The following is a 231,952-nucleotide window of genomic DNA, read 5'->3' as shown; positions in this document are numbered from 1 at the left end:
GTTCCATAATTTGTTTCAATTTTCTTTGTATAGTGTTATCCCGATCTTATAACTCATGTTTGACAGGTTAACCCGAGTTGACTCGATTTATGTTTTTAGTTTATTTTTGTTTTAAATTTCATTATTCAACACTGAATTGATTGATAATTAAATTTATTAGTTTTTTTTTGTTTTTTTTCTATAGAGTTATCATAATCTCATGACTTGAATAGCAAATTTAACAGAATAACCCATATGTCATCACTTCAAATATTTTTTAAAAATATATATTTTTTTAAGTCAAATTATATTTTTATTAATGATTTATATTATCTTTAAGTCTATCATGCCAATCAAATCATATAAAATCAATCCTCTTGTAGTTTAATTTTATTTTATTTTTGCTAAGAATACATATTAACAACACCTGATTTTTTTTTATGTTAATTTGTTTTTAATCCAACCGCAACTTACCACAGATAATGATCTAGTTATACCTAAAATAACTGCAAGATCGAGACCATAAACAGGAGTAGAAAAAAGAGAACCAAAACAGAGCATCTGATTCATTCAGTCGAACCATAAATACAGCCGTGGCCCCTTGTCCTAAATCTTGATAGTCAGCATGTGCATCAGACCCACTGGATAGTGGTCAGTTGCGATTCAAGTCTACGAAGTTAAGAAGCGAAGTAACCAGTCCTTCATCATATATATGTTCCCTAAAATAAGTTTGGCAACTCATACAAATCGGTCCAAATTCTGAAGTTATGTCAATTACACAATGATCTAAAAATGTGGGCTATTCCATAATCTTTTACCCCACACTGTGTCAATAGTTTGATGCAAACTAAGCTTGGGCAGGTTTTAAAGTACAGCAATGGCAGCGTAAACAAAATATAGAAAAGGTTGGTTTCTCTGCCGGAAGATTGCACTTTGAACTTCATCCTCAAGGTTAAGCTGTCCTCAATGGAGGAGAGACCAATATGACACCATCTCCTCTAACAAACAGGAAGGGCACTGTGCGCCTTGTAGTCTGAAACAGAAGAAAAAGAAAAAGGTAAGCACCTGAAGTAGTAATTGTGAATGAAGACTTTCAGATTAGGATTGCCAACACTTGAACTAAACGTCCACCTAATCCTTCCAACACCCTTCTCCAAACCCCTTCCTCTTCCACCTTACGTTGACTATCCAGAACCACAATAGATTACTTGCAGTCAGAAGTCGTGGGCCTGCATAGCCTAATTATACTTTCTTTTATATACAGAATCTACTTATGAAATTCTAGCACCAATTTTTTCTTTTTAATTTCAGAGCTCCAAGTTTTGTATAGTTTACTTTGAACCAACCCTGTTTATGCATCTTTTGCTTTCTTTAATATATTCCAAGTTTTTGCGTACTTCCAATAATTTCTCATTCCAGAGTTCAGCATTTCCACTTCTTAGGAATCTGTGCCTGATGGAGACCCGGTGTTGCTACAGCTACCCAAGGTTACTTTTTATGATGGCTATTAAGAATATTTGTGAGCTATAGTAGCCAATAAAATGTAATAAAGATGCCTGTGCGTTGTAAAAAAACACAAAGAACATGTGATGCTTTTTGCTGATGAATTTGCAGAACTCCTCCAAAGACTATAAAAATTCTTCCTACAATAAGAATCTATAAGATCCATTTCATATCTGCCTTTTCACAAATTCTATGATGTTTGGAAACGCTTATGATGTGCAGCTAGAAGTCCACTCTTCAATGAAAATATACGATCTAACTGAAAACTTCATTCTTCAATGTAAAAGAAGCAACAAACATCTACAAAAATGACCAGCATCCTACAACTAGCAAGCCCTCAAACTATCCACTGCCGCCGCCACTTAGCCAAGCCATCATCATTCATGACTACGCAAACCTTACAATCTTTAGGCAATAACAGTTGCTTACCTTGAAAATTAAAACTACCAACGTTAACTATTTGAGTTTCCAATGCTCACCATGGTAAGATCCCTTTCTCTTGTTCAATATTAGACACAAGAGTCACCCAGGTTCGGTGTTTACTACCTAATAAACAATAACAGGAAAAAAAAAACCTCTAAAAGTGAAATCATAACATACCCGAACAATCTCTTCATAGGTTTCATCATCGATTTCTACTGTAGTAACAATTTCTTCAACATCCCCAAGAATCATATTCAAATGCTGATCATAAGCCTGCAAAACCAGATTTCCAATCCAAATGAAAACTCAGTGCTGATAAATTCACGAGCTACAACTTGTTTGTTTTTGGAAAAATCAGAAACTATCTCCGCCTAGATACACTGCTGAATTAAATCATTACTTTTAACCTAGCATGTACAGCCAATGGGGAAAACGATGGAATTGCGTGAAAAACATACACCTATATAATTAAACCCCCACCTCTTTACCCTTACTTTTATCTCTTCAAACAAATTATCACTTCATTGATCCTCCGACGATTTTTATTTTTTTTTTTGAAAATAACCAAAAAAAAATCATCACCATCTCTTACCAATTTGATTTAAGACATAAAGTTGGTGTCACTGTTGTTTTTGTAAGAACTCATTCAAGACAATAATAACACAGAAAAAAAAACATAGAGTTGACACTCTGTGTTTCTTGTGATTGAATTCGCCAAAATGACATTTGTTTATATAAATAAAAAGAGATAGGGTTTACAAAAGCACATGTAGAAGAGAGTAGAGGCACATACGTGAAGTTTGCCGCGAAGCTCACGATCAGAGCGGAGCTTGACATAGATACGCTCGTCCAGGCTAAGTCTGATGAGATCCAATGGTTCTTTTACCGCACTCTCTTCTTCGCTTGCCATTCTTTCCTTCTTTCTCTCTTTTCCCTTGAGGTCGGGTGCTGTTCTTAAGGGCAAGCAGTGGACTTACGACCCGAATTAATCTTGGGCTATTGTATTCTTTCTTATGTGGTGGCATCGGCCCACCTCATTCTCCTTGTTGGGCTTAAAATCTATCAAGCTGGGCCGAATATCCTTGTAAATAAATTTCTTTTTTACAATATTAGAGGTCTCGAGATAGATTCGGGTCTTTTTGAATTTTTGTTCCCCCGTGAAAAGGAATAAAAAAGAGTTCGTGAATGGGTTGTTTAAAGCGCTGGTTGTTTGTTGGAAAGCAATTTTTTTAAAAAATAAATTTTGAAAAAATAAATTATTTTTTAATATTTGATAGTGTAATGGAAAATATTTTCCAGTATTTGGTTATGTCATGGAAAATAAACTGTAAAATAATTTATTAATGTTTTATTTTTTTCAAGTTTATTAAATTAATGAAAAACAAATCTTATAAATTAAAAGGTTGAATGGGAATGGAATTGAAAAAAATATAATTTCATAAATTATCTCAAATAAAATAAATAATAATCAAAATAATAAAGATCAAATCTAAAAATAAAAAATTGAACGATGAAGAAATTAAAATAATAATAATTAAAATTTCATAAATTATTTCAAATAAAATAAGTAACAATTAAAAGAATGAGGAACAAATTTGATAGATAAAAAATTTCAATAAAAAAATTATAAGAAAAAAGCAAATAACAATTATAAAATATAATAATCAAAATTAATATAAAAATTAAATTCTAAGGGATGAAATTGAAAAACAAATGTTCAAAACAAAATATATATATAGCAATTAAAAGTTTGAGAACCAAATTTGATATAATCAGCAAATAATATGACATTTCTAAATTTTTCACAACTTCCGGAAAGTGTTTTCCGCCCAAAATAAAAGGAAAATATTTTCCTGAAAACCAAGCCAAAAATTTTTTTAACTGGAAAGTGTTTTTCGTTGACTAACTTTTTTTATAACAAACAAATACATGAAAGTTTTAAAAGTAATTTTTCAAAAACCAGTTTTCAAGAAACAAACACAACCTAAAACAAAAGGAATAAAAAGAATGACAAGAGAAAAATTGAATGACAAAATTAGCCTCGAGTAGTAGATTATTAAAGATAAAAACTTTGCCCCCTTGATATATTTTTTTTTAACTGCTAAACATGCTATTGATGCTAGTAAAGTCATTTTAAAAAGAAAACTTGTTTATTTGTGGTGCAGGTTGTACTATTTTTTTCTTAATGTAAGAATGTATTGAAATCACCTCTAATTTTTTGATATTATTATTAAATTTTGTTTAGAAAATCAATCTTGAAACCTCTCACTTTAATTTTTTATTTAGTTTGAGTTTCAATTAAGCCAAGTGAAACTTGTTTTGATATCACCCAATTGACTTAACCAGTTAAAAAATAACCTGAATTACCAATAAAAACATGATTTGACTTTAAACTAATTTCAAGATAACATATTAAATTGATTCAGGTTTCATAACTTAAATTGTCAAACTCACGATCCGGGTCATGAATTTTATTTGGTTTAATAATATTGTTCTTTTTAAAACTATTTTTACTTAATTATAAGATAATAAAAATAAACTTTTGTAAAATTAAAAACCAATCATAGCCGACGTAGCAGGTCTAAAGACAACTCAAATAATTGGGAAAAAACATTGTTTGAGTTTTAAAAAGAATAATTCAAGATGATTTTTTTTTAATATTGAGACATCAATATACTGGATTAACCTAGTTTTCGCGACTCAACTTACCAAATTTATGATTTAGGTAATAAACTTCATTGGGTTTAAGAATTTTATTTTTAAAAACAATTTTTCACCTAATTGTATGATAATGAAAATAAACCTTGTAAAATTCAGTACAAACTAAATATTAGGACGTATCTAATAATTTTATAGAAAATAAATAGAAATTATGAAGATAAATTTAAAATAAAAAAATATTAAAATAAAAAAAATAAAAACAAGAGATAGAGATATGAAAAGAAAAGGGCACCCTCTCTCACAAACAGTGAAAAATGTGAATTGATACCCTCGTAATTATTGAGTTGGCGGCAGGCTAGGAAAAGTAAATCAATAGATTTTGTATGCCATATTTGACAACATGTCAACATCATTGCAAAAAGAAAATCGCGTTGTTAATGTTCCTAAAGAAAATGATGGGATGCGGAATTTTCATAAACTCACTCTTGTCACGGAAATATCAAATTAATTGGAATTTCTTATAGCTTATCAAAACCATTTGTGAATAACAACTCCTCGATTGGAATGAAGGATAATTATTCAAAAGTCAACCCCATCGTTTTGAAATTGGTGTACAATAAAACGACCGTCACATGTTTAGGATGTTCCTGTATAAAAAAATTAAAAAAATATATAAAATTTAATTTTAAAAATAATTAAATATTAAAAGATAAAATTAAAAAATTAATTTAAAATAAAACCTAAAAAGCCAAAATCAACATGTATTAGCCATCAAAACTTGTGATCGCAGTCATGAGGGTAAGACTAATTACATAGGAGAAAACCTAAAAAAAACAGCAAATCAATTTTTTTTAAAAAAAATCAAGACATGAAACTAAAAAAAAAACAATAAAAAAAATAAAAATCCGAGTCAACCTGTGTTAACTCACTAACCTGACGATCATGGGTATAGGATTGGAATAATCCCATAGAAATGAAAGTGAGAAAAAAAACATGAGGATCAATTATCAAAAAATTAAATATTGAAGGATAAAATAGAATTTAAAAAAAAAATTAAAAAATACCAAAGTTAACCCTTGTTAACCTTCAAAAGTTGTGATCGTGATCATGAGGTTAAGACCGACCACGTATAAGGCAAACAAAAAAAACAACAAATTAAAATCCTCAATAAAATAATATTGAGGTATGAAATTGAAATAAAAAAAATTGAAAAAAAAAACAACACAATAAAGACTCAAGTCAATCAAGGTTAACTCGTAAACTCATTGACCATGAACATGAGATTATAGTAACTCTATAGAAATGAAAGTGAAAAAAAATACATGAAAACCAATTAAAAAAATCAAATATTTAAGAATGAGAGTGAAAAAATTAAATTTTATAAAATGACCTAAAAAATACAAAAATCAACCGTGTTAACCTTCAAAACTCGTGTCCCAGTAAAAAAAATGTTAAAAGATAAAATTATATACATAAAATACAATAAGAAAAGGATCAACAAAAAAATAAATAACAGTAAAAAAGAATGAGGGTCTAAATTCAATATAAAAAAATGATTAAATGTTGAGAGTGAAATTGAAAAAAAAATTCAATTAATTAAAGGATAAAAAAAATACGAACTAAATTTAATATAAAAATCAAATCAAAGCGTAATGATGGAAGATAAAATTAAAAAAATAAATAAAAATAGATAAATAAAATTAAAATTAAAATTAAAATAATAAAGAACGGATTAAATATAACAAATTAATAAAACGACATTGCCTTTCTTTTTCTTTTTATTAATATTTTATATTCTTTAAAAGATCAAGATCAAATTGCCTTAAAGGCATCTCAATTATAACAAAAAAAAAAAAAATTAAATGAGGCAAATGCCCCTAAAACGAAGTTTTAGTTTGTTTTTTTTTTCTTATAATGTTAATCAAGCCATTTTGCCAATAACTAATGTATTCTTTTAAAAAGACAAAACTACCCTTAAATTGCTAGGGAAATGAGGTTTATATCATGGATAAAGTGGGAAAACACTGTTCATTGCAGCAGAATTTTCCCATACGGCGTAGTTTCTTTTAATAATAATTAATGCCGTTGAGGATCTCAGCTATTTTTTCTTGGGATCTAAGATCGGTTGAAAACGGAGTTAGAGAAAACAGATTAAAAAATATTACAACTCTTAAAATAAAAATAAAATGAAAGAAAAAATAAAGCCATATAGGGACCCCTAATATTTTTCAACTATAGCAGTCCTTTACACGCTTCCAAATCACGGTCAATCACAACCTAAACCTTTATATTAATTTATATTTCAAAAGTGAACTACCCGTATTGATTGAACAAACCTTCCCCGAGGTTTTTCCCTGGTTATGGCGTCATAAAAGAAATATTAAAAAAAAGTTTTTGGTAGTGTTTTTTTTTTTATGGTTGTATTGTATTTTTTTTAAAAAAATAATATTATTTTAATGCATTTCCTAGTAAAAAGCACTTTAAAAAACAATCACTACTACAATATCAAACATTAACTTTATGCATTCTCTAGGTGACGTTTTGTTGCTTTCATATGATAGAAAGAAGAGAGACGATGAGAACAAAAATGTATTTGGTTAAAAAAATAAAGACATAAAAATAAATGTGTTTTTAGATAATTTTAGAATGAATTTTTGTATTTTTAAAATAAGAGGTAGAAATGGTATATGTCATTAGAGATAATATTTATTATTTTTATTTCTAAAATAAAAAATTCTTAATTCTAAACTTGTCCATCTAAGACATGTGAGGATAAAAAGTGATAATTATAATAGTTTTAAAACTCGATCTAAGAATTGGCTAAGGGCAAGGCATGTGGCACAAGTTGAGAGGGTCAACACCATTTTTTTTTTGTTTTTAAATAATTAAAACGACGTTTTTTTGACTAACTCTTTTTTTTCAAGAAAAAAATCAATGAGTTTTTTACTCGGGTTTTAGCTCAAGTTATCGAGTTGCAGGTAAATTTAAGTCTTTGATCAAGTCAGGTCATATTAATCCTTCATCTATTTTTTTTTAAAATCTAGATCAGTCTAGACCTCAAGTTGTCCGGGACCTGGGACAACCTTCTGAGCTAATTCAGGTTTTATAAATAAAGCTATTATGTTATTATTAACTTCAACACTCAATCTAAACTATAGTAGAAAAATAATACCTAATTTTTTTACAAAAATATGTAAACTTGATAGCAATACACTAAATTATTGACCTGCGTTACACTGTGGGTCGGGTCAAGTTTTTCTTAAATGTAAAAATAATATGTTCAGATGTTTCTAATGTTTTTTTTTTCTTGTGTGTAATTATTGATTTGATGTGATCTAATTGACTTTATGTCTCCAAAAGAAATTCTGACGACCTTAAAATTGACTTAAAGTTTTTTCAAGATGATATATTTTTTTAATATTAAGATAGTAACATGGTGAATTGACTTGGGTTAACCTGAGTTAATATGTGATATTTGTGACTCAAGTTATGAGATTATGATAACCCCATATAAAATAAATCAAAATAAATTATGAAGCTTTATTTACAATCAACCTAATATTGAAGGATGAAATTGAAAAAAAATCAATTAAAAAAAGGACATAGAAAAAGGCCTAAGTTAACCTGTGAAACCCGCGACTCAGACTATAAGACCAAGATAACCCCATATAAAACAAATCGAAATAAATTATGAAGTCTATTTCTCAATCATTTTAATGTTGAAGGATGCAATTAATAAAAAATAAATCAATTAAAAAAACATGAAAAACAACCTGAGTCAATTCGCCAAACTTATGAACCAAGTCATGAGACTAAGATAACCTCATAGAAAGAAAATAAAAAAATAATATGATTTAACACAGGTTAACTTGTTAAACTCGTGACTTGAGTCATAAGACGAGGACAATTCAATAAAAATAAAATCCAATGTTAAAGGACCCGTGACTCGATTCAAGAGACTAAGATAACCTCTTAAAAAAATAGAAAAAACAACCAAATTTAACCAAGATTAAAACATCAAAACCCATAAACTTGATAATAAAATCAAGATATCCCTATATAAAATAAATCAAAACAGATTATGAAGCTCAATTCCCAACCGACTCAATGTTGAATGATGGAATTGAAAAATATTAACTAAAAAAAAGACACAAAAAACAACCCGAGTCAACTCGGGTTAACCCATTAAGCATTATTCCAAGATATTGAGGCTGAAATAATCTAATAGAAAGTAAACAAAATAAATCATGAAACCTAATTCTTAATTAATCCAATATTAAAGAATGAAACCTACAGAAAAAAACTAGCTAGAAAAAATAAAAAAACAAGATAATTGGGTTAACTCGCAATCAAAAAAGAAAAGAAAAACAAAACAATATTATAATGAATGATGTTTTGTGAGGAGGGTGCAATAAAAACCTTCCTTCCTTAGGGTTTTTTTTAATTAATATTAAAGGTAAAATATATTTTTATATATTATATATTTTATTTTATCCACTCTCAATTAAAAAAAATAAAATAAAAAAAGAGTTACCCTATCTTATAAATTATTACCAAACACAATTCTATCTTCATTTCCTTTTCCATCTTACTTTTCTTCAGTTTTTTTTTATTTTTTTAATTCTTTTATACAGAATGCTACCTTTCATCCCAATACCACCGGAGCTTTACGTTTTTGTATTTCATTGAAAGTAACGTATTTTTTTTCCATCTTATTTTAAGAAAACATAAACTTCTCTCTCCTAGTGGCGTTCATGAGAAGACAAGGGTGTAACCGTCATTTTATTTCTTATAAAAACACCGGGGAGGATGTCGTGCCAAACACACCAATTCTCCCTCTTGTCATTAAAAATATTAAATCTCCAATTAAGTGGGCTAAGCATTGCATTAATCAATATAATATTTCAATTTGTATTATGACATCCAATCTTGTTCGCTTCACTCTTCTTGCATCTTTTTCGAACAACTTATATGGGTTTTGTTCTGGCATGGGATGATAATGGAATCGGTTCTTTCTTCATTATGATTATGGATTCAAATATTTTTATGGGACGGAAAAGACTCGGTTTTAGATGGCCCTTCTCTAATTTAAAATATAAAAAATCCTGCAAAAAAAAAAAAAAAAAATCTTAAGAAGAGAAGGAAAAATAAATGAATAGCAAGTTGGCGAGTGCGACAAAAATATAAAAAATATGGACCCATAGGATCTTCCCATTCTTTGAACCTTCCTGAAATTTCTGTATGCAAGCACAGTAGTAGTAGCATCGTAAACATTGGACACTCAGAGGCAGATAGGAGAAAGGTTTCTGAGATCTAGAGTCCTGGATTCTCGGCTTAATTTTAGGACAACACAGTGGGTTCTCTTGCTTCACGGGTGTTTTTATGTTGTTGCAGATAAGTGGCTTTGCTTTCTTCTCTATTTGATCAAACTTAAGCACTGTTTTTCTGTTGTCTTGTCTTGTTTTTCTTGAATGTTCGGGTGCCTTTTCTATTTCATTACTTTAAATTTCGAAGTGGGTGCCTTGATAATGAGTATTTCAGTTTTTGTCTAGAGTTTAAGTTTCGAAGATGGGTTTATGATTTTGTTTGGCTTGTGAGAATCCAAGATGCATGCTCGATAGTCTAGGTAACTCAAGAGGAGAAAAAAAAAAAAACGAAGAAAGAAATGGGTTTGCTTTATTTTAGCTTGCTCAAAGTGTAAACCATAGATTGCTATCGGTTTTTTGTTTTTTTTTGCAAAGCCAAGAAGGTGATTTGAAAGGGGGAAATGGGTCTATCGGTGTGATCTAAATTGTTGTTTTAAATATAAATGGAAGGGAATTTGTCTCAAGGAGGTATGATTCCTGGCGGGGCTCCTTTTGGAGGCCCTGACTTGCAAGGATCAATGAGAGTTCATCATCAAGGGCAACATCCACACATTGTGCACCACCACCAGCATCCTATCCATCGCCAAGGATCTTCAACGCATCCCTCAGTTCACGATGGTTTTCCACTCACAATGGGGGCCATGCACAACTCTGATCAAAACATGTCCATGACTGATTACAATAAAGGAGATGGGAGGAAAAATTCAGTCAGTGATGAGGATGAGCCAAGCTACACCGAAGAAGGTGCTGATGGTCACAATGATGTAAGAAGAGGGAAAAAAGGGACTCCGTGGCACCGTGTTAAGTGGACTGATAAGATGGTGAGGCTCTTGATAACTGCCGTGTCTTATATCGGTGAGGATTCGACTTCAGATTGTGGTGGTGGAAGGCGTAGGAGATTCACAGTTTTGCAGAAAAAAGGCAAGTGGAAATCAGTTTCAAAAGTCATGGCTGAAAGAGGTTTTCATGTTTCTCCACAGCAGTGTGAGGATAAATTCAATGACCTTAATAAAAGGTATAAAAGGCTCAATGATATACTTGGGAGGGGCACTTCTTGTCAGGTTGTGGAAAACCCTGCACTTTTAGATGTTATAGATTATTTAACAGAGAAGGATAAGGATGATGTTAGGAAGATATTAAGCTCAAAGCATCTCTTCTATGAAGAAATGTGTTCCTATCATAATGGAAATAGGTTGCACCTGCCTCATGATCCAGCTTTGCAGCGTTCCCTACAGTTGGCTCTAAGAAGCAGAGATGATCATGACAACGATGATGTAAGGAGAAACCAGCTTGATGATCTTGATGAAGATGATCAAGAGATTGAAACTGATGATCATGATGAATTTGGGGAGAATCATGCTTCCCATGGGGATTGTAGGGGCATACATGGGGTATTAGGGGGTTCTGCAAAGAGACCGAGACCAGGCCAGGGCCATGAAGATGTTTATTTTGGGAATTCATCTCAGGACCCTAATAAAGGGTCTTCTTATTCTCATCCACAGATTGCCCAAGTTGATATGAATCAAGTCTCTCCTGAAAGTTCAAGAGCATCTTGGTTGCAGAAGCAGTGGATGGAATCTCGCACACTTCAGTTGGAAGAACAGAATCTAAAAATTCAACAAGAGATGCTGGAATTGGAAAAACAGCGATTCAAATGGCAAAGATTTAGTAAGAAAAGAGACCGTGAACTAGAAAAACTGAGGATGGAAAATGAGAGGATGAAGCTTGAGAATGAGCGGATGACATTAGAGTTGAAACGCAAGGAAATGGGTGCTGATTTTAATTGATTTTCCGGTCATGTCAATTTTGTTCATCTCAACAGCTGGACTTGCATGCAAATCAATTTTCTGTTTTTGGTAAGCTGCTTCTGGAACTGGAGTGTCATTTAGGAGGGGTATCTAGTGGGATATTGTTACTCTGCATGCATATATTGTGTAAACTTAGGATGGTCACAATAATGTCTCATACTGCTTTGTTTTGACTCTGGTGAAATATCATTGCCTATGGTTAAAGATATTGTGGCTATATTTTTTTTCCCTGTCATGTATTTGCTTTCATAGTTGAAGTTTGAATATCTAGATCAGCTTGATGATCCAGCTACATGTTTTTGCTTCAATCGTTTACTTTTAAGTAGTGTCTAATGATTGTTTTCAGAATTTGTTCAATGAAGTGTAAATTCCCAGAGTTTGTTCACAATCCCAAGGTTGTAGGCTATGCAGAAGTGAGGTCTAACTTCAATAACTAGCGATTCCTTTTTTGCTGTTTAACTACACTTCTCTTCTCTGGGTGACATGATGGACAAGTTCCTGAAGGTCGTTCCATCATGGGAGATACTCAAGTAATTGTCATTCTCTAGATGGGACATGTGCTTTTGTGCAAGAGTCAATCCCTGTCTCCCCTCTTGAAAGTATTTCTCAGCTTGCTGGGGCAGATCTTGACAATTTGAGTTTTTCCAGTAATTTGTGTAATGGCTCAATTTAATCTTAGTGTCTAAATTTCCATAAGTCAATAACACCGTGCCTGTTTAGCAGGTTTATTTTAGTCTAGCAACTTATCCTTCCATATTTTATCTTGAATTTTCAGAAAGATAACATCAGAGTTTTCAACTGATAGCTGCAAATAAAAAGGCACTTGTACTGTAGCATGGATTTTTTGGTGTCATAGGACTGGAAGCTGAATGGTGTAAACTTTGGCTATCATGGGAATTTCTTACTTTTTGAAACTGCCCACTAAATAGTCAATTTTGGTGACAGTGGAATATAATGTTTGAACATCATTAACATCACTTCTGCTGCTGCTATTACTCTTTGTGGCTCATGTTCTTAGGCATTTAGGCCATTATAAATGCTGTCTATTAACACACTATTCAAGAATATTAGCTAGCAAATATCAGTTTATTATCATTGAGCTAAAGAACTTGCTATTGCATAAGAAACAGCATTTTTTTATGAACAGAAGAACCAGCAGGGTTTAACATGTGTGATATTAACACTCATTCCACAAATGAAGCTCTTGGGTCTTAAAGAGCATTCCAAATGAACAGTATAAGAACAATATAAACAAGGGACTGTTGTATGGAAATGGTGAAAATCTTGAGCTTGCTACCACAAGACTGCAGGTTTGAATCTTTAAGGACAGCCACTTGATGCAAAAATCATTAAGGTAAGACAATCCAGATTTTTTCTTCTAGAACCCTACTTGATAGTTCCATAGCTGAATGCTATCACCTTTTTTACATTATGTCCTTCCAAGTAATAACAGTGCTTGGTGAGAAGAAACTTTTTTGGACTAATTTTTAGTAAAATTCTTGTGTTTAGATGCGAAACTGTTTCCTTAACTTCTTAGTGGAGAACCGAGGATTAAATGTCCATCTTTTGTTGGATGAGGAATGTGTGTATATGAATAAACTGACTGGATATAACCAATATTCCTTAAAAAGGTGTTTTAATATATCTCAATGTGGTTGAATGTTGATTCATATTGATTTTGAGGCTGCCTTGTGTTTCTTTTTGTTACTTGATAAAATTTGTTCTCTTATCTATGGGTGTCTCTGTGTCTTCAAGCATGCAGATGCTCGCAGCCACTAAGATAAGCAACTTGGATTCTACAAATCAGTAATATTCTAAATTGGTGTTACCTTACTCACTTTATACAAGTGGAACTGTCAAAATAAAAGTTCAATACTAGATTGTATTTTGCTTATGTAAATTTTTGTATGACCATTATAGAACTGAAATTTGCTCACTTGACTAAAGACCTTTCATAACTGAAAGCTTCCACAAACGAAGTTTTGTAGATCGTTCTATTTGGAGTGAAATGATTAGTATTGGATGGTTTGTTTGTTTAAAAATGCAGTTGAAAAGGCTACCCAAGCATGTGCACAATTTAGTTGAGATGCTGCATGAAATTATGATTTGAAAAATTGAATGATTTTAACATAGTATGTTTAAATTAGTAAGCTGCAATCAGTGAAGATTTTCTGGCGGTGCCCTCTGGGCTGCTTTTTGGGTAGCATATGGCACATGCAGGTGCGTAACAGTAAGAATCATGCCAGATTAGTGGGTGTTGAAGGCTTAATGTTCCACATGTGGCATAAGTCTTAAAATGGGCTTCAATATTTAGATGATACTTTTTCTTTTTCAGCGAATGCTGGAAACTTCAATATTTGAATTCTTACCTAGAAATTTAGTTTAGAATTCAGAAAATGAATTAAATAATTGGCATCTGGCTGGATTTATCCTCCTCCTGTTATGTCAAAAGAAGTTTCATCCATCATGTAGTGCATGTGCTTCATCTTCTTCAGGTTTAGAGAGGAAAGGGATGTTTCACTTTTGGGAGAAGCCAGAGTGTGCAGGACTTGACCTTGATTGGTGATTAGTTGGCGATGAGCTGCAGCTGAACTGGACTGATTGTTAGTACTAGATGAATTGTTCATTCATGGTACTAATTTTGCCTGGTTTATTTATTTATTTCTATAGTAGATGATCATCCAGTTTTGCTTAATACCGGCAGATTATGCTTTTATGGTTCACCATATGCTTGCTAGGAAGATAGATCAAATGATTCTGGAGGATTATCAAGTAAAATCTTCTTCTTTCCACATTTTTAATTCTTATGATTAACATCTGCTTATCCACATAAGCTGGCGCATGGCTTCGTTCAAAGTAAGTGTCGGCAATCTAGAGGAAATAATATTTAGGAATGGTTAGAGGCTTTTCAAATGTTGCAACACTAGAGTTCCTCCAGACCTCGAATCTGAATTTTTATTACTTTATTTACCGGAGCTTCCAAACTTAAGACCTCCTTCAAGGTTTGACTATAGCTGAGTATTGATTGCTTAGTAAATAGTACCAATTTCAGGATCCTTTTCTTCATGGAAGTTCAATGGTAGGATTCAATCATGCCAACAACTGCAGCTTTCATCTAACTGATTCAAATGGTCACCCAAGAAACATTACTACTCTGACCCAACTAGTAACCGTGTGGTCTTTTCATGGCTTAAAGACTGACAGTAGCTTTGGTTTATCTTGTGCATTCGGATGTATGGTGATGCATATGCCTGAATATGTGGTAAACAAATGAAAATGATAGTGTTACTCCAATCATGACTACAAAGCTCTGCCTTCAGAATTCTCATGTAGAGCTTCTAATGATTACAATACATTTCATCATCGTGTGGATCTTGTGTTCTTATATTGACATCCATTGCAACATTTCTCCTCTCATAAATTTATGAAAATTTTACAGGCGACATGGTGTGATCGAACAATTTTTGTGTGGAAGAGTATTGGTCTGGTTCTGAAATAGGGCACACTGCCATCTTTGAGGAGCTTGGTTGATGGCTCAGTGCCCAAAAAAAAGCCAAGCTTTTGCGTTGCATAGTGGTCTTTCATTTCTCATTGGGTACAGAGTTGCAAACAAGTGTGAATATCAATTGGTGCTTGGCGTGTACTATTTCTGCTGTTAAAAGTACTGTTGGAGCAACAATACTTGTTCCTCTGTTTGTTGACAATTACTGGCAGTCGAAACTTGAGTTACCGAGGATCAGAGACCAATTGCCAGTTGGTCTGATGACACTGCCCCCCCTTGAAATCAAGATGGAGTTTATGATCCTGGATAGTTTGAGTGGTCAAAGAAAGCATAAAGGGAATAGTTTTTTTGGCAGCTATAAATCACTCGCTTGAACCAAATCTATCAAATGGAGTCGAGTTCACTTGATGTAGATCATATTATTGAATGATGAAGGCCTAGACTGTAACCAGTTTGTCCTCACCTGCTCAACTGACTATCATCCATAATTAAAATTAAAATTCTTGATAGTTCTTGCAGAATCCTACATCGTAACTCTTTGATGTGGGACAATAAACTAAAGAAAGATAAAAGTAGAGAAAGAAATAAAGAAGCCAAGATTAAAAGCAAGGAAATAAAAGCTAGGAAAAAGAGAGAATTCAGATAAAAAAAATATTATGTTATTCTAATTAAATTATAAAAAACATCTAAATTTTTTAAAAATAACTTATAAATGCTAGAACTCTAATTAGAATAAATAATTGGGTTTATAACCCATTAAATAAAATATTCAATAACATCTAAATTAAACTTAAGAAATAAATCTGAATAAAATCTAATAGCACAAGAGTTGAGTTATCCTTTATTATCATAGATCTCACGACATGTAAAACATGTATTGAGTTTGATGTCTTCATTAACTCTCTTGAGATTGGAAGAGCTTGACCTCGTCGAGTATAGGTCAAAACAACTTTGATGACATTCTAAAAAATAAGGATGAAGCTGTTATGATGTCTTTCTGGTAATTCAAATACAATCTAAATGATAAGGATAATACGATAGGGATATCAAAAGGAGTATTAGGGATAAGTTGTTGTGTTTATATATAACAGACTTTTTCATGTCAAAAGTAGAGTTAATATCAAAATTTAGTAACAGTTTAATGATATAAGTATTTGATTCAATCATTTGCAACACTTTTAATGGTTTAACACTACTCACTTGTAATTTATAAATGGTTTTTAAAGGAAACCCTTCAAGTTTAATCTGTATAATGAAATAATGTCAAACATTAAGTATATTATTATACTTATGCAAAACAACTTGAAATGTGTATTGTTCATTATTTACTTAAATTTGCTTGATGATCTCAGCATGTAAATTATAACCTCTATATGCAAAAGACTTAGTTGAATCAAACATTTTAGCGTGAAGAGACATAAAAAAAAGATCTACAAGCTTTCTAGATTTACAAATATGAATACTATATGACTAAATGTGTGAAGTGGAACAAACACTATTTGAAGCCTTAATAGATATAATTTGGACATAACATAGTAAATTATGATTATCTTCATCTTTCTCATCACGTGTCAGGGGTTAGAGATCAAAAAGCTCAACATTTTGATCTAAATCGATGATGTGTTAGACATCAAGCATGATGGATGGGGAATCAAGTAGTTTAAAAGGATTAATATTATGAGAATCTTTAAAGACCATATTTGCCTCTTCAGGTGATTTCACCGAGGAGTTTTCTAAATTTTTTTTTTTACCATTAAAGCATAATTATTATATTTTTTATTAACCTTCCTTTCATATGTGTATAATACTCTTTTTAGTACTAACTACTAGGTCTTCAGACTCGCTTGAACTTATAGTGTTAAGTTTCTCTTCTTGCACATCCTCTTCATCTAGGTTGCTAAAGTCCTCAAGATTGAGTTTATATATTTGCACACAACAGTTTTATTTTTCATTTATATTTTTATATTCTTGAATGACTAAGGGTTTAGAGATACAATTAACAAAAATATGATCAAAACCTTGACATTTAGCATATTAACACTTTGAACTTAACCTGTAAATTTTATTAACGACTTGTTTTCCCTTATCTTATTTATAAACTTGGTCATTATTAGGATTAGGTCTATAAGATGGAGTACCTAATAAATAACTATTATTTTTAAAATGAGACTTGAAAAAGGTTTTAATGTTTTATCCATTAACTATTTATAAGCAACTTATAATCTTGCACTATAATTTAGGCTTGGTCAAGAGTGAAGACATATATAAGCATAACTTCTTTTCTAAAATCATCATTCAGACCTTTACAAAATCTATGCAAAGTCATGATTTTATTCTATTTGACATACTTCTTCCATTGCCTTAGATTGTTCAATTGGTACAAGAGTTTATTTCTATAAGATTTAGGTAGGTACTTCTCCTGTAGTTTTTTTTTCATTTTAGTCCAATTAGTTATGATAGGTTTACCTCTCATTTCTAAACAATCCTCAACATCTCTCCAATAATATTGGGCTTTACCAATGAGTATCATTTTAGCAAATTTAATTCTCCTATTATTAGACAAGTTATGTCACTCAAAGAATTAATCATTGTCACGAATTCACATATCAAAGACTCAAGGGTCATGATGACTGTCAAAAGTGGGAGCTTCTATTTTGTTAAAGCTCGTGACATGCTCATTAAGGTCATTATATGTAGAGTAAACTAAATGATAGTTATATTGACGACACTCAAGGTGAACTTGCCCATAATAATTTTAGCTATGATTTTTATTGATCTTTGAATGCCTTATTCGAGAACTCTCTAGGGTTTCAACTCTTTTAGACATGTTGGTCATTTGAATTTATAGTTTTTCTAAAATAGTCCTGAGAGTGTCACTAAGAGTGGGTCCATGGTAAGTATAAACTTAAGGTTTAACACTACATGATCATGACACAAATGTATGCAATACCAACTTAGAAATAAAATCGAGATCACATATGATTTTTGCAAGTGAAATCACAATATAAAAATAAAATTAATTCTATTTTTTTAATGTGAAGATTAATCAAGAACAAAAAACATCTGGAAAATTTTAACCATGTAATGCTAGACCTTGAAGTACAAATAATTAATTAAATAAAGTCATAATCTTCTATTTTTTCCCCTCACTTTTCTTTCTATTTTTTTATTGTCACTTTTCGCTCCTTTTATATGTATGTGTGTGTGTATATATATATATATATATGTGTGTGTGTGTGTGTCATTTTCAACTTTCTTTCCCCCTCTTTTTTAATAAATTAATATAAAATAAAATTACACCTGAACAAAGAAAAATAATAATAAAATATTAAAATAAAAAAGGCAGTAGACTCTCCCAATTATTTTCGTTCTTCTTGGCGTCTCTTAATAAAAGTTCGATGGGTGGAGTGCTAGAGAGACAAGAGTTGTTACTGCCATTGCATTTAGTCCCAGGCTTGACTATACGCACAACCTTCCATCGTCATCAAATGATGGAACATGTTAAATCTGGGATGGTAGATATTCCCACTGCAGTCTGCAAATTTATGTTCTTTTTGTTTGGAAAAGAACGAGAAAAAGTATATAAGTTTATGGTGTCGTCTGTCAAAGGAAATAAAAGGACATTTGGTTTCGGTTCTGGGCAGTGGGGCGGTGAATTTATTTATTTTTAATCATTATTGATGATCATCCTCAAAATTGTCAAGGATCGAGTGGAAAATGTGTTGAATTTTGAAGATTTGCAAGTCAGATCAATTAACTATAAAAACAATTAAAAGTTTATGTTCATACTTGACACGGGACAATAAACTAAAAAAAACAAAAAGCTAAGAATTAAAAGTAGAAAAAAAAGAATATTCAAAGGAAAAATAATATGTTATTTTAATTAAATAATAAAAAATTATCTAACATTTAAAAAATAATATAAAAATACTAAAACTTTAGTTAGAAGAAACAATTGGGCTTATTGTCTACAAAATAAAATATCCAATATATAATATTTATATAAAACCCAACAAATAAATCTAAATAAAATTAAATAAAATCAAATAGTATAAAGGTTAGGCTATTTCCCGTCATTATAAATTATACTATATTCTATAATAATTGAGTGATAGAATTCGAACTAACGAGAGAGTGTCAATTTGAATGAAAATAACACGGTATTGTCAATTTGAATGAAAATAACACGGTATTCTTTGACTTGATGAATAAAAATGCATGGTGGTACTTTTGAAAAACCATGCTGGTGGGTGTCTCTGGGAATGATCTTTTGAAGTTACAGGCACTGGTAATTATATCAGGAACTTTTACAATCTTGTCTGGCATCATGGGTTTTCTTAGACTGGTCTATTGGCACAGGATTCACGTTGCTGAGCCCATCTTCTAAAGACTGAAAGCAAAATGGAAGAGATACAGCAAATGATAATCATACTGTCATGATTGTGCAGTGGGACGATAAATTAGCTCCGTAAGAACGTTTGCTCACGAGGCATGATGTTCAAGTCTGCCATCGCATCTGCAAGAAAGTGCTTAGACAATCTTGCTTTCATGGCGCAGCTGAAGAACGAATCTTTCATTCTTCTTCCTGGTATGAATCATTCTTAGTCGTGTTTGCAGCTCCAGTTAGGCAGTAGCAAATAGTTAAAGCTAATTATGGTTTTGCTGGTTTTAATGCATATTATGACGACACTTTTGTATGCCATTGTAGGCTAGCGTCAATGGCAGTAGCAGGTAGGACTCTTTCCTGGCTTTGAACGTGGGCCGTATGGAAGTTAATCTACAGAGTATTACCAAACGCAAGAGTCTTTTAGCAGAGCTAGGCTTATCGTGTTATCCAGTTTGTGTCTCACGTTAAAAAGAAGTGGACATGTGTAAAAAAATGGACGAAAAAGAAAAAGAAAAAGAAAAAGAAAAAGAAAAAGAAAGATTGTCTACCCTTCCCCATTGTAAGCTCGTTTGTGGTAACATGGGCCCTCCACCCTTCTTTGCATAACATGGGCTTTTTGAGTGCTTTCTTCTGCCTTCATGGGGCCCATTTACAGTGACTTCTTTTACAAAACAAATGTCTACTTTTCTGGTCATATTAAATAATGGTTTAATTCACATATTATTATTATTATTATTGGGCGAGGGATCATTTAGGTTTTACCAGCAGATGCACATGCTTACATGTTCCAATGATTCTAGTTAAGAGGCATGAAGTACTGACGAGGCATTATTGTTAACCATGATGACAATGTCTGCACATGCTTGTGAATATTGCTTCTATTTTACTCCTCCAATCATGTTTATTAGTGTTGAGATTTACCCACGGCCAACTCCCGATCCGGGAAAGATTTGCCTATAGAAGGTTCTATCAATGTTGATCATTCAATATCAATAATTAATCACCATCTTGCTGATGTTAATTAACGAAGATCATGACCAATCAAATCACTAATCACTGTAATTAATCATTGTAATCTTCTAACATATCATTTTGTTTTCCTTCTCTCTCCTTTTTAGCACAGGTAAACCAGAGCAGTACAACTAGGAGCAAAAGTCACACATAATGATTCATATAAATGCTATACCAGTCATTGGAGCATTTTTAAAGATACCCTGCTTCCTAAAATACTGCTTGATTTTGTATTTTAAAAATATTTTTAATTTTTTAATTTTAAATTAATTTTTTTAATGGTTTTAGATTATTTTGATGTGTTAATATTAAAAATAAAAAAAATATTATTTAGATGTATTTTAAAAAAAAAACTATAGAGATAACAGTTATCACGTTAGCAAACGAGCAGTTAACGCAGTTAAAATAATAATAATAAAAAAAAAAAGGGGGGGCGGAGAAGAAAGGCAAAGAAGAATCCACTTGGTGGTTGCTTAGCTGGTGCCAGATAAAATGTAGAGGTTAATCCACATGGTAGACAGACATAAGGTGTGAGTGTACATTCACATCACATGCCCACCCATGTGAAGTAAACCTTTTGTCTACTTGTTACCTTTTTCATATGGGCCAGTCATACATACATACATACATACTTACATGTATTTAACTTAATATTCGTTATTATAAATAGAGGTTAGTGACTAATTTACCATGCGCTCAAGATTTCACATTTTCAAGCACCCAGTTATTTTTTAAAATATTTTTTATTTTAAAAAATATTAAAAAAATAAATTTTTTATTTTTTAAAATTTATTTTTACATTAAATTAGCTCATATTACCCAAAAGTTATTCTAAAAAACGAGAGAGAGAGAGAGAGAGAGAGAGTATATATTCTCCAAAATATTGCATCGAAAAATATAATATTCTCCTATAACTTAATACGGCATCGATCAGATATAATTAAGAGCTAGCTAGCACGCTCAACTTGTTAGTTACATGTCGATCGCCCCTCTCAACTTTCATGAGAATCCTCAATCACAGACACCACTTGTGAACCATGTGGTTCCTCTTTTTTTTTTTTATGACAATTACAAGATGTGGCCGGCAGCCTGGTGGTGTATTATTACAGTCGAGTTTTAGCTGTAAATAATGTATAGGCAGGGGATAAACACAAACATGGTGGCAGGCATCTGTCCAGCTAGCCAGGGAAGCTCTACAAGGCATTTATATCTTATTCTCCGTTTATCTATGCCGTTCCAGCTAGAGAAGTTCTTGCCAGCGAAGCAATTGCATAAAAACAAAACCACTTCCATATAATGTCTTGTTAGATAAGCAGAAATACATAAAACTATACACACCCACCGTGAATATATATATATATATATATATATCTTATTGTAAACAATAAAATCCCATGTACTTTGACTTTAATTTGCATTTACATTACCCTATAGAATCTTTTTTATTTTTTTGGACGGTGGGACGATTGGATTATACAAGAGGATAAATAATTTGAACCCCGAATTAATGTTATAGAATGTCAACTTAATGGTTGGATACATGCTTTTTTTATATATATATTAAAAAATCTTTCATTTTCTTGAGTCTAGACGTACATGCAAAAAAATTAAAGAAGAAGGAGAATATAATTCCCACTTGGTGGAAACTCGATTAGATGAACAGTGTGGAAAGATTATTCCTACTTTTGGTACTGTTTCTTTCTTTTCCTTTTTTTTTTTTTCTTTTTTTGATGCATATTTACCTACCTCTCCCTCACAAGTTCTTGATTTGTGCACACGTAATGATAATGGAGTCCTTTGTTTGTAATAGATTTATTATTAATTTGTGCATTTATTGATTAATCGGACCGGCCCCACTCCTTGCGTTATGCTTCGGGCATCACTTGTTTTTTTTTTTTTTTAACTCAATAATTGAGTTGCTGAATTAATTTGCACAGGACGTAAAAAATAAAATAATCTCTCGGGCTTGACCTCAAGAGCCTCTGCCCTTGAAATCATTCACGCCGATCGGAAAGTCCACGAGACCGTGTGACTTTAAAGATCCTTTGTGACTACTAATTAATAATTAGCTCAGAAATAAATAAATCCCTTTTCATTAATTTGTTTCGTCATTTTCAAGTGAAATTGAGAAAAGCCGAAAAGGAAATATGAAAACTCAATACAGAGTGTAACGTTACCGATATACACTGTGGCTGTCAGGCACAGCGTTCAGGCTATAATTTGTGAAGCAACAATTAAATCGGAACCTGCGAAAGGTCTAATGGTCCCAGATTCCGGCCAATTATTCTCCGAATGATGGGTGATCATATGATCATCGCCATTAAAATTCCTGCCTCCTATTTATTACGACGGCCTGCAACCTAACTGAATTCTCCGCCATTTACTTCATTTCATAAATGGCTTGGCCTCATTATGTGACCTCCATCTTTCTTCTTCTGGTTTCTCTCTCCACCGTGGATCCCACTCCAAAATGTCCCTTCTTCTTAAGATAAGCTCACAGGCTTTCCACAATAATTATGAAAATTAAATCTTGTCAAACTACGCTCGTCACTTTCACTGGAAGCAGTGTACGTACTGTATCACACAGTCTCGACCACCTAAAGTTGCAAAAGATTTTTCAATACCCAGGGCCGTTTTCGGCATTACAGAAAAAACCCCACCACCACCCAGCATAGAAAATTCTGAATTACGGAGACAAAACCAGATCACTAATCAGGGGATCAAATAAAAAATTGTAAAGTTAAGGAGCCCTTCAATGATTAAAGGTCAATGGGATCCGTTTTCAAGGCCTATTTAGCAATTTCACTTAATATCTTGCCACCGCCGCTGAAATCCAAAACACCCTCCAAAAAGCAAAGCTGATATTTATCTCCTTAGGGCTTAGACTCCCAAAAAACAATAAAAATTTATCAGAGAAATAAATACGGTACTCAAAAGACTCTCATTCTGCGATAGTAATGCAAGTTACAGAAAGGAGGAGGAAAAAAAGCTGACCTACGTGGGCCGGCTCTTAACTTAAATTTAGCCGGACAGACAAAAACCAACAAACTATCGGATAAATTTGTTTTGAGCATCCAAAATATAATTAAACGTGAAATAAAAAAGTTTCGGTCGAACAATACAGTTTGGAGACATTATGGTTTTAAAATACAATATTTAATATATGTAACGTTTTGAAAAAATAGCTTAACATTTGATTAAAGGGTTGGGTTGCAAGAAATATATCTAAAATTTTGTTCCACTTCAAAAAATCCGGTAAAAAACCATAATAACCATAATTAATAAATTTTAATTAAACTCAATATATTCTCGAATTTTATAATCACAGGTAGTTCTAGAAATACAAAACAAAACAAACATATATACATACAAAATGAATATAAACAATATAATATTCAAGTAATCTTAAAATATATAAACATAACTCATCTATTTATTTATGTTTATTGGGTGATTCAGGCTCATTAGTAGCACTACTGAATCTAGCTCATTCTCCTGTCTGAGTGGCTTCGTTCTCTGCCATGATATTATCAAGAGCTAGCCTTTTTGCAAAGATTTCAAGTCCAATGCGGCAAACATTTAACTACCTGAATGCTATAGTGTGAACTTTATTTTCTTCACCAGTACTATAAAGATATATAAAATGTTGCCTCTCGATCCTCTCGTAGCAAATATTTAGTTAATATCACGTTTTATAAGCATGGTATATAGTTATCGTGTTTCGAAAATGTAATATTTAATAGAAGTGTTTAGAAATAAAACAAGATAAAATTAAAATTACTCCTGATATTTTTAAAACAATAACATTCACCTAAATTTTCAAGTTTAGCGAGATAATTAAAAAAAAAAAAAACCTAAATCATCACCATCGTCTCCAGGTGCAGTGCAGCTGTTGATAAATTCCAGTAATTTTTATTATCTTTTCTGTGGCATTATTGTATATATTTATTATAAATTTGTATACAATGTATATCTCTCTGTGCTACGTGCCTTTACTATCACTGCTACAGAACCAAGTGACACCTCTCACCCTACTTTTTAACCACCCATCCCTACCACCCCACATTACACGAGAGAAAAAGAAACAAAAAAGAAATAAATTAAATCCTTCAAAGATTCCAGCCCAAGTAGTATTAAAAATAGAAAAGAAACAACTTCTTGACATAGACAAGCAGATCCCACAGAAATAATTAATAAATTCACCATACAGTACAAACCATCTCCCATAAAACCCTCATGAGAATTAACCTTCTCTTTTGCTTTGATGATGTATTTTTTTTCCTTCTATTTTTTTAGCTCGTGTATATTTTTTTCCCCCAGGGAGCTGTAATATTGAGAGTTAGAAAGGAAAGAAAGAGAGTCCTATGCTAGGGGACTCAAGTAGTGTGCTAGCAACCACGACAACAACCCCTGGTGGTGGTGGTGGTGGAGGGGGGCCAGGAGATCATAAGGAAGCTCCTCCGTTAACCGGAGGCAATCATGAAGGAAGCAGTAATGATGTTGGAGGTGAAGAAGATAAAGGAAAAATTGAAGGTGACCGGAGTTATGGAGGAAGCCGGTGGCCAAGACAAGAGACTTTGGCCCTCTTAAAAATAAGGTCCGGCATGGATGTTGCGTTTCGTGATGCTAGTGTTAAAGGTCCTTTATGGGAGGAGGTTTCCAGGTATTCATCATTAGATTACAAAGTTTTCTTTCTCTTCTGTTTTGTGAACTGCCACTACATATATATTCATATATGGATTTGTTCTTGCTTTAGGATTTCATTGATAGAGATCTGCGTGAGTTCAATTTTCTTTTTTGTGTTCTTCTTTTTCCTTTTTTTTTGGTTAGTTTTCTTTATAGGAGTAGTCCTTTGCAATTTATAATACTCTTGAAGACTGTATTCATGCCTTTTTTTTTTAAAAAAAAAACTCCTTCCTCCAGCGCACACTGCAATAACAATTAAGTGTTCAGAATTAATTAGATTTCTGACATTTGTGGGTTGTCTAACTTTTTCCATTTTAAAGCAAAATTTAAATTAAATACTAGGTTCATATATAAATGGAAGGAGTGTTAAGATACACGGAATTGTTTCGTCTTAATTAAAACTCAGCTTACAAATGTGTAAATCCAAGAGCAAACTGTGTCCATCGAAGCACTGATCTTTCTTAATTTTCAGTTTAAGTTGTTGTTTATTGTTTTAACTTTCACGTTTATTTTATGTGTGAATATTCTTCAAGATCTTCTGTTTTTATTGCTGAATTCGAGATGGGATAAAACAAGAAATGGAGTTATGTTTTTGTTGCAACTGTTGTTATATACCAGGAAGCTAGCAGAGCTTGGTTACAATCGAAGCGGCAAGAAGTGCAAAGAGAAATTCGAGAACGTGTACAAGTACCACAAAAGAACCAAAGATGGTCGAACTGGTAAACAAGAAGGCAAAACTTATAGGTTTTTTGATCAATTAGAAGCCTTCGAAAGTCATCCTCCTTCACTATCATCGCCGCTGTCGCTGCCCCCACAGCCGCCCAAAGCACCTACTCCAGCAGTCACAGCAATAGCAATGCCAGTGGTTAATCCTTCTCCTAATATTGTTAGGGCTTCTCACAGTACTGTTCCATCAACAGCAGCAGCAACACTAGCTACAAACATGTCTCAAGGCATTGTAACTTCAGCAATTATAAATCTTACCGTTCCTCCATTTCCTTCAACAAACCCTACAATCTTACCCCCATCACAAGCAACAAACCCTACAAATCCTCCTCATACTAATACTCCACCCTCTTTTCCAAACTTCTCCGCAGATCTCATCTCCAATTCCACTTCTTCATCGACATCCTCGGACGTGGAACTGCAAGAGCGTCGTAAGAGGAAAAGGAAATGGAAGGACTTCTTTGAAAGGCTCATGAAGGAGGTGATCCAGAAGCAAGAGGAGATGCAGAAGAAGTTCTTGGAAGCAATTGAGAGACGCGAACATGAAAGAATGGTTAGAGAAGAATCTTGGCGAATGCAGGAAATGACAAGAATCAATAGAGAGCGCGAGATCTTAGCCCAAGAAAGATCCGTTGCAGCAAGTAAAGATGCTGCGGTAATGGCATTTTTGCAAAAATTATCCGAAGAGCAAAATCCGGGTCAAATACAAAATAATCCACCACCATCACAGCCACTGCGGCCACCAGCACCTCCTCCAATATTACAGCTAGTACCAACGCCGCCGCCGCCACTTCAAGGGGCACAAGCGCCACTACCACAAGCGGTGGCTAATGTGGACATAATAATGAAATCAGATAATGGGGATCAGAATTTTACGTCAGCTAGCCCTTCTAGATGGCCTAAAGTAGAAGTCGAAGCTTTAATTAGGATAAGGACTAATCTTGATTGCAAGTACCAGGACAATGGACCTAAAGGGCCACTATGGGAGGAGATCTCAGCTAGGATGAGAAAGCTTGGTTACAATCGTAATGCAAAAAGATGCAAAGAGAAGTGGGAGAATATCAACAAGTACTTCAAGAAAGTGAAAGAGAGTAAAAAGAAAAGGCCTGAGGATTCGAAAACATGTCCATACTTTCAGCAACTTGATGCTTTGTATAAAGAGAAGAACAAGATTGATGGTCCGTCCAATATGAAGCCTGAAAACTCAGTGCCTTTGATGGTACGCCCTGAGCAACAATGGCCTCCTCCACAACAAGAACATAGGCCTGATTCGGAGATGGAAGATCTGGAAAGCGATGATCACCAAAATCATGACGACGAAGATGACAAGAACATGGATGATGAAGATGAAGAAGAAGATGAAGCTAGTGGCTATGAAGTTGTAGCAAACAAACAAACATCAATGAACACGGATGAGTGAGAGTTTTAAGGCCAAAGAAGCAACTCTATGAGAATTCACAGGAATATTGCGGTAAGTGCATCGGATTCTGGCAGCCGTGAATCGGGATGGAAGACTCTGAATTAATTTGTAAGCAAATCCCACATGGTGTGTTGTAGCTAGCATATAGGCGTTGAGATTAATTATTTTTATAATTAATTATTTTTTTGCAAGATTAATAATAAGTAGAGGGAGTGAGAATTAAGAAGAAGAAGAGAGAGAGGTTCAGTACTAGTTTCCAAAGAATTAATAAATACAAGAGACTAGTGTTGTAGTTTTTATTCATGTTCATGGTAGTACTGCCACTGCGAGAAATGGTGAATGGTGTTCGTACTTGTTCCTTCATTTGGCTCAACAAATACTTTATATTTAAAGATGGGACTTTTTATTAATAGAAATATATATTTGGATGTACAAATTAATTAGTAAACCTAATTAAGTGTGTTGTGTTTGTATAAATATAATTAATGTATAATTAGCCCAATATCTAAACCAGGAAAATAAATAAAATAAAAATATTAGTACATGCATATTATATAAATAATTTAGAGAGTACTCTTAATTAAACTTTATCTAAATTTAGACCTTTGAAGATTTACATGATATGTATTAGAGTTTTAATAACTCAAAAATTAATCACGAATTCTCTATATTCTCTATTTGTTGAAGAAAGATCATTATTATTATTATTATTATAAACTCCGCTAGCTAGCTGTTCAGGTTATGCTGATCGACAGGCTGAGAAGAGGGGGCCGGAGAGGCTAGAAAGAACAGGTCACTGTTATTTCAATCTGAGCGATGATGTATATAGTTCATAGATACGCAGCAGCAAGCCAAAAATGGAGGGGGTACAGGCTGCAAAGCCGACCCTCGAGCTCCGACTGGGGACCCTTCCCACAACATGCCAACAACACATGCTGTCACGCTGCTCATGGACCTTCAACAGGGTCCCCTGAGAGGAATCTTTCAAGCTGTTAATCTAATAATCAAGGATATATATATATATATATATATATATATATATATATATATATATATATATAAAACCTTAAATACAGATTCTAATTTCTCTTCATTCGTTCGGTTCCCATTAATTCAACTCTTGAAGTCAGTGCCGAGAAAATGATCACGAAACATATTATTTAATTAATTAATGTTCACTTTCCAGCTTCAAAATGCAAAGAATTAAATAAAAAATAAAATGATTTGCTCGACATGTCCTACAGCTAGATGGAATAGGAATGCTGCAAATGTTGTCCAATAAAAATGCATTGATTGGTCTGGATATTTATTTCTGGATAGGACTCGTAATCTGTTATACAGTTACAGTTTCAGACAATAAAACCTCCATAGGGACACACCCACAGAAAAAAGTTTTTTTATCTCTCCTCTCAGAGACAATTTGATGGCCTGCATCAGCTGGCCCACCTCTTCAACTTATCACCAGTACTTGGTTCATATACAACGCCGTGTATAATAATGAAGTGTGTGTGTGTCTACATACACTTAATTTCATATTCTGATGAAGAATTATTTTTTTAGTTATTTCTTAAATAAATAATTTCCGTAGAAAATATTTACCTTTCGAACGGAAATAATGGAATTCCTTAATATTGGTGAGGACATATCTGTCAAAAAATAATATTTTTGGTAGGGAATAATGTCCGTAGTGAGTGTGCTGTGTCGTTTACAGTGACCCATGATGCATCTTGATAGTTTGGATATGGTCCAACCGTTAATAACAAAAATATATTTCGCATCGAAAAAATACCGTAAAAAACACTGCCATAAAATAAAAACTTTTTTCATCCTTGCAAAAATAAAATGAAAGGCCAGTATTTTGATTTTTTTACCTGACCAAATAGTTATTTGTTGCTTGCCCAGGGTAGTTGTCACTTGTAGTTTTTTTTAACAGTAAAATAATTTCTTTAGATTCAAAATTTATAAATATTATTATTATTTAGGGTGTTTTAGTCTTTTTATTTTTCACATATAATGAAAGGACATATTTATCCTTGAAATTAAAAAAATAAATTGTGCTTTAGGGCTTGTTTTATATTTTCAAAAAAGTTTTTTTTTTTTTGTCATTTCAGAAACCATTAAAGCCAAACTATTCTTTTTAGGTTGATTTTTAATATTAAAATTAAACAAGATTCTAGCATGTGCATGTTGCGTCTCTCTTGGTTGTCAAACGTGCCCTCCCGCCTTGTTATTAGAAGCTCCACCACATTTTCTTTGTTCTATTGTGGGGTATGTTGGTGATAGTGTAGTGGTTTTTTACTTATAGTTATTTTTTTATTATTTTTTTATTTTTTTCTCACTTTTAAAAGTATAAATTGATCCTATTTGTTTTTGGTATTTCAACTTTTATTTATTTTTTATTTTAATTTTTTACCCTCATTCTTTTATTTATTTTTTAATTTTAGATCTTTTTATGTAATTATTTTTTCTCTTTAGGTTTTATCTTTTAGCTTTTGATTTGCTGGGGATTGGACTTCGCTGTTTTGCTGAGTCATAAGCTTAAAAAATTAATATGAGTCAACATCTTTTCTTTTGCTTTATTTTCTTTTTTTTTTATTTCAATGTTCAACATTTTTTTTAAATGGATCTTGTTTGAGATTATTCTAGTTTTATAAATAAGATTGTGAATTTTGAAAGTTGAAATGTGATTTTGATATTTTTTATGTCATTTTATAAAATTGATTTATCTTTTAGGTCCTTGTATGGGGTTGCTTTTGATTTTTTTAGGTTTCTTATTTAAAGTTATTTTTTTTCAATTCAATTTTATTTTTTATGCTAAATATAAATATTAATTTATTTAATTAGAAGTGTGTATAACATTCCGACAATGGCATAAAGAATTCTATTATTTATAACTGACCTATAGGTTGGTCAATTTCCACAACGGCATAAAGAATTGTGTTAAATTGGATAGTTTAGTCATCAAATGGCGGGGGAATAATTGAATAAAGTATTTGATCTTTTAATTTCTTTGTTTTGCTGCTTATTCGACGTAATACCTAGATTTTATGCTTTAATTTTAAGGCCGTGATGTGATCTCTAGGCCAAGCAAGATGAGAAAATCACAGGATATGGGACTTTAATGAAACCAATTACCAATAATTAGGTGGAATTTAATTAATGCTAATCAAAATAGAATCTCCATTAATCATTGATGTGTAGTTTTGCGCCGAGAGTTTGTAGTTTTTTTTTTTGTTTTAATTTATTTCGAGTACCTTTGGAGGACAGTTTTCGAACCAATTAATTATTAATTATTAGTGCAAAACGAAGAAACTAGTTCCTTTAATTATTGTATGTCCTTCTATATATCTCTTAATTATACATTTAATTATCATCCTTTCCTTCACTTTCATTCAACATATTATCTCTCTCTTTTCTTCTTTATCACATTCTTCTCTCACTAATTAAGTTTCTCATAAAAATAGATTAAATAAAAAATTAATTAAAACTTTGTATTTTATTAAGAAAAAAATGATGTTGGTAATAATAATTATTATTACTGGAAATTACTTGATAATTATGATGCTGATTATTAATAATATTCTTAGAAAATTAATTATTTTTCAAAAATCATGATGATTATTACTATTATAAATTATTGAAACTCTTGTTTGATGAATACTAATCATCTCAGTGAATTTTATCATTTTTATTTTTGTCTTTTTGCTACCATTTGTGACTGCTAATTTGACCATGTATAAATACCTTCCAACAGTTATATATATATATATATATATATATATATATATATATATATATAATTAACTTAGAATCTCAGGAAATGTTTCCTATTCATTAAACTTCATAAAATATTTTATAACATATAAATAATTAAAAGAATTTAAAAAATATTTTACCGAATATCGAAAATATGTTCCAAGTAAAATTAACATTTAATGAGAAAAGATTTTATATGTGAAATAATTTACCAATAATTTTTTTTCAGTTAATTAAATCCCGTAAAATATTTTACAGGGTACTCTATTAAAAAAATTAAAAAGTATTTTTCCAGACAAAAAATATGTTCCATGTAAAATTAAGATTCTATGAGACACGGAATATTTTCTAGTAAAATACTTCATCCTCTTAAAATTCATAGCTAGGTTGAATGAGCTGTGGAGTAGCTGTGTATATAGATTTGAATGAAATTCAATTGAAGAAAAAAGGTTAATTAATAAAGGAGAAAATCTTTTTCCACATTAAAACGCTGGCGAATCATAACTCTATAACAAATAATGAATCCCACTAACGATAATTATATTTTTATCATCATTCTGTAGATTGTTATTGCCTCTGTTAGGTCAATTATTTGACACTAATATTCTATTCATAGGGGAAATGAAGTAACATTCCAGACAATTCGACAGAGTTAACAGTGGAAAGTAGCAAGGCACCGGTACGGTGACAACTTCTCAGCACCAAACGGTGGCGGGTTCAGCCCACAACTAATTCTCAGCACCAAACGGTGGCGGTTTCAGGCCATGATGATGTTACTGAGGATAAAGATAGACTTGTGTTTTGTGCCTGTGCAACGATAGCTACAGGAGCCCTTAAATCTTAATGCCCTAACTATATAACAGAACATCTACCTTCTTATGGACCATGACCACTCATTTTGTGGACCCTCGCCTTTAATGGGCAGTGCAATATATGATCTATACTCCCAAGAAACTGGGCAAAAAATCATGGTGCGTGTACAAGTCAAAAGGAAAATGGACCATGGTAAATGAGAAATATATTCAACGTATAATGGTCACCTTTCTGATCAATGATAGGTTGGCTGATCATCAAGAAGTAATCAATATGATGGCTTCGTTGACAGTCAACACATGGGATATATGCATCAATAACACCACACAAAGCTTAATTGCAGATAACTTAGAAGATTCCTCCTGGCAGGACCTTGTTGGGGAGGGCCCTCTTCCTCAGAAGGGTTAATTCTCCTCTCTTGTTAAGGTCTGATGCACTAATTAACAGCACCAGACAAGTGCTTAATTTTTCATTCTCATGTTGGTGGCCAAAGTTAATTTGTAAGTGGTATTAAGAGATAATCTCCCAATTAGTCGCACGCTACAGTAGTATACAGTGTAAAAACTATTTCTTTGATCATCTACAACCACTGAACAGAATGACAGACACAACACTGGTTTATTTGCTCTTTGCACGAAGCTCTCTGTCTATATCTACCTCTGCAGGCGAACATCACGTAAAATATTTATTCTTCGCGAAAAAAGGAGGGCAACCGGCCTATCTCTCCACAGCTTTACATATATTAACAAATGCTAATTATTAATTTGAATAAAAAGAGATTAAGTAAAAAACTGCTCTAATTTCCACTATAGAATGGAATCCATGTGTACAAATATGGGCAAAAATAAAAGTGGGCACCAGTCACATGGCAACCAGAACCTGCATTCTCATCAATCGATCGGACAGCTTCAGCGCTGCATGCACCTTAATTCAGTTCTGAATGATCGATATGTGTTGATTCATAATTGAATTTGGAAATTTTACCCCCTTTGTCTGTACCATGACAGTGTAATTTTGATACGAAGTTTCCTACCTTGACTTACTCACCATTGGTCAATGAAGCTGGTCTGTTTGCTACTACTTCAAAACCAACTCCCTCATCTTCTTCCTCAGTATCATCATCCATATCATCATCATCATCTTCTTCGATATTGTGATCGATGTTAATATCTCTTTCGTTATCTTCAATGATTGTCTCAGGCTGGTTTGCTTGTTCAAAAGGGCATTGTTGTTCCGGGCGTACCATTAATGGCTCCATCGTGCTAATGGGCTTGACAGCATAACCTGTGCTGGCTCTGCTTTCCATTTTATTTTTCTCCTTGTATAGAGCATCGAGCTGGTCGAAGTATGGACAAGTTTTTGAATCTCCAGACCTCTTGCTGTTGCTCTCTTTTACTTTCTTGAAATACTTGTTTATATTCTCCCATTTCTCTTTGCATCTCTTTGCACTCCTATTATATCCAAGCTTTTGCATTCCAGCTGAGATATCCTCCCATAAAGGCCCTTTAGCTCCTTGCTCTTGATACTTAATATCAAGATCGGCTCTAAGACTAATAAGAGCTTGAACTTCCACTTTTGGCCATCTAGAAGAGCTGGATACAGGAACATTCTCTCCATTATCCCATTTTGAAACCACCAAGTTTGTAACCGGTTCCAGACTGGTGGGTGGTGGCCTAGGCTGAGGTGGCTGTGTTGGAGGTGGCTGTGTTGGTTTGGGTTGTGGAATTGCTTGTGTTTCCGTTGAGTTTTGCTGTCCCGATATCTTTTGCAGGAATGCAAAAACTGCAGCATCTTTTGCCGCCGCCGTGGATCGTTCTTGGATTAAAATTTCATGTTGTCTATTCATTCTTGCCATCTCTTTCATTCTCCAAGCATCTTCGCGTGCCATTCTTTCATGCTCGCATTTCTCTACCGTTTCCAAAAACTTCTTCTGCAAATCCTCTTGCTTCTTGAAGACATCTCTCGTTAGCCTCAGGAAAAAGTCCTTCCAATTTCTCTTTCTCTTTCTTTTCCTACTTCCTTCCAATTTTTCATCTGATGCTGTTGATGATGAAGTAGAACTAGAAAAAAGATGTGTAGCAAGGTTTTGTAAAGAAGATGGTAAAGTATCTTGAGAAGGATTCAGGGAATTTGAAGATAAAGGCATCGGACTAATTGTGTGGATGGTTGTCGGTGTAGCAATGCCTTGAGACAAGATATCGATAGGGTTTGTTGTCGATTGAACAGTAACATGAGAGACGATAGCAGGACTATTAGTCCACGGCAATGTGGCAGTTGTTGCGGTTGGAGTTTGAGCTTTTGGTGGTGGCAGCGGCGGTGCGAATATTGTTGGCGGTTGTGCTGAATGTGAATGGTGATTTTGAAAAGCTTCTAATTCATCAAAAAACTTGTAAGTTTTGCCTTCGGATTTACCAGTTCGGCCTTCTTTGGTTCGCTTGTGGTATTTGTATAAGTTCTCGAATTTCTCCTTGCATTTCTTGGCACTCCGATGATAACCAAGCTCAGCTAGTTTCCTGCCAGTCAAGAAGATTTCAAGTACTTCATCTCTGAATTTACCATATAGAAACATTGACACATAAATTGAGTATAGATAGACACAAGAAAAAGAAAAAGCCAAGCCAAACTAAGATAGAAGGAAAACGAAGAGAGAAAATCCAAACAAAGATGAGAGAACTTCTGACAAACTATGACCACAGGGAATTATCCCTAGTTTATCAGAATGGTTGAAATTTTTCTTAAAAACAAAAGCTATATTAACTAAAGAAACCTTCTTCGATGTATTATTACTAACGTTTTTTTTTTTATGAAAAAAATAGATCCAGACATGAAAAGGAAGCACCATGACTGTGAAGGATTTCTTCATGGAGCATCATAATTAACATTATTTTTCTCTTCTTTATACTGAATTCCCTCAAAGTGAACCAACCAACCAACCAACATTATCGCTCTAAATCCAAATACCAAGAAAACTGTAAGATATCATTGTGCCAAGGATCCACGAAAGTGCCCAAAATTTAGCAAAAAGTCACTTCACAGATCTACGCGCACGAACTGATCAGCAACAGCTTAAAACTTTTGTTTAACCGAACACCTTGAAAAAGGAAAAAGAAAGAAAACAAATCATCACCTGGAAACCTCTTCCCATAATGGACCTTTTAGACTTGAGTCCCGAAACACTGCATCCATAGCGGACCTTATCTTCAGTAAGGCCAAAGTCTCTAGTCTAGGCCACCGGTTTGCACCATAATTCATCCGGTCACCTTCATGATCACCGCCCATATTCTTATCTTCTTCGGTTGAATTTGAACCAAAACCACCTGCATCGCCAACTTCGCAAACTTCACCACCTTCAGGGACGACCCTAGTCGCGGTGGTCGCAACATCACTAGAGCTTGCTAGCACACTTGAATCACCTAGCATGGGAGTGATCTCCTAGCAATTACAACAACCTGAAATAAAAGAAATATGAAGGCCGGGAAGGTATAGGAAATATAGGGTGAATTCTCGCAAGGATTTAATGAAGATATTCCGTGGTTAATTTGTTTATCTTAATTCGGTGGAGTAGCTCTGTCAATCCAAGTTTTTTTAAAAAAAGTTTTTTATTTCAAATATTAAGCTGCGGAATCTTCAGTAGTGTTTTTGTTTTTGCTGGTTAAAAGGAAAACAATGAAAAGGTTCGTGTTCTCTTAATTTAGTTGTGCATATATCTACACACACACACATCAATAAATAACAAGGCAGGCAGAGTGATAAATCCCACCAAATCTAGAAAAAGAACTTATTAAAAATTTGGAGAAAAAGCTAATAAATCTGGAAATAACGCAAAATAGAATAGTATAAAAAAAAAGGGAGGGGGAGTTATCGAGAGCCTAAGCAAATGGCGACAGCATTTTTGGTGACGATGAGTTGGGCCATGTAGGTCACCTTTGCTTTTTGGTGCGTTTTTTGGAATTCAGTGGGGGAATTGGCCACGTTGATTGGGCTTGAAATGACTAAATTCTCCCTGACTTGAATCCCTATCCAGTCATCCACCTCTAATCATGCAACCCAATTTAAGTTACGATTGCCATGACATTGACACCTCCCAACCCTCCAAAAGCTTTTTCTATTTTGTTTAATATCATCCTAGCCAATAATTTACCAAAAAAAAAAAACCATCCGGCTTGTTATTATAATTTAAAAATAATTTTGAAAAAAATAATTTATTTATTTATTTCAAATTAATATATATTTTTAATAATTTTAAATCATTTAATTTGATGTGTTAATATAAAAAATAATTTTTAAAAAATATAAAAACTATTATTTTAATACATTTACAAATAAAAAACACACTTTAAAAAACAACAACTATTAACCTCTTCCAATCATGTCGATGGTCAACTCATGGCCTCCTAGCCTAGCCCCTGCCCATAAGCTTATCTTTTCACACGACCATCATCCTAAGTGGTTTGTATGTAATGTAGTCTTGGATTAAATTAAAATGGCATTTAATTATATAAAAAAAAGAAAGTAAACTACAATTTAGTTAGGCCAACGTACCCCTTTATGAGTTCAAATAAGTAGCGACCAATTTAGTTAGGTTTCGACCTACCATAATTGATGGTATTGATGGATCATACGATTCCCGGGCAAAAGTCACACGTAGTCCTCAAGTTTTCCATACTTGATCAAATCAACCTCTCAATTCCTCTATTTGTAGTCAAATTAAATCTTCTATTTCCAATTTACCATAGATTGGGGCCCTCCATGAAACAATTAAAGACTAATTAATTATATGGTATATATATTACCATATAATAAGTGAGTGGACGAATTAATATTAGATGGATTGATTTAATAATATTAATATTTGCCATGATTCAACTTCCTATAACTCTTCGTACAATTTGTAAATTACGTCTTAGATACTGGCCAGGGACCATATATAGCATGGTACGTAGCTTTAGGGTTGTTAGCTGTTTAATTCTAATTATCTCTCAAGAACATGTCCTGTCGCCATAGAAATTCCGGCATCAGCACGTAATGGAAAATAACATACTTAGTTTTCAGACATGTCGCCTTGATCAATGCACTTGCTATGTCCCATAGGACTTCCTATTTTTATTTTTTTACAATCAAATTATCTTGAGATTAATTCACGTGTTAATATATAGAAATTAAACATTCAAAAACACATTTCTTTATTGATATAATATATTCAAGTGATTAGTTTTTTTGGATATTAATTCAAAGATTCAAACTAAATAAAAAAAATATGGTGATAGTTTCGTTTTATCATTGTGGTGGATAGTTTTTTTAAGACTATTTTTTATTTGAAAATAAATTAAAATAATTTTTTATACTTTTAATATCAGAAAATTAAAATCATAAAAAATACTAATTTAATATTTTCTTAAATAAAATATATTTTTTAAAAATATATACACACACACACTTTAGTGAAAGAGAAGTTATCTGAAATGGAATTCAAGGAAACAAACAGTTGGGAGTTGAACGGTAATGGAATCAACCCAGTGGGCAATTATTGAGCAAAGAAGCAAAGCGGATTGGCATCAGATACATGCTAACCTAAGATTCACCGCTGGTTATAATTTGTTTTTTTTTTTAATCCGGATGTATAAGCTTTTTCAATATATTTTATTATTTTTTACAATGAAAAATTTAAAGTGTAAAATAAAAAATCTATACAAGCATCTAATTAAATAAACCAATAATTATTTATGTAAATAAATAAAAAAACATTGTTAACAATAACCAATTAAAAAAAATTAAGAGATGAATGTAGATTTAGATATTCAATCACATAGAATGAAATATTAACTTGATTGTGTTTACTGACTTTATTTATTTTAATTAATAAAAGATAAATCCACATCCTAATAATCTCATGACATAAGAAATAAATACAAATGAAACTGATTGAATAAACTAATGTCATAAAAAATATTACACAAGGTCGAATGCATCAACAATATTATTTAAAAACAATTTTTTTTATTTTAAAAATAAACCTCATTCATATAAAAACAAATTATAGATGAATTAAAATAATATCTGAAAAAACAAACAGAAACAGAACAACTAAAAAAACTTATATTAAAAAAAATATATGCAAAACTCGTGATCTAAGTCATGAGACCATGATAAACTCATAGAAAAAATTTGAAGATAATCACAAAACCAATATTAAAAAAAAAACAAATCACAACAATAAGATCGTACGAAGTCGAATATCCAATAAATTAAATGTAGAAAGATGACATCAAGAAACAAAATCAATTACACAAAAACTACTAAAAACAATGAGGGTGGAAAAAAAAATTTAATTAGAGGGATAAATTTTTTCTATTGGAGGGTTAAATTGAATTGAAAATAGTTTTAATAAGAGGAAAAACAAATCAAAAGAATGAGTGTCAAACTATAAAAAAACAACAAAAACTTTTATTGAAGGATGAAATTGAAAGTAAAAAAAACTTCTATAAAAGGAATAAAAACAAAATAAAAAATTGAAAGAATGAGAACTAAAATTAAAAAAAAAACATATGAAAAATTGTAATTGAAGGACTAAATTGAAAAGAAAAAAAATTTTATAAATGAAAAAAATTAAATAAAATTTAAAAGAATAAGGACCGAAATTAAAAAGTAAGAAACAAAAAAGACAACAATATACATTACCTATCAATAGAAAGAAAATAAGGGGAAAGAAAATCAAATGACTATTAGCGACAATCTAACCATTGTAAGCTACCTTAGGTACGATTTAGGGCTATAATTCGTGAGGATTTATGTTGTTTTGTATTTAGGGGGGAGGGTTGTTACTATTACAAGTGACCTCTCTTAAAATACCTGCAATACAACAATATTGGAGAATTCATTCTGCTTTGGTTTTGTATAGTAAGTTTGTAAAAAAAAAAGTAACACACGAAAATTGAAATGGTTCTTAATTATTAGGTGATTAAATTTAATACAAAATTGAAATGGTTTGAAATTATTAGGTGACAACCTCAACATTATAAGGAAAAACTAAGGGGTCTTCGGTAAAACAGTGAAGCAAGACTTCTTGAACTATAGATTAATATAATGTAATGATGATTTTGTCCTCGATAATACAATCCAAGAAAGCAGAGTTTGGGGGCGAATAATCCTTTCATACAATTCAATTGGCATTACCAAATTGAATAGGATAAATCTATCTCTTTACATTTTTTTATTAACATTGAAATTATTAATTTAATATTAAAATAAAAATAAAATTAACTAAGGGGCAAATGACATTTTTTACTTTTTGTATTTTTTTTCAGAATATAATTACTCAACTATTCTTAAAATTTTATTTTCTTGAACTTTTATAGGGTTGCTTTAATCATTTCATTATGAATTTTTTATAATTATCAAATAGGCTCAAGTGCAATTGAGTATTTTAACACATATAATATATTTTAAAGAAAAAGGTGGTTACTGCGAGCAACGAATTCTCCATCAATTAGGAAGAGATTGTGTCTTTGAACAATGCATGTGGGCTCCTCAAGCGGTCAAACATTATCTTCTATAATGACGTTAAAAGAGACGCACTGAGATCTTATCGGTGGCGGGACACATGTTGACGATGGACCAGCGATGTGGCTCCAGTTGAATTTATTTCTTCTCCCTCTTTTATCTCTCTTCTCAAGGGTAAAATACTTTTTTTTTAAATCTTTTATAGATTATTTTTCTTCAATTTCATTTCTCATCATTTGATTTTATTTAATTTTTATATCAAATTTAATTCTTTTTTCTTTTAATTGCTATTAATTTTTTTTATCCTTTTTCTAATTGAATTTTGTTTTCAATCTCATCCCTCAACATTTGATATCGACTTATTTTTATGTTAAATTTGATCCTCTTTCTTTTTATTACTATTTTTTGTATCCTTTTTATTGTTTTCCCCCCAATTTCATCCTTCATTAATTTATGATTGAGAATTTGACTTCGTTATTTGCATGGTTTACCTTCTATAGGATTAGAAATATGATCCAAGTAAGGTCGGATTCAGATTTCAACGTAAAACCTTATATTGTTCAGTTTTACATTATCAAACATAACTTTTGACTTGACCAGTGGATCAGGCTAAAAGTTTTACAAGAGATTTTGGACATGCTTCTCTACATTGGATTAAGATATTAGGTCAATTAATGTTCAAGAAGGGACTATTTCAGAGAGTTGGAAAATAAATGTCTGTACCTTTCATGAGACATGGTAGGCCTGCTAATTCACCCGGACAAGAAAGAACAACATGTTTAAAGTTAATTATTGGCTTATCTATTGTTAAGGATTTCATGTCAAACAATAAGATATTTATGGCAACAATTATTATTCATAGGTTACAAAGATTTCATATCCATTGATATGGAATGTATGTCGTGACAAAAAGGCTTGAGATTTTTTTGTTGTTCTTTTTCTTATTTTACAAGATTTACTAGCATATCAAGGAGACTAAAGGGAAGTAATTTAAAGGATAAAATCCTAGCAATTAAAAACAAAGTTTCGACAAAGCCACTAAGAAAAACAAAGAAGGAGTTTCATCCATGTATAGGGATTTCAAGCAAGAGGATTTTATTTATGATTTCTTATTTAATTTTAGTGTTGAATACTATTAGCTTTGAACTTTATTCTAAATTGGATTTGTTTTGATTCATTAAACATTATTTTAGGGTTTGTTTCAGTATTAGACTTATGTTAATTGATTACGAGACAGGGCCCATTGAGTAGCAATCCAAAAAGTGTCAATTTAGGTTATTTAGAGTGGGTTATATAATGTTTTTATTTTGATAAAGAAGATTTTTTCTTTGTTTTGTGTGTTGCAAACAATCTTTCTTTACAAGGACAATGATCGTACACTGACTTATTGAAAATTAACTAGCTTCATGACTTCATTCGTATATTTTATGTTTTTAGGTATAAGAATATCTATAGGTCCAAGTTTGTTTTCCAATACATTTTGTTCTTAGATACAATTGGTTATCTCTGGGTCGGAGTTTCAAACTTGATATTCAACTTTCTTAGGTTGGTTTTCAATTTTGTTGTGTGTTCATGACAACGCGATTACAAGATTTGCATCAATTAGTTTCAGACTCCTGACCAGGATCACGAGTTTTGAATATGGACACAAGTTGACTTCAGTCTTTTTTTAGGTTCTTTATTAAAAAAATTTCCAATCTCATCATTCAACGTTTGATTTATTAGGAATTGATTTTTATTTTTTTTTGTTCTTTTTATGAGGTTATCCAAAAAATATTGCTTATGGTTGCGAGATCAACATATTTACTCGAGTTTAACCAAATTTTTTTTTAATTTTTTTTTTCCAGTTTTATCTATAAATATTAGGTTGTTTGATAATTGAGCTTCATTGATTTGTTGAATTTGTTTTCAACAGGGTTACCTCGGTATTATGACCAGATCATAGATTTGACTAGCTAACCCGGATGGGCTTGGATTGGTTTTCTTTTTTCACCTTCTTTTATCAAAAAAAATTTTGTTAATTTTTTTGTTGTCATTAAATTTTTTTTATTCATATTATTAAAATTATGAGAGCTTGTTAAACAAGTTAAGTCAATTACTCAAGTCTCTATTATTTGTACTTATTTGGAAACACCTATATCGCCTTAAGATCCTTTTTTACTATTGAAAAAAAAATAGGCAAGCTTGTTATTATCTAGTGAAATCTAAATGGAATTTAAATTGGTAAAAATTATTTCATAATCAACAATATTGATATAAAAATGAATGCAACTCCTTTATTCAATTTTACCTCGTATCAAATCCTAATCATGAGATGCCCCCTGCAACAATTAATATAATTAAATACTACTTACATAGAATTTTTAATTCAGGAACTAATTATAGTTTGATTAATAATTCAGAAAGCTACTGTATAATTTAGCCTGAGCAATATAATTTGAGGGTATATTAGGAACGTCTGAAGAGGGTAGAAGTAGGGTAGGTAAACATCAAAAGGAAGGGGACAAAGTGTTGTTGCTATAATAGGGAAGGGGAAGAAACGCACGTAATTGATGATGAGAAGACTAGCTAGTCATATTTTCTTTATGCATCTTGTTTTGCTTGTATTGCAAAGACATTTTTTTTCACTGGTTTTTGTGTGATGTCGACTCCTTGTATGCTCTGCTGGCACAGAACTTCTCTAGCCTCGAGAGAGAGAGATGCCTTGCCCACTATGTCACCATTAGAACCTATAACATATACATAACTGTATACATATAAGGTGTAATTAACTCCTGGCAGACTTGTAAGGGCAAAAAAGCTGCCACGAGATTTTATATGTATGGATAGGACCTGATCAGTTTGTTAGATTTTGTACACTTTGGACGTGTTAAACAGCATATCTTCATTATTGTAAAGCATGAAGATAAGCTTTCTTATGTCAAACCGGTTGGTTAATTTATCTTTTATATATTACACCCACCACAAACTGTTTAGATGCAGGCAAACGCTGCTGGGATTGATTCAAGCCGCGCTAAAACGATATTGGAAACCCTTTTAAGATGAAAATTAAAGGGCCACCATATTTCGCATCAAAAAATATGATTAGCTACAGACCACGTTTGCCGTTTCGTTGGATATGAACGAGGCTTGTGCAGTAACCAAGAGAGAAAGATACGAACAAGGCACGTTTAATAACCTAAGCGTACTTAAAGATGATTAATGATCATAATATTGGGGGGAAATTATACAGTAATATACATATATATAACATAATGGGGTATTTGCATCACAGTTAAGAAAATCTCTTATGCCGTGATGCCGGCAAAGAAAAAGAAAGAAAGAAAAGTGTTTTTGTACAGGTATTTTGATGTTCTCTGTCTCTTTCATTTTCCATTTTAGCTTGATGAGAAGAATCCATTTATTCTGAAAAAAAGTTGTCTGGAGACAAAAGCAAAGGTTGCTTAACATGGAGGGCATGTGAATGAACTGTCATCACATCATATGGCATCCACGTGGTTTAACCCGTGGGATTTTCTGGCTCTAAGCAAGCTAGCTCAAATTAATGGATTCTGTTTTATGTTTAGCCCTTCTTCTTCTTCTTCTCGCTAGTATAACGATCGAGAGGCATATACGTCCGTGACACTTTCTTAAAGAGCGGACACCAGCAAAGAGAAATTGTGACATCAAATCTTTTCAACCATTCAAACTGTTCTTCATGAAGGTTATGTTTAAAGTATTTATTTAGTGTGGATCAATGGAATACCAGGTTGTGTTCCACAATAAATATTTTTATCTCCGCGGTCAATCAATGAATTTGTAGGTTAAATTAGAGTAATCTCTCTCAAATCTCTTAGTTATAATTAAAAATTTTACAATGTATCAAGATAAATATTTTAAGATAGTTCAAAAATAGAATTATGGATAAACAAACTACGAGGGAGGGATTACTCTTAGCTTCGTGATTGTTATAGGTGATTCCTTTGACATTTTGAAAATCATATAGATTGTCAGAAACATCATAAAAACCATTTCAAAGGGAAATATAATAATAATAATTCAAGAGTAGTTAGGGGAATTCAGAATATGTGGGTGAGTCTTTTGTTTTTCCTGCTTTTGATAAAAAGAAAATAATAATAATAATAATAATATCTCCTTCCCTAGTCAGCCTAATTGCGGCTTAGATAAAGAATCATGGGCCTAGGTCAGGGTTAGTGAGTTTATTGAGGAGGCTGGATTTAATTCGTAGAACGGCCGGCGATGCTGGGCTTTGTGTCTTACTTCTTTTAAAAACTTGATGAGGGTGCCGGAGGTGAGAAAATGGGTTCCCAGTAATTTCTTATTTGATTACTCTCCTTTTCTTTCAATTTTTTATTTTCGATTATATTCATTTATAAAATTTCTCTCTTCGGCTTTTGCTTTTAGGATTTCAGGATTATGTTTAGAATTGCATTTATTTTATTACCATAAAAGCAAAAGGACAACATAGGCCTTGTGTTCTGGCCTAGACTGATGGTTTAAAAGAAGTTTTGTTTGAACAAGCTGCCTTAAAATGCATTTGATTACGTGGTGTATGATATTTTTAATTAAAATAATATTTTTTAATTTTGTATATTAATATATTAAAATCATCTAAAAACATAAAAAATAATAATTAATTTCATGTGTTTAGATCAGTTTACGCGCACCTCGTCTAATCCTCTGAAACCCTAACGACCATGTAAGCTTTCAGTGACCCTGAGATTTGCTATACTCAAACTGGTATATTTTGAGAGCAAATTCAAGATCTGATCAGTTAAGCTACACTTTTTAGAGTTCATATTTATTTTTTATTCTTATGAAAAGTATATTTAACACTTACTTTTTATTTTAAAAAAATCGTGACAATCTCAGCCTCCAATATTTTGGGCGTGTTTGAGAATGTGAATAATGATTTTAAAAAAAATAATTTTTTTAAATTAAATTTTATATGTTTTAAATTGTTTTGATAGATTATTATTAAAAATAAACTTTAAAAAGTAAAAAATATTATTTTAATATATTTTAAAATAAAAAATATTTTTTTTAAAAAATATCAATGTCATGAACAGCTACTTTATCAGGCCCCTCTTTCCCCTTCTTTCTCCAGCTAGGGTCGCAATCCAGTCCTACGGCATGTGTAGAATATTGTATGTGCAATAAACTGTTTGATTAAGTTGTTATTTCCATGTGCGTCTGAACTTTAATTTGCAATTTGTGTAGAAATAGAAGGAAAAAAAAAGGAAGAGAATGTTAATGATAAGACACAGACATTACATTCATGTAAAGTTTATATAGCTATATAATAAAATATATAAAAATAAAATAAAATAAAATAAAATATTTAAGATGTTTAATTATTTCATTTTGATTGTTTTTAGCTGTTCAACTCCTTAATTGTTTTTCTTTTATCAGATAGGAAATAAAAATTAAATATATTCATTGATTTTGAAATCAACAGTTTGGATTTGTTCATATATAGAGACAAATAATTAAAAAAAAAATCAACCACCCACTAACTTTCAAGAATAAAATCTTAACCATTAAATTTCATATTAATTTGATCTATAATAAATAGAGAACCCAGTCTTGCCATCTGATCTTCCTTAAAATTAAGCCCTATATATAGCAATTTCATATTTGCAGCTTGAATGAAATAGTCGGAGCTAGTGGATGGCTTGCATATCTCATAACATCGACAGCCAATTTTCGAAGAAATAGTTTGTAGTGGAAGGGTTGCAAATTTGCAACTGCCAAGCACTCATGCTTGAAGCTTTATTTTGTCTCGCAAAAGTAGTCCAAAATAATACACATGCTCAATTTATAACGAGAGCATGTTACATGTTCATAGACGTTAATATTTGAAAACATTTTATTTTTTTCTGACGACCAGCTTGCCCTACATGGACTGATCAGTTTAGATATTTTGAATATCCTTATTTCTTACGTCCTTACCCCAGAAAGAGGGGACAAACAAAGGAATCAGAAAAGAATACCATGCATTAGAAGTGCGAGAAAAAAAGAAGAAGAATGGCGGACGACTGCACATGGAGAATTATGCATGGGTCGCGTTCGATTTACTCCCATAACATAAAGGAAAGCGCAAGCTTTGCAAGCATGTTGAACTCGTTCACCTGCAAAATGTCAATCTATTTACAGACAGACTTTTCACTTTTCCCTCTTTCTCTGTATCTTGCCATCCCAGCTAGCTGCTATGGTCACATTTTGCTTGCACACAGAAGCATGGCTTCCCATGGGTCACAAATCATACACAAATCAAGGACCGGCTTGATGGAGCTGGTGCTTTATGTGGAAAGAAAAAAACTAAAAAACTCCCCTAGCTACTTTCGCTTTCAGAGAAACTGTTGGCCATTATTCTATGGTCAATACATATATAATTAATTGGACACGATTTGCAAACTCGGATTCAAGATATCAACATGAGACATATGTCACTCATGATGTCAAAACCTATTAATTCTATCATATAAATTTGGTAGCCATCAACATGTTATACACCTTCCATGACACAACGCGCGAGAGCCATATCCTTAAGCATGATCAGCAAGCTTGTATATAGCCATATAACTGGATCATTATAAAGTTGGGCCTCGATCGCCTTCAATGGAATAGAAAAAAAATTATACTTATTGTAGCGTAGGACTGTGCAAAACCGCTAAATAAAAAAAAAAAAGTTAAGGAAGATTAAAATCTACATATGTATTTTGCAAACGGGACTCAGTTATTTCGATCATAATCTATTCGCAAACAAGTTAACAAGTTTATCGAGTTAAGATAGTACTGATCTCGGAAAAGATTTTATGCAGAGGTATAATACATGCTTGGTATAGATTTAACCCAAATCTCATGAACAAAAGATTTAGCATGATCATCTTGAATGATTAACAAATAAAAGTAAACATCATGCACTGATATGGTATGCATTTACACCTCAATGTTGTTGATAACTTTCTGCCCAATACGAATTTGGCTGAAATTTATTGAACGGCTGATAACTTTCCATGAGAGCGCGATCACAGACCTGCAAATTGGCTCAATCTTCTGTCACGTTAGACCATGATGAAAGGGCAACACTACAAGGAGTGGGCTTATATCTCACTGTTACGAGTGGCAAGAAACAGTGAGTAAATACATTGTCTACTCAGATCACGAGGCAATATTGTGGCTGGTGCGGCATGTCTCGGTAGCTTTCAGCAATGTCAGGTCTCCCATTCCATTCCTCCTGAGCCCGACTGTTTTTAATTAGCACGTGTTGATTTTTTCTTGAAAGGACACCCTTTCTTTACATTTTCAGCTCGTCACTTAATAGATCAGTCATGGCAGGAGAAGATAGACTTCAAGCACTGATAGTATTTGATGATCTGTTTATCATTGACTTTTTCATTAAATGCTGCAACTGTAGCTTGAATTTCCAACAAGCAAATCATATCATTTTTCAAGATTTTTAGTAATGGCTAGGCATTAAATTAAATTAAAATTAAAACATTACAGGTGAAATATTGAGATTCAAAGTAGTTATTATTTGATTATATAAAGACATGGGTGTGTGTCTATATATATATATATATATATATATATATATATATATATATATATATGGCTTGGTTTGAGATTTTATTTTTGTTTTTTTAAATTAATATGAATGTTCGAGTCAGTTTAAGCGTATCTCGATTAATTTCACAGGCTACATGTTCTGAAGTTAACGACCATGTAAGCTTCCAGTGAAATACTAAGATTCATAAGACTCGAACTGATAATCTTTAAAAAAATAAATATAAAATTATACCCCTTAAATTTTTAATTTGATACTCACACATGGACGGAATGGTTTCTACGTAACAAAATTGCCTAATAAATCTTTAAAAGAATATAAAAATAGCGGTAACCAATCACCAGACCAAAATTATTCAAAGATTATCTTCCGGAAAAATTCATTCAAAGTTAATTATGACAAGATGCATATAATTATTAATACATTATTCGGAGATCTCGTATTGCGATTTCTCTAACAATCTAGGCAGAAGCGAATAAGTTCATATTTGTTTCTTGAAAAATTATTTTTAAAATTTTTTATGTTTGTTTATTATTAAAAAAAATGGTTAATGAAAAATATTTTTTGGTAAATGAAAAATATTTTCCGGTAAATAAAAAATATTTTCTAATCAAAGGAAAATACTTTCCGGTCAACGGAAAATTTTACTTGGTTTCCAGGAAATGTTTTTTCTTTTGGCTGTGTTTTTTTTCCGGAAAGTGGTTTCTGGAAAACCACTTTCTAAACTTTCATATGTTTGTTTGCCATTAGAAAAGTTAGTCAACGGGAAACACTTTCCAGTCAAAGAAAAATTTGACTTGGTTTTCAGGAAAGTGTTTTCCTAGAAAATTTGGGCGGAAAATACTTTCCGAAAGTTGTGAAAAATTTAGAAATGTCATTATTTGCTGATTATATCAAATTTGATCCTCAAACTTTTGATTGCTATATATATTTTGTTTTGAATATTTATTTTTTAATTTCATCTCTTAAAATTTAATTTTTATATTAACTCTGGTCCTTATTTTTATAATTGCTATTTGCTTTTTTCTTATTATTTTTTTATTGAAATTTTTTATCTATCAAATTTGATCCTCATTCTTTTGATTGTTACTTATTTTATTTGAAATAATTTATGACATGTTAATTATTATTATTTTAATTTCTTCATCTTTCAATTTTTTTATTTTTTATTTGATCTCTATTATTTTGATTATTATTTATTTTATCTGAGATAATTTATGAAATTATATTTTTTTTCAATTTCATTCCCATTCAACTTTTTAATTTATAAAATTTGTTCCTCATTATTTTAATAAACTTGAAAGAAAATAAAACATTAATAAATTATTTTCCAGCTCATTTTTCATAACATAACCAAACATTGGAAAATGTTTTCCAACTTATTTTTCATTATACAACCAAATATTAGAAAATACTTTCCCGGAATTTACTTTTCAACAAAAAACTATTTTCCAACAAACAAACGGGACCTAAGTTCCACAAACATTAATAGGCAAAACAATTATTAGTTAGTACTGTAAAATTAAATTGCACAGGAATAACCTCGGGTCAGTCCCTAGATTACACACCATCTCTCAACTAGATCCCCAAACTATTTGTTTATCAGTTGGGTCCCCAATTAATCTGAAAATCCTCAATTCACTTAACTTTGTTCTGTCAGAACTAATTTAAACAGAAGGGCTCCATGGGGATGGGGATCCCATTGAGAAAAGGTAAGTTGAGGGCTCAATTAATATACGAGTAAAAGGTTAGGGACTAATACAAGGTTTCCACTGAGAGAACAATTGCATTTGAAAGCATCTTCAGCGAAAAACAACTTTCTTGCAAACTTTTAATTTATCAATCGATTCCATTCTATATATATATATATATATATATATATATGGCACAACAGCATCTATGTTTAAAAAAGGTAAGGAAATACTATATAAGGAGTGCAAAAAAGCGAGGAAAAGCAAATTGAACGTCTTTACCAATTTCACTTGCTAAACGGAAGTACCGTCTCCGATCCGAGTTGATCTCAGTTCATTATTTCTTGTCTATGATCATAGAGAATAATTAGTATAGTAATTATTAAAAAATCATTTTAATTTAATAGTTTAAGTTGTTAAGTAAGATTTCAAGATATGATTTATATTATTCTCTAATACATCTTTTCAAGTGAAAGTTTTTTGGGCTTGAAACTTACACATATCCACGTTACCTTGTGCTTAATTTTTTTTATCAAATAAATAAGGATAATGAGATTCGAACTCGTGACCGCTTAGTCATCAAGGCTCTGATACCATATCAAAAAGCAACTTAAATTCAATAACTTAAATTATTAGGTGAGGTCTTATAATATGATTTATATTATTTTTTAATTTTATTTTCCATAAACTCTTTCGTTTCATGGCTGTTTTTTTGTTTTTTTTTTGGTTTTTTGTTTTTTATCCAATGTCTCATGGCTGATAGTGCCCAGGAATCCGAGTTGATCAGCTGATATTGTGCACATCCACTCAAACAATTTTTGTGGTCTCTCTGGAAATAGAACATGGTGGGTCGTATAGTTGTCGCCGTATCTCTCTCACCTCGCAGAAGTTAATTGCACTGCTATAGGGACAACATCTATAAAGGGCTTGTTTTTTTGTCATTTCGAGGTCATGTGTATAGTCAGATGGTAGGTTTGAATAGGTTAAAATGTGACTTGGTTTGTTTTTTTAAAAAAAGATTTTGTCTAATTTTTAGAGGCCATATACAAATATCATGTGCTTGTATATGACATGTATTTGATTTAATATTAATTGGGTGAAAATTTAAGTTTAATCAGCAGAAAGATCTAATTAGCTCTTTAATTTTGTTTAAATTCTCGAGCATCAAAACTAATTCTACTTTGATCTACAATTCAGGGGATTTAGCACTTTTATCCATTTGAATAACTTTGAAATTCCTAAAAGAAAAAAAATAAACGCCGATAGAATGTTAAAAAAAAATCCAAAGTCTAATTTTATTTAAGGAATTAATTTAACAGCCTTGAGCTAAATATAAAATCTATAATTGACTCTAACTATTAATCACGTAAAATATGTGTTAAAACTTCAAATGGCATGTTAATTTTTGGTTTAATTCAGTAGATTTAATTTGCATAATATAAGACTTAAATATTTGTGTAATATTTATATATAAAAAAAACCACAAACTTAAAATATGCAGAATAGCTTTATCATTCTAATGATAAAAAAAAAACAAAATAGTACAAGTTTTCTTAAGGATAATATTATTTGTCTCTGATGCTTTGTTGCTTCTACTTTATGCACATGGCTTTATGCACATGGCTTTATGCACATGAATTTATTGCAATGAGCCGAATTCGAGATCATTATTAACTCTTCGATTTCCTATTATATGTAAAATTTTGTATTTTGTTAATATGAGAAAAAAATTTTGAATTTCATCGAACATATAAATTAAAAATTATTTAATATCAATTTTTCATTCACTCACAATTTACTTTAATCATATTAATATTTTATGTTAAAAAATATTTTTTAATAAAATGGATTCTCTTTTTAATTTAACTTTAAATATGTTTATTAACTATGTAATTAAAATAAATTTCTAACAAAATGCAAGAGTTCAAACTAAATTCGCTAAAAAAAACCTGAAAGTTTTCAAACTTTTGACTTCATAAATGACTTATATCTCTACTTCGGTACTGGTAGCAAATCCAAACCAGTTTTTCATTGATATCACTTCAAATAGTGTTGATGAGTGCAGTAATTTATGTTTTTGAAAGCATCTAAAAAATGTGTTTTGTTTAAAAAATCATTAAATTAATACTTTTTTTTAGTGTTTTTTTATGGTTTTAATATGCTAACATTAGAAATTTTTAAAAATATTTTAATATATTTTTAAATAAAAACCTTTTTGAAAAACATAATTCACCATAATACAAACATAAATACTTGAGATCAATGCTCATGTCAAGATTCATGATAGTATTCTATAGTAGACAGTTCACATCACGTTTCTATCAGGTATTAACCCTCTTAATTAGTGCAGGACTTTCTTGCTTTAAATCCATTGTCCCGCAACTAATGAAGCTCGTGTTAGGGCCCCCCTTCAGGAAAAAACCCTCTTAGTGCTACTTGTGTTTTCTGAAAGATGAGATTAAGATGCTTGTAAGCTCAGTTTAAGGGCAAAAATAATAATCAGGACTGGTACATAAGTAAAAAAACTATTTAGCTTATAAGAGAGATACTTTAAAAAGTCACATGATAACCACGTGTTCCTAGATTGCTTAATTAATTAAATCATTTAAATTTTAAAGAAAGCTCTTGCATCATTCTTGATGGGAAGAAAAGAAACTCGTACTCGAGTTAAAACTATTCTTTTTTTAATCTTGATGTCTAATCAAGACTCTCTAATCCTTTTTCTTTCTTTATTTTAGATGCATAACAATTCTATATATTAGTTTGAGTCCATTCATGTTAAAAAAAAATCAATTAGCAACTTATTTCTCTTACATTGGCTTTTATAGGAATAAATTGAAAACCTCAAACTTACTTCATCAATATGTGTAATATCCATATAATTCTTGACCAAATATATCTTTATGATAATAGAAAAATTATACTAAAAAACATCAATATAACCTAATCAATAATTTATTTTTATAGAGCACTTTTCATATTCTCTTTCCACTCAACCTCTAGCTTGTCAATAAGAACACCATTAATGATATCAACGTTGCCATTACTATCATTGTTAATGTTATAATTAACATCATAATCATCATTAAACTGAACATTATAGATTGGTGAACAATCTCAATCAATATTTATTTCATCATAGAATAATCAACGATTTTCATTCACAACTTTTTTTCTCAACAAATAATGCTTGTTGCTCTTTAACCTCTTTCTTCTATTAAAGTGCATTATTTTTTTCTCTTTTCCAAACCACCTAGCATTATATGGTGTATGGCTCTAATATCATGGAAAGGGTTTTGATTCTTATGACCATCAGTCAATATATAAAAAAGGTTGTGATCACCTTTCAAAGTTTCTTTTAGGGCTTCCACTTTAATTTTAAATAGGGTTAATACCTCTTGCTTGAGTTGTTTTAGCATCCTTCGCAACTCCAACATCTTTTTATTTTGGTTGAAATTAGGAATACTCACTCATATGGCTTATATCACTAAAATCAAGATCCATTTTAGGCTTTCATACCAACAAATATACATAAAAAAAGGTAAAATATAGTTAACACTAGTCATTTAACCCTTGCTTCATAATGGGTAGTATTTAAAAAAATATATGAAAGCTTTTTCAATGTGTTTTTTTTTTAAACAATTCTAAGTGTAAATAAAAAATCTTATGCAAGCATCTAATTATATAAATTGATAACCATCTACGTAAATAAAAAGAGAAAAATTCATTAATGATAATTAAAAGCGAAACTAGAAAAATCAAGGGATAGATATAAATCAAGATATTTGATCTCACAACATGAAACATTTACTCGATTGTGTTTATTGAATTTATTTATTAAAATTATTTTTTATTCAATCAAACGATAATAAAAATAGACACACACACACATGAAATTGATTGAATAAAATAAAAGAAAAAAAACATATCACGCAAGGCTGGATATATTATAAATATTATATAAGAATAAATATATTTTATTTTAAAAAATAAATTTCATCTATATAAAACATAAAAAGAAATAATACATGAATCAAAATAATATCTTCAAAAATGAAATACATACAAAACAATTTTAAAATAAAACTCTATTCAAAACAACCTAAATAAGCAAAATAAAAAAAGTATAGAGGAGGGATATTAATTGAAACATAAATTAAAAATTATTTAAAAAATATACTTATAAAAAAACTCCTAATTAAAATATAAACAAAAACTAAAATAAATATATAAGAAAAAGACGGTGATAGTCTAGGTGTCACAAACTCGTTTATAAGAAATAAGAAAAACAAACGACTTGGGTTACATGCCTGACCAGGTTTAATTAATTGGTTCTATTTTAATTTGACAATAAAAAAATAGACAATGATAGTAAATAGATAAATTTTATCTATGAAAAATAAGATTACAATAACTCGAAAAAAAAAACCCTTGAAAGTATAAAATTGGATAAAACAGGATAAAGAAAATGGATAGAGTTCACTTGAATTAGCATGATAGACATGTAATATGGGTAATAAGGGGGCAAGACAACCTGGTTTTACCTACAAAACTAGTGGCCTGAGTAATGAGACCAAGATAATCTGATAGAAAAGAAATTGAAAAATACCACAAAGCCTATCTTTTTCAAAAAAAATAATGTTGAACAACGAAATTAAAAAATAAAATGATCCAAAAAAATAATGTCAACCCGCGTTAATATTTCAAACTTGTGATCAAAGTCATTATACTGGAAACAACATAAATGAAAAAACTGTGAAACTCAATCCCCAACAAATCTAAAAGATGAAACTAGAAAATAAAATCAATTACACAAAAGTATTTAAAATAAAAAAATAATAATTAAAATAATAAGGGTGAAAATAAAATAATAAATAAATAAGAGGGCAACTAAAAATTCTAATTTGAGGGTTAAGTTGAAAAGAAAAATAGCATTAACATATGGGAAAAAAAACCAGGACCAAATTGAAAATAAATACACCATAAATTTTGATTGAAGGATGAAGTTGAATATCAATAAAAATTTAACAAAAAGACCGAGGAAAAAATTAAAAACCAAAAGAATAAGGATCAAATTAAAAAGGATAATAAATGACAAATCATAACTGAAGGATTAAATTGAAAATAAATAAAACTTTATACCACTCATGGAGTGCAGATGCTTCTCATATACTGACACGTGAGCTATACATGCTAGTAGCTTTTTATAATTAAATATTATTTTATTAAGTGAAAAGACTAAAATTACCTCAACGGATATAGAATTAAAAAAAAAACTTAAGGAAATGACTAAAATGTTCCCATACGTGTGACTAAAACATCAAATTTTCTCAATCGATAGCAAAAAAATAATTTCAATGTTAAGGTTAGTAGTGATTTATGAGTGTATGTACAATAATTCGTTTTGTATAATAGTAAAAAGCTAGAAAAAAATAAGATGAAACTCTCAATAAAATTATTTCTTATTACAATAATAACAATCCGTAAAAACTAATTAAAACCCTAGATGCTTCCCGGTCTTGGTCCATAAGTATAAGATACTTTAAAAAATCACTTGTTATATGATTAATTAAATTAGCTCAATATCATAAATATTCTAAATAAAGTTACATCACATTCCACTTTATCAGATTATTTTTATGATTGTGGCCATTACTAACAAAGCTAAAAACAGTTTGCGAGTTGTCGCTATTATTTTTATTGTTTATGTGAACATTTTTTTACATTTTTTTTTCTTTTTTCTTTTCAATATTCACATGAACAGTGCATTTTTTAAGCATTTTCACATGAATAGTGAAATTTGTTTTCCATTTTTTGCAAAAAAAAATTTTGCACTATTTACATAAAGAATCTTTTTCTTTTTTGCATTGTTTTTACTATTGTGTCAGTATTCATATGAATAGTGAACCCTTTTTTTACCATCTATTTTTTTTTTCATTGTTGGTGTTTTTTTTTCTTTTTTCTTGCACTACTCACATGAACAATCCATTTTTATTCTTTTTTTTTTGCATTATTATTACAACTCATGTCACTATTCAAGTGAATAGTGCACCTTTTTTCAATATTTTTCACTATTCACATGATCGATGCAATTTTCAGCATGGTTTACATGAATAGCGACATTTTTTTATTTTTTTCCTGCAATTGTTTTGCACTATTCACACCAACAATCTATTCTTGTTAAAAAAAAATTCAACACTATTCACATAGTTGAGCTAATTCATTAAATAATGACTTGGCATGCTGCATGTATATAATAACTGAAGCATCTCCTTGCCGCAGATCTTGAAAGGATCCATAGAGTTGCATAATGCTGGAATTCGACGGAGAAGCAAGCTCTTTCTCAAGAGTGCGCCAAACACAAGAAGAAGTTTGACATTCTACCATAAGATGCAGGACGTCCATAGAGAGAGAGGAGAGTAATGCGCTTAAAATAAGCTGATCATGTTGCTTCCAACGAAGAAAAGAGGGGTTGATTGTCGAAGAAGAACCATCAGAATTATCAGAAACCTGAGAGGGGGGACACGACATTAAGCCATCGACAAAGTGGAAAACACCTTGTCCAAGAAGATATGGCTTCATCTGCATTCGCCAATAGAGATAGTTGGTAGTCGTAAGCTTCAATGAAACCGCTTGATGAGTGATAGACAACACAACGATAGAAGGAGGTGTTGTCCTTACGATGTGAAGAGGGACGACAGAAACATAGGAGAAGGAACCATGGGTCTGCGCTGCAGGTTGGGGCTGCTGTTGTTGGTAGAAGGAGAGAGGAGGTCAGCTGCAAATGGGGAGAGGGGGAGAAGAGTTCGGACGGCAAAAAACTCTAATACGAAGTTGAGAATAATCATGAGGCTTAACCTATAGGTTAACCAACCCTTTCTATATATACGTATAGGGCAATATACAATAGTAATGGTAGAGGGTACCACACAAGAGTATGACTACAATATTTCCTATATAGTAGGGGTGATCATTTTCGGTTCGGTTTGGTTTTTACCTATAAAAATAACCAAATCAAAAAAAAATTTAAAAAAACTAAAATCAGTTCAAACCGACTGGTTTCGGATCGATTCAGTTCGGTTAATTTACAAAAAAAAACTGAAAAAAACCTGAATTGTTTTTTGGGCTGATTTTGGGTTTTTTGATGGACTTTCTGATGGGCTTGTAATTAATATTAATATTGTCTATTTTGTTACAAGGTTCTATAATATATTTAATTTTTTTAACACTGAATATTCATTTATCTTACATTATTAGTGTCATATTGTGTTCAATATGTTACAAGCCTTTCTAATTTTATTTTATTTTTGGAGTAAGACTCCAGCATCAAAAGTTTAAATAACACACACTCCAAGTTTAAATTTAAATTACAAAGTATTGCCTTCAAAAGGGCTTTAAAAACAACAACAAATAACCTTATCATAAAACACTTCATGTAAAAAATATAAATCTTCATCGTGCACATCATTCCAATAAAAAAACATATCAAGAATATTACACTTTGATTCCTTAATACCATTTACATCAAAATCTGAAATTCAAGATCTAGAATTATAACATGATAAATTAAATTAGAAGATATAAAAATAAAAAAAAATAGTATTTTACCATCAAACTGACTTTTAAATTAATTATCATTTGTTGCTTTTATATATATATATATACACACCACATTTCTACAAGTAAAAGAGTGGTATATCCTTACCAAATTTCAACTAATTATTCAAATTCTACAAGATATAATAGCATAACAATATTTAACAAGTGAGTTATGAATTGTATTTTATTTCATGTTTAATTTATAACAATTATTCAAGTTCTATAAAATATTCAAATGGGCATGTCAAAATAAAAAAATAAAAAATAAATATTTATGAATACACTCTCTGCATCTCTGGTATTGATCGTGTGGACCAAGCATACCGAAGACCATCACTGTTGGAAATAAATAGTTCTGCAGACTCTCCTGCTTCTGTCTGCAGTTGCACAGATCAAATTTTTAAAAAAAATTTTGTGATCTCCAAATCAAAATATTAATCGCGCAACTGTAGGGATCGACACGTTAAATTAATTAAGAGCTATAATTAGGCAGACAGCGATGGTTAGAACAAAAGGAAGGAAGCTATTTGTTTTAGGACATGGAAAAGAAAAAAAAGAAAATTAATCAAACAGAAAAGTTTTAGATCCAAAGGCACAACAAATGAAAACCACAATTTCGATGAACACTGCCTCCACATATTTTTTAATTATAGCGCATATATGTATATATCAACATTTTCAGGAGCTCCGGAGAATCCATAAACATCAACTCAGAACACAAATTAGGCTCAAATGCTTCCCTAATCAACAAAAAAATCTCATGGCAAGGATTTTTTATATAAAAATAATTTCCATACACTAAAACAATCTAATAGCAGCACTCATTAATAAAACCACCTCTGAACTCTCAAGTCTCAATTGTTTAATTGAAGCATTTGTTAAAAATAATACACAGAGCATATGTTAAAAAAAATTAATAGGAAAAAAAATCATACCTGATGTGACAAGATTCAAGGTTAGATGTGAGAGAGGGAGGCGACTGATTAGATAGATCTGAAAGTTAGGTGTGGTGTGTGCAATGCCCATTTGCTAGATTTGGTTCGATGATAAAGATTGAAGCCTTTTTAAAGGTCTACTAGTATGCAAGAGTTAGGACATAAAGATTGATTAGACAACTAGATCTAGCCATGAAATTTTATACAACGATACGGAAATCATTTTTTATCAGGCTGAGAGTGTGAGAGATTGAGATTTGAGCGTTGTGACTTGTGAGGCCTAAGGGATAAGGAGCGGCTGGACGGGTGCTGCTAATGCTAAGGTTAAAAATTAGAAAGGGTTTTATAGTGCCTTTTTTTTAATTGAACCGGTTCAGTTCGATTCGGTTTTTTCGGTTTCAAGCTTATTAAACCGAAACCGAACTGAACTAAAAATTTTAAAAAATATTTTAATTAGGTTTTTTTCACGATTTGGTTTTCTCAGTTTTTTTTCTAGTTTTCTTGATTTTTCAATTTTTTTGTTCACCCCTACTATATAGGTACATTCTATACTACACATGAACAATGAATTTTTCTTGTAATTGTTTTTGTTTTTGTTTTTGTTTTTAATTTTTTTACAATGTTCACATCATCAGTTCATTTTTCAATTTCTTGCAAAGTGATTGGTGAATACTTTGCTGTTCGAAATGAATTTATGGAGGTTTTATAATATTTTTGTTGTGTTTTTAGGTTAAAATAATTTATTAAAAAAATAGAATTTTGAGTTCTAAAACCTTAATTTTTCTTATCATCTCATTATCTATCAGACAACAAATTCTTTGCCACAACAAATAATATATCATTTGTTTTTCTTTATATAAAAAGTGGAGCTAATTCAAAAAATTAATAATTAGTTAGACATATGAGTCTATCCTTACGACCTAAATGCACTTCAGCATCTGATTAGAGGTATTTAGAAATATAGTTATGGTTGCTCTTTAAAGTTTTTTTACTTAAAAATATATTAAAATAATATTTTTTTTATTTTTTTTAAATTATTTTTGACATCAACACATCAAAATGATCTGAAATGCCAAAAAAATATTAATTTGAAGTAAAGAAAAAAATAAAAATAAAATTTAATTTTTTTAAAACGCAAAAAAAAAAATAAAAAATCATTTTTGTTTACTTTTCATTTTTTTTCCTTACTTAAACTTTAACAAGTACATACTTTTTAAAATAATAATTAATCTTTTTAGTTTTTTTATTTCATAATTCTTCAAAGAAATTATTATAATTTATCTTTAATTTTTCTATATTTTATATAAATAAATTATATTTACTTAATGCATTTATAGAAAAACAAAAATCATTTGCTCTTAGCAACCAAAATTAACATTGAAAATAAAATAAAAAGGACAGTCATGGTTAAGTTTTTGTAAGTTTATCTATCTTTTATTTTTATTAAAAAGATTAGCTTTTATTTTAGTATTTAATTAGCGTTAATAATTATTTCTATTTATTAATTCATATATTTTTTAAAATTTAATTAATTAAACATAAACAACATCTTTTAATTTTTGAATTAAAACAATCATAGTATCTGAAAATATTCTCTTAATGCTGGTGCCATTTTCTCTCGAGTTAGAAATTAACTTAAAATTTTATTTCATAATGTGGCGCGGGTTACAGTAATATGATAAGCTTTAATAAAAATCTCCAAAGGAGAACTCGTGAAACTCTTCTCTATAAATTGAAGGGTTTCCCAGTCCAAATTTATACTCCCAAAAGAGGCCAAAGATAGTGCGCCATGAAGGGTTTGTTTGGTTGTCTAAATGCCATGGAGAACCATAAGCCTTACATAGCAATGCTCCTCGTACAATTTGTGTATGCAGGCATGGCTTTGTTCTCCAAGGCTGCAATTGCTAGAGGAATGAATTCTTTTGTGTTTGTCGTTTATCGCCAAGCTTTCGCCTCAGTATCGTTGCTTCCGTTTGCTTTCTTTCTTGAAAGGTCAACGAGCACTTCAATGTTGAATTGCTCTCTCAATTAGTTCATAATAAAATATAAAATTCTCATCTGATTTTTTTCTTTCTGCTGATTCTGCAGGAAGGAGGCAGCACCCTTGTCGTACGGCTTACTTTTCAAGATCTTTTTGGTTTCCTTGTGCGGGTAATGGATTTCGTATTTTGGATTCTAACTGTTAATATTATCTTATTTATCACTCCTATTGTATTCCAAAATCTGCATCTAATTACCACTAGCTCATGTATTCAAAATTCTCAGTGTTACTCTGAGTTTAAACCTTTACTATATTGCTATCAACTACACCACTGCAACACTTGCTGCTGCAACTACTAATGCAATTCCTGCCATTACATTTGTCATGGCTGCCCTGTTAAGGTAAGCTGTCTTCTACATCTTAATTAGTCTTAACAATTTAGCCTAACATGAATATATATGTAAGTGGTTTTGTTCAAAACTTCAGGATGGAAAGCATTTCCATAAAACATGTGCATGGAATTGCCAAGGTGCTGGGTTCTGTTATAGGTGTTTCTGGGGTGCTAGTGATTGCTTTTGTTAAAGGGCCTCCAATAAAGTTCATGAATTGGCACCCAGCCAATGATCATGGCCAAATTCAAGATTCATCAAAAACTTGTTGCTCTAGAGAGGAGTGGATAAAGGGTACTCTTCTCATGATTTCAGCGAACACGCTTTGGTCTTTGTGGCTTGTCTTGCAGGTTAATTCTTGTTCATCCAACTTCTTCTCTAATAATGATTTCGCTTTGGTCTCTTCTCTGTTTTCTTCTTCTTCTTGTGTTTTTTTTTCTGGTATGTATATACTTCTCTGTTGTAACTTTTGGTGTTATGGGCATCAGGGTCCTATTATCAAGCAATATCCAGCAAAACTACGCCTTACCACTCTACAATGCATGTTTAGCTGCATACAGTCAGCTTTTTGGGCCATTGCGGTAGAGAGGAACCCTTCATCTTGGAAGCTTGGCTGGGATGTTAATCTTCTTTCGGTGGCCTACTGTGTATGTCTAGTCCATTATCAAACTTACACACTCATGATCATTTCATTATTAAATGAAAAGGAAAAAACATAAAATTAAACAAATCCCAAACCCTGAAAATTCCATTTTGTTCCTCATTTCCTTCCTTATTTTCCACAGAACCATGTGCCATATTAGGTCTGGCGGTTTGATTTGTTCAGATCATGGAAGCATGTAGTTTAGAGGTGGTTGAAATCAGAAAACCCGGTCACGAATGAGTTATAGAAATTCAATATTTTGTTCGATTTAGAAACACAGTACAGTATGCCAAAAACTTTAAAATCTTGGGTTCCAATTTCTGTCAATTACCTCCTCCATTACCAAATATCTATTGCATAAAATGGTATGTTTCAATATGTAACAAATATACTAGAATTCTCAAGTTTTGTTTGCTTAAAACCAAGGAAACCGTTCTCATTATTTATTGTAGTCTTTCAATCTGTCAGCATCGATCACCACTCTGACCGGTCGACTGCACTTCAAATATACCAGAATTCTTCAGTTTTGTTTCTGATTCAGTGGTGTTTGGCTCTGACTTTCAACATGGTTTCAAAAGTAGTTTTTGGGTTCTTACCGAACATCTTCCCAATAGTTTTCTCCTCGTAATTTTTTGTTTTACTCTTCCTCTTCTCCTGTTGCAGAACGCAGATATCCCGTATGGCATGATTTTAACCGTCTCCAACATTATATTTGCTCCAATCAGATAAAAATCTAAACCAGTCAAATCAATTACATTATCAATAAGCAATTGCGTTAACCCAAAATGGAAAGCAGAAGAGCTTTTGCTTCAAATATGTCTCTACAGTTTCCTCTTTCCTGAGAATGTCTCGTTCAGTCACCCATCATGGTGCGATATTTGGTGGCTATGAAGATATTCCTCACAGTCATATCACATACGATGACATGAGCGTGCACACACACACACACACATTATATACTCCGCGCATGCCTGCATGTAATTACAGGTAGACATGTATTTGGCCCTTTCTTTACCTGACTATGAAGTGAAAATGGCAGGGTATAGTTGTCACTGGCATTACTTACTGGCTGCAAATATGGACAATAGAGAAGAAAGGACCGGTTTTCACATCAATGTTCACTCCGTTTGCTCTTATTATAACAGCAATTTTCTCGGCATTCTTGTGGAAAGAAACCTTTAACTGGGGAAGGTTAATCCTATACTTTGTCTAGAGGCTATCAGTTTTCCAAACAAATTAGTAAAAGACACAGTCCAAAGTATTTTTTTTTTCTTATTGGACCCCGATCAGATCATATCGATTAGCCCATGACAATTGACAAGGTCTATTTTTAATCTTTATGGCAGTGTTGGTGGGGATGTTTTGCTGGTGGGCGGGCTTTATGGCGTATTGTGGGGCAAGAAGAAAGAAGATGGGAGAAACGTAACAACAAATGGACAGAACACTACCGAAACGAAAGAGAAGATCACTCTGGAATGCATTACATATGATTGAGTGATGGGATGGTAATGTTGCTAGTGGTTTTCATGCCGAGGATCTCCCACAGTAGATATTGATCCTGAAAACACCACCGAACCTGAAGATCTCATCCCAGTGGGATTTCCTTTTTAACAACGGATTTTATGGTTTGTTTTAAGTTCTTAACTTTTTATTTCTCCTTTTTTTTGTCTTGCAACCATGTATATATGTATTATTATGCTGAAACAATAGCCTGTAATTCCGATAGTTGTATTGGATCAATCATTGTGTTCCCCCATTTCCAAAACTAACGAGGTTTATAAAGATGGGAAACGGTCACTAATCTCTGGAATTGCCAATCTCTTGTTAAGTGATACAAAGGCCAACCGAAAAAGGAGAGGCGATCTGAAAGTTTCAAGAAAAAAATCACAAAATATCTACTCCATTCCACAGTTATCTTTAATCGGATAGGCCCAATATTCAGCGCTTAATTTAGAGTCGGAGACAAACTTGCCAGTGTGAAGATGACAAAGAAAATCACGATCTTTTTAGCGCTAATTCCAACTTTCCGAGGTACGAATGTCTTTAATTATGGCTTCCACGTCCACCACCTGACCATACGGGGGAAGGAAGTGCCAGCACTTATTTTCTCTGTGCATGGTTGGGATGATAATCTAACTTGAATTCGATGAATATCTTGTCTTATTATAACAAAAATTAAATTTCAATAAGAAATTATTGTAGATAAAGAGATATTTTACTATAAATTATAATAATAATTTTATTTTTATTTTTTATTTTATCTTTTCACAAGATATTTTTTAGTTATTTATATTTTCTTTCTTTCTTTTCCCTCTTTTCCCTCTTCCGACAACTAAAATATACAATTGTTTTTTTTATTCTTTGTCAAATCTAGCATGGCCACTAGACCAAATAGATTTGGATCTAGTTTGGCCGTCAGATCCACAGCTCTTGGGTCTAAAAAGGCCGCCAGACCTAAGGCTATTATTATTATTATTATTAGTATGATGATTTTTATTATTTTTTTAGTTTAACGTGGGTGTCCGGGTCAGCTTGCGCACACTTTTAACTAATTCCACAGGCCCTGAAGTTAACGACCATGTAAGCCTCTAGTGGCCATCATATGAGCAACCACATGACTTGCGCACACTTTAACTAATTCCACAGGCCCTGAAGTTAATGTCATAAATTTTTTAACCGTTTCATTAATCCATTGAAGTTTGGTTTCAAAAAAATAGTTCTGAGCTTCCCGATCTCTTTTCACTTAGGTTTCCTACGAGAAGAAGTTGCTGCTCCTAAGCTCCTCATCAAGTTCATTCATGTTCAAGCGATCCTGATATTTATCAACCATTATATTTTACACGTTTAAGTTGGTGGATATGCAACTTCTGGTGCTGGTAGTGGAATTGCAGAAGAAGATTTGTTTGCTGATGGTGGAAAAACCTACCTAAGTGGAACTGTGGAAACGTACAAGGACCAATAAAAAAAATTTTAAAGATATAACTTAACTAATTATGTTCTAAATTTAATTTTTAAAAATCATCAATTTAAAAACTGGAGCCACGACACTGTAAAAGCATACTAACATAAAAAAAAAACTATTTGTATACTAGCACAATTACGTACAATCCAAAAAAAGATAAAGAAGCTTCAACCAAGATATCAGCGGCATGTCCAACATACCTTTTGAATTGATTGGCAAGGATGTCACTTTAGGCCTTTTTCGCGCATTCAGTCTACGACCTCCAAGCTATTTTATTTGCTTTGTTTCATACAATTTGGATCATATTGTGTGCTTTTCTCAGTGAAAGCTTGGATAGGTTTCTGTAGTTGCTGCTTTTATTATCCTGTTCATGGTTTTGCTTTTATTATCCTGTTCATGGTTTCTGTATGTTTTATTTCAATGTTAGGGTTGGCCTGGGTTTCCTTTTCTTTTTCCCCCGCTTGACGCCTTGACTCTTTTCCCTTTTGTTTCTCTCCTTCCTTTTGACTCCAGCTTTGGAATATTGTTTTGACTTTTATCTTTTAAACAATATCAACAGGATGCATGCATTGAATTCTAGCTCTCTGATGGCTCTTTCTTCACAAGGTCCTATGCGTTGTCATTTGTTTGGTTGGAGATTGCACCATTTCTTTCTTCTATATGCATGCTTAAAAAGGGCTTTTGTATCGCCTTAAGAGTTTTTCCTTAAACGTATGAATGACTGCTTATTTTTCATATGAATTTTTCTTAGCTCTGAAAGTCATGTTTTCTTGTGTTTTAGATTGGGAAATTCTCCTTCTTTATATGAGTGCAAAATCTGCAATAATCTGTTTTCGTTCACAACTGGTTGGAGATATATATATAGCGATGCGCTGTGATTAAAATTGTATGTTTCATTGTTTTTTCCATGTTGCGAACCTGTTAATTTTAAAGATGGAAAGGGAACTCGAATATTGCTCGCGTTCTTGTCCTGTGTGTCCTTTTCTTTTTGGATTTCTATTAATTTTTCTATCTTTTTCCTCTGTTCTGTGTATTTTCCATTGTTGTAAATGTGTACTTATTTTACTTAACCATAGTTCTTTTTTCATATTGATGATGTTAAAAAATATAACCATTTAAAGATATTTAAAAAATAGTAAAATAAAAAGAATATCTCAACATGTCAAACCTAAAATCATAAGAGATTATAAAGATAAATCAAATATATATTTTTACATTTTATACCGTCTCGTCTCCAGCAAGATCTAAACAAATTTATATCACCGCGCTACACTGAGTGTTATAAACACAAACCAGTCACATCATGTTTCCCAACTAATCACATGTTTAGGATTGTGATCTAAACAGAGATGAGTTAAAAAAATTATTAAAATTATTTTTAATATTTTCGAATTGTTTTGATTTGTTAATGTTAAAAATAAATTTTAAAAAATAAAAAAATATTATTTTGATGCATTTCTCAGCGAAAAGCACTTTGAAAAGCAACTAACATCACACTCTCAAACACCCCCTAAATGTTCTTTATGTCACCGAGCTACACTGAGATAGCATTCGAAAGCAAGGTTGTCAATTTCGTTTTGGTAGGTGTTTTGTTTTTTCAATTGGAATGGAATGTTTCAGTTTCTGAGTGTTTCGGCGTGCCGTTTCAGAGTTGTACTATTCATATATATAAATTCAACAAACATAATTTAAATTCAAGATAAATTAATTATAAATTATGCAATACAAACACAATGCCAAACAAATATAATTTGAAAATTTAAAATATTTCTAAATAGTCAAGATTAAATAGATCTTTAACTTAAAGTAATTCAACTTAAACAAAATATCAAAATATTATGAAAGTAAAATGTTTTAACACAAATATTTTAAATATAACGTTAGGTCAATGTTATCAAGGCTAATGGAATCTAAATTATCCCTTATTTTGCTCAAATTCCTACAAAGTATAAACATGAAAAAAACAACATAAATATAAACCATATATATTAGTGATAAATCTAATTTTAAAAAATTAATATTATTGTTAATGAAAATAGTATTAATAATTTTCAATATTATTATTAATATCATTGTTATTGAAAATAGTAATGAAAAAGAGCTTTTTATAATTGAGTGATTTAATTAATTAAATTGAACACGGTTCAATTTGATTCAATGGCTTTTCAAGAGCAAAACGGAACATGTGGAATGAAACCGGAACGTTTCGGGCGGAATTTAATCAAAAAATCCGGAACGGACCGAGATTTAAAATGAGATGAAATTTGTTCTGTTTTTTGAATTGATATGGAATGTTTCGGCCATTCCGGATGAAACGAAATGGAATTGACAACCTTGTTCGAAAGTGTGGTAGTGGTTGTTTTTTGTTCAGAAATACATGAAAATAATTGTTTTATATTTTTTAAAATTTAGTTTTTATCTTAATGTATCAAAATGATTTAAAAATATTAAAAAATAATTAATTTTAATAAAAATAATTTTAAAACAGCTGCAACAAAACAAATAGCCTCTAGGGTCAAAGATAAGAGTAACTCCAATTTTATGTCTTGAACTATGTAAAGGCGTGTGTATCCAAGCCCAATAGTTTAGAGTTCATTGATTTTTGGGTTGGCCTAAGCCCTACTATCGTAAACCATTGCACTTTGAGACATATTGAAAAATGAACAGAAGGCTCACGGAGACCACCTGCCTCGATACTGGATTGTTTTTTTACCGAATTGCAATTTCATAGTTTTATTTGCTAGCCAGGGGACACTTATACACTGATACACGTGTGTAAAATTGTGTTTTTAAAAAATTTAATTTCTTTTATTAAAATTTAATATAATTTATATATTTTGAATTGTTTTAATATGTAGATATCAAAAATAATTTTAAAAAAAAATTATTAACATATATTTTAACACGAAAAGTTATTTGAAAAGCAACCGCTACTATAGTAAATATACTTTCAGGGGAGAATTTGCAGCAGCATAGGTTGTTAAGAGTATAAGATTGAAGACGTGGTGAGTGCTTTAACTTAAAAATCACTGAACCGAAGTCTAATCTGGTGGGTTACTGGTCAAGATTGTTTGTGCAATATTGATTCAATCAAACCTGAAATCAACTATTAAAACCAATTAATTCAAATAGATTAAACCAAAATTGGTATAGCCTACCACGTGTTGCTTTATAAAACATTATCAATTAAAAAAAAATGTTCCTCTTGCATATTAAACCCAAGACCACCAGCCAAAAAGTCAACATTTTCCTAGCATGTTATATCTTGTAAAACTAGTCGATTGAAACTTGTTTCATCTCGAGTCGAATAAAAAGCTTTGATGAATAACATGGGTTATGAATCCTATTGAAGTTAAAACTTTATTTTTTAAAATTAATTAATTTTTTATTTAATTAAATGATAATAAAATTAAAAATTCATAGAAAAGTGATTAGAGTTGCACAAAAAAAACACCTACTAACTACATTTCTTTAAAAGATATGAACTTAAATACCTGCACTTATTATTTAGTTAGTAAATAACATAATTGTATTTCAAAGATTACTTTCATGTAGAAGATTGTATATTCTCGATTTAGTTCATATTAATATTAGTTTAATGATTGGTAAGTCTCTTTGAATTGTTTTGTACTTTGTTAATTTTATTGATACGAGTGGAAGCCATCTAGGACGTTATAAGGATTCGAAAGACAGTGCAAAAAACCTTTATCGTAGAGATTTAATTGGTTGTATTAATAGCCAAGTATAAGCGTAAACAAGGATTCTGATAAAAAGAGGGGCGTCTCTAAAAACTTATCATGGAAAAATCAAAATCTCATTTCCATTCCTATAAGCCCATATAGGCATCATGTGTATATAGAGAGTCGTGTGTTTAAGATAAATGATGCATTGAAAACTTAGTTCACAGTCATTATTTTCATAGATGAATTTCTTATTTTGATGAATTTCCTTCATTTGATGTGGATTTTTTTTTAAGAAAAAATATATGAGATAGTTATTAAAGATGGAAGCATGCTTTTTATTGAAGAAAGTTTCTCATTCTCATGGACACTAGATGTTTACATAATTGTTAACTTTATGATCCATAGGATTAGTCGAGGTGCACGTAAATTGATCCGAACACCCATATTAATCTAAAAAAAAAGATTTATAGTTATCGGAATATAGGATTCATAGGACACAAAAATATTTATGGTGCTAAAGATTAGTGGTATGATATTCACCATTATAGAGTTTATGTTGATAAGCCTAAAATTTCATCATGGCAAAATATATATAAAAAAATATTAATTTCAAAGTTTTGTATAAGAAGTTTACAAAGAGGTTTTATACATGACATATCAAGGTAGCAAGGTAGCAAAATGTAGGTGAGAGCTGCTACAAATCCACATGGATGCCATATAAAGTTGAAAGTATCACGAGAGACCACAAGCGATAGAATTTTTTATTCATTTCCAGGTAAAATTTTTTAAATTGATAATGGTGTCGTTAAACTTAATTTATAAGGTGATGAATTTGAGAAAGTACAACGGGAAAATGAGATGCAAAGTTCTCTAGTTTTGAAATTTCAAAGTGAGCCCATCATGCTAAAGATAACATGGTCGAAGAGAAGGTTGAAAATTAATTTCATTTTTTGATATTAAAATAGAAAAGATAGTAATTATTTAGAAGATAGTTCAATAGTAAGATTTTAGGATTAAGTGGTTTGTTCTTTTTGTAGTCTCAAGTTCGAGTCTTGTGGTTATTCATATGATGGTCACCAGAAACTTACATGATCGTTAATTTCAGGGTCCATAGGATTAATCGAGGCACGCGCAACCTGACTCGGACACCAACATTAATAAAAAAAAATAACACCAACGTTAATTAAAAAAAAAGGTAGAGAAGGTAGAAGAAAATTGTGCTCTTTTTGTCATGGATATAAATCTTGCAGATAAGGACATAGAGCATATGGTGATTTCTGAAAGATCATATGAAGATATAGTTGAAGATTATCTTAGGGTTCCTCTCTATACAAATGTTGAGGCACTGCGGGTAGCAACTGAGAACATGCATATAAATTCCTGCAAGTTCACCAGATTCAGAAGTTATCCATTTAGTACCCGAGATCCAAGTCGAAGCAAGATGACAAAAAAAATTATAATTTTATTTTTTCTTTTTTTACAGGCTTTGCTGCAAATAAAGGGAAACCTTAAGAAATTGAATGGATAAAAGTGAACAATGATGATTTTTACAATAATGAATATATCAAAAGTAAAATCAAATATGAAGTTTAGGCAATAGGTAAGGACTCGTGTGATTTCTTGAGCATCAATAGTTCACTTGTCTAGGTTTGGAAATTCTACATGAATCTATCCTTGTTAAAATTAGATTTAAGTTATTTAAAGCAAGTTATCTATGCATAGATTAGTAACAATATTATATTTAAAAGTATCTATTTCTTTAGAATGGAAGAGTTTAATTACTAATCATTAATTCATGATTTTTTTTTTTAAGTATGGGAGTTTGACGTAGACATGTATCAAAACTTCAAGTCTGAAAGGAAGTATGGACGAGTAAAATGAGTTTTTTAATAAAAACAGACATAACTTTTTATATGATAATTGAATCGGGCTTAAATTTGGCCAGTGCATTCTACAGGATTGATTTCTTACGAGGTCAGTTCGCTAATGCTAATTAAGGCCGGGATCCGCTAATGCTAATTAAGGCTGGGATCACGTGATGTTTCGTACTTTTCTAGTTATTTTTGGATTTTTTTTATTAGGTTTCAAAATTTTATTTGGTTTAAATTTCATTAGCTAGGTAGGTTTTTATTTTCAATATAAACAATTTTATATATTTTTTATAAGATTAAAAGAGAACAAAAATGTTAAGAATTATTATAATTCAGAATTTATTAAATCAGAATTTTCTCTACCACTTATGACTATAATTTTAAAGCTTGGGAAATTCTTATTTTTTTTATTCTTGTTATATGTTGCGTTAGTTTATTTATTTATTTATTAAAACGTTCTAGGTGTTACTTCGTTGTTAGCCGTTCACCTAAATTAAATTTTGGTGGCATCTTGTGAATCGGTTCTTCTTCAAACAGCTCAGGCATGATGGCAATGATGTCATTACTTCATGGTTGCGAGCATGAGAGACAAGAGCAGTTAGACAATACGGAGATGACCAATCTACCATGTTTAAATATAAGCTTGCCTACAAAAGGAAAGGGTTTAAGGTTTTTATTTATTTGACGGAGTAGGTTTTTTTTTTTTTTTTTTTTTGTCCGAAACATAAAAGGTATTTTAAGCTAGTTTATACTAGCCCTTTGTGGCTCAAAATTAGTTTTTATATAGAATTAAACCTTGCATCCCGTAGCTTTAAGAGATTTAGGTACAGGAACGCGGTTGAAAATATGTTTTTTAAAATTTTAAATATTTTATTTTTTATTAAAAATTAATTTTTTATGTTTTCAGATCATTTTAATGTGTTGATCTCAAAAATAATTTTTAAAAAATAAAAAAAATCATTTTAATATATTTCTAAATAAAAAGTATTTTGAATCTCAGTTACCATTACAATTCCAAACTAACACATGATATTAGTGGTGGGATTTGAACTTAGATTTTGAGAAGAGCACACCTTCAAATTCCTAGCTAAATGCTGCTAAATCAACCCCTCGAAGTTTACCGACAATTCTAAAAAATTAAATGTAGCAAGTAGTATTGAAAAACGTTGTTATTTAATTTTTAAGAAAATCGAGGACTGAAATTTTATATTTGAGTTGGCCAATAAATATTTGGAAATATGACATAAGCACTTTGAATAGTCATATTCATAAAAGAAATCATATTTTGAATATTAATATATGAACGAGAAAGACGTCATTGACAATTGGACATGTAACAAACCTGCACACCCATTTCCAGCTTAAGAAGAAAAAAGGCATGACTTATTAGTTCGCCATATTATAAATGAGGAGAGAGGCTGCTTCAACAGGTTTGATCTAATTATTATAAAACATACTAAAATAAATCAGTTTTTTTTAATGTTATCTCTCTATGGAAACATTACGGGTTATAGCAATATTGTTTATTTTTTATTTAAATTTTAAATTTTTATTTTGCATGGTTTAGATCTTTTAAGATCAAATTAGTTCTCAATTACATATTTTTAAGGATGGGAGTTTGAATTGAAAAATAGAGGACTAAAGTGAAAATGACGGGTACAATAGGAGGCGTGTTTGAAGTTTGTTGTGGAAATTTTTTTTTGTCCCCCATATTTTTGAGGTATTAGGTTACCGGTCCCTGTAATTTTCAAAAATTATATTTTGATATCAAAGTTTATTTTCATCATTTTCAATCATTTTTTTAGTTGGAAAAGAAAGAGGGAGTCGTTGGATCCCAGTGTAGAGAGAGAAAGTTATTGTTAGTGACTATTTCAACCACAAAAATAATCGTTATTTGTGTCAAATGGTTCCATATGATGAAGGGGTTATGATTATGTATGGTTTTTTACCCTAAAAAATACCTAAAAAACATATATGGACTTACAAAGATTTTTGAATTTTTAACCAGTTTTTTATGTCTTTAGAGGTCATTGATTGATTTGATCTAATTACTACTATTCTTTACAGATTTCCAAACAAATACAAAAAAAAGAGAAAAAAAAGATTGACCCATGGGTGTTAGGTCAATAAGAGTATGTTTATTTTTGTATTTTAAAAATATTTAAAAAAAAATAAAAATTGTTTATTCTTTTATTTTTTTTTAAATAAATTTTTTTTAGTAGTTTTAAATTATTTTAACATGTTGATATTAAAAATAAATTTTAAAAACTAAAAAATTTATTTTAATATATTTTTAAATAAAAAATACTTTAAAAAATAACCATTACTACAATACAAAATAAACTTTAACTATTTCAGTGCATTTTAAAGCAATGTAGACCCCCCAAGCGACATGAATGTCAAGAACACTGTCTTTTAGGAATTCAGGAGCCATAGACTTTTGGCAACTCGACAGCTACCAAGCACCTATGCCCAGTTTCAATAATCCAAATCTTAAAACTATAGCAATATTTAGATATTTTATTAAATAAATATGAAATAGATTTGGATCACCACCAATCACAAAAAACACTTCATGTCAAGGCATCGTATAACGACTCGAAGCACTCCCAAAATCATCCTGAAGAATTAAAAGTCCTTACCAAACTGTTTTGTTAATGAGATTATTGCATTCATTTGATGCAAGTTTGTTGGAAATTTAGAATTTTTACCATGTTAGCATTTTCACTGGCAAGGGACTTGCTATATATATTCAAGAATATGTATTGGATTGTTGAAAGTTGCAGAAAAAAAATCTATAAGATTTAGATAACTTTATATAAACTAAAATAAAAAAAAAATATGAATTTTAATTCTCAAACAATATAATATTAAATAATAAAATTAAAAAAAATACATAAAAAAACTAAGTTGTTAGAGGGTAAAATTAAAAAAATAAATTCTATTAAAAAATAGCCTAAAAAATAAACCAAATCAGGAAAACCTATCAAAATCACAACCTACGTCATGAGATTAGAATAACCTCATAAAAAAATTACAAAACCCCATTGAAAAAGTCAACTGAGATTAACTTTCCAAACCCACAATAGAAAGTAAATCAAGAAAAAATTATGAAGTTTAATTTCTAACCAAGTCAATATTAAATGATAAAATAAAATGAAATTAATTGAAAAAATAGCAAAAAAAAACTTAAATCAACTCGGGTTAAAATGTTAAACCTACAACCTTTATAATAAGATAAAGATAAATTAATAAAAAACAAATAAAAAAATTATGGAACTTCACTATCAACAAATTTAATGTAGAATATTAAAATTAAAAAATATAAATTTAATGAAATCAGTGTATAACCCAATAAAAAAGTTAAAAAAAATACAAAGTATAATTGTCAAAACAGCCTATCATCATCGAAGGAGGAAATATAAAAGGAAAACTAAATATTGAGATTGGAAAAAAAAAGTAAATACAAAACATTATTACAACAGTGAAGAGTATTCTATAAGTGTGGTTACAAGTATTAATGTTTTAATAAACATCATTGATTATATTTAAATATATTTTTTATTTAAAAAAACAAATAAATAATAAATAAAATTTTACCAATCCACTCGGATAGTGCTCACTAATCCACTTATTACATTCATTAGCTTTTTCCGGTGATCATTTAAATAAAATTAATAACCAGTTTGACATTTCAGTAGCAATTGTTTTTAAATTTTAGATAATGTTGGAAACCTTTTCAATATGAGGTGGCAATGGGTGATTAATTAATGTCTACTTGCAACCTTTTCACTGGTAGAAGTTAGCTAAAGATTTCTACCTAGAGATAACAGAATTTAGTTAAACTTCTTGTCGCTCACCGTTCTCTAATTAACACTGCTTTTATCCCCGTCGTCTCTACCAAGCCACCTACCAATTTACCCACCATTTGTTTTATTTCTTTTTCTCGAATTAACTGCTGCCAGGTGCTACTATCTCCACGTGTCAGTCTTGTTACGGCTCAGCTCGACCTCACCTACTGTCTATGACTTTTCTGACACGGATCTTTCGGAAGGTTCACGGAATTTTCTCAGGAATCATATGTAAAGCCCTCGTGCTTATAATATATATCGTTATCAGTACTGCTTTTATAATATACTAATAAAGAGATGTTAATTTATTTGTTTTTATATTTTAAAAGTATTTTAAAAAAAATTAATTTTTTTATTTTTTTATTTTAAATTAACTTTTTTACATACTTTTACATCATTTTGATTTTGATGTGTTAATATCAAAAAATATTTTATAAAAAAATATTATTTTAATATATTTATGAACGAAAAACATTTTAAAAAATAATTATTTTCATAATTAAAAAATATACGATCCACTTGAGTTGAAAGCATGATTGTAAATCATAAATAATCCGTGATTAATTTAGGCTTCATTAGATTACCTTCTTCAGTCAAGGGCAATGGAAAGTGCAAAAACTTTTCTTCTGTTGCCCTTCCATCTGATATTTACTCGTCGTCCCCAGAAAGTGTAAGAGCTTCAGCGTGATGTAGAAAAAAAATGCCATTAATTTCATGAAAGAGATTGACGCACTACCGACTCTTCTGGTTTTCCTATTGGCCAGAGACAGTAGCGTGCAAGATTAATAAATAGGGTTTAATTTCTTCTTTCTCTTAACATATACTAACTCATGATGTGTTTGCAGATAAAAATTAAAATTGCTGCAATTGCATCTAGAAATCAAGATATCTTATTATAATAACTTGTATAAGCCTACCGCCTCTACAGCATATCACCTGGCCGGCGATTTAAAGGGATCCAGCAGTGTCATTATTAATTATATCTCGTTTAGTGTTGGGATAGAATTTATTTTTTAAAATATTTTTTATTTAAAATTATATTAAAATAATTTTTTTATTTTTAATATCAGAATATTAAAAAAAAATAATTATAAAATATTACTTGTACAACGTTTTCAAACAGCTAACATACAAGTTTCTATCCATGAAGGAAGCTTTTTTCTCAACTTAGATTCTTTGTTATGGATAAAATAAATGACATTGTTTAAACTACGGCCCGATCTTAAATTAAAATTTACTGGTATTCACAAATATTCTTCCTTCTTTTCATTCAAAGATTTATACACTGCTAAACCAAGAAACTGTCATTTCAATCTTAATTTTGATAAAATTTATGTTTTTCAAAAGTGAATATAATCCATAGACTCGTTTGAAGGGGGGGGGGAATAGATATAAAAATGAAAAAAAAAACGCATAATGAGTCCCTTAATATTTCCACCTAATATAAGAAAGAAGTTGATATTTAATCTAGGAATAATATATATGCATATAATATTGTAATAAAAAGAAAAGTTTTGAACAATAGCGATCAAGTTGCTACCGTAAAGTATTTCTCTTACAACAATGAAGACGAAAGAAACTGAAATCAAGTAACCAAAAAACAAAACCCTAAAATCAGAGAGGCATGGCATTTGATAAGCACGTAATGGGAAAAATATGTAATTGCTTATCAAAAGGATAAAATGTGTTCACGGAAAAAAAAAAGAAAAAAAAAAAGAAGAAGAAGAAGAAGAAGAAGAATCTAGCTTTCCTTGGATCCGTCATGTCTAAAATCCCAATACTCACCAAGTCAGAAAAGGTGTCCGCAAATGTCAATGGTTTGTTTGCCTTGAAAGGGCTGGTAACGGTTGGAATTGGTTGATTTTAGAATTATTTTTTATATTAAAATAATTTAAAAATTTTAAAAATATAGGGTAGCTTAGAATCCAGGTTTTCTAAACATGGATTTCTAACCTTTTTTAAGTAATTAACTATAACTCAGTTAACATATAGTTTTCACATTTTTATGCCAGGAAAAATAAGATAATATAGAACAAAATCATCATAAATAATTCAGTTCCATTAGTCTTTTGCTATGTGTTGACTGTTAATTAAATTTGTTTAAAAAGAAAAAAGAAAACTAGACCTTTGCGTGTTTTCCGTTGGGATTCGGTCTCCAGAGTCCCAAGCTCCCAGCCTCAAAAGCAGTCCCCGGCATGAACTCTTTTGTAGAGGCCTGGTGGCTACTGGCTAGCAAGGACTCTCTTGTAGTCATGGGTATTAGAGTCATTCAACATCATCCACTGGTCCTCCATCATGACAGCGTGCTCCATGCCATAATTCCCCTCGCATGAACTATCTCTTTATTTTTGTCAAAAATAAATAATAATAACAAAAAACAAAACAAAAGCATAATTTAAAGCCTATTTAGTGAATGTTTGGTAATGTTTCACTTAAAAAAAATATATGTATTTTATAAAAAAAAATACTTTACAATAAGAATAACAAACAGACGTAAAAATAATATAACTCCCACCAAGCACAGACAGTGCCATCAAGATTCAGGCCGGGCATAATTCAGCCTTGAGGAGATATAAATATAAAATAAAAAAACCGGTATGCCACTGCCCAGAAATATTTCTCTGTGCATCAATGCTATGAATAGATTCTTTAGCTATAGGATATTCGTGGTTCCATTTAGAGTATTTGAATATTGAACCACGGAATTCATGATCAATCACTTTTCATATATTTAGCTGGAACGTCCTAATTACAAAATGAATATATATATATATATATATATATATATATATATATATATATATATATATATATATATATCGTACGCTTCCCATTCTAATGTACGCTGCATGCTCCCCTGTACTGTTCCGGGGCGAGAAGAAAAACAGAAAACGCGGGTGAGCCCACGGTAAAATGAACAGACGCCGTTGGTCAGCCACATATTGAATTCAGCAAAACGGAAAGCCCCTTGATCGATCCCTGTATTTATCCACCGAAGACAGATAGGTCCCTGAGTTAAACATTTTATCTATTATACCTTTAGTTGTCTGATTTATGTTGCTACTTCTATTTACATTGAATCGGTTATCATTAACATTTCTAACAAAAATATGAGAACCTTGCTTGAATTTTTTTTAAGTCTTAACTTATTTAAGTATATTATAAAAAGCAAGTAAGATAAAAAATTAAATTTAACTTGTAAATAATACAGGTTAATTAAATATAACAAATGTTAAATAATATTTATGTAGTTTTATTTATTAAGGGTAGAATAATACTTTCAATTTAACCTATATATATTTTATTTGTATTTAGGTTAAGACTAAACACTCATAAGATACTGATAATTTAGAATTCTAGTCTTTTTTATGCTTGATCTTAATTATTTTAACAACAAATACAAGGGAGTGTGAGATTGAAAATACATTGTGAATCCTTTCATAAAACACTCTGAATGCATTGTTCACAATCATTTTTTATCCATTTTTCTCTCTCTCTCCTTTTGCTTTTAATTTAGCCCTAATTAGATCAAATTATAGGTTAATTTATCAAGGGAGTGTGAGATTGAAAAACAAGAGACATAGTGAAAAAATTAAGGAAGTGAGTGGCATTTTTAGGCTTTTAGTGAAATATCTATTTAGCCTTTTGAAAACCAAAAAATCATTCTATCGAGCAATTTAGTGATTTTCACAATGATCTATTTGTTATTCCAAAATTGAGGGGGGGGTGCCATCTTTTCATTTTATAATGCATAATAAAAAGTGTTTGGATTCAAAAAAACATTAAAGCTTACGTTCAAAGCCTTTTTTGTGTTCTTTATTTTTAGTGAATAGTCAAATGACTCGCATAATGAGAGTGGATTTTTGATGGCTTATATTTAAGGGTATTTTTGTAATTATTAATTTAGGGGAAATTATGTAATTTAATATTTATAAATATTATTAAAAAAAGTTGTTGCTCGTGAATATTATTAAAAAAAGTTGTTTCGCGTATCAATGCATGACAATCCCCTTCCACGACTGCGTTTAAATCGTCTTGGCATTACCTTCTTAGTGAGGCGACACATGTGGCTAAATTTCATTTAGATTGTTGTTGAAACTCTTCTTTTTTGTTTATCTCTTTCTTTTCTCTTTTCTTTCTTGTGAAATTTGTGTTTGACATTTAAAATCTCAAGATAACGTCCTCTTAGTGGGGAATATTTGAGTATTAATCCTAATTTTTTTATTTGTAATTTTTGTTATTGGTCTTTTATAAGTTTTTGACTTGTTTTAAATTTCAACCTTCATTTTATTTTTTTTAAATTTAATCCAGATTATTTTTTTACCTCTTTTGTGAACTTTCAATTGTTTTTTATTTTATCCCTTGATCAAGAAATTTATTTTGTTATTTTTTTAATTTGGTCATCATTCCTTTGGTGGTTTCTTCTTTTAATTCTTTTGTGAAATTTATTTTTCTTTTCAGTTTAGCCCTTTAATCCAAAATTATCCATTATCTCATTTTAAAAAAAAATTGATCCTCAGTTTCTATTTTTATTTGGAATCTATTTTTGTAGTTTTTTTTTCAATTTCACCATTTGATATTTGATTTATTAAAGTTTAGGCTTTGTGATTTTTTCAAGTTTGGTGTTTGTAATCAAAATGCTCGGGGTCACAGGTTTTATAAGTTAATACCGATTCACTTTATTTTTTATGGACTTTTTTTTATCTCATTACTTAATGTTGATTTTTTTTTTAAAAAAAAGGGATTCGTGGTTTTCTTTGTTTTTCTTTTCCTATAATTATATCGATCTCGTTACCTGACCCATGTGTTTGGCGGGTTACCCTAGATGGGCTCACACCATTTTTTTTTTGCTTTTAATTACTAGTTTTTTTATCCTTTTATGTGATTGATTTTTAAAATTTTTCTTTATTCATTATTTGGTTTATTGATAATTGGCCTTCGTGATTTTTTCATATATGGTGCTTCCGATTAAATGACCCAGGACAAGGGTTGGCATTTAAAATTGAACTTTTTTTTCATCTTATGATTCAACATTATTTTTTTTAAAAAAAATTAAGTTTCATGATATTCTTTATTTTTCTTTTTGTTGGGCTACATTGATCTTATAATCTAACTCGTGAGTTTAACGAGTTGACCTAGGCAGATTGAAGCCTTTTTCTAGTTTATAATTGCTTTTATTTTGTTCTGTGTGTTTGATTTTGTTTTTAATTTTATCTTTTAACATTTAATTAGTTGAAGATTGAGCTTCGAAGTTTTTTCAAATTTATTACTTCTGGTCAATTGATTCAGGTGGATTGACAGGAGTTTGCATCATTTTTTTTAGCTTGTTTTTTTTTTTCATCATTCAACATTAGTTTTTCTCATTTGACGTTTGGTTTTTTTTTTAAAAAAAAAATGCAATTGTGTCGCTTGAATATCGTTTTTATGTTTAATTTTTTTATTTTGATCTGCAGTGGAGTGCGAGTCACATAGCCAGTAACAAAAGCTAAAAGATGTGAGGGGGGGATTTTTATTTTCATCCTTTTTTATCTTTTTTATGTTTAGTTTTTCTCGTTTTTAGTTTATAATTGCTTTTATTTTGTTTTGTGTGTTTGATTTTGTTTTTAATTTTATCTTTTAACATTTAATTAGTTGAAGACTGAGCTTCGAAGTTTTTTCAAATTTGTTACTTCTAGTCAATTGATTCAGGTCAAAGGCTTAATGGATTAACAGAGGTTTGCATTATTTTTTTTAGCTTATTTTTTTTATATTTTCATCATTCGACATTAGTTTTTCTCATTTGACGTTTGTTTTTTCTTTTTTAAAAAATGCAATTATATCGCTTGAATATTGTTTTTATGTTTAATTTTTTTTATTTGATTTGCAGCGGAGTGCGGGTCACATAGCCAATAACAAAACCTAAAAGATGTGGGGGGGAGAATTGTTCCCCCACATTTATAAACACTGTGGATTACAATAATAATCTACAATATTTATTTATTTATTTTTCTTAATCCTTTTTTTTCTTTGGTTATTGAGTTTTCTTTATTTTATATTTAGTCCTTATATTATATGCTTATTTGAATTTAGAGTTGATAATTTATTTTTATGTGTCTTTTCTATAGTTATAGTGGTATCAAAAAAATATCTCAATATTGGGTTAGTATAAAAAAAATACCCTAAAATTATTATATGGTCTATTTTTTTTAAAAAAATATAGTTAGATAAAAAAATGTTTTTTAAAAAACCAAGTTATCAAGTTTCGTGGAATCAATGACTTGATTTGCTAGATTCGCGTGGTAACCTGGGTTACTCTGATTCATGGGTTTGATAGGGTACCCTTTTTTTTTTCTTTTAATTAAAATCAATTTTATGATAATCAATTTTTTTATCATATAGTTTTAAAAAAGTACTTTAAAAAAACTATGCTATTAAATTTTAGAAAGTTTACGGATCTATTTGCAAGTTTGACAAGTTTAACTTTTTTTTTATTCTTCGATATTGGTTTGATTGAGAATTGAATTTCATAATTTGTTTAATTTTATTTTATATGAGCTTGTCGTGGTCTCAAAAAAAGATTCTATTATTGAGTTGATGCTTGATTTTGTTATTGTCTATTTTTTAATTATATAGTTAAATAAATAATAGTTGTGAACAAAAAAAGTTATCAATCCTAATAGAGTGCATGACTAAATTCACAGTTTTGACTTGTTGACATGGGTTATCCAATTCATAGGGTGAATGAGTTCACCCACCAAATTCAATATGTTTTTTTATATATATAGTTTTTGAACTTTTGATTTTTTAATTGATTTTTTTTATTTTAGTATTGGATTGGTTGAGAAATAGACTTGATAGTTTATTTTTGTTTACTTTCTACAGGGTTATCACAATATTAAATAAACATTAATTTAGAGTAAAATAATTGGTAGGAACTAAGTCTGCTCATCAACGAAGAGGTTTTTTCTCAAAAAATTCTTATTGTATCACAATATTAAATAAACATTAATTTATGGTAAAATAATTGGTAGAAACTAAGTCTGATTATCAACGAAGAGGTTTTTTCTCAAAAAATTCTTATTGTAAGTGCCCCAACTTCTCCTTAGCTCTTGACAATCTTATTGATGAGGTTCCTTGAATTGATTTTTAGTGCAGGATTTTACGAGCATCTATGTTCTCATTTAATTAAATAAAAAAATTATAAAAACAACAAAGTTATTAAACCTGACAGAGTCCATGACCCGGATCGTGGGGTGATCTAGGGCCAATCCAATCTAGCTTTGTCTCAACATCCTTTAAAAAGTTTGTTGTTTTGAAGTTTTTTTAAAAATTGAGTCATGATTTTATCTATAATCAAAGTTGTCTTGGACTTGTGAAATCAACAGATTCATGTTGGGTTAACTCCAACATAATTTAATTGGAAACTCGAGTTAAGAAAGGATTTAAAATTGACCTGTTTTGATTCAATTTAATAATATTGCTAACGAATTTCTTGTATTCATGACATTTCTTTTGAGTTTTAAAAATTTTGATTTAACTCATGATAGAACACTGTTAAATAAATTAGTATGAATCAATGAAAAAGAAAATGCAATTATTAAAGTTACTAACAGCAAAGGTAAATTTCATGATAAAAACAAAATGAAAGGTAAAGAAGAACAAGAAGATAAATTTCTTACTAATTTCTTCCCTTCATCTTTATTCTCTAAACTAATAATTTATTAGTCATTCATTTTTTTTAAAAAAACATCTGCCTCTTGAGAGAGGGTTGGACAAGGCAAGTGAGATCCACGTTTTAGCTTCATATACCATACCAAAAATCAAAGTTTTAAGACCCGGCCCAGTGGTCGGCCCGGTCTAAGGCCCGGGTTCCGGGTTTTGGCCGGGTCACCGGGTTTGGTCGGGTCGGCCGGGTCAGTTCTTTTTTTTAAAAAAAAATCAAAACGACGTCGTTTTAGTAAACAAACAAAAAAAACAAAAGTCAACGGGTTTGTCACCAGGTCTTGACCGGGTCTTGTCGGGTCAGCCGGGTCACCGGGTCGACCCGCCGGGTCAGCCGGGTCACACCGGGTTTTTCCTTCCCCCGTTTTTTCATCAACCCGGCCCGGTTCCGGCCCTGGGTCGGCCGGGTCCCGGGTTGACCCGTCGGGCCGGGCCGGGTTTCAAAACTATGCCAAAAATTAATTTCTAAATATATGTACAGAAAATAATAACACTATCCAAATTCACTGACGTCATCTCAATCGGGCCACATTGACCGAGACATTAACACATGAATCTAACCAACGTTTTGAGACAAGTAGAGGGACGAAGGCATGGGTTTGGTCGAAAATTAAGGTCAACTGTTTCGAGGACCAAAACATAATTTGACAAAAGAGAGAAAGGCACCGCATTATTAAACAAATAAAAAAAAATAGTTAAACTAATTACAAGTGCTCCTCTGCATTCAAAAAAAGGGACATCATAAAAAGGAAGCTAACTCCCTATTCCATGCTTGTTCTTATAATCAAATTTCAAGTCCGCCTGTTGCTGCTGTTGGAGCCGTCTCTAGAGAGAGAAATAAGAGAGAGAAAACAGATAGAGGGAGAGCGATGGTGTTGTAAAGGTAAGGATCTGTCACAGTACAGGAAGAGTGGTGAGCTATTATGCTCTCCAGCTTGCACTTCTACTTCTCTGTCTCTGTTATTCTCTCCTTTTGGTTTCTTTTTCAAGATCTGTATCTTAGATTCGGAGATTTTTCTGTTTGTTTCTCCAGAAAGATACCAAGAAAAAGTCCAAATTTCGAGTCTTTGACAAGAAATAAGGACCCAATTTCTTCTTTCTATTTTTATAATTGGTGAAAGATTTTATTTCTCTGACCTGGGATAATAAAGTTGTTTTTTTTTTATCGTGATTTTTGAACTTTTTTAGCTATTTCTTTTCATGTTTTTTTAAACATTTGGACATTTTTTTGTATATAATTTAAGCATTTGTAAATTTGGTGAACGGGTGAGGATAAAGTGTTGTTTCTGCTGCAGAGTTGTATGAAAAAGTTCTGATCTTTGCTGATCGGTGAAGATTAAAGGTGGAAGAATGGATATTAAGTTTGTTTCTTTTTTTACTCGAACCTGAAATGCCTAGTTGAGAGTTGAGACATGTTAGAATTCTAGTCCGATGATATTCATTTCGTATTTTCACAAAAAAAATTAAGACAAAAGGAAGAAGCTCGGTAATAGCAGAAGTTAAGGCATCATCCCTCTTCGTGTTGCTGATTACGTCACTTGATAAACTCTAGTGATTACTTCTTAAAGAATTTTTTTTTCAGCAGATAAACTTTAGAAGCTCAGGGTTGAGGGTTGGTTCTTGCTGTAAATATACTTTGGAAGAACTCATCCAAAATGTTCTGGTGGTTCTGCTATCTATGAACCCTAACTTAAGACCCAGTTAAAGTCCTTTTTTTTTCTTAAATTTTTTTTTTACGGCGTTGGGGATATGGTTTGTACCTTTTTTTTTATTAGATTCTTTATCTGAATAAGTTCTCATGATTCATGAAGTTAGAATTTGAATTAATTGGCAAATGGGTTTGCTTCCTTTTTCTGAGATTCTTAATTTGAACCAGATTGTACTATTTAGGAAGATAGATTTGAACCGATTGCAATTTGGATTTTAAGGGTTAGTTTAAAACATATCTGACAGTTTAGGTGCTTTTGTTCCATGTAGTCTTTTCTTTTATAGGAATCTTCTTAACTTGCGTAGTGCTTTTCCCTTGTCTGTCATCTATCTCTATTCTTTTTTTTATAGTAAGCATTGTAGCTATAGCTGGAATTTAAAACAATTTTGTTGATTTGCAGTTGTGAACTCGTGTTCTGGTTTGTGATCATCCATACACTTGACTGTAAATATAATTCATGCGATCACATTGAAGCGTGTATTAACTTATTCTGCAAGTGTATTAGAGGAAATGTCATTCCGTAGTATAGTTCGTGACATGAGGGATGGGTTTGGGAGCTTGTCGAGGCGGAGTTTTGAGGTCAGGCTGCCAGGTCATCACAGAGGGAAATCTCATGGCTTAGCTTGTGAGCTGCATGACCAGCCAGTGGTCATCCAGAATAGTCGTTGGGCTGGTCTTCCTCCTGAGTTATTGCGGGATGTGATCAAGAGGTTGGAGGCTAGTGAGAGCACATGGCCTGCCCGCAAGCATGTTGTTGCTTGTGCTGCTGTGTGCAGGGCTTGGAGAGAAATGTGCAAAGAAATTGTCAGAAATCCAGAGTTCTCTGGCAAGATCACTTTCCCAGTTTCCCTAAAGCAGGTAAGATCTTTGCATTTTTATTCTTGCCTGTGTAATATCAATATTTAAAGAAATTTTTATAATGTTCAGTACATGTAACTGGCTTTCGTATCTGCAAGATGTTCACCTGAGCATAAACACACGGATCTAAATAAAGGATTTTGTGTGTTTCAAAATGATAATTGATAAAAATCTTTTTTTCTATCCATTTACAGCCAGGGCCCAGAGATGGAACTATCCAGTGCTTCATAAAGAGGGACAAATCAAAATTAACTTACCATCTTTTCCTTTGCCTTAGCCCTGGTGAGCTTATCTCTGCTTTATTTTGTAAATCATGATCTTATGCTGATGCAACTGGATAATTTGCTGTTACTAAACCTTTTACCACAATGTATAGCCCCACTGCTTATTCTTCCTAACAGAATGAATATCATATTTCATGCCATTTGTCAAACTGACCAGCTAGAAGCAAAGTTCTGATTTTTAGTAGTTCATCCTCTCTGTTGTGAAGAAACCAGCGTGGTTGATGCAAGTTGTATCAGTACTCCAAATTTCTTATTGATGTGCTCTCTATGTCCTCTTTGACTCACTTACACACTCGTGTGCGTGCACGGACACTCATGTATATGTCCAAGCACATTGTAAATCCTGGTTAATTGAATTTTTTATGTGAAGTAGTGGTGTTTTGTATTGTCAGGTGACTTTACTCACTATTAAATGTGTCCTCATGAGCTTTCTTGAATCCAATACCTTGTCCAGTTATTTTTGTATTCAATCCAAGTTATCCGTTCCTAAATATGATAAAATTTCCTGTAATATTCTATTTAGCTGCTGAAGCTGTTTGACACAGTTTTCCTAATTTCCTATCTTCTATAAGAATATGCTGTTGATTAATGGCATGCCTATGCAGCTTTGCTTGTTGAAAACGGGAAATTTCTTCTGTCTGCAAAACGTACCCGGAGAACCACATGCACGGAGTATGTTATCTCCATGGATGCAGATAACATATCAAGATCAAGCAACACTTATATTGGAAAACTGAGGTAAGAGTTAATTTTAAGGTCAATATTTGCTGACTTGCTGAAGTCCTAAGCTTGACCAGCTATTGTCTGCACTGTCTTGCCTGAAAATAGGGTAATTCCCTTTTCGGACATGAAGATTGAATATAGTTATAGTTAAAATTTTCTCTGGATCCCAACTCCCAAGCGCCCTTCATTCCTGTATAGCAATCCCTTAAAGAGCCGATATAGTATAGCATTAACAACTATCCTCCATTATCTACCAGACAAGGTGTACTTGTTGCCAAGCCATATAATCCATGTTTTTTTTTTTAAATCTGAACTTTATTTTCCCTATTATTTGTATTATAAATATATTACATTTGTCTATGTTATAGGAGTTAGTGTTTGGCGCCAAATGCTAGCTGTTTAGAAGTAATATTTACATGCTTTTAGTTCAAGAGTAAAATTAGCATCATTCTGTTCATGTTGAAGTTCCTTAAACTAGGTTACAAATCAGGTTTAGAGTTTTTATTTAGTGTGGTTAGAGTTTCTCTATGGGCAGGGATGATATTTGTTCTCTCTTCTGATGTGCGAGGAGGATGTAACTACTAAGGATGGTTTTTCATGTATCATAATACTAATGTAACTAGTTGATGATTTTAAAGATTAGACTTGTGAATGTGAACCATCCCTGGGAGGCCATGCTAGTTTGTTTCGTTGATGTTAATTGCTTCACGTGAATCATATGCAAGGACTTTTTAAGCATTTAAGGTGGTGTTTTTAAGGCTTCCATTCTATGGATATCTTTATAGCAAGTTCTGCAATGACTTTGCACAATTGGAACATTGTGAATATGTGGTTGCAAATATCAAATGAACTTGGATGAGATTGTTGGTTCTGCAAATTGTTGTTGCATCAGAAGTTGTGTTGAGATGCTTATTGTTATTGTTTCAGGTCAAATTTTCTGGGTACGAAGTTCATAATTTATGACACACAGCCACCATACAACAATGCTCTGCTTTCACCACCTGGTCGAAGCCGCAGGTTTTACTCAAAGAAAGTTTCTCCGAAGGTCCCTACAGGCAGCTATAACATTGCTCAGGTTACATATGAGCTGAATGTGCTTGGCACCAGGGGTCCACGAAGGATGCACTGCACCATGCACTCTATCCCTGCATCATCCCTTGAGCCAGGTGGGTCTGTCCCAGGCCAGGCTGAGCTCCTCCCACGCTCCCTTGAAGACTCGTTTAGGAGCATTTCCTTCTCAAAATCAATTGACAATTCAACCGAGTTTAGCAGTTCCCGGTTCTCTGACATTGTTGGGCCTCGAGAAGATGAAGAGGGAAAGGAGAGGCCACTTGTTCTTCGGAACAAGGCACCAAGATGGCATGAGCAGTTGCAGTGCTGGTGCCTCAATTTCCGTGGGAGAGTGACAGTAGCATCTGTCAAGAATTTCCAGCTTATTGCTGCAACGCAACCTGCTGCTGGTGCACCGACTCCATCACAGCCTGTACAGTCTGATCATGACAAGATCATTCTTCAGTTTGGTAAGGTTGGTAAGGATATGTTCACCATGGATTACCGGTATCCTTTGTCTGCGTTCCAGGCTTTCGCAATCTGTTTGAGCAGCTTTGACACTAAATTGGCTTGTGAATAAAGAAAATGGTATCGACTATAGAAACATTTAATTGGCAAGGTATTTCTTTTAGGGCTCTCTAGGATGGGGTGGTCGTAGCTGTATGCAGTCACTGTACAAGTCGTAGTGGACTGTAAAGTGCAAAAAACCGCGTCTCATTGGAGGGGTCTTTCCTTTGTCACCCTTTTCTCATGCTTCAGTTGGATTAGTTTGCTTTGAATGATTCCATCATGTTTTCATATATTGTTAAACTTCTTTCTTGTAATATGACAAAACTATGTTCAGACACGTCTAATCATCAAGCCATTCGACTGCCGAGGACTTAATCTGGGATTGAGACGAAAGGGTATCTTGGTTCCTCAAATTTTACACACTTGCATCTATAATTGAATAAATTAATTCCCTGGAATTAAAGTTCTTCAACCGTTCGACGGTTGGCGCTTGACACAACGACTGTGTACTCCTCCTTGCCCTGTGAAATGAGCGGTGAGGCTAGGATGGCATGGCATGGAGCAGGAGGCGACATAGGCACCGTTTGGAAACGCGGCTACGGCTGTGTTTCCAAAAAAATTGAATTTTTATTTTTTTGTTAAAATTTAATATGGTTTGTATGTTTTGGATCGTTTTGATATGCTGATGTCAAAAATGATTTTTAAAAAATAAAAAAATATTATTGGCATGTATTTTAGCATAAAAAATTATTTAAAAAAAACCCGCAACCACACTGTTAAACACGCTCATAGCATACAAGCTCTGACCAGCCGCCGCTTTTCTAAGGGCTGGCCACACAAAGTACGGCTAAAGGCTGCTAAATGATGGTTTTGGTACTGGCCTGTCTTTCTTTGCCGAATCATAAGCGATGGTTTTGGGTACACGAACGAATATTTTATTGAAAGTAATTTGTGCCAGGTTCCTTATTTTTGGTAACTACTAAATAGCATAGTTAGAAAAATAATTAAAAAATAGCATAGTTAATGGGTTGTGTTGACAGTAGCAGTTCAATTTTATAGATTGTGTTGTTAATGGTATTGATGTTGTTCAAAATTTACAAATAAATTAGACAATGAAAAATATGTTTGGTTTATAAATATGTAATATAATAAGAATATATCAACTTGTAATTATAACAAAAAGATGGCAAGCTTACTAAACAAATATATAAACTAGCATAAATGATTGAATTATAATTCTAGCATGCACACTAATATATGGTTTAATTATTTCTTGGTATAAAAAGATTGAATGTTCTGTTTCTATTACCGGTGTGTTAAGAAGCAATCTGCTAACACTTTACAATCACTAATCAATAACTAAATAAATATAAGTACAAAAAACTTAAATGAACAAGTTATTTTGTTACGAAGGAAAAATCTTTTGAAGAAAAACTTTAGAAGATAAAAAACCTTTTAGGGCAACCAAACCTAAAATAGATAACTTTCACTAGTTTAGAAGATTTTAAAAAAGAGTATTTATGACTACAAATTTTTTGGAAGTAGACTAACTTACTTGTTAAGACAAACACTCTGTTTTATTTTCTACCACAGTAGCTTGCTAGAACACCTAATGATCTTCAAATTGTTGTCATCCTAACTAGAACATCTAGTTGCTAGCAGTTAACACATGAACTCCTCTTAGAAGTGTGCAGGCTTTTCAACTATTTAGCAAACAATTCTCATTGAGAAATTTCTTCACACTCCACTTGTGTGTCAAAAGTATATACTACGAAAATTTGTATAACTTCTTAACTAGTTGAGCACTCTAGCTCCGTTGTAAGTGTTGCTTTACCCTGTGCTGCACTTTTTTTTGTGCTCCTCTTGTTGACGATGGTTCTTTCTTATATACATATCCATGTAATAAGGATAAGAATATTATCTTCAAGCTTCTTAGTCTGTCACGTTCTTAACAAATTGCTATTCATAGTTCACAAAAATACTTCTATGACAATTATATTTGGATAAATTGTATTTATCTTTTATATATATATATATATATATATATATATATATATAAAACTTATCTCAACTTTCTATTTATCCAAACAAACTAGATTATTACAGAAATAATCACGTTATATCTCATAAGATAAACTAGACCAATTCTTTAATTAATTTGGATATACTATCATTCTTAAATAAATTCATCTTTAACAACATAAATAATCTTTTACTAATCAAAGCCAAATATTTCTCTCTTATAGTTGATTTGTGACCAAACATAATAAGGATGAATTAGCATGCAAGTAGTTCAAATAGTTTAATCATCAACATATACTTCATTAAAATATACCTGCAGGTAAAATTGAAACAATATTATATAACATGAAAATTATTAATAATATTTATGTAACAACAACAATTCCTAAAATGTTTTATGCAAAAAATTCATAACATTTTTAAAGAATATTTTATACAGTATTTTGCATCCTAACAATTCAAAATATGTTAAAAAAACTATTATGCATAAAATATTGTTATGCAACTATATACGCGAAATATTCTACATAGAGGTTCATAAGCTAAAAGAAATATCCTATTATTACAAACCATGATATTCAATATTTAATATTCATTACTGATTACAAATCAGTAAAATTCTAGAACAACAAAAAATTTCTAGCAAGGCTGACTGCTTGCTTGCTTCGTCTCCCTTTATGCATCCTGCATCCTTGTCTCCCCTTTGGTTCGTCACCAATCTTATTCCTTATCTTTACCAACAATAAATTGATGCACTTGTTCGACATCTAAGTCGAGTTAAACAAATCTGTCATCAACCTACACAATATCTTGTTGCATATCTATTAACAACTTATCAACTATATCATTCTTTTGTTTTCACTTACCAGTAAAACTATCAAACTTGGTTAATAGTACTTGCAATTGTTCTATTATAAAAGGGAGTAAGGGGTTGGTTTAGGGAGTTTCATGCTTAGAAGAGGTAAACTTTTTAGGATATGACCTCTTTACTAATCATAACTTCAGATTTGACAACAATTACAACTGAGATCTTTCCATACATCTTGATTGTTGGCTCACTGTCAAACAAGGGTACTTTATCATGATTGTTATCCTAGTTATCAATCTTTCAAAAGGTAAACTCATTTTTTTTTTATTGTAGCTTTTTGTATGACATCAATAAAGTGAGTGACTATGTTGATAAAAACATCAATAACAATAGCATACATGAACTGAACTTTCTCAACTATCAGTTTAGTATGTCTTACAATAGGCCAGAGGTTTATTAACATAATTTCACTAACAATCAATAACGAGGTAGTATAGAAGACAACTCAAGGGTTTGACCTCTAATAATGAAAGTAATGAAGTGGTTATAAAGATTGAAAGACTCATAATTTGTATAAATTCCCTAACTACTTCAACATATGAAGCATGTGGTCATTCAATTAGTTTACCCCATTGTCTTTTCTTAAAGATGTCTCCTCTGAACACAAATGTGCAATTATAAAGGTCACTTATCAAAAAATTTCTTAGAGAAATTATTTCTGTAAGCAATCTTAACACTAGGATAAACTAGACTAATGCTTTAATTAACTTGGATATACTATCAATCTTAAATAAATTCATCTTTAACAACGCAAATAATCTTTCACTAATCAAAGCCAAATATTTCTCCCTTTTAGCTGATTTGTGACAAAACATAATAAGGATGAACTAGCATGCAAATAGTTCAAATAATTTAATCATAAACAAATACTTCATTAAAATATACCTGCAGGTAAAATTGAAGCAATATTATGTAGCATGAAAACAATTAATAATATTTATGCAACAGTAACCTAACAGTTCCTAACATGTTTTATGCAAACAACTCATAACATTTTTAAAGAATATTTTATGCAGTATGTTGCATCCTAACAATTCAAAATATGTTAAAAAAAAATTTATGCATACGATATTGTTATGCAAATTATATGCGTGAAATATTCAACATAGAGGTTTATAAGCTACAAGAAATATCCTAGTTATTACAAACTAGGATATTCAATATTTAATATTCATTACTGATTTATTGTTTACATCTTTGCTTTTTTCTATAACTGATACGTTGAAATCTTTTAGGCAGGGATCTTAGAATGTTCCTTATAATTTGTTAGTCCTCTAATTTTTCTTATGGATTGAACCTACAATTTACAATATCATTAAGTTTTGCATAAAACTCATCTAAAGATTCATCTTCTAGCATTCTTATCTCCTCAAATCTTAAGGTTATCATTTGTAATTTGTAATTTCTCATTGTCTTAGTTCCCTCATAAGTAACTTCAAGAATATCTTAAGCTTCTTTGTCTGTATCACATATGAAGATTCTTTTAAGTTCATCAGGAGATATTGTTATGAAAATAGCACCCAAGCCTTTATTATTTCAATTACAACAAATGGATTCATCTCTGGTTTAGTCTTTAAAAAGATTTCCAGGCTTGGTCCAACCATGCTCAACTGTGTGCTAGACTTTCTTGACTAATGATTTGAGGAAACCTTTAGTCCTCACATTTCAGTAGACTTAGTTCTCACTATTGAATTGTGGAGGCGAAGTCAATGTTGACATGTTCCACAAGGAAAATAGATCTCACTTTAAAATGAGTGAACCTGCTCTGATACCACTTGAACATCCCGTTTTTATTCCCTATATGTTAACACTTTGCAACCACTGATTAGTAACAAAATAAATATAAGTATGAAAAAACCTAAATGAGCAAGTCATTTCATTATAAAAGGAAAATTTTTTGAAGAACTTCTCCATAAGATAAAAAAAAAACCCCCTATAAGACAACCAAACCTAGAATAGACAACTTTTATTAGTTTAGAAGATTACAAGAGGAGTATTTATGACAATAGTAGTGTTTGAGAGTGTGGTAACGGTTGTTTTTTAAAGTGTCTTTTCTCTCGAAAATGCATGAAAATAATGTTTTTTCATTTTTAAAAAATCATTTTTAACATTAGCACATCAAAACGATCCAAAAACATCAAAAAATTAATTTCAAACAAATAAATTTTCAAAAAAATAATGAAACACAGTTCCAACTGTAATAACAAATAGCCCTATAAATCCTTTGAAACTTCACTACCTTATTTATTAAGAGAAACACTCCATTTGGTCTTCTACCACAATAGTTTGCCATAACACTTGAAGATCTTCAAACTGTTGTCATTCTAATTGGAATATCTAGTTGCTAATAGTTAACACATGAACTTCCCTTAAGAGTTTATAGACTCTCTAACTCTTAGCAAACAATTCTTATCGAGAACTTTCCTCACACTCCACTCATGTGTCAATATACTACGAAACTCTGTGTAACTCTTTAGTTGGTTGAGCACTATTGCTCTGTTGCAAGTGTTGCACTCTCTTTTGTGCTTCTTTCACTTTTAATTGTCCTTCTTTATATATATATATATATATATATATATATATATATATATATATATATATATATATATTGATGTGATAAGGATAAGAATATTATCTTCAAGTTTCCTAGTTTATTATGTTCTTAACATACTGCTATTTATGGTTTACAAAAACATTTCCCTAACAGTTATCTTCGAAAAACTTGTATTTATCTTTTTTTAATAAAACCTATATGAACTTTTTATTTATCAAACAAATTAGATAGTTACAAAAATAATCATGTTATATCCCATAAGATAAACTACATTAATTCTTTTACTAATTTGGATAAACTATCAATCATAAATAAATTCATCTTTAACAACACAAATTATCTTTCACTAATAAAAGCCAAATATTTCGAAATTTATAATCTTTTTTTTTTGCTGATTTGTTACAAAAAATAATAAGGATGGAATAACATGCAAATAATTCAATAATAAACAAATACTTCATAACAATATACTTGTAAATACAATTGAAATAGTGTTCTTTAGCATGAATATATTTAATAATATTTATGCAACAACCTAACAATTCCTAACATGTTTCATGCAAACAATTCATAATATCTTTAAAAAATACTTTATACAGTATATTGTATCCTAATAATTCATAATATATTCAAATTATGTATTTAAGAAATTATTTCTTTATCTATTATTTAATATGACATTTACTTTCAGATATGATCTTAGCATTTTTCTTTTAATGTTAGCAGTCATTTCATTAATTATTAGACATAAACTAGCTATGCTGGTTTTTTTTTTTTTTTTATTGTAATGGATATCCTATGAAAAAGAAGTTCATGTCTTTATAGTTATTACAAATATTTTTTTTCAAATTATCGTCACTTTCTATTCAATGAACTATTCTTTTTATAAACAAATTATTATTTTTTTGTCAAAACATCAAAAACGTTTATGAATTAGAAAAGAAGTTTCCGGCAAAAAAATGTATTTTTACTCCATTATTTTATTCATTATCTTTCTTACAAATATTGTTTTTTTTTTACCATTGTACAATTAATAATGGATTTTAAAAAGTTAAACGTAACAATGCACGAGCAATATATTATTCATTTCTTTTGTAATGCATTCACGTCAAAATTATAAAAGTATTATTTTTTATTAAATTTTTTCTTTATGGTTGACAAGTTGTTATTTAAAAAACAAATTTTCTGGTAAAAAAATATAAAAAGGAGAACACATTAATATGATAAAGTGATTTTAATTAAAGAGATGCCTTTTTTTATCCTTATTTCAAATTGTTTAATTTTTTTTATATTTATTCTATTTGCTTTCAGTTTTTATTGAATAAACAATATAGCTTAGAAAGCTATAATTTTTCTTGTTAAAAAACATATTTATATAAAAAATAAAAAAATATATTAGAAGATAATATTGTTTCAATAGATATTGGATTATTACTCTTCTTTAAAAAAAAAAAAACTAAATGTCATATACAACCTTTAATATATAGCCCTTTAGGATATACACCATGTGAAAATTTATTATTTAAATATTAAATAAATAATAGGTCATTTTAATTTAAAAATAAAAACTTTATTAACACATAACTCCAATTTCAATCACTAATAAACTTATAGTCTAATGATATTTAAGTTCTTGAATTCAAGGTGGACAAAAATAAAATTGCAAGCCCAAGTTTCCATTGGGTTAAAATGAACGAAAATCAGTTAATTCACCGAGCCAGTGGGCCTTATCTGCCTGAGATAGTGGATTGTAGCAACTGCGTGTTCAGGACCACAGTCATTAGCCCACTTTCCAACAGATTGTAACCAGGTAGCCCATAGGCCCATAGGGTAGCTAGATCAGCCCCGATACTTGATGAAGAGACACATAGCGCCGTGGGGAAGTCGGATAACGGCAGTTGAATAAATGAAACGGAAAGTAAAGGTCATCGTGGATCGAGGACCAAAATGATAATTTGTCTAAGGATAAGATAGGCAAGTTATCATAAAGAGAGGAGACAAGTTCCACTTCAGTTCAATTTATTAAAAGTCTACTTCTACTTCAAGAGTGGCATGCTATTTTTATCTATAATATTAAATTAAATTTAAACCAAGTCGTACTGTTCATAAAATAATAGTAAAATAAAAGGAAGCTAATTCTCTTTTTCTTATGCCTCTATGCTAGCATTAATTTCGTAAATTGGATTTAATCAAACAAGTCTGCTGTGCCTGTCGTTGTAGACTTTTCTAGAGAGAGAAATCGTGCGGTGAAGCTAAGGATCTGACTCTGTAGAGAAGAATGGTGAGCTATCATGCTTTATTTTAGTGCTTCCACCTTCCACTTCTCCGTTTCCCTTTTTTTCCTCTTTATATATATATATATATATATGTATATATATGTATATATGTATATATATTTCTTAGATTCGGTGATTCTCTGCTTTCTTCTCGAGATAATTACCGGAAAGATGTCTGAATTTTAAGTCTTTGATTCGAATTTCCAAGACACATTCGTCGTGTTATTTTTAGGTTGCGCAGGATTTCATTTTTCTGACCTGGGATAGTCAAACTTTTGTTTTTTGTTTGATTTCTTGAACTTCCAAAGCTTTTCCCTTTGTGGGCTGCTAAACATTTTGGATATTGGTGTTTTGGTGAGGATAAAGTGTTGTTTTTGTTGCAGAGTTTATGTGGAAGTTGTGATTTTTGTTCTTGCTTTGATGATCGGTGATGTTTGAGAGTTGAAGAATGGATATTTGATCAGTTTTGGGGTTTGAAAAGGTTAGTTTTTTTTGCTCTCTAGATTTTTTTCCGAACCTGAAATGTAATGTTAGCCCCAAATCTTAACAAAATTTAGGGGCCAAAAAGTTAATTAGGTGATAAAAGTAGATAAGGCAGAACTCCACGGTGTAGTTTATGACATTCGTTCGATGAACAGAAAAGCTCCAGCATCTTCATATAATATTATGTTTTTTGAGTTTTTAAGACTTGGTTCTTAAATTTCTAACTTTTGAGTTTTTATCCAAAATGTGCGAGACCCATTCCAAGTCTTTTCTGTTTAGAGATATGGTTTGCTTGTCGAATTTTTGGTTTAAGCTTCTTTATTTGGATAAATTTATACAATACAGGAACTTAGATTTGAGTTAAGTGACAAATGAATTTGCTTCTTCTTTTCTCTTTTCACTATTGCATAATTTGTAATTAAAGAACGGGTATAGTTCTATAAATATTTCCTTTTTGTTGAGAATCTTAATTTGAGCGAGAGTGTGCTAAAAGAAAGTTAGATTTGAATTGATGGCAACTTGGATTTAAAGATTAGTTTAAAACCCGCCAAAAGACGTTTCTGATAAAAGTCTAGTGTTTTAGGTGCTTTCGGTCCATGTGACTCTTTTCTTTTATAGGAATCTTCTTTACTTGCTTTGTGCCTTTTCCATTATCTCTCTTCTTTCTTGGTTAGTAAGCATTGTAGTTATAGCTGAAATTTAAAACTATTTTGTTTGATTTTCTGTTGTGTACAATTCTTGCTTAGTAATCTTTCATCCGCTTAAGCGTAAAATTGCTTTATGCAGCATCCATTTTCAAGTGTTCATTAACCTGGGGCTGCCAGTGTGGGGCTGCCAGTGTATTAGAGAAAATGTCATTCCGTAGTATAGTTCGTGACATGAGGGATGGATTTGGGAGCTTGTCGAGGCGGAGTTTTGAGGTCAGGCTGCCAGGTCATTTCAGAGGGAAATCTCATGGCTCAGCATGTGAGTTGCTTGACCAGCCTGTGGTCATTCAGGATAGTCCTTGGGCTGGTCTTCCGCCAGAATTACTGCGAGATGTGATCAAGAGATTGGAGGCAAGTGAGAGCACATGGCCTGCTCGCAAGCATGTTGTTGCTTGTGCTTCTGTATGCAGAGCTTGGAGGGAAATGTGTAAAGAAATTGTAAGAAGTCCTGAGTTCTCTGGGAAGATCACCTTCCCTGTTTCCCTGAAGCAGGTGAGGTTCGTACATACTGTCTTGCCTCTATAATATCTTTATACGAGGTCATGTTCATACCTGTATAAGGTTGTTTTCCTTTCAACCAAGTTCTGTCTATGCAAGGTTCTATCTGAGAATTAACATGTGGATGCACAAAGTTATTTTGTATGGGGTTTGCTATGACACAGAGTGATAATTGACAATTTTTTCGTTATCCATTTATAGCCAGGGCCCAGGGATGGAACCGTCCAGTGTTTCATAAAGAGGGACAAATCAAACTTAACTTACCATCTTTTCCTTTGCCTTAGCCCTGGTGAGCTTTTCTCTTGACATTTTGGCATTTGATTGTCATGACTTTTATGTGACCTGTTTTGTAAATAGTGGTCTTATATTGATGTATGCAGTTAACTAACCAACCCTAATCTCCTTCTCACTAGTTTCGTGTGGTCTTCATGGATGGAAGTAATGAATGTTTTTTACCTCCATGCATTTGGTTGTGTCATGATGCTGTGGTTTCTAAAGTGATGCATAGCTGCGCTGCTTGTCCTTGTTAATGACATTTAATCATGTTTCTAAAGTTGCATTAATGGTGCCTTCTTATTACTGTGCCAAAACTAGAAGTTGCTTCTGTCAGTTGTTTAACCAGCTAGACACAAATTTTTTTTTCTGATTGGTTGCAATTCATTTTCTATGTTGCAAAGAGCCCAATTTGATAGCTGCAAGTTGTTTTCATGATCCAGATGCCTGATTGATATGCATCTGATGTGTTCTCTCTCTCACACACACAATTGTGGCATTTGTTTTCTTGAATGTTTATTTTAAATTAACATTGCTCTATATTATCTGTTCATTTTTCTTTGTATTAAGTTTGTCCTACTGGCCTGGAAAGACAGTTATTCAATGATTCACCTTTTTTTTTAAAATTAGTTTGTGCAAGTGACTTGCATTATGATTTTATTGAAAAGGAAATTTCTTCTTTCCAAAAGTCAGTTGTGTAAAAGGGTAGCAAATTCTTTTTAATGGCTATGCATACGAAGTTCTTCATTAAAATATCTATCAAGCAAATTTTGGAAACTGTCTACCAAATCTGCTGTTCTAAGATATCTTATTGATCTTCTTTGAATTGTTGCTCCAGTTCTACTTTATCAATCTAAGTTATTACCCCCCAAAGATAACAAAAATAACTATATTACTCTCATTCAGCAACTAAACTGTTTGATACAAAGTTTCCTCAATCTACTATAGTATTCTATATTAATATGCTGTTTATTAATTTAATGCTTTGCAGCTTTGCTTGTTGAAAATGGAAAATTTCTTCTGTCTGCAAAACGTTCTCGGAGAACTACTTGCACAGAATATGTAATTTCCATGGATGCAGACAACATATCAAAATCAAGCAGCACATATATTGGAAAACTAAGGTGAGAGTTCATTTTCTGTATGATATTTGATTAGTTGCTAATGCCCCAAATTTATGCTACAATTGTCATACTAGTCTTGCATTGGATTGTGGTAATTTCCTTTAGTTATGACTTGAAGACAATATATGTTTATTAACATTCCATTTGGGTTCAAAACTGGCCTAATCCATGCATGGCAGTCCCCTTAAGAGCTAATATAATATAGCAACCTCCATTGTCTAGTAGACCAAGGTGTACTTATTAATTAGCTGTATAGTCAATAATCTCATTGCATAGTTTTTCTGTAAACTTGAACTGTATATTTCTTTTTTGTTTTTATTAGGAATATATTATGTTTCTCTATTGTATAGGATTAAGTGTGTATGGGTGCCACATGCTAGCATGCATGTGTATGAGTAAGCTACTATAGTTTAAATGTCAGCTTAGCCATGTCATTTTTTTCTTTGTGATACCTGAAGCTAGGCTAAAGATTTGGTTAAATTTTTCTTTCTGTTTCTCCATGTGAGGGGGTGATAATTGTTTGCTCTGCAGATGCCATCAGAAATGTAACTATTGATTGTTTCATGCATCATATAAATTTTACTCGATCAAGGATCTTAAAGATAAGAGTGATGAATTGATTTAGACCTTTCTAGTGAGGTCAAGGTGTCGAAGATATTAATAGCCTGATATGAACCATTTATTGCAAGGGTTTGTTAAGCATGTGAGTTGGTGCTTTTAAGACTTCCTACCTGTAGATATATCATTATACGAAGTTCTGCAATGACTAATGCACAAAAGGAAACATTAAATGCACAAAATTCAACGAATTGCTGTACTTATGTGTCAGGATTGTGTTTAAATGCTTATTGTTCTTGTTTCAGGTCAAATTTTCTGGGAACCAAATTCATAATTTATGACACGCAGCCCCCCTATAATAATGCTCAGCTTTCCCCACCTGGCCGAAGCCGTAGGTTCTACTCAAAGAAAGTTTCTCCAAAGGTTCCTACAGGCAGCTATAACATTGCTCATGTTACATATGAGCTGAATGTGCTTGGCACCCGGGGTCCACGAAGGATGCACTGCACCATGCACTCAATCCCTGTATCATCCCTTGAGCCTGGTGGTTCTGTCCCAGGCCAGCCTGAGCTCCTACCTTGCTCCCTTGAAGACTCATTTCGGAGCATTTCCTTCTCGAAATCAATTGACAATTCAACTGAGTTTAGTAGTTCCCGGTTCTCCAACATTGTTGGGCCTCGAGAAGAAGATGAGGAGGGAAAGGAGAGACCACTGGTCCTCCGTAACAAGTCACCAAGATGGCACGAGCAGTTGCAGTGCTGGTGCCTTAATTTCCGTGGGAGAGTGTCGGTTGCCTCTGTCAAGAACTTTCAGCTTGTTGCTGCAACGCAGCCTGCTGCTGGTGCACCAACACCTTCGCAGCCTACTCAATCTGATCATGACAAGGTGATTCTTCAGTTCGGTAAGGTTGGCAAAGATATGTTCACCATGGATTACCGGTATCCTTTGTCTGCATTCCAGGCTTTTGCTATCTGCTTGAGCAGCTTTGACACTAAATTGGCATGTGAATAGAAAAGAAAATGGCAAGAGATATAGAACCTGTAGTTTCCTAGATGGTATCTTTCTATGGCTTTCTAGGATGGGGCGGTTGTGTGCAGTCAGTCACTGTACAACTTATAGTTGACTGGAAGGCGCAGAACATCTCCTCACATTTGACTGGTCTTTCCTTTCCCACTTTTTCCCCCCTCTGTTTCCATTGGCTTAGTTTGTTTGAATGATTCCATCGTACACTTTTGTGCTGTTGTTAAATCCGTTGCTTTTCATATGACAAAAATATGTTCGTACGTGTTAACCATGAAGTACTTTGACTCCCGGCGGCATGTTTGTGAGATGAGACGATAGTGTGTGTGTTAGTATATATACATGTCTAGAATTCATTTGTTTGATACTTTGACTTTTTTCATCTAAAAGTATATTTATTATTTAATATTTTTTTTATTAATGTATCTAATATTTAATTAATAAATATAAAAAAAATAATTTTTTTTATTTAATATTTGATTAATAAATATGATATTCTTGACATAAAAATATTTTATAAATAAAATTATAAAATTATTATAATTATAAGATTTTGATTGTATCTAAGTTTTTTTCTTCTAAATATTTCTGCATCTTCTTTTAAGATTGAATATTAATTAGTGTTATTGAGATTTATACATGTTATGTTTTTTTTTTTATAAAAAAAAATAGTTGTTCTTATAAGTATAAGAGATATCTAAAACTAATATATAGGTGCTTGTTTAAAGACAAGTATACTCAACTGATATGCATTAAGGATTCTGTATAGAGATATCACATGAATATATGTAAAGGTTCATATGCATGAGGATTCTGTATTGAGATTACTAAGTTATCTTACATATGAAATGTTATATTTTAATCCTGACAAGAAATTATAATTAAGGGTAACAAATAGATAGATATTGGATGTAACATAAACTATATGAAAGTATTTGAGTAATCAAGAGATATTCTTCATTTTAGGTGAATTAAAAAATATATTTTATATATTTTCAAATAGTATTGATTGTGAAATCCTTGCATAAAGTGGAATTATATTTGAAATATTTTTAAATTTTATTCAAATTATTAATGCTTATGGTATTGAGAACAAATATGATTTAAAAAAGATAAATATATCTTATGCTATAATATCTAAATCAGAACATTCATGATGAAAGGATAATAATTACACTAAGAAACTACTTACTAAAAGATTAAGTCAAACCACTTATGACTTTTCTAATATTTAAAATATCATAACACTTTGCTAGATGATGTACTTGATCTTCAAATATATATCAATTAATTGGTGAATTGATAATAAATTAAATTATTTTATTTATTTAGGATTATAATTTATATTTAGGTCAACTTATTAGGAACTTAATGGATCACACACATTAAGAACTATTTGTTAGAAATTAAACTGAAATAATCAATCAAGTGTGACTTGTTTGTGAATAAATTTTAGAAATTAAGGATTAAAATGTAATTAATATAAGGAATTATAATTCTAGACCTAAAAAATCAATCAGAGACTTGAAAGAATAAATTTTTAAAAATTATTATGAAATAATATATATGATATTATTCAAGAAGCAAATTGATATTTTATTATTTATAGGGTTATCAAGTTTCCATATAAATAAAATGGTATGCCTCATATTTTGTGTAAAGAAAAAATATGTAAGTTATAGAACATGTAATAGAGAAACACTTGGAAGCACAAAAAAAAAAAGTTAGTACTCAAAGATATAATAAACCCTCTCTCCTAAAAAAGTTTTTATAATATTTTTTTACTTTTGGCTTGTGTGAACTATAGTTAGAAGACAAGATGACTTTTGGTTTGCGATAGTCTAGTCTTGAAAAGGATGGTGACACCCTAGATTGTCCATAAAACCCTTGGAATTCCTGGAAAAAAATTTTAATTTATTGTTTCCACTGTATTTATGTGTTTTAAAAAGACCTAACAGTGGTATTAGAGTTGATTGCATGGTTTGATTTTTATTGGCATTAATTATGAATTAATTTTATGTGCAAAAGTTATTTTTCTCAAAAGTAAATTGTCTTTTTTTTTTAAAAAAAAAAAGATCTTGGTTTTTGTTCCAGTTATGATGCAATCCAAATTACAATAAATGATCCATTACAAGTCCCAACAACTACAAGATTAAGAGCAAAGAAGCTTAAATATTCATGCAATTAGCTTATTCAGAGTATTTAAATCAAGATGAATTTTAAGGGTGCTACAATTTCAACAAATGATGATCATCAATCTAAAATATATAAAAGAGGAATTTGATCTATTTACAATATGAGCCCAATTATTTTGCAATGGTGGGCTAATTAATTTCAACAAGCAGTTTTAAGCTTATTTCAGTAAGCATAATATTTTATCTGACCATTAGATTAGACTAAAACTTTACCAAAAATTTCTAGAGGTCTTGTTATATATTAAGTTAAGCTTTCAGATCAATTAGATATCAACAAGGTCTCACAAGTATTATTTAAAACTCTTATTATTTTTCTAGCATTTCTTATGATATTTTTACTTATTATAAATAGGATTATCTAGCTTGTATTTAGTTTTTTTAGGGGGCAGACTTTGATTCAACAAGTATTATTATGTGTATAAGGTTTAGTTCATACTTTTTGGTTCTTCATTAAACTACTTTGACTTATCAAAAAATTAATCAAGCTATGTGACATCTTCTATACTTCTCGTTCACGTCTCTTTATAGATATAGGTGTTGGGTGAGGATTTAGTTACTTATAATTTTGATGCCTCGATAAAAGTTATTGTTATGTCAAACTCGATTTCAAACCTGATCTTAGCTTTCATAGAAAGGTTCATAAAGGAAATGATGCAATTCAAACTACACCAAAGGATTTATTACATGTGTTAATCAGGTCTATTACAAGGTCAAATAGACATTTAATGAGTTAATTAAAGATATTTGAGCCTTATTTCCTATAAGACTTGTAAATTCAACTTATTTTTCTACTTATATACGAACTGCAATTATTTTTCCTGATGCACGGTTTTACACTAACAAGCTAAAATTTTATCAGAAGTTTCTAGATGTCTTGTTTTATATTAGGTTTATACCTATTAAAGTAAAATCATGTATTAGAAAGAATAAGCCCAAAACTGTCTCTAATGGTGAAATTAATTAGCCCATCATTGCGAAATATTTAGGCCCATGTTGTAGATGAATTAGACTTTTTTTGTATACAAATTAGATTTCATGAAGTTCGGACACTAATCACAAGCATCCACAAGGTGTCCATCCCTCTTCATGAATACATTCACACAAATTCACTTTGAAGAACCACATGAGCTCCCATGCGAACATTTAATCACTACTCTATAGGCAACGTAAAGTGATGATAGAGGGATCAGATTAAAGATGGGTTCTAATTCGACCATCAAAACTGTTGATGGATTGGTAGACATGAGAGCAGGGGCCAACGAAGGGACTACTAGGAGTTTCTGTATTTTTGTCGACCAAGGTCTGATTATCACTTGTTGAAGTTGTTGCCTCCTTTAAATTCACATTGGCTTAAATACTCTTTATAAGCTCATTGAATGCATCTTTGAGCTTATTTGCCATTGATCTTATAATTACCTCAATTGAAACTTGAAGTGGATCCCTTGATATAGTTTGGATTGCATCATGTTAGATCGAGCTGGATTTTTCAAATATGATCGAAAAATACTAAAATAAATTAGGTTTGCAGTGGTTGTGCCTCTACGAGCAGTGATGACAAGATCTGGCTGGATTTTTCAAATATGATCGAAAAATATTAAAACAAATTAGGTTTGCAGTGGTTGCGCCTCCACCAGCAGTGATGACAACTACTAACACGCCTAGCTTGGCATATAGGAGAGCTCGTCGTTGGCTGGCCTGAACCCATTGTTGGTAGCAAGGGGAAGAAGATGAGGGGTAGAATTATGATTTTGCCTCTGAAACTAGTACACTATTAGAGTAGGGTTTTTGAAAAAAATATGATTCTACTCCTATATATATATATAAAATCTTGATTTTATATTAAAACTAAAACCTTAAAATAAACTAATTATAGAATGAATTTTTCTAATTGGATTAGGATTAAACTAAGGTTTTTAATTAAAAAAATATATTTTTGTAATTTTCTAAATGGATTAGTATTTAATTAATTTTTTTAATTAAACTACAAAAATGACTTTTCTAAAATAAATAGAGTTTTTAATTTGGAAAATTAATTTTTTAATTGGTTCTAAAACACTTTAGGATATTAATAAGAATTTTAACATGATTGATTTTCTGATTAAATCTTTAAAAATATTTTTTCCAAGAATTCTTTATTTAATTGATCCTAAATTAGTTTAGGATGTTAATAAAAAAAAATTAATATGATTAATTTTGTTATTAAATCTCGATTGTTTTCAAGAAAATATGTATTAGATGAAACTTATAAAATTTGTAAAATTATCAAAAGTTTGATTTAATATTTATAAATGTTAGAAATATTATTTTAAAAATATACATAACGCTTATAATTTGAATTAAAGCATGCAATGTGTTTAATTATGCATAGTCATGTATCTTTTTGCATAGTAGATGATTGTGAACATTAAAATATCAATGTGATTGTATTTTTAATTGTTGAATGAGTGTAATATTAAACAAGGTATGCATGTTCAGTTTTTTCTGTATTTTTTATGGTTTGTAAAATTATTTTTTTTATTTTATTATTTAATTCCCCTCTAATGTAAATTGATGTTTCAATGATGTAAATGTTATGTAATTTAAAAAATAAAAATTTAGATAAAACATTATTTTATAATCTAAAACAAAAATACAATGAAAAATAATACAATTTTAATGCTTGCAAGGACTTATAGCAACTTCCTATATTTTAGCCCCCTAGTTCCCTTTTAATCTAAGAAGAGAATTAGTTTAGTTATATACATAATCATCCATAATTATCCTTATAAATTTGGTTTTAAATTATACATACATAATAATAAATATCCCATCCATGCCTGCACTCTGTACAACCCCATGTGAAGTTTCTAATCCTTACTCTGCCTGCCGGCTGGAGGACTAGCTAGTCATTTGCCTTCAACCTCTCCTTTGTCAGAACGTTTTTCGCTGTCACCACCGCAGCCACACATGCAGCCCTGTAACTGATGATTCTCCTGAAGTCTTCTGTCAAAATGGATCAGATCAGTCGGTTTTTCAGCTTAGACAGGCAACTAATATGAGCGGAGCTGTCCTGTTTGGCACTTCCAGTTCTTTCCGTACCATGGGAAAAGAAAGGTTAAGTGACCGGCTTTTATGCGACTTCAGCTTTACACAGACAATGATCGGAATACTTTACTGTTCATGAATACTTTGTAAAACAATTCAATAACGTAAAAAAATTTAATTTAAATAAAAAAATTTAAAATTTTGAACAATTCCAAACTGCCTCTATATTTTAAAACCGAGCAACCTTATTTGAAACCGCTGCTCCTGCTCATAATCTAGAACCATATTCTGAGTTGCATCAATCAACCGTTAAGTTTTAAATTTGTTTTTTAAAAATTATAAATTTAAGTTTTATAAATTTTATAATAATTAAAATTTTATATAATTATTAATTTTAAAATTTATAAAATTAATTAAAATACGAGTAAGTTGTCTGAATATACATGTGAATTAAAATAATAATAATAATACATCAGGATCTTTGAAATGTTCGGACCTTTAAAGTCTAGGGTGCCATAGCCCCCCGTACGCTCTTCCTAGTTCCTAGGCCCGCGTTCTGGTAATAAAGGTTTTGTGTATACATACGATTTGAAGAAAACCGGAAAAGGAAGATGGAAAAAAGGAGTACAGATTCTAGATGGGTGCTGCTACTACTAGTTTCTTTGTTTTTATCAGTGTTTTGCTTTTATCGGGCCAGTTAATTTAAGCACTACACGTTTTACCTTCTCGGGGGGAGGGGAGCCTATATTGACACATGACAGGGAGCCTACTAGCCCAAGTTCCCTGATGTATTATGTGATTGACAATTGGCTCAAAATGGGAGTTTTTTATATAAAAAAATTTAGCACAGTTATTTTTTTAAAATAACATAATTCAGAGAGATTCCCTTAAAAAATATAGCTAAGACAATTTTAAAATTTAAATTTTAAAAAATTTATTCTTATACAAGACCAAGTAATTTATTCTTATATAAACTATATAATACAAGAATAAGTATTTTATTCTTATACAAACTCTATAAATAAAAGGAGTTATATTTGACATAAGTTTTGAAAAAAAATACAGTAATTTAATTAAGACAAAATCACACGTATATATCTGTTTAATGAAAATAAAATATTATTAAATTTTCTCTCCAGGTTCATTTTTCTCTTCATACTATTTTTCTCATGTCAATTATATTGTTATTTTTTCTTTAAAAAATATTTTATTTATTAATCATATAGATTCACATGAATTTATCTTAATTAAATTGCTATAATTTTTTCTCGTTCAAAACATTTTAAATCCCATCTTATATCAAACACAACTCTTTTTCCTCATAGACTTTGTATAAGAATAAAATACTTATTATTGTATAAAAATAGAGTTTTTAAAATTTAAATCTTAAAATTGCCTCTCCAAATTTTTTTGAAAAGAGTTGAGTTTCCATTTAAACAAGGGATGGTCATTTTCGATTCGGTTCGGTCTTATTTTTAAATAATCAAACCAAAATTTTTTTAAAAAAATTGAAACCGAACCGAAGCCGGTTTCGGTTCTGTTTTTTAGGACAAAAACCGGTTCAAACCGGTTTGGCTCGGTTTTTTCTGGGCTGGCTTGGTTTTTTTCTGTTTTTTTTTTGCTTGGGTTCGGTTTGATTTTTTCAGTTTCAGGCTTATAAAACCGAAACCAAACCGAACCGGTTGGTTTTTTCAAAATTTTAATCAGTTTTTTTCACGATTCGATTTTTTCGTTTTTTTTTTTTAATTTTCTTAATTTTTCAGTTTTTTTTCTTACCCTAATGTAAACTCATTTACGACTCTCTATACGTTATTATTTCTCTGAATATTTTTAAACAGTGTTAATTTTTTAGATTTTTTTTAAACCAGCCAGAAGTAAAAGAAAACTCAAAATTGAAATGCAATGCCTTTCAATCCTAGACAAACATGCCCTTATGCTAAGGGTGATAGACTTTCGGTGGAACTTGAAGATTTTGTGGCTGATGGTGGTGTTATCTTAAAAGTAACAACCAGGTAAATTAAAAATCTTCTCTCACATTTCAATTAATTAATTTACACACATTTCACTAATAAATTTACACACATTTCAATCAAATAATTTACACACATTTCAATTAATTTTGAAAATCTTAAAATAACAACCAGGTAAATTTTTAATAACTCTAAAACTTATTATACTTCACTAATAAATTTAAAACTGACAAGAAGGTTTACACACAGAATTTTCAAGCTTCTCTCTTGGTAAGCTGGTTATGGTCATTTCCTTGTCACTGAAATTATAATTTATCTAATATAGGAAGCGGACAAAGAAAGCTACTTGAGGCTCAACGAAGGCGGTCCTGCCCTGTTTTGTCCACTTCATTTGTGCATAGTACATAGTCGTTTCAGCACTGCCGCCGCGCCCCCACCCGCCTTTATACATTTATCCGTGTATTTTCTGTTTCAGAGAAGAAAAAAAAAACCGTGACATATTTTGTCTCGTTCTATGAATTTTTTTATCCCCGTAAGTTATATAAAAATCAAAAGAGAAAAGAAAGTGAAGAAAACTAAATAAATGATAGCTAGGAAAGAGAAAGACAAAAATGTTAAGTTGATGTTAGCATTTTTAAAAACAGTAAGAAAAATAAAAGATTTAGTTATTTACTTGATTAAGTTTAATGAGTTTGATTAATTTAATAATATAATTAAAAAAATATTGATATTAAATAATTTTTTTAATAATTAATTATAAAAAATAAACTGTTAATATTATATTTGAGAGGAGAAAAAAAAAAGAGCTCCTTGTAGACTCATCGTCACTCTGCGATGGACAACTCCCTGTTATTAGAAAGAGTTCACCGAAATAATTTTATCATTGTTGTGAAGGGTTGCATGATGACATCGAAAGAAAACACACACATCATCAAGGCAGCGACCTTAAAAGAAAATTAAACAAAATATTATATCGTGAATATCTCATGATTATATTTAATCAACTAATCTCATTTAAATTAAAAACAAAATCTTCTTTAAAAAAAGTAAAATTTAACAAAGAACAAGAAATAAAATGACTCGAAATAACCTCAGTTATTTTCAAAATTAGTGAAAGATCCTATAAAAAACAAATTAAAAAAATAATGAAATCCAATCTCCAATTAAATAAATGTTGGTGGATGAAACCAAAAAAATACTAGCTCAAAAAAAAAAAGGAAACCAAGCAAACTCGGGTAAAGTTTTTAAATATGAGTTACTCTCCTAAACTCGTAACCCGTAAAATTTTAAACTCATACTTAATCAAGAAACTTAATTTCCAATCAATTTAATATTGAAAAATAAAATCAGAAAAAAATAAATCAATTAAAATTTTTGTTAAAATAAAATAAATAACAATAAGAAAAATAAAAATCAAATCTGATAGGAAAAAAAAAATCTTAGACTCATGTTCAATCAAGAAGCTTAATTTTCAACCAATTTAATTTTGAATGATAAAATAAAAAAATATTTTTAAAAAATTTATTAAAATAAAAAAATAACAATAAAAAAAATGAAGATCAAATCTTATAAAAAAATAAAGGATAAAATCGTAAAAAAATTAATTTTAAAAATTATCTCAAATAAATCAAATAGTAATCAAAAGAATCAGAACAAACTTTGATATATATAAAAAAATCAAGGATAATGAAATAAAAAAATAAAATTTTATTTTTATAAATTATTTTAAATAAAATAAATAATTAAAAAAATAAATCTGAAAGAAAAATAAATTAAATAATTTTTGTAAAACTTTAAAAAGATAAAACATGAAAATCAATTATAATAAAGAAAAAATTCATCAATGCCACACTGGAGATAAACAAGACACGCATCTCATGAAGAGGGAGGAATTGCCGCACAAGTCGCTCAAACACAATGGAACGACGGATGCATTGCTGTTTGTAATTCATGCTCTAACTATTTGTTTTTAAATAATATTTTATATTTATTAAAATATCAATTTGCTTCGTAACAAACTTTAATTATAATTAAAAAAATATAAAATACCTCTTAAAAACTGATAAAAAAATTCTGCTTATAATAAGAATAATTTAATAGAAAAAATAAATAAATAAAACTCTTAAATATTGTCAAAGTAATTTATTTATCGCACCGTGATTTTAAAATATTAAAAAATCTATTTATCCCCGACCAAAACCAATAATGAGTAATGGACACGGTGAAAAAACTATATTACACCTGTATCCATCTCAATATTTTGTTTGAGAACAAGAAAATTATCATTACACAAATCACTGATGCGTTTAGTTTTTTAAAAATTTATTAACAAATGGACAGAAAAATACCAAAAAAGAAAGAAAATAACGATAGAAAAGGATAGTTTTTGTCACTAGGTGACAGAAATTTGTACAGTACTTATATGGGCTGAGGAGATTTTGCATTCATTGTTTACAATTCACAAAAGATAATTAATTGTTCCACAATTCACAACTACTGGGAACTAGTTAGCAACTAAGATTCTAAAAGAAATTAATAAAACGACACAGTACTGTCCTGTGCCGGAGAAAGAAAAAGAGAAGGCAAGCCCTCCTCGCAGAAACACACCAGACCCTTGTTCATCAGGCATGCAAACACTTGAGAACTCACCTGACTGATGTTCAGAAGAGAGCCAGCCACGCAATACAAATTCAGGCCGGCTCAACCACAAAGGAGCCACAGGGCTAAGAAATTCAACTGATTGACAGATTCTGAGAAGTGAGCACTACTTTCCATCATATCTAAACTGAAGTGCCGATAACTGCACTTCCGGCACTGCTTATAACTGGGGGGCCTTTTCTCAAGGAGGCATATGTATACTGATCAAACTCTGCTTGAGGTTTCCATAGATGATGACCAGGGCTCAGGCCACCCGCGACCAGTACTGGGTCAGACCCAGACATCAGATAGCTAGAGTTAAAGATCGATCTGAACTGAAGGATCTCTCTCTCGCTTAATGAAAAGAAAAATGAATCACAAATAATAAATGCAGGCCCATACCACGCATGCTGTTGATTTTATATATCATACCGTGAGCATACTCAGCATGTATAAGACAGGGGGGAAGGGGTGTGATGGAATCTTTTTAATTGTTGAGAAGTGTATTTCACCCATGGATGTTCCACTTCTCCACGCTATATATAATCCCATGATCAGCTTTTGTGTTCATGGTTTTTGACATGTCTTACCTCACCGGTATCAAATTTTAACTTTTTTCTTTTTTATTTTGTTAATATATATATATATATATATATATATATATATATATATATATATATATATTCGCAGACTACAATAGAAAAATCTCATAGGAAAATTGATCCAAGGACAGCTATTATTTTGCCTTTTTATTAGTTTATATATTGGGATAATTTTCTTGGATTTTTGCTTCATCAAGAATTAACAAGAGCTAATTGGGCATTTAAAAACACTATTCATTTGCACCGTTAACTGAAACAATATAATGTTCCATTTTCCCTTCCAGGAAAATATTAAATGCCTGGCTATTGGTGGTATTTATGTTTTTTCTAAGGGACCATTTAGTTCTTTAGCAAGTAAAATAATTTAATTATTTTCAAAGTCAATTTTTTAAAATTGACATTAAAAGATATTTAAATCTTTTCATGTTTTAAAATACAGTAAAATAACAACTTTAATCTTGAAATAAAAAAAAATTACAACATGCTTTTGATTTGATGAATCAAATTACGACTTTAAAAAATTAACATGGGTTGACATAGAATTTTTTTTTAAATAAGTTTTATAATTTTCATTATTTTCTTTTTTATTAGAATATTCTAATCTTATAATCTAGATTGTGAGTTTAGTGGGATAACTCGAGTTGACTCGAACCTAATAACCGGATTACAAGTTTATCGTGTTGACTCAGATCGATTTTTTATGTTTTTTTTTAATTTCATCATTTCATATTTAATAGACTGAGAATTAAACTATATCATTTATCTCATTTTAAAAAATATTTTTTTATCTTTTTTTTTAAAATATATTGTTTTAGTTTGTTTCATTTATTGTTGTTATCTAATTTTTTATTATATAATTAAAATAAAATCAATTTATTTAATTCAGTCAAGTCTATAATCTAAATTAACATTTTTTTTTATCTATGTCCTCGTTTTCTTATATCAAATTCACAGAATTTTGCTGAGAGTTCGAACATGAAATCCCACTCTCCAGAACTGGTTCGCCGATTCATAAGAGGGACTGCTTATTTATTAAATCTATTCTCAAAATAGTTTTCCTTTCAACAGAACATAAAATGACGATCAAAAGTTCCGTTTCTCTTTCTCTTTTCCCCCCTTGCAATTAATTCAGACACGGATACGAGAGAGTTTGGTGGAGCACTGAATTAATTGAAACCTAACTAGATTTAAGTTTCGCGGTCCTACATACCACATAGGAGAAGAGAATTCAATAGACTCGCATAGTGGTTACTAAGTGCCGGGTTTTAATTTAAAAAAATATGTTAGAAAATAATATAAATCATATCCTGGGATTTTACTTAACAACTTAAGCTATTGGATTGAGATGGTTCTTTGATAAAAAACAACTTGGACAATCAAAAGAAAAAAAATATAGTTTGATTAAAAAAACTTCAAGAAAATATTTTTTTAAAAAAAATAATATTGAAATAACAACATATTAGATTGACCCAGGTCAACTAATGTTAACATGTAAAATTCTTGATTTAGATCATGAGACTGTGATAATCTCATAGAAAATAAATAAAAAAATACATTAATGTATAATTATCAATCAATCCATTGTAAAGAATGAAATTAAAAAAAAATTAATTAAAAAGATTAAAAAAAACATATGTCAACCATGGTTAACCTATCAAACATTTATCATTAAACCAGAATAATCCAATATAAAAAAAATAAAAACAAATTATAAATTTCAATTATCAATCTAAATTCAATATTGAAAGGTGAAATAAAAAAAAATAAATTAAAAATGATAAAAACAATATGAGTCAACCCGAGTCAACCCATCAAATCCTTAACTCAAGTCATGAGACTGTGATAAAATAAATTATGAAGCTTAATTCTTAATTAATCTATATATTAAAGGATAAAAATTTAAAAAACAAATTACAAGAAGAACAAAAAAATCTTGAATCAAAAGGGTTAATCTTGACAAAAAAATCTTGAGGCATAAAATCTTGATCAATTTTATAACAATAAATGAATCTCATTAAAAATATATTTTTACAGCAGTTCATTTTGGTTTTCTTTTTGAAAAGCAAAGATATCGATGCATTGTTCAAATTCAAAATACAATGAGTAACAGTACAATGAGTGCATGCTTCTAGTGTTTTTATGACAACTCTTAACTTTTATATATATATATATATATATATATATAAATTTAATTTTAATTTTAATTTTAATTTTAGCATTGAGGAGTCCTGAAGCCGGGGGTTTCTTCTTTTTTTATGCACATGTGACACATGATATGATTGGGTGATCAGTCACACTCTAATGCAAGTGTTCATGTGCCAGGTTGATGATCTTTCACATTCTCACATCACAGCTCTTTACATTAATTAAATCACTGATTAAACCAAAATTCTTCAAGAAGTTCACAAATTTATTTCTATGATATACCCCTGTCAAGCTTTCCATACTCCATTTATTTGAAATTTGCCCTTTATGTGCAGATCTTGTAGCCTTTAGACGGTTTAATAAATGAATTGATCAAATTGCAAGCCCAGTTGAATTTAATGAAAATTATTTCCTTTTAAATAGAGCAGAGCTTTGGAGCTTATATGCTTAACTATATGATCATAACAATTTTAACATTAATCATTAAACATAAAATGCTCAAATTAGTAGGTAGACATCAAGCAAATATTAATACAAGTCAAATAATAGATGTACAATTTCTTTTTAGATTAACGTAAGTGTCCGGGTTAGCTTACGCGCACCTCGACTAATCTCTCAGGCCCTGAAGTTAACAACTATGTAAATATCTAGTGAAGATCATATTAGCAATCACAAGGCTCGAACCTGAGACCACAGAGAAAACAAATCCCTCACTCCAAAACTCTTAACATTGTACCACCTACTATATGGTTATAGATTTTGCAATAAGTAAATATGTCCCATCTCTTCATCTTCACACAAACACTTGAATGCAAACTGTTTTTAATTTAATCTAAATATAATAATAGAAGGGAAGTTCTAAATTGAATTGAAAGGAAAATGAAAATTATGAATAAATAAATAAAAGTAAAAAAATTTCCAAATGGAGTTAATTGGAAATTTAAACCTAAGAGAATCATAAAGAATTATTGTTAAATCTATAGAAGGTAAAATATAATTTATCCAACTCATAAAAGAAAAAGAAAAGGGCCAGGCCCAAAAAGAATTACCTAAAACCCTTTCTTTTCTACCCATGGTAAAGCCTAGCTAAGCTCTCTGCTGGTACCTTCGACGCTGGTGGGTTTAAGAGTTCGAGAGTTGGGACTTCGGTTAGATAATTAATGTTTTCAGTTATTTTTTATTTAAAAATATATTAAAATATATTGTTTTTTTAATATTAATGTATTAAACAATTCAAAAACATTAAATAAAAAATTTGAAACAAATAAATTTTAATTTTTTAAAAAACAAGATAACACCAAAATACCAGCCGGCCAAGAGCGGAATCTTGTTTGAAAAAAAAACATAAAAACAAAACCAGACACTTACTTGCCGGCGGCGACAACCTAAAGAAAGTAGTATGGTTAATGGTGTTGGAGGCTAGGAGTCTGAAAAGGTCAGTTGTGCCTTCTACTCTAATTAAGAATCCTTCGTCTTCCTCGTTGTTGTATCCTATCTGGTTTAGGAATTAGTGTGTGTCGGATCGAAAGCTTTTTTATTTAACATAAAAGAATGTGTCGAGGATGTTCTAACATAACAAAAAAAAAATGTTGTGAACTAAAAATTTATGTGTTTTTAATAAAAAAAATAGAAAATTATATATACTCATAAATATTAAAAAATATATTAAAAAACTAAGTAAAAAATCAAGAAATATATAAATTAAGATATTTGATCTCGCTCTGAGAAACTCTTCAATGTTATTTAATTTAATTATATGAAAATAAAATTAATTTTTATAAAAAAAATAATAGTTTAAATTCCAATGAAACAAACTATTCTCTAGTATAATTCTTGTTATTCTTATTAATATACTTTTTATTTTTTAATAAAAAAATATATTTTTTAAGTTATATTGTTTATTCAATAAAAGCTAAGAGAAATTAGAATAAATAAAATGATTGATCAATTTAAAATAATAATAATAAAAAATATATTTTTTTAATAATTTTAACTCGAATGTCGAATAAATTAAGAAAATACAAATGATATGATGATAAAAAAACATTCACATGTAAGAAGGTAAATAAAATCATGAAGAACAAATATAATTTTTGTGGTCAAAATTATCTTTTTTTTAATGTGATTTTTTTGTTATTCTGACATTTTTTTATAAGTAGAATAATCATTAAATAAAAAAAACAATAGTAATCCAAAAAAATATTTGCAAAAACTATAATGATTTAAGTTTTATTTTCATAAAATATTCATGACTACAAACTTAAAAAGAGTTTACATAGTAACTTAACATATAACATATAATAATTAACCAAATAATTGCTAATATTATAAAAAAAAATATTGTAATCTTATCTGAAAATAAATGTTAAATTGAAGTATATCTAATGAAATAACATCTTAAATATAAATTTAATTATTTTATTAAAATGAATTTTGATTAAACTCTAAGAAAAAAAAACAAAATAACCATGAAACGCTTTATAAAAAGAGTGTTCACTAATTTTTTTTTATAAAAAATATAATCTTATTTGTAAACAAATTCAAAACTAAATATTATTTAATAGAATAATATCGTAAATATAATTTCAATAATTTAATTTCAATTGAATTGTAATTAAAATCTAAGAAAAAATAAAAAATCTAGAAGGGCAGAAGTTGTCGGCCTTAACAAAGAAGGTCAGGCATGCGTGGGTCTACAAAGCTAGACCTGTGTGCTTGACCATCCTTTTCTTGTTATTCGTATTTTAGAGCAAGCGCTTTCTTTAAAAAATTAAAAATTGAGAATAACTGTGAGAATTTGCAGTTATGGAAGTTCAGAAAGGGGTGATAAAAAGAATCAAACTGTGAAAAGGGTTAAAAGAGCTTCCGAAGAAAGAAAGTACGGAACTTAAATGTGTTGGTAAAAGCATTTTTTTTTATGGGATGTGTGGTTTTGATGAGAACAGTGCAACAATGACTGAGGATGAGCGAGTACTCGAACTAGCAAGTTCCATCATCCACGCCATTAGTGTTTCTTTTGGATGCTGATCTTGTATCCTAAGAAGTTGGCTTTTGCTCAGATCCTGTCTTATCTTTTTCATAGATGCCCGTGGACGATTCTTCTGTCAGGGAAGGGAAAGAAAGCCTTCTCATTCGTGTACAAACATAGGTATTTCATCACATTCTGAGTACGTGGCTGTTGCAAATTTGCAAAAGAAGCCCTCTGTTTTGCTTATCCGCGTAGTTCATTGTGTTATTTCACTATTGAGGTGTCAATTTAATTGTTCACCATCTGACTTTACGAAGGTCATGAACTCTTCATTAGCTAATAGCTTCTCCTATCAGTTAGAAATTCAGAGTATAGTGCCTCTATGAAACTGAAAGCAAGTGCCTTTGTATTGACATTAACAGATGAAATGCAGTCCATGCCTTTAGCTGGTTTGCCCTATCGATGGAGTTGATGGCTTCTTGGTGTTGGGAAGTGTGGATTGTTCTGGACACCTATTGTTTCCAAACTATATATTGGTGGTAAAGGTACATTACTCTTTATTGTAGCTTCTTATTATGAAGGTACCATCGATTTCATTTTTTGTCTCCGTTACTGATTTTGAGTAGAAGAAGCGTCTTATCAAAATGGATTTCTGTTATTTTCATATATTATACAGCTTACTTATTCATCATTTCCTCAAGATTCTGGTGCTGGAGAAGGCAGTTGGGCAGGCCTTTGCTTCAGTCCAAGTCAATGGTCCATGGTGATTGCTTTCTTTATTGCACTAATTTTGTGTGTGTTGATATATACTCTGGCCATGGTGAATATCATTTCAATATCTATTGAACCAGCGAGAGATTGAAACCATCGCAACAGATGGCTAAGTGTATTATTACGTACTGCATTTTCTCCACGCTCAAGGAGATGACTGTGTCCACTGTTGATAGTGAAATCATTAAACTAAGTTGAATTCCCATTTCAAAACTCTACAGTTGCTTTATGCTTTTGAACCATCAATAAATTTATGATTTTGTGCTTCGGATATTATGGTTTTTGTTCAATGGGATTAGAAACTTGGAATTTTGGACAAAACTACAGCTGTGAGAACTTGACTGGAAGTTCTTTAATGACACTGATTTTGCAATGACAACATTGTTTCTGAACATCATTGGTATAGAATTTTAGCAGATGACATATTTCAGATTTATCCCTGTTGCTTGCTTTACATTCAGCTCCTTCAAACATAAATGATTGTCTCTATTACCTGTCTGAACATTCTGTGCCTTTATCATCTCTAGTTCCAGGCAGTCATAGCACGTAGCTTTTACACAAAGCTTTGATGTTTATGACCAAGACATCCATGAGCGCACTTTACACGCGTTAGTAGCAGTAAAGTTGTTCTTTCTGGTATCGTGTTAAATACACAGTCAGAAAAAAATGTATTGTATTTTTCATAATTTAAAGAAGAGAGTGGCGGGATCTGTGATTTAGGGATGGTAGAGATTGTGCTGGCTGGAGTTCATCTGGTTGTTAAGGGATTTGTTTTCTAAAATACACAGTTACCAAAATATAGAGTGATTTATTGAATAGACCGAAGGGAACACCTTCCTTCAGTCTAAAATACATCAATGTCCAGCATAGAACATCTCACCCTTTAAAATTTCTCTGTCCTTCAGAATTCCTGAATTTTTTTCTACTTCTTCAAGTAACTTCTTTATCCTGAATATTGTGGTATCTTTAATTCATTTATTCACTGATTTGGCTATGTTGCAAGCTCTGCTACCCATCCTCATTGAACTTCATGGAGAATTCAGACCATGGAAGTGGAAATTTTATATTAGCCGTTGCTGAGGGCTGCCAGGTAAAATTGTGTGTTTCTATATTTTCCCATTTCCCTGTTTGTATACATGTCGTGCTGCTCTGCTTCATCTCTTGGAATTACTGCAGTTGACGCTGTGTGACTTGAGAATGAAAGAAATGTAAAACCAAGATTTATTGTCTCATGCAAATGCTAAACAAAGATGTACAGTATAAGCCTAGAATTTATTCATGTTAAAACTATAAACATGTAAAAGTATAATTAATAGCAAATATAATTTCAACACAAAAAAATTATAAAATACTAGCATGTATTTTAAACATATATTCAAACTTGTAATTCATATAAAATAAAAAGTCATAGCATGTTTACTAATAATAAAATTAATTGTGTTTAAATTAAAACAAAAAAGGTACTTGATGAAACACTTTAAAGTAATGAATATTTTATTATTGTCAATGATTAATCATTTATCTTTTATGTAACTAGAATGTTTGTAATATGTCTTTCAAGATTCTAACAATACCATCTTAATTTAGATGCATTTCTAAACAAGATCTTTAAATTAAATATTATATAACTTGAATATCTCTTAGCAAGATGAATTTAAACTCTAGATTTGAAAGAGAAACTAAAGTATAAAAATGAGAAGAAAAACACTAAAAATAAAACGAGGAAAAGTGTGTAAAATATGGAAAACTCAAGTTAGAAACTTTTTCTTCACCCTCTTCTTTATAGTGAATTTTAAAGGCTAAAAGATTTAACAATTAATAATAATTAATTCCTATTATTATCAACATTTGATTAGCCACCACAAAATAAAAATTAAATATAAAAAACCAAGGGTTTTTATAGTTGAAAAGCCAAGGGTTTTTTGAGATTAATTTCTCATTCACCCATAATTTGTTTAATTAAAACAAGTTTTCAACAATCCCTACATGAATGAAAATTATTTCACAAGTTTGAAAACGACCCAAAGATTTGTTGAGAGATACTGATTTGGTAGATTACTATATCAGGATAAATAGCTTTTGACTTTGAACTTTTCTTAGTGAAATACTATCAGATTTACTTGGCTAAGTAGAGAACGCGATGTCTTGAACTATTCAGTATTTTGTGTAAACCAAGACAATAGTACTCACACAGTTCTTCTAGAGAATTTCTCTAGTTCTTACTATTATGTTTATTTTAGTTCTGAATAACTTTTGGATTCATCAATGCTTTAAAGATTCAACATTTATCGAAATTATAAAAGAGATGACCACATTTCTCACTCATATAGATGCTTTTACATTAAGAGTATTCTGTTATACTTCACATGGTATACAAAGATATGACAATCATTAAGAGCTCAACTCAACCTTTACCACGTTGCAAGTAACATTTTTTTAATCATAAGAATATTAAGAAATAATAATTTCTTAGTAGTACTAAGATTATTGTATAACTTGGTATCTCATTTCAACCTAGATTTTAGGATCTTTTGTCAATCAAGTATGATTACTATTATTTATTTTTTTTCTCTTTTAAAAGCTTTAAATCCATTCCTCTTGATGAAATATAAATAAACTCATAAACTCTCTCGTGACATGTGATGGTGATGGTTTAGGCAGATAATGGCTAGAGTATAAATGATTGCATATTTATTCTTCTGATCAACACATTATTTATAATGTCCTCTTAATTTCTGGTTGTATTCAAGATGAATAAAAAAGATCGGGGAAAAACTACTCTTCCCCGTATCTAATGTGTTTGGTATTGCTATAGTTGTTGTGGTTGTGGTTTGAAAAAAATTGTTTTATAAAAAGTACTTTTAGTTGAGGTTGATTTGAAAAAATAGGTGTTTGGTTAAAACTGTGGTTGAAATTGAGGTTGAACAAAGAGTAGTTTAATGTGTTTGGTTAAGAATGTTTCTAAAATTGAGGTTATAAAATAATTTTAAAAAATATATATTAATATTGACGGTTTTTAATTTAAATATTGTAAATTTAACTATTGTTATTACATCATGAAATAAATAATACTTTATATAAAATATTTTTTATTGTTCCATTAAATTATCCACAATCCCATCATGTATGAAATATATCCGACAAAGACTATATTTTTCATAAATTTTTTAAGAGCGCAACAACATCAGGTAAAATATAATCAGGAACAAAATTGAGATTGCGATCAAATTCTGTAAATGTGGCGTCATCAAGCGATCTTCATTTAATTTATGTAGTTATTGAATAATGTTTAACACTAGTTTTTCGAATAAAACAAAATAAAAAATAAAAAGTATTTTTTTATTTTGTTGAGTCGAATCCAGTTCAATGCATTTTTACCTTTGAACCGGACTGGTCCAGCCGGAACAGTGGAGCATGCTCCACTGTTCATGTTCATCCATTTTCTGATCACAACAAACAGCAAAAGGCTGCTTCTTGTAACCGGCGGTTGTGCCACATTTTAGTGGTGGGACCTACAATAAAAAATTATGGTAGGAACATTGCCAAACATTAAAAAATATGAATGCGGGTGAACCTCACCTACAACCACGTTACCAAACATTACCAAACGGGCACATACATCTTGAACGTCGATGGTCACCAATTTCCAGATGGGCACATTGCTCAAAATATGAGGTCTGTTTTTATTCGATCAATTTCTCCCCTCAAATTCTTGTCTTTTCAGGCTCTTCTCCATGTTTTGACATCCAAGGATAGTTTTAGCTGTTGTATCAGCAATGGAAGGAAAAAGAAAAACCATTGTTGTAGTATTTGTTTATTGATTTTTTGCGTATATAGTATCTTTATAAAAAAAAAAAATACCTGTTCATGATTTGATTGTTTCACTGGAGATTAGACAAAAGAAGAGAGAAACCTGAAGCTAAAAATAAACTCCTCAAGTGAGTGTCTAGTGCAAGTCTGCTCCTTACAGATCCTCTTCTCTCACTTTCCTGCATTTAAAGGGATCTCGCTTGTTCAAATTCATTTCATAAATTACTTCACTCATGAGGTTTATTGTTTTTCTTGAACATCAAATTGTAATGGTTTTCAAGATTAAGAGCGGGGTTTTCTGGCCACATATGCTAGCATTTACAATTTTTATACTGAAGCTCCATGTCTTCTTGGTTTTAATGCTTCATCCTAAATTGTTTTGCATTTGCTACAACTGCAGATAACTGGACTTGCGTTCTCATTGCTTGACCCGGATTACATTTGTATCCAAGGGGTTGATTATGAGGTGATTGCTTTTGAAGCAACGACAGCTATCTCCTTGTGTTTTACTGCTTTTCTTGCTCAGCATTTTTTAGTCCTATTTAAGTTTCCATTTCAGTTGCCTTTAAAAGCTTCTGCTTCCCCCTGTTGTCTTTTGGCCATTCCCGCTTGTTCAATTGGGGGCGTTTTCACTCTCTTCGTAAAGACGACAAAACAAAATAGAACTGAAACTATAATTGCTTTTGCTTTGTTGCCATATGGAAAGAAAGGTATTTTATAAACTGCCATGTATATATGTTCTTGAAGTGCATGGAGAAGGAAATTGTGTTGGAATAAGGAGAAAATGTACAAAGAGGACGGGGAATTCTCCTGAACACAGAAACACACAGCAAGTTACGATGCTGATACACCAAAACTCTCCATGCTCTCTGAATATGTTCTAGATAAACGCCTTGTACATGATCATCTGTAAACTGCTAGAATGTGAAACGGTAAATGTTTAATTTTCCTTGCTTATGAACCAAACTTCTTTAAGTAGAGAACTCTAAAGGCTTATCAGAAACCTTTCAGGTATAGAAAATGGTAGATAGAAAGCTTTGAAGTATAGACCCAGAAAATGAGACTGGATCCATGTGGCTGCCAAATGCCCTCATGAAGAAAATAGGAGTGTGGTAACTCTTTAACTTGTACCAAAAACTCACAACCCATTTTGTAGTTCCATCAAAGCAGTGTGCTAGAACAAGTATCTGGAAAGTCTCGCTCCTCTAATGTTATTATTTGGCACTTCTCATGTTATTGAAATGTGTGACCTAAGCTGATGGTAACTTTCATAAACTGTATAGTCTTCTGCCTCAGCCAAGTAATTCCAGCCCTGCTGTTGTGAGCTGGGGTTGCATTGAACTAAGCTGCCTTTCTAGTTAGCTAATACAACACCATTGATGCTGTTTTAATATGGGATGAGCGAGCCATCTCACTCTTTTACTTGTCAATCCCTGTTGCAGTGCTCCAACTAGGATGTAATGGGAGGTTGGTGTGCTTCTGCTAGCGTCTTCTTGGCTGATAAAAAGAGTGAAATAAACATGATAGCAGATCCTGAAAAAGGGAGTGAATAAGCATGGTGGTAGATCCTTGAAAATGGATATCCTCAGAGTTGTTCAGATATGTTCTCATCTTTCGGATTGGACGCTGCTGCTTGGGCATCAGGATTTTTAAGCAGCAATCCTTCTTACCAGTTATTTCAAGCAGTCGTTGATCCTCCAGTCAAGCCACCAATTGACTTCTTCGAGAAGTTAAAAATATATGAGCAACTCCTACCACCAAAGGTGAGTATCTATTTAAAACGATTTAATTTAATTCCAAACTGATGTTTTTTTTTAAAAAATGTGAATTGGACCGAATAAAATAATTAAATTGCTAAGTTTGGTTTTGTTTGATTCAATTTTATGTTAGTTAAAATCAAATCATTTGAATTTGAATTGATTATTATTTAATTGAGCTATTTTTTATAGGCTTTGATTTAGTAATGAATTTTTTCATTCGGATTTTTTTATTCAGCTTGGATTGGTTTTTTTAGTTTTTTAAATCTTAAACGAACCAATTGAATTAAGAAAAAAAAATTTGAACAAAATTATTGAAGTAATCAGGTTTGTGATAACAAATGGTTCTAAGCAATTAGGTATGAATCTGCTATAATTAAATGAGAATATGCCTTAGATAAATTACAAGAATAGCCTAACAAATATATTTATGAACTAGTAGGACTGTTTATTGCTCAAGAGAAGATCTGATCACACCAGATTAGAATAACAACTCATAAGGGCTATAAATTTTTTATCTGATAGTTAGATTGTATTTAAATTTTTATAGAAGTTTTCAGAGGTTGTTTTCTTATTGTAGCTATTGTGTTGCTATCATTGGATTTTTAGATTTTGAAAATCTTGTGGGGCTCTGATTTTGATAATTTTTGTGATTTTTCTTTTTATTTTCATATTTCTTATTTATTTTGAGTTTTATGCTACTTTCTTTTATAATTTTGGACTTTTGTTTTTGTTTTCTAGTTTACGTAGAGATCTTGATTTATTGAAGACTTTGTAAACCTTTATAAGAAGAAGACCTTGTAAACCTTCCAAGAAAACGGATTTTATTGTCATTATTTGAGAAAAAATAAACTTGTGAATTTAAAATATTGTATATTATTTATTTAAATGTCGTATTTATCTTCTGTCTGCTTCAGTAGTCCAACAAATTCAAAAAACCATTCGTTTAATTTAATTGTTGTATGTTCTTTGATGTGTCAGTCTAACCTTGTCGATTTGGCGGAGAAATTTATTGTAACTTGCGAGATTAATGGCTTTATTGGCTCTTAAAAACTGAAGCAAATGAGAAGAAGGCGAAAACCAAATTCCAGAGATAGAGATGGAACGGAGGCTGCAAGTCAATTATCTTTGCCGCCTCATGCCTCCTAGTCAAGATAGCAAATCCAATATTGAACGTATTTTGTATCTGAATTCTCTTTTCTTTCCATGTGTTTTCTTGTCAAAGCATCAATCTGTGGATGACACTGAACATTTCTGGATTTGAAGCAACTGACAGTGCACAGTTTGATAGAGCCTTCTGGCTAGGCATGGTGGACCACTGGACGGGCCTCTTTTATCTTTTCGAGGGCTGCAATCCCTGTGGATTTTTCAAGGGTCAATTTACCTAAATCAAGAACTCTAATGGGTCTAGATTCTAGACTGCTGTCCTGTCCTGTTCGAGGCCTGTCAGAGGGCGTTCTGGACTGTTGTGTTAGGAAGACCAGAAAATCGGGTCCTATCGTTCGAGATCGTCAGTTCAACCAACAGCTCTTCAGCTGCGATGATTAAGGTATTTTCTTGTTAGTTGTTGTTTTTAAAAATAATTTTTAATTAAAAATATATTTTTTTAATTTTAAAAATAAAAACCAAACGTCCAGTACCTCTCTCCTCAATAATTAATAACCCCTCTCGTATGTGCGCCTCTTATTTTATTGTCAAGACGATTCCGACCTTCCAATTTATGGATGGGACATTTAAATGAACATCATGTCGGGATATTTCTAGTTTTAGCAAAAACAAAGAAAAAGTCACATAGGCAATGAAATTTAATATTGAATTGCTTTTTTAGACATGATTTGAAATTGTATTTGTTTTAAATAAATTAATTTCTTTGATTTTTTTACACATTATTACCATAATAATTTTTTTAAAAAAATTATTATTTTAATATATTTATAAATCAAAACCAAGTTGTATATTATAACCATTGACCAAGAATCAAGAAATACACCCACAACCCGTATATGGCAACATATATCTTAACTAATTTTATAAATCTTAAAATTAATGTTTATATAAATTTTCAGGAATTATTATATTAGTAATTATATAAACTTGAATATAAAATTATAGAAAAATAAATCTCTTGATTAGATCATTTCCTAGATAATTCGAGGCAACGCATTCTATCATCACCAACATGTGCTCGAAGAGATTGATATCAGCAATTTATTTGTGATGTAAATAATAAAATTATCAGTGATTAAATGTTGGTCGTTGTTTCTTAGGCTAAGAACATGTCCCTGATCTTGTTGAATAAATTTATCAAGAGACGTGCAGCGAGAGGCTAAACTTTTCGTTTCACTACACGTCATCCACATAATGATGGCAACGAAAGACACGTATGGGTCATTATATTTTATGGACCGCAACTTGATGGCCCCAACAATAAAATACAACGGGGTCAGAGCTTCAGCAGCCATCAGGTCCGATGCTGACGGTTTATTTGTTGCCACACCCATACGTAGGCGTTTTTTAATGCATGTAATTTTATTTGGTGTTTATCTTATGCACTTGTGAATTATTCATGCGTCAATAAAGTATTGAAGATTTATTTAATTAATATGATTTAAATAAATTATAGGTTAATAACAAGCTAATCTTAAAAAATTCTTAGTTTTTTTACTAAAAAAATCTTAGTGTTTTTTTAAATTTAATTCTTGATTTATAATGATTAAATAAATGTTGATAATAGTAAAAAATAATTCTTTTACTTTTTAACTTTAAAAAATCACAATAAAAAAAGTGAAGGAAAATTTTCTAACATGTTTTTTAAATATATTTTTACGTATTTTTCCTCACCTTGTTTTTAATGTTTTTCTTCTCCTTTTATGCTTTGATTTTTTCTCCCAGATTTAAAGCTTGAGTTCATAATTTGTTAATAAATATTTGATTTTTTTTATTTTTATTTAAAGATCTTGTTTCAAAGTGCATCTAAACTAAGGTGGTGGTGTTAAAATCTTGAAAAACATATTGCAAACATCTTAGTTGTACAAGTGAGGAGCAATAAAACCTTAAAAACAAATGATTCATCTTTAACAACAATAAAAGTTTCATTCTTTAAAAGTGGTTCCATAAATAAGTATTATTTTTTATTTTAATTTAAGTATTGTTATTTTTATTATTAGCATGCATGCTAGAACTTAGATCTTATATATATATATATATATATATATATATATATATATATATATATATCACACACACTAGCATGCATACTAAGTATGTATTCAAACTTATAATATATTGAAAACATGCTTGTCTTGAATTTTATTTTGCATGTTTATATTTAAAATTATATGCACTTTATGCTTACCTTGAACTATATTTTATGTTTTGTATGCTCTTGTTATGATAAATTAAACATGTTTACTCACTAGTCTAATATAATACAATATATTTTGACAACAATCTTGAGGCTTTATTTTTTATGTTAGACTTTGTTTAGTTAATCTTGTGGGAAATAATAATAATAATAATATAGATTAATTGTGAAAGAGGTTTTTAGTATCTTTAAAATTTAAGTTATAATTTAACTTTCTTTTAATTTTCTATATTCTCACATATAGTTTTAATTTTAATTCTATATGTTTTAATCTATATCCTTTTGGTTTGTTATGTTTTTTTCCTTCTTTTTTTGTTTAATTTTAGAAGGTTGCTATATAACTTTATTTTAAAGTTATAGTTTATGTTCTAAAATTGTTTTTCATATTTCGACAATTATCTAGTTGATTATTTTTCTCATATACCTTATTGTTCATATGTATAAAAGATTAGTGTGGTGAATAGATACGGTCATGGTTGTTAAAATGTGTTTTAACTCATTTTACGAGTTAAAACACAAAAAACGTGTAGAATCGGGGTTGAAACTCGAAAACCAGCAAAATCAGGTTGACTCAATCAAAATCGTATAAAAACAGGTTGACTCGTAAAAAACATAAAACACATAGCGATTTCACGAGTTTACCAAAAATTTCACTTTCACAGTTTCACACTTTCACTTCACCAAATGGCAAATGCAGAGTTGCAGACAATTAGAAATGCAAAATTGCAAATGCTCTTTTGACTCAGCACCACTGCACCGTAGCACCAGTCTCTTTCCAAGTCCCCATCTCCCACTCTCCCAGTCTCCGTGACCTAACTCCTTTTTCCTTTTTCCTTTCCCCTTTCCCCAGCAATTTAAGAAATCACTTTTCCCCGATCCGGAGCATTCTTGGTGAGGCGAAGGTAAGAATTGATTCCCAATCCCAAGCTTTGTTTTTTCTGTCTAATGGTGGTGATTAGAGACAAAAATCATCTAGGTATTCTGTGAATCTGTGTTTATCTTCTGGGTATTCTACTTTTACTTGGTTTGCTGCTGGGTATTTTTTCAGAGGAGGAGTGGTGCTACACTGCTCTCTGTTCACCTATACTCTGTTTGATCTTGCTTGCTTTGGTGTTAAAGATTTTGCAATTTTGCATAGACAACGAAGCAACAAAGCATTATAGGATTGCACTCTTGTCAAGGCCACTTTCCATTATCTTTAACTAAGCTTCTTAATTATATGTAATTTGTCTACGTATTCTGTGACTAAGATTGTTGGTTCTTGTAACTAAGCTGTTTTTGTGTGTTGTAATTTCTTGTAACTAAGATTGCTGGTTCTCAATGTGTTAAGGTTTTTTATATTTTGCATTTAATTCTCAATGTGTATTAGTAGATAGGTCAGTCTTGGATTGGAATGCCTTTTGCAGTGCTTCTATTGCTTTTTTGTGAATTGTAAATCATTAGATTACATGTTGTCACCTGCCATACTTCTATAGTTTAAATACCGGGAAACAAACATTTCAATTCTTTTGGCAATTGGCACTGTATTTGGTGGGATGCTAAGAGCCTTGCACGACATCTTTGTTGTTATTCTTATTGACAAAAATGCATCATTTGCTGAGACTTTGGCTTGTACAATTTTTACATTGTTGAATTAGCCAGGTTGAACGTGAATAAATGATAGAACTGTAACAAAAAATAATTGCTCTAATCCTGCTATTAGCCAGGTTGAATGTGAATTAGCCAAGTTGAATGTGAAATGATAATATGCAATTGTTTGAGTGTAAAAACAGAACAGTGAGGATTGAGGAACATAATCTCCTTCAACATTCTTGAATTTACTTGATATGGTATTATGCGATAAGGTTTTAAAGCTGATATTACCAAATATTTGTATATTTGTATTGCTTATTTTACTTTTATTTGAATTATCTATTTTAAGATGTTTGGATATTTGTATTGTTTAAAATATTTTTCTTGCGATTTTACAATTTTTAGTTAAAAAATTTTACTTCCGATTTTACGATTTGAGTTTACGAGTCGAGTTTATATTGTATGTTCCGTGTCGTGTCAAAAAATCATTTTTGACAACCTTGGATACAGTCTAAGAAGTTCTATATTAAAAGATTGAGTTTTAAACAAGACTGCTTGTAACCACTCCAATCTTTTATAGAAACTTATTTAGTAAAAATATTATTCATACAATACTATTTTTGTATATGGTACAATTTGCATATGAAATAATGATAATTGAACATATCATAATGAACAAAATAGAGCTCATCGTCGTAACTGAAAAAAGGGAGTGCATGTTGATGTTATCTCGGATAATTTAAATATTTTAATTTATTAAATTGTTTTATTATAGTTTTTTATTACTTGTTTTCGTGGAGCCGAAATATTTATTTATAAATATTATTGGCTTTTATATATATATATATATATATATATATATATATATATATATATATATATATATATATATATATATATATATATAGATTGTATCATATCTTTTACTCCTACTCAAGATTTGGTTATGCCAACCATTGTTGCTTCAGTAAGTACTACTTCGGTAGTGATGATTCCACCATCACCTTCTTTGATGCATAGTAGAAACCTAAAAATTCAATGGATTAAACTTTAAAAGGTGGTAGCAAAATATATTATTCTATCTGACTACCTTATACTTAATAAAGTTCTTGACTGAAGAAATGCTAAAATCATCAGAAAATGAATTTGACTTTACTATTATGGTAGTTGTGGATGCACAGAGTCATATTAATTTCACGTGTAAGAACTATATCTTAAATGGGTTAGATAATACACTTTATGATGTGTATAGTTCAATCAAGAGTGGAAAAAAAAACTATGGGAATGTTTAGACAAAAAGTACAATTGAAGATATCAGTATGAAGAAACTCATAGTCAGTAAATTTCTAACATAATATAGTTGAAAATCATGACATCAATTAGGAAATCATTTTGAGAAACAACTAGACATTTTAGAAAATAGTTGAACAATAACAAAAATGGTCGAACCATTTTGGTTATTGTCCAGTTTTAGAAAAAAAAATTGTGTTTCGAGCCTGAAAAAATTTATAAAATCATAGTTTTTGTTAATCTAAAATTTAATTTACTTTATGATTTTAGAGAGTTAAAATTTTTATAATTTTAACAAAATTTGGACAAAGTTTCCTCTATATAGATACTATATTCAAAATTCTGTCCCGTTTTAAAAAAACCTATAAAAAACCATAGTAGCCCTCGATCAACAAATTCTAGGAAAACTTAACAAATTCTTAAATTTCATAATCACAAGTAGCCTCAAGAATGCAAAACAATAATATATATACATGCAAAATAAATAAAAATAATTCAATAGTACAATATTCAAGTAATACCTAAATATTAAACATAACTCATTTATCTATTTACATCTACGTCGTCTAATAGATGATTCAGGTTCAGCAGTAGCATGACTGAATTTAGCTCTTGTACTTGCCTTAGTGGCCTCGTCCTCTGCCACAATATCATCAATAATTAACCTCTCTTCAAAGGTATTAAATCCAGAGCAACAAACATTTAACTACCGGGATGCAACTGTGTGGATTTTGTTTTCTTCGTCGGTATTACGAAGATAAAATACGACCTTCCGACCCTTCCATAGCATGTGCAATGTGACATCGTTTAATTGCATTAACCAATTTATTTTACTATTGAATGTCTGTCTAACCTCCAACTTCAGACCTTTTTGACATACGTCTATAACAAATACCCGATCATTAGAAACAACAAAACTAAACCCAAAAACATCTCCAAAATTAGGAGCATGAGGTATGATTTCATCATCAACAACATTATTATCATTTACCATCATATTCAGGTCTGGTGAATCATCAAATTTTTTTAAAATAATTTGTATTATTTTACTAATTTTTTTATGTTTACCGTATTAATTTTAAAAAATATCCAAAATAATTAGTAATTAGAGGATGAGTCCTTAGAGTAGCATACTCCACAATGTAGGCATGCGGCTTGTGATGAATACTATTTTTAGAACGGAGGAAAAAACTATTTGTACACATTTGAGCATGCATTGGCTGTGGTTCAAAAGAAATGTTTTTATTAGCTAATCACTACGATGAATAAATATTATACAAGACAAATGCAGCCTTATGGGTGTGTACATACAGAGAGAGAACTTTAATCTAACGGTCAAATTTCTCTGCTGGTTGAAAAAATGGTTGTATGGTGAAAGATGTATTCAGAACTCTATTGAAAATAACAGTTCACCTACTAAAATAATTCGAAACCTCCAAAAGAAAGGCAAATCAAAATTTATATTTCTTTCACTTAAGCAAATTAAAATAATTCTATAGTTGCACTGAATTTATGATGATTTTTTTGGCTGGAAAGTTTTTTGTGAAAAAATATTTTTTTATTTAATTTAATTTCTTAGTTTTTAAAAATTATTTTAATGTATTAATATTAAAAATATTTTTTTAAAAATGTATTTCAATGCATTCTATATAAAAAATATTTTAAAAAATAACTGCTATTATAATATTAAATAGAGTCTTAAAACTATACAATTTTTTGAAACCCAGACAAAATTAAAATGCCTATATATTAAAAAAAATGTCGTCAAGGCGGATAAAAATATGAACTATTTAAATTTTTTATTTTTCATTGTTCTTGTTCTAGAAAATAAATTTATGAAGAGATTTTTTCCTTCTTTCTTGTTGTGTAATGGATGAACTTTCCTATTCAATCATACCGATCAAGTTGATATGCTAAAATTAATTAGTTGAGAAAAACACGTAAATTAATTAGTTGATGTGCTAAAATTAACATGTGCAAAATAAGAAGAGTTACTAAAAAAGAATAGAGAATTAAGTCATATTAAATTATTAATTAACTCGTTCTCTATCTCAGAAAATCACACTGCTATGCTCACCTAGTCATGTTTCATGTTCATCCAGTTCAATGCCTGTAGATAGCGGCAGTCCACCCGTGAGGCAGGTGGTCTTGTTGTTAAGGAAAGGGAGGTTCTCTTGCAACGTATAATTTAGACTCCGTATGTGGAAAGTAACATTTTTTAGAAAATAGATTTCTAAAAGAATAAATTATTTTTTAATTTGAAAAATACTTTTTAATATTTTTCAATATAGTGAAAAATAAGTTGGAAAGTAAATAATTAATATTTTTTTCACGTTTATTAAAAAGAATAAAGATCAAATCTGATAAATAAAAAAATTGAAGGATGATAGAATTAAAAAAAAAATCATAAATTATTTCAAATAAAAAAATAGTAATCAAAAGAATGGGAACCAAATATGAAAGATTAAAAAGTTGAAAGAAAATAAAATTAAAAAAAAAGTTAGTCAAGATTAGACCAAGTCGATCCGATATATCGTTGTCTTAATATTAAAAGAAAAATAGTATTGTTTGATATGTTATCATCTAAAAAGAATGTTGTTTAATATGCATAGGTTTTTAAATCATTGTTGATATTTTTATGTTACCAATACCTTTACATTTTGTTTTTTTTTAATTAAATAATCTAACCCAATGACATAGCATGGGTCAAGGATCCACTAAAAACTTCAAATATATGAAGAAAATATTGTTACCCCACATCATAAAAAATATGAATTGAAACAATGTTTTTTTTTTTTTTATCATCATCATCATCATCATCATTGTTTCTTCAATATTATATTGATTGAAACTTGGAATTGATTATTTATTTTGATTTGTCTTTTTTTTTTGTATGGTTATTGAGATCTTAAAAATTGTATCAACATCCGGTTGATGCTTAATTTTAAGAACAATAATTTGATTTTATTATTTTAAAAAAATTAAAAATAAGAGGATCAAAATTGACATAAAAAAAATAATAATTTTTTTTTAAAAAAAAACTATTAATGCTTGCTTTTACAAAAACAAATCAATTCTATTGTTTAAAAAAGATTGAGAATGAGGGGATTAAAATTAAAGAAAAAAAGAATGGGAACCTTTAAAAAAAAATGGCGTGAGAGCTTTTTCGTTTAATTTTGCCTATTATTTTTTAAAACATCTTTTGTTGTCCCTTTAGTTTGGCAATTGAATAATTTAGTCAAAAACTTTATTTTTCTCAGCTTCTAGTTTTTTAGTTTGGGAAAGAAGAGAGAAAAAGTTTCTATAAAACAGTAAAATAAAGAAAGAGGTTAATATGGTCCAATTTCACTGATAAAAATAACAAAACTTGATGTCAAAGTATTCATTTTAATTAAAGGAATGCTATTGAGATATTATTTTAGCTTTTATATTGTCTAAAAAACCAATCTGGGGTTTTTTTGAGTTGGGAAATTGGTTTTTTAAGATTATTAGAGTGTTTTTCCGTGTGTATTTTTACGACAACAAAATGCACTACCTGATTTTTTGACCACCTCTATGATAATTAAAAACTAGACTTATAAATAACGCATCATGTGCTTTTTTAAAAAAAAACAAATAAACAAACAACTTATTATCTATCCATCTAAATAATAATAAAAAATTAGACCCATACGACGTTGTGCTCACATACCAACACATTGAGCCTGAAGCTCCAGTTTAAGTGTTACAGGAAATTGTGATGAAGTGTAGAACCACTGTAATGAAAATCTACCGCTGGAATTTAGGCCTGTTTTGGTTGCTACCTGACATCTGCAGTTTTCCATTGAGGATTTCTCAACTATCGAGCTTAGAATTTTAAATTGTTGCTTTATTACCAGTAATAGAAAATTCATGTTTGTTCACTCAAAATTAATTGATTTTTTCTCTTTTAAAATTAATTTAGTTTGTCTAAATGGTGGGATGACTGCTATATTTTTTGCAACATTTACGAGATTATGAAAAGACTTGAAGAAATTCCAAGGCAAGGCTATTTTAAACTAAATTTAATTGAAACATAACTACTGTGATGATCTTTGATGACTATGTTGTAGCTATCATTTATGTTTTTTTCTGTTTCAAAAATATTTTAAAAATATTTTAAATTTATTTTATTTTTTTACTTTAAATTAATATTTTTTTAGTGTTTTTAGATTATTTTAATGTGCTGATGTCAAAAATAATTTTTTAAAATTAAAAAAATATTATTTTAATGCATTTATAAATAAAAAATATTTTAAAAAACAATCACAACCACAATTCTAAATACACTCATATGAATCACCTAGCATAGAGCGAACATAAATGCTGGTAATAACTAAAAATATATCTTTTCTACTATCTCAGTTGCATAAAAAAAAATAATTTCTTTAAACATAGATAAATAAAAAATAAATTATAATATTTAAATAATATTTAAAAATGTAATAATAATTGTTTTTTAAAGTATTTTTTTTAAAAATATATTAAAATAATTTTTATATTTTTTAAAATTTATTTTAACATCAATACATCCAAACAAACTAAAATTAAAAAAAAATTAAAAAATATTTTTTCAAATAAAAAAACAAATACAACAGCAAATATTTTTTTTAAAAGCCCATTATACACTCTCTTTTTCATTATTTTACACTTAAAATGACCGTGCGCGTTTTTATGCACGTATTAAAAGCCTCCTAACAGGGTATCATTTCGTACCAGATACGAAACCAGAAACGTTGAATATAAGTACAAAACAAATGTAAGTACGAAACAAGGGATTCTCATCCTGGAGGAGCCTAAAACTAATCTTGCATTAATTTAATACCTTATCATCGAGTTTTATTATTATTATTATTATAACTATTGTTTTTTTTAAATATTTTTTATTTGAAATTAGATAAAAATAATATTTTTTTAGTTTTTAAAATTTATTTTTAACATTAATACATAAAAATTAATTTCAAATTAATATATATATATATATTCTAGGCCGGTCCAGTCTATATCATCTCCCTTTATTTACTTTTTACCCACCTCAACTTTTTTCATTTTTATGTGAATTCACTGCCATACCATATGATAGGTAAATGGATCTATTAAGCTTAAAACTATTTGAAATCAGTTTTCAACGAATATGAGACTTGCTAATAACGGATTAACGATCGGGTTTTTTTTTTTTTAAAAAAAAAGAAATAAAAGCCAATTGACATGCTTTTACAGGCAGGGGTAATCTCGTCCTATAAGTTCAGAAAACAATACACGTCAGTCACTCTCTTCTAGATGCAATCAGAGACCAAGCCCTCTCTCTAGCTCTCCACTCTTACGCGCCAACGAAGACTCAGCTGTATCTTCCACGTGTACACTCCCCCCTTTCTAAAATGACTCCGTCTTCTACATTCCCTCACCGGAACCCATCACGTGGCAGACATCACACCCTTCCATCTCCTCCTTTTGAAGGCTGTGTTTGTTCCGCTGCTAGCAACATGTTTTTTTAAAAATAATTTTTTATATTATATTAAAAATAAATTTTTAAAAAATATTATTTCAATATATTTTTAAATAAATTTTTTTTTAAAAATAACATTTAAATCACATAACATATAAAACCCTATCATATAATAATGTAAAATGACTCGGTTGGAGAGGAATAACACTAATTAAAACTGTAAAATAAAATAAGATAATATTTGAGAATGTGATAAATATTGTTTTTTAAAATATATTTTTTAAATATATTAAAATAATATTTTTTTAAAATTTATTTTTAATATCAACTATCACAATAATATAAAATATTAATTTAAAACCAAAAAATATAAAATATTTTAACATAACTAAACGGAGACCAAAATCCATTACAAAGAAAGCAAAAACACTTGCAAAGCTAACCAACTAGCTAAAGGCGTGTCCGCTGCGTGTGTTGTTCCTGTAAGAATCTCCAAACTTTACTTACTACTTGTTAAAAAAAGGAAAGAATATTATAAAAAAAGTGAAACATAAAATCCTCAATTTGAGAGAACGTTAATTTTTATTTAAGAAAACCATGTCGTTTAATTAGACCTCTCTCATTCCAACTAACATGAAACGCGGTCCATTTCTCTCCCTATATATATGACCCCCTCGCTCCTAGGGTTTCTCTCACAGTCACAGCCATCAAACCCCGCAGACCCTCATCTTCTTCCTCTGTCTCTCTAAAATCACCCTCCACCTCTCGTCTTTAATCAATTTTGATGTGATAATGCCTGCCACCGACTATCAAAGCTCGTCGGCATCACTTAGACATTCTATTTTAAGTCTCCGACGCGACCAGGTCCATTCTATGGACTCTCCTCAAACTACCTCAACTCTGGAGCTCGAACTCGATGCCTTTCAGAAACAAGTTACCGACCGATTTCTTGATTTATCATCGGTCGGACCTGATAGTTTGCTTTCTTTAGCTTGGATCCGGAAACTTCTCGATTCTTTCCTCTGTTGTCAGGAGGAGTTTCGAGTGATTTTGTTCAATAACAAGTCGTTGGTCCATAGACCGCCGCTGGACCGGTTAATTCAGGAGTTTTTTGAACGGACTGTCAAGGCTTTGGATGTTTGTAACGCGATTCGTGATGGAATTGAGCAGATCAGAGAGTGGAAGAAGCTTTTGGAGATTGTTTTGTGTGCTTTGGATGATCAAAGATTGTTTGGTGAAGGTCAGTTTCGTCGTGCTAAAAAAGCTTTGATTGATTTGTCAATTTCTATGTTGGACGAGAAGGATTCGACTGCATCTACTTTGGCTCAAAGAAATCGGTCTTTTGGAAGACAACAAGCTTCGTCCAGAGATCAGCATCATAGGAATCTTGGGCATTTTAGATCGTTGTCGTGGAGCGTGTCGCGGTCGTGGTCTGCAGCCAGGCAGATACAGGCAATTGGGAATAATTTGGTTGTGCCACGAGGAAATGAAGTTGTGGCCACTAAAGGAATTGCGGTGGCTGTTTATTCTATGAACACGATTTTGCTTTTTGTAATGTGGGCACTTGTGGCTGCGATTCCGTGCCAGGACAGAGGATTGCAAGTGCATTTTTCCATTCCTAGGCAATTCCCGTGGGCTCAATCGGTCTTGTCGTTGCACGAGAGGATCTTGGAGGAGTCGCGGAAAAGGGATAGGAGGAATGCTTGTGGGTTGTTGAGAGAGCTTTACCAGATGGATAAGTGTACGAGGGGTATGAGCGAATTGACGGATTGGGTCCAGTTTCCATTAACAGAGGAAAAAGGAGGAGAGGTGAGGCAAAAAGTGATGGAATTGGCAAATGTTTGTGAGGTTTTAAAGGAGGGATTGGATCCCTTGGAAAGACAAGTGAGAGAGGTGTTTCATAGGATTGTTCGCAGCCGGACTGAAGGGCTTGATTCTTTGGGAAGGCCTAATCACGAGTAATGTTTTGGGTGACGGGCCATTTGTGATTTGGCAGATGAAGGTATGGAGAATGATTCTGAGGCATGGTTTGAAAATAAATGGGTAAGGAAAGGAGAATTTTCTTGTATTTATGGGGCAATATATATGCTGTGTAAAGAAATGTAGGATATGGAAACTGGGGCAAATGTTTGCAGCACTTGGTTGCTGCTGATCTACAGCTTTTCTGCTATTGTATAATCGAATTTTTCTCAGTAGAAAATGCATCTTGCTGTTGTAGCTGATTTTCTGTTCTTGATTTTGATTTGCTTTTTGTTAAAGGTATACATATACTCTTTTGTGTATTGGAAAAGGTGAGACTTAATTGCTTAGAGTTATGATCTTTGGTCATTACAAGCTTAACAATAATTGTATTTATCTCGTTGTGATCTCCTTGGAGAATTTATATATAGCTAGAAGTTGATATAAAAAGAAACAGCATTTGTACATGTTAATGTGATGAGATTTTCTGTTTTGATATCTAAGTTCTGTTGAGCCTGCAGGTAGTCTTGTTTATCCATTCCCTCTCTTGCACACACTTGTAGATCTCTTGACATTGTAATATGGGCAATCGCCTTCACAAGACCTGCTCCTCTCCCAACCTTCTATCAAGGATTCAACTGGGGAATGTTGCATCTATTGATGACCTGGTTGAACATTCATAAAAAATGTCAGCATTTGCCCATATCTGAACTTACAGTTGTTGTGTCCGTGGATGAGGACACGGATAGATCTTGTTTATCCTCCATTTTCTGTATCCTCATTTTTTTCATAACTCCAGTGATTTCATTATTTTGTTTTTGAGCAAATAAAGACTAAAGAATTCCATGTCAAAGTTTTCTTTTTTACTTGATTAATTTCTGACCACCAATAAATTACCGCAGGATATTGGTGTTTCTGCTTTCATTGTCACAGAGGTGGGTCTTACGTGTAATAGGTCAAGCTTCTAGCTTTCTATATTAGTTAAGATGTTCATTTGACTTTGATTTGCTGCCATTTGAACTTCTTCTGAGGCTTATCTTTATATTGTTCTTCTTGCAATTTGCAAAATAGTTAAATATCTTAGCATAATATCTTAGAACAACTAATTGGTGGCATCCGCTGTTGTGGTTGACTTTGATTCAGTCTGATCTCGAGCCCTTGAAACTTCTAGCATTTTGACCCCATACACATTTTGCATCTAGAATGGAATCTCAGCAATTTGTTTGTCTAGAATAAAAGGCATTTTAAGACTTTCCAGAGCTCTCTTTTTTTTCTTCTGATGCAGACACATTATGCCTTTGATGTCCTCTGAATTTTATTCTGCCAGGAACAATTTCGCACCGGCCAAGTTCCCAACATATTTTGTGAAGACCACAATATGCTCGTGGGGGGGATTTATACTAGCCTGTTTCACAATTAACTTTTTTCTTTTTACCCTGCCTCGATCTAGAAAACAGAAATGTTACATTCTTGATCTACTCCATTTGAACAACCAATACGAGGGTAGCCACGGCACTTGATGAGACTCTCTAATGAGTTTCTTTTTTTATTTTTAGATTAATGTTGGTTTTCGAGTCGGCTTGTGTATATCTCGATTAATCTCATAAATTCTAAAATTAATAATTATATAAATTTTTAGTGACTCTGAAAAGATTAAAACTTGTAATAGAAACAAATTTAAAATTTGTATCTTAGGTTGATGAGTCTCTATTTTTATTTAGGTTAGTAATGGATATACAATTATACATGGAGTAGATTTTATGTGCAGAAAACCGTACTGAATTGGTAAGAATTCCAATTTAGGTACAGAACAGCAAATGCAAATCAAATGCCTTGTTTCGTACCTGTAATCTAAGAACCACCCCTCCCATGTTATAACCACCAGCTAGCGATGCTTTGCTTCATTGTTAAGAGTTTCTGACCTTTTGGGCTACGAAAGCTTCCATTGCACATCTCTTATTTTTTTGCTTCCCCACCTCTTATCCCTTCTTGTCTTCTGACGGGGTCCATGTTCGCTCTTTGGTTTACATCGTATTCTGTCCTTTCCTTTGCAAGAAAAATCGTTCTTTCCAGTGTTTTTCAAGGAGGAATACACTTCATCGAATTTCTACAAATACAAGATGCCATTTACACTTGTTCTGCTCTTTTACTACCACTCCATATCTCCCTGATAAACTAGGGCCATAGTGTATTTCTTTTCTTTTTCTTTACTCTTTTCACAATGCCCCTCAAGGATACCAGACTAGGCCATGGGCTCAAGTTCCAGTGACCCTCTTGCGGCTTCAAACATCGTTAAGAACTGAATTTCTAGCCACTAGTACCTTAGGTCTTTAGCCTATCAGGTGTTAGTTTGTGGTTTGTCGGCAAAATAATTGATCTACCCAATCTTCTGATTAGTTTATGTATAAATTGTGGAGACTTAGAGCGTGTTTGTCTCAGAAAGGGGCACTGAAAAGCATTAAATTGACGCCTTTCAGTGGTTGAAACTCTTGAGACAAACGAGTCCTCGGCATACGATCGGTAACAGTTAATAAAACATATCAATCGCGGCCTAATTCTGAGTACTGTTGAGGACACTGCTTGCTCTCTATGTTTACTTGATTCAACCATGTCCATTTGATGGCCATTTCTTGTCTACTACTGTAAAAAGTTCGCCTCGCCGAAAATAATAGATTTCTGAAGCATTAAATCCTGTTATTCCTCTCCAATAACTTATTTATCAATGTTTGTTAAAGGAAATTTCTTTAGCAACCCATCACTACCCTCTTATTTATTTATGCAACACGGGCATGGTTGGTGAAACATTACATCCTGAAGAGAGCAGATTAGACATTTACATCCCAACTAGAGAAAATAGTGGAGATGCCGGCACGATACTGGTCCCTGTAACAGCACAAAAGAGTGGCGTATGCCGGCACGATACTGGTCCCTGTAACAGCACAAAAGAGTGTCGTTCTATTTTATTCAACTAATAATGGCCCTTCTTTAAATCTTATGCAGGTTATACTGAACTTTGAGCAAGGCATCTTGTGATGCACAACGTGTCTGGGCTCTGCATGGGCCTAATGAAAAAACACAGCCACCACACATGATATTGCTAGCACATGGTGTGTATTGTTTCTGTGGAGTCGCTTGTCTCTCCCAATTAACCAGGAGAGTTCAGTTGATTTTCTTCCATTAATTTCATTTCTCTGGCTGATATGATCTATAGGTAACATAATTGCTCTTTATTTGGTCATTTATTACCATCTTTTAGCTCCGTGATAAATGAAAGTGAACTTCTATTAACGATATGCTGCAATGAATACAGTATTAATGGACTCTTACAAAAACCCCTCAACAACTGCTGAATGGAGAGCAGGAAGTCAGGAAATAAAAACTTGGAACTCTCAAAAACACTGCTGAATGTGTAGAAGGATTGTCAAACTCGTAGCAAATTACCTTCATTCTCCAATTGATGTAACTGAATATTTAGTTCATTCTTGGTCGATGACGGAAATTAAGGGTCTCTTGAAGCTATCTTGTTAGGAATGCATGCTTATCAATAGCACAGAAACAGCCTATGTTCTTCGCAACCGAGAATATTTGTGCAGTAGTTGGTCTTAGACTTTCTAGTCCTAACAAAATAGCACACCTTCATTTCATTGCAGTATCAGTATCTTTGAATTAGATTTACTTTATCCGGGAAACACAATATGTGGTCTTTCGGATTTAAGTCAATAATTAGGCAAGTCTCAACTTGATGCTTAGTGCTAGTTAAAAATTCTTACGTATTGTAGCAATTCTAGCTGTAATTCTGAAATAATAAGAACAGTATCATGCACGAATATGATGTGCTCCAATGGCATGTTTATACGCATGCCAAACTTCAACCTGTTCTATAGCGGATTGACTATTTTGATGCACTCCATTTTATTGCTGTCAACAATAACAAAGAAAATAAAGCCCACTCGGTTACATATAATTCACCTTTTCTTAGCTCTAATCCAACTAATGACAAGCACTATGATAGAGACAAGAACGGCCGACCCTGCAACAACAAGAGGAGGAAATAACTTCGTTCCTCTTGAAACAGAGTTCTTTCTATTTGTTGCTCCTTCACCTAGATCCTTCACCTTTACCAATTCATGCTCTTCTACAACATCATCAGTTGTTGCTTCTTTGATTTCCTGGGCTTCATCATTTCTTGATTTATCTGCCAGCTTTTTTTCTTGATCAGGTCCAGGTGTCGTTGGTTCTTGAACATTCGTTTCTGTTCCCAGCTTTACTGATTCTTGTGATATTTCAGCCCTGACTGGGTGATTTTCTTCTACAGCATGTTCTTGATTAGCTTGAGATGATGGTTGGTTTGACGCTTCTGGTTGTTTAGTCACTAGATCCTTGAAAGCTTGTAGCAATTCATTGCGCTCTGGATGTTTTGGCAATGTTTCTTCATCCGCGCTCTTGGCCTCTGGAGTTTCCTGTTTCTTCCACTGCTCTTTCAAACCAGGAAGCTCCTTGCTTTCCGTTTCTTCACCTAGAGTGGGCTCTTTTGGCTCTTGGTGCTCAATCTCTTTCTCTGGCTTAAACTGCTTAGAGTCCTTGATTGTTGTTTCCTGATATGTAGCTGTGGTAGCAGTAGCAGGAGGCTCTGACTTTTCAAGAGTGGCTTCTTCTATTTCGCTCTGATCTTTAGGTTCAGGTTTCCTTTGTAACGTTGTATCTCCAACTCTTTCAGGCACTCTGTCACCCGCATCAACCTTCTGTTCCACAAACTTTTCACTTTCTTCCTTGCTTTTAATATTTGGCTCTGCAGATTTTTCCAGTATTATCTCTTTGCTATTGTCTCTTTCACCGGACATGTGATCAGCTACCTCTTCTACTTCCTTGAATTGCCCTTGATCAATTGCCTGCTCCTTGACCTGAGCAGTTTCTTCATCTGTTCTAATCTTGGGCTCTATATTTTCTTCCTTCGCTGCTTCATTATCTTTTTCTTTCCTTGAAAGCTCAAGAGCTACTGCTCTTGTTGTTTCAGCTTCCCTTGTATTCATCCCCTTTTGCACAACTTGGTCGATTTCTTCCACCTTCTTCATCTCGGGCTCTCTACACTCTCTTTCCGGAGCCCTATCCGCTGTGATTTGTGTAGCTTCACCTCTCCCTTTATCAACCTCCTCTTCCTTCACTTCCTCTATCCCAACACCACGAATTCCTTTCACCAATTTCGGCAGAGTAATCGTCAAAGTCAAATCTTGGTCACTGAATTCTGCCTTGATTTTATCCAAAATGACACCATGAGGGATTCGAAAAGCCTTGCTGAATGCCCTTAACTCAACCTCTTTCTTGTGCATAATCCACCCTACCAGCACCAGCTCCTGAACTGGCTTCTTCCCACTGATTGTGATCTGATTACCATCTTCACTAATCTTGATGTCAATATTCTCCTTTCTAAAACCTGCACCTCTCCAAATTCTAATCACAATATCCATCATGATCACAACAGCAATAAGAGCAACAAGATTCGGAAGTGTTAACATTGATTACCTGTGAGATATGCAATAAGGGTGAACATGGTCTCGGTTTCTCTAGACAAGAAGAGAGGACCAGCATGGTCTTTAGCAACCCGAAGGCCGGTGAAGGAGGTGATATCATCTCTAGTATGGGTGATCTTGAGTCCCAGTTCTAACTCCATGGCTCGTTTAGAATATTTGTCTCTCCAAAAAAGACAAATTGAGATGGAATTAATAGCCAATGATGAAACATGCAATGCATTTCAACGAAGCAACAGAAGAAATGAATGGTGGTTTTGAAGTGTGTACATAAGAAAGGCACATATTCATTGCTTCCTAATATTGAATTTCCATAATCTGTTATAAACAGTTAAAAGCCGGTTGCTTTTCTTGTGTGTTTTCACCTTGGCGGGAAGCTAACGGCTCTTTTTTATACCAGAGTGTGGAACTGAAATATGACTTGGCCAAGGGTTAACACCCTGTGAACCACGTTGCAAACAAGCCTCATCACACTTGATCACATAAACTCGATCATCCTTCATTCAGGAAATAAATTTCTCTTGAATTCCTTCCCACTTTCTTGTTGTCAATTTCAATGGACACCAAAACTAAGTATCAATGGGTAAATATTTCTTCTTTCTCCCCACGTCCACTCCTTAATTTCTTTCCTAATATTAATCTTTCTTGATTCATGCATTCTTGTTTCTCTATTCAGAAACGCACTTTCAAACTAGAGTTTGAGTTAGTGTTCGTTATTCCAGTAGTAATTATTTTTTAAAATATTTTTTATTTATAAATATATTAAAATATTGTTTTTTTAAAAAAAAATTATTTTTAATACTAGCCCATTAAAATAATAAAAAAACATTAAAATATTAATTACAAATAAAAAAATATATTTTTTAAAAGCACGGTTTAATTGTTAAAACAAACACCAGATAAGTCTGTCAAACTAACCTGAAATTAAATGAATAATGCAAATTATTAAAGGTTATTATTGATTTTATTCTATTTTATTATTAATAGAATAAACACTTAGGGAACGTTTAGTAACATTTTCCCCCACCTTCTAAATGTTTATTTCTATCAATCATGCCTGTTTTTGTATTTAAAAACGTTTTTAAAAAAATTTAAATTTATTTTATTTTATTTTTATTTTAAATTAATATTTTTTGGTGTTTTTAGATCATTTTGATGTGCTGATATCAAAAATAATTTTTTAAAAAATTATATATATTATTTTGATATATTTCTGAATAAAAAATATTTTAAAAAAAACTATAATTAGAGTGAATAAAAAAGCTACCGACTAGTTTTAAGAAATCACAAAAAGTAGAATGCGTAGTCCATTACTCTCATCAGGATTGAATTTAAATCGTTGATTGTTCATGGATCACTTAAATCATCTAAACATTATATTTTCCTTTTTGACTAGGGCCCTATGAATTTTTTGTTGTGACGTTTATGGACTCAATTGTATACTACTCTTTACTATAGAATCTATTTTGAATTTTAAAACTAAAACTTAAAACTATTTGTTTAGTTTTTGAAAAATAAAAAACCATAAAACAATATATAATGGTACCAAACCCCACCTTAACAACACACACATAAATTAGTGAAGATCTTTCAAGTGTCACAGTAAGGGATGCAGGAAGTCTAATGTCATTTAGAGCATAATTTATAAAATTAAAAAGTTTAGGATTCAATTACTAATAAATAAAATATAAAAGGTTAAATTTACTTTTTTAAATTAGGATTTGAATTATAATAAATAAGCTTCTTTTTTAAGTGTAGGAGTGTATAAAAATAAATCCAGTTTCATGAAAAAATAAGACAGAATGATACACAAGCAAGTAACACTTGCACTCCTACATTTAAAAAAAGCTACAAACACTATTCTCACACGAGACAATCAAAATGATCCGGTTACTATTGATCTTTATCTTGTTTTTTTTTTTTGTCAATGAAATTTATTTTTATTATGGTAATATTAATTGAATTAATAAAAGAATTTGAATGGACTATGATTCAATGATTTTTTCTACACCATAGTTCTTCACATAAAGATTTTATGTGTTGTGTTTATTTAATTTTTGTTAATTGGTTGAAGTTATTTTTTATTGCACATAAGAAAAGAATTGGATCCTGTGAATTTGATTATATTGGTGTTTTTTTCCGATATTTTCCTTGGATTGACATTTAGCATTCGATCTTATCATGAAATACAATTTTTTAAATATATATATATATATATATATATTATTCTCTTGAAAGAAAAAAGAAAGAAAAAAAAATCAGAACCATCAAGAAATTCTAGCTGCCAGCGGTTGCTCTATGCGTTCTATTTTGAGGAGAGAAAAGAGAGAAAGTGGTTCTCGGTCCAGGTGAAAATTGAAATATGAAACCACTTTTTTCGTGGGGTCCACCATAGTTTTAACTTCTTCTTTTTTTTCCTCTCTCTCAGACTTTTCTTTTATGAGTCAATGCTACCCTGCTTTTATCAAAGGAAAATCTAAGGCTCCGGTGTATACGGAACCAATCAAAATGTATTTATTATTTTCATGTATATATTTTTTAATTATTTTTTATTTAAAAATATATAAGAATAATTTTTTTTTTATTTTTTACATTAATATTTTAAAATTATAAAAATATTAAATTAATATTTTTTAAAGTAAAACATTGAAAAAAAAAACCACCGTACTCCCAAACCAAAATATTTTATGGTGCTCAAAATTCAATAGTGATATTTTATTAATTATTTATTGAGTTTATTTAAAAAGAAAAACAAGTAAGAGAAAAAAAATCCAATATTAAGTTATTCTTATTATTTTTTTATGAATCATAGTTTTTATTTTATCTTTTCTCCTTGTATCAGTTGCTTTGTTTAACATAAATCTATAAAATAATTAATAAAATATCAATTATTATTTTCTAAACACCGTAAAGTTTTGCCTCCCAAACATTTCATGAAACACAATTATCATTTAAAATTGCTTCTTTTGAAACTTGGCCTCTCTATTGAGTTATTCTAAAAAAATAACCTATCCATTTAAGACAAAATAAAAAGGGAAGAAAGGAAACAGTTTTGAGAAGACAAATAAAATAATAATTAAAGATTAAATTGAAAAAATATAACATTTTACACAATTTAACCACGGTAAAATATAAGAAAATAAATAGTAAAAAATACACAATGAAAATCCCACGTAGGGTATAAGATAATTATGGTGGGAAGTCATCATAATTTATATATATATTAGAAAGAGAAAACCCTAACCCCAGCAGCCTGCTGGTGTGTCGGAGCTTCAATTCCGTTGAAATATACAAAATTGAGGAAAGAAAAAGGAGTGGTAATCGATTGCATGTCGAAAAGCAAAAGTGGAAGAGAGCCGATGATTCCAAAGTAGGGTCATCACAAAACATAATCATCATCATCATCATCATCATCTCTGGACTCTTTTTAACTATGCATATATTATATACTACTCCAAACCGATGTTTTTTACACAACTTGCATCGAATTGCTCTGTCCCTCCTCTGTTTTACAGCAACGGCAGCAGAAAAGCAGCACAAATTAGAGGCCCGTGAAATCCAACTAACCCCACTGCCACCTGCATTTCCACCCACAACCAAAAAGAACACCCCCATCAAGACCAGTCCACCATAATATACAACACACCCAATATTCTTTTTACATTTAAAAAAAAAAACAATTGAAAGACACTTTACTGCTTGAGTATTTACTGATATTAGTACATTAATTATTGTGATAAAAGTTAAGAATTGGTTTGAATTTATCTTTTTTCAAAACAAAACAAAAAAAGATCTATGCTAATATTTTTATGTTTTGCCTATTCTTGTTATAATAAACTAAATCCAGTATAATAAAATGCAAAATATATTTTACAATAGTTATAAAAGGAGAGAAGGAATATACCGGTTGATGATGGCCGGAGGTGGACAATGGCCTAATAGTCGCAGAATCAATTTCACCAGTAGGCAAAGGAACAGCAGGATTGCTATTAATAAAAGGGATGCCACTACCGCCACTTTTATCTGGCATTGATGTTGGCACTGTTTCCATTGGGGAGCTTGCAGCACTACCGCTAGGTGCAGGAGCAGGGGAAGAGGCTGTTTCATCTCGAGGATGGTAAGGCCACGCAGGAGGAGATGCCGTAATGTCGCCTGGAATTGGTGCTGGAACTGGAGTTGATGCCATTGGAGGGAGCTGTACTGGCGGCCGTGGTGATGGAGAGACTTTTATGGAGACTTTTTGTGAATCGTGATTGCAGGATTTTAGAGAGCCGTTGTTGAATGTGAAGTAGAAGAAACCAGGGCGTGATGGATGCCACTTTAGTTATTTGCATTTTGAACATGAAAAATTGTTAGCACATTTTATAGTCTGAGCTAGGAAGGGGGAAAAAGGGGTAAAAGATCTTAACTTTTTGAGCTAATTCTTGGCATTGTGAAAAGAAATTGGTAATTGTTGTCATCAGGAACAAAGAATTTTGAGACATTTCTTATAGCAGCCTAATATGCATGTATAAAAACATGGGATTTTGTACATTATTGTAATTAGAGTTGAGAGAGAGGGAGAAGAGTACCGTGTAGGAGGTGGAATTGGGCTTGGTGAGAAGCGTAGCTTGAGTGAAGTTGCAGAGGCTGAAGGCTCTTTGGTTCTGGAAAATGTACAACTTGTAGCGATACTTGTGATTGAAAACTGAGAGAAGCCAAGAAAATAAAAAAACAACGTAATGATATCAATTTGCAGCACAAAAAACGAAAAAAAAAAAACAACAAAGAAAGAAAGAAATTAAAAAATGGTGGGTTTTCAAGTGCTCACTAATGGAGTCTCCTATATAAACATTAGGATCTTTCCACTCTGAAAAACCGTCTACGAGTATTGTTGTGGAGTCAGAAGGTTGCGAGAGTAGGGAGAGAACAGATAGCAGAAACAGAAGCATGGAAAAAATCTTCATTAGCTGTGGCGACTGAGAGGCAATGATCATGAGAGGACTTCAATTACTACAAAGGGGTTTTAATTCAAGCCCTTGGTGCTTGTAGCCTTGTCTCTGGCTCTCTGCAGCTCTTTGGCCCTCTTGCTCATCAAACAGCAAGAGAGAGATCTAAGGAAAAACTACGTGTCTTGGAGAAAGTGGGAAGGGAGAGGCAGGTAAAATGTCAGGTGTGTTTGGCTTTTGATGTGGGGATTTTTCTGAATGGATGACAGACATGGATATTGAAGATTGTGGTGTTTTTTTTTATATTTTATACAGTAAAAGGTGGAATGATTTTGTTTGTGGAAAAACTTTCCTCAAAATTTTGTAAAAAAAAAAAAAAAAGCAAAGGGAATAATATTTGGGTGCTCTGGTTGAAATTGATGGAGATTATTATTCTACAATGATTAGCCTGTGATTATAACACTCTGCAGTCAATAGCTATAAGGCCTGCAATCACTTATCAAAGTAATATTACGGTACCATGATTTTTTATATATATTTTTAATTCTTTTAATATATTTTTAAAAAATATAATTATCACAAAAACAAATACGTTCTATTTTATTTTTTTTATACGGGGAGGTGAGGAATCTGATTCACTTTCTTTTATAAAATCTCTCACTTTTGTTGATTTTAATCTTTAACTTGTATAATCTGATGATACTCGTAATTCGTGAAGAAAATATCCTATTTTATAAGCAGATAGGGGGGATGCTCGTCAGTAAGCAAGCTAGAAGTGGCTCTAATATTAATATTTAAGTTTGATATAATTATTGCACATTAATTTAAGTTATTCTTAATCTTTGAAATATTTTTATTATAAGTAACTCTTAACTTTAATATAAAAATTGTTATAACATTGAATTTAGAATTTATTTTAATCAAAAATCAATTTTTTTCACTTCTAACTCATTAATATCAACTTATATTATCTCTTTTTATGAAACAATTGGTTTTTTTTTTTTCGATTTTTGCCGTTTAAATGTTTAGCTCAAATCATTTTTGTTATAACTTATATATAAGAAATAATTTCTAAATTATCAAATAATTCAAAATTCAGATTTATTTTTTAAAAATTATGATTTATTTTTGTTATAACTTAATTAATTTTTTTAAAAAAAAAACTAAAACTGGTTCAAACCGACCGGTTTCAGTTCATTTAGGTTTTTAGGATAAAAACCGGTTCAAACCGATTTGACTCGGTTTTTTCCAGTTTAGCTCCGTCTTTTCGGTTTGGTTCGGTTTTGGCTTGGTTTTTTTCTAGTTGGGCTCGGTTTGGGTTCGGTTTGATTTTTTTGGTTTTAGACTTATAAAACCGAACCAAACATGTCTGTTTTTTCAAAATTTTAATCGGTTTAATCGGTTTTTTTCATGGTTCGGTTTTTTCTGTTTAATCGGTTTTTCGGTCTTTAACGACTTAATTTATAACACCCAAATATTTTCCTATGTTTTATGAAGTATCCATTCTATTCTATGTGAATATACTATTTTTAGCTAAGACAAGATTGGACTCATCTTGCCATTTAACTTGACCAAAAGCATGTATTAGTGTTACTGGTTTAAAGATCTTGATGTCTTTCTTTTATCCATTGATGAAACTTAAGATATAGTATGATTATGATAGTGATGGATTCGAGGTATGCATTAAAGATTTTAATTCTTCATATATCTCAGCATATTTTTATACCCCTTATTCTACACTAGTTTATTGAATTCTTCCACCATATCTTTTCTATTACCAAACCTCGTATAAATAGCTCTCGTGGATTATTATCAATGACTCATATCATCACCTCCCTGCAAGAACCCTTTATACCAAATTTTATCCGTCTCTTCTAAGTATAGGGAAGTTATTTCCGCTCATTGATGTATGTGCTGGTGTCAAATGAATCTGAAAAAATTTCCTGCATTTTCTGATCCATCCTCATGGACTATCACCCTAGAAAGTTGGCAATTACGCCTTAGGAAATGCCATATTGTATCTCACTCTTCGAATATCATGGTTTTCTCTATACCTTCATCGCGAGTATACCCTCTTTGAGTATGAACCAGTCCATCAGATATTAGATTGCCCCTTCCTTTTTTATATGCTTCTTGATTGCTCATGAATGACTTTAGTGTAGTCGTTGAAGCTGCTTCATTGTAGGTTAGTTTTGTTTTTTTTCCTGTTTTTTCTTCACTTATTCCAACATTATTTCTAGTTCTCAGCAAGCAATCGATTCTTGGAGCTCTTGATGAATGTTATGCATCTATATATTCATTAAAGCCTCTTGCTATGTTCTTCCAATATCTTTACTTTGTTGTTTTATGCCATGCTTTTTCTCTTAATTGGTGTACATTAATTAATGATTAGCTAAGGACTGGTGGCTCTGAAACCAATTTTTTCAGGTTTCCCTTGACAGCAAAAAAAGAAAAATTTTAAGAAGAAAAATAGTAGGAGGAGGAGGAGAGAATTGCAACTACAGAATTCAACTTTCTATTACCTGCTTCTTACATTTCTTACAACTTGTGCTTATATACAAGTATTTCCACCAATCTAACTACTAAGAGAATCTTAACTAACTTCCTAACTACTTAGCCATGTGGATTCCCTTCTGGTTGCTTCAATGTCGCAACTATCTACGTCACACTTATATTAACAATCTTTGCAAATTAACAAGGCCTGATTTTACAAATGTACAGAATTAAACAGGTTTCTTAATGCACACACACAGGCTTTGCAAGTTGCATTTTCTAAATTTAGGTGGAGATAATGTAAAATCACAATTTTTTATGATAATAAAAAAATAGTTTTCAAAAATAATCCACACGAGTTAAAATTAAAGTTTACAACTAACTGCATTGTCTATTTAGTTAAAAATAAGATAAATCTTCTTAAAAAGTTACATTTTGAACCTGTTCTTGTCTAACACCACTTCAAAATATGATTTCAATTATAAAATCTTAAATTTTAAAAGTTACAACAATGACTTTGTCGTACCTCGAACAAATTGAACTTCAAAGACAGCATCCCTACGAAATTTGATATTTCCTAAATAAATTCTCAACTGTCTTGGGGGCTGCTATCTTTTTAATAAAATAAATAAATAAATCATAGATCTTGCGTCCAAAACTCACTGATGTAAGAAGAAACAACTAAAAGTAAGTCATCATATCCCCTAAAATTTGGAGTAATTCATCATTGGTAAGATCCAACACTGCCCTAACACCTTGGATTTATGCCTCCTTTCCCTTCCAGCATCGTTTAGTAATATTATATCCATTTAACATCCAAAATCCATAACTGGACCTTGGATTTCTAAAATGAACGAGCTCTACGTTTTCTCCCTCGGAGGCCATCCATCGGAGAATTTACACCTGAAAGAAAACAAAACTTCCTAGAATGCCGTATCGAGGACCTGCATCATTATGGTCAGAGCTCCGAGACGTGGATTTTAAACATGACTGCAAGTATTTTGCAGCAAAATAAAATCAAAACAAGTTCTGCTACAAATAGACACCACCACCGCTCTATATTCTGCCAACTCTCATTACTTACCAGCACATAAATACAGTATACCAGTCCAGCACTTCTTCCCCCCTGTACCACAATTGGGGGTAACAAAGCACTGCATTGCGTAGCAACACCTCCTAACTACATAAATAACCAAAACCTTTTACCATCTATCCAGACGGGATCGTCGCCCCCTAATTCACTTTTATGCAATTTACTTTATGATTCAGGTTGCAATTCTTTTTTTCTCTCTCTCTCTCTCCCCACATAAATAACCACGGTTGCTCTAAATGGCGATTGGGTTCACAATCTAATCCACTAGAAAATGAATTTTCGGGAGGATGCTGCTTTTCCTCCATGTATGAGAACCATATGAATTATCAACTCGAGCACAAACAATCTACCACTGCAAAGAGTTGACTCTCCGGAGCACGCGTCGTGGCCTTCGCTTCTCAACAACGGGAATCACTTTTTCCATAAGCTGTATAACAAAATAAATAAATAAAATAAAAATAGAAATAAAAAGTCAACAACAATTTCAAATGGTCTTCGTCCTGTGAATGCTCACTATAGGGATCAGAAAAAGAATCAATGGCTCTATATATAGTTAATGAAGCTCAGAGTCGTCAAAACTATGAATCATCTAAGAATAAATGCCTTCCATGCTACTATATATAGTAGTCTACCTAGGCTACTACTACATTGAGTAGTCTCTACTGAGTGCTCAAATAAAATATTCACAATTGGTATACAGTACTTTAAGACCTGAAAACCTTCAAGCATAAAACACACATCTTCATTTTGCATTCTATTCAATGGGTTAGTGTTAACAATTAAGAATAGGTGGAATCTGTACTACTGTAACCCATTTCAACATTGTCTTTCAAAAGCTAGTACAACATGTTTACAACCCTTTGAATTGAATTCAATTTAGAGGTTATAATAAGATCTCATGTTTGGAACTATTTTGATTGTCAATAATTTAAATCTCTAATTTCTATTCAAAGGGTTTGGATTTGCTTTTGTGGGTTCATTGGTGGAGAACTGGAGGTAGAAAGAGAGAAGGGGTTTGTGATGGTTAAAGGAGGTGATTTCTTTGTTGTTGGAAATATCTAATGTATTGAGATAACTTTTGAAGGAATAAGAGGAAGGAAATGAGAGTAATATGAGAAACAAAATGAATTGACTATGGCGATAAAATTTCTCTTCCAAACATGTTAATTCAACTTATTTATTAATTGGAGTCGATTTGAACATGATAATTCAATTCAATTTTGATAGTGAATTAGTTCCAAATATGTTGTTAAAAAATGATTGTTTATAGCAATTCCAAAATGGATGTGTACAAATAGTTAAAGAATTGAGACCTCTATTACAAACACTCCTTTTCATATCCACGAATTACTCTATTTTCTCCATTTCTTTCTTCAATGAAGCATCTTGTAATGCAACTAACATTTTAGTTTTGTTGTCCATAAGGTAATTTGGCTCCTCAACAATTTGATAAGCATTTCTCAACAATTTTCAATTTTTCCTCATTTTAAATTCTGATGCTTTCATTTTCCACTTTCCTCAATTGTAAAAGTTTCAAAACTTCTAAGCTTCAGAATCTTTAAGAGTTCTTGAATCCTATAGTGCTACCAAACCTCTGAACATAGGTTTGGTTTCAAACCCAGTGTCCATTAATACAATAATTCCCCCTCAAAACCTATCCAGTAGAACAGAACCTGATTCAGAAAGACAATGAGGGTTCCTGTGCCAACCAAATCTAGTTATTCCCTTGAGTTTTCAAGTATAGTATAGCTCATCAACACAAATACAATACATAATCCCACCACCCAATTCATGGGTATATGGATGTATCCATACTGCAAAAGTATACGCACAAACATACAACCATGTCATTGAAGTCCTAAGCAAAGTCACACAAGTCCACTTCATTCCATAAATGGCAAGGGGATAGTTTCAACCCCAACCATGGTTTTTCAAAACTCAAAGCATTAGGTTGCTAACCTTTCAACATTATTATTAGAACCCAAACACACCTAAAACCAAATTTTTGGAAAAGCTGTTCTGGATGGTTATTCAAAACCAAAGTCAAGCACACCTTTAAAACAATATGCATTAAAGCATCTATCATCCTAAACAAGAAATCCAAGTGAAACCAGTGTCTTTCATTAGTTACATTTCATAGTGTTTCTTCCTCTACTGACACATTTCCATTTTTATGTGTTCAATGCATTTCACTTATACTCCAAACTTCATACAGTGTTATAGCAGGGTTTTAGTGTTTTCAGTGTGATAAAATAGTAACAGAAGAGAATCAGTACCTGCTTAAACCTTTCCTTGGTCCTCTCTTCCTGCATAATGAACAGCTTTTGTTGGACAAGAGAAAACACACCAAAAAATTTTGTGGCATGCAGAACAAGTAGATCACCATATGCCTCTGATGAAACAGGCATTGAGATCTTTTCTAATTAAATAAATTCTAATAAATACATACAGACAAATTAGACATATAAAGCCCAGGAGAGACCAGAAAAGCATGGCAATTTATACCTGCTGGGTGTAACTACATGACCCATGATGAAGTATCTATTGGTGTTAACTTCAAAGCATAACACTGATTGTTACAGTTAAAATTTTAAATAATGCTAACCATTAACTGTTTATGCAAACAAAGCTGATAAACTCTCAATGTGCCATTGTGTATCCACTTTAAAGAAAAGAATGCATCATTCAATAGCACAGCACTAGGTCCTAACAAAGTAACATTTTTTTTGTAATAGAGCCTGGGAAAAAGCATTATGAGATGTTCATGTGTTTGAGACTGAATAGAAGAAATGAAAATCAGACAGTAAGGAATAAGCAAAACAGCTACAAACTACGCAGTGAGTACCAATAGGCGATGTAAATAGAATATTAAGTTCATAAAAAGATTACAAAGTCTCCGTTACATTAAACTTATGACAGAGACAGGAGCAAGCCAGTGCAAACATAATGTGGAAATTGGCTGCATATTGTTTGACTTATTTTATACTATCTAAATCTACAAGTCTGAATTCACATATGTTTAGATGCAGCAGGGCTATCCTGCGTATCAAAGGGCAATAGGTCTGACATGTACAATGATGCCTAAGGATTTTTATTTCTACCCATTTCAATTGTCTTAAGCCATTCTGGAAAGTTTTAAGAACAATAATGGATTTCAAACACGCTCTAAGAAAGTAGGATCCATAAGACATGACAACAGATAATCGGGACACAAGAACTAATATACCTACATTACAAGTCTTAAGACTAATTTGTTTAGTGAGCAAAGTAAGAATCATTGATCAATGCAGCAGCCCTATGCCACTGGGTTTGGATAGCTTTTTGGTTCTTGCATTGCTGATGTCATTTTTCTTGTCGTTGCTGCCATGATTTGGACAATCCAAATTCAGTTTATGTCTTGGCTAAAGCGAACATAGAAAACATCACCACCATAAGTTTCTGTGTTGCTATTTGTAACTCACGCAACATAGGGTTGAAGGCAATAATCGAACAGCAAACTGCTAACTACAATCTCCATGACCACAAAGCTAAAAGCTCAGACTAATTGACTATACCAAAGTGTCCCAAATAGCAGGGAAAAGGTATCAATGAGTACCAAATTGTGATTTAATAAGGTTATACTAACAAGGAAGAAAAAGAAAACAAATCCTGAATTCATAATTCCAAATTATGCTGAAAATAATACAAGTTGAATTACCTTCTCTTTAAGCAGCTGCTCATTCTCCTCGTCTAACCTCACTGCCAAAGACTCCAATTCCACTTGATAAGCCTAAAACACCCACAATTGTTGAATCAGTATCAGCAATCATCATGACAAAGCGTGCGTGCCCACACACACACACACACACACATATAAACCTCTGACCTGCTTCCTCTCTCTAGACCGTGCAGCAGACTCCCGATTCTTAATCATCCTCCTCTGCCTCTGCTGCGCCGCCTTATCCAAGGGTTCCATTACGACCGTCCTCCCTCTCTTCCCTCTTCCTCCACCACCACCACCACCACCACCACTACCACTACCAGCTACAAGCTCCACCTCGACTCCATTCCCAAACCCAACAATGGAGCCTTCCACCTTATCCAACACCTGAAATGCACTCGGCGGGACAGGATCAAACGCATACAATCCTCCACTCAACCTCTCAGGCTGTGGCATCTTCACATCATCCCCATCCTCTCCAACCACATCCACCGCCCCCGCCTTAGCCAAAAAATCCTCCAAAGTCATCATCTCATCTGGCTCGTCCTTCATTTCCTTCCTTCCCGCCACAATTTCTCTCCATATATCATCCGCAGTCTTAGTCTCTTGTGGAATTACATCGCTCATATCCTGATTATCAGTACCATTTGTCTCGATTGGTGGAGGGGGGGGAGGGTTAGGAGTTTCCATTAGGGTTATTTGTGCGCCTAGGAGAGTCGATTCAGTTGATGGAGAGGCGTATACGTTACGTAAGATGCCGTCTGTCATTGTCGATTCTCTTTGGAATAATTGGTCAGTAGATTGATGAGCTAGTTTTTCTGTAGTATTAGTAGCAGAAAGGGAAGAAGAAATAGCGCGTCGCGATCGAGATGAAGTTGTTGAAGATAGATCCGAATTTCTAGGTTTCGACGACGCCATCACCTTCGACGAAGCCATCTCAGGAGGAGGAGGAGGAGACTTTTCTTTTTCTCCTTCCGATTTTCCAGCTTCAATTTATTTATTTATTATTATTGTCATTATTTAAAATTTACTTTCAATCTGGGGTTTTGCTTTTGTTGGGTTTGGTTTTCGGGAGATTTGGGGTTTTGAGTTTGTTATTCTGTTGGGATCAGGGAGACTCCCTGGAGAGAATGAAGGCTTGTATAAAGCGCGTGAGATTTTGCCGGCCGGGGTGGGGTTGCCGATATGCGTGGGTGGGGTTGTTGGGTTCTTTGACTGGGTTTTATTCCTTTTTCAGCTTTGATGGACGGCTGTGATGGCTGTGAAGGACTGCGGATGTCCTTTGATCTTGATGATGATTTGGAGGTTGTGGTACTGTCTGATAGTGATTGGTGGTTGAAGCTAGAATAACTGTCCGTTACTCTACACCGTGGATTCTTGGGCTGGATCAATTTGGGCTTTCTGTTTCGGTTGATGTCTACCCGTATTTACGACGTTCTTTGATTCACTTTTTGTCACAAGGGCCTGGATCTAACAACTTGAGCCCACCATTATAGAAATTAATTTTATTATTATTGTTGTTGTTATATGTTTTCTCTTTTCTTTTTTTTTTCTTTTAATTTTATGGAAAGAGATGAGAGATTATTTAGGAGGTTTGACTTGGTGCTCCTTGCATTCACGGGGAGCAATTATTCATCGGGGTTACACCAATTTTATTTTTTTTAAATAATCACTCACTAACTTAATATAATATAATAAAATTTAAACTATGAAAATATCGAGGAGTGATCAAACTCTAGATTTACTCCTCAAATATCATCAGTTCAAATCTTACAAATATTAAAATCACTAAAAATTTATATAATCGTTAATTTCAAAACTCGTGAGATTAATCAAGGTACATACAAATTGGTCCAAACATTCATATTAATAAAAAAAAAAAACAATTTTCAAACCAACAAGCAATACTTCACCATATCATCATGTTTTCCTTGACATGGATAATGTTATCCTTAACCTTTCTTAAATCTAAATTCATTTACAAATTTATGGTGAATTTTATTTTTATTTTAAAAATAGTTGTACAAATTGGTTAATCACACACATGATTAAAAAATATATATTATCTAGTAAGATTAGTTGAGATTCGCGCAAGCTGACTCGGACACTCATATTAATAAAAAAAATATATATTGTATCTTTTATATACATTTATATTTAAAAATACCTATAATATACCTGTTCGTGATTAAATCTTGTAATACTTTTGTTTTTTTGTAAGTAAGATTAATCAAACATAAATATACTATTTTTTTAAATGGTTAGTGATGAGTTTCGAATTCCACACCCCAAATTTTTTATGGGAAAGAAAATATATAACTCTAGCTTTCCTAATATTTTTTTTAAAATAAAAATATTATTAAACCATGTACTATTCTCGAGGTTATTTTTTTGATATTTTCACCCGTGATCGTGATAAGTGTATTATGTTTAATTCAAGTAAGCAAGCGTGTGCAAGCGACCAATTGACAAGAAATTGTTTGTGATAAAAAAATGCATCAATCAAAGATTTTGTGCATACTATAATTAGCGTTTAGTTACAAAAGTGGAACTAGGATTGTGTTGGGAAAATAAAAGTTATAATTATTATGTTTGGTTTTATTGTCTATGAAATAAAATAAATAGATCAGGGATCAATACACGCACCCGCATTTATATTAAAAATATATTAAAAGCTTGTAATAAAGAAAAAATCATGACATATATACCAAGTATATAATAAAGTAAAAATAGTTTAAAATTATTACTTGTTAAAGTATTTAGAATTTAATTTAGTTGAAGATTTATTGTTTTTAATTATCAATTATTTATTTTTAAAATTTTATTGTTTTTTTAAGTAAATTGAATGCTGTTAATAAATTTCTTAAAATTCCAAAGATATTATCTTCTTTAATTATATTTATAAATAAAATTCATGAACTCCAAAAATGTTTCTCAATATATTTTTACAACAACAGAAACTAAACTTTAAGGTAGAATAAAAAAAAACTTGTGAAAAACTGAGCTTAGAACAAAGAAAAGTATGCCAACAAGTAAGATGGAAAGGGAGTTCTGAGTTTTTTTTTAAAAGTATTTTTTATTTTAAAATATATTAAAATAATATATTTTTTATTTTTTAAAAATTATTTTTGACATTAATATATTAAAATAATTTAAAAACATCAAAAACATATTAATTTAAAATAAAAAAAATAAATTTTTTTGAAAAGATTTTCTAACCACACAGTATCAAACACTACCGAAAACGAATCTGAAAATATACGTGAAATGGAACTGGCCATTCTTATATTTCCTACATTCCACGTCAACCCGTTTATTTCACATTAAACTATTTCAGCGCCCCATCCTAAACATTTCTAAATGCCATTAAAACACAAGAGTCAGCACGGTCCAGTGGGATTTTTGCATTTTTGTCATTCATGCATATAACATCAAGAAGTAAATTCTTATGTAATAAAATGGCATCATTCATAAATAATCTTAACTTACCTAACATTATTTAAATATCAAAACCAACACAATTTTATTATATTTTCAATTTAACCCAAATTTCCTAATTATGGCTACCACTAACCCTTTAATTTTTGCAAGATTGGCCTTCAATTTCTCTGATTAAATCCTTAATCATGTAATAGAAATCTCAATTAATCAATAATTAACATAAATTCATACTTTTCCTAGCAAATCATATAAATCCTAAAATCCTTAAATTTAGAAATTTTCAATGTCCTAAATCATAACAAGAAAATGAGTGGATATGATTACAAAAGAATACTTTACCAATGCTAATTAATTCAATTTGATAAGCCTTTTGCAACAATTTCAAGATTTTTCTTCCATTCTTTCAATTCCAAGCTTTCTCTCTCTATACACCTAAACTCTCCATCTCTCTCTATCTAAACTTTTCTTTAATTTGATTTGACTTTTCTTACAGAAATCACCGAAAACCCAATTTCATGCCCGAAAACTTGAGAGATATTCAAGAAAAATGGAGAAGGAAGAACAAAATTTAGTGCTGTCGGCTTCTACATATAAGGGGAGGGAGTTTTTTGCTTTATTTACAAGATTGACATTCTTTAATTGCCATACATTTTATTTTGTAAAATACCGGGTCGACCATACTTTTTACATCAATTTAATTTTTATTTCATTCTATTTTTTACGCTAACTAATTAAAAATTTTCACCTCTATTCATAAAAGTTTCTTCTCTTAATTTATTATACATATAATAGAGAGTTTACTTGTCCATCATATCTATATGAATATCTTTTAACCGAATAATATATATATATATATATATATATATAATGGATTTAAGTTAGATTTCAAGTAAATCTTGACAATATTTATATTTTATTTATTATTTATTAAGTAATATAATTATTAAAAAAAACTTATTTATTTGAATCGGTTCATATATGTATTCATCTAGTTCAATGTCATGTAAAACACCTAAACATATTTGAATAGTTGTTAAAAAAAGAAGAAGATGAAAGTAAAAATATTTGAATAAAAAGTAAATTTCGCTAAGAAAAACTTATACCTACGAAATCACTCAAATACATGAGCTTTTGAATTTGGGACCCATATGGTGACACGATGTGTACACTTTTTACATGAATAATGTGGTAAAAAATCAGATAAAGCCACAAGGAGTTGCCAATTAAGGGAGAAAAACCAAATCTCCTAGCGAAATTACCTTCTACATAGACACAAGTTATTATTTGTTAGAACAATATAATAATAAATTCACCCTTCCATTACTAAACTCTTGAGCTAGTTGTTAAGGATAATATAGTTTTTTTAATAACATCTATTAATTATTATTAAATTGATCACATTTATATTAATTTTTTTAATTTTTACATAATAAAATTACTGAAAGACCTTTTAAAGCAAAATATGAAATTTATTTTCATTGGCTTATTCATCTTTTTATATCTTTAAGCATAATAAAATGATTAAATTACTTTTATAAGTAAAATTTCTTTAATTGACGCACAAGTGGCTTCTAGGGCGACATGCGAATCATCTCGGCACCCTTTCCATTCCTGAACAGTGTGTGTGGACAACGGATTTCTAGTTTGGCATCAATGATCTTTTTTCTCTCTCATCTTTGATTGTCATGTTTAGCCTTCTAGATTTTCAAAGCAACTTTTAAATTTATTTTTTTTTAAATTTGATTCATGTTCTTTTGATTACTATTTATTTTATTTGAAATGATTTATAGAGTTAGGATTTGTTTTTAATTTCATCCTCCTTGATTTTTTTATTTTTCAAATTTGATCTCATTCTTTATATTATTTTTTGTTTTATTTGTGATAGTTTTTAGATATTTTTTTACAATTTTATCCTTTTTCAGTTTTTTTACTATCAAATTTGATCCTTATTCTTTTGATTATTTTTTTTTATAGAATATTTCATTGGTTTTGAAAATAACTCGGGTTATCTTGAGTCTTTTTATTTATCGTTTTTTGGGGTTAAATATAGCTTTTTTAATAGACATTCTATTTTTGAATTAAATTAATTAATTGATTAAATATAAACATGAGATGTTCACTTCATGATATATTATTTGATTTGCTTTTTGGGTTGTTGCTTTTACGGTGTGTGCGATCTCTATCGGTGTTGTTGTGTAGCCTTTCACAATGATTTTAAAACCATCTTGGTCAACTCTTTCTAATAGTCAAAAAGTGTACATGGCGGAGCGATAATAAGTCTCCAACGAGCTTTTTTTTTTCTCATTCCGAGTATTATATTGACAACTCATTTTTTTATGGTTAATTATTGCAAGTTTTTTTTTATACTGTTAATATTTTTTTTTCATATTATTAAATTAACTGATTTTATTGAATTCAGTCAAGTTAATTACTCAAGTTATGCATCTTTCTTGCTTATTTAAAAACATTGGTATTGTCTGAATATTTTTTTTATTTGCAATTTCTTACTAGTTTATTTATTATTTTTATATTTTTGATATTTTTATTAGCCGATCATCAAACCCAATTAATCTAATGACCTGCATTTTTTTTATTTTTAAATACTTGTGACTTTTCATGTTAAGAAAATTTAGGTCGGCGCACGGATGTCGGGGCCACCCATCTAGTTCATAATGAATTTTTGAGGGGGAAATGAATAAGAAGATTCTTAGACGTTACAACTATAAACATGAGACCTGTAACTATTACATAAAAACCCAACTTTTTTTAAAAGGTATTTTTGGCTTGCATATATAACCGGCCTAATTTATTAACGAGTTTTAAGTTATTATGTAATAATAAAGTTATTAAAAAGCTGTATCGTCACCGACAATTTACGGATGACGCCCTCTAAGCTACTTCTTGTATTACTTTGATTCTGTTCACGTTTATTTTCACTTCTAGAGTCCCCGTGGCAATTTCAGTAATTATACTGTTTTGGCTGGTATTATCATTGTTTTCGTATATTATAATCTATAAGCTAGGTATATGGGTAGCAAATGCTATATGCGTGTCTTTTTTAGCTCGTTTATTTTTATATTTTAAAAATATTTTTTTTATTTTTTTAAATCGTTTTGATATATTAATTAATATCAAAAATATTTTTTAAAAATAAAAAAATATATTATTTTGATATAATTTTTAACAAAAAAATATTTTTTTAAAAATAATTGCTACCATTCTTTCAAACATTTTTTTTTATTGCAGTGGTTGCACTTACAATTTTTTTTACAATTTTTTTTACCTTTATAAAATTGTACCAAAGATACTGAGAAAAGGTTTTTACATGTTTCTTGTTCTGTTTTGTGTTTTTTAATGATCGAAAACTTCATCATCTCTCTATAATAGTTTTTTTCCGAATAAATTAAGCCATATCCATGAAGTCTCCTGGCCTTCGTTTGAAACATATAGAGAGAGTACATTTCTTCACGCACAAGAGCAAGGATTTTCCTTCTTTCAATCAATCAGTATGAAGATCCTTACTTAACTACATGTAAAAGATTGATAATCCAATGACTTTTATCTCTCAGTTTTTTTTTTTTAAAAAAGAGGATAGTGGTTTGGTTAGACATGTTAATTAATCGACAACATGCAAAAGAAAATCTTTCATGCAATCGTTTCACATTGAACATTAGATGCCACCCTAATACACAATTACCTTGAATTCTAGTTTACCATTGTTTTTTTAATGGTAAACTCGATTATTATTTAAAAAAAATACACATTTAACTTGTATCACTAGCTAGTTGAGAAGGATGGGAGAATTTTATGAGGGAAAACAAGCCAAGCGATCGATTAGGAAACTGTGCATATTCATGTGAACACGGATATTGTCAGATGAGGTATACATAACCATTCGTCGTCCTCATCAGAAACTGAAATTTCCACGCATCCACGATATATATCTTGCCCTAACGAGTTGGGTATAGCTTGTACGAGTTTGAAAATGATATTCTTCTAAGCATGATATGAATAGATCTTTCGTTTTGATAAATATTATGAGATTACTTACACATCTTAACATTGAACTTATTTATGAAATGATTAAATTAATTAGCTTTTCATTTTATTAATGCAGTGATTAGATGAATTAATCACATTCCATGACAGGGCAGAGATTAAGCTTGGTTGCCCCCTACTTCCTAAACACTTTTCCTGTTTTCCATGCATGAAATGAAATGCCGAAGCACCAAGCAACCGGCTACGGCTGCTCAAAGAGCAAAAACCCGCCGTTGTTTTCACAGAGCACGTAAAGGGGGAGAGAGAGAGAGAGAAAAATCCGAACAACTTCTATCTTTATCCGTTCTCGAGTTTATACTCAATGACATGGCCAGTGTGTTAAAGTTGGCTACACTATTTATTATTTTTTATTTAAAATAATTCACTTTTTTTACCTGATTAGTTAATTAATATTTATAATTAATTTAAATTACCAACAAATGAAAACAAGAACCCAATACTCTTGGGCTGCTTTCCCTAGCCGGAGATGAAAGAGGTAGATAAAAGATCGTTGAAATCGCTTTGATGCAACCAGAAAACATAGAACTCAAAAGAATGCTTAATCGAGTTTAGTTTTTTTGAAGAGATGTTAAAGGAAAGAAAACCTGTCATTATTTTTAACACTTCAGTATATATGCTCCAGGTATATGCGTGGCGCCTTTGTTTTTATGTTTTCAGAGAATGTTTGTTTTTTATTTTAAATTAATATTTTTTGATATTTTTAAATTGTTTTGATATGCTAATATTAAAAATAAATTTTAAAAAATAGAAAAAATATTATTCTAATATATTTTTAAATAAAAAAAATATTTTAAAAGTAAATATATTAAATCGTGATCTTAATCTCTTCTATAGGCCGTTCAACATTTTATGGTTTAAATCATCCGTCATCATTCCCGTACAATTGCTATCAATACAAACAAACAGTAATACATACAATACAAAGACAGACAATGAATGAAATTGTCTCCCCCCAGAATGCTGGACATTAATTGATTTTTTCTTTCAATTTAGTTTTTTTTATTATTAAATTTATTTAAAATAATTTTTTTATTTTAATTTATTTTTATAAAAATTTCTCAATCTCAATCTCATAATAATCAGGATTATATATTTAACACGTCAAATTTATAAGAAAAAAAATATAAACTATCATATGAGAATAATTTTAGTAATAAAATACAAATTAGGGTTTTTGTTACAACTTTTTTTTTTTTTAATTATGTCTTTCTTTATTCCTTGATTACCAATCTTTAAATTAAAAGACTGAATAGGAACTCGAGCTATACAACGAGCATGACTCTTCTCCATTTCTTTCAGGATATCAAACTCTTCAAGTAAAAATCTCGAATCTTAATCATGAACGGAAAAATGAAGCTAAATCACGGTTGATTACATACAATCAACTTTCAAAATATAAAGTTCATATAATGCATGCCTGAAAATACATTGGAAACAAGCTGCAATTTAATTTGTTTGGCACGTTAATTGAGCTTTATATAATTAATATTTGGATAATAAATTAATGGAAATCATGAATGCCTTCCGAACCACTTTATTAATTTGTGAGGTTCTTGAAGATGCATCAATGGAAAAGATGCGTCTACTAATTAACAAGTTAATTAGGCGAGGGTCCCCGCCTGATCTTATCCGTCCAATGATTAAAAGCAAGCAGTACTCGATCGGCGGTAATGATGACCTAGATGATAATCCATGAGCTAATTATTGGACTCAAAGGCTTACACGGCTTCGCCTTGTAGCCAAAAGGCATTTGCATGTTTTTTATTATTATTATTATTATTTATTATGAACACACTTTGGAACCAATCTACGGCTAGGTTGCTGCTAAGAGCCAAACCATATAAGAAAGCTTGTCCACTGGAGGTTTTCAGTTAATCAATTGTAAGCCTGAATTTCAATTTATTTATTAAAATTAACTATTCAAATTTTACCAATTATTATTTTATTTTTATTATGAAAAAAATAAATAAACTAACATGTTATGGTATAGCTTCCACTAAGCAACATACTTTCTCATGTAAACATTTTACTTAGAAGTGACACCTATTATATAAGTCTTGGTTTTTTTTTTAATTCTCTGAAACTCTTTGTTGGACTAAATCAGTTATTAATCTATTAATATTTTACATTTTATCAGTATTTTCTTCTGTCTAAAATAGTTTGTTTTCTAATAATTTTGTGTTTTTTATTTATCCAACCTACAAATACAATAAAATTATTATACAATAACACCAAATTTTTTTAATAATAAAACAATAAAATCATAATATTATCACTGACGGATTTTTAATCAGTAAATATCATCCTAATTTACTAATGGTATTTTTCTGTTGATATTGCCTTTGATATTTTGATAATTTTCTGATAATGCTAGGCCATGATATTTGTATATAAACGATTGCAAAGTGACAAACCAGTTGACAATATGAGGACAAGATTACAGACGTGTATAAAAAATTTAAAGACAAGAAATGCACAGGCAAACAGAAGGAAAAGAGCCTATATCTGCAATAAAGTTCCTGGAAAGAGGAGAACTCTTCAGCAAATTTAGCCTTAAAGCTTGCAAACAAATTGGAGAAGTAAATCCTGCTTTCTCTATTAGATAAGAATGTTATATATATATATATATATATATATATATATATATATATATATATATATATATATATATATATAAAAGATAACGTGAAACACAACACTTTCAAATGTCTTTTAGAGGCTTTATAAAGCAAAGACACATAATCGGTATACACAATTACCTATAGGAATCTGTTAAACAACTCATTAGAATCCTTCATTATCCGTAGGAGTACGAGTTTTTCTAAAGAAGCTCAAGCTGGGGACGTGAAAACTTTTATTAATTCGGGTACTCTCCTTCTTGATCAAAGTGATCAAAAGCTGTATCCCTCCTTCTGGGACTAAGATTTAAAAGCATATGATGTGGGTCAAATCTAGAGCTTCAAAGAACAGAAAAGGTATGCTACGTACCATATTAATGTCTCCATATTTCATTTTATATTAAGATTCACTAACAACTCATAGAGGAAAACAAAATTAGCTAGCTATGAAGGCCATGAATGGAAAGGGACATTTATTATGAATAGTTTGATCATATCATGTCTCGCCAATTATTATTCATCGTTTGTCACAAGGAAAGGTGATGAAATTAGGGAATATATGCCTTGCAATCATGGCTGAAGAAAAGTTAGCAATCTTTAGCACATATAGAACGGGAATGATTATATTTCTCAATTCTTCTACCAGAATCGATATTCATTTTTGCACTTGAAAAAAAAAAAAAACTGTAGAAGAAATTCTTTTTTTTTTACCTGATCGTCATCATGATATTCTATATATATATAAACTTCTCCATTCATTTCATAATAATCGTAGCTAGGGTGTTTTCTATGTAAACCATAACATTTTAAAACGAATTTCGCGTATATGAAAAATTATAGCTGCTTCTGTCAACTGTCCCCCCCCCAAAACAACTTGGCTCTTTTGTCAAACTTTAGTGTTCTTTGTCAGACAAAAGATAGTGTTTTATAGCTTTCCAGGAGCTGAAAATTAGTGCCTGTCTAAGGTCAGTACCTCCAAAATTAAAAAATAAATGTTTGAATTGCACTATTTACAAGCTGAAATTCTGATAGCACCTATATACGCCTCCTTTATCACTCAATTGTGTGATTTATATAGAATTTGGCAATTTTATCACGGTTTTCAGATGGGAAGGAATTCAGGGATGCCTGTAAAAGCTTGAATGTCAACGAGGAGTATCTTAGCGCGTTAAGAACCCAATCCTATGCTGATTTTTTCACCAAAGCTCAATCACTTGTAAACGAGCCATCTTTTCCATCTTACTGCCATAGAAAATTTTCTGAAATTCTCCTGGAACCGGGGCAGGATTCTATACCTGCAATTCTCGAATCAGCTTTTCTTTCAAAAGTACCTGAACTCAAAGGCCTCATGCTCAATTACTTTGACTTGAGTGCCGAGGCTTCAAATGTTTGTAGCTACCTCCTCAAAAATATAAACCAGATCCAATCTAGTTACCAGTTCATTCAAAGAGTGCTGAATAGTATCGATGATTACTCGCCTGATAAATTGAAATTGATTGTCTCCGAGCTGAACTCATTCATTGTCCAAAGCAATCCTTTTTCCACTCCTAACAAGCATGACTTCAAGTTAATTAACGACAGGTACTCTTCAGTTCTAAACCACCTAAAATCCAAAAGAAAAAAGGTGGCTAGGAAGATGAAGTTCATTGCATATATCCATAAGGCTTCAGGAATTTGCATAACAGCAGCCTGTGGCTTAATTGGAATTTCGGCTATTGTTCTAGCAGCACATACTCTTACTGTCGTAGTTATGGGTCCAGCCATTTTGAGCTTCCCACTAAAGCGCTTCAAGAAAAAGCTTTTGAGCTTTAAGTTTCTGAGAAGTGGATTCCTCAGGAAAGTAGGGCAGCAACTTGATGTGGCAGCCAAGGCAACTTACATATTGAATAGGGATTTTGACACGATGAGTAGACTTGTTGCTAGGCTTCACGATGAAGTTGAACACGACAAGGCAATGATACAGTTCTGTTTGGAGAGGAAAGAGGATAGATTTTCCTTTCAAGTGATAAAGGAGCTTAAGAAGAGTGATTCTGGGTTCAGGAAGCAGGTAGAGGAGCTTGAAGAGCACGTGTATCTCTGCCTGCTAACGATTAATCGAGCAAGAGCATTAGTGATTAAGGAAATGACAGCATCTAGCATTGAACATTTGAGTTACTAGAACAATACTTAATTTGTACAGGGTATATATACGTATCATTTATTTATTTATTTATTTTTACATCAATTATATGTGATGCTCTTCCTATTATATGTGGGTCTTTTCAGTTATGCATATTTGATTTTCTAGAAAGAGTTTTTTTTTTCTATTTTTCCAATAAATTAGTAGTCCGTTTTGATATGATTTTTTTTAAACCTCTGGAGCAGCTCATCCTGATATATGAATTGGACCATCCCAACTTAAAATAGAATTTTGAAGTGCACTGCTCAGCCTAGCCTAATTTATACTTCTGAACTACAATTATTAAATTCTGAGTAATTTTAGATTTTAATTGGTCCGAGTTAAAAAAATTAAAAGAGAAAAACTTGGCTGATTTAATAAAAAACTGGATCTAACTCAGTTAAAATCTGAATCTTAATATGTTAATTTTTATTTTATTTATTAAAATTACATCATTTTATTTTTTTAAAATATTTTTTTTGAATTCACCTTTTATTCATGACTCAAACCTTTCTATAGGTCAGGAATCACATCTAATACTTTGAACAGAAACAAGAGCACATGAACTGAAAATGTATAATACAGGGATAATATGTGAGTGAATTGCGGCATGAACTGAATTGATGTTGTTTTTTTATTAGAAGATAATATCTTACCATTAATTAAATCTAAATAAAACTGGATAGTTTATATATATTAGATAAATACATAAAGCTAGGATTGTAAGTACATAAAAAACTATATAATAAATAGTTTAATTTGATGACTACAATATTCATGCATTTTAAGTCCCACGCAATGTTTTATCATGTGATGAAGCGTGTACAACATATAGTTAATGATATATTAGGTAGGAGGATAGATGGCTCAAGGTGTCCATTATTAATATGGAAAAATTACCTGAGTATCATATAATTTACTCCATTTTAAACTTTTCCTTTATCGTTTTGAAAATTACTGAAAATATTATGAATTTTATATGTTCTTAACACTTTATATAGTGCCAAAAAAATCAATTAAAACGGTTCAATTATCTATAAGATTGTAATTATATTTTATTTAATAACTAAAAAACCCTTACATTAAAATAACTAAATAAAAAATAGCAATCCAGTAATTATAGCATACCTTCAAAGCATTTTTATTCTTCTCTTCCCTTGCCTTCTTTTTCTTCTTCTTCATCTCCTTTCTACTAACAGCCAGCATCACCGCCACCAAGAACTAACTAAACCACAGCCCTAACAACCACGACCTTACCCCTCCTCTCACCGAAAATAGAACCAACAATAGTAGCACACGAACCACTCAACAGCCCACTCCCACAGTGATCTTCATGGCATATCCGACAAATGAGAGCAAAAACCAAATGGAAAAGCACTCCAATCTTCTTAGTCGGTGAACCACCCTGCAAGGCTGCAACCCATTCCCACGACAATCTTCACGGCATATCCGATGAAGAAGAAAGTAACCGAGCAGAAAAGCACTTTGATTTATTTCATTGGCTAGTTCTGGTTCTCCCAACCTTCATTGACGGAAGAAATAGGTCACGAGGCTTCCGATCCATCCTCCATGCGTCGGAATCCTAGGCAGGGAGCAGTTACCAATCCTTCAGCTTGGTTTCAACTCTTTTAGAAGGCTAATCTTATCCTTCCATAGCTTTTCTGTACAATTTCTAAGTTGTTAATTATTAGCATGTTTTTAAATTATTTAAAGTGTTGAGTACGACAGTTCAATATATAAGATGGATTCAATGCTTCTTAATGATAATTCAAGATTGAATATTTGGAAAGTGGTGGAGGTGAGTTTGGTAGGGTGGTGGAGGTCAGTAGATTGAAGGAAGTGAAGGCGAAGATGGAACACAATGCATTGAAAAGGACATTTGGAGATAAGAAGGAACATATTAGGTTTGCAGGGATTGTAATCACACATATGAGATTCATATTGACAAAGATTCCGAGGTTTTTTGTAATTTCTCAAAACATGTCTTGAATAAAAGACTTTGAAGTAAATATGTTATTTCATAGAGAAAACATAGAGGAAGAAAATACAGATCTAGCTAGAGAAGTGGTAATATTTTTGATATATTATATACAAGGATAGCTTAGGTGTTTATTTCTTTACTTTTAGTTAACTTAGTATTTGTGAATCAATTAACCCTAATCACGTAATAACACTTATTAAGCATACAATATTTAATTACTTGACAATAATAAGATCAAGATAGGAGAATTTTATTTATGATAATTAACACACATGAAGAATTAATTTAATCAAAACTTATATTTTCTAAGTATCAAATAATCAAACAAGGTTTTAAAAATTAGATACTCTCGCTGTTTAAGTTAATTAGTCATGCATCCAACATAAACTATCAATTAGCAATATAGTTAAAACCAAAAAACATATGTTGCACATCATATATAATTTCAGTCGTCAATCATTAAATTTAATCATAGAAAAACATAAGAAATTGATATATCATAATTAAATTTAAAAAAATTCTAAGCATAAATACTCATGATAATTTAAAATCCAAGAATACTATCATCTTAAAATTGAAAACTAAGCTTATCGCAAATTCAAAAAAGATAAAAGATATAAAAAATAATTTTGAAAAAAAAATAGAATCCCTCCCTCTTTTCTCTTATTATCTGAACATGATTCCCCCTTTTTTTTTAAAGGTTAAGATCTATTATGGGGAACCGAGGAGGTGGAGAAGTTTCCTGTTGACTAATTTCTAATCAAATTATTTTAGGATTTCCCTACACTAATCTAACTCTAATGACTTGTGCATTGACTTTGACCTTTTAGAGAGGTTTTTTGGTCATGTGGAATCCTTGCCACATCATTAATGAGTTCCCTTATCATCATCTCGACATAGAAAAATAGGCTTGACTCTTGTTAGTTTGCTGGTTGGTTGTAGACCTGACTTCAAACATTTTATTCTATATCATCTGGATTAGTTATTAAGCTTACCATATAATCAAGTTGCATTAGAGGTTCTTTGGTAATTTAATAAATACTATTTAAAAATCAAAATAGTTGATGCGCGCATTACACGATTGGGTTGTTTCTTCACTATTCGGGCAGCACGTGAGGGTTATTCGATAACCAAATAATGGCTTTCAGGATGATGTTTGAAATGTCTTGGGGGATCCTCTATCTTTAGGGGGCATGTGTGGCTTCTTAATCTTTGATTTAATACTGACAATTTTTTTTTGTCTTCTTTTCTCTATCCTCCTCGATTTTCGCGTCTAAACCTTAAACTTTTTTAAAGTAGCTCTTCAATTTGTTATCCCTTTAGATTTGGTCCATGTTATTTTGATTACTATTTATTTTATTTGAAATAATTTATAAAATTAAATTTTGTTTGTCAATTTTATCTTCCCTTAACTTTTTCAATTATCAAATTTGGTACCCATTCTTTTTATTACTAATTGTTTTATTTGAGATAATTTTTAAAATTATTTTTTTATATAATTTCATCATTCTTCAATTTTTTTTTACTATCATATTTGATCATCATTCTTTTGACTTCTATTTTTTATTACTTTTACAAAAATTTTAAATCTATTTTTTCCTGATTTTATCCTTCAATATAAATTGATTGAGAATTGAGCTTCATGATTGAACTATGTCTAAGATTTTATAAGTTGTGAGAATAGGAGATTAACCCAAGTCTAAGAGAATTATCTGGGTTTGCTTGTTTTTTTTAAGTTTAATTTTTTTAGTTTCGTCATTTATTTAATAGGAGATTTGGCTCTATTATTTTTTTATTTGTTTTTTTATAGGATTTTTCACTAGTTTTGTAAAAGATCTGAGTTATCTCGTGTCTTTTTATTTTTTGTTCTTTGTCTAATTTAGCTCTTTAAAAATAAATTCATGACATGCTCATTTCATGATCTTTTGTTTCATTTGCTTTCTGGATCGTTGCTCTAACGACACATGTGGCTTCTTTCAGTGTCGTCATGCTACCTTTTCCTATGGCGTTATAACTATTTAAATGAATTCTTTTTTGGTGGTGCGGCGGTGTCTCCAAAATGCTTTTCTTTTTCTCATTCCAAGTATGATATATTGACAACTAATTTTTAATAGTTAATTATTGTTATTTTTTTTGCTTTATTTGTTGTCGATGCTTTTTTAATTGTATTATTAAATTAACCAAGCATATTGCACTCAGTAAAGTCAATAACACGAGTTTCAAATTCTTGCTTTTTAAAATATTGGCATCACCTAAACATTATTTTTTTCTATTAAAATGTTTTTAATCATGTTTGCAATATAACACAAATCACCTATCTAATAATTAAGTGCTGTAAAGAATTAGACTTGAATTTTGAGCTCTCATTTGTATAACCTGAGAAAGAAAGAAAAAACCCTAATATTCTATCTTCTTTACGAGTGATTTACTATAAGAAAATAAATTGGTTATTCATTGTTTAATTAACATGTTTTTAAAATATGAGCTCTTTTATATCAAAATTTAAATTCCTTCTTCAATTAAGTTTTAGGCGAATAACGCAAACATGCATTCATACGTTCATAATTAATTTCTTAATGGCTACCTTCCGGCTACCTTCCGGCTTCCTGTCAAACCTCGGTAAGGTGAAAAATCTTTTTATTATTTTATATAATTTGGTGTCAATATTAATTTCATCCGTTTCTTCTGCCTCTCTTTTTTTTTTTTAAAAAAAATAATAATCTAATTTCACCCTTTTCTAGTTCATCAAAATTGATCAATTAACAAAATACTAAAAAAAATAGTATTTTTATTATACACCACCTCATAAAACACTAGTAATTTCAATAATGCTTTGTCTTTTTAATTTATCTATACTTTTTTAATTTTAATTTTATTCTTTAAAATTTAGTCTTTTAGGGATTAAACTTTATAAATTGTTTTGATTTGTTTTTTAAAAGGTTATACCAATCACATGACTTAGATCTTTGGTTTGGTAGATTAACCTAGTTAGGTCAAGTTTCCCCCTCCCTTTCTCATTAATTTTTTTTTAATTTCATCCTTTAATATTTTATTGATTAATAATTAGATTTCATAATTTGTTGATGTTTGTTTCTTATAAGGTTTTCCAATTTTGTGACTTGAGTAACAAGTTTGACAGGTTAACCCAAGTTGAATCAGATAATTTTTTTAGTTTTTTTTAAGTTATTTTTTTTTCAATTTCATTATTCAACATTGAGTTGATTGGAAAATGTTTTTTATAATTTATTTCAATTTGCTTTCTATGAGATTACCCCAACCTCATGACTCGGGTTGCAAGTTTGGTAAGTTAACATGAGTTGTTTTTCCAGCTTACTTTTTATGAGGTTATTCCAGTCTCATGATTCAGTTTACGGGTTTAGCATGTTAACCCGGGTTGACTCAAATTATTTTTTATGCTTTTTTAATTGATTTATTTAAACTTTTATCATTCAATATTGGGTTGTTTGAGAATTGAGTTTCATAATTTATTTCAATTTACTTTCTATAAGGTTATCCTTATCTTGTAACTTAGTTCATGAGTTTGGTAGGTTAACCTTGATTGACTTAGGTTGTTTTTTAGATTCTTTTTTTAATTGATTTTTTTTAATTTCATCCTTCAACATTAAGTTGATTAAGAATTAGGTTTCATAATTTGTTTTGATTTACTTTCTATAAGGTTATCATGATCTTAATTATAACTATGGTTGTATAACTATGGTTGTGAATTTTCTAAGTTAACCCTAGTTAATTCAAGTTAATACAATATGTTGCTGTCTATTTAAAATAAAATATAGTATTAATTTTTAGGTTGTTTTCAAATATATAAATCAACTAAATTATATAATATCAATTTTTATATTTTTAAAAAAAATTATTAATGACACCTAGATTTTATATATATATATATATATATATATATATATATATATATATATATATATATATAATCAAGAATTTGATGCAACAAGTTGGATGGCGGCAATAGATTTATAGTTATATATTACCTTTGGCCACGACATTTTTAATAGATAAATTGTGTAATTAGCACTTAAAATATAATTAAATATCAAAATAACACAAGATGAAAATTTTTAGTAAAATAACACAGTTTAAAGATATCGCAGTTAAAAAACCATACATTTTAATAATGTCACAGTTCACACAACTGTGACATTGAGAAAATATCGTGTTTTTGAACCGCGACATTCTCAAGTAAACCATTTTAAGAAACGACTGAACATTTAATAAAATGATTGAATTGTAGTCAAAACAATCAGACTGTTTTAGCTACTGTAAGGTTTTGGGTTAATTTTGTGTTTTAAACCTTAAAAAGTTTATGAAATCATGGTATTTGTTAATTTAAAATTGTATTTACTTTATAATTTTAAAGAGTTAAAATATTTATAATTTTATTAAAATTTGGACAGAGTTTCCTTACCTTACCCAAAATTTTATCCTATTTAAAAAAACATACAAAAAAACTACAATAATAACAATCAACAAATTCTAACTAAACTCAATGTATTCTCATATTTCATTATTACAAATATCCCTAGTAATGTAATATATATATATATATATATATATATATATATATATATAAAATAATCAAAATTTATCAGTAGCACAACTACATCTATTTAGTATTTAGTTAATACCAAACTTCAAAAACACGGCATATAGTTATCTCGTTTCAAAAACATCATATTTAATAAACATCACGCTTTAAAAACACAATAAGATGAAACTATTTCATTTTACCGAATCTTCTTCAAATAATTTTTTTTTTTTTAAAAAAAACTTTTCAACGATCCACCGTCGAAAAGGGTCCTTCTTTCCTAGGACTTGAAATTCGTGTCCTCACCTCACTCTCGGAAAGCAGACTTGCTTACATAATCAACACCTGTTGAACTTGCCTCATTGTCTAAAAAATCTTGACCTCTCCATCTTCCAGGAAAAAAAAATATAAATTTCTTTCTGTGTATCTTTCCTCAATCAAGTGATGGTCATGATTCGTGAACAATTAATGAGTATAAAAACAGCCCTTATATTCTGTACATGGGCAGGAACGTTCCGGTCTTGTAGGGTTGTGTCTTGTGTGGTTTCCGTTTTTTTTTTCCTTTTAAATTTATTTAAATTCTTGCCTTTTATGGCGGTTTAAAGTTTTAAACACCCCGACAAATTCCTTACTTAACTTGCTTTGTTTATCCAATTGACTGGTTGTTGTGGTTGTCTGTTTGTTTTTTGCTTTAGTGTATTTCTTATTATAGCATTTAAAAAACTTTAATTCCGGTCTTTCTTTGGACTTTTGGCGCATACACACCTTCTTCTTCCTTGTTTACATTTATCTTCCACTCGCAATTTCAAGAATTTAAAATTGTGCCATGTGTTTGACGGCTATTGGAGTTCCGGGTATTGTTAGTTTTGCTTCGAGGTTGAGGTGTTAGCTGTAGTTTTTGGATGAGTTTGCGTAGTAAGGTGATTGGGAGTTGTTGTTGAAGGGTTTAGATTTGATGATCTGTGAGGTTTTTCAAGCTCAAATTCTTGAGGAGAAGTGAGGGTTTGTGCAGTGGGAACTGTTGGTGAAGGGTTTAAGATTTGGGGGTATTTTAAGTTCGACTTGATGATTTTGGTTGTATGGTAGTTTCAAGCTCTGAACTTGGAGGAGTCTGAGATTTGAGAAATTGGGATTTCTTGTTAAAGGGTTTTAAAGTTGGAAACCCGAAACATTTGATTAAGGGTTTTGCAGTTGTGGATTGGGTCCAGTGAAGATTTACTTGTTGATTCTGTTCTTGCGCACTTTGAGACTAGGTTGAAGCTGCTAATTGGATGAAATGGTTAATAATAGATTTGATCATCCATTAAAGCATTCAGAAGAGGAAGGACGGGGCAGCAACTATGATCTGAATAAGAGTTTTGATCAGACCAGTGGAGGTGATGAATCAGTGACAGTTGCTTACGTATCTTCGGAGGAACAATCTGAAGCAGGTTCTTCTCAGGAAGCAGAGAAGCAGAAGACGCCATTAGCTCTAGAGATTTTCAAATCAAAAAAATTGATTTTTCCTCCACCTCGAAGAGGTTAGTACTTGATATTTGGCAGCTTAAGTCGTTGTTTGTTTTGCTTTATACAGCGTACCTGATTGAAACTTTATTATACTTTTCCCTTTTGCATCATTATAGAGTTGATTTGATATGTTGTCTGATGTCAAGCATCTGATCTTGAAGGCTTGAATCTGTGCATCAATACTCCTGTTGACGATCACAGTCATCAGCTGTTTGATGATGATGATAATAATATTACATTCTATAGATCCAAGACGGAGAACAGGGCTTCAAGGTATGAGCTAAAATTGAATAGACTGTCAGAGCGTGAAAAGGTAATTAGCAAGATCACATACATGGATGCATCTGCAAATTTCCTTATGTGTGATCATATATATTGTTTGGAACCGATGCTAAAAGGCCAGAAATGATTTATGTGCATTATGCATATACCGTGTCTGATTATATATGATTCCCATGTTGTGTCTCTGCATAGCATATGCTCCTCGCCGATTTATTATCTCTTTTGAAATTCCCCAGTTTTATTTTAATTAAAATTACATGTTATTTTTGTTATGGCTCTCATAAACCAACATCTATGATTGTTGGAGTATCTGATAGCCTGCCTCTCTTTCCCCATTAACAAGGTTTCAAATATGAAAGTGTTGTTGCTCTATGACATTTATTGCTTGTTTATTTTGGCAATCTGATGATCGCTTGTCAAGCGAGATCTTTATCCTGTTCAGCTGGATCTGAATCTCTGAACTTTTTATGCCTGCATATGATTTCACTCTATTCTTCATGACTCATCTTACACTGGTTTTCAGAAGAAACTAATCATAGAGCTAGTCAAGATACAAAACGACGGAACAGTTGAGGTTGATATAAATGAAAATGCTCCTGTTGCTTCGGAGTTGTTAGAGCTTCACTCAGTTGAAGGGGCGTCCTTTTATGTCAATGATAGCATTTCTTGTTCTAAGAAATCAATTCCAAGATTGAAAATTGCTATGCTAGTGGTTGGGACAAGAGGAGATGTCCAGCCCTTTCTAGCTATTGCAGAAAGACTTCAGGCATGTTTGTACTAATTTACTGATTACTTAGTGTACTATTTTTATTTTTGCAATGTCATTTATGTTCTATGTCCTAGTTCCCATCTCTTGTATGCCCTATGTATTGATTTCGTTTATTATACTTGTATGCTTTTGTTTTTACTCAAGACAGAGTTGGGTGTTTTGTGCTTTATCCTTGTTATTTGCAAAATTCACTGCAATCTTGCCTAAGTTTTACATGATTCACTGTTAAAATCCTGATGTCAGCATCACATGTTCCCCAATCTCTAGTTTACTATATCATTATAGGTTTTGTAATTTAATTTGCAAATGATCCAATATTTTCTAGCAGGAATTCGGTCATCATGTTAGGCTGGCAACTCATGCTAACTTCAGCAGTTTTGTAAGATCAGCTGGTGTAGATTTTTATCCTTTGGGCGGTGATCCTCGGGTATTGGCAGAATGTAAGAGCTCCCTAATATTTTGAATTCCCTTTTGCAATATTTTCTTTGATCATGACTCCATCAACAACACCCTGAAAGTTGTTATATCGCTATGTGTGTCATTAATCTTCTTTAGCTTTGAGGAGATGGTGACTAAATGCATCAATATCTGGTTGACAAGTAGTTTCTTTTTTTTTAGCAGCTGTTAAAGCAGTACAGTTTGCTATTAATTGCAACCTAAGATATCAGTGTCCTTAAACTGAATGTGTTATTCGACTAAATGCGAGGACTTGTTTCCAGATATGGCGAGAAACAAAGGTTTCATCCCATCTGCACCAGGAGAAATATCCACACAGAGGAAGCAACTGAAGGCCATTATTGAATCTCTTCTTGCAGCATGCACAGAACCAGATATGGAAACTGGCGTGCCTTTTAAAGCCCAGGCAATTATTGCAAACCCTCCAGCATATGGTGAGCAAGCAGGAACTTAAGGATATAGTAAGATAAAATGGCATTCATCAAACTCTTAACTTTCCCCCTCTGTTGCAGGACATGTACATGTTGCTGAAGCTCTTCGTATACCAATTCACATTTTCTTCACAATGCCTTGGACGTGAGTATCGAGTGATCACTTGCTTGTGATTTGAAACTAACACTACTTGGAACACCTGAATCATCAGTTTGAATAACATTTATTTTGAAGAAAATCCTGTGTTGCCTGCTATGGTATGATTCTTCTACTGTTTTCTAGAAACAGAAGGATAGAGAACAACGGTTTTTCTTTGGATTCAGATTTAATGGATATGCTTTTTGACATTTCCATTAGTTTAACTAAAAGTACACATGATTGCTTGAGTCTCATGCTAATTATTTTGATCCATAGCTGACTTGGAAAATTCACATGCATTCTTTCTTAAGTGCATGAATTTCTGATTTAAGGAGAATCTGATGATTCTTGGATAATGCAACCAGAAAATCAATGGTGTCTGCACACGGGGGGCGCGGGAATACAGAAAGTGCCGTCGAGCCTATACCAGTACTAGTGTTTTGGCATGGTTAATAAAACAGGAAAAAGAAGGTTTAGAGACTGATATAAACCAAAATGGAAATTTGAGGAAAAGGTTAATAATAAATTTTAAAAGCATGTTATCTTTAGTGAATTATGCTTTGTTTATTTGATTGTTTATCTGTTAGTTTTCTACTCAAGGCTATGCCTTCTCACTTCCATCTTCAATAGGCAGGCCAACATATGAATTTCCTCATCCTTTAGCACGTGTACCTCAAAGTGCTGGTTATTGGGTATGTTCTTTCTTGGTGTCACATTTTCCTATAATTTCTTTTTTCCTGTGAACCATTGGACTAATCACCACAAACTGTTTCCATGGATCCAGCTTTCATACATAGTTGTGGATTTACTGATATGGTGGGGAATGAGAGGCTATATAAATGAATTCCGGAAAAGAAAGTTGAAGCTTCCACCGATCGCGTACTTCAGTACGTACCATGGATCAATATCTCATCTGCCAACAGGTTATATGTGGAGTTCCCATCTTGTGCCAAAGCCAAGTGGTAAGGTTTCCATTTAGTTATACTGTTGATAATCTTCTCAAGGTCAGATATCTATGTTGCTGTCTTCCTTATAGTGCCTTCAATCCATAACACATTGTTATTCGAGGATGCTACTTTCTCCAAATAATGTTACCTCTACCTCTCAATCAAAACCCAATTCTTTCCTTCTTCTTTCCTTTCTTTTTATTTTTATGGGAAGAGGCAAAATCAGGGACATGGTAAAAAGAAATTATTAGATGTTAAGCACATATCTAGCCTCAAAGGTTCATACAAAAATGTTTCTCATTTTAAATTTCTAGCCCGCACCTAGGATTGGTTTTTACTTACTGAACTATGATGAAAATACTTTGAGGTTATTCTTTCTTTAAACAGATTTCATGTTTCTATTGCTGAAGAAGAGCTTAGCTATTTACATGATTAAAAGCAGTCTCAAACTCAACATTTATTCTAGATCTGAGTACTTCTCAGCTGGAAATCTGAAGAGTCAGTTTAATCAGCCAATCATTATTATGTTTGTTACATTTTATTTTACTTATCTATTACCATTACTGCTTTTCTCCTCTAGTAGGGAGAGAGCTTGTCAGACCAATGTTTTTATTTGCTCTCAACCACTGATGCTAACTGGTATTCTTAATCAACTTTGATCTCCCCCCTTTGGTTCCTTTTGTGACATTAAGGGTGTTTTTCGTACAGTCTTTGTAATAATCTTTCTATTCAGCCAAATGCAAACACTCGTGCTTCATATGTATAATCGACTTTATTAACTTATCTGCAGACTGGGGGCCTTTAGTCGATGTTGTTGGTTATTGTTTGTTAAATCTTGGATCAAAATATGAACCTAAAGAAGAGTTCCTGCAATGGATTCAGAAAGGAACTGAACCCATATATATTGGATTCGGGAGCATGGTATGGTGATTTCCCTGAAGCTGTTATAGTTTCATTTTCATGCGTTTTTTTGTTTCTCTTTGTTTGTTCTGTTTGTTGGATGATGTACCTCACTATGCAATAGTTTTTTTTTCCCCTCTAGATGCTATTTAGTAGTTTGTAGTTCCTTTTGATACATATATACTGTGACTTTTTTTGTGAATCTCATGGGTGTTTGCTAGATTTTGGACCAGAACAACCTTTAATATTGATGAATGAACGAGGCCTAGAAGAGTTTGAGATTATATATGTTGGAGCTTGGTTGAAAATTAATTTATTTACCTATAATTTCCTAGTGTCAGTGAAAAAATAACCGATAACTTATGGCCAAGTATTGTAACTTGTGAAACCACAAAGTTCACTTTTAAACTTGTGCTGACTCTGGAAATGCCACTTCAAGAAAATCTTGTTCCTTGGTGATTTTGTAAATTGGTGTGTTATATGATTGAAGCTGAAGGATGAATTTATTAACTTGAGAAAAATTAGAGCTTTGATATTATCAACCAAATATTTCAATTACAGCTGAGTCCTCTGCTAAATTCCTATTCTCATATGACATATATGAGTGAAAAACTGTAAAGAAAAAAAGAGAGAAAAGATGTGATTGAAAAACACAATGCTAGTATGTTGGGCATGCTGTTCTCTGTATTTTTGGTTGAATATTTTTTTTATCTTTGCATGATCCACACTCCAATTAAGATTGCTGTCCTCAATAAACTTTGCATAGTTTCCTTTTTTTCCTGCTTCTTTATATCTCAAAATTAAATGTCTATTAATCCTTGTGTCGTCTTTCCATTATATTTTAAATTCATGTAGTTAGCCAATAGAATTTTCTTTTCTTCATCAAGTTTTCTTAGAGGACATAATTTAAACTACTATATGTTCGCTTGTGAAGCCTCTTGAAGATCCCAAGAATACTATGGACATAATACTGGAGGCTTTGAAAGATACTGGACAAAGAGGAATAGTTGATCAAGGTTGGGGAGATCTTGGAAATTGTAAGTGTTTTCCTTCCAGCTTTTCCTATGCCTGTTTGCAGATACTGATCACTTTTTCAAAGAGTCAGGTATAGCATAGTTCTCATTTGTATCAGCATACAAACGTCTTGATGTCTGCATATGGCTTTGTTGACTGGTGACTCTCTATTCATTTTTCTGTTATTTTACCTGGATTTGGTGATTAATTTGTGATTTAACAATTTAGTCAACAATAATCAAAAGGAATGCTTCACGTAGGCATAATTGAAGCTTCTAAATAAATATGTTTTAATTAGCTGTACAGATATCTACTTACTTAGAGTGTGGCACTTTCCAAGATTCTAAATAAATGTACTACTCTGTAAGTTATTACTTCCTTGGCTGATATTCATTGGGATTGGATTGCCTTCTTAGCTCGTGTTTTACTTTCTCATTCCCTTGTTTCTTCTATTAAGACATTCGTCTTCTATCCCATTCTTATACCACCACAACTTGTTTGATAGGAAATTGTAGCATTCCTCAAGTATTGTTACCAATTTGTCATCTGTCATTATAATAGTTTGAAATTGTGTGACTTTGGATTATAAAATGAAAACACATATGCGTACTACATTGTGAAATTCGTATAGTTTCTCTTCTGATTGTCGTCGTGTGTCTTGCAGTTATGGAAGTACCTGACAGTGTCTTCCTTTTGAAGGATTGCCCTCATGATTGGTTGTTTCCTCAATGTGCTGCTGTGGTGAGTGATATTATAAGATCGTAATTATGTTGCAAATTAGAACTTTGTGCACTTTGCCATTGTGGTCTTTTGTTTTTCCTTCTCCTTTTACCCACTTCCAATCATATTTTCTTCCTAACAACTCTGTAACTACTAGACAATCATAAATCATATGGGGATCTGTGGTATTGCCTAGATTTAATGATATGGATGAATGACAAGAATGCCATACTCTCTGTAATGAACACCTCCATTATAATACTGTGTTACTTGGAGTATATTTTGGTAACATTTGATAACCAGATAGTTGATTGGAAGATGTTTACAAATGAAATGCAGGTTCATCATGGTGGTGCTGGAACCACGGCAATGGGACTAAGAGCTGGGGTAAATGCTTTTTTTTTCAAATAGTTTATTATGATAATGTTCTCTTGACTTCATGTGAGAATGACCCATCAAAATAATCAGTTTCATTAAGCTTATTCTTTCTTGAAGATTTCCATGTCAATGAATCCGAAGTATTATGTGCTTGGCAATGGCATTAAGAGATTTAGCTTGTAACCTACTCAAATTATGCAACTCAATTGTTTATTAGAACCAATTTTTACATGTTGACCTTGTCTCCAAAAATGTTAATTGTAGTGCCCGACAACTATAGTGCCATTCTTTGGCGATCAGTTCTTCTGGGGTGATCGAGTGCATGAAAAAGGACTAGGACCTGCACCGATACCAATAGCTAGGCTCAGTGCTGAGAGCCTTTCAAATGCAATAAGATTCATGCAAGAGCCTGAGGTAATTGCAATGTGTTGTACATGGAAGAGTTGATTCATATAATATCACAAATATATTAGATTTCACTGGTATGATTTTATCTTCTTGTTAGTGTTTTTTGGTGTTTGCAATAGTAGTTACCTTAATTATCAGAAAATCTTGCTAATTCCTTTTTTTGGGTATATTTGTTATTGGTTGATCCTTCCAGTCATCTTTTAATAATTTTCACAATAATTCTCAAGTTACAAGTCACAGCACTATTTTCACTGCGATTTAACAATTTTTTGTTACGACTCACTTTCATCTAGTTTTATCAATTGGGTGGCGTCTTATGACTTTTATAAAAACCACCATCAAAGGTGCTTTCCAGGTGCAGAACGATTTCATGTTCTCAAGAAGATAAAATGTTTATTGAAACTCAGCTGAATCTAGGTTCTAAATGGAGCATAATTGTTCGTGATTAACCATTTTTGAATTCTTCCTCCATTATGTTTTCATATCCATCATGCTAGCTTATCACCAAATTGCAACTTGAAATGGGAAGTTGCATGGTCACTCATCCTATGCACTACTTTTATAAGAAGCTGCCTTTTCAAATTCCTAATGGGACTTTCAACTTGGTCAGGTGAAATCTCGAGCTGTGGAATTGGCTAAGTTGATAGAAAATGAAGATGGTGTTGGAGCTGCAGTTGATGCATTTCACCGACATTTGCCTCCCGAGCTACCCTTGCCTGCCTCATCTTCTGAGGACAATGAACAGCCGAACCCCCTGCAATGGTTTTTTATCCAAATTGAAAAGTGGTGCTGCCTATCCTGTTCATAAGCTTCTTGGAGGGTCTTTCCGTGTCGTGTAGATGTTTTTTTGTTTTCATTTTCTTTTGACCTTTACAAGTAAAACATAATTTGTTTTAGACATTCCATTCATTCCATTCATAGCTGGTATGGTATTGAGGGCTACATGTAAGGTTACTTTGCCAACACCTTGTTACTTTGTGACCTGCTATTAAAAAAAAAGAGACTTGGGTTGCTGAATTTTGATTGAATTTATGGCAGCATATTGTGGCAAATCAAAGCCAGGTGAGTGTGAGGAAACGCCCTTGATAAATACAGTATTTGACAGGATATTTTGAAACATCTAGTTCATCGAACTGAACTGCAACACAACCTGATCATGTTTTAACCTATAATCACTCTTATCAATGGTAGATTCTTAGGTGCAGTGTTCAAAATCACGAAACCATTTCAAGGTATTTTTACATCCCATCCCGTAAAGGGCATTTGAAAGCCAATTATTTCGGATTTTTTCAAAATCACTTGAGAGAAACAGAAGCAGAGAGAAATACTTTAAATCTCAATTATTTTTCACACCAAAAGCCACCTTATTACATATCCACACACATTATCACTTCTTATATATTTTGATGTCTCTCCACCTTGATTCCATGTAATAGCTTATATTGCGAGGAGCAGCATAGACTCCACATTTGAAGTACAGATCGCCAGGCCCTTGATCGTGGGTTGAATATCTCTCTTCACCATCAATGAATACAGTCAGCCTACCTCCATCCACATCATGGATTATATTTAGCCTGAACCACTTGTCATAAAGATCAGTAGCCACCAAGTCTCCGCTATAGTACCTCATGTTGCCATCGTAGATCCTTAGTATCAAAGTGGTTGCTCCATGAGACGCACCATGTATCTGTGCTACTGTCACACCTGATGTTCCATTTGGCACAAAACCATAGCCTTCAAATTGCCATACTCCTGATGAATAGTCAAGACCCTACAAATTCCACAAACCAAACCAGTTAGAGAATGTGAAGTATATACGTCCCAGTAGCTTGGACTGCATTTCTTTAGAGTTATTCTGTAAATTGTATTTAAAATACACATGATGCAGACAATGAACTATCTATAATTCGGTAGGCAATTTTTTGATTTCCATATCCTTTAGCTAAGAGAGAAGGAAAGGGGCAAGGGGGTTACTGTAATGCGAACTTCAGTTCTTGGTTGGGTGTTGCTACTGGGGTCATGTGGCTTATCTGTAGCATAGACCCACAAATGGTGTATTCCATCTTCATAGCTGTATCGCTCATTTAGCGGTACGTTATATGGCTTCTGCAGCACAAAATTTGCTTCTGTTAATGGCACAGGGGTGAAACCATCTGTAGGATCAGCAGCACTGCATAGAAGATTGAAGCTCTTTAATGAGACAAGGGCCAAAAAGAGAAGCAGATGAGAGTAAGATCTTTCCATTCTTACTTCCCCTTTCCTCAACTCTCGCTAGAATACTGGTGTGAGCTTTAAGATGCTCAAAGCAGGTATTTGTAGGTCAGCAAGAACATTTGAAATGAATTAGTTTGGGAATTAAGAATGAAACGTTGGACTTGCATGGATGTCTTTTCTTACAATTGAAAACTAAAGATAATATACCTCTTTGACCAATGTCCAAAAAAAAATAAATTTCTCGAACATGAACTGCCCAGTTACTTCCATTGAGGCAGGTACATTTCCTTAAATTAAATATTACCTTCACATGCACTGTGGTATTTTCTGTATCCATAATCCATGGATTCTGTATAAGAACATGCTCCTTTCTTCTTATCATCACTCGTGTTCTAGTGCTATAAATATTATTCCCTTAATAATTAACGAATGAACCCAGGTGACCTGAGCAAGAAATTTTCAATCCATCTTGCCCTGGGTAGAAGCCAACAACTTGTTCAGGCTGGAAGTAGCTGCCTCTCTTCTCCGCCAATCCCTGATCATTCCATTTCATACGGTGCACGAAGCCATATTTTAACTTTGTATCCGACGCTACTTCATGGAGTTTACCTGATTTTCCTCCCCACGTTCACGTCATTGCCTAGTAAACAATCTTGTTTTCATCCAGTACAAAATAGAACTCTATTATAGATTGGATGCTTCCAAGAGTTGCAGCTTCTAATTTAATGTTTAGTTTGATTAATCTTTACAAGTTAATCTAAATAATTTCGAAAAAACTATTTTACCCAATGTTCCAAGCTCCACACTAATAAACAACCACATCATGAAAAAAAGAGAGAGAGAGAGGCACCTTTACAAGTGAACTCACTCATCTCCATCCGAAGAGAGTTTGACTAACCCCCTCCCCATGAAAATTTTAATATTTTTTAAATATTTATCCCATAATCAATTTTTAAAATTATTGGTGGAAAAGAAATGAACAATTATGAATTCCTCTCCATGCAATACTAGCTCGTAGCTATAAGAGCTACAAAAACCATCACGGGGTTTAGGGGAAGAGAAGTTAATAAATAAATAAATAAATAAATAACCCTTAATTATTCATCATTTTCACCTGCATCACGGCCTACACTCTTTGTCGTTTTAGGTTCACGTCCCTCTTTTTATGATTTAGTCATCGAAGAATCTCTCATTCCATAAAAGCAGACTTGTTTTTGTAGATGTTTCACTGCATTTAGGGTATGTTTATTTCTTGAAAAATAATTTTTAAAAAATAATTTTTAAAAAATATTTTTAAAACACAAAAACAAATAAATTTTAATTAATCACTGGAATTTGAATATCCTTATTTTTATTTTGAATAGTGAAATCTTCATCCTGAACACTAGGCGTGAAGTTCACAATTACTGTTCGCTAGGATAATGTGTATAATATTATGGCTATTTTTAATAATATCATTTTATTCATTAAAAAATGGTCTCTGGCTTAAAAAAGATCGTAATTGATAATCTTGAGGTTATGTCTATTTAATCGCTATTTATTACCAAAGTTTTTAAAACTAAAGCACACCTGCAAATCATGTGATTGTTTATTTATAAATGGAGTTTGACTCTATATCAGGTTTTGTTTGATTAGTTTTTATAAATTGATTTGAGTTATTTTTTATTTTTTAATTAAAAATTAATAATCATAAATATGTTTACTGAGAATAGATTTTGACATTAATTAATGAAATTATTTCTATTTTTTTAGTTAATTTTTTTATTTAACGTGAAATTTATGGTTTTAATATCTGGTGGTTGATTTTAATTCATGCTTTCTTCTTTCTTCAAAAGAAAAGGAGGGGCTTTTAATCATTGCTGTTAAACAAACTTATAACATAATTTTTCAATAATGATTTAAAAATAAAAATAATTTTTTGCAAATAATGTCAAATAAATAAACCTGATCAATCATGTGTAATAGTCTTTGTAAATCATACTCACTCTTTTTTTTTCTTTCCCGATAACGAGTTATGATATTTTAAAAAATTTAAGCAAGTTAAAGGTAAGATTTATGTTTCTGATAATTAATTAATATTTTTTGTTCTAACAATTTGATTTATTTTCTTTAACCAAAGCAATCGGTTAGTGCTTGATATCTATAAAAAGTCATTTTTAATGAATTTAGAAATTTTTTAATATTTAAATAAATATTTTTTTAAAAAAAAACAATGATAATATAGAAAAAAACTCTAAAAATAAATATATAGTCGACAATTGAGATTGAGAAGAGGTCAGCAGGCAAAAATCTAAGGAAGCGTGCAGTGTCACTGCACCTTAACAATTTTCGAAGTAAATGAGTAAAAGGGCCATCAATCTATCTAATCGTCTGTCTTTTTATTTAGAGAAGGAAAAAAAAATCATACTATAAGGGAATAATTATTATATTCTTTTTTACTAAATCAGATTAGATTTTGTCAAACATTAGCTCGACTTTATTTTAAAAAGGGAAAAAAAATAACCCGACTGGAGTAAGTTTTGTTGTTTTCATTTACCTACTCGGCGCAAGTTAATGTGCCTCGTTTTTTAAATTTGGGCTTTAGTAGAATTATGGATTGGGCTTTTATTAAAAACAGGATTCTAGATTGGGCTTTAATGCTTGTCATCCAGGCCGTTATCAGCCACAATATCAGGTCTGAATCTAATACAATTCATTTAGTTGTCCTGTCGTCGAAAGGACAAAAAAATGTGGTAGCCCAGAAACTATCGTAGAACGACCTCTAAAAACAGGTTTAAATTGGCTTTAGACTTAACATATAAGCTCAAGTCGAGACATGGTAACCTGGGTTTTGAGCATCTCGACTCATTTGCATCCTCGCTGTTGTAACGATGTATTTTATATATATATTTTTACCTCACTCCTAAAATCCATGTTCAAACAAGGAACTAAAAACAAGAATATTTTTATGTTTAATTAAGCACTGAATTTAAATATATATGGGTTTGGTACATGATAAAACCAAATATTATTGAACTCGATCAGGAGTTAAGTCCAAGCGTATATGGATCTAATAAACTGCTAAATCTAACATTCTTGAATTCAGCTGGATTCTGATCCCAAGTAAAAGAGGTTTTAACAACCCCACTAGAATTTATATTGGATCACGAGACTCTGATAAGTCAGGTATATTTTTTCTCTGATAAGTTACATATATTTTTTTTCTAACATATAAATATATTTTAATGCTATAAAAAAAATGACTTTTTAGTTATTCCCTCCACCAAAAGACAAGAAGAATGGGCATAAAGAGCCAATGGATTCTAAAAAAAAAACACCGGGGAGATATATATAATTACATGCATTAATTTATGATACTCTTATTTTATCAAGGCATCAAGCAAGCACCACGCATATTCTTCGCAATTAAAATTGTGGCTTTAAGCATGCAATACCACGACTAGCTATCACATATTTTGTATTGTTATCTTAATAAAATTTAATTCGTGATGATCCAATAAATTTAATGATTTAATTAGCTTGATTAAACCTTGTTAAATTAATATTAAAAAACAAAATATTATAGTTTTAATAAAAAACAATTATTTTAAATTGATTTACAAATATAATCTAATTGATAATTTATGTACGTTTTTAGATATTAATGTCTACCGGTCGTTTAGTGATGTGATAATGATTGTTTTTATTTAAAATTTTATTTATAAATTATTTAAAATAATACTATTTTATTTTTTAAAATTTATTTTTGAAATAATATATAAAAATGATAAAATATCAAAAAAAAATTAATTTATAAAAAAAAAATTCTTTTTTTATAAAAACACCTTTAAAATAAAAAAACAAAGAGAGAGACAAAAGTACTGATGGTATAATGTTCCTTACTTCTGGCTGTAAGGGTCAGAAAAGAATAAATAAATGCCTCTCATTTTTACATGCACAGTAGATCACAGTAAAAACCTGTTCCTAATAAGACCTCGAATCTCCGACTTTTCTTACACCACACTCACTGTCTATTTTTTCCCACTACTCATCACCACTGCCACCATGAGGCGGTGGGTCTCACCGCCTAAAACCACCGCCGGTTTAGGGCTGGCGGCAATTTCTTATGTAGTGGTGGACTATTTGCGCCACCTTTCCCCAACTTGGCACGAGCGTCTCCAGCCAGCATTATGGTCAATACTCGCTCTCATCGCCGTCTCTCGTGTCCCTTTCTACAAGCACTGGTCGTCTGAGTTTAGAGCTGCCATTCCCTTTGTTGCTTCTATGCTGTTTATGCTCACTTGCCTTCTTTTCGAGGCTCTCTCTGTGCGCTTTGTCACTGCTGTTCTCGGTCTTGATTGGCACAGGTAATTTCACAGTTGCCTTTTTCTGTTTTAATATATCCTGTGTTTTTGGTTTTTAGAAGTAATGATTTTTGGAACTAGTTTGTATTTTATTTCTGTTCTTTTTTGCTATGGTTTCTTCTGCGTTATGATAGCTGTTTACTTACTGATTTAGAAAGATATTAAATTAGCACTGGATCTGAGATGGATTTGACTTTGAATATCCAGTGATATAATTAATGAAGCAACTGAACCGGAATCTATATCAAGGAACATTTCCAGTATAGTAGATTCTGATTGGTGAAAGGATATAAATCTTGATTCGGGTCAGCCAAAGGCCCAGGTGGATGTTAATTGATTTAGTGTAAGAATCAGAATGAACTCTGACTATGTTGTCCAGATTTTTGCCCAAAACGATGGCTGCTGTTTTTGAGGCTTAGGGAAATAAGGACAACTACTCTGCATTTAGGTCTTTATGTATTGCAATCGCAAAGACTGCCTGTTTCTATTAAATGCTTTGCATCTCCGTATTTAGATGAATTTATTTGAGAACCTTAGGAGTCCCTTGCATGGAATCTCTAGAGAGAGTTAAGAAAGAAAACCAGTACATATGTAGGTGTTCAGAGCCTTGAAATTCACATGTGTGTTTAGTTGTGCTAGTTGATGAGCTGCAGATGGTTTTCAAGATTGTTTTCATCCTGGCAATAAATCCATTATGCACTGCTTTCCCAATGAAGAGCAAATTCTGAATTTCAACCGGAGGATGTAAATGTTTGAGGTCTCTGCTTCAAAATTAAGATCCGTTAAATTCTCAGTGTATCCTTGCTGAACCCGTACTTGAGAATAGGTGTAGAATTATTATTTCCCCATGAAACATTATGTAGGCCCTGAAGAATCATAAATTTTGTACTTCTTGCAACAAATTGTGAATGTTATTTAGTGGTTTACTCATTTCAAAATGAAAATCCCCGATAATTATACAGAGATTTAACTTGGAATGACTTGTATTTGTTGAAGTTGTGATATATCCTGCCAGTTTCCTGCCAAGACTATAGCTTTCATCTCCTCAACTATTTAGATTTAAAACAATAGCCATAAATGTTTACGGTATTCATGGTTGGCTTGATAATGTTGAGCAGTGATACATCTCCTCTACCTGACACCGGCCAGTGGTTGCTCCTTTCACTGAATGAAAAGCTTCCAGAGACATTGGTTGAGATTCTAAGAGCTCGTATTATTGGACTGCATCATTTCCTGATGTTGTTTATGATGCTGGCTTTCTCCGTGCTATTTGACTCCGTAGAAGCTCCTGGACTTGGTCTCGGTGCAAGATACATGTTCACTATGGCAATTGGCCGTCTTCTACGGGCTATAACTTTTGTATCTACAATTCTACCATCAGCCCGGCCTTGGTGTGCTGCAGCTCGGTTTAGAGTCCCTCCATACCCACATCACTGGGCTCAGAAATATTATGTTCCTTATGCTTCAGATGCAAATGCTATTCGTCAGATAATAAATCAGGATATAGCTTATGGTATGTTTATATTGAAATTGAATTGCAGTATTTGTTTGGCTTCCTGAATTTGGTGTTCTGATGTTTTTATCAGACTCTAGAAGGCATTTTAATAGTTCTTTTAGCCATCATGAAGCTTACAAACTCTTATGGAACTATTTGGAAAACATAACTCGTTGTTACATTCTATTTGAATGCACTGCTCAGTTCACCAAGTGGGTGAATCACATTGTTCATATTCTTCAAGTCACTATAGCTCATAACCGTAAATTATTTTCTTGTGAATGTCAAAGGGGATTCATTTCGAGCTACTTTTACCAGAATGAGATGTTTATATTGTTTTTTTTTTTGTGCCACTGGCACTAAACAAATGGGTTATGTAGTTTCTTTGATAAGAAGATTTAAAAGTTCTGACGAATTCAATCTAATTGATTTAATTCCTCTAGATGGTCTTTTAGTGTAGACAAAGTTCTTAGGCCTGTTCTCTACCAGATGGATTTTATAACTAATAAATATGTAGTTGCTGTATGAACCGTGCTTTATTTCATTACTAAGCAGTCGAAAATTATGGCAGATGTGCACTTCTGCAAAACACTTTTGAAAGGAAATTTTTGTTGACGTTTTCTTTCTTTTCATTTTTCCAGCTGATACTGGGGAATACCTCGGTGATTACCAGCCAGATTGGGGTTCCATGAACTTCCTCATAAATTTCTTACGACCCACGCCTGCAGAAGGAGCATCATGGTATAGTCTTCTGAAGAAAGCTGGAGGTGGCTGCAATGACCTCCTATACAGCGGCCATATGCTTGTTGCCGTGCTGACAGCTATGGCTTGGACGGTAATCTTGTACTATAAACTTTGAAACTGCTTTGTCCCATCATCTAATGGCAATTGCTCTGAAGTTTGAACTCAATTTTTTTGGCATATGATTGTAGGAAGCTTATGGAGGCTGTAGCTCAGCTTTCATATGGCTGCTTGTGATGCACAGTGCCCAGAGAGAAATTCGGGAACGCCACCATTACACAGTAGACTGTGTGGTGGCCATTTATGTAGGCATCCTTCTCTGGAAGATGACTGGTTTTATCTGGCCAGCCAAGGATTCAATGAGAAGTAGAAGACTTGCAAAACTTGAGAGAATTCAAGGTAGACTAATCCAAGCAGCGAAAGACTCGGACATGGACGAAGTGAGGGAGCTTCTCAAGGAGGTTGAGTTGGGCACTCAGGAGAGCCAGAACAAAGGCCACAGTAAGCATTTGTGGTTGTTTTCTTGTGCGACCATTTTCTCTGCACTAACAATTGTCCTTCTAGCCTTCACATGGACAAGCGACGGTTGATTTCACGTTTTTCTCTCATGGTTATGAAGGTTTCGGCAGTGTAATTCCACGCATGTAATATTTTCATTGTTGTTGTTGGTGTCAGAACTGGGCTGCGGGAATTTCATGGAATTGTGCCAATCCCCAAAAAAGATGATGAGATTAAAAGCAGCTTCTTACAGGTCCATAATTGAAATTTATGTAGGATACTAGTCTTCTACCACGATATACTGGCATATAAGTAAAAAAAAAAAAAAAACTGAAAAACTAATTAAATTGAAAAAACTAGAAAACAAATAACTAAAAAAAGTAAATTTAAAAAAGAAATTAATTAGAATTTTAAAAAAACTGACTAGTTTAGTTTTGATTTTATGAGCTTGAAATTAAAATAACTGTACTGAAAAAACTGAGTTATATAAAAAAAATTTAGTTAAATTGATTTTTATTTTAAAATAATCAAACTGAACTAAAATCGGTTAGTTTGAATCGGTTTTGATTTGATATTTTTTTAAAAAGAAATTAAATTTTTTTTTATAAAAACTAAATCGAAAATAATTACCTACACAACATTATAAAAAGTTAATTAGAACTTGTATAATTTTTTAGATTCAGATTTTTTTTTTATGACAAGTGTTGCTAGAACTCCAACACCATCGTCTTGATATACAATGCGCTACAAAACTCCGTGCGAATTGGAGAATGATCCAGGAGCGAAAGAAATGGAAGAAGGGAAAATTTATCCAAGGAATAGCAGATCGAATATACATGAAAAAAGTTTCATTTCAAATGTGTTTTTACTCGTAGTTGTACTTTTACCTATGCTACTCCTGATTGTACCCGTACAATAAATAATGGATTCAACTTTATTTATAATATCAAGAATTTATTTGTTTTTATATTTTAAAAGTATTTAAAAAAATAAATTTTTTCCATATTCAAATTAATTTGAGATTAATAATAAAATTTTCAATATATTTTTAAATAAAAAATATTTTAAAAAACAACTATTATTATAATACTTTAAATTCAATAAATTTCTAATTATTAAAGTAAAGATAAACTCTCAAAATCAACCACATCAATCCAGCTAGGTAAACCTTTTTGTTTAACTATCATAGACTTGCTAAGTCTAAATTAATTTAATGTTATGTTGAAAAAATCTATTTTGGAATATTTTTTTACTCCAAACACCTATAAAATATCTTAAAAATCATGACAAACTCATTTATGATTTCAAAAAATCCAAAAAACTGTCTAAAAAACCGAACTTATCCTGAAACTAAAAATCAACTCGAATTCAGATCTGTCATGAACTTTTAAGGTACAAAAACACTCAATACAAACTCCTCGCATCAAATGAAACAATTTGACACAGAAATCTCTTATTTTAATGGTCTAAATCGGTGCCAACAACAAGTTTCTTTCTCTACCGTTAAAATTCGGCGACTTTTCTCTCTCTTCTTTCTCAACCAGAGACAAAAAAAAAACAAAAAAAAATATTTGTATCTAAATAGAATTAGAATAATTACAACGAACCACGATTGTATAATTTGTGTGATTGTTTAAGTTGGAAGATCAAAGTAAATGTTTTCAAAACTTATGGTACGTTACTTATGTTTGCTATATTTTTCATTTTGATTTTTCTTTTTCTAATCTCACTCTTTCATAAAAATATGAAATCAATTATTTCTTAAATAGAACTTGATTGTCCAAAAATAAAATTCAAGGTTCATACTGAAAAAAAAAATTTTATACAATAACAAACATACATTAAAAATCACACACGTTATATAAGCAGTAATAATTAATTTATCTCCCTTCAATCAATCATAAAAGGAGAAGGAGACATGGGTGGTGAAGATCCAAAAACCTTCAATAGGCTGCTAAAATTCCACCTTTCAGATCAGGTGATTCAATAAGCCCATTTACACATGGGCCTTGAACCCATTTTCATCTAAGAAAATTCTAATACTGGTAAAAGAAAGATGGCGCGTGGAAAATGGGCACCTTAATTAATCTATTTCCAGGAATGCAGGACAGGGCTGTCGCTTCTCCAGTTTCTGCCATCAAACAAAAATAATCAGGTGGCGCCACGTCATATTCACACCATACAACGAATCAAAACCCACCGAACCTTTAAACTATCCTGTATCAGCCATACCGTATAATTACCTTTCGAAAATGAAAGGCGTTCGCTACGAGTTTCCGGACAAAAGCAGAACGTTTATTACCAAACAGATATTTTTGCCTCTCCGATTATTATACCCAAAAAAAATCGTTTTAGGTTTCTGTTCTTGTGGATTCTCTCCCTGCCGTTGAAGAAATATCTATCCAGAAAGAAAATGGCGACTTCTTCTCTTTCAGCGTCAACAATTCCTTCATTGAATACTCGCAACTCCACTTCTAATTACTCTTCCAAATTATCTTCGTTTTCTTCTCTCCAGTTTCCAGCACAGCTTCATCGACTTCAGTTTCGGAACAGAGGGGTTTCCTCCCACTCCAGGCAGCGAAATTTGCCCCTGGTAACTCTTTTTTCTATTTTATTTTGTTGAAATTGGTGAGATTTAAAGGTTTATTGGGAACTGGTTTTAAATGAGTTCTGTTTTTATTTATTTATGTTGGTTGGAATTTGTGGTTGTTAGGTTTGGGATTTGGGTAACTACCACTCAATACACTAAGACGTTGTTTTTTAAAATATTGCAGTAAAATTGTAGACTCTTTTGGTTGCTCTTTATGTGGAACTAATTCAATGAAAGCTTGACATTTAGGACTCTGTATCTACATTTGACATCTTTGTTCTTAGTTTATATTGTTACTGATAGTTTTGGTAGACAACTTATGAAATTATCTAATAGTAGTTATCGCCTGATGATTGTAATAATGATGCTAACTATATTTGTTCTGGTTCTTATCTCCAATGGTTTTTAACTGTCATTCCCATTGATCTTTTACCATAATTCTTCAAACATAGATTGACGTGGATCTTTTCGAGTCAAACACATCCTGGGTTATTCTATATCTATGTAGTGTAGCTCATATGCAAGATTATTAGAACTTGGATGTTTGAGAGAAACTTGTAAGATATACGATGCAGTTCATTATGGAGGTAATGGAGGTGAGCATTACTCAGATGCGCGCGATTACTTTAAGGCTTTAGGTGTCATTGACAACCATGGGATTCAATTCCTTATCCTACTTTGGTTTTTCTCAATATCTGTCTGGTTGTGTCTGTTATAAATGTAAGCAATGAACAAGAACAGTCAATCTGACTTTGATTGTATTGTTGTCAATATGTATAGGCTTTATGTAATAGTTTTGTTGTGTGTCTGAGCTATCAAGTTCAAACTGCTATTTATTCCATATGCATTGATTCCTTTTTTTTTGTTTGTTTTTCAAATGATTATCACAGGTTGCAGCAAAGAAGCAAACTTTTTCCACCTTTGATGAGTTGCTACAGAATTCTGACAAACCCGTGTTGGTTGACTTTTATGCAACCTGGTGATTTACTTTCTTATCTTTTCTTTAAGATTTCTGTTTGTACTCTTCCTTTGCATTATTGGAAAAGGATGCCATGAATGGAGATTGCATGCAATCATCTGAACTCCAAAACTGATACTATGCAGACTATCCTCTATATATATATATATATATATATATATATATATTGTATGTATGTATGTATGGAATCACTTGACTGGAATTAATATGCTAGTCTTCAAAGAATTTTTTCACATTTTTATGTCAACTAGGATTAACCTTTTGATTGGCAAGGTTATGAACTTGGCTATTGAGTAGCTCGGTGATGGATAAGGATCTTTAAGATTTGCTGATTTTAGCATTTAGAATCTCAATTGAATAGTGCAGCTAACCTGTGGTGTACAGGTGCGGTCCTTGTCAATTTATGGCCCCAATTCTCGATGAAGTTGGTGCTGTCCTGAAAGACACGGTTCAGGTGGTGAAAATCGACACTGAGAAATATCCCAGCATTGCTGATAAATACAAAATAGCGGCCTTGCCGACTTTTATCATATTCAAGGATGCAAAGCCATATGATCGATTTGTAAGTCGATCTAGTTTTTCTTTGCTCTCAAGTGAAAATAGCCATACGTCCTGAGACCTATTCAGTTGTGGAATTAAGGCTGTTTTCTAAATATTTGTTATAGAGGGGACAAATAGATTTTTTTGAACTAGAGAAAATGGATTTTGTTCAAATTTGTTTTTTTTTTTAGTAGGAAACTGCAGTGGAAGTTTTCTAATTTTTCGAGTTTATACTAGATTTTGGAAAACAATCTTGTCTGCATGTAGGCTACTGAAAGGCATAAATCTTGTTTGTGAGGCTATCAAATCAGGCACATCACTCTTATGTGCCTGGGAACATGCATATGCTTGATAACTTGATTGTGAATTATTAAGTCAATTGTGATGTTTAGGTTGATCCTTTCTTATTAACTACCCAACAAAAATAAAGAGATGATAAAGATCTGCATGTTTGTCCACAAGGCCTGCGTCCATTAGAGAAGAGGGAACTTTATAATGCTACATTGTTTTCAAGTTTTTCTAGTTCTATTGCTTCTTGTTCTATAGCCACTTATGGTCATCTATTTGCCCACTCGAGTTTTTTAGCGATCTTGGTTCTATCATTTGCAGGAGGGTGCTTTGACTAAAGATCAGCTCATCCAGCGTGTTGAAAGTTCACTGAATGTCAAGCAATAGCAGCCACCAGCTTGTTTGTATCCCTTTTTATCGTCTTTCCATATTATGTTATGAAACTCCAGGCGAATAAATCTCTCTCTCTCTCTCATGTTATTCAGCTCCCAGTTCAAAGATCAATACAATGAGAAGCCATTATATTTGGATTTTTTACGGCTAGATCACCCTGCTCTTCCCATCACTTCCCATCTTTTCTTTTCAATTTATCTCCATGTCTGTGTACCAAGAAAGTGACTGAAATTGTTCCTGAATATGTTGATCAAGTAAAACTGTCCTGCAAATGATTTGTATCTGTTATGTAGTTTTGATGAGAGAATCTGTTCTCTGATTATGATAAAAACGATTACCAAGCTGTAAACGGATGAATTCCATCCAACGAAATTTCAATCTTATTTTAGGCCCAAGCTTTGACATTTGGGACCTTCTGACCAGGAAGTATTACTGGACAATTACATGCGGGATGATGTCATGCCATGGACGATGTTCACGGGTTTTTAGTTGGAACATGTTTGGCTATACATGAGATGGTTCATCATACCTCCGGAGAAAACCGGACCATCAGTCCTCGTTAATCCTGTCTTTCCAATTCCCATGAAATGCAGCATTCCAGGATACATATATGAAACTTTTCTTTGGCAGGTTAGCAGTCTCTGCCCACCTGAACTCAGCATACCAATTGCCCACAAAATTACAAACACCACTTTTCTGCGAGATAGGAAGCCAGGCTATCTTTTAGAATGCTCCTTCCTCGTATGGACGCAGGGTGGCAGAAGCTTGGACCTAGAAGTCGGGCCCAAATTTGAACCGGACCATACAAAAGTGAAGTTCTGAATGTTTCGTTCCACTTCAATATTTCTTGAAAGAGCCCGTGTGCCGTTAGAGAGGTTCCCGTGCCAGTTGCCACGCTCGCTCGAGATTCAAGAATCAAGATGGAGATGAGAGCCGGTGAAGAGGACATAGAAATTGGCGAGGACATTACCCCATCGGTGATCCCTCTCTCTTACGCTCTTCACGATTCTTTCCTTCACTCTCACTGCTCCTCTTGCTTCTCCCGTCTCCCTAGTACTAATTTTACCCAGCATCACCATGTCCCCACGCTACTCTACTGTTCCTCTATCTGCTCCTCCTCCCACTTCTCCCACTTCTCCCCCGCCGAACTCCACCTCCTCCACTCTCCCCCCTCCTCCGACCTCCGTGCTGCCATCCGCCTACTCCCCCTCTCTCCCCCCTCCTCCTCCACCAACAGAATTTGTGGCTTATTGACGAACCGAGAGAAATTGATGGCCGACGAAGAGATTTCAGCTCACGTAAGATATGGAGCGAAGGCCATAGCAGCTGCGAGAAGGATTGAGATGGTTGAAAACGAAAAAAATGACGCTGTTTTGTTGGAGGCTGCGTTGTGCTTGGTGCTAACGAACGCCGTTGAGGTACACGATAACGAAGGGCGCTCCATCGGGATTGCTGTTTATGGCCCCAATTTCTCGTGGATTAATCACAGTTGTTCTCCCAATGCTTGTTATCGATCTATTATTTCTCCTCCTGATAATGTGTTGCCGTTCAGCGATGAGTCGAGGTTACGAATTCTTCCTGCTGGCACCGAAGTAAAGTCACAGTGATTTCCATCTTGAAAAGAAGTCCATAAAACTGAAATATTGGTTGCATTCTTTTTTATTTATCTGGTTGTGCTATAATTTACCTGTCTATTTCTGCGTTGCAGAGTGATAATGGTGTGCATAACAACATTGAATTCTCAAAAGGTTATACTGCATATTGGTGGCGGTGGTTGTTCTTTATGGAGGATTCTTTTTTATTATGATCTGGCTCGTTTAGATTTTAAATCTGTTGTTTGGCAGGATGTAGTGGAAGTGGACCAAGAGTGATTGTGAGGAGTATTAAGAGGATTAAGAGAGGTGAGGAGGTGACTGTGGCATACACAGACTTGTTGCAGCCTAAGGTAGTAAAATCTCTTTACACTTACTGTGCTGTTCTTTTACTTGTCGTAAAGGTTCCAATACATGAAATTCCAAATTAATTTTTTTGCACTCGATCAAATCCTGCATTACAGAATCCAACTTTCTTGTTTGAAATATTTACATTATGTTCACCAATGCTATTCCTAGGAAATAAGGCGGTCAGAATTGTGGGCCAAGTATCGTTTTATTTGTTGCTGTACACGATGCATTGCATCACCCCCTTCTTATGTAGATCATGTTCTGCAGGTAATGTTATTATAAATTTTCACAATATTATGTGCATTGTTGTGCAATGACTGTCCGATTCATGATCAGATCGTTACTGAAACTTGGTTGGCAATTATGATCAATATTAATGCGTGAAAGATGTTGACAATTAAGGTCGCGTTGTTTCAATGAAAAGTTTTTCCATATGAGAAAATTTATAAGAATTATGACTTTTTTTCCTGTCAGGATCGCATTTATGAGAAAAATTTTAGGACAAGTGGTTTAAGAGTTAAGACAGGCAAAAGCTATGATCTACCACTAAGATTCTCCATTGAAGTTGGCATTTGGCAATTGCCATGCCACATCAAAGGCCAATGGTGGTGAATGGAAATTAAATGATTGACGAGCAACCCTTTGTCACTCTTTCTGTGAACAAAAAGGCAAATATCCTTTGAGTCACAAGTCATTTTGGTTTTTCTGTCTATTAGGAAATTATATTCCACTTCCATCTCTTGCCCACCGAGATTGGAAAATGTCAAGTGTGTTCTTGTTTATTAGGTTTTGCAAAAAAAATTTGTAAACAAAAAGGCTTCGTTCTCACCATGAACTATGAGGTAAATTTTGAAATTGAATTCTGTCCTAACCTCTCTGAAAGCTCAAATCATAAGATTGGCAGGGTGAACTTATTTTTCCTTGCTTGAGAAATTGGTGGATGACTGATTCTACATATTGTTTTGAACGTGCATTAACCCTGAATTCTCACATCTAGGAAATTTCTGCGTCAAATCTGGCCTCTTCGAGCTTAAGTTCTGAACTCAGCTTTTATAGGGATGAAGCAACTAGAAAGCTGACAGATTATGTAGATGAAGTTACAGCCGAGTATCTTGCTGTTGGTGATCCTGAATCTTGCTGCAAGAAGCTTGAGAACATGCTGATCACTGGCCTCCTTGATGAGCAGTTAGAGGTCAGAGAAGGAAAATCACAGTTGAACTTCAGGTTGCATCCCCTGCACCATCTAGCTCTGAACACATATACAATTCTGGCTTCTGCTTATAAAATACGAGCAAGTGACTTATTTTCTCTGCATTCTGAGGTGGGTGGCCTTCCATGGGAAGCTTTGAGCATGTCCAGAATCAGTGCAGCATACTCATTGTTGCTTGCAACTGCAACTTACCATCTGTTTTGTTTTGAATCTTCATTGCTTGTATCTGTTGCAAACTTCTGGACAAGTGCAGGGGAGTCCTTATTAACTCTTGCTAAAAGCTCAGCATGGGATTCTCTTGGAAAATGTGGGTTTCCTGTCTTGAATCTTTCTCCTCTAGCTAAGCACAAATGCTCCAAGTGCTCATTGCTTGAAAGCTTTGAAGTAAATTTATCATTTGGTCAAGATCAAATCCAAAAGGCAGGTTTTGACAGCGTATCGAGCAGGTTTCTTGATTGCATTGGTAGTTTGTTGCAAGAAGTTTGGGGTTTTCTGATTCAAGGCGACCGCTACTTGAAAATGTTTAAAGATCTCACAGATTTCAGTTGGCTTGGGAAATCCTTAGACATTTGGGATTTTGATGCTGAATTAACCCATAATGATGTGGATTTCAATTGTTGGACCAGCAAAAGTGTTTCTGGAATTGAGGCTCTGGGGTACACCGACCAATGGAGAATAAATACTTTTCAGCTTGGTGTTCATTGCTTGCTCTATGGAGGATTTTTAGCTGGCATATGTTATGGTCCTCATTCTCATTGGAGTAGTCAAATTCGGAGTACTCTAAATTATGAGGGGAAATAAAAAAAAAATTATAAAAAACTGCACTCGTGGATTACATATGCAGCAGGCCATCTAACTTGTAATTTGCTAGTCAGCTCTACACTTGCCATTCCTATGGTAGATTGAAATCTTATAAGAATTAAGTATTCATGAAAATTAGGTTCGAAGATCTGCTGGCTCCAGATTTCGCCATTTCGCGACCCTCCTGCAGTGCACAACACAACCAAGGTGTGCTGGTGCAGATGGTCAAGTTTGAAATATTGCATGATCTGCAGACCACTTGCCCACAATAATGCCGCTATAGTTTTTAGACCCGGTCTGGGTTACGGTTTATCCGGGTCAATTTTTTTAAAAATCATAACAATATTGTTTTAATAAAAAAAATAAAAGTTAACAGGTTATAATCGGGTTTTTGGCTATGTCAATGGCTTGTTGGATCATATCAGGTTTTTTTTTTTTTTTCAATCTAGTTCGATTTCAATCTTGCAACAGTTGGTTCTAGGTCAGCAAGCTAATCCGGATTTCAAACTATAAATGGCACAACCATTGACCCAGTGCCGTCCGAAAAGGTTTTCCCTTTATAAGGTTTCCCTAAACTACCCCCGGGGAGCTGCGATCATCAATTCTATAGAAGCTTTTTCTTTTTAGAGATTTTTTTCTTGACAAGTGACTAAAACAATAATATAAATAATAATATTATTACATTATAATTATAACTAAAGCTAAAAGTTGCGGAGATAATAATATTTCTCCAATTCTATTAATATTATGGATTATAATGGTAATTTATGGTGGTGTATTTTTTTTTTGTATTTTGACTTTTGTTTTCTTTTGGTTATTTTTTTTAATTTAGTCTTTATATAATATATTTATTGGGTTTCAAGTTAATAATTTATTTTAATTTGTTTTTTATATGGTTATTGCAATATTAAAAAAATATCTTAGCATCACGGTATGGTTTATTTTTAAAAAAGTTAAATAAAAAATGATTTTAAAAAACTAGGATAATAAACTTTGTGGAGTCAATGATTTAGTTTGTGAGTTTGACGAGGTAACCCTGGTTGTCCCGGTTTGCGGGTTTAGCGAGACATTTTTTTTAATTGAACTTGATTACGTGATTGTCTGTTTTTCTTTTTATCATACAATTAAAAAAAATAGTTTCAAAAAAAAAACATGTTATTAAATTATAGAAAGTCCATTGGCCTATTGATTGGTATGGGGAGTTTAACTTTTCTTTTTTATATAATTTTTTTTTATAATTTTATCCTTTGATATTGAAATGATTCAGAATTGAGTTTTATAATTTATTTTGTTTCGCTTTCTATCAGTTTATCATAGTTTAAAAAAAAACGTTTCAGTAATGGTTTGACGCTTGATTTTGCAATTGTCTATTTTTGTTATCATATAGTTAAATAAACTATATTTTTAAAAAATAAGTTATTAATCCCAATTGAGTCCGTTACCAGATTTGCCGGTTTGACGTGTTGACCCGGGTTAGCCAATTCATGGAATCATGGGTTTACCCATCAAACCTGATTTGTTTTTTAGTTTATGGTCCTTTAATTTTTTTTTCACCTTATTCAATATTTAAATTGGTTAAGAAATAGAATTCATGGTTTATTTTTTTCTACTTTCTATAAGGTTATCACGATATCAAATAAATATTATTTTTAAGTTCGATACTTAATTTTAAAAACATCTAATGTTAAGCATAAAATTAAACAAAAAGAAATTACAAAAATAACAAAGTTATTAAATCTATTGAAATCCATAACTCAAGTCGCAGAGTGATCAAGGTTGATCTAATTTGACATCATCTCAATATAAAAAAATTTATTGTCTTAATTTTTTTTAAAAAACCTATGTTATGTTTTTACCGATCATTCAAGTTGTTTTTGGACCCATTAAATTGAATAATTCACTTTGAATTAGCTCGTATGCGATTTAATTCAAAACACAAGTTAAATAAAAAGTTATGTTGATAAATTTTAAAATTAAATCGCTTAATTGGATTTAATTATACTAATAAAAAAATCTTTATATTTTTAATATATTTTTTAGGTTTAGAAAAAAAAATCCAAAATAGAGTGAAATGCATGCGAATATGCTAGTAATACCTATAATTTCGTAAATAATAACTAATAAGGCAATTGAGTTACTTACATTTGTATATTTTATTTCTTCCATTTATTTGAAAAACGGCCGAAGAATTTTATGAAATAACACCATAAATATAGGCCGGTCTAGAGTAATTATATGATATTCAGTAGCCATTAACATTTTATTATTAGTTATTCCATAAAATCTATTTTTTTTTAAAAAAAATATAAAGATACTATAAGGAAAAAGAAAGAGATTTTCTTTTTGATAAATTATAAATTTTCTTTTTTAATAAATTTTAAAAATAATTAATAAAACATCACCGTTACCAAAAATCTTTTCCTGGGCAAGTATGATATTTGCCCAATCGATACTTGTTCTTTCACCAAAACCCCTGCAACGAAAAGTTGATAATAAATTTTAATTTTATTTCAAAAGACAGAGAACATGGCGTCAAGATCAGGTGTCAGTACAAGAAAAGAGACCCTGGATGTTTGAAACATAGCTACTAAAACCGGATGACCCATTAAAGAGATCAGATCTAAATCATACAAGTTGATTCAGATTAATTTAAATTTTTTTTTTAAAAAATTAATATTTTAGTATCTCATATAAAAAAATTAATAAACATTACAAGCGAATATAAACTATATAAATATAGTTATGTCATATAAGAAGTTAATTTATATGATTGGAAATATATATATATATATATATATATATATATATATATATATATATATATATATTTCACATTAAAATATTAAAGAAACATTTTATGTGTATTTAGGTTATAAAAAAATATATAAAGCTAACTATTTATAAATTAATTTTATGTTTTTTAAATTTACTAAAACAAATAAATAAAAATATTGAATCTCATTTAAGTTACACTAAATCACCCAAATCATCCGAGTTTGACTGGCCAATTGCAAACCTATGTTTTGTCCATTTGAAATCCGATGAAGATTTGAGGTCGCATGGTCCTGGATTAACCTGCGACGCACAGTTGTACACATCATTAACATTAATCGTGTGTGTGTGTTACTATCCCGACCTCAACATCATCATCATCGTCATCAGATGTTAATGTTTTCCTTTGCTATATTTTTGGATGTTGACCTCTCATTACCATCTAATGGTCCATTACAAACGTGGCCCCACCATATACTCTGTATGTTTCCGAGAGCCCTCTAACCTAATCCACACTACACAATCTCTTTCCCGAGCCTGTACATCTGGCTGAACACGTGTCTTGCTCGTTGCCTGAGAAAATCAGTACTGCTCCCAGCGTCTTGGATTTCACTGACCCTTGTTTAGTTTCATTTATATCTAAAATTTTATTGTGGTTGTTACCTCGTCGTTTTTGCTTACCTTTTAGGCGGGGAATAAAAAGACGGATAAAGTGGAGGGCCCCACCAAAACAAATGTTTTAATGAAATCCAACTCCTTCCATAAAGGCAATCTTATCGTTTTATGACGCTCATTCGCTGGCTACAGTTGCACTTGTTATTGCTATTTGATTGAGTTTTTTTTTAAAAAATAATTTTTAATTTAAAATATGTAGAAATTAATTTTTTATTTTTATTTTTAATATTTATACATCAGAACAATTAAAAAATATCTAAAAATATTAATTTAATATTTTTTTATAAACAAAAAAATAATTTAAAAATCACTATATATATATATATATATATGTTGGTGTTTTGTACTATTTTGGTGATCAAAGATGGGTTTTTTGTGGTGTTGGTGTTTTGGTTGCTTGAAGTTGAAAATCAGCAGTTTTCTGGTGGGGTTCCGAGGTTTTGATATGAATAAATAAATAAATAAATAAAAAGCTGTAAAATGGGGAGGAGGAACAGCGACGCCGACCCCAGTTGGTTTAATTGCTTTAATAAAACCTTTGCCGACACGAGCCGGAACTTCAACAGCCATTCAATGGGCCCTCGCCACCGCCCATATTAACAGCTCCAACTTGGTCAAGATATACGAAAAAACAGCCAATCTCCTTTTTCTTTCTTCTCCTTTTGTTTTTCTTTAAAGCTTATGTGAGGTTCGAAAGATTGAAGGGAAATAATATTTTTTTTAAAAAAAAAGAAGCGGCAGTTCGATTACATCCTCGTGGCAACGATCCCATCATCCTTCGAGATTCAAGACCTATAAAAATATTATATATTCTAATTGATAATTAATCTTCATATAACGTAGATAACATTAGATAGCTGGCTTGCTATATATTGCTGATTGTGTTAAATTTTTAAGATGATGATAACACGAGTCAAAATTTATATGAGATTGAGATAAATCAGTGAAAAAAAAAAGAAAAAAAATTAATAGTTTAATGTTAAATAATAAAATTAAAAAAAATAAAAAAATGTGTTAAAGAAAAAAATTGAGTAAACTTAGGTTAATTTGATTAATTAACCATCTTTGATATAAGATTGGGATAAAAAAATTAGAATTTTGAAAGAAGAAACTAGCAAAATAAAAACCAAAGTTAAATAAAAAAATGCTGAAAACTAAACAAATATAACTTGGGTTAATTTGATTAATTTGCATCATAGATAACCCTACAAAAAAAAAGTGAAAAAATCATAAAACTTGAGGGCTAATAATAATGTAATGTCAAAGGATAAAATTGTAAAAAAAATATATATGTACCAATTTATCCCTGATTAATCTTGTAATGCCTAATGAATCCATTTAAAAATATTATTTTACCCCAATTGCAAGCTTTGTGAGTTTTGATAAAAAGTGTAAAAACATCATACATTATAATGAATGATGCAATGTATCTAGAGTCACAATAAAGCACTAATGGCTTTAAGTTCCTTTTCTTTTAACTAGTTGTATGCCCATTTACGATGTAGAGAAATAATTTTTTTAAAATGTAAAAAAAAAATTTCAAATCTTAGAAAAAAATTGATAGTTTGATTTTTTTTCATTCAAGATAATTTTTTATTAATATATCTCTTGTTTCTCATAATAAACATGATGTTTTTAACTAAAATTATTGTTCTGTTGAAAAAAATATGATTGTTAAATCAATTTTAAAAGATATCAAAATAGTATGTTTATATTTTATGTGTGATTGAAAGATAAAACTAAACATCATAAATATGATAAAATATAAAATTAAACATCATAAATATGATAAAATCATGTTACTAATTTATTTAAAGAATAAAAAAGACTTGAATTGAATTTTCATGAACAATTTATTATTGATATTATTATTTTTTGTATTAGATACATAATAATTGAGAAAAAATTATTAAAATTCAAAAAAAAATTTATAATGGTATCTAAGAATCGTGTTAAAACTGGAAAGTTAATGAATCTAGTAAATGTTTTTCAAAGTGTAAAATAAAACCAAAGAAAAATAAGAGGAAAAAAAAAAGAAAAACATGAAAAAGGGTCAGGCGCATTCATGCACCCCTTTTAAAATAAAAATAAAAATAATAGACAGATGATATATCGTTTGCAAGAAAATACTGTTATAAGCAATATTCAAAACCGCACCCTATATCTACTATCATGTGCATCTCAATCGACTAAGCTACGACATGAAATTATTATAAAATAATTAAAAATATATATGAAGATGTTTTATTATTTATATAAACCATTATTAAAAACCTTTTAAAAAATAAAAAAGTAAATAAGTAATCTCGCTAATGAAATTAAAGGGATGGAGCAAATCTGCATCTACTTGCGAATCATTCTTCAATTTCGAGTTGATCATTAACACGAAATTTATGAAAAGATACGGGGATGGTTATTACATTAAACAAATTTCATGCGAACTAAAACGTTTCGACTGATAGATGCCATGTATTTCATCAATTATTATTGACTTGTATAAAGAATTTCTGTAAATATGGGTATATATGAATCAGGTTCATTTAATATTTTTTTTAAAAAATAAGAGTTGGATTTTATTAATGTATTTAATCCTTCCATATACTTGATTTTAGGTGATTAATTTATACCAGGTCTAATTTCTTTATTGATCAGCCAAGCTAATTAATGGAAATCAACTATATTGACAGGTTAATTTAGTGTAATCTCTGCCTTTTCATTCCTGAATTGTATTTTTTTGAGAATGAATTTTGATTGTCCTTAATGCCTCATATTGGAACTTCAGCTGAGGACAAAATTTAACGAAGACCTATCGTGGCAAATGTTTGTTTCCGACGTCACCAAATATGTTGTTTGTTGTCGTGAATACTGACCATTGTTGTAAAATTCTGAATTAGACTACCTGCTCTTCGTATATAGTGGTGTTGTCTTATAAAAGAAGAGCAATGTTTCCAGCAATATCCAAGAAATTGCACAAAAAATCAAAAGAATTATTCAAATATAGAATTTCTTATTTACGCTTGGTTCGAAGGAGATGATACAGTGTATTCTAGGGTTTACTTTTTGTTAAAAGCAACCATATCTAATTTCCTCCATGATGATACATGCAAAGAACTTCATTAAAAGTAATAGATAATTAAATAATCCGTGATCCCAGATATCCTAATCATCCATCTAATGTTTATTTACTTTTCACCAAGATTATAGAGGAGATTAATTAGAACGAGGCACACTTTGCCATCATGCACCTATAAATAGCCCCACAAATTAAAGCTATACCACAACACACCATACATAAAAAACCTTCCCAACACGCTCTTGCCTCATTCTTGCTCTAATACCTTCTGTGAGCATGGCTGAAGAGAAGCAGCACCATGGCCTCTTCCACCACCACAAGAGCGAGGAGAAACCAGTTGAGGCCGGTGTCTACTCTGAGACCGCTGAGTATTCAGAGACTGCCACAGGTTATGATGCTCCACCTCCTGAGGCCGGTGTCTACTCTGAGACCGCTAAGTATTCAGAGACTGCCACAGGTTATGATGCTCCACCTCCTGCTGTCCCAGATGTTGATTACAGAAAAGAAGAGAAGCATCACAAGCATCTTGAGCACGTTGGTGAGCTTGGAACTGCTGCCGCTGGTGCTTTTGCCATGGTACAATGTTTTGTCAGTTGTCACTCGCTAATTTGAATTCTGTATGTTACTACACACACACACACACACACATATATTCATGTTAATATTTTTTTTAAGGTATTCTTTTATTTCATGTACTAATCAATCTTTTTTTAAAAAAACCTGTTTTCAATCATTGTTTTTTTAGAATGGTTATTGTTATATGTTTTTTTTTTTTTTACAAAAAAGGGTAAGTTGGTGGATATTTGTGTATAGAAGTGTGTGTATAATTGATGTGGGATTCTCTCATGTTAAATATTTCAATGCAAGAGCTACAAACAAATAACATGTGTGTACATAATTTTTACTGATACTATTTACAGTCTAATTATGTTTTTTAGAATTCTTGATTTTTTTATATTTTTAAATTGTTTTGAGCTGCTAAATCAAAAATAAATCTTAAAAAATAAAAAAATATTATTTTAATATATTTTATATATAAAAAAAAAACAGCCTTGCTTCAAAATCTTTATTCAATTATTTTTCATAAATCGGGACAAATTATTTTTCTGAACACCTGTAAAAAGGTACCAGGCCTATATATCAATCCTTGTTTTTATAAAACAATTATTTTTTCTCTCTGTTTTTCTTTATTGAAAGTTCAAGAAAATCAGCAAGCCAGCAAGGTATAGTTTTTTTTATTATTCCATATTTATTTGTTGCTTTAATAATTTAGTATGAGAAGCACGAGTCAAAGAAAGACCCAGAGCATGCACACAGGCACAAGATAGAGGAGGAGATTGCCGCGGCAGCTGCAGTTGGATCCGGTGGATTTGTATTCCATGAGCAACATGAGAAGAAAGAAACCAAGAAAGAGGAAGAAGAGGCTAACGGAAAGAAGCACCACCACTTCTAATTGTTTTAATTAATTAATTAATCAATCTTGTGTGTTACAGGCCTTAATCTTGGTTACGTGTACTAATCACTATAGTTATAAATCACCCCTCCTAAATAATACCTGTATGCACGAGATTTTGTATCCCTGCCGAATCGGTGCTATCTGGCTCTTTTGCTTTTGTACGCAATATTAATTCTTGTTTATAATAATATCTGAGATGTTTATGTGATATTAGTATTTAGTCATTTTTAATTTTTTTTATGAAGTAATCATTTTATTTCTGGCTGCTATTATAATCTGAATAATTTAGGTGTATTTCCTGGTGTCTTCAGATTTCCCCGAAGACAATACTGGGTGATATTCCGCCGTGCCATTTGATTTCTCGCCAATATATTCGAGCATAATAAGTCATTCAATTATTCCGATTCGAGGATTGTGTTTAGTTATTATTTTAGAATTAAGGAGACACGGAAATAAAAGTGTTTAGTTAAACGAAGATAAAAGTTTAAAATAAATACATTTTAGGGATAATTTTGGAATAAAATCCAATTTTTTTTTTAAAAAAACAAGAGATACATAAGAATATGTTATTCTTATTTTTACTATATATGTCTTTTTATCATAAAACAGTAATTAAATACTATTTAGAAGCCCAAATACTCACTACAGGATTTCACAGTTTTACCGACGGTAAAATTCCGTCGGTGTGTGATTAGAAGTGCGTCGGTGATTTTTTTACCGACGTCATCACCGACGGAATACGTCCGTCGGCTTTACCTTCGTCGGTGATTCCTCATTCCGTCGGTATATCAGTCAGAAAAACAAAAAAATCATTTACCGACGGTTTTACAGACGGAACGTGTGCGCAAAAAAAAAAAGATTCCCGCTTGAAATATACCGACGGATTTTCATTCCGTCGGTGAAATTGAATTTACCGACGGACAATATCAGTCGGTACATCAGTCGGTGAATGTATGAAATACCGACGGCATATGTCCGTCTGTAAATTCGTCGGTACTGGTGGAAGCTACTGTTAAATGGCAACGGATTAATTCCGTCGGTAAGTCTGTCGGTGAAAGTTTAAAATACCGACCGAATTCATCCGTTGGTAAAATCCTTGGTAATAGTTTTTTTCTTAATTTGTTTTTAAAAAATTATTTAGGATATATAATATAAAACTATATAAATTAATTGTTATACAAACCAATTATGCAAATAAAATTTTTATTAAACATAAAAAATAACAAAGTTAAATAATATTCATTACAAACTGAATATGTTTCAAGAAAAATAATAAATGAAGTTTTAAAGGTAAATAATGTTGATTACAAATTAATATAAAGATGATGGAGCTTGAGGAGGAGGAGGAGATCCTGGCGAAGGCTGGTGGTTATACGACCAAAAAGGATTACGCACATGTTCCGCTATTTGACAATTTCATAATCATTTCGTAAAGCTGGTCATAAGCCGTTTTTTGCTTTTCCTAAGCCGCTTCATACTCCGCTTTTTGTTGTGCTTGAGACGCTTTGAATTGCTCAAACTCCACTCTTTGTTGTGCATGAGACGCTTTGAGTTGTGCGTACTCCGCTTGTAGGTTGTCGTATTTCTCGTTGAGTTGCTGCAAAGCCACGAACTCCTTAGATTGGGAGCTCGCTATTGATTGGGAGCTCCCAACGGTTGAAACACTACGGGTCGACCGTCGGCCGTAGTGTTGGAGAGCCCGTAAACCCGATTTTTATCTGGTCCACCTGACGAGCCAACCTCCATCCACAAATCCGGATCGAATTCCGGATGGGTCAAAGTATCGTCCCCGTATCTCTCCCTCAACCGATTATTATAGGTCTCCTGAAAAAAAAAAAAGTAGTCATCATATTCAATACAATAAACATAATAACTTACAAAGTAAAATGGTTGAACAAACATACCACGAAATGCTGAGCACGGTTATCAACAAACTGTTACGCCCCCTTCTGGCAGTCTTGACTCCGCACGTGCGTCTCCACAAACAGCTCCATCGGGCTCGGCTCACGTTCAAGAGACGCAGCCTATAATGAAAAAAGATATATTAACAACAACTGAATTTAACGATATATTTCATTTAAATTAATCTTACCATCCGTTTCGCATGTGCAGCAAACGGAACGGAGCCGCCAGTGTGAGTTGTCACCCCGCCATGAATTGGCCGATTCCGGTTGCCAGCACTGGACTGTGAGCGTCGTGTGAACCGCTCAGACGTCACGTGCTCAAGATAGTGCGGCCATATATCTTCCGGGATGTATATCGGTTTGAAATCCCTCCAAATAGCAACATCGTTCCAGCCTTGGAAACCCCTATCCCTCGCGGTTTTTTTTGCCTTTTTCTGTGCTTCAACCAAAAATTACATTTCGAAACATAAATTTTTGTCTAAAAAAAATCCTATATTGTTTTCAATCTTACCTAGTTGCCGCGTGATTTTCCCACACCCTCCTCACAACAGTGTTATGCTCAATGTCCCAACAGAATTTGTGCTTTGTATAAATAAACAAGTTTAAATAAAAATAATAATTTATTTACAATTATATTAATAAGCTGAAATTTATAAATTAATATCAACCTCAAACCTGTTAAACCATGCATTGATTTGAGGCATCCATTCAGGATGCTTGGATATCTGACTCCATTGAAACAATGGAATCTCCATCGACGATTTAAACGCCGATGATATTACTCGGGCGGCTTCAATGTTTGTGAACCTGAAAATAAATGAAATACATTCAATAGTGATTACTTCATAAATTATGTTGTAATTTTTTTTTAAAAAAACTAAAACCTTAACAAACTTACATTGAAAGGTCGTCCTTCCACCGTGCCTCGTACTTGCGGGTAAATTGATTCCGTTGCGAAGGCACGCCGCCTCTGCGCTGTGAAGTACCGCTGGAAGAGGCAGCATCAGTTGACGGCGCAGGTGGTGTAGGTGCCTCTTCTTGAGAGGCACCTAAGGAAATATCATCCTCGCTGCTAGACGAACTAGCTGCGACCGCACCTGAGCAACCAGCTCTGGTTTTCGTTCTACGCATCTACACAATTTGATACAAATAATTATATAATTAAATTCAAATGTAAAAAAAAAATTCGACAGCACCTCCCTTATACCGGATACTACCCAAATTCACAAACCTGCACATATTAACAATAGCCACAACCAATTTACTCAATCTATACTAATTATTCCAACATATTCAATTACTAATTCTAAGGTAAATTCAACATTAAGAATTACAATTCAAGTAATTATTCAATAATTATGCCAATACAACAAAACAATAAAAAAAAAAAACTCTAGAATAACAATCAAAATAAATGGAAAAAATTAAACACAAAGCATGCAATAATAGAGTAAAACTAATAATTATTCCAACATATTCAATTACTAATTCTACGGTAAATTCAACATTAACAATTACAATTCAAGTAATTATTCAATAATTATGCCAATACAACAAAACAATAAATTAAAAAAAAAACTCTAGAATAACAATCAAAATAAATGGAACAAATTAAACACAAATCATGCAATAATAAAGTAAAATTAATAATTATTCCAACATATTCAATTACTAATTCTATGGTAAATTCAACATTAACAATAAAAATTCAACAAATTAACTAATAATAATTATGCCAATACAACAATAAAAAATATTCAAAAAATTCAAAAAAAAAACTATATACTTTAGCAATGAATTATGCAAAAAAAACTATAGACTTTATCTACATTACAAAAAATACACCAAAACAAAAAAAAATAACCAAAAAAATAGCAAAAAAAAACTATTAAAGTAAAATGAAATAGAGAAAACACTAACCTTTTAAACTGATGAAGATGATGAAGAAAACTTGCTAGAGATTGGAGGTGAAAGCTTTGAAGAATGGAGAGGAAAAAAATCAAAAGCTTAAGGTGAGAAACGAAGGAGAAGAAAAAATGAACTGAACGGGCAGTCACTTGAACTTATATGGCAGTTTTACCGACGGCTTCACCGATGGATATAAAATTAATTATTATTTTAATTTATTCCATCGGTGATGTGTTAAAAATCCGTCGGCAACTTTTGAATTTCGCACCAAAATTTTTAATGACCCTCCATATTTTTCGCGGTCCGTCGGTAATTCCGTCGGTAATGTTACGCGGTCAGAGGCGCATTTAATGCGCAACCCTTTGAAATTCGCGCAGTCCGTCGGTAATGTTGTCGGTAAAATTGATCCGCCGACAACTTACCGACGTATTTAAATTCGTCGGTGTAGCCGTCGGGGATTTGGTGGCATTTCAAGTAATTATTTTCGAACCCTCTGTGAAACACCGACGGACTAATTCCGTCGGTGTTGCCGTCTGTAATGGGGTGGCATTTCAAGTAATTATTTTTGAACTCTCTGTGAAACACCGATGGACTTAAGTCCGTCGGTGTGGCCGTCGGTGATTTGGTGGCATTTCAAGTAATTATTTCATGTCACAAAATATATCATCCATCATAATTGTGGCATTTCAACTAATTATTTCAAGTAATAAATATTTTGTGTTTCAAAATATATATATCATTCATAATCTAAATTACATGAAAAAAAGGATTTTACATAGGGCTTCATTTTGGTAGTTAGTCAGAATTTTCTTCTTCTTCGTCATCAATTGAATTGTCATCATCTTCATCGCAATCTTCAATATGAATATCATCTTCTTCATCGATATTTGGTTGTCCGCTAGAGCTCAAAACAAAATTTAACTCCTCTGCGTCAACATCAACAAGACTATCATCGAAAACACGAAAATTTGAATTTTCTTCCAATTCAATCGAAGGAGCAACTCGATATGGTTCAACCACCTCACTAACTTGAAAGACTTCATCTCGCACACTTGTGTCTTCGTTCTCATCCTGAACAACCTCGACACGACCCCGGGGTTTCGTTTTTAAAACGGACAACCAATCCACTCTTGATCGATCCTTTCTAAATGAAGGGGTGTATGTGTAATAAACTTGTTGACATTGCTTTGCGAAAACAAAGACATCATTTATGTTGCGGAGTCTAGCTTTTGAGTTGATTTTGACCAGACCATAGTGCGGATTAACTCTGATTCTTCTCGTTATGATATTACAGTTCGACGACCTCTTCTAATCTACCATAGTAGTCAACTTCTAACTCACTACTAGTGGATCCCTTAACACAAACACCGTTGTTGTATGTCTTTCTTCCTTGCCCGTATTCTTCAGTATGGAAAACATATCAATTGACAAAATACCCATTGTAGCACTTACATTTTCTTTCAGGCCCCAGGCTTAGTGAAGACAATGACTTAGGTGCACTCCTTCCCATTTGATAAACCTTGCATGTAATGTAAATCAATAAACAGTAAGTGAACGAGAATCTCGTAATGACATGCATACGTACAGTAATTTTGCAAGTTAGAATGAGTTTGTGATAGTGCTTACATGTGTTCTGAACCACATGGAAAACTGCTCATCTTGTAATTGAAAGATCTGGGATTCGGTCAGCTGTGAGTTATTGGAAAGCAAATATTGACGATGTTGCCTGCAAGTGATAATGAGTGTATGATATTACAATATATAATTAACAGTATATTACTAACAAAGTTTAATTAGTATAAACTTACTAAATAAAAGGTCTCAGCTCATCACAGTTAAATAGAACATAGTTGTGTACTTGTTTGAACTCTATTTCCGACAAATATCTTCCTCTTACGACATTTTTAGGTGTGGGTCGTCCAGTATTGGAGAATATTGACAAGTTCTCACTGGAAGGCACTTTACCGCCATCATCATGCCATGGAACGCGATTGATTCTCGTTCTCAGATGAGGTTCGAAATAGTACGAGATAAATGTTGAGATCTCCTCAACAACATAGGCCTCACATATCGAAGCCTCAACATGCGCCTTGTTCTTAACCTTTTTCTTGAGATTAAACAAGTACCTGCATTGAAATATTAATCAAGTATTTTCAATTAAGAAAAACATATAAAATACTTTTATATATGAATTACATTGCAACTGTAATATCTAACCGTTCGAATGGGTACATCCATCTATATTGGACCGGTCCTCTAGCTTTTGCCTCGAACGGTAGATGTATAGGGAGATGCTCCATTGAGTCAAAAAATGATGGAGGGAATATCATCTCAAGTTTGCATAGTGTCTCGACGATATTCGTTTGAAGCCTCTCAATGTGATCAACATTCAACTTGTTGGAGCATATATCTCTGAAGAAATGACTGATCTCCGTGAGTGCATCCCATATTCTCTTTGGCAACAAATCACGAAAAGCTAATGGGATGAGTGTTTGCATAAACATGTGGCAGTCATGACTCTTCATTCCATACAATCTGCAGTCCTCTATATTAACCAGCCTTGATATGTTCGATGCATGTCCATCCGGAAAACGCAGACTCTTAAGCCATTTGTAGACTAGCAGTTGTGCGTTTTTCTCTAACACGAAGCTTGCTCTTGGTTTTGCGACCCGTGACTCATCATAAACCAACTCCATATTTTTTCGGTTACAGTATAAAGCTATATCCAATCTAGCCTTGATGTTGTCCTTTGTCTTCCCCTTCACATCCATAACGGTGTTGAAAATATTCTCAAACATGTTCTTTTCGATGTGCATGACGTCAAGGTTATGGCGAAGCAGATTGGTCTTCCAATAAGGAAGCTCAAAAAAGATACTTCGCTTTACCCAATTATGGGTCAAACCAAAACCAGGAAACTTTTGCTTTCCTGATTGAAGGCCAAACACAATGTCACCGTACTTTGAGACAACATCATGCAATTCTTCACCAGAAAGACGCGGGGATACAACATCTTTTTCAACTCTGCCAACAAAGAAATCTTTTCTGTTCTTTCTGTACCTGTGATGAAGTGGCAAGAAGCGACGGTGACAGTCAAAAAAAGAAGCTTTACCTCCATTTGCTAGCGTGAATGCCTTGTTGTTTTCCATGCAGTATGGACATGCGAGTTTCCCATGCGTGCTCCAACCAGAAAGCATTCCATAAGCTGGAAAATCATTGATAGTCCACATCAATGCCGCCTTCATAAGGAAATTTTGTTTCCTCGATATATCATAAGTCAGAGCTCCGGAGGACCACAACTGCGCCAACTCATCAATCAACGGTCGAAGACAAACATCTATATTCCGCCCCGGGCTTCTTGGACCGGGTATGACAGTAGATAAAAACATGAACTCCGGCCTCATACACATTCCCGGTGGCAAGTTATAAACTGTGAGTATGACCGGCCAACAAGAATAAGGAGCAGCAAATGACCCAAATGGGTTAAATCCGTCTGTACACAACCCAAGACGCACATTCCTTGATTCAGCTAAAAAGTGAGGATGAACACTGTTAAAGCGTTTCCACGCTTCGCCATCAGAAGGATGAACCATCACTCCATCAACCGCATGGTGTGCTTGGTGCCATGTCATGTGCTCAGCAGTCCTTGGTGACATGAATAACCTCTGCAGTATAGGTGTGATCGGGAAGTATCTAAGTTTTTTATATGCCACTAGAGTCTTTCCCCTGCCAGTTCTAGGTTTGTAACGGGAATGCCCGCATGTCATGCACTCGGTCATCTCAGCATTTTCAAGGTAGTATAACATGCAGAAGTTAGGGCACATGTCAATTTTCTGGTATCCTAAACCGAGGGGTTTCATCATGGACTTCGCAGCATAGAAGTTCTCTTTCAGCCTGTTCCCTTCAGGTAAAATGCTTCTTGCCCATTCAATAATCTTGTCATACCTGGCCTCACTCAACCCGTGATCTGACTTGATGGTGAACACCTGTGTTACGGCCGATAATTTACTGTGGTTCGTGCAGCCATCCCATAATGGTTCTTCAGAATCTTTCAACAAATCAAAAAACCTAGCTGCATCTACATTAGGTTCTTCTTCTACGATTGGACATTGACTGCCATTACCTTGATTCATTCTCATTGCATCCATAACCATATTTCTGTAAGGATTAGTGTTGTCATTTGCCGCTTCATGCACGTTCCTAGCACTAGAAGTAGACCCAACCACCGTTTCTTCCATTCTCCTCTCACTCTCGCTAACAAATACTTCTCCATGTGCATACCAACACTGGTAATTCTCCATAACCCTTTGTGTAGAAGATGCATCATTACAACATCTGGATGCAGATACTTTTTATTTTCACACTTCCTGCATGGACACCTAATACCGCCTCCAGTAAAATTTCTGGGAATAGATGTTACGAAATTAATAAAACCCTGAACCCCATTACAATAATCCATCCTCCGCAATCCTTGGGGTGAATCTCGATACATCCATGAACGATCATCCATGACTTATATCGAACCTCTATAAAATTATGATGACATCATGTATTAATTAACTAAGTTAGGTAAATAAACTTGTACAAATATTAATTTAACTCGAGATTATCCAACAAACCAATCACAACTTCTCATAAATATTAAATATTCATTATCATTTATCAACGTCCATACGAATTAAAAAATATAAATTTACAGAAATTACCACTCCGCAATACCATTGATAAAACTTTAAACGGGCCCATTAAGCAAGCTATTAATTATTTCAAAATAGCACATTTAATTCGGTAATTCCATAAAGAAATAACAATTTACAAACAAATACAATCTTACAAAATCTAAAACAAACCATAACAGGTACAAAATTATACATTCATATACTACAAGTTTGTTTGAGAAATAACAATAAAACATGTACATCTACTAACAAAATACATATACTAAAAAAACAATAAAATTGACATTTAATTAAATGTTAAAATTTAAAAAGATATAATTACTTACAAAAATTGATAAAATCCATCGGTAAATCAGAACACGCGCGGATGCTGTGACCACAAAACTTCAAGAAATATAACTTGTTGTGCTGATATGAGGAAGATTTTTTTTTAGGGGGGGAGGGGGGGCTGGTTGTTTGCAGATGGGTAGAGTTGGGATGAGGAAGAAGAAGGAGAAATAGGGGATGAGAGGGTCGGCAGAGCTGTCATATATTAACTTTTTCCGACGGTTTTACCGACGGACACTCCGTCGGTTATTACGCCGGTGATTCTGACGGAAAGATAGACATGTCACCGTACGGATCTGCCATTTCAAATCCCTCGGTGAGTCCGTCGGCAATTTAAACGGCGAACCAATCACATCACTTTACGGGCACTGTACGGGCAGTCGTTTTTTAATCCGTCGGAAAAAAAAAACCGCCAAAACCTCCACGTCAGCGACCCGCCTTTTTTTAAATTCAGAAACTTTTTCGTCCGTAATTCAGTCGGTAAATACCGACGGAAATTTTTTGTCTGTATTTACCGACTGAATTACGGACGAAAAAGTTTTCGTCGGTTTTTACCGACTGAATTACGGACAGAAAAGTTTTCATCGGTTTTTACCGACTGAATTACGGAAGGAAAGTGGCCGTCGGTAATTTCGACCTCAAAATACCGACAGAAAATATTCCGTCGGTAAATCCGTTGGTATTTAGCGAATTTCTGGTAGTGACTCATTGTCACCACACCCATTTAAGAAGGTTTCATTTTATGATAACAAACAAATCAAATGCTTATATTGCTTATCTTATCTATGTTTTCTTCCTTACTAGTACTTTTTAGTTTAAATGTTGGAATTTGTTTTATAAATTATGATTAATAGGCATATTTGATCTCTATTATAGGATGTGTTGTAATATAGGAAGTATTATGTTTCCTCTTGTATAGTTTTATCATATGTAATAGGTTACACTATAACATATATACAATGCCCTACTTATATAAATAGTAGAGGAGCTGCCTTACTAAGGCACTCATCAAATTATTACAAATCCCTACTTTAACTTGGTATCAGAGCCTCTCTACCTCGGTTCTTCTACTTTCTGCTGCAGATTTTTTTCTTCCTACCACCATCTCTGCTCCTATGTTCTCTATTACAGAAACTATTCTGTTGCATATGTCATTTTGCTGCATCTTTTGCTCTTCCTTTCTTTTGTTGCAGATTCGTTATTTCTCTGCTGTCAAACTCTGTTTGCTGAATTGTTGTGCCTTTCTCCTCTCTGTTAAAGACGGTATCCATCAAGGCTGCATTGTTGTGCCTTCTCCTCTCTGTCAAAGGCTTCGTAGGATATCCATCTGTTATTGTCATTTCATACAGTTAGTAATGCTGCTGGCATTAATGTCAGCTCCTCTTCTCTATATTCTTCCTCCCCGGTCCCTGGACTCACCACAGCAACCAACACAGCCATGGCTCCATCTGCTGCTACAACAATTCTTATTCCCCTCTCCAACACCCAGCAGGTTATTAATCTCAAACTTACCAACAACAATTATTTTTTTGGCATATACAGATGAAGTCGTATCTGATTAGTCAAGGAGTTTTCTCGTTTGTTGACGGCTCCACTCCATGCCCCTCTTTGCACGATTTATCCAGTACAGCTTCTGTTGTCTCTGCTACCTTCAATTCTGGACCCTGCCAAGCGTTCTTGGCTTGGAAACAGCAAGACCAGCTTATCCTTAGTGCTCTGTTGTCGTCTCTTTCTATTGAAGTTCTTCATCTCGTGGTTGATTGTCCGACCTCTGCCAGTGTTTGGAGCACCCTTAAACTTGCTCTTGCCTCCCCATCCAACTCTCGGATCATGCAATTACATGGCTCTCTTCAGGATCTTTGACAAGGTGATGATATTGTCACTCTCTTCTTGCAATGCGTAAAAGGTTTATTTGATGAATTGGCTGCGGCTAGCAGACCTATTTCTCTCACCGATTTCAACTTATACATGATTGTTTTTTTTTTCATGCAGTTAAAAAAAATAGTTTCAAAAAAAAAAACATGTTATTAAAGTTTAGAAAGTTAATGGCTATTAACAGGTATGGCGAGTTTAACTTCTTCTTTTTATATACATATTTTTTTAATTTCATCCTTTGATATTGGACTGATTGAAAATCGAGTTTCATAATTTATTTTATTTTATTTTTTATTAGTTTATCATAGTCTTAAAAAAAAAGGTCTTAATAATGGTTTGACGCTTGATTTTGCGATTGTCTATTTTTGTTATCATATAGTTAAATAAACAATGGTTTTTTTAAAAAAAATAAGTTATTAATCCCAATGGAGTCTATTATCTGATTTACAGGTTTGACGTGTTGACCCGAGTTATCCAATTCACGGGTTTAATTGGTTTACCCATCAAACCTGATTTGTTTTTTAGTTTATGACCCTTTAATTTTTCTATTTTTTTTTATTTCACTCTTATTCAATATTGAATTAGTTGAGAAATAGAATCCATGGTTTATTTTTTTCTACTTTCTATAAGGTTATCACGATCTCAAATAAATATTATTTTTAGGCTTGATACTTGATTTTGAAAGCATCTAATGTTATCATAAAATTAAACAAAAAAATTTTACAAAAACAATAAAGTTATTAAATTATTGAAGTATATAACTCAAGTCATTGGGTGATCAAAGTCGATCTAATTTGGCATCATCTCAATATAAAAAAATTATTTTCTTATTTTTTTTTAAAAAAACTATGTCATGTTTTTTCAGGTCATCCAAGTTGTCTTTTGACTCATTAAATTGAATAATTTACTTTGTATCAGTTCTTATGTGATTTAATTTGAAACTCGAATTAGACAAAAAGCCAAATTGATAAATTTTAAAATTGAACCGCTTAATTGGATTTAATAATACTATCAAAAAATCTTCATACTCTTAATATTTTTTTAAAATTTAGAAAAAGAATAATCCGAACTACCGTGAAATGCATGTGAATATGCTAGTAATACGTATAATTTCGTCAATAATAACTAATATAGCAATTGAGTTACTTACATTTGTATATTTTATTTCTTCCATTTAATTGAAAAACGGCCGACAAATTTTATGAAATAACACCATAAATATAGGCCAGTCTAGAGTAGTTATATGATATTCAGTAGCTATTAACATTTTATTATTAGTTATTCCATAAAGTCTCTTTTTTTTAAAAAAAAATATAAAGCTACAATAAGGTAAAAAGAAAGAGATTTTATTTTTGATAAATTATAAATTTTATTTTTTTAATAAATTTTAAAAAATAATTAATAAAATATCTTACTGCACATTATCAAAAAAAATTTCCCAGTCAAGTATGACACTGCCCAATCGATACTTGTTCTTTCACCAAAACCCCTGCAGCGAAAAGTTGGCAAGCTGAATAATGAATTTTAATTTTATTTCAAAGAAGGACGGACAACATGACGTTAAGATCAGGTGTCAGTACAAAAAAAAAAGATCAGGTGTTAGTACAAGAAAAGAAACACTGGATGTTTGAAACATAGCTACTCTAAAACCCACCCGGGGTTGACCCAACTAAAATACTAGATCAGATTAATTTAAAAAAATTAAAAAATATATTTAATATTTTAATATTTCATATAAAAAAAATTTATATGGTTCCAGAGTCCACTAACATAATCCATGCTACACAATCTCTTTCCCGAGCCTGTACATCTGGCTGAACACGTGTCTTGCTCGTTGCCTGGGAAAATGGGTACTGATCCCAGCAGCATCTTGGATTTCATTGACCCTTGTTTAGTTTCATTTATGTCTAAAAATGGTTGTTACTTTGTCGTCGTTTTTTTTAATTATTATTAATGGAGTTATGGATAACTTGTATATATTTTGATTAATTTTATGAGTTTTAAAATTAATAATTATATAAATTTCTAATAATTTTAAAATTTATAAAACTTAAACTAATAATATATAAAAAAATCAATCTATAACTTAATTAGTAAACTATACGATTAATTTGTCGGTTTTACTAACCTTTTAGGTGGGAAATAAAAAGACGGACAAAGGGGGCGCCCCACAGAAAACAAATGTTTAAATGAAATCCAACTTCTTCCATAAAGGCAATCTTATCGTTTTATGACGTTCATTCGTTGGCTACAGTTGCACTTGTTATTGCTATTTGATTGAGTACGTGTTCGGTAATATAATGCAATGTTTTTTTTAAAAAATAATTTTTAATTTAAAATATGTAGAAATTAATTTTTTGTCTTAATTTTTAATATTAATACATAGAATAATTAAAAAATCTAGAAAATACTGATTTAATATTTTTTCTAAACAAAAAATAATTTAAATCATAAAAACAAACATTCGTTGAATTTTAGCGCACTCTCTGGCAAGGCCCAACGTCATTGCAAAAATAACCCCAAAAAAAATAGTTTCTCAATATCACGAAAATGACATGCAATTTTCAAGGATTAGTTTCTTTACAAAACGATACTTCTCTTCCAGTAATGGAGGAGTTTTTTTTAGACTGAAATGAAGGAGATTCAGTATCTAATTACGATTAAGAGGAAAGTACACCAGAGTAAATATTTTTCTAATCCCTGCCTTTTCTTTAATTAAGAATATAAATGAAGCTCTATCCAGGTAGTTTTTTTTAACTTTGAGTAAATATCAGTTCTTAATATAATGACAAATAAATTGTCAATATTATTTTCTTGATTCATTATAATGTCCATTGAATAACAAAACAACTAAAACATAACTCACATTCACCCACCCGGGTAAAAATACACATTTTACTATTCATTATTATAATATAATGATGATTTTTTCCTACTAAAAAAATCAAATGTTTTGATTTTGGAGGTATTTTGATATTTTTATATGGTCAATTAGTCATTAAAAAATTAATCAAGAATATATATGTTTTTTTTTAATTTTTAAAGCACAGAATAATAATCTAATTATCCTCTAAATAAAAAAATTAAAACTGACACACAAGGGTATTCATTTCTTTTTATTTTCTTAAATGCATTAAAATAACAAGTTTACTTTAAAAAAAACTTTAAATAGCGCATCCAATGGTTTTTTTTATACTCTAGTTTTTCTTTTATTATCAAGTTCATTTAGGGCAATTTGATCCCTTTATAATAATTTTATATTATTTAAATAGAAAAAAAATGTTGGCGCTCACGCATTTTAGGCAATGCGTGTAATGCCTTCCAGTGGCAAAAAATATCCTTCCGTCTTGTCATTAGATGCATCGTCATGTTCTCTTTCTATTAATGTTGCGCGTGTGAACGGTGGTGAGATGATTTATCGCTAGTGGAGCTTTTTTTTTTTTTTCTTTCCTCCCTCGAAGATTACAAGTTGATCATCTTTGTTATTAATATTTCAACTTCAGTTCTTATTCTTTTGATTTATGATTTTTATTCTTAATCCTTTTGTAAAAATTTTAATTGTTTTTAACTTCATCTTTTAATTCTATTTTTTCACATGTTATTTTTTTCAATTTGATCCTTATTCTTTTTTTTTATTGGCTATTTTGTAAAAGTTTTATTGGTTTTCAGTCTCATCATTCAATCTAAATTTATGATATATTATTTTTATCAATTTGATCCTCATTCTTTTGATTTTTTTATCCTTTTGTCCAAGTTACTTTTCTTTTTAATTTTTCACTTCAATAAAAAATTTCTAGTTTTTTTCTAATTTATTTTCTATTTTGATTTTAATTTTAATTTTTTTATTTTAAATCTTTTTTGTGTGATTGTTTCTTTTTCTTTTCCTAATTTCTTCCTTAAGTGTTTAACTTGTCAGGAATTTGGTTTTGCAGTTTGCAGTTTTTTCTGTGTATAATGCTTACAGTATAATCACATATTTGAAATGTTACCGTTTTTCACTGCATTATTTTTTCAAAAAAATCCCTTTCGGTGGCTTACCTTTGTGGTCTCTCAAGTCCCGCTTAACACCCAATGTGCACTTTACCACTCATGTGCACAAACCTTGCGCCCCAGTCCTTATCCTCCACCTCCACAAACCCATTTCTACATCCCCCTGAGATTTACCATTTACTGCTACCTTCGGCCCCCCCCGCCTCAAAATTTGTGAATTTTGCAAAATTTAAAGGATACCCATTAGATATTTTATGGCCTTTTATAAGCTTCGATGGTGAATGAAAGTTATGGTAATTAGACGTAAAAGGATTGAATCTTTTGCGTTTGGTTTCACCGTGTGAAGTGAGATTTCAATTGAGTCGGTCTTAATACGGAACATTAACATGATTAAAATAAATTGAGTAATTAAAAAATTAATTTAAAATAATTCTAGTCAAACTCAAAACTCTTTCTTCCACATAAAAAAGAAATAAGATTTTTTATAACTTATATAGTGAGAAGTTGAAGGGTTATAAATGAATCTTAAACAAAGTAATATTGGTTTAACCCACTCGAGCACACTTGGCTCTGACTCGGAGTCTTAAGGCTCGAGTCCTGGTCCTAGACTTTGATTTGGATTTGTTTTTTTCTAACATGTTATGGACTTGGATTTAAGTTTATTATAAAATAATTCTTTGGCCCATAAAAAAAAATATTTTTTACTCGTCCATTTATAAATATTCAGCCAATAAGTAAAAAGTCTGAACATATTTAATTTTCCTCCCTTATGTTTTACCTTATCTTTTTTTTTTCTAGAGTTTTTGTTCTTGTAATTGTAAAGAGTTTTTAAATATAGATTCCCTTGGTTCGTTAACTTTAAATATATACTTTAAACGTATACTTATTGCAATCATAAAAGACTTGTTAATATCATTCCTTTGTACAAAGAAAAGAGAAATACAACTTTAAGGACATAGGATTTATAATTAACAAAAACTTCTTGTTACTTTTTGTTCTTTTGAGTTTCATCAACAAGTAAGTACTATAATTTATCTGATTTTAGTTTCTCTAGTTTTAGTTTATATGTATATGATAGTATCATTCTAGGTTTTTAATTTACACATAATATTTGTTTATATGGCTAGAATACTTGCTAAATTTTTATATATAAGTTTGCAAGTTTGCCTTTTTTTGATACTTTTGCATGATTTATATAATTTAAACAATTGTGATCCTTTATTCAATCTATAGCTTACAAACAACATCAAATAATACAAGACCAAAGTTAAAGTTAATTTTGTTTGTTTATTTGTAATTAAAGATACAAATTTCTCTTATGATAAATAAAAGGAAAAAAGTCTAAATCTTCATCCAACTCAAATTCTTATATTTATTAACAAGAAGGACTTCCTATAATTCCACACACACACACACACACACACACACATATATATATATATGTATATATATATATATATGTATTCATCTTCATAATTCCCACATTTTAGAATTTTACATCAAGAGCAATTCTAAACAAAATTTGCAGTTGAATACTCTAGCCAATCTAACTCACTCATACAAATATTATTTAGTATATTCTTCATAATTGGAGTTATAGAACTTAGTTTCGGGTGTGATATAACTTTTTGAAAAGCTAAGATGCAGATCTATAATTGTTTTGAAGAGAAGAAAATCTATTTCAACCATTAACACCCTTAAAATTACCCATTTCAAAGATACATGTAATCTGTCTACCAAAATTCAATTTAACCTTTCTCTAATTATTAAATCATATATGGAGTTTTATAGTTACAAATTAAACAAAATCAATTTCAATTGAAAGCTAATACTCTTATGTATAACTTCCATGAAGAAGCATATTTCAAATTCTTTTATTTACTAGCTTTACTTTCGACTAAAAGCTAATGTTGAATCTCTCAAGATTTTAGTTTATTAATTTGATGAACATTTAAGTATCTCCATACCTTTCTACATTATTCACAATAATCATTCTTATTTAATACATCTTGGAGCTTTATTAAACACATAATTTTACTGAAATTATCTAATTAAACTCATTCTTTATTTAAATAATTACATCCCTCTTTCCTTGAGAATATATTTGCTTAATTAAATCCCAACAAGTTCACACATGCTATATGCATTACACTTCTTTCACACATCATTAGCAATAGATTTCCACACAAACAAAATTCAAAGTTCAATTCCCTATTTCTTCAGGTTATGGCCGAATGAACCACTATTAGAAGCTAAGTGATTCTTCCCAATTTCCTTCAAAAATCATGTATTACCCAAAACTAATCATCCTAACTTCACATTTTTATCCCTAATTTAGTTGTAACTTAAAATAATCTATCCCCCTATTTCCCTGCCTTGGTCGAACCACTCATGTATGGTGAGAGGCAAATCTCTATCTTAGTTCTTATCACAAATCCATTACCCGTCCTTTTTTCTATATTTAGAAACATGTTTTTCAACATAACATTCCTAACTGAACACACCTTCATCAAATCCCCTTTATCCAGGGTTCCACATACACTCATTGTTATCAATTAATGTAAAATAGGTTCAAACATGTAAACCCCCGTAAAACAAAAGTCCAACCGGTAAATACCTGGGAGAAAACATGAGGGAACCGGTCAATGAACAACTTAAAAGACACTAGGATAAGAAAATACAACATTCAAACATGACCTACCCTCATTTATGAGGAAGTATAAATACATTGAGAGAATAAAAAGGTGACTTTTTCTCTCCCCATAATCTGGCTAGAACAGCCTTAACAACCCCTTCTCTTTCTAAATTTCTACCAAAACACTCCTTGCATGTCACCTTTCTTGAATACTTGAGTGAGAGAAGAGTAAATGTGAGCTGAGAGACCAAAAAATTAAAGTGTTGAAAGAGGTATAGGGTTGGCCGGAACACTATAAAAGAAAGGAAAGAAAAGTGATAAGTGCAAAATATACATTTTTTTCCTTTTAAACTATGCTTTTTAATGTATTTTGAACTTATTTGAGTTTATTGGAAGTTATTTTTATGAGTTTGACATGCAGAAGAGACTTCGTGAATTAACCGTTAAAAGATAAGAAATTTTGCATTTTACGTTTTGGACCTAGCTTCTTGTGACAGGTTGTTTGCCAAGTTAGAGTTCAAGAATGAGAAGGTGGGCTTAATCTAAGTTAAAGTACACATGTCAAGGTTTCCAGAAAGGTATTTTAGGCAAAAAACCGATCTTATTTGAACCTCGAATCAGAACTACAAACTCGAGCCAGAATCCTTCTCGTAGCAGGATTATTTGCTTTCATACTAGATATTCAAACGGGAATATCTTAAGCTTTTGATATCGAAATTAGGCAATTCAAAAACCCAAATTCATATACACACACATGACTACAACTTTCATGAAGGACTCAAAGTCAAATAAAATTTTTTTGAAGGAAAAAATCCGGACGCAATCTGGTTGGTCAAAATGGATCTCCTAATCTGATTCAGAAACTGACAATGTTGAGCATTCCAATACGACTGAGAGTCTGACATAAGAACAGTGGGCCTTACGACCAAATAAAGGTTCAAATCAATCCTTTAGCATGTCACGAATGAAAGAATATAGCTGGGATGATCGGATATTGCAAGAAACCAAGTCAAAATCAAAGTCTAAATTGCAACAGAGGTGGTATTACAACAGAATTGTGACAGCAGCAGAATAAGTTTTCAACACAAATTCTGAGAAATTTATCCAACCTTAAGGACCAGATAAAGAAGGAAAGAATTTAACGTCATGAAGACTCCTAATTAGCCTAAGAATCCTGAAGATTTCGACAGCAAAAGAGGAGGATAAAGAGAGAGCAGAACACAGCTGAAACAAAGTTCGAAAAACATTCATTTCTTCTCTGCTTTTGACAATATTCCAGCAACCGTGAACTAAACTCCTGAATTCGGTTCAAAAGAAATACACACCATCTCCATTAGCACGTTGTGAGAAGTAACATTATCAGTGTAATTCTTTCATATTCAAGTATTTATTTTTTCTTCTTCAGAATTATGCTATTGATTGTTATTCAAGCTTATTGAATTGTTTTAAGATAACATGTATGCTTTCTAGCTTAAAGATTAATTTGATTGTTGAAACTCTCATCTTGATTTATTAGGGAAAAATAAACTAAAATTGTCAAGTTTTTGAACGTTTGCTTAGAATAAATGCATAGATTTTATTCCTAAGACTACTGCCAAGTGAATGAAAATTGTTTTTAATATTACATTCGTTTGATGGCGAGAAATTTATTACAGAGCTTTTTCTAATTAATGTACTCATAATCTCATCGATTTCTCTTAACTTTAAGGGATATCGAATTTATTTGCTTAACGTGAAAGAATATTTATTTTACTTTAATGATCAACAAATTTATAGGAATGAATGTTTGGACTTCTGAACTAATTTGACGACATATCAATTTATTATTTTCAAAATTATTGTTTCTTGAATTTTTCATTCAAATCCCCTGTTCTCTCTCATTTTGGTATACTATAAGAATATTAAATGAAATTTATTTTAAGTTCGACCTGGTTTTCACGATCATACTACAAATTTATTTTGTTTGTGATAGTTAAACTAGAATTATATTTTGGTGGTTCTGAATGTTGGAATTGATGTTAATATAAAAATTTAATTAAGCAACTACAAATAATCCCAACATTCCTCTCATGTGAAAATGCAAATAGCAATTGATAGTCTAATATCTTTGTTGGGAGTCATGATTTTGTAACCCTCTCATGGCTTGGTCTTACATTATCGAACAACAGAAATGTAGCTGGCGAATTTTAATAACCAAGACATAACTCATTGGAGCCAAAACATGAGAACACCCTCTGTTTGTTAACATTATTCAATGGCCACCGCCAAATTCGAACTAGACTTTCTTTACAATAATCTTGTTATGCTTCAAGGGTGGTGGTGAAGGAGGAGAGTCCTCGGATTTAACACAAGAACCTTCAAGAATGTCGCCTTCCTCCGCGGTCCTAGCGTGACAATCATGGCAGACCAGCATTGTTGAGTGGTGGTGCGAATTGCTCGACAACATCCATGACCTAGGTGAGTCTCTCCATTAAAGAAGAAGAGGATGATTTTCCTGGTGCTGGGTCAAAGAACCCCAACAAGTGTAATGCGATTTCCGAGACACTATAAGGATCTTCTCGAGTGAACTTCATGAAACAGCCGAGCATAATTAAGTGATTTTTCAACTTTTGAATACAAATATGAAATAGTATGATGTTTGTGACAAATTGGAAGGGAATCGTCATCAAGAGTTCTATAGCAGATTGATCAGCTTCAGGGTTACTGCGGATACAATATTGCTGAATCTCAATCAATATTAACATTGAAAAGCCCAATTACTAGAGGAAAGCTGCAACTCCCTTTTGCTTTTAGCTGTGTTGGCATCGCTGGCTTCTTATTGGTTGCAATCCGAAATATTTCGTTTTTTTTTTAAAGTGTTATTTTTAATATTAATATGTTAAAATAATTTTAAAATATATAAAAAAATTAATTTTTATAATTTAAAACACAATTCCAAACAACTCAAAATCACAACAAAATCAGTTCGAAAAGGTTAGCAGTAATATATATATCCATGAATGAATAGATTACTTAAAACTGTAATTTTCTCAAGACAAATTAAATTGGATCCACCCACCAACAATTCTATAAAATATCAAAATTTTGTCTTCTAAAGGAAGAGCAATGTTTCGAGCAATATCCAAGAATTTGCACAAAAAATCAAAAGAATTATTTAAATATAGAATTTCTTATTTACGGTTGGTTCGAAAGAGATGATACAGTGTATTCTAGGGTTTGATTATTGTTAAAAGCAACCATATCTAATTTCCTCCATGATGATACGTGCGAAGAACTTCATTATAAAAGTAATAAATAGATAATTAAATAATCCATGATCCCAGATATCCTAATCATCCATCTAACATTTATTTACTTCTAACCAAGATAGAATTTATAGAGGAGATTAGAACGAGTCACTCTTTGCCATCATGCACCTATAAATAGCCCCACAAATTCAAGCTATACCACAACACACCATATATTAAAAACCTTCCCAAACACGCTCCTCATTCTTGTTCTAATCCCTTCTATACGTGAGCATGACTGAAGAGAAGCAGCACCAAGGCGTCTTCCACCACCACAAGAGCGAGGAGAAACCAGTTGATTACAGAAAAGAAAAGAAGCATCACAAGAATCTTGGGCACGTTGGTAAGCTTGGAGCTGCTGCCGCTGGTGCTTTTGCCATGGTACAATGTTTTGTCAGTTGTCACTCGCTAATTTAAATTCTGTCTGTTACTATATATATATTCTGGTTAATATTTTTTTTAAGGTATTCTTTTATTTCATGTAATAATCAATCTTTTTAAAAAACACCTGTTTTCAATCATTGTTTTTGTAGAATGGTTATTGTTATATGTTTTTTTTTTTTTACAAAAAAGGGTAAGTTGGTGGATATTTGTGTATAGAAGTGTGTGTGTATAATTGATGTGGGATTCTCTCATGTTAAATATTTCAATGCAAGAGCTACAAACAAATTCACGATCTTTAATCAATTAGTTCTTATAACCAGAGACAAATTATTTTCCATAAAACAATTATTTTTTCTCTCTGTTTTTTTTTTCTTTAATGAAAGTTCAAGAAATTAATCAGCAAGCCAGCAAGGTATAGTTTGTTTTATTCCATATTTATTTGTTGCTTTAATAATTTAGAATGAGAAGCACAAGTCAAAGAAAGACCCAGAGCATGCACACGGGCACAAGATAAAGGAGGAGATTGCCGCGGCAGCTGCAGTTGGAACCTGTGGATTGGTATTCCATGAGCATCATGAGAAGAAAGCAACCAAGAAAGAGGAAGAAGAGGCTAATGGAAAGAAGCACCACCACTTCTAATTGTTTTAATTAATTGATTAATCTTGTGTGTTACAGGCCTTAATCTTGGTTACGTCACTAATCACTATAGTTATAAATCACCCCTCCTAAATAATACCTGTATGCACGAGATTTTTGTATCCCTGCCGAACCAGTGCTATCTGGCTCTTTTGCTTTTGTACGCAATATTAATTCTTGTTTATAATAATATCTGAGATATTTGTGTGATAGTCATTTTTAAGTTTTTCTTATGAGTAATCATTTTATTTTTTACCGCTATTATAGTCTAAATAATTTAGATTTCCCTGAAGACAGGACTGGGAGGTTTTCGGCCGTGCCTTGTGATTACTCGCCAGTATGTTCGAGCATAATAAGTCATTCAATTATTCTAATTCGAGGATTGTGTTTAATTATTATTTTTCAATTAAAGAGACAAATATAAAACGGAAATAAAAGTGTTTAGTAAACAAAGATAAAAGTATAAAATAAATACAAATATGTTATTCTTGTCTTCACTGTCTCTATTTTTTTGTTATTACAAAATAGTTTTCAAATACTATTTAAAAGCACAAATACTGGATTGTCACCTCTCCCAATTAAGTAGGTTTCATTCTATGATAACAAACAAATCAAATGCTTATATTATATTGCTTATCTTATCTATGTTTTCTTCCTTAGTAGTACTTCCAAGTTTAAATGTTGGAATTTGTTTTATAAATCATGGGTTAATGGGCACATTTGATTCAAAACTTAAGTATACTTACTTTCATGGTTAAATCTTTGTTGGAAATTATTCTCGAACAAAACTTTTTTTACACGGAATATTAACGTGATTAAAATAAATTGTGAATAATTAAGAAATTGATCTAAAAAAACTCTAGATTAACATGTTGCATGAAACTCAAAACTCTTTATCCCACAAAGAAAATAAATGAGATTTTCCTATAACTCATATAGTGGGAAGTTGAAGGGTCATAAATAAATCTTAAAGCAAAGTAGTTTTAGTTTAACCAACTCACGCACACTTGGCTCTCGCTCGGAGTCTCGAGCCTCGAGTCCTATGTCTTAGGCTTTGGTTTGAGTTTTTTTTTTCTAACCTATTCTGGACTTGGATTTAAGTTTATTATAAAATAATTTTTTGACCCATAAAAAAAAATATTTTTTACTGGTCCATTTATGAATATTCAGCCTATAAGTAAAAAGTCTGAACATATCTAATTTTCATCCCTTATGTTTTACCTTCATTATCTTCCTTTATAGAGATTTTGTTTTTGTCATTATAAAGAGCTTTTAAGTATGGATTCCCTTAGTTCATTAACTTTTAAAGTAAGTATATACTTTAAACTTATAGCTGTTACAATCATAAAAGACTTGTTAATATCATTTCTTTGTACAAAGAAAGGAGAAACACAACTTTAAGGACATATAATTTATAATTGACAAAAACTTCTTGTTACCTTTTGTTCTTTTAAGTTTATCAACAAGTAAGTACCTGGTTTTAGTTTCTCTAGTTTAGTTTATTTGTATATGATAGTATCATGCTAGGTTTTTAATTTACACATAATATTTGTTTATATGGCTAGAATACATGCTAAAATTTTATACATAAGTTTGCAAGTTTGCCTTTTTTAGATTTTTTGCATGATATATATAATTTAAACAATTGTGATCCTTTATTTAATTTATAGCTTACAAACAACATCAAGTAATACAAGACCAAAGTTAAAGTTAATTTTGTTTGTTTATTTGTAACTGAAGATACAAATTTCTCTTATGATAAATAAAAGGAAAAAGTCTAAATCTTCATCCAACTCAAATTCTCATATTTATAACAAGAACGATTTTATATAATTTCACACACACACACACACACATATAACATTTAAAATTTTTACATCAAGAGCAATTCTAAACAAAATTTGCAATTGAATACCCTAGCCAATCTGACTCACTCATACAAATATTATTTAGTATTTTCTTCATAATTGGAATTAAAACTTAGTTTCAGGTGTGATTTTTAACTCTTTGAAAAGCTAAGATGCAGATCTATAATTTTTTTTAAGAGAAGAAAATCTATTTCAACCATTAACACCCTTAAAATTACTCATTTCAAAGATACATGTAATTTGTATACTAGAATTCAATTTAACCTTTCTCTAGTTATTAAATCATATCTGGAGTTTTATAGCTACAAATTAAACAAAATCAATTTCAATTGAAAGCTAATACCCTTGTATATAACTTCTATGAAGAAGCATATTTCAAATTCTTTTATTTACTAGCTCTACTTTCTACTAAAAACTAAATGTTAAATGTATCAAGATTTTAGTTTATCAATTTAATGAACATTCAAGTATTTCCACACCTTTCTATATTATTCACAATAATCATTCTCATCTAATACATCTTAGAGCTTCATTAAACACGTAATCTTACTAAAATTAACTAATTAAACTCATTCTTTATTTAAATAATTACATTCCTCTTTCCTTTAGAACATATTTGCTTAATTAAATCCCAACAAGTTCACACATGCTTTATGCATTACACTTCTTTCACACATCATTAGCAATATATTTCCACACAAACAAAATTCAAAGTTCAATTCTCTCTTTCTTTAGGTTATAGACGAATGAACCACTATTAGAAGCTAAGTTATTCTTTCCAATTTCCTTCCAAAATCAAGTATTACCCAAAACTAATCATCCTAACTTCACATTTTTATCCCTAATCTAGTTCTAACTTAAAAAAATAATCTATCCCCCTATTTCCCAACCTTGGTCGAACCACTCATGTATGGTGAGAGGCAAATCTCTATCCTAGTTCTTATCACAAATCCATTACCCATCATTTTTTCTATATCTAGAAAAATGTTTTTCAACACAACATTCCTAAATGAACACACCTTCATCAAATCCCTTTCATCTAGGGTTCCATATACACTCAATGTTATCAATTCATGTAAAATAGGTTCAAATATGTAAAACCCCGTAAAAAAAAGTTCAACCAGTAAATACCTGAGACAAAACATGAGGGAATCGGTCAATGAACAACTTAAAAGACACTAGAATAAGAAAATGCAACATTCAAACATGACCTACCCACGAGGAAGTATAAATACATTGAGAGAATAAAAAGGCGACTTTTTCTCTCCTTATAGTCTAGCAAGAACAACCTTAGCAGCCCCCTCTCTTTCTAAATTCCCACCAAAGCACTCCTTGCATGTCACCTTTCTTGAATGCTTGAGTGAGAGAAGAGTAAATGTGAGGTGGGAGATCAAAAAATTAAAGTATAATATCATTAATTATTTTCGAGTATCATAAAATCTCTTCCTCTCTCAATTTCTTTTTAATCTCAATAGATGCTAAATGGATTTAGAATTTGTTTTTCTTATTTTGATGATAAGAGATTTCTTCTAATTAAGACCAAGTTCTTGTCTACACGACCTTAAGAGCGTATTTTTTATATCGACGGGATACATTTAAAAATTTAATAAATTCTCCGAACCTTAAAATAAATTTTAAATTACATAATAGAACATGCTCATCCTCCGATTTTCAAATACCTACGCCAACTCTTCAATAGAACCTTTACTAAAAATTATAATCATTAAAAAACAAGTGTTCTTTTCAAATTAAATCATTAAAAAACAAGTGTTCTTTTCAAATTAAATTGCACGAATTAATAATGCAATGATTAAAGATCTCTACAACTATTAGCTGACGATATTGGCATAGAACATTTGCATTGTTCAATAAAAGAGAACATTACAATGAGGTAGGGAAGTTATTTTTACCTGCCACATCTCTATTTTTTTTTTTATTCGAGAAAACCCCACCCCCCGGAAAGTGTACTTTGTGGGCCCAGATGAGTGAGTAAAACCCCGATTGTCCCAGGCTCTTACAAGAGGTGCACACCCTGACTCAAACTTAAAACCTGCTGTGCAGATCTCCAGCCCTTTACCACCACACTACGCCTCCTGGAGACCTACCACATCTCTATTGCTAAATGCTAATTAGCGAAGCCTAATTCATGCAAGTTAATTACTAAATCTCCCTTACCTTCTTTTTTTCCTTCCATTTCCTAAGGTTCTGTTCTCTTCTTTTTCACTGTTAACACATACATGTTACAGGTCTATATATATATATATATATATATATATATATATAATCATCAATGTGATCATATATAATTAGCTTCAGTGCCACTAATCCTCTCAAGTTTTTCCAATTCTGAACTAGACTTTCTTTACAATAATCTTGTTATGCTTCAAGGGTGGTGGTGAAGGAGGAGAGTCCTCGGATTTAACACAAGAACCTTCAAGAATGTCGCCTTCCTCCGCGGTCCTAGCGTAACAATCATGGCAGGCCAGCATTGTTGAGTGATGGTGCGAATTGCTCAACAACATCCATGACCTGGGTTAGTCTCTCCATTAAAGAAGAAGAGGATAATTTTCCCGGTGCTGGGTCAAAGAACCCCAACAAGTGTAATGCGATTTCCGAGACACTATAAGGATCTTCTCGAGTGAACTTCATGAAACAGCCGAGCATAATTAACTTTCCAACTTTTGAATACAAATATGAAATAGTATGATGTTTGTGACAAATTGGAAGGGAATCGTCATCAAGAGTTCTATAGCAGATTGGTACGAGGTCGGCCTATAATGGGCCTAAATTGACCAGCCCGTTTGATCAGCTTCAAGGGTTATTGCTGGCCCATTTACTACTTGACCTTGTTGTCCCATGTAGGATTATATAATTTTTGTTCCTGAAATCTCAATCAATATTAACATCGAAAAGCCCAATTACTAGAGGAAAGCTGCTACTCCCTTTTGCTTTTAGCTGTGGTTGGCGAGAACAACATTGCTGGCTTAAAGTGTTTTTTTAGATATATTAAAATAATATTTTTTATTTTAAAATAATATTTTTTATTTTAAAATAATATTTTTTTGCAATTTAAAATGCAATTCCAAACGAATTAAATCGCAACAGAATGAGTTTGAAAAGGTTAGCAGTAATATTTATCCATGGATGAATAGGTTACTCAGTACTGTAATTTTCTCAAGACAAATTAAATTGGATCCACCCACCAACAATTCTATAAAATATCAAAATTTTGGCGAATTTACCCGCTGCATCCTCCCGCCATTTGTCCACACAAAAGAAAAGAACTGCACGTTGCTTTCCCGGCCAGATCACACCTCCCCATGGTAACAGTGCTAATATTATTTAAAAAAAAAAAAAAAAAAAGGGGTCATTTTTCTCTTAAAGATCATGTGTGATATTAAAGAAAAGAACTACACATTGCTTTCCCGAATCCACTTTGCTTTTGGATTCAAGTGCAATGCATCTTCATGTCTCCGATTATGACACGTGGCTTCATTTTTGCCGTTAGATTAACTCGTAAATCAAGCTATATAGAGTTTTCAGTCTCCAGTTCTGCTTACGAGTAGTGTTTTTTTGTTTTTCCGTATTTGAGAATTTTTGATTTTTTTTTAAATTAGTTTTTTATAATTTTAAATTAATTTAATATACTCATATAAAAAATTAAAAAATTAAAAAAAAACCCAGCCAGCTTTCCGAAAAAACGCATAATAAGTACTCCATCGAAAGTGGGACGGGGGGCCACGGTTGATTTGGTCTTTATGGTTTACACGTGGCAGGTTCCAGGTGCTTAGTTAGCACCATATATGATGATGATAAAGGGTATATTAATTTTCGCTCAGCTCATGATTAGGGGATGAGCGAAGGCCAGTCTGCTAATCATTCACGTTTTATTAACATCTGATGCTTTGAATAAAAAATAATATTTTTTTTTATCGCCGGAGTGAACAGCCCGCCCTCCGAGAAATGAACGGAGCTTGAATATTGGTGGCGCTGCTAGCAGGAGAGACTGGTGTCTGCCGTATATATAAAACTACATGGAGAAACTTTCGCGTAAGTGATTTTGGCTAGTGAAAATAGGCAAAAGAAAAATGTTATTAGTTAAATAAATAATTTGTCTGTGATATTTCTCAATTTATTGGAAGTTGTGTCATATGGTGGGTGCTCTAGAGTTTTTTCTTTCTAGTTAGTTTATCATGACTGATTTATGGTTTTGTACTATTAATTACTTTTTAGAATTTATTTTTTTTAATAATATTTTTTTATTTTTTAAAATTTATTTTTAACATTATTATATTAAAATAATATTAAAATAAAATTTGAATTCTTGCCAAAAAAAAAAACTCAAACCACATAAACGACCGTTACTTTGGAAACTTATTTTTCTTTCACAAAACGGCTTTGGAGGCTTGCATTGCTCTTTTACATAATTGCCCACCGACAGAAAAGAGGGCTGATAATGCTTTCTAAAAGCAGCATGAAATGATTT

The 231,952-nt window shown here is 31.6% G+C and overlaps 19 protein-coding genes and 2 long non-coding RNA genes across 30 annotated transcripts; 14 read left to right on the top strand and 7 right to left on the bottom strand.

Annotated features, from left to right (window-relative positions):
• Positions 1–656: 656 nt before the first annotated feature.
• On the bottom strand, positions 657–2,861 carry LOC133693866 (sm-like protein LSM3B). The gene is made up of 3 exons (XM_062115222.1): positions 2,699–2,861; positions 2,083–2,178; positions 657–1,012 (listed from the first exon to the last, which is right to left on the bottom strand). Exons 1-3 carry the CDS (start codon positions 2,813–2,815, stop codon positions 932–934), a joined length of 294 nt encoding a protein of 97 aa, XP_061971206.1. The 5' UTR covers positions 2,816–2,861; the 3' UTR covers positions 657–931.
• A 6,897-nt stretch (positions 2,862–9,758) lies between these two features.
• On the top strand, positions 9,759–15,604 carry LOC133694623 (uncharacterized). 6 transcript variants are annotated; one of them, XM_062116220.1, is made up of 5 exons: positions 9,759–11,788; positions 12,888–13,094; positions 13,496–13,546; positions 14,236–14,372; positions 15,180–15,604. In XM_062116220.1, the coding sequence occupies exon 1, from the start codon at positions 10,376–10,378 to the stop codon at positions 11,717–11,719; it is 1,344 nt and encodes a 447-aa protein (XP_061972204.1). In that variant the 5' UTR covers positions 9,759–10,375; the 3' UTR covers positions 11,720–11,788; positions 12,888–13,094; positions 13,496–13,546; positions 14,236–14,372; positions 15,180–15,604. The 6 variants fall into 6 exon arrangements, with proteins under 6 accessions (XP_061972204.1, XP_061972205.1, XP_061972203.1 ...); XM_062116221.1 differs by lacking the exon at positions 12,888–13,094; XM_062116219.1 differs by lacking the exon at positions 13,496–13,546.
• A 9,208-nt stretch (positions 15,605–24,812) lies between these two features.
• Positions 24,813–27,835, top strand: LOC133694568 (trihelix transcription factor DF1-like). The gene is made up of 2 exons (XM_062116124.1): positions 24,813–25,303; positions 25,945–27,835. Exons 1-2 carry the CDS (start codon positions 25,005–25,007, stop codon positions 27,470–27,472), a joined length of 1,827 nt encoding a protein of 608 aa, XP_061972108.1. The 5' UTR covers positions 24,813–25,004; the 3' UTR covers positions 27,473–27,835.
• Positions 27,836–32,820: 4,985 nt separating this feature from the next.
• LOC133695165 (trihelix transcription factor GT-2-like) lies at positions 32,821–35,866 on the bottom strand. Its single transcript, XM_062117016.1, has 2 exons — positions 35,169–35,866; positions 32,821–34,554 (listed from the first exon to the last, which is right to left on the bottom strand). The coding sequence occupies exons 1-2, from the start codon at positions 35,459–35,461 to the stop codon at positions 33,081–33,083; spliced, it is 1,767 nt and encodes a 588-aa protein (XP_061973000.1). The 5' UTR covers positions 35,462–35,866; the 3' UTR covers positions 32,821–33,080.
• Positions 35,867–59,114: 23,248 nt separating this feature from the next.
• LOC133693100 (WAT1-related protein At1g43650-like) lies at positions 59,115–62,099 on the top strand. Its single transcript, XM_062114222.1, has 7 exons — positions 59,115–59,328; positions 59,425–59,487; positions 59,602–59,718; positions 59,804–60,056; positions 60,195–60,353; positions 61,389–61,540; positions 61,696–62,099. The coding sequence occupies exons 1-7, from the start codon at positions 59,126–59,128 to the stop codon at positions 61,841–61,843; spliced, it is 1,095 nt and encodes a 364-aa protein (XP_061970206.1). The 5' UTR covers positions 59,115–59,125; the 3' UTR covers positions 61,844–62,099.
• A 19,025-nt stretch (positions 62,100–81,124) lies between these two features.
• LOC133695000 (tubby-like F-box protein 8) lies at positions 81,125–85,887 on the top strand. The gene is made up of 5 exons (XM_062116726.1): positions 81,125–81,300; positions 82,526–82,983; positions 83,178–83,265; positions 83,873–84,005; positions 84,918–85,887. Exons 2-5 carry the CDS (start codon positions 82,636–82,638, stop codon positions 85,618–85,620), a joined length of 1,272 nt encoding a protein of 423 aa, XP_061972710.1. The 5' UTR covers positions 81,125–81,300; positions 82,526–82,635; the 3' UTR covers positions 85,621–85,887.
• A 7,151-nt stretch (positions 85,888–93,038) lies between these two features.
• LOC133695238 (tubby-like F-box protein 8) lies at positions 93,039–98,211 on the top strand. 3 transcript variants are annotated; one of them, XM_062117134.1, is made up of 6 exons: positions 93,039–93,275; positions 93,654–93,751; positions 94,540–94,952; positions 95,160–95,247; positions 96,223–96,355; positions 97,219–98,211. In XM_062117134.1, the coding sequence occupies exons 3-6, from the start codon at positions 94,605–94,607 to the stop codon at positions 97,922–97,924; spliced, it is 1,275 nt and encodes a 424-aa protein (XP_061973118.1). In that variant the 5' UTR covers positions 93,039–93,275; positions 93,654–93,751; positions 94,540–94,604; the 3' UTR covers positions 97,925–98,211. The 3 variants fall into 3 exon arrangements, with proteins under 3 accessions (XP_061973118.1, XP_061973119.1, XP_061973120.1); XM_062117135.1 differs by lacking the exon at positions 93,654–93,751; XM_062117136.1 differs by lacking the exons at positions 93,039–93,275; positions 93,654–93,751 and having other exon boundaries at positions 94,817–94,957.
• A 7,086-nt stretch (positions 98,212–105,297) lies between these two features.
• LOC133693161 (uncharacterized) lies at positions 105,298–108,305 on the bottom strand. The gene is made up of 2 exons (XR_009842085.1): positions 107,772–108,305; positions 105,298–105,588 (listed from the first exon to the last, which is right to left on the bottom strand). It is a non-coding gene; the product is annotated as an uncharacterized LOC133693161 (long non-coding RNA).
• A 5,842-nt stretch (positions 108,306–114,147) lies between these two features.
• Positions 114,148–119,826, top strand: LOC133693439 (uncharacterized). Its single transcript, XR_009842127.1, has 3 exons — positions 114,148–115,335; positions 118,456–118,521; positions 119,498–119,826. It is a non-coding gene; the product is annotated as an uncharacterized LOC133693439 (long non-coding RNA).
• A 12,300-nt stretch (positions 119,827–132,126) lies between these two features.
• LOC133694670 (protein BYPASS1-LIKE-like) lies at positions 132,127–133,724 on the top strand. Its single transcript, XM_062116298.1, has one exon. The coding sequence runs from the start codon at positions 132,295–132,297 to the stop codon at positions 133,462–133,464; it is 1,170 nt and encodes a 389-aa protein (XP_061972282.1). The 5' UTR covers positions 132,127–132,294; the 3' UTR covers positions 133,465–133,724.
• A 3,569-nt stretch (positions 133,725–137,293) lies between these two features.
• On the bottom strand, positions 137,294–139,430 carry LOC133694669 (uncharacterized). The gene is made up of 2 exons (XM_062116297.1): positions 138,982–139,430; positions 137,294–138,892 (listed from the first exon to the last, which is right to left on the bottom strand). Exons 1-2 carry the CDS (start codon positions 139,127–139,129, stop codon positions 137,427–137,429), a joined length of 1,614 nt encoding a protein of 537 aa, XP_061972281.1. The 5' UTR covers positions 139,130–139,430; the 3' UTR covers positions 137,294–137,426.
• A 2,621-nt stretch (positions 139,431–142,051) lies between these two features.
• On the bottom strand, positions 142,052–144,186 carry LOC133693949 (early nodulin-like protein 18). Its single transcript, XM_062115335.1, has 4 exons — positions 143,797–144,186; positions 143,558–143,673; positions 142,891–143,304; positions 142,052–142,564 (listed from the first exon to the last, which is right to left on the bottom strand). The coding sequence occupies exons 1-4, from the start codon at positions 143,960–143,962 to the stop codon at positions 142,496–142,498; spliced, it is 765 nt and encodes a 254-aa protein (XP_061971319.1). The 5' UTR covers positions 143,963–144,186; the 3' UTR covers positions 142,052–142,495.
• Positions 144,187–147,385: 3,199 nt separating this feature from the next.
• On the bottom strand, positions 147,386–152,433 carry LOC133693489 (G-box-binding factor 4-like). Its single transcript, XM_062114709.1, has 4 exons — positions 151,366–152,433; positions 151,198–151,269; positions 149,777–149,806; positions 147,386–147,927 (listed from the first exon to the last, which is right to left on the bottom strand). The coding sequence occupies exons 1-4, from the start codon at positions 152,134–152,136 to the stop codon at positions 147,847–147,849; spliced, it is 954 nt and encodes a 317-aa protein (XP_061970693.1). The 5' UTR covers positions 152,137–152,433; the 3' UTR covers positions 147,386–147,846.
• On the top strand, positions 152,331–163,476 carry LOC133694302 (UPF0496 protein At1g20180-like). The gene is made up of 3 exons (XM_062115791.1): positions 152,331–152,340; positions 152,438–152,511; positions 162,397–163,476. Exons 1-3 carry the CDS (start codon positions 152,331–152,333, stop codon positions 163,474–163,476), a joined length of 1,164 nt encoding a protein of 387 aa, XP_061971775.1.
• A 6,853-nt stretch (positions 163,477–170,329) lies between these two features.
• Positions 170,330–178,982, top strand: LOC133694598 (sterol 3-beta-glucosyltransferase UGT80B1-like). Of its 2 annotated transcripts, XM_062116169.1 has the most exons (14): positions 170,330–171,535; positions 171,683–171,834; positions 172,327–172,569; positions 172,901–173,012; positions 173,292–173,462; positions 173,541–173,604; positions 174,233–174,290; positions 174,383–174,560; positions 175,336–175,466; positions 176,380–176,482; positions 177,124–177,200; positions 177,519–177,566; positions 177,822–177,971; positions 178,576–178,982. In XM_062116169.1, the coding sequence occupies exons 1-14, from the start codon at positions 171,292–171,294 to the stop codon at positions 178,771–178,773; spliced, it is 1,929 nt and encodes a 642-aa protein (XP_061972153.1). In that variant the 5' UTR covers positions 170,330–171,291; the 3' UTR covers positions 178,774–178,982. The 2 variants fall into 2 exon arrangements, with proteins under 2 accessions (XP_061972153.1, XP_061972154.1); XM_062116170.1 differs by lacking the exon at positions 170,330–171,535 and having other exon boundaries at positions 171,667–171,794.
• Positions 178,983–179,290: 308 nt separating this feature from the next.
• Positions 179,291–180,353, bottom strand: LOC133694599 (citrate-binding protein-like). The gene is made up of 2 exons (XM_062116172.1): positions 179,940–180,353; positions 179,291–179,736 (listed from the first exon to the last, which is right to left on the bottom strand). The coding sequence occupies exons 1-2, from the start codon at positions 180,207–180,209 to the stop codon at positions 179,353–179,355; spliced, it is 654 nt and encodes a 217-aa protein (XP_061972156.1). The 5' UTR covers positions 180,210–180,353; the 3' UTR covers positions 179,291–179,352.
• Positions 180,354–184,155: 3,802 nt separating this feature from the next.
• LOC133695380 (protein PHLOEM UNLOADING MODULATOR) lies at positions 184,156–187,517 on the top strand. The gene is made up of 4 exons (XM_062117355.1): positions 184,156–184,525; positions 185,641–186,035; positions 186,659–186,852; positions 186,950–187,517. Exons 1-4 carry the CDS (start codon positions 184,224–184,226, stop codon positions 187,346–187,348), a joined length of 1,290 nt encoding a protein of 429 aa, XP_061973339.1. The 5' UTR covers positions 184,156–184,223; the 3' UTR covers positions 187,349–187,517.
• A 1,995-nt stretch (positions 187,518–189,512) lies between these two features.
• Positions 189,513–192,196, top strand: LOC133694597 (thioredoxin Y1, chloroplastic-like). Its single transcript, XM_062116168.1, has 4 exons — positions 189,513–189,849; positions 190,737–190,825; positions 191,210–191,387; positions 191,975–192,196. Exons 1-4 carry the CDS (start codon positions 189,670–189,672, stop codon positions 192,038–192,040), a joined length of 513 nt encoding a protein of 170 aa, XP_061972152.1. The 5' UTR covers positions 189,513–189,669; the 3' UTR covers positions 192,041–192,196.
• A 270-nt stretch (positions 192,197–192,466) lies between these two features.
• On the top strand, positions 192,467–196,135 carry LOC133694595 (protein SET DOMAIN GROUP 41). 2 transcript variants are annotated; one of them, XM_062116166.1, is made up of 5 exons: positions 192,467–193,638; positions 193,755–193,794; positions 193,891–193,991; positions 194,158–194,256; positions 194,987–196,135. In XM_062116166.1, exons 1-5 carry the CDS (start codon positions 192,967–192,969, stop codon positions 195,998–196,000), a joined length of 1,926 nt encoding a protein of 641 aa, XP_061972150.1. In that variant the 5' UTR covers positions 192,467–192,966; the 3' UTR covers positions 196,001–196,135. The 2 variants fall into 2 exon arrangements, with proteins under 2 accessions (XP_061972150.1, XP_061972151.1); XM_062116167.1 differs by lacking the exon at positions 194,158–194,256.
• A 6,581-nt stretch (positions 196,136–202,716) lies between these two features.
• On the top strand, positions 202,717–204,184 carry LOC133693601 (abscisic stress-ripening protein 2-like). The gene is made up of 2 exons (XM_062114843.1): positions 202,717–203,096; positions 203,794–204,184. Exons 1-2 carry the CDS (start codon positions 202,797–202,799, stop codon positions 203,971–203,973), a joined length of 480 nt encoding a protein of 159 aa, XP_061970827.1. The 5' UTR covers positions 202,717–202,796; the 3' UTR covers positions 203,974–204,184.
• Positions 204,185–224,761: 20,577 nt separating this feature from the next.
• LOC133695387 (abscisic stress-ripening protein 3-like) lies at positions 224,762–225,788 on the top strand. The gene is made up of 2 exons (XM_062117361.1): positions 224,762–224,959; positions 225,422–225,788. Exons 1-2 carry the CDS (start codon positions 224,813–224,815, stop codon positions 225,599–225,601), a joined length of 327 nt encoding a protein of 108 aa, XP_061973345.1. The 5' UTR covers positions 224,762–224,812; the 3' UTR covers positions 225,602–225,788.
• The last annotated feature ends 6,164 nt before the right edge of the window (positions 225,789–231,952 follow it).

Source organism: Populus nigra, chromosome 5 (genome assembly GCF_951802175.1).
Source record: "Populus nigra chromosome 5, ddPopNigr1.1, whole genome shotgun sequence".
In the NCBI taxonomy this organism is placed as follows: domain Eukaryota; kingdom Viridiplantae; phylum Streptophyta; class Magnoliopsida; order Malpighiales; family Salicaceae; genus Populus; species Populus nigra.
Note: the sequence above shows the minus strand (reverse complement) of the source record. Positions and strands in the feature narration are given on the sequence as shown.

Bases quoted from the DNA above. Each gene is read 5' to 3' on its own strand.
- LOC133693866 (XM_062115222.1), bottom strand. From the start codon at position 2,815: ATGGCAAGCGAAGAAGAGAGTGCGGTAAAAGAACCATTGGATCTCATC. The intron at 2,179-2,698 runs GTATGTGCCTCT...CTGGTTTTGCAG, and splicing joins AGCTTCGCGGCAAACTTCAC to GCTTATGATCAGCATTTGAA. The intron at 1,013-2,082 runs GTATGTTATGAT...CTTCTGTTTCAG, and splicing joins CCTATGAAGAGATTGTTCGG to ACTACAAGGCGCACAGTGCC.
- LOC133694623 (XM_062116222.1), top strand. From the start codon at position 10,376: ATGGAAGGGAATTTGTCTCAAGGAGGTATGATTCCTGGCGGGGCTCCT.
- LOC133694568 (XM_062116124.1), top strand. From the start codon at position 25,005: ATGCTAGGGGACTCAAGTAGTGTGCTAGCAACCACGACAACAACCCCT. The intron at 25,304-25,944 runs GTATTCATCATT...GTTATATACCAG, and splicing joins TTATGGGAGGAGGTTTCCAG to GAAGCTAGCAGAGCTTGGTT.
- LOC133695165 (XM_062117016.1), bottom strand. From the start codon at position 35,461: ATGCTAGGTGATTCAAGTGTGCTAGCAAGCTCTAGTGATGTTGCGACC. The intron at 34,555-35,168 runs GTGATGATTTGT...CTTGACTGGCAG, and splicing joins TTATGGGAAGAGGTTTCCAG to GAAACTAGCTGAGCTTGGTT.
- LOC133693100 (XM_062114222.1), top strand. From the start codon at position 59,126: ATGAAGGGTTTGTTTGGTTGTCTAAATGCCATGGAGAACCATAAGCCT. The intron at 59,488-59,601 runs GTAATGGATTTC...CAAAATTCTCAG, and splicing joins TTTTTGGTTTCCTTGTGCGG to TGTTACTCTGAGTTTAAACC. The intron at 61,541-61,695 runs GTTAATCCTATA...TCTTTATGGCAG, and splicing joins GAAACCTTTAACTGGGGAAG to TGTTGGTGGGGATGTTTTGC.
- LOC133695000 (XM_062116726.1), top strand. From the start codon at position 82,636: ATGTCATTCCGTAGTATAGTTCGTGACATGAGGGATGGGTTTGGGAGC. The intron at 83,266-83,872 runs GTGAGCTTATCT...ATGCCTATGCAG, and splicing joins TTTCCTTTGCCTTAGCCCTG to CTTTGCTTGTTGAAAACGGG. The intron at 84,006-84,917 runs GTAAGAGTTAAT...TTATTGTTTCAG, and splicing joins ACTTATATTGGAAAACTGAG to GTCAAATTTTCTGGGTACGA.
- LOC133695238 (XM_062117135.1), top strand. From the start codon at position 94,605: ATGTCATTCCGTAGTATAGTTCGTGACATGAGGGATGGATTTGGGAGC. The intron at 94,953-95,159 runs GTGAGGTTCGTA...ATCCATTTATAG, and splicing joins TCCCTGTTTCCCTGAAGCAG to CCAGGGCCCAGGGATGGAAC. The intron at 96,356-97,218 runs GTGAGAGTTCAT...TTCTTGTTTCAG, and splicing joins ACATATATTGGAAAACTAAG to GTCAAATTTTCTGGGAACCA.
- LOC133694670 (XM_062116298.1), top strand. From the start codon at position 132,295: ATGCCTGCCACCGACTATCAAAGCTCGTCGGCATCACTTAGACATTCT.
- LOC133694669 (XM_062116297.1), bottom strand. From the start codon at position 139,129: ATGGAGTTAGAACTGGGACTCAAGATCACCCATACTAGAGATGATATC. The intron at 138,893-138,981 runs GTAATCAATGTT...GGAGAGGTGCAG, and splicing joins CCTTATTGCATATCTCACAG to GTTTTAGAAAGGAGAATATT.
- LOC133693949 (XM_062115335.1), bottom strand. From the start codon at position 143,962: ATGATCATTGCCTCTCAGTCGCCACAGCTAATGAAGATTTTTTCCATG. The intron at 143,674-143,796 runs GTGAGCACTTGA...GGCTTCTCTCAG, and splicing joins TTATATAGGAGACTCCATTA to TTTTCAATCACAAGTATCGC. The intron at 143,305-143,557 runs GTACTCTTCTCC...AAATAACTAAAG, and splicing joins CCAATTCCACCTCCTACACG to TGGCATCCATCACGCCCTGG.
- LOC133693489 (XM_062114709.1), bottom strand. From the start codon at position 152,136: ATGGCTTCGTCGAAGGTGATGGCGTCGTCGAAACCTAGAAATTCGGAT. The intron at 149,807-151,197 runs GTAATTCAACTT...TTCATTATGCAG, and splicing joins AGCAGCTGCTTAAAGAGAAG to GAAGAGAGGACCAAGGAAAG. The intron at 147,928-149,776 runs GTACTGATTCTC...TTTGTTATACAG, and splicing joins CCAAGGAAAGGTTTAAGCAG to CTTATGGAAAAAGTGATTCC.
- LOC133694302 (XM_062115791.1), top strand. The intron at 152,512-162,396 runs GTACTGTCTGAT...TGATTTATATAG, and splicing joins ATGATGATTTGGAGGTTGTG to AATTTGGCAATTTTATCACG.
- LOC133694598 (XM_062116169.1), top strand. From the start codon at position 171,292: ATGGTTAATAATAGATTTGATCATCCATTAAAGCATTCAGAAGAGGAA. The intron at 171,835-172,326 runs GTAATTAGCAAG...ACTGGTTTTCAG, and splicing joins GACTGTCAGAGCGTGAAAAG to AAGAAACTAATCATAGAGCT. The intron at 173,605-174,232 runs GTGAGTATCGAG...TTCAATAGGCAG, and splicing joins TTCTTCACAATGCCTTGGAC to GCCAACATATGAATTTCCTC.
- LOC133694599 (XM_062116172.1), bottom strand. From the start codon at position 180,209: ATGGAAAGATCTTACTCTCATCTGCTTCTCTTTTTGGCCCTTGTCTCA. The intron at 179,737-179,939 runs GTAACCCCCTTG...TGGAATTTGTAG, and splicing joins GAACTGAAGTTCGCATTACA to GGTCTTGACTATTCATCAGG.
- LOC133695380 (XM_062117355.1), top strand. From the start codon at position 184,224: ATGAGGCGGTGGGTCTCACCGCCTAAAACCACCGCCGGTTTAGGGCTG. The intron at 184,526-185,640 runs GTAATTTCACAG...AATGTTGAGCAG, and splicing joins CTCGGTCTTGATTGGCACAG to TGATACATCTCCTCTACCTG. The intron at 186,853-186,949 runs GTAATCTTGTAC...ATATGATTGTAG, and splicing joins TGACAGCTATGGCTTGGACG to GAAGCTTATGGAGGCTGTAG.
- LOC133694597 (XM_062116168.1), top strand. From the start codon at position 189,670: ATGGCGACTTCTTCTCTTTCAGCGTCAACAATTCCTTCATTGAATACT. The intron at 190,826-191,209 runs GTGATTTACTTT...TGTGGTGTACAG, and splicing joins GTTGACTTTTATGCAACCTG to GTGCGGTCCTTGTCAATTTA. The intron at 191,388-191,974 runs GTAAGTCGATCT...TATCATTTGCAG, and splicing joins CAAAGCCATATGATCGATTT to GAGGGTGCTTTGACTAAAGA.
- LOC133694595 (XM_062116166.1), top strand. From the start codon at position 192,967: ATGGAGATGAGAGCCGGTGAAGAGGACATAGAAATTGGCGAGGACATT. The intron at 193,795-193,890 runs GTTATACTGCAT...GTTGTTTGGCAG, and splicing joins CAACATTGAATTCTCAAAAG to GATGTAGTGGAAGTGGACCA. The intron at 193,992-194,157 runs GTAGTAAAATCT...TGCTATTCCTAG, and splicing joins CAGACTTGTTGCAGCCTAAG to GAAATAAGGCGGTCAGAATT.
- LOC133693601 (XM_062114843.1), top strand. From the start codon at position 202,797: ATGGCTGAAGAGAAGCAGCACCATGGCCTCTTCCACCACCACAAGAGC. The intron at 203,097-203,793 runs GTACAATGTTTT...TTAATAATTTAG, and splicing joins CCGCTGGTGCTTTTGCCATG to TATGAGAAGCACGAGTCAAA.
- LOC133695387 (XM_062117361.1), top strand. From the start codon at position 224,813: ATGACTGAAGAGAAGCAGCACCAAGGCGTCTTCCACCACCACAAGAGC. The intron at 224,960-225,421 runs GTACAATGTTTT...TTAATAATTTAG, and splicing joins CCGCTGGTGCTTTTGCCATG to AATGAGAAGCACAAGTCAAA.